The 288,358-nt window shown below is 45.2% G+C and overlaps 1 protein-coding gene across 2 annotated transcripts; it reads right to left on the bottom strand.

Moving 5' to 3' along the window:
* Window positions 1-47,118: 47,118 nt before the first annotated feature.
* ALOX5AP (arachidonate 5-lipoxygenase activating protein) lies at window positions 47,119-264,026 on the bottom strand. 2 transcript variants are annotated; one of them, XM_085621660.1, is made up of 6 exons: window positions 263,879-264,026; window positions 245,689-245,838; window positions 189,150-189,249; window positions 115,526-115,596; window positions 111,167-111,248; window positions 47,119-47,780 (listed from the first exon to the last, which is right to left on the bottom strand). In XM_085621660.1, the coding sequence occupies exons 1-6, from the start codon at window positions 263,946-263,948 to the stop codon at window positions 47,618-47,620; spliced, it is 636 nt and encodes a 211-aa protein (XP_085477786.1). In that variant the 5' UTR covers window positions 263,949-264,026; the 3' UTR covers window positions 47,119-47,617. The 2 variants fall into 2 exon arrangements, with proteins under 2 accessions (XP_085477786.1, XP_085477787.1); XM_085621661.1 differs by having other exon boundaries at window positions 245,689-245,835; window positions 263,879-264,020.
* Between the last annotated feature and the right edge of the window lie 24,332 nt (window positions 264,027-288,358).

Raw genomic sequence — 288,358 nt, 5'->3', positions numbered from 1 at the left:
TGAGAAGTCACTCAAAATGTGCCCTAATTTTTCTTTCTGCAGCACTAATCATACTTTCTATGGCAAAATGAACCCTATCATTTTGTTCCTTTTTAAATTAAATGTTTTAAGAGTTACCACTTTATTCCAACCAAGATGGCTTCAGGTGTGCCATACGTTTGTCATAAGTAGGACTGTTAGCGCTCTAGTTGTTCTTTAGAACACTCTGGGAAGCTGCAGTAGAACATAAAGGAATCAACTGACAGTCTCTGCCCTTGTTGGATGTACATGTTTTACTGAGAATGTCAGACTTCATTCTCACATGACTGAGAAAGATAATGTGAATTTACAGATAATACGCTCTCAGTTAGCTTATAGATCACCTTCCAAACCTCTGTGGGAAAAGCATGAGAAAATAGTTTTCTCTCAAACATGATTCATGATATCACAGCAGAAGGCTTTTTCACATTGTAAAATCACCTTAGAACACACCACAATTCCTAAAATGAGTATGGTACCGTCAACAAATGATTTATAATGTAACTAAAGTCTTAAAACCTTCTATTAACTGCAATGCTTTTTAATGAGGTGCTATCATGTATATTGGTCCCAAGATGGCTGCCAACACTTCTTGGATGAAGTGCTGACAGCCAATCAGATCTCACGATGAGATGTGTGGTTAGGCTCCGCCCAGATATATATGTGATTTTACTTTTGATTTCTCAGGAACTACTGAACGGATTTACACCATTTAAGCAAAGGGCACATGCCTGACCTGAGGACTACCTCTTTGCCAAATTTCAAGTAATTCTGTTCAGCCGTTCGGGCTCTACCTTCGACTAAAGGTCATATGGGAAAATGCATGGGGAAAACGCGTTTTGGGAGCCCCCTTTTTTCTCAGCCCCCGCTTGACGAATCACCCCGAGACTTTCAGGGTAGGAGCTGAGCGGAGCGCCCCATTAGTTTTGAAAATTTCACGAAGATAAGTCAACCGGCGCCAAAGTTATTCAAAATAGAATTTTCTGATTTCCTATGGTAACTCGGTCCTAACTATAACTATTTACTGGCGACCGCCAGTAGATAATATATATATATATATATATATATATATATATATATATATATATATATATATATATATATATATATATATATATATATATATTACTACTGGCGTTCGCCAGTAGATAGTTATAGTTACAACCTAGTTTCCATAGGAAATCTCAAAATTCTATTTTGAATAACTTTGGCGCCGGTTGAGAAATCCTCGCGAAATTTTCAAAACTAATGGGGCGCTCCGCTCAGCTCCTACCCTGAAAGTCTCGGGGTGATTCGTCAAGCGGGGGCCGAGAAAAAAGGGGGGTCCCAAAACGCGTTTTCCCCATGTTATTTTCCATAGGACCTTTAGACACAGCTACAGCCCGAACGGCTGATCAGAATTACGTGAAATTTGGCAGAGAGGTAGCCATAAGGTCAAGGAAGTGCCTATTGCTATCTGTTCAGTATTTCCTGAGAAAATAGCATTTAAAAGCATATCAATATCTATACGCGCGCACCGTGCGCGCACTGTGCGCGCACCCTGCCGTGCGCGAGCGCAATTCTGATTGGTTGTTAGATGACGGTAAATATTCGAATCGGTCGAAACCAGGAAATGTCGGCCGCCATTTTGTCTCTCGCAGTCTGAGGGGCTGAAAAAAAAGGTGGAGAACGTGAAAAGGGGGCAGAGTGGACAGTTCCTGACCCCCTAGCCTTGGTCAGGGGGTCACAGAAGGACCCCCAAGGGAGGAAAAAACAATCTTTTTTTTTTTTTAAAAATCGCAAGGTGCGCGCACCCTGCGCTCACGGCACGATCTGTGAACCGTGGGTGCTCGGTGCGCGAAGCGCACCGAGCACCCACCTCGCGCGCACGGTGCCACGAAGCGCACCGTGCGCGTAGGGTGCGCACACCTCGCGATTTAAAAAAAAAAAAAGAAATTTCACAGTGCGCGCACGGTGAGAAACCTGAAAAAAATAATAATTAATAAATACATAACTTAGCATTTAAAAAACCGTACAAATTCACTGAAAAAAACATAGGTTTCACACACGTTATAGTTACGAATTAGCATTTAAAAAACCTTGCAAATTCACTTAAAAAACCATAGGTTTCACACATGTTATAGTTAGCTGGACATTTCACTCGTAAAAAACCAATGAAATTCCCCCGTTATAGTTACTGCAGGCAACTATAACTCACGCGACCGCAGTCCTCTGCTGATGACGTCAGATATTACATGACTCGAACACGTTAGATTGTCAACAATGTATTTACTATATTTATTTATTTTATTTTAAGTACATTTACGAACAAAATTATGTATTCATTCAACAAATTCATTACGTTGTTGTTTTGTGCAGAGTACTGATTTTTGATGTGATAGTATCTTTTCCATTTCTGTCCATCATGTGATGTGGGTGTCAGCATTTTTAAACGCCGTCATACGCAAAGTTTGTCTCATGTGATCAAGGCCGTTCGTCGGCCGAAACGCGTCATGACATAAGGGAGATTTGAAAACTGTAAAATAAAATAACAGTATCTACCGGCGAAGAGGAGTTCGTGCATTCTTTCTTTTCCTGGAGAAAACCGATGAATGCTTTGAGTCCATATTCGTATCACCAGGAAGTGGGTCTGCTTCCGTTTACGAACCCCCTCCATGCAAGCAGGCAGCCGTTATCAGCCAACGAGTTCGAGTAGCGGTCCGGGAGGACATTCTACAACGGCAGCCCCCTGTGACAAGATTTCCTCATCCGAATCGGCGAACACGGCAGCAGACGGGTCGGAGGACGCGCCGCAGCAGAGTTCGTCGGATGTAAGCGGTGAGCGGGATTAAGCATACTCACAGGTGGGGAGGTGTCGGCGCATACATATTTTCCCAGTGCCGCCGGATTGCTTTTGCGCTGGGCTCCCACCAATAGTTTGAATATGTCAACGGACGCTTTGCGAGATCGTGAGGCAGCAGCTGACGCTCTCTTTAGCAACACACCCGGTTCAGCGGTACAAAATTCGAGCACAGTTACTACTGTAAATAATTCTGATGTTACATCTTTGCTTAAACGTCTGGAGAAATGCATGAAAAATGAGATTACAAAGTGGTGGGAACATAAGTCATTACAAAAGTACGAGGAGGCGGGAAGAGTGCCCCGTGGCTTAAGAATCTTTGTAGCACCATCTTACGAGAATCCCAACCCTGAGATGTTAAAGGAATGGGCTGCGAATAATCTGGCAGCATCAATGAATATGGTCATCATTCTTATCAAATACGCCAAGATTGATCGAGAAAGTTTATCAGAAGAAATCGAAAGCATCAACGAGCAACTTAATAAACTGGAACAAACTGATTACATCATCAAAACAAAGCAAGAAATTGGCGAAAGAATGAAAAAGCACGAGGACAGAATCAAGACACGAAAGGCATTTAAATATGCAAGAGATAAAACCGACTACGAGTTGGGCCAGATATTCACGTTCTCGCGCAAATATGACCATGTCAAGAAAAACATATCAGGACGCACAGCGCACAAAAATGTGGTATCTAACACAGAAGCAGCAACAACTAGTAATGACAGAGGGGAATTGAGTTCTGAAACAGGCTCACTCACGAGCGAATACGAATCTGATGATGGCATGAATAGAGGGCAAATGGTGGGCGAACAGGTGAATATTCTCAGTCCAGCTGAAGAGCTTAATTTTTTAGCAGAGGACCGCCTGCAGACGCTGCGACCACGGAATCGGAACCAGCCTCAAGCAGCAAGCAACGAAAAAATCAACGTCGCCGGGAGAGGCGCAAATGCAGGAAAAGGCAGGCCAAGAAGGCAGTGGCGCAGGAGATGATGACTAATAACAACACAGTTGTCAACCTATCACAACTTGTACTTACTAAAGCTGAGACACAGATTCTAGCACTCGGCCTTTCTTTTTGCCCGGAAAGCAGCTTCAACTACGGAAAAACACGTATTGATATCTTCAAATACATTAAGAAGCTGAAACCTCAAAAGTTCTTTACCATCAAAGAGGGTAACACAACATCTACCACACCGGTCAACTCAAGTACTTCTAATCCCACCAATCAACCAAATCTTGCAGCATCTGATGCATCAATCATGCTCACCATTAGTGAACTCAATGATGAAAATTGCCTCACCAACGTTCCAAACATCAGCCAATTTTCCACTCAGGAAAGACTCGGCCTACACAATCTCACGGAGTCCAGTGCTGGGCTCAGTCAATTTAAGGTCAAATCTAAATTTTACCCTATGATGCCCAAGGACGCCATAGACATTTTTCATGAACGTATAATTGATGACATCAAAAAATTATACTACAGGACCAACCACAACAAAGCTAGACTTAAACATCAGAACATACAATATGAGAACCTTATTCGTAAATTGAGAGACAGAAAAGACATTGTCATCAACATGTCAGATAAGGGTGGCAATGTGGTAATATGGCCTAAGGCAGAATACATTAAGGAGGCTCAGACACAATTGTCTAACACAGAATGTTACTCAAAAACCACAGTAACTGAATATCACAAAGCTAAGGATAACATCAAGAAAGAGCTTATGAGCTGGAAACGACAGGGGCTGATTTCCAGTCAAGAATTGAACTTCATGCTTAATGATTATCCTATTATCCCAACCCTGTATCTTATTCCAAAAATACATAAAGGAATTAATCCTCCACCAGGCAGGCCTATAATTTCGGCGATTGGTGGAATGAGTGAGCACATCACCGAATACGTGCACCATTTCCTACAACCATTTGTACAAGGACTGCCATCCTACATCAGAGATACAGGGGATTTCTTAAATAGAATTCAAAATGTCAAATGGGAGAATGATTCTTTATTAGTGGTGATGGACATTGAGTCTCTATATACCAGCATCGACCATCATGCTGGTCTAACAGCTGTTAAACATTACTTGGATAACAGACCCTTAGGCCTCTATAACCACAATATCATGCTTTTAGAGATGGTGAAATGGTGTCTTTTTAACAATTTTTTCATGTTTGAAAATGCAGTATATCGTCAATTGCGGGGTGTAGCCATGGGGGCTTGCTTCTCTCCCAGCTACGCGTGCTTGCATGTGGGCTGGTGGGAGGAGCAGACCCTCCATGGCACTCTGGCTAGGGTGGTTGATAAACACGTTTCACATTGGCATCGATATATAGACGATGTATTTTTTATTTGGAAGGGTGACCATGAGAGTGCTTTATTATTCATCGATGAACTCAATAATAATATCTGTAACCTTAAGTTTACTGCATCGATTAGCTCCTCTGAGGTCCCATTTCTGGATACTAAGATTTACATTCATGAGGGTCGCCTAGAATCAACACTTTTCAGAAAGCCAACAGCAGGAAACGCCACCCTTCATGCGACCAGTGCTCACCCCCGCCACTTGATACGTAGCATCCCCTACGGGGAACTACTTCGGTTGAAACGAATCTGCAGCACAGAAGGGGAATATATTAAATGTTCTGAACAGGCATTGTCCCGATTCCAAGAAAGAGGATATAAAAATGATATCCTTCGACAAGCCCAGGCGAAGGTGGCTCTCAAATCCAGAGAGGACCTTTTATCCCCTAATAATGACACCACAATACCACTAATAAGCAGTCATGATAATATCAATGCACCCCGTCTCATTATCACATTTAACAAACAACATCATCAGCTCAGGAGGATAGTTAATCACAACTGGCCAATACTAAGAACAGATGCAGTATTGGCACCTAGATTGCCATCTACACCTACTATCACCTTTAGACGGGCAATTTCGATGAGAAATCAGCTAGTGTCCAAACATATAGAAACCTCCACTAAAACCAATTGGCTGCAGCCCATTAAAGGTTTCTTTAAATGCGCTTCTTGCAGGGCATGTAAATTCGGAGTGAATACTTCACAGTATAACACTCCCTTTAGTTCCACTCCAGTACAAATCAGGGGTCATTACACATGCCGAACTGAGTTCGCAGTATACGTTTTAACGTGCACTTGCGGTCTCAAGTATGTAGGTAGCACCAAACTACAGGTGCATGCGCGCATTTTACAACATCTTAGGGCCATTGTAAATAATGACACAACTTATCCTGTGGCCCGTCACTTCAGAGCTGTTCATGATAATGACTTAACCTGCCTCTCATATTATGTAATAGATGCAATCCCCAAACTCAAATATGGGGGGAATAGAGAACGCTTGCTCAGACAACTGGAGACTCGGTTAATTATTGAACTAGACAGTAAGATGCCTCTTGGGCTCAATACAACCGAAGATATGCACAATTTTTTATAAATCTTCATGATTAATCAATAGATATTTCGGATATAATAATTCTTTATATTCAAACATCATGTTTTGTTTGTGCACTTACTGCGCTCCATGCACTTATACATGCTTGAAATAGGGACATCATGCCCATCCTACTTTAAGCCCGGTGTGTTTCATCGAGAGATTTCTGCGACCTCACTTTCTTTTTTATTATTTAGAATAGATAAAAAACATGCTTTCCATGACTACCCACACATTGAGATTATTGGAGTATATTACTCACAGTGACATTAGGATTCTATCGGTTCGCATTATTTTAATGTCTGCATTTTATCAAAGTTTTATATTTTGCACATTTATTGCGTATTTGCACATCTGATCGATTTGCACTTTTGCACTATTTGCACATTATTAAATTGCACGTATATGCACTATTTGCACTTTAAATTAAAGGATTAAAATATTTATATATAAAAAAATAATAAAATAAGAAAACGATAATATCATTAGAAAAATAGTATACAGTTTAAAAAGAAAAATTACAATACGCACCGATCTAATGTCACGCTATATACATTTATTGATTGGACATATTTAGAATTGCATCAAGTACATGAGGTACCTGCAAGCCGGATTTTATCCAGATGATAATTTGTTTTGATGTGTTAAATTGCAATGTGTCATTAACACAATTTGCTTTTTCAACTTGGTTCGTTTTGTTTTGGAGAAGATATGTAAATTGCCCATTTTCTCCACACGATCTAACTTGGGTATTGTTTTGGGGTCATATGTTTGAATTTTCAATTAAGCACAATATTCAGACTGGGGATTTAGCATATGACTCGAACACGTTAGATTGTCAACAATGTATTTACTATATTTATTTATTTTATTTTAAGTACATTTACGAACAAAATTATGTATTCATTCAACAAATTCATTACGTTGTTGTTTTGTGCAGAGTACTGATTTTTGATGTGATAGTATCTTTTCCATTTCTGTCCATCATGTGATGTGGGTGTCAGCATTTTTAAACGCCGTCATACGCAAAGTTTGTCTCATGTGATCAAGGCCGTTCGTCGGCCGAAACGCGTCATGACATAAGGGAGATTTGAAAACTGTAAAATAAAATAACAGTATCTACCGACGAAGAGGAGTTCGTGCATTCTTTCTTTTCCTGGAGAAAACCGATGAATGCTTTGAGTCCATATATATATATATATATATATATATATATATATATGTTTCGATCCTGACAGCGTCCAACAAACAGGCACCAACACCGTGAGTAGATTCAGCAGAGAAGGATTTATTTCCAAATGTGGCACAGACGCGTTTCGGCGGGAACAGCCGCCTTGTTCACTGCATCCAATTCACAAGTGGTCAAACATAATTATTTATACATAGTTGACTCGTCACTCACTTGCGGTTGTCACAGCAACCAAACAAAAAATCATAGACATAGTAAAGGTCATGTTAGAGTTGTTGTTATGGCAACCCAAAGGAACCGACCTAGCGGGCTTTTAGTGTCAAAACCAAATAGACTAATAAACATTGCGAATAAAGAAAACACTGTACCATTATTTAGTAATTGCATGATAGCAGTGAAATTAAGAAAACCCAAACGGTGGGGAAAACAGACAATATAGAAAAATTAATCTATATTATACATGCAAAAGTGGGTTGTTGGTATATGCCTACTATACGAGATTCCTCAAGGAAAAATATATACGTTTAGAATCAACAAAATTTTGACTTATTTGTTATTGAATGACATGGATACGCTTGTAGCAAAAAACAGTCTACTTGATGCAATGGTATATTTAATAAATAACCAAAACAAAATTGATTAGACCTTTGTGCGTAAGGCGTGAAGTGTGTATACTAGGTGTGTGTGTATACTGAGTATCACTCCAAAGACTGTTTTAGATAATAGAGCCCAAGTGGGCAAAGATTAAAAAAGCGATTGTTGTTAAGGCAAAGAAATCAAAACTTGACGGTATAAGGTAGAGAGTGGGCAGTGACAGAAAGAATTATAAAAACAAAGAAAATATGGCATGTGTGAACTGGACGCTCTAAAGGGTGACACAGAGAGGAGCGGAGAGGCGGAAAACTGTAGAGGTATTTTTATAGATGGACATTAAGCGCTTCATCAGCATTCATCCCATGTGGGATTTTAGAGTTGAGGAGAATAATGTATCTCGACTCAAGTCTCCTTAGAGCCAGTTGTCTGTTTCCACCACGTGGGTTTTTTTGGACACTATCGATAACAAAATAGGATAGTTCCTGAGATCTCCCATTGTGTTGTGAATTTATGTGTCTGGCCACAGGGTATGATTGATCATTATTCGTGATGGCTCTAAGATGTTGCAGGATACGGACATGTGCTGGGTGAATGGTGCTTCCTACGTATTTTTTACCACATTTGCACTGGAGAACATATATTGCAAAATCAGTTTTGCAGTTGAAACTCCCTCTTATTTCATAGGGTTTGTTTCTAAAAGGCATGTGTACAAATTTGATGTTAGTACCATGTTTACATGCCTTACATTTGCTGCATTTGGTGAAACCCTTGGGTGTCTGAAACCAATTTGGTTTTTTGGTAATCGTGGGTGCATTACGTACTAGCTCTTGGCGCATAGATTTGGCGCGTCTGAAGCTGATCAAAGGGATTTTGGCACATGCTGATCCTATGATAGGGTCATTTCTTACATTGTTCCAGTGTCTATACAGGATTTTACGTAGGGCAACATGGTATGCATTGAATCCTGTAATCATTCTTGGCATATCTGTTTTAGCAGGCTCGTGTTTGGTTAAATTGTCTTTTTTGTTGGGGAATAAAAGTTCCTCACTAGTAATCGTCTTGCTTCTTACTTTGGCATTATCAAGGCATTTGGTTTCATATCCCCTGTTTTGTAGTCTATTAAAGAGGTCGCTGGTGGATTTGTTCAGACTATCTTCAGTGGTGCAGTTACGCTTCATTCTAATGCACTCTGCATAGGGGATGCCTTTCTTGACACTGTCGTAGTGGAAGCTATTAGCATGTAGGATGGCGTTACCTGCTGTAGGTTTCCTGTATGTTCTTGTTTGGATTTTGTTGTTTTCTATGTACATTTCTATATCCAGGAATTGAATACACTCTTTGCTCACATGGCTAGTGAAGGAAAGGTTGAGAGTGTTGTCATTTAGTTTTTGTGCAAATAGTTCAGCACTTTCTTGACTACCTCGCCATAGGACAAAAATGTCATCAATATACCTGACATATATAATCACATTTTCATTCATGATTGAGTTGTGTGTTTGCATGAGTACTTGCTCCTCCCACCAGCCCATATGCAAATTAGCATAGCTGGGGGCGAAGCAAGTACCCATGGCTGTGCCCTGCAGTTGTTTATAAAACAATTTGTCGAATAGAAAAATATTATTATCAAGGCACCATTCCGCCATTTGCAAAAGCATAAAAGTGTGTTTGTGCAGATGTATTGGTCTTTTGCTAAGATAGTACTCTAATGCATGTAAACCATCTTTATGTCTAATGCTCGTGTATAGCGAACATACATCCAGTGTCATGAGTACATAATCTTCATGCCATTTTACATCATACATTTTGGTCAAGAAATCTCCTGTGTCTTTAATGTATGATGGTAAGCCGCAGACCAAAGGCTGAAGGAAAAAGTCAATGTATCTGGATGTATTTTCAAATAATCCACCTATAGCAGATATGATAGGTCTGCCCGGTGGGTTGTCAGCATTCTTGTTAATTTTCGGGATTAAGTACAACTGTGGCGTTGTTGGGTAATCATTCTTGAGAAAATCGAATTCTGGTTTGGTGAGCAGGCCTTGACTTCTCCATTCATAGAGGACTTTGTGGTATTTTTCTTTTACTCCTATAAGGGTGGTTGGTGCAATACGACTATAGCACTCTTTTTCATTCAGTTGGTTGTGGGCCTCAGCATTATAATTTGTAAGTGGCCACAATACCACGTTTCCGCCTTTGTCGGACCACCTTACCACAATGTCTTGTATTCTTTGATTTTGTTTATGACAATGTTGTAGTCCCTTCATATATATATATATATAAAACACATCCATTATACGTTCTTACTAGGTAGCAGCCAGAGAATTAACATACCCCCCACTTGAAACATGCCTCTAATCACACCAATATATATTAAGAAGCTAGCAAACACGACCCTTCTTAGAAGAGTTTTTTTCACCTTTCTTCCATCTATCCATCCATTTACCCTTCAATCTAACTATCTATTCATCTGTCGAACCTTTCTATCTCCCCACCCATTGCCCCACCCATACATCAATATGTTCATATACCTATCTGTCATTTAACCATTCATTCATTCACTCTTCTCCATCTGTTCATTGTTCTGCCCTTCCATCCACTCTCGATTTCGCCTGTCAGTCTTTGCACTCTTCTATTCAACCTTGCATCCTTCCATGTATCAATCCTTTCACATTTCCATCCAGCCATTCTTCCACCCTTTCATCTTTCCTTTCACCTTTCTTTCACATTTCCTTTCACGTTTCTTTCCTTCCTGCCACCTTTCCTTTCTCCTCCAGGTCTTTCTTTTCTTGCTCTATCTATCCATCTTTTTCTCTCACCCTTACTTTTTCTTCATATCTTTGTCTCTCCTGCACTTTGTGTTCCACACTCTGCGTTTTCTACAATTACATTTTTTTCTTTGTGTTCCCTACTTTGTGCATGCCAGCTGAAAACCCACAGCCCTCTTTAAGGTATTTTCTAGCAGGTTCGTTTGTTAGCATTTCGTCAGCAGAACAGCAAACATAAGTGGCCGATAAACAACTAATTAGTGTTTGTGTAGACCCAGATCACCAACTTACCAGGTCCTGTGGCAGCCCCCACTTAAGCTGCTAAAGTAGGGGGTTCCCTAAGCCACTGTGAACTTATATAAAGGCTATCAGCCGGCCCTCTTCATCCACTGGTCTGTTGTGCCATTCAGATTTTTCTTCACCCACAATATCATACAGTATGGGGTCAGCCGACTTCAAGCCATAGGCTAACTTCATTATGAGTGACGCCATTCTGCTTTGTCACAGGAAGCACATTGGCAAACAAAGTAGTTCCCTTCCGTGCCACGGCTTCTAAGGCAATGTGTGAATGCTTTGAGACAAAAAATTATTTTGCTTAAAGCCAGTTGTTTAGGTCTGGCATAGAGACCGCTTTCATTGGCTAGCTAGCCCCATATTTTCCAGAAAAACATCATACAGATTCATAAATACAGAGGTGCTTTTAGACAGCCACTTCATCTATTGGTCTGTTCAAGTGTCATTTATATTTTACTTCTACCTACCACAGCCCACAGCATTGGGAAATGGGTCGGCCCACTTCAGTCATTGGCTTTCTTCGGTGTGAGTGATGATATTTTGCTCTTAAACGTGTATGCATCCAGCTAGAAAGTACTCCACTTCAGTGCTAAGGAAGTTAAGAAATCTCTGTATTCCTTTCTGCTTCCTTTAATGTTTTAAACTTTTATTTTTTGTAGGACAATGTTTTTCCCTATTGTTTCTTTCTGCAGCTATAGATATTTCTCCATTGCTACTTTCTATTACTTTTACACTTTTAATGCCTGTTGCACATACTTGCTTAAAAAAAGAAATACATACAAACCTGCATCCTTGCCATGGCCAGACCTTTTGGGTTTGCCAATGCTGGTTTGGCTTGCTGAGAGCCCAGCAACTCGCCCAACAATAACGTTTTTGAAACACATTGGCATAACAAAAACAAGTATTGGAAAAGCCAAAATGCTAGCTGTCTACGCCAAACCTATTTGCTTTTCCACTGCTTGCTTCTTAATCTCCACTCCACCACTTATCCTCACCTTGCCTAAGAGTAAACTCAGAGCCATGCCCAGGGCACACTCTGTTTAAAAAGTTATGAGTGATGAGCCTCAACACTAACTGTAGTTGATGCAAGGATGGTTGGGCCTACTCTGCACAGACAGCACCGCTGATAGCTACGCCCCTGAACACACACAATCTTTCTTGATGTGCCGGCACCGCCGTTTCCTTCTGGCAAGCTCGGAAGGTACTCTTTTCATCTCCTGTATGCGCATAGCTGGCAAGGTTTCATTTTGCTTCAATGTGACATTTTCAGGTTATCAGTGTTCTTATGCGTGACATTCTCAGACATTGTGAGACACTTTGTGTGACAATTGAGTGGGAGAAAAAACAAAGCTGTAATATTAATTAATGAGATAAATGTCTCAAATACACTGTTGTATGCTCTGTAATGTCTAGACAGGCCTTACCAACTCTGCAGTGCTCTGGCCAGAGGTGTCAGCGATATAAGACATGGCACACTGACAGCTACATCATGGATTTTCCACTTCCTGATAATGATTGATTGGAGTGGTATTTTCATTAGAGCATGAACATGGATTGAATAACGTTTCTCATTCTCTGAGATAAAACTATAAAATATTGCTAATTGTTTTAATGGAACTTTGCAAGAGTTTAATGCTATCAGTACTGAATAATGTAGTGAACTAGCACAGAGCTGTGCATGAGACCAGTACAGGGAATGTTCAATGCCTCATGCCATAAGACGAGGATGACAGGTGACAGCTACTTTTAATGTTGCTGTGTTACAGTTTCATGCCATGGAGCGGAAAGGCTGAGAGACAGCTCCTTTTAATGTTACTGTGTAACAATTTTAGTTAAGTAAACCGCATCTGGGCCCAGGCTGAGATTTCCATTGCAACCCACCTCTCCTGGGTTCGACTCACTCTCTGGCTGGGGAGACAAGACTTTATGGCAGCGCTCCCTCACACATAGCTGCTAGCTTCAAGATAATGTGTGATAACATAATTTGAATGCAGTGATGCGTACACCAGCACTAAAATGCATTATAGTACGTGTTGATGCGTGGTAAGTGGCAGGTCGTACCTGGAACAGCCTTCTGTCGGTTTTTTTGAGAAAAGGTATCACTTCCGGTTTTATTCGAATCGAAGTAGCCTGCAGTTGAAGTCTTACAGCAGTAAGTAGTAGGGTGAACCACGTGCACTCTGTCAAAGCAGATTAACACAACATTTTGTCAAGCATTCGTGCACTAAGTGGATACGTTTTTATTATACTTATACACAATACAAACTGAAGCTATTGAAGTGTGTACTACATTTATGACCTGAAATACAATTAAAAGAGAGGGTGAGAAGGACCCAAGGAAGCTATCACTTTAACATGGTCGGTTGCTTAAACATAGTATTGCATTACAACTTGAAGCTTTCTTAATACCGGCAAAGCCTAAGGTGCTTTCTGAGTAGTCGAGGAAGCAGCTACTCAATTTGTTGGAAGAGTGCCAGTTTGAAGCGTAAATTAAATTTGGTGTCGCTTGTGAGGTTTGAGGTTGTGCTCATATCTAGTGGATTAGTGCTTTATATGTGAAATCAAATGCGAAAGACTGTGAAGGCTGGGATCACAGTATTCATATACAAACCAGTACAGTGGATGTGTCAGTGGCTGTATTGGTGCGTGAGTGGGTGTATGAGTGGCTACATGGGGGAGTTAGTGGTTGTGAGAGTGGCTTATAAGTGATTGGATCTGTGAGTGTCTCTATGGATCAGTGAGTGGGTTTTTGAGTACCTGTATGGGTCTGTGAATGGGTATATGAGTGGTTGTGTGTTTGTGTGTGTACCTATTAGAGGTTGTATGGGTGTGTGAGTGGTTCTGTGGAGGATGACATCAGATATGTAATTTGAGATGTCATCAGTGATTTCACTGACCATGTCATATGTGAGGTCATAAGCAGTGCATTGTGGGGGCGTAAGTTATTGTTAGCTCAAGTAACTATAACTGCTGAATTTCTCTGGTTTTGTATGAGTGAGATGTCAGACTAACTTTAACATCCCTGTAACCTTTGGTTTTGGCAGTGAATTTCTAAGGTTTTAAAATGTTATTTCTTAACTATAACGTCCCTGTAACCTTTATTTTTTTCAGTGAATTTCAACTTTTTTTAGAATTTATTTACTAAATGTAACCTGTTCAGGTTTCATTTCTGCGAAATGAGCACTGTGCCAGAATGAATTCTTTCCTGCATATTTATGCAAGAAGAGACCTCCGTTTTGTGCAATACCTCTACCCAACTGGAGTACTTTTTACTGGCTAACTAGTAACTGCTACTGAGTTGGGTAAATGTATAGTGCAGCTCCTACACTACAGCTGTGTAAAGAACTCTGAGGAAATGTCTTTAGTGGCCTGGCGTGTCTGTAACTTTGCCAAAGTGATTGTTGCTTGAGCGTCTTCAACAGTCAACAGATAACTTTATATGGTGAACTGCAGAGAAAACACACTTGGATGATTCGTACTTTACAGAAGTAAGTGCTTCTTTGTTTGGTTTAGATAAGATCATATTCCTAGGCATCAAGACCCTGTCTCCAAAATCAGTGGGAAACACTATGTAGGCCTCTTAGTAATCTGTCCTTCATTCTGGGTAAAGGGTGGGAAGACGTTGCATACCACTAATATATATAGGCAGGACCAAATGCTCAAGCTTCTAGGCAAGTTCACATACTTCTGGTTTTTAAAAGTTTTGAACACTCTCTGGTCTGAGCAGCAGATGGCAAGAAAGAACCCCCTCGTCACAGACACTACGTGAGATATTGCACTCGAGAAAAGCAAGGATGCAAACACCTTCATCAAGGATTAAAGATACCTTTTCAGTGGAAATGCAGGGAAAACACACTTGCTTTGCCTTGGCCATGCGTACGTAGTTAGGATGATTAGTACTTTACAGAAGTGGAGCTTCAACATGGGCACCTGCTTTGTTTATAGCTCTAAGTGCTTCCAGTTGAGGTTTCATTTCAGTGAAATGCATATCGTGCCAGAATTAACCCTTCCCTGGATGCTTATCCAAGAAGACGCCACCATTTTGTGCAAAACCTCTACCCAACTGGAGTACTTTCTACTAGCTATTTAGTAAGTGCTACCTCTTTGGGAAAATGTATAGTTCATCTGCTACACTACAGCTACGCAAAGGATGCAGGGGAAATGTCTCCAGTGACCTTGTTTGTCTGTAACTTTGCCAATGTGATTGTTACTCGAGTGTCTTCAACAGATAACTTTACAAGGTGGAACTGCAGACAAAACACACTTAGATGATTTGCACTTTACAGAAGTGCTTCTTTGTTTGATGGAGATTCGATCATATTCCTAGGCATCAAGAACCTGTCTCCAAAATTGTCAGAAAATGCGGTGGGGGCCTTTTAGGAAACGCGCTGGGGTCCTTTTAGTAAGCTGGCCATCAACTGGAGAAAAGTGAAGCTGCATATTGCTAACGCATATGGGGCGGGGCCAAATGGGCTGGGCTACTAGGCAAGTTTACATACTTCTAGTTTTTGAAAGTTTAGAACACTATCCCTGGTTTCAGCAGCAGATGACTAGAAAGAACTTCCTCATCACAGGCACTATGTGAAATATTGAGCTCGAGAAAAGCTTTCAAAACGGATTCAAACATCTCCATCACAGATTACAGATAACTTATCATGTTGGAAATGAAGAGAATACATGCTTGGATCATTTGTACATTACAGATGTAACTACTATTTTTTTTTACTATAGTGATGGGGGCCACGTGCCCCCCCCCCCCCTCCAAGGGGTGATTTGGCCCTGGGGGCCCAACCATGTCATGTCATGCAATGGGACCGCGAGGTAGCTTCAAATCCCTGCAGTCCCAGCCGGCTCACCGCCTCCTGTGGGAGCCGGCATTGCTCTGACAGGCAGGGGCCTGCTGAAAGGCAGCTCCCTGTCTGTCAGAATAATGTTTTCAACCGTTTCTCTGCATGCATATTTGCGTGCAGGGAAACAGATCAAAACTCCGCTTTCTGCAAGCCAGAGCTGTTTGATGGCTCCGGCTTGCAGAAAGCGGAGTTATGTTTGCTTTTGCTTGGTGGGAGCTGTCAGCTTCAACCAAGCAAAAGCAAACCACTACCTACTGAGCGTGGGCACTTTGAGAGGCAGCAGGAGCCGCCCTCGCGGGTGACGGTCCACAGGGCCATAAATGGCTTAATGAGGAGGTCCCTGGGGCCAGGGGTCCACGACAGACCCCCTGCATTATTTTTTTTGAGTTTTATAAAGTGCGAACTAGACTCGAGACATCGGGTATCAGAGCGCTTTGCATGAGCACCAGTCTCGTTACAGATGGACACATTCATTTTTGTTAGGCACGGGGAGACTGAGTGATTTGCCCAGAATCACAGGATGTTGAGCCTCGTTGTTGAGACTCGAACCCGGTTCCCCAGCTTCGAGGTCGACTGTTCTAGCCATAAGGCTACATCCTCTGCATAAATTTATTTCAGCCCCAGAGAGGTGCGGTCCCCGAGACTGCATTTATTTCAGATTTGCCATGGGGAGGTGCTGGTCCCCAAGGTATGGGCTTGCTGTGCAGGCACCCCCCCCATAAACTAAAAGCACTTCCCTGGGTAGGTGGTGGTCCCAGAGGCTTTTATGAGCCCAAGGAGGGGGGCTGGTGTGCCCCCCTCCAATTTTTATGTTATGCCCCCCGGGACCTGGCCCACTAGGGGGTCATTTAAAAGCAAGCACGGGAGCCTGCACTTGTTTGTTTTTTCTGCCAATATCGCGATTATGCAGCAATTCTTTTTTTAAAGCTTTTTTGGCCTGGCTGGGTACCAGGGGGACCCCATGACCAAGGCTTGGGGGTCAGGGTATTCCTACCCTGCTCCCTTTTTTTCAATATTTTTTTATAGGCCTCAGCTAAAGCTGAGTCCCAAGATGACTGCCAACACTTCCTAGTTGAGTGTTGGCAGCCAATCAGAGCTCTGCATTTCGCTGCACAAGCTCATACTTTTTTACGAAGTCGTCGTGACCACAGCTATCACTAACTTTATTCTCTTAAATATCTCAACAACTACTGAACGGATTTACACCGAATAACAAAATGCACAATCTGTGTAACCAAAACTACCTTTCTGCCAAATTGGGTGTAATCCCAACCAGCGGTTCGGGTTACAGGCATGTCTAAAGTCTCTATGGGAATTAACATGTTATGTTATGTTATGTTAATTTTCATTAAATTGCGCGTTAATGCCGGGGCGTCTAAGTGCTGATTGTTTCAGATTGCGAATGTGATCACGACTGTCGTCTGAGTTACCATGATTTAAACAGCCCGGTCTTTATAGCTTTCCTGAAAGATAAAAGGTTGGGTTCATTAGGTCTCGCCTAGGCAGCGCGCATGCGTTGCTCCAGGAGATGACCTTTAGAAATTGGTCAGCTCTTTTCAAGCACTCGTGCTTGTGCTGGCATCCACCTTGCGGGAGCGAGCACGCTGATTGAAAACAGATGGCCCGCGCGCCGCTGCTCGTTCCCGCAAGGTGGATGCCAGCACAAGCACTCGTGGTTGAAAAGAGCTGTTTGCAGCCTGCTCGCGGTCACTTTAACTTTCAGCGCGCATGCTGTCAATTAAGTTCTAAATTGTGCGCCTGTCTCCCTCTCTTCCTGTCTATGTATTCATCTCGCGCTCCTTATCTGTCTTTTGCTCTAGTCCTGCATCTCTCTCGGTCTCTCTTTCGTCAGGACCGCTCCTCCCTGCCTACTTGTTTGTCCCCTGGCATTACAATACATCATGTCACACTGCTTCCCTCCGTCCCCTCACCCGGATTTCCTCATGTCCCTCTCATGCATTACGCTGGCTTTTGGGGGCAATTCGTCAAAGTTAAATAACAATATTGAAAGCCAATGTCCTGTGTTAACCTTATGATAAATCAGTTTTAGACAACCCAGTATATCTTCACCTTAACGAGCTGCTTAAGTTAGAATTCAAGAAGAAACGAGTATATTTGTTTTATTCCACTAAAAAACGAAGTCAATATAAATACGAGTGCCCCTTTTCTTGCCCAAGTCAGCCAACTCCGCCGCTACACCGCGAAGTTTATGTGAACAAATAGGGTACTTGCCTCCCACACCTTCGATTCTAAAACTGTACAGAAACCGACTGGATGCGTCAGGTATGAGAAATAAATTCCTCACCATCCGTGCTAAAGTGATTTACTCTCTACATGGCTTCCTCTCGGGGACGTGATGTAGGCCCCTGCGGCGGAGGAGGCCCACAAACTTTAAGGGGGCCCCCATCAGCCAATGAATATCTGTGAAAGCTTGATGACTTCAGTATCCTGTAGTCCTCTCTGCGGAGGGGGTGGGTCATTTGGCACCACGTCACTGCCTCCTCTCAGGGGTGGAGTGTCCACCTCTAGGGCATGGAATCTGACATCATCAAGGCAGCCCCCTTCACTGCAGCCTTGCCTCCCTATGTCCTGCTGCGTGTACTCTTTTGGGTGCAGCCGGGCACAGAGGTGCGAGTTTTGTGCATACATCATGAACATCAAACACTGACTGGAAAATTCCCTAAACAATCGAAGGATGATTTGTTGAGATCTCATTGTCCAAACTCCTCCCCAAAATCGGACATTCTAAAAATATTTTTTATGTACACCACTGAACGAAAGCTTCATAAAAATCATAATGGCTAACTTATCTAGGATTTTTTTCTTTATTCCCTGATGTTTGTAAACACATGCAAAAATCAACCTTGCAAACTAGTGGTCCAAGCTGAATGTATTTAATGGACGTTACTTCTGAGAGTATTGGCCACTAAAACTCTGATACTTTTTCTGGCTTGCACCACTCTCAAATGGTGAGAGGTGAAGTACTTATATACCCTCATACTGGAAATTCACTATGACTGAGACTGCAGCATATGTGCAAAGAGACAGTCGAAAGTCAAATACCCAGGTATTTTCTAGGTAGAGGTGGCTGTGACCACCCAGGTGCTTATTCACAAATTGTCAGTTTGAGATTTCATCGCGCCATTGTTTACCTGCGTGCACTCCCTTCTCGATGGCTACCCTCTTGCCCTATCGTGCTTGCACTTCCTTTGAGCACTCATGCTGTGTACTGCACACTGCACGTGGGTGACTCCCTGCTAGCCCATAGGACCAGCTTTTAGCATGGGCGAGCTCATCCAGGGCGCTGACCTTCCTAGTGGCGCATGGAGCGGTCTGCAGTCACCTCTGACCTGCTCCAGTGTTTCAGCCTACGCTATAATTAATCAATCTTTTTTTATAAACCGGTTGCATGTGCCCGTTTAACCTCTTTACCCCTCCCCCTTCCATTTCCTTCATGCCACCACCCGTTTGGTCACTCACCTAGAATTTGGCCCTGGCAAGAATGAGTCCAGCTGCTGGAGTTTCAGATGAAGGTGGGAGGATAGGCGACATTGGGGTAATCAGCCAAGGCCTGTGCAATGTATACAAAAGGCCTCCAGATGCCTCCTCTGCTGTCAGACTTAGCAGCTTTTGAGGAAGAGTAAGTCAGACAAGACAGGAGCCATTCAAGCAGAGAAGGGCTCTGTACAGGGCAGCTGAACCCTAATGGCTAGTTTTTGTTTTTTAAAGGTGAAGCTCTTCCATCTTTCTGGTCTAATAATGTTTGCAAGGAGAAAATTAGTGTTTGATGATAATTGTTTTATAAGTTTTACATTATAGTACTTGCAGCTTGGTTTGTGTTCTCTAAATTCCAACACTTCCAGTGCCAGGATGTAAAGAAAACACGAATTTGCAATGTCATTATAGTTAATGGTTTGCACTTTGTGTTCTTTTGTAGCAAGTTGTAGGCTACAGATTGGACAAAGCGGTGGCAAAGATGGGATGCCACACTTGATTTCGCCCAGGGCACGGTCTGATGAAAGGCCGGCCCTGCTAGCACTGATTAACTCTAACCATTTGCGCTCTTAGGGGGAACCTGATAGAATTTGTGACGTTTCTGTGCCTCCCCTGATTGGGCAACACTGAGGCATTTCCGAGTTGTACTGGGCTACATCGAAGCAGAGATCACCATTTTGGATCGGGCTGCGGAATACTTTGAGTCTGCCAATTGGGATTGGTATGGGGGAACGGAGTCAGGTGATACATTCTCTGTTGAGTGGAGCATCTTTCTGATGTTAGGCGGTCATCACTTTATAGGATCACCGTGGGTGGATTTTAACTGTCGTGTGGGATAGTTATTGCCATTTATGATAACTGCTCTACGCCGGATCAGTGTGCCAATGCCTGGGCACTGTGTGAGAGTGCGTCTGAAGTTTTGCTTCAATTACATGGAAAATCGAACAATCTAAACTGTTGTGTGGAAGCACTTTCCCCGATCTACCTGTCACGTCGTAATGTGCTGCATGGCTTAACACTTAGAAGGTCCCAAAGGCGAGACCTATTGGCTATACCAATGCTTGTTTTCAATGGTTAAGGGGAGAGTGTTCCATATTTTGGTTGCTTCCATCACAATGCTCTTTCCACCCCATCTAGTTTTCTTAAATCTGGGCTGTGTCAGTAAATTAGCCAAGGCCGAACGAAGTTTCCTAGCTGAAACATACTGCCTAAAGCTATGGTTCATAAAGGCTGGGCCCAGGTTATGAATTGCCTTATAGGTTAGGCGTATTCTTTGTTTGATGGGGAACCAGTGTAAGTCTTTTAGCCCATGAACCACTGAGCAATGTTTAGGGATTTTTAGTAGAAATGTTACTTCAGCATTCTGTAGTACCTGGAGGTTTATTCAAATTGTATTTTGGGGTTGTCAGAAGCAGACTGTTACAATAATCTATTTTGGAGAGGACCAATGCTGTAACTAGTGTTTTGTGCAGGCTGGCGGGTATAAAAGGTAGGAATTTCTTGATTATTCTGAGGATATTAATAGTGAAGGAAGTCACAGCATTTACTTGTTTTGTGAAGTTGAGTTTTGAATCTATAATCACTCCTAAGTTTCGTGCTTTATCTACTGGGGGGAGGGGACTGGGCCCATAGTGTTTGGTCATACATCAGGGCCCCAAAAATGTAATTCAGGCCCAAACAGCAGCACCTCGGTTTTTTCAGAGTTTAGATTAAGGCAGTTTCTCTCCATCCAGCTATGGACGGCTATCATGCAGTTCTGGAATCTGTTTCCAGTACTCCTATCGTTTTTCTCTATGGAGGCGACAAATTGAATATCTTCAGCATAGGATGAGAGTGAAAAACCAAAATTCCTTATCAGTTCTGCTAGAGGAGAGACATAAATATTAAAAAGGGTGGGGCTCAGTGAGGATCCCTGTGGAACTCCACAAGGCAGGGAGAAAGAGTGAGAAGTGAAGTTTTCTAATTTCACTGCTTGTTCTCAATTGGCCAAGTAGGATTTTAGCAAGCTCTATGCCTGTATTTGAATTTTAATTTTAATTTTAATTTTGAATTTGAATTTGAATTTTTGAATTTTAAAAATATTTATACAGCGCACGTACACCCGAAGGTTTCATGGCGCTACAGTGGGCAGAGTCTCTGAGGTCATGGAGCGGGGAGAGAAAATGAGGAGAATTTATGAGGGGAATGCTTTGGAAAAAAGAAAGGTTTTTAAGGCCTTTCGAAAGGGCTGGTATTGATTGGAAGTTCTGAGTTGCATCGGAAGGGAGTTCCAGAACACAGGGGCGAGGGTGGAGAATTTAGACCCTCCCCATTTCTTACGACGGAAGCGAGGAACTGTGAGTAGGTGGTGAGAAGAGGAGCGAAGTTCCCTGGGGGGGACATAAGGTATGATCTCCGAGGAAATAAAAGCAGGGGACCTGCCTAGCTGGGCCTGAAAGGCGAGACAGCCCACCTTAAAAAGGGAGCGTTCGCGCACAGGGAGCCAGTGCAGGGATTTCAAAAGGGGAGTGGCGTGATGGGATTTCGTCAGGTTGTATACCAAGCGGGCCGCTTGGTTTTGGACCAGCTGGAGACGACGTACGCTATAGGCTGGCATGCCATGGTAAAGAGCGTTGGCATAATCCAAGCGGGAGGTGACCATGGCCAGTACAATAAGTTTCAAGGCTGTGAAGGAGAAGAAGCGGGAGACTTTACGGATAGTGCGGAGGGATAGAAAAGAGGAGGAAACCACCGAGCTCACCTGGGAGTGCATAGTGAGTTGATCATTGATTTTTATGCCCAGGGTTTTGACGGAGGAGGTAGGGGGTGGGGGAGGACCAAGTGAGGAGGGCCAGAAGAGGGGGGACCAGGGACTGGAGCAACCACCTGTCAGAACAAGCTCTGTCTTATCTGGATTTAGTTTCAGGTGGTTGTGATTCATCCAGTCCCGGATGAAAAGCATGGTGGATTGGAATTTGGATTTGGAGTCAGGGGAGTGAGACAGAGAAAAAATGAGCTGGAGGTCATCCGCATAATTGTATACGGAGACCTCCATCTGTTGAAGAGCAAAGATGAGGGGGGCTATATACAAATTAAACAGTAGGGGGGAAAGGGAGGAGGCCTGGGGGACCCCGCACACTACCTTCCGTGGTTCAGCCCAGAAGTCCCCCAGGCGAACTGCCTGGGTGCGTCCGCTTAGAAAGGAGGACAGCCAGACCAAGGCGGTGCCTCCGATCCCCGCCGCTCCGACACGGGAGAGTAAGATGGAGTGATCTACCGTGTCGAATGCGGCCGAGAGATCGAGTAGCACCAGGGCCTGGGGGATGCCAGTGTCCATTCCCTCTCTAAGGTTGTCCAGTACAGAAAGCACGACCGACACGGTGGAGTGAGCCGGTCGAAAGCCGGCCTGACGGGGCGCCAGGATTCGGTTTGCTTCCACGTAGGAAGATAGTGCTTTGGTGACATGCCGCTCCAGGACTTTCCCTAGGAAGGGGAGGAGGGAGATGGGGCGGTAGTTAGCAGGGACGGAAAGATCTGATCCAGGTTTTTTTAGAATGGGCAGGATTATGGCAGATTTGAGAGCGGGGGTGACCACGCCTTGGGCCAAGGAACTGTTAAGAAAGGTGAGGGGGGGTAGCGGACAGTTGGTGAAGACATGAGCAAGAATATGAGCAGGACAAGGGTCGTGAGGGGAGCCAGATTTGACCAGAGGGAGGAGGGAAAGGAAAGAATCTTCTGTTAAAGGAGGGAATGAGTGAAGGCGGGCGTCTATCGGGGGACAAGGAGGGACTCGGAAAGAGGGGGAAGGGGGAGGAATATTGGCCCTGATTGTCGCAATTTTGTCCAAAAAGTAGGAGTTCAGGGTATCACAAAGAGGTTGAGAGGGGGAGGGTGTAAGGGTGGTTCGATCAGAGTATGCGAGTTTCTTAATGATGGCAAAAATTTCTCTGGATTTGTTCTCCGCAACTAGGATTTTGGAGGAGAAGTACTCTTTTTTGGTGGACAGTATGGATTTCTTATATTGCTGCAAAAGGGAAGTGTAGTGTGATTTAAGCTGAGGGCAGTACTGTCTTCTCCATGCTCGTTCTGCGTGGCGGACCGCTAGTTTTTGTGCCTTCAGATCGTTATTGAACCACAGGTTGGAATCATTAGTCCGTTTGGAGGAAATGCGCCTCAGGGGAGCGATGGAATCGCAGGCTAAGAGTAGCCCCGAGTTGATGGAATTAGCTTGATCCGCTGAGGGCAGGCCGGACAGATCGGGGCAGGAGGAGGAGAGAGAGGAGGCTAAAGCAGCCAGGTCTACCCGCCCCCAGGAACGGGCCCAGATGTTTTTGGGGTGCGAGGACTTGATAGGCGGTCCGAGTTGAGAGGAGAAAGAGATCAATGAGTGATCAGACCAGGGGCAGGGAGAGATGGACAGAGAAGAAATAGGGCAGTTCAGAGACCAGATTTGGTCGAGCGTGTGTCCATGAATATGGGTCGGGGTATTGATATGCGAGATGAAATTAAGAGAGCGTAAGGTTTCAGAAAATTCCTTGGAAGTGGAGCATTCAGCTGGATCGGAAGGCCAGAAATTAAAATCACCCAGGAGCAGGACGGATGAATTGTTTACAGCTAGGGAGGCCACCAGTTCTTGAAATCCGTCCAAGAAGGTAGGCGACGGTTGAGGAGGGCGGTACATAAGAAGGCAGGTGAGGGGAGTATGGTAACAAAGAGAGCGAGCGACTAAGAAGTCGGCCGTGCCTATCGAGGGAAAACTGATAGGTTGGAATGGTAGATCCTTTCTGGCGATCAGGGCAACACCCCCTCCGGATTTACCCATTGGGCGGTCAGCCCGGAGGGCATAGTAGGTGGCTGGAAGGGAGGCAAGGAGATTAGGGAGGGAGCTGTCGCGGAACCAGGTCTCCGTAAGGAATAGGAGGTCTGGTTTATGGATATCAAGCAAAACTGACAGTTCGTGGCAATGCTTAACCGCGGATCGCGTGTTGAGGTAGAATATGGTAAGTGGGACCTGACTGGGACCGGCTGGGGTATTAGGACGGGGAGGAGAGGGCAGGGGGGGAGGGAGGGGCGGAGTGAGAGGGGCGATCGGAGTTGCTGCGGCTGTGATGCCCAGATTCTTGATATGGATGGTCAGGGAGGCTTCAATGGGCCTGCTGGCTTGAAGAGCGAGTAGCTGTGCCGATGAATATTGTAATGGGCCGGGCAGGAGAAGGGGCCTAGGCCCTAGGCGCGTTTGGTCGCGGACGGGCGCAGACGGGCTTGCCTTAAGCGCGCCTTCAGCGCGCAATCGGCGCGCCCGCTGCGCTCGTCCGCTGCGCGTCCGGTAATGGCACATGATTTATGGGATTCCACACGTCTTTAGGCGGTTAAGTAGTAGTTGGAAGCTGACAGTGTCAAAAGCTGCTGAGAGATCAAGCAGGATCAGGGCAGCTCCTTTTCCCTGATCTAATAATACCTGTCTGATCTCTTCGATCGCCTTGAGCAATACTGTCTCTGTGCTGTGGGGTGTCCGGAAGCCAAACTGTGTATTATCAAAGAGTTTGTTTGTCTCAACAAAGGAGAACAATTGTTCGTTCAAGCACTTTTCCGCTATTTTTGCAGGTAGTGGAAGACGGGAGATTGGTCTGTAATTGTTTGGATCCTTTTGATCAAGGGAAGCTTTCTTTAAGAGAGGGATGGGAAAATACACTTTTTTTTTGATCCACGGTTTTATCAGCCCCCTCTTGACGGATCACCCCAAAACTTTGCATACACAAATTTCATGAAGATTCGTCAACCGACCCCAAAGTAATAGGCAAGTAAAAAAATGCTTCCCCTATGGAAACAAGAAGACATGGTCCTAATATAGTCATATAGTCAATAGTATCTATGTATATATATCCTATATATATATGTATCCTTTTAATATGATTTAGAATCTTTTAAAAACCTCTATTTATTATTGTTGGTTTTACAAGAATCATTATATTTATTGTATCCATTGAGACCATTTACTATCATGGTAGTCTGTTGCCTATGTTCATTGCTACGGGTGGTTCTATTGCTTAATCAATCATTGGTGTGGTATATTGTCACTACTTAAACGTATTCAATTCAACAACACGTTATGTGATCAAGACCATGAGGAACACGTCATGCTGGGCGCTAGCTATGTATCGACTGGTTGCTACGAATTTTGAATGCAGAAATATAGCACTGCATTTTGAAACTACACTTGGTGGTCCGTACCTGTTGTAACCTTGCCATCGGATGTGGTGAGTCAGGATTGTGTTGATATATATATATATATTCACTGAAAAAACCATAGGTTTCACACACGTTATAGTTACGAATTAGCATTTAAAAAACCTTGCAAATTCACTTAAAAAACCATAGGCTTCACACATGTTATAGTTAGCTGGACATTTCACTCGTAAAAAACCAATGAAATTCCCCCGTTATAGTTAGTGCAGGCAACTATAACTCACGCGACCGCAATCCTCTGCTGATGACGTCAGATATTACATCACTGTATTTAGACACTTATTTACCCATGTCTTCTTCCATTAATCTTTAGCTATACATATATTACAAATATTTATTTTTCATAAAGAGTAAAGACACATATGTCATCAGTGATGTAATATCTGACGTCATCAGCAGAGGATTGCGGTTGCGTGAGTTATAGTTGCCTGCACTAACTATAACGGGGTAATTTCATTGGTTTTTTACGAGTGAAATGTCCAGCTAACTATAACATGTGTGAAACCTATGGTTTTTTAAGTGAATTTATATATATATATATATATATATATATATATATATATATATATATCCATCACAAGTTTGCCTGGAGAGAAGGGAAGCCCACACAGGAAGGTGAGTATTAGGCTGCTTTATTCAGTGGAGATTGCAGTGGAAAAACAGCAAACCGCTTCACACAGTGAAGTCCAGTCCTGACGCGTTTCGTGCTCACAGCACTTTGTCAAAGGAAGACGGACTGACGCAGGATACCTCCGGCATGAAAGGCACACTTTAAATAATTTCTTCGCCTCAGTGGGCGTGGCCACAAACGTGTGGCCTGATGGTCTGTGTAGTGCTGAATTTTACTACAGTGAGTTGCCGGTTGCATCTTCGGTGAAAAGAAAGTGTTACCCAAGTGGGTTGTGGAGCCGGTACCGCTGATTCAAACACCTCCGTTAATCACTCCACAGGCCCCTCCTGCTCCTTAGCTGCCTCGTCGTTTGGCGCTGCAACATGGGCTGCTCACGCAGCTGGGCTCACCTCGCGGCTCAGGCAAAAGCCGCAATACATCCATCACAAGTTTGCCTGGAGAGAAGGGAAGCCCACACAGGAAGGTGAGTATTAGGCTGCTTTATTCAGTGGAGATTGCAGTGGAAAAACAGCAAACCGCTTCACACAGTGAAGTCCAGTCCTGACGCGTTTCGTGCTCACAGCACTTTGTCAAAGGAAGACGGACTGACGCAGGATACCTCCGGCATGAAAGGCACACTTTAAATAATTTCTTCGCCTCAGTGGGCGTGGCCACAAACGTGTGGCCTGATGGTCTGTGTAGTGCTGAATTTTACTACAGTGAGTTGCCGGTTGCATCTTCGGTGAAAAGAAAGTGTTACCCAAGTGGGTTGTGGAGCCGGTACCGCTGATTCAAACACCTCCGTTAATCACTCCACAGGCCCCTCCTGCTCCTTAGCTGCCTCGTCGTTTGGCGCTGCAACATGGGCTGCTCACGCAGCTGGGCTCACCTCGCGGCTCAGGCAAAAGCCGCAATACATCCATCACAAGTTTGCCTGGAGAGAAGGGAAGCCCACACAGGAAGGTGAGTATTAGGCTGCTTTATTCAGTGGAGATTGCAGTGGAAAAACAGCAAACCGCTTCACACAGTGAAGTCCAGTCCTGACGCGTTTCGTGCTCACAGCTCACAGCTCATGTCACAAAACCAATCCAGCACCGCCTGACTGACAGCCAACAGGCGGGAAGAACGCTGGCAGGGACCTCTACGATGTGCTCACGCTGATAAGCATAGGCAGGAATCCGGAATCGGTGCAAGAATTCATTTATTTAAGCAAAGGCAAGTGTGAGTCCATTGCAATCGTCGGACATAGTGTCCACCATGACGCGTTTCGCTCGCATCCGCGAGCTTGATCACATGACGCGCTCGGGAACAATCGTGCATAAATTAACACACAAGCACAAATTCCTTTAAAAATAAACCTTAGTGTGCGTAAAACTAAACAACAGACTCCTGATACAATTGGTGTCAAGCCTTGAAACTACCGACAGTCCTTTTTTTTTTTTTAATTTTTTTATTGGTTTGCAGTAAGTATACATAAAAATAAAAAAAATAAAAAAAATTAACATCACTTCGACATTAAATATCAGTGCAAAGATTCGAATTTCCAATTTGCCACATACAAAAATAACACCATTTCTTTATCTGCTCTGGAAATACTAAATCAAATCTAATTCCTCTCAAGACTGGCCTCTCTCCACTTTGTGATAGGAGCCCAGATGCTTTCCCCGAAATCCCGTACTTTTTTCCCTTTCTGTGCATACAAAAAGATCTCAATATTATGCATACCTAGTAGTCTAGAAAGCCACATTTGAAAGGAGGGGGGTACTGAATCTTTCCAACCTGCAGAAATTAATAACCGAAATACAGCCATGGAAATAAACACCAGGGCTGCCTCCGTTCTCCCTACTTTTAATCTGTTGTCCGTGCCTAGAACCATTAAAGTAGATGATAGAAGTATTTTTTTTCCTAACAACATCTCCCAAAATTTTTCTATCTCCCTCCGTATTCCTAGCAGAGACTCACATTCAAAAAACATATGAAGTTGGTCTGCCTCGCCTAACTTACATCTGGGACATGTATCATCCTCCCTTATACCCCAAGCAAATAACTTTGCAGGTGTGTAATATAAGTTAAACAGCGTTTTGTAGTGCTGTGCCCTCAAATTGGTAGAGCGAAATATTTTCTTATTTAATAGGAGGGCTAGGTCTAAATCTATGTCGGAATTTCCCAATTTTAAAGCCAGAGCTGCTTCTGTTTTTTCTAAATCATCCTATATTTCCCCACATAGTAGATTATAAAATACCCTGATCTTCTCACTCCCTTTAACCAGCTGGTCGATAATAGGAAATTCAGCTGATATTAAGGTCCTTGGTCTTACAGCCTTCAGCCAGCTAATAGCTTTATTATACAGTAGCCAATGACTTAAAGAAATACCAAATCTAGATTGTAGCGCCTCAAATCCAAGAATCTGATCTTCCCTCATTATATCACCGAGCGTCTTAACTCCTAATTCTTCCCAAACTTGCAGATTCCTGTCTGCTACCATCTGCGGGAATAGTCTAGAATTATATAAATGTAAATATCGATGTATCTTTGGGATTCGGCAAAACTTTGAAATGGCTCTCCAAACCCCCCAAACACCTCCCAATACCTTAAATCGAGCCTTCCTGTAATATCTACGATCGATTTCCCGCATTAAAAGACCGAAAGCTTTTCTCCCAACTAATAACTCATAAATTGTGGGAAGAGTCTGACTGCCATGAAATTCCTGAGTGGATTGTGACTCTGTCCGAAAAAGAATAGACATATGAATCAATAAACAAGACCAATGATACAGCCTCAAATTCGGCAATACCAAGCTGCCCCTATCCCTAGGAAGAGACAAAAGGTTAGTGGAGCGCCTGACTCTTCTGTACTGCCATACAAATTTTATAAAAATAGATTCCAGGCCTTTAATTATTTTTTCCTCTATAAGAAGAGGTATGGCTCGGAATAGATAAAGAACTTTGGGGAACATTGTCATTTTCAAGACGTTAACCCTTCCTATCAATGAAAGATGTAAAGCATCAATTCTTTTTAAATCTTTTTCTATAGATTGACTCAGTGGACCAAAATTCTCATCTATAATCTTGACTATTGAAGCATTAATTCTAACCCCTAAATATATAGCCGATTCTACAAATCTTTCATCTGTTTTAATAATATTTTTGGAGCATATTATTTGCGTTTTAGATTCATTTAATAAATAGCCTGAGTATTCACCAAAGTCCTTTGCCATTCGTATCAGCTCAGGGAAAGCCTGGTGCGGATCAATCGTGATCACGGCCAGATCATCTGCATACGCAAGAATCTTGGTTTCATGCCCCTCCCGTATCACAGGTCTAATTCTTGGACAACCTAATATCCTTTGAATAAGCGGATCTATATATAGGGCAAAGAGAATTGGGGAACAGGGGCAACCTTGACGCGTACCACGACTTATTGTTATAGTATCAGAACTCTGACCCATAACCACGACTCGGGCGACTGGATTAACATACATTGCCGTGAGTGCACTTATAGCTTTCTCTCCAAATCCTCTTCCTGCTAAAATCCCCCAAAGAAAATTCCAGACCACCCGGTCGAAGGCCTTCTCTGCATCGAGCAGGATCATGGCCATCTCGTCTCCCACGACGGACTGAGCATCAAACAAAGTAATTGCCCTCCTGATATGATCCGTGGTACCACGCCCTGGTACAAACCCATGTTGCCACGGGGAGACCAGGCAACCTATGATCCTGCCCAACCTCTTTGCCAAAATTTTTGAATATAGTTTAGTGTCTGCGTTGATTAAAGATATAGGACAATATGAGCCCGGTTTCTCCCTGGGTTTGCCCTTTTTGTGGAAAACCACTATATTCGTTTCCCTCCATGAGTCTGGAACCACCCCTGTCGATACCACACCATTGAATAAGTCGGTTAAAAGCGGGATAATCTCTGCCGCTATGCATTTATAGATCTCCAATGGAATCCCGTCAGGGCCCGAAGCCTTACCGATGGGTAGTTCCTGCAGAGCTGTTACTACCTCATTCTCATTAATGTCCTGTTCCAACTCTTCTCTGGCAGCATTACCAAGCCTAGGACCGTTATCATCATACTCTTGAGCTCGTTGAACACCTGGATTTTCTTCGGTATAAAGGACTTGATAAAAGTTCTTAAAGACCTGAAGAATATCCTTAGCTTCGGTGAACTCCATCCCATTATCTTCTATTTTGATGATATTATTTCTAACTCTTTCTTGCTTAATTTGTAATGCCAAAATTCTGCCAGCTTGCTCGCCAGTTTCATAACGTTGAAGCCTCACAGTTTGATATTCACTTACTGCCCTAAGTGTAACCAGCTTCTGCAGGTCAGCTCTTACTACTAGCAATTTCCTTTGGCTCTCATTGATCTCTCTGCCTTGAGTTATATCAGAGGTATGTTGTTCCTCAGCTCCTATTAATTCTCTTATTAACCTTTCGACCTCGCTCCGATCTTCTCTTCTCAATCTTGCAGCACAGCTTATTAATTCACCTCTTAAGGCTGCCTTGAACGCCTCCCACACAGTATTTCGTGAGGCGCTAAATCTATTAGCAGAGAAAAATTCTCCAGCCCATTTCCTTATATGATCTACAAATCTTTTATCTTGTAGTAGTTTCCTTTCAAAAGTCCACCTGGTGGGAACTCCTTCTAGTCTCTCCACTTCGTATACTAACACCAAAGGGTTATGATCCGATAGTAACTTTGGTAGTTTAGATATTGTTACTCTATTTCTTTCTGAATCAGATACAAAAAAGTAATCCAATTTAGTATATTTCTGATGTGGGTTTGAGAAATACGTATATCCTGGATCTTTAGGCTCCTTCATCCGCCATACATCTGATAGCCCATGTGATCTTATAAGAGATGAAACAGCCCTAAAAATTCTGGGTTTTCGTCCAGAATAAACTTTATTCGAATCCCAATCGGCTGAGATATTTAGGTCACCACAAAAAATTATAGGGGTTACCCAAGTGGCTAGCTCTACTTCCAAAAAATCAAACATCTCTGGATCATCATTATTAGGCCCATACACTACGCATAATGTAAAACCTTTTTCTAACTCAACTAAAACCCATCTCCCATTACTGTCGGCTTTGGTCCGTCCCACTCCTCCCAAAGATGATCTTAACAAAACTGCTACTCCCCTATTTGTCGAGGATTGTGATGAACAGACCCCTAATTCATAGCCATTCATATGCATGAGATTCCTTTTAGCCCATGGAAGGTGTGTTTCTTGGAGACATAACACATCCACTTTATTATGCTTCACAAAGTGAGCTAAATTTTGACGCTTCCTGTGATCATTCAGTCCACCAATATTTATAGTACAAATCCTAATATTCGTCATCCTGTGAATCTATTTGAAAAACTAGGGAAACAAGCACAACCTGAAGCCTTAACTGAACCCTATTAACAAAGCATTTGCACTGATAGTTAAACCTATTATATACCAAACTGCAACTCTTTCTCCCTTTTCCTATTTTCAACCCCCCCCCGACCACCCACCACCCCCTCCAAGCCCTGACATTCTCCCACCCCCACCACCCAAACCTGACCTACCCCTAGCTGTGGAGCGCTCAGACCTTGTCTGTGCACGTGATGAGCTGCGGTGCATGCGGTGAAGGACAGAAAAGTAAGTCATTACTAATTAGCCTCTAAGATCAACGACCTACAACAAAAAACATATACCGCATGTGCAGAAAAGGTAATAGACAGTATAAAACATTTAAGCCAAACTACATAACATTCCTCTTTTTTTTTGCCAACTCCTTGACCCCACGAATAGTTAAAGTCTATTTCCCGGTATAGTCAATAGAGTCCAAGTACTCCTTAGCTTTGATTTCAGAGCTAAAGAATAGAGTTTTACCCTCAGATAACACCTTAAGCTGTGCCGGGTTAATCAAAAAGGCTTGTATTTTCTTATCTTGAAAAGGCTTGATCATCTCCCTTAATCTCCATCTTCGCTCGACTGTCGAATGACAGTAATCCGGACGAACAAAAAACGAAATACCTTCGCCGGCTCTTCTCGCATCCGGTCTTGCTTTTTCGGCGATAGACTGTCTCAAGATAAAGTTTCCAAAGTACACCAGTATCGCTCTGGGTTTGTCACCCCCTCTAACATTTTTACGTAATTTAAAGGGTGTATGATGGACACGCTGAATCTCGGTGACCCAGTTCCAACTGGAGAGTTCTGGAAAAGCCTGCTCAAAGAGCTTGATGATATAGGCCTTTATGTTGAGACCCTCCACCCCCTCCGGGACCCCCAGGACCCTCAGATTATTTTGACGAAGCCTGTTTTCCAACTGTTCTGTTTTCCACTGGAGGTCCACCACCTGGGCACATTGAGCATTAACCTTAGACACAGAGTCAGCTGCTTCAGCCTCCATTGTTACTATTCTCTCTTCCAAGTTTGAAACTCTATCCCCAGTGTTAGCACAAGCCTTAGATAATTTCCTCACAACACCCTGCATCTTCCTCATTGCTGCCTGGGCCTTGCGGTTGTCCTGGCGTGTCTCCTCTCTATGTGCGATGATTTCTTTATGGATCGTCTCCAATAATGAAAGATTGGTATGATTGGCGCCAGGATCTTCCTGAAGAAGAGGAAGAGTGGGAGGTTGATTAAGGCTGATATCACTGCGGCAGTCCTAAGGCACCGTATTGGTAGTTAGTAGCAACTAAATGGAATCCAATACTTTGAAGCTGCTAAAATGATACAGATAATTATGGCAAATATTGTTTACAAACATAGTAGATAGCACTTTGTAAAATACCATTAAAACTCACAGACAAGTTTCATCAGAAATGTAGTCAAATCAGCAAAGTTGCTGTTTTGAGTGCAAAAGATGCAAGTGCAAAGAGTCAAAAATATTGTGCAAATATCACTGAATCCATGGCCAGTGCCAAAAATCAGAATAAATGTGCAAATACCGCTAAGTCATGTATATATATATATGTATATATAAAAAACCAATATTGCCGAAGCAAAACGCCTGGAAGCTTGAGGCCGCACAACACTGCAGGTGAGTAACAAACTCTATTTAAACCAAGCAGGCAGCTTAACATCCCTTTGAAGTCCAAGGCCTGACGGGTTTCGATGCCGCTGTTTGCATCTCCTCAGAGGCCGTGTCTGCGGAGGTCAATTATGGCTACCGCATTTCCCCTGCATGTTTCCGTAATTGGGGGCTTTCAAGTGATTCTCCCTTGGTGGAAGTTCATTTTCAAATGCACGCTGGGATCTGAGGTCTCCTTTTGCCAATTGACGCCCTCTGGTGGGTTACCTCCGCTGCAGCTAATTATGGACAATTATTCTCGGCCCTCCATCGGGCCTTGCATGAGACTCTGCAGGCTTCATTAAAGGTACCCTGCAGCTTCGGAAAGAGGAATCTTCCTCTCTCCTAATCCCATTGGTTGCGGGCAGTGCGATCCCTCTGCGGCCAGAGTTTGTTACTCACCCACCTTAGAGGCCCCCCACACATTAAAAAATTTGCAGTGTGGGGGTGATTGGGGCCCCCAACACATTTTTTAACTGCCCCCGGGACCTGGCTCACCCGGGGGCTTAATTAAACGAAGCGCGGGAGCCCGCACTTTGTTTTTTTATTTTCGGCCGAAATTCGCTGCTTGGTGCGCGAATGTTACCGATTTTTTTTTTTTTTTTTTTTAAATGCTTTTTTTGGCCCTGGGGGTCCTTGTGAGACCCCCTGAGCAGGCCTAGGGGGGTCAGGGTGTTTCTAACCTGTCCCCATTTCTTGTTTTTCGTGTTTCTTTTTCTGCTTTCTTGTGCCTTGGTTCTACCGAGGCACAAGATGGCTGCCAACACTTCCTGGTTTGAAGTGTTGACAGCCAATTATCATGAAGCTCGTGATCGGGACGGTGCGCGGATCCACCGCGGCCATAGATATCACTATCTTTATTTCTTAATTTCTCAAAAACTACTGAACGGAGTACACCATTTTGAAAAAGGACGCTTTCTGAGCTAAGCAGCACCTTTTTACCCAATTTGGAGTAATTCCATTCAGCAGTATTTGCTATAACTGTGTCTAAACTTTCCTATGGGAAATTGATTTTTTTACCTCTATTTTTTGATTTTCTCAGGAACTACTGAACGGATTTACACCATTTAAAAAAAAGGTCTCTTTCTGAGCCAAGGGCTACCTATTTGCAAAATTTGGTGTAATCCCATTCAGCAGTTCGGGCTGTAGCCTGTTCCAAAATTTCCTATGGGAAATAACATGGAGAAAACATGTTTTGGGACCCCCTTTTTTCTCGACCCCCGCTTGACGAATCACCCCCTAACTTTCAGGATAGGAGCTGACCGGAGCGCCCCACCAGTTTTGAAGATTTCGCGAAGATTCGTCATCCGGCGCCAAAGTTATTGGGAAAAGAATGTTACAAATTTCCTATGGATAATAGGTTTTAACTATAGCGACCGCCAGTAGGTAATACTGCACTTTGCACTTTATTTTGAAAGAAAATAATGTAAAAAATAAGGAAAATAAAACAGGATTTCCAAATGAGCTACAACCTGTTGTGATCTCGTTCTGTGGAGTGCTGCCTTTCTGTGTCCCTTGGTGATGGCGGTGGAGCAAACGGAAGGGTAACACAGGATACCGATTTCCATATATATATATATATATATATATGTATTGGGACGATTCCGGCCCACCGCATCCTCCCGCAGTAAGGCACCACTGCAACGCAGTCCATGACTTCATGGAGGAGCCTGAATCATTGTATGCATGGCTCCTGGCCAGACTATGAGAGATCTCTGCGGCTGAAGGCGTTCTGGGGACCCAGGATTGTTACTTGTGGCAGCAGCAAAGACATCATTCCGTTTACCTGCGTTCATATTTCAATCCAGTACTCAAGATGGGATATATTGAAGCCTGGGGGAGTAACTTACCTGACTGTTCAAGACTGATGCATGTTGGGTGTTGTGGTTCGCCGACGCAGCCACAGCGTATCTCCTTTAAACAACCCGGTTCATCTGGATGGCCACCAATGGCAGAACGACTTGTAGAATACATAAGCGGATTGGTTGTGAATTGACTTTGTTGAAGGCATTTGAAAAAGACATTTTATGTCGAAACGCGTCATGCCAGTTATCTGCTACATTAAAGGAATTTCTTGGAAGCCCCGCTGTGTCCCTCTGGTTCTTCGATGTAAGAAGCGTTCTTGTGCATATTTCGCGCGCTGGCCCCGAGCGCGCTTGAGGTGACCCGTCTTCTAAAGTGGCCGGACTCTTCTGGGCAGCTTCGGCACGCAAACAGGACCCAAGGTATTGGGACGATTCCGGCCCACCGCATCCTCCCGCAGTAAGGCACCACTGCAACGCAGTCCATGACTTCATGGAGGAGCCTGAATCATTGTATGCATGGCTCCTGGCCAGACTATGAGAGATCTCTGCGGCTGAAGGCGTTCTGGGGACCCAGGATTGTTACTTGTGGCAGCAGCAAAGACATCATTCCGTTTACCTGCGTTCATATTTCAATCCAGTACTCAAGATGGGATATATTGAAGCCTGGGGGAGTAACTTACCTGACTGTTCAAGACTGATGCATGTTGGGTGTTGTGGTTCGCCGACGCAGCCACAGCGTATCTCCTTTAAACAACCCGGTTCATCTGGATGGCCACCAATGGCAGAACGACTTGTAGAATACATAAGCGGATTGGTTGTGAATTGACTTTGTTGAAGGCATTTGAAAAAGACATTTTATGTCGAAACGCGTCATGCCAGTTATCTGCTACATTAAAGGAATTTCTTGGAAGCCCCGCTGTGTCCCTCTGGTTCTTCGATGTAAGAAGCGTTCTTGTGCATATTTCGCGCGCTGGCCCCGAGCGCGCTTGAGGTGACCCGTCTTCTAAAGTGGCCGGACTCTTCAGGGCAGCTTCGGCACGCAAACAGGACCCAAGGTATTGGGACGATTCCGGCCCACCGCATCCTCCCGCAGTAAGGCACCACTGCAACGCAGTCCATGACTTCATGGAGGAGCCTGAATCATTGTATGCATGGCTCCTGGCCAGACTATGAGAGATCTCTGTGGCTGAAGGCGTTCTGGGGACCCAGGATTGTTACTTGTGGCAGCAGCAAAGACATCATTCCGTTTACCTGCGTTCATATTTCAATCCAGTACTCAAGATGGGATATATTGAAGCCTGGGGCAGTAACTTACCTGACTGTTCAAGACTGATGCATGTTGGGTGTTGTGGTTCGCCGACGCAGCCACAGCGTATCTCCTTTAAACAACCCGGTTCATCTGGATGGCCACCAATGGCAGAACGACTTGTAGAATACATAAGCGGATTGGTTGTGAATTGACTTTGTTGAAGGCATTTGAAAAAGACATTTTATGTCGAAACGCGTCATGCCAGTTATCTGCTACATTAAAGGAATTTCTTGGAAGCCCCGCTGTGTCCCTCTGGTTCTTCGATGTAAGAAGCGTTCTTGTGCATATTTCGCGCGCTGGCCCCGAGCGCGCTTGAGGTGACCCGTCTTCTAAAGTGGCCGGACTCTTCAGGGCAGCTTCGGCACGCAAACAGGACCCAAGGTATTGGGACGATTCCGGCCCACCGCATCCTCCCGCAGTAAGGCACCACTGCAACGCAGTCCATGACTTCATGGAGGAGCCTGAATCATTGTATGCATGGCTCCTGGCCAGACTATGAGAGATCTCTGCGGCTGAAGGCGTTCTGGGGACCCAGGATTGTTACTTGTGGCAGCAGCAAAGACATCATTCCGTTTACCTGCGTTCATATTTCAATCCAGTACTCAAGATGGGATATATTGAAGCCTGGGGGAGTAACTTACCTGACTGTTCAAGACTGATGCATGTTGGGTGTTGTGGTTCGCCGACGCAGCCACAGCGTATCTCCTTTAAACAACCCGGTTCATCTGGATGGCCACCAATGGCAGAACGACTTGTAGAATACATAAGCGGATTGGTTGTGAATTGACTTTGTTGAAGGCATTTGAAAAAGACATTTTATGTCGAAACGCGTCATGCCAGTTATCTGCTACATTAAAGGAATTTCTTGGAAGCCCCGCTGTGTCCCTCTGGTTCTTCGATGTAAGAAGCGTTCTTGTGCATATTTTGCGCGCTGGCCCCGAGCGCGCTTGAGGTGACCCGTCTTCTAAAGTGGCCAGACTCTTCAGGGCAGCTTCGGCACGCAAACAGGACCCAAGGTATTGGGACGATTCCGGCCCACCGCATCCTCCCGCAGTAAGGCACCACTGCAACGCAGTCCATGACTTCATGGAGGAGCCTGAATCATTGTATGCATGGCTCCTGGCCAGACTATGAGAGATCTCTGCGGCTGAAGGCATTCTGGGGACCCAGGATTGTTACTTGTGGCAGCAGCAAAGACATCATTCCGTTTACCTGCGTTCATATTTCAATCCAGTACTCAAGATGGGATATATTGAAGCCTGGGGGAGTAACTTACCTGACTGTTCAAGACTGATGCATGTTGGGTGTTGTGGTTCGCCGACGCAGCCACAGCGTATCTCCTTTAAACAACCCGGTTCATCTGGATGGCCACCAATGGCAGAACGACTTGTAGAATACATAAGCGGATTGGTTGTGAATTGACTTTGTTGAAGGCATTTGAAAAAGACATTTTATGTCGAAACGCGTCATGCCAGTTATCTGCTACATTAAAGGAATTTCTTGGAAGCCCCGCTGTGTCCCTCTGGTTCTTCGATGTAAGAAGCGTTCTTGTGCATATATATATATATATATATATATATATATCATGTGATCAAGGCCTCCCGAAGGCCGATACGCGTTATGTGGTGCACTCGTAGAGTACTCCTAAAGTCAACTATGAAAAATTAATAGTAAAATAAGAAGAATAAATTAAATGAATGACGATGATCCAACCTCTGCTTACCCCTTGTCTAACGATGATATCCCAAAGGTATTAATTGTTTAATCTGGAATTATTGTTATGGTTTAATTTATTTGTTTTCAATAGAAATTCACCGTCATACCGGATTGGTGCCTTTGAGATTCGAACGTTTATACCAGAGTAGTTAAAACTTAGATTCGTTAAATTTCACCTGGTGAATTGTTTGTATATTTGGCACATGCAACTTATAATCGTCATTATTACTCCCTATTTCTGATCGTTACACTGACTCATATGAAGTGAACCTCCTACCACTTAGCTGCTATCACAGATTGTACTGTATTTTATAATGTTTTTAGGTCCTAACTGGCTATGTTTTTATCTAATTTCTATAATTGCACGTATTTGGCTTTTTAATATTTATTTTAAAGTAATTGCAATGTCTGCTATTTTATCTGTGCTTTTATGGTCAAACTGGCCGAAATAAAGTTATTGAAACTGAAACTGAACTGATATTCTTAACTGCTCACTAGACGGACTAAAATGAGAAAAAAAAAAATCGGCACTACCAGAACCATAAGGTCATGGGAATGGCCCCGCCCACTGGGGCAGGCTTTTGGGACATAAGACGTGTGCGAAACGCTGTCTGATGTCAGCGGGTTAATGCCAATGAAGAAGGGAATGGATTCTCGAAACGCGTCTGGCTTGGCTGGAATATGATTAGATGACCGTTTCTCTGCTGGTGCCTGCTGTAGCTGCCATCAATAAAGAAATGAAATGATTCATCTACCTGTTGGACTCTTCCATCAAGGCTACCTGTTTTGTTGGATATACATATAACTGTGATCAAGGCTCCTTGCGAGTTGAAACGCGTTATGGCGACATCCTAATAAATCACAGATAAAAATACATTTTGTGGTCTGTGTCCGTGGTGTGGAAGAATCCGAAGCACTGACAGAAAGTGTAATATATATATATATATATATATATATATATATATATATATATATATATATATATTTTTTTCATACCAAGAACAGCGTATGACATGATTGACAGCTTCCATGATGTAGTAATCAGAGACCTGGATAAACTAAGATCTAATCCGAAAGAGACAATGAAGAAAAATCAAAATATCTCATTGGAACAACGTCAAGCCATAAAATCTTTACAAGAAGATCTGACAATTGTAATAAAACCGTCAGACAAAGGCGGAAATATTGTCATTCAAGATGGTGCAGCGTATGAATATGAAGCCTTAAGACAATTAAATGACAATATGTGCTATGAAAAAATTACAACTAGAGACTATAATCAAAGTATTTTGGAATTTTATGGAATGATTGATTTTTGGAAAAATAAGGGAATTCTTGGTCAAGATGAATATGATTTCATCAAAACAGAACATCCAATTACCCCTACCTTTTATCATATTCCGAAACTCCACAAAGATGAGAAAAGGCCCCCAGGGAGACCAATAGTCTCATCGATGGGAAGCCTCCTGGAAAACACCTCAATTTTGGTAAACAGCATATTATGCCCATTTGTGTATGAACTGGTATCGTATATAAAAGATAGCACAGACTTCATCAAGATAATTGATAACACAAATTGGGAAGACTCTTTCTTTCTTGTAACGCTGGACATTACGAGCTTGTATACAAATATTCACCATGGCCAGGGAGAAATTGCTGTAAAATCCTTCTTGAAAACGAGATCATTGAAATATACGGAACATAGTGAAATGATCCTACAGTTTCTGTCATTCTGTCTGAAAAACAACATTTTCACCTTTGGTGAACAACTGTACATTCAAAAACAAGGTACTGCGATGGGCACGTGCTTCGCCCCCAGCTACGCGAATCTCTTCGTGGGCTGGTGGGAGAAGCACGTGGCCTGGGCAGGAACCAATGAAGCGTGGGCACAGAAAATAGGAATCTGGACCCGCTTCATTGATGATATATTTTTTACATGGATGGGCAACAGACAAGAATTAGATGAATACCTTGAAAGCCTGAATGAAAATGATGTTAATCTTCATTTCACGGGAACTATCAGTAAAAAGGAAGTACCATATTTAGATCTTATGGTATATGCTGAGAATGGTACACTCAAAACCAGATTATTCCGTAAACCCACGGCAGGGAATGCAACTCTGCATTTCACCAGCCAGCATCCACGCTGTCTGGTAAACAGCATACCGTATGGGGAATGTCTGCGTTTAAAAAGAAATAATACCACCAAAGAGAATTATGAAATTGCCACCAGAGAAGCGATGGAGCGCTTCAAACAGAGAGGGTACCCACAACAAATTCTCAAGGTAGCAACAAATAGGGCAGAAACACGTAAACGAGAAGATCTTTTACACAAGTCCCCAAAAATCAACAATGATAATGTCACCAGACTCATTTTCACCTACTCCGCAGACTCGGGAGAAATTTATAAAATTCTCAAGAGACACTGGGGGATTCTCCAAGCAGATATAACCATCGGCAAGAGAATAACAAAACAACCTAGCATCACCTATAGGAAAAACGTTTCCTTAAAGGATCTGCTAGTGCACAGTTACTTTTCCAAAAAGGACACATGCCACCATAACATCAAAGGCTACTACCCTTGCCTAAAATGTAAGGCATGTAAGAATAGTAAAGTTATAAAAACTTATCAGACCCCAGGTAGCAACCAATTAAAGAGTATTAACAAATTATTGAACTGCAATTCAGACTTCACAGTGTACTGTTTGGTGTGTCCGTGCAACCTTCAATACGTGGGGAGTACGATACACCAAACGAAAAAGAGAATTTTGGAGCACATGCGTGCTATAACTAAAATTGACACCAACTACCCGGTAGCCAGGCATTTTGCCGAAAAACATAACAGCAATAGTAATCTCCTGAAATTCTTCTGCCTAGATCGAGTTCCACCACTCAGAAGAGGCGGCGAAAGGATAAGGATTCTTAGACAGCTGGAATCAAAATATATTTTAGAATTACGTACCATGGCACCGAATGGTTTAAACTGTGAGGAAGAAATGTGGATTCATGTTGGTTAGAACATCAGTCAAAGGGAAATGTGAAACTGTTAGAAATAAATGTGATATAAGAGGATGTTAGAATATCAGGTGATAATGATGAAATATCAATGTGTGGGATAAAAGCTGATGGTGATAAATGAGAAATAAGGAATCATTATTGAAAACAACAATAAGGATATATGATATGGTGAAACTAGAGCACCCCAAATGAATTAAGGGTATGTTGCTCAGAAAAAGTTTATACACTTTATAAATATATTTTTTGAAGAAAACTTCTCCCTCCTAAAAGGAATTATATTTTGTTAAGAATTTTGATTGATTTTACTTGTAAAAATATTCAAACCTACAGATGGATTAATAGGAATTGTGATTCAGTAAAGACAAAGGCCCATCCAGGGCGAGATGGAACATGAATGAAGTAATTTATGATGTCTATCACTATATGCATATGTCTTTGCCCATCCAGGGCGTAACAAAACATTTAGTAACGGTATTCCGAGAAATTTAGGAATTACCTGGATATGAAATTATAATGTTTGTTTTGTATATATGTATATATGGATTAATTTTGGAACTTAGGTATAGGAACAAACATTTCTGTACTAGCCCAAAATGGCCGCCAATTAGATCTGCCTTTTGGAGTGTTCTACAAATGTGACAGTCCTCTTTCTATTGTAACCTAAAATGACGTAGGTTGAATAATGATTATTTAAACCGTGCAAACAGAGTGTGCGTTGACATTGACAAAGGCCAGCATGGCCGAAACGCGTTTGTCTGCCTTGAAACGGAATAAATAAGAAATTTTGAATACCATCGAGAGTGTGCGCCACGTTCTTGTGTCCTTGACGAGGAAACGTTTGAAGAAATATATATATATATATATTCCCTTAAAAAACCATAGGTTTCACACACGTTATAGTTAGGAATTGGCATTTAAAAAACCTTGCAAATTCACTGAAAAAACCATAGGTTTCACATATGTTATAGTTAGCTGGACATTTCACTCGTAAAAAAACATTGAAATTCCCCCGTTATAGTTAGTTCAGCTAACTATAACTCGCGCGACCGCAATCCACTGCTGATGACGTCACATATTACATCACTGTATTCACTAAGATACTGTTAATAAGTCAGTTATACAATTAATTTTACCAAAAAAAACATCCATTTAGACACTTATTTACCCATTTATTCTTCCATTAACCTTTAGATATACATATATAAAAATAATTTATTTTTCAGAAAGACACATATTCACTGGATGATGTCATCAGTGATGTCATCAGTGATGTCATTTGAGATGTCAGACAGTGATGTCATGAGTGATGTCACTGACCATGTCATGAGTGATGTAATATGTGACGTCATCAGCAGTGGATTGCGGTCGCGCGGTCGCGGTTTTTCAGGAACTACTGAACAGATTGACACCATATATGCAAAAGGCACATGCCTGACCTGAGGACTACCTCTTTGCCAAATTTCAAGTAATTCTGTTCAGCCGTTCGGGCTGTACCTTCGACTAAAGGTCCTATGTGAAAATGCATGGGGAAAACGCGTTTTGGCACCCCCCTTTTTTCTCAGCCCCCACTTGACGAATTACCCCAAGACTTTCAGGGTAGGAGCTGAGTGGAGCGCCCCATTAGTTTTGAAAATTTCACGAAGATAAGTCAACCGGCGCCAAAGTTATTCAAAATAGAATTTTCAGATTTCCTATGGGAACTCGGTCCTAACTATAACTCTCTACTGGCGACCGCCAGTAGATAATATTTATATTTTTTTTTTATAGAGATTTATATATATATATATATACATACATACACTTCAAACCAGGAAGTGTTGGCAGCCATCTTTTGACTCAATTGAACAGAGTAACAAGTAATAGCCTTAAAAAAAACATAAGGGGGCAGGGTAGAAACACCCTGAGCCGCTGGGCCTCTTGGGTGGTTCCCAGAGGGACACACCCAGCACCGAAGAAGCTTTTTTATTAAAAGAAATTCAGCAGGAGTCGCGTTGGATCCTCGATTCCTCCCAACAATTTTTTAAAAACAAAGCGCGGTTTTCCGCACTTTGTTTATTTCGGCCCCCGGGTGTGCCAGGTCCCGGGGGCAATTAGATATAATGATGGAGAGGCCCCCCACAGCCCCAGGTCCTGCCACCTGCCTGGGGCTAATTCACATAAATGTAGGGGTCATGCGCCCCCCCCGCTCTCCCAGGGATCACAACCTCCCGGTGCTATGTTAAATATAAATTCGTGGGGGGCACCACCTCCCCTTGACTAATTGACTGAAATGCGGGGGCCACACGGTCCCCTGGGCCTAAATGGGCCTGGGAGGGGTGCCGCGCATCTCCCCTCCCTTTTTAAAAATAAATAAACAAAGAGCAGGCCCCGGGTGATGGGGTCCCTGGGTCAATAATTGGCCGGGGGGGAAGGCTGCGCAGCCCCGCTCCGCATTTAAAAAAAAGACTGGCCCAAGGGGATGGGGTCCCCGGAGTCGAAAAAGCCACCTTCCCTAAAAAAAAAAAAAAAATCATTAAAAGAAAAAAAAACTCCGGCAAGTCGCCGGAGCCCACGCCCCCTTCACCACCTCTCTGCAAACACACCTCCTGGCGCAGTGGTGGTTGGGGAAGGAAATTCCCTTGAATGCTGAGGGTCTTTGGGGCCAACAAGCCCTCTTGTTACCTCCTGTAACTCCCAGAGAGCGGGATTGCTGAGAAGGTTCTGTACCACTCTGCAAATGCGCCTCCTGGTGCGCTTCTGGTTGGGGAAAGAATTCCACTCTACTCCTCAGGATTAAAGTGGACTATTTCCCCCAACCAGAAGTGCGTCAGGAGGTGTGTTTGCAGAGTAGTAGAGAAAGGGGGCGTGGCTTATGACAACATCCAGATGTGTGTTTCTTACTGGAGGTGGCAGGATGGGTAGTTGGCCCCCAAGGACCCTCAAGACCTAAGGGGACTTCATCCCCCAACTAGTAGTGCGCCAGGAGGCGCGTTTGCAGAGTGTTGGAGAAAGGGGGCCTTGCCACCGAACACCTCTCAGTAAACCCACTGTGTGGGACTTACTGGAGTTAATAGGAGGGGTAGTTAGCCTCCAATGATCCTCTGGAGGCAAAGGGACTTTATCACCCTACTAGTAGCGCGCCAGGAGGCGCGCTTGCACAGTGGTGGAGAAAGGGTCGTGGCCTCTGACAACACCTCAGCAAACCTACTGTGTGGGACTTACTGGAGGTAACAGGAAGGGTAGTTGGCCCTCAACGACGTCCTTGAGGTCCAACTACCCTTATGTTACCTCCAGTAAGTCCCACACAGCAGGATTGCTAAGAATCACAATTGATTTCGTCCTGTAAAGGGAAATGCCCAAAGTTAGCTCTGTTGGGCTTAGTCACTAGTTCTGTTTCACATTTTTCCTTTTATTTTGATAAACCAGCAAGTAGTGGTTTTTCCACACTTTTCAAGTACTATTGTAGACCTCAGGATTTCCTACTGTTGATTGTTCTGATAATGGGGAATAAATCCTGTGTGGTCTTAAAACTCTCCCTAGGACCCTCCGGCTTTGAACCGTATTTTGTTAGACTTGCTAAGAAGCACTCCTGGTACCTCCTGTGTGTCCAACACAGTGAGATTCCTGAGAGCTGGTTGGAGGCCCAGCCTCCTTTCTCCACCACTCTGCAAATGCGATTAGTAGTTAAATCGCACATGCGGCACAAGGGGCTTGTAAATATGTCCCTTAGGATTGAATAAACATCTTTGGTCACTTGGCTAAACTGTAATTGAGGTGATGGAATCTATGATCACCCCGTATTTCTGAACTGTCATATATTTGGGTGGGCGTGGTCTGATCTCCTGATGTCACGTGGTGGTAAGGCTATATTTTTGTCAAGATCTCCATTTTAGAGGACTTATGTTTCAAATGACTCTGTAGCATCCAATGGTCTACTGCTTGCTGGACTGCCAAGGGCTGATGTATCCAAGTCTGTGTATTTTTTCAAGAATTGGATTATCTGCATATTACCAGCATATTTGTAAGCAAATGAACTAAAAAGAGTTGGTGTGCTCAGGGAGTTGGGACACACACACCCTGAAGAGTAGCCGGCAGTGGTGGAGCCTTGTGGGACACCTACCCATGAGGTAAAAATGCCCAGCAGACTGAAAGATGGGTGCCAACCTGGTCTCTATCTCCAAGGGAGGACTTCATCCAGTTCAGGACTGTACGCTAGATTCCTGTATCCTTGGTGTTTGGAATAGTAGTTGGATGTCATTAGTGTCGGGGGCAAATAAAAGGTCAAGTAAGAGGATGGTGGCAGCTCCACTTGAATAAACAGTGTTCTTGAGGTCATTCCAAATAGCAATCGATGTGGTTTCGGTAACTTCCTGATCTGAATCCTGTTTATAGGAGAGGAAATTATTTTGGTCAAGATGGCTGAACTTATTTTAAGTGACCGGCACAGTTTATATGTGTTTCCTTGTCACAGATTTCGAGTAAATATGACTGGAAAATATGGGTCTATTACTGGACTGGAACCATCAAGTGGCAGAATTACAAACTGTAGCCAGCTTTAACTACTTACTCAGCATTCACAAGACACGTTATATATAGGGACCAAAATGGTATTTGTGGCTGATTGTGTGAAGTACCCTGAAGCCACAAAATACCACTTAAGCCACAATAAGGTTCCTACAAATGAACATCATGCGCCATTGGTAGAAGTGGGACATGCCATTGGTGCAAGAGGCCGGCAGGCCTCCGACAAAACATTTGGGCACCTGCACTTTTTTTTTTTTTTAATATATTAGGCACTTCTGCCCGAGTGGCAGAAGAGGATTCTCGTAGGAAATGTTTAGTATTTTTGGTCTGCTGGTGAGCCGTGGGCAGATTATATGGGCAATATTTATTACCCGGTTTGCATAGCTCTTGCACCAGGCTACATGGTGCAAGAGTGATGCAAACATTAAGTCAAATGTTTTAAGTCACTCAAAGCCACTTTTAGTAACTTTGAGTGCCTCCAAACATCTGTAATAACTCAAAGCAGCGCGAATGGCTGTGTTGCGCTACTCTGCCCTGGTTAGGCATTCCATGGGCGTTGCATGAGTGTTTCTATGCAACTCCCATGGTATTATGACACATTCTTAGATTTACAAGACCTTGCAAACCTGAGAATGTCACAAAAAGAGGCATAATGAGGAGAAATATCTTTATTTCTCCACGTTTTTTCCTCTTTCTACGTATGCTGCATTTTGCAGCACAAATAGAAAGAAGAAAAAGCCTCTGAGGAATGTTTTTGTGGCACCCTTGCACCATGGTGCAAGGGTGCTGCATTAGTGCTAGGCTGGCAAAACTGCACCAGTGTAAGGGAAAAGGACAGGAACACACCGTATTGGATAAATACAGCGCATAGCCGCCCTTTCCCTATAATGTAAGGCAGCACAGCAAGGTAATGCGCTGTGCTGCACAGTGCCACAAAACTCATTATTATTGCTGCAAGTCATTTTGCTGCACCAAGTTCCGTCATTAGGAAAGTACTGGGATGCATTGTATTTACAGCAATAATACACATCCTTGTGCTATCCTCTGCACTGGCGCACAACTGGCTGCTAACGCAGGCACCCTTGCACCATGGTGCAAGGGTGCCTGGGTTGCAGGAATGATTGTTTAAGTGCAGGAAGGGACAACTTCCTGCACATAAACAATTATTGATGGGGTTTTCCTCCTTCTATGTGAGCTACAGAAGTGACGCTCTGGCGGCATTAATGTGCCGCATGGGTATTGTAAATATGCCCCTTAGTTTCCTTTTCCAAGACAAAGCTGGAGTCTTGTTTGTGCGATGTTATCAGAAGGCTTTAACATTCTTTATAAGGAAACGCGGTCTAAAATGTGACACCTAAATAAATAACGGAGTTTATCAACAGGCCACTCTAATCACCGTTTATTTAAGCTTGAATCAATAATCCATATCTCAACACATGCTGCAAATAATGTGAAAAACGCACATGCACTCAGCTGTAGCAGCAGAGGAAACATAAAATGGTCATTTTATAAGCAGAGTTGACGAAATAATGCTGCATTAAAATGACTGAAGGACATACTCTATAAAAACATTTTCTTACGACATCTCAATCTGACTAAACAAGGCAGCCTATTAAAATTATAACTGCAAAAGGCCTCTACTTTACATAAAGCCGGTGGTATGGTCAGGAAAACAATCCTTTCCTTATTCAGTTAAAAAGGGACTCACTGGCATTAACAATGTTAGCATTAATGACCTCATCTATATGCGTATAGAATCCAGTTGTCACAAACATGTCCGGAAATTACAGGATGCGTCATCGTAATACTGTCACTCTCCAGTGTCAGTCCTCCCGGTAATTACCGCCCATGAGTAAGGGCTGTGCTGGAACACTTCCTCATAACTAAGCAATGATGAGGAGCGGGGAGATGGTGCTGCTGATCACTTTTATGTAGGCTTCAAAGTTGCTTCCAAACAAATGAACAAGGAAATAGTTCATTATTCCGGCCAGAGACATCAAGTATAAGAAGAGCATGATGCGCTTTCCAAAGATGTAGCCGGGAGTGCTGCAGAACGAGAAAAGACAGAAAAGTCACATTCTACAAGACATCATATAACGCACAACCACATTGAGAGAAAAAGGCCTTAAAACATTAGAATCCACGGTACAGGGAAGATAGCGAACCCTCTGATCAATTGTAATACAGCTGTGTTCTTGGGGCTGTGCTGCACTAATATTGCAACTAGCCGCATGGCTGCTGGTACAGCAGAATAGGACAGTGCGACAGACAACTAGCACCTAAAAACACTGCCTGCACCTCAAACTGACCAATTGTTCAGCACCTACCTCAAGCTCAACCCCACCAAAGCAACATTTCAGTTAGTTGCCAAGGACAAAAAGCAAGAAATAGCACCAACCTGGATCAGTGACATGAACCTTAACAACTTCAAGCTTTACTGAATGTCAGGTCACTAGGATTCACCTTGGACACAACGATGGCTTAGTACCAGCTCTCTTCTAAAGAAAGTGAAACCATTTCTTCTCGAAAGCAACTTCAGAACTGTTTGTCAAGCCCGCGTACCCTTGCATCTGAATGGTGGAAACGTCCTGCTCTACGGCCTACGGCCTCCAAACTCCACACAGGCCCTACTTACAGGCTTCCTACTTGTCGCAGCACATCTAATCCAGGGTCTGAAGGAATATGATCACATCTTCTATATCCTGATGTAACTCCTCTGGGCTCCCCCTTTTGGCCCACACCATCTTCAAACCCAGCTGCATCATTTACAAAGCCATCATGGGCAGCACCCCAACTGATTGTGCAGGGAAACTCACCCTCACTGGTGCCTGTCTGCGCACTCACAGGCAGGACACCATCAGACTGGAGACTAAGGTGTCTATTAAAACAAACAAACAAGGCAGCAGGCCTTTTCCATCTATGCACCCATGATCCTTGTATCCACCATAACTGCAAATAATATACAGAAAAGGCAGCAAGGGATGATTAAAGCTGCACTACCTTGCTAATCACTAAGTAATTGGGCACAATGAATCACACTTGGTCTAGATGCCCACCTTCAGGGTCCGCTGCCAAAAGACCCAAAAATTATGATACATGAAAACTTTGGGGCAGATTTATGTTGGACTTGCGCCACTTTTACACCGCCGTTGCGCCACTTTTGTGACGCAGCGGCGGCGTGAGCCCTGCGCCATGTTGCGCCCTATTTACATCGTGACGCATCTATGGAGATGCGTCACGGTGTAAAGCCCTGCGCTACATGAAACCTGCGTCAGGTTTCATGTGGGCGTTTCTACGCAGGGGGGGCGTTTCGTCGCATTAACGCCCCTGAAAAGTGACTCAGTGAAATCTACAAGATTTCACTAAGTCACTTTTCCAACGCTGATGCGTCAAAACCCTGCGCCTGCTTGAAGCAGGCGTAAGGCTTGACGCACCACGTTACAGATAGGGCAAGTTGGAAGAGTGCTGGAGTTGCGTGTCGCACGCAACACTACTTCAGCACTGCGCCAACTTTACGCCCCAGATGCGACACGCATCTGTTTATTCCTGCGCCACGATGCGCCGCATTGTAAATGCGGCGCATCGTGCGTGGCGCAAGGGTAAACTTGCGTGCCGCATCTTTCCTGGCGCATCCCTGCTGATTTGCAGAGATGCGCCGGGCAACATAAATCTGCCCCAATGTTCGGAGAGGCAACACAAAAGAACGATTTTTAGTACATTAGTAATGCCACAGAATAAGATCAGGACTCTTCGATGTCACTGATGCTTCTATTATTTTCAAAACATTCTTGAGTGCAGGACAGGCAAATGCAGCCAATGCGTTTCACCCTGAATAGGGCTTCATCAGGGCAGTACTTCCTGCAAAAATTATTTGGAAGAGCATCAACGCCTTAACGTCATTCAGACATGCTCAATTAATAGGCACGTGACGTGTCCAAATTGATAAGAAAATTGAAAGAAGAAGAAACCATACGTGGCAAAATAGAATTCACTCTGATAGGTGAAGTTATCATGGCCGTGTACACCAATGTCCTACTCTCGAAATACCATAAGACGCCAACCGTGGTGTGAGCAGGTCGTCTCCTAAAGTTGTGTGCCAAGTACGGTTTCTTCTTCTTCCTTCAATTTTCTTATCAATTTGGACACATCACAAGCCTATAAATTGAGCGTGTCTGAATGACGTTAAGGCGTTGATGCTCTTCCAAATAATTTTTGCAAGAAATACTGCCCTGATGAAGCCCTATTCAGGGTGAAACGCGTTGGCTGCATTTGCCTGTCCTGTACTCAAGTATTTTTTGAAAATAAAAGAAGCATCAGTGACATCGAAGACTCCATATCTTATTCTGTGGCATTACTAATGTACTAAAAATCGTTCTTTTGTGTTGCCTCTCCGAACATTGCGTTCATCCACCATGACTGCCCCAATGCTGCTCCAATTTAGGAAAAAAGTTGAAGATGTATCTCTTTAAAGAAAACTAAATCTCAATGCATTATCTGTATACTTCTGCACCCAGAACACAGCTACCTCCCCTATCACTCATTGACTGTATTCTTGCCTATGACCCTGTACAACACCGGCTGCCCTTTTGGCTAGGTGCACACTATACAAATACCACATACATACAGCCAAAGAAATGTGCTGTCAACAGTGCAGTCACAAGCTCTGGTCTGCATTGAGGACAGAATATCAGTGCAGCAGTGAAAGATGGGGTATTGTTTTCAAACTGCCAAGTCTTTGTGTGATGCCATGAAGCATGATTACACAGACCTGTTAGGGATGTCTGGGAAGGTCTCTGGGATGGTTGAGCCCCTTCCCAAAAGTTACTTGCAAAGGGTACACTAAAAGCATGCCACTCCCTTGGTGTTTGTCCCTATGCCTGCCTTTGTAATATTGACACAGACATAGGGCAAACGTGCAACATTATTTACCTGGGCCTGCATCCTCATGCACATAGGGGCACACCACCTTCTGATTGCTCAGATACAAAACTTGCCCTCTCATGGTCAGTTTTACTGTAACTTTCCTTCTGTTATATGGTTGTGTTCCAGGACTGTCATACCTCCTAGTTTCATGCCTCGTAACTCCAGCTATGGGGGCTTTGCACACTGGGGACACTTGTTGTGCTACTAAGAATGTTAGTTGGTACTGACTTTAATATACTGTGTAACTGTGCATCATGGCTGAAATATTCATGGACACAGTATAACTGTGCATCATGGCTACAATATCAAAGACACTGTGCATCATAGTTACATTGGTAATAATGGCTTGAGAATTTAGGGCCTGATTAGGATGGCGGTCGGAAAACCACCCGACCGCCGTGGTAGCGGAAATTAACCGCCCGCAGGTACTGCGGCAAATCCGGCAGTCAGATTAGGATGCCCTGCCTGAAACACCCTACCGCGGCGGTCAGATTCCAGGTTTCCCCGGCGGAAAAGTTGAAAATCTGTCCGTAGCAGGCTGATTGGCTGCAGAAAGGCCAAAGACCACCGTTTATCCAGCGGTCCCGAACACATGGAGCTATCTGCAGTATTGCCTCCGCCATCCCCGTATAGCCGGATTCTCCGCAGTGGTGTGATGGGCTGTTTGAGGCATCGTGATATGACCGGCGGTCTTCACCGCATTCTGCACGCGGTAACTCTCTATTGGCTTCGCCCGCTACCGGTGCGGACGGAGATTTCTGGCAGAACAACAAACACCGCAGCGGACGGGAAATGGGCTATCAATGACTGCTGATGGAGTGCGGAGAAAGGCATTTTCCGTGCCCGCCGGCACCGCAGTCGTGCCTCCGCCCGCCATCCTAATGAGCCCCTTAGTAATTAACAGCAGGCGGTATAACCGTACGTTGTTGGTTCTAAACAGAGGATAGCTCATCTCACACGTTGAGCAATAGCAGCCCATCATTATGCCATTCCATTTTTAGTCATTTTCTTATTTCCATAACTGGTTTGGTGATGTGTTTTTTCTATTTTCATAGCACCTCTCAGTACGTGTGCCGCATCTTGTGAGCGCACACCTCTACTATGGGCCTCTGACATCATGGTTGCCTGGGCGGCCACTTCCATTATAAATACCGGCCACGCCAAATAACAGGCGCTTGCAGTAAAGCATACCTGTCCCGAGTGGTCCCCCAAAGAGTTGAGCGGCAAGTCCGGTAAGGCGTGTCTACTCAACACACATCCTTTGTATTCCTAGTGTTCTCAGTCAGTGCAGACAGTAAGAGAGTCTTTGTGGCATGTAACTGTCTCATTTTCTAAACATTCTGTTGTGGAGTCATTTCATCCCAAGTCATGTAAGCATAACCAACCTTGATCAGCACTTATTGAAAGTACGCATTATTGCAGGAGAAGCGCTTTTGGAAATAGTGTATTTTTCCCTCAACTGTTTGTCTTCTCTTGAACAGTTTTGAATGTAGATGACAAATACAGTGCACATAGGGGATCATATGAGTGTGCATAACCCCTATTGAAGCTCATAGTGTGCAATACAAGAATTGGTTGGACTTTGTCTAATCTCAGTTAAAATCCCATAGTGATCCCCACGAGTATTGGTGGAAATATTGGTAATTCACTCTTGCACATGCACCTGTTTATATGAACTACAAAGAAACTCTAGGGTGTAAAGACAAGTTCTCATGGTTGAGCAAACTATATAGCACAATTTAATATTATGCACGGAACAGTCATTGTTATTATGAGACATAAGAGAAGCCATAATTGACAAGTATAAAGACTTCACAAAGATTTTCTTTCAAGTAAGAGATGACATTGAACATTGTCTTATTGAATTGCATGATTACAAGTACACTGTAACTCTATCAGAATCTTCTTAGGAGATCGCCTGTTCCATGTCTCTGTCCCTGCAGTACCCTCCCTGATACCCTTCCACTCATCTATCCACTCCGATCCTCTGGTAGTGGTTCAAGCACAGAGTTGCTGGTATTTCAGCAGTGCAAAAAAAGAAAATGATATCATGACGTTTTTATCATTTTCTTTTTCTCTGCGGGAGTTGGGGCAAGGATGGCTCTGTATCGCCAGAGAAGGGGAGAAGTGGCTTGCCCTCTTTTAAGTGCACATGACAGTGTGGCTGGCCATCTAGGGCCAGCCAAACCATCATGCGCACTTGGCATGTTCTCCATTGGGTTGTGTTGCAGAGCCCCATGGAGAACATGCTCAGCCTCCCCAAGAACTGCCTGAGCGTCCAAACAGGACGCTCAGACGAATTACGACTTGATTGCCTCAGAGAGTCCAGAAACCTGAGTGCTTCCAGCAGAAAGAGGAGAGGCGTGCGGTGGCTGGAGAGGCGTGCAACGGCACGGCGGACATGGTAAGTTCATATGTTTTAAAATAGCTTTTAATCCCCCCCGCCTGACAGCCCCTGTTCTGAGTGACCTGTCACTGGTCCTGCAACTGAGGAACCATGAGCCTGTCTGTCAAGGGCACATATAATGGAACTCAAATATCCCTTGTTATACAGCATTGCCTTTGGATTCTGACTCTAGCATCTGCTGCAGCTCAAGTGAATTTGATTTCCCCAAGCCCAAATATTCCAAAGAATTGCTAGCAAACTTTCTTTTTCAAGAGAGCTGGGGAGTCGGCAATTTCAGCAGACAAGCATGCTTCAGTTAACTACTAGTAATCCCCATACTTGGCTTTTCTCTTCTTCACTGTGTCACTGGAAGCACGCTGTACCTGGCTCATGAGCCGTAACTAGGGCGAAAACGATCCTGGATTGCTTGTGGACCACCACCTCCCCGAAGGCTATGTAAATGTTGGGAGGGGGGCCACCCAGCAAAAAGTGGTGGTAACCATGAAAGCAGATCCTACTTTCCTACAGTACACAAAAATGTAAGTTTAACTTTGTGAATTGGGGCCTATGTGTTTTCTGTTATCGAATCTAAATAAGTGTTGAAGTAGCACAGCAACAGACACAAAACCTAAAGCAATCTATACATATTGGCTTTGACAGTGCTTGTTTGCTCTATCAGATAGATGAATGACAGCAACGATGTTGTTGTGAAAAATGAGAATTGAAAATGTTCCAATTCTGAAAATATGAGACTGTGATTGAAACATTACTAAGGTCTGTTGAAGGTTAGTGGCCTTTGAAGTTTCGCAAACAGGACCAGCCCACATACTCCCCAGATCTTCCTGAAATCCTCTATTTGCCTATCTCCACTATCCCACTCCACTATCCCACAATTACCATTGGCACATATGCGATGATCTATCTATGTGCTCTGCAGAGAGGCCAAGGATTGCATGTGCATATAGTTTGCAAACTTTGATGACTGACTGGAGGGCACTTTGAGAAACTTGCAACACCTTCTGACTCAGCTACAAAGCTCCCAATTGTACCCCCTCATAAACAATCACTCACAAAATGAATTCACTCAGACACCTGGTAGCCATTCAATACAAAGTATAGGCTATAAGAGAGCCCTATGTTGCATTTAACAAACTACAGAAACACAACGTATTGGAAAACAGCTAGCTCTTTTAAGGAATACATTACTACGAGTCGTACTACTCTTCACTGCCCTAGTCCTTAGAAAATGCAAGATGAAGTAAAATCTGTGAAATGTAAACAGGGATTGCATCACTGAAATAGAATAAGGTTATTATTGAGAAATCAATCAGTCTTTTTGCCAATAAAACTAAGCACTTGAATACCGAGCACGATAGGGACCAGTTTCAAAGTCGATCTTTAACTACTGCAGAGTTTGAGACCCAGCAGGTCCGGCACAATTAAAGCCCTGGAAAGAGGCATCAGGTGTAATTAAGACTAGTATCCTGATCTCAATACTTTTAGCTCCGGACGCAGGCTCCTGACAAAAACTTTGCTCCCCGGCACGTGGGGCTTGATTCAGAGTTTGGCAGTGCAGCGCCAGGTCCGCCCCATTGCCACACTGCCAAACCCATGGTTGAGCCACCTGCCAGATAATGAGTTTCCTCCTGTCTGGCAGGGTTTTTTTTGCATTCCCACGGCAGTGCCTCTAAAAATGATCACCGCAATGGGAACACAAAAACAGTTCCTGCGCGGCATGGACTGAAAAGTCCATGCCGTGGAGGAACTGGGGTGCATGCACACATGGGGGAACATGTTGTGCTCCCCTGCATGCACCCCAAGGTGCAGAGGATGAAATGGGCCCTGTAGGGCCCCCTTTGTTTCCTCTCTGCCAGGGTTTACATGGAGAGGAAACTCCTAATATGCCTGGCGGAACTGCAGCGGTCCCACCAAGCATATTGATGCCTCCAGACCACCGCAAAACCGGCAAGGAACAGCGGTTCCCTGGCGGCTGCGGCGGGACAATGGCGGTCCGACCGCCCAAATCGTAATAGGGCGGTCAGGAAGCTGCCACGCCCCAACGAGTCTGGTGGTCCGTAGCCCACCAGGCTCGTAATCAAGCCCTTGGTGTTTTAAAAATTAAGCGCTGGAGGCCACCTAGGCAGCATTTCACCCGCAAAAGGTGGGGGAGTTGAGAGATTCTTCTTCTCGTTTTTCATACCCAAAGCTTTTGTTTGCCTGTCTTTTTTGTCCCCGTTTTTTTTTTCTCTTGGTTATGTTTATGATTCAAACATGCCCCGCATAAATAATATACTGACCAGTGTGTGTTCAGCAGCAGCCATTAAATACTTTTTTATTTCACCTCAGACGCTAGCCAGTTTCCTTTCACGCCGCTGAAGAACCCGGTAAATTTCATTTCACCTGAAGCACCAGGTAAGTTTCGTTTCACCGGAAGCACCAGCCGTTTCGCCGGGGGAGCACTCTTGAGTAAACGTGTCTATCATCTATTACCTGAAGGTGAGAACGAGGCCACTCCGAAGGCGTGCTGCCTCCGGGCGAGTGCACTTACAAGGGATATTTGTGCCTCCCCCTCCTCTGAGAAAAGTATCGTGCTTGCACGAAAGGATCTTCTGTGGCTGCTCTCAGCTTGAGCATCCCCCACGCCACCGTCCACTTCTCTTAAAGCGGCCGCCCAGATAATGACGTCATCGCCAAACGAAGGAATATTCTAGAATGCCTATTGTTGGCAGTGATGATAAATGGTTCCATTCATCTTCAAGAAAGAAATTTCAGGCGTGTTTGGGTGCAGAAGTACTTTGTTAGAAATTTCAAAATAAGATGTAACAACACATGCTTCCTCTGGAGCAATGAAGACAAAAGGGAAAATATTTAAGTGGCCTGGGTTCGCAGCACTGGTCGTATTATGGAAGTAGATAGGGTGGAAAATATGGGACTGCCTGCCTCCCCATCGGTAGGGGACAGAGTCCTTTGTTGTTCTTAAAACCAAAATGCTTCTACTGTTTTTCTTGCTGAGTCCATAGTGTGAGCTGCTTGCTTCAGCCGCTCAGCAGATCACAAAAGTGTGTTCCAAATCGCAGTTCAAGGGCCCTGGACGTCTTCTGAGAAGCAGCAGCTACATTTATTTTATCATTTGGATCAATGTCTAATGACGACGCATGTTTTTAAAGTCTGGCTAGAGTTAGCTTTAGCTGTCTCTAAGAGGTACTACAACCTATACACAAATTGGGGAAAAGGTCTGATGACCTCTTCTGCTGTTTTATGTGCTTTGTACATGTTCATCAGCCCGCATTTTTTGGTTGTAGCTGTTATTCTTCAAGTATAAGACCATTCCCTTTCACCACTTTTGGCCTTTTCATAGACAAGGGAGTTATCGGAGTCGACATGAAGATTAATTTTTGTTTGTTGTGCCCAACACAGGGCGTTTCCATTCCTGTCACTGGCCCGCCTCATATTGCCACTCCAAGCCCAGACTACCAGTTTCAGTCTCCATGCAGCGGTGGGGAGGGGACATTTATGCCGTATACAAGTGTCAAAGGTGGCAGACAGGCCTGCGTTTAGCCAGTGCGCAAATCTTTTTGTCGCCCCCTATGACCTCCTTTTGCACAGATTCCCTCACTACCACCCTCTAGTGGGGCCCCTCATCTCTCCATAGCCCTTCTCTCACACATATGTAATTTGTTTTATAACTCTACTCATGTCAGTGTAGGGTGTCAGATAGGGGTGGGCGATAAATTCAGCTCGACCGTTGAAATTTACGGCGTTTTGCCCACTCCATTGCTCAGTTCCGGCAAAACTCCTCCAACCTTCATGTAGCGGAATTTTTTCTCACGCACAGCTCACCAACGTTAAGTTGGCGAGCGAGAATTTGCATCCCCTGGCGTGATTTTCGGGCGCTAGAATACCTTCTGGTGACATTTCTCAATGTGAGCGGTCGCAGCAGGTCGCTCTGAGAAAGCTGCAGCTCAAGTACAATATCTACGCGAGCGACCGAAAGAAGCAGCATACTCTGGTGTGCTGCATGGTGCTGTTCACCCTGAGTTTACACTCTACTCTTTGATGACAGTTCACAGCTCATTGTGCTATATTAGGATTGTAGCTTATGAACAGCAAGTAACAATAGTATCTTTGTGACAAAACCAGTAACCCACTGAGCTATCCTCATAAAACACAATTCTGTGATCTGCATGGTACATGTACTTTACTACAGATATATTAACCCTCCGCAGTACTTTATGATGAGTCGTAATAGCCACTAGACAAATGCGCTCTCTCTCTCCAGCCAGCACATTCATCACCAGAATTATCTTTACATTTTCATTGTTGTCTGGAAACTGCTGGACACGCAAAGATCTCTCCATCAGGTTCATTTAAAGCCATAAAATATTTCTAAACACAGCACCCCTGAGCTCGGGGCCCGGGACGGTTGCACCAGTTACACCAAACTAAAGCCGGCCCTGGCGGCAGACATTATATGTTGTGGCTGCACACGTGACCTCTCCCCCTGAAATGTGAACACCAGCCTGCCTGCATCCGAAATGTGGATTGGTTTATGGCGATCAACTTGCCATGTCAGGCACCAGAAGTGGCGCTCTGTATTACAGATAACAGCACACATGTGCGCTGTACATCACACGTTCGGAAGTTGACTCCCACAAATATTGATCCTCAACACTTATTATTCCCTCAATACCTGCATTGTGATTTCTCAATAAATAACATTCCAGTAAATTATGTTGGAACCCCACATGTTGTGTTCAATAACTGTTTCATATCACTTCTAAATGTATTGGCACAAAGTATATAATAGAGACAGCAAACATATATGTGTGCACTCTCTGATAGGTCTACCTTACATCCAGAGATTTCATGCCAGTCTTTCTTTTATATGTACGCAATCACCCGTGCAAGCGAAATCAACAGGATTAATATTACGCTCTATTAGTTATGAGTGCTGTCATGGGAAGAGCCATGTGAACACCTAAAGGAGGCAATGCAGACTTGCTTCACTCTCTCTCTCTGCTTTTAGCATAGGCATAAGCACCATACTGTATAGCACCTTTGCAAAAAGAAAGATCCCTCTTTGTGGCCCCTGAGACTAAATGAACTACTCTCTATGCCGAGCAAAATTGGTGGAGCACCTGCATGCAGTGCACACTGTCTTTCTTTTATTTATATGGCCTAACAACAAGTTAGTAGAATTCAGAGAATTGTAATACAGCCTTCAGAAGTCATATCTGTTAACCTCGTTATGGATACTACCTCAGACTACGGCTGAACTGCTCTTATTGGACAGGATCAAGACTGAATTGCATATGGCAGGGTCCAATGTGAGGTGGCATGGTGGGCAAAAGAACGATGAGTTGGAATACTACCCAAAGCAATTGCCAGAGATTAGACTAAATGCATGCTTTCCTCCCATCCATTTTTGTCTGTATGATGTAGTGCCCTAAGTGATGAGGGTATATGCCCAGATTTCTGAACTCACTGTGCCACAAGAGCCGGCTACACCTGACTGAATAGCTCCATTCAGGGCAAACCCGATCTTGGGTTCCTTGGATTCCTTGTGTTCCGGTTCAGGTGAGTCCGGGCCTGGCAGTTCGAGCTGGGCTGATCATTTTGAGAGGATCAAGGCTGATTTGCACTAAGGTGCGTGGAGGGCAAAAGAACAATGGGTTAGAATGCTACCCCGAGCGATTGCCGTCACCTTTTGTGTGTTGGATGTACCATTGGGGGCCTACATCTGAAATTAGGACAGATGCCGGACCAGGAAATGACAATCCACATCATGCATTAGCCAACCACACATATGCGTAATCTATGTGACAGACTCAGAAATTAGCTCGCACATGTGACTATCATGAGCACTTCGCAGCTGTCCTCTCTTTGCAATTCCCTCATTATTTTTACAGTATGCAAATTAGCCTCCACTGTAAGCTTCATTTATGAGGATGTCTAATTTCAGCTCCTGACACTGATGAGCGGTATCCAGGAGATCCTAGCGCTCACCCTCACCGGAGAGTTGTCATCTGCTGTCTCTTTCTTTCTCATTTGTCATGCAAATAGTAAGGGTACGATGCATGGCTTCTTAACCACAGACTGCCTTTGATAGACATCTTTGGGTGGAGACAATGAGCAAATAAAAAAATTTAATGTGCCATTCATTTTTGTTTTTTTAAACGTTTGTTTTTTACACAGTGGAAGCAATTGTTCCCCATACATATTTCATTATTGGCCACTTTTTATTGAGCCAAACAAAAAGGAGCACTTTAAAAGAATTGTATACCAGCCCCACAATGGGCTGAAACTGACTACCCCTAGCACACATCATAAATATTTTGACAAAAAAATTGAAAACCAAACAGTAACTTGAATGGAACATTACAGTGCACTGGCTACAAGTATGGGTTCCACGGGTATTTCTAAGGGGAAAGTGGTTGAAGGGTTAATTATCCAACCCCGTTGGATGCACGTTCCATTCACTCCAACGTCTTTGAAACAGGTCTAGCTACTCCAGGGAACAGCACTGTGATGAGCTCCTGAGAAGTCCACTTCTTGGAGTCCAAGTAGTGTGTGCACTGCAGCAGCCACTCCAGGTTGTTGGACTGCATTTACCACAAACACCACCACAACTCCTTCCCGCCCACTCATACCTGCCAGCCACCCACGAAACCACTGTAGACCATGACCGCGTTTTCACTTCATTCGCCCCATCACGTGCTTCGCTGGCTACACCTATAATGAGTTTCATCGAGATGTGGTGTCGCCTTAAGGTGCCTTTCTGGCCGATCTTCAACATTACTTAAACTCCATGTTGAAAGTGGCAGCTCAGGCTTCACATCACATGCTATGTGTGATGCACTATTATTCATTTATTTATTCAGAGATTTATAAATTCAGAGGGTCCTCTGGAAGCAGCAACAGCTGTTCTCAATCCCACAGATCCTTTTATTAGTGCAAGCTCTGCTCTGCTCCCACGGGTTGCATGTAGTGTGAAAACTGTGGTTTATTGTGTTTCTTTAAGCTTGTATTAACAGTCAGCATTGAACTCTATGGGTTTTTGTCACAGCATCCTTGTCACCAATATTAAGTCCACATAAGGTACATAAATTAGGTTTATTCTATGCATTTAAATGCACAAGCGTTCTTCAGTATACACACTTTGCCAGCAGATGTGTTGCCCCTTGCTTAGTTCGTGCCCAATGGAACCTCATCAACCCACACCTGTCAGAGCCCTCACACAACAAAACCTTCCCACATCTTTCATTTCATAGCACAGGATAGTGACATCTCAACACAGGAACACGAGACAGGGGAAATCAGATGACAGGACACACAGATCGCATGCCTCAATCCTTCAGACCAAAGAGACCATGAATACATATTAACGAAGCTACACAAAACTTCCCAAGATCAAAGCTTTCTGCAGAATTCAAAGAGGGAGAGGGTATAAGTAATCTCAAAAATGCCTCTCTATTGAATTAAGCAACATAACAATGAAACCAAGGCTCCTATCAGGGTAAACTGGTAACCCGTCCACCGCACCAAACCCACGATTCCCCCCGCTCTATCTAGTGTTGGAGAAACCTCTATGGTACTGTCATTGGGCCCTCCACTGACTCCGCCTGCTATGACCCTTGACGCACCAGTCCATCCGCAACAGGAACGCTGGATCAGGGTGGCGATCATCTCTTGCTACTGAGGGTGGATACTGTCTCTCATTCTCATTGCCCGTGTCCGCCAAGCTAAGAATGACAGACGCGTGGATGTAAATTAAGAGTTAACTGGCACCCAAGTGCAGGGTAAAAGCTCCCAACATACCAGGGCCATTTACATTTAGTTTGTTTTCTCTGCACAAAAAGGTTTGACAGGCAGGCTCTTTAACAAGGGGCCTGCTTGGCTAACTTCACTGCTCTGAATGGAACTCCCATGCCAGTGGACAGGCCCCGCCAAGAAGCGAAGGTCATGACCTACACCCCTGGCAGGATACTGGGTGGAAACCAAGGACTCTATAAGGGCCATAGGGACTATCACTCTTGCAATAGTGACTCTGTTGCTATTGTTCAACCACATTTCCATTGGGTTCTTTGGAATAATTACATCTTCTGCCCTTTTTGAACAATCTGTACAAATCTATACAAAAAATGTAAGCAATCGTTTGAGTTTGAGGCTGCAACATGATTGGTGAAGTGAGCTCAGTTCAGTTCATAATTTATTAATGTTTATACACCCTTTAAAACATACAGTTTAAAACCAGATAAGATCTTGTTTTTAAAAGGGGAAGAAGAAAGGAAGGACCCCCCCTCACTTGTAAACCAGCTAAACACCCAATGCACCATCATTTAGTGTATATAATCTCTAGTGCCCTGACACCTGAGCACATTTTATCGCTAATCCAGACACATTTTAAACAATTTGCCAGTGCGCATGCAACATCAAAAAATTCCATATTTAACAAAAATGCAAGTGCATCATTATGACAATTTATGTCATCTCATGGTGAAGTGAGAAAAGCTATAGAGCGTGTCCAAAAGTTCCATTTCCCATTTATATCCCTGTTGAGTATTTTTGGGAAGCAAGAGTGTAAACAATGCAAAGCAAATGTACACAAAACTTGGACAATATGTCAAAGTGGAACCTTTTTTCGTTTGGTGGAAATCTATGGAGTATGGAAGTATGGAAATGTATTCTTGTCACGTTCATTTATTGGTGTGCATTTTTAATTGTTTATTTTTCCTGAATCGATGAGCAATGCCACCTTACCATCACTCTATGCAAGCCATATGCTCAATTTTTGCGGCCTCTGCTAACGACAGAGCCACATGTCTCTCGCATTAGTGTATACGATGTCACAAAGTCAACCCTTGCTCAGGATTAGATGGCTTTCTCGTCAATCTTGGCTCTCTTCTTTTCATTGGTGGCTTTCCTCCAGTTCTGTGTTAATCCGTCCCCTGGAGCAGAGCTCTTTTACTCTTGCCTTTGATTGGCTAGGGTGTAGGTTTTCACTGTTGACATTATGGAACTACTTTTGTATTTTTTATGTCATTGCTTGTTTAGCACTCCATGGGAGTTCATTTGTTTGATTCCAGGGCATGCTTTCACCCCCACTGAGTCCCCCCCGTCTCTGTTCTTCCTTCTCATACTCCTTGCTGGCATGCCAGGTACCAGATGGCAGCCTCAGTGATAGCCAAGAGATCCTCTGTTCTCCTCAGTGGTGCACCCTGTGTCAAATGCTTGCCTTGGCGATGCCCTTAGTCATCCATGGCAGTAGCCATTGTTGGCTTTGGAAGTGCAGTAAGAGTTATAAGCGTTTACACTTCACCAGCATAGACAAAGTCAATAGCGTTAATCAGCTATGTTACAAGTATAGAACAAGAATGCTTTTGTTTACTATACTTCTAAAATGGCCTCCATGTTGCACTGTAACATTGTGGCAACACACCTGTTGAAGCCACCCTTATAGTGTCACGGAACTTGGCAGCTGTCTTGAAAATGTAAATAGCAATGTGTTCACTGCTTTCTCTACTTTTAACATAGGCACTGGGGCATTGGTAAAGCTGATTGCATCACTTGCTGAACACTGTCAAGCAAGACCGATTGGCCCTTTCAATGCTTGCTGAAATAATGAGATGCTGACTCACCTATGCAAGTTCAGGGTTCTATGACAGAAAAATGTGGTCTATATGTCCTTTACAAACATATATATCCATTGGGAATAGTTTTCTATTACTAACTCCACTAAGGCGTATTTTCGTAAACAACATTTAGAACACAGCAATGGCCTGAGTTCACTGCTGTAATCGACAATGAACCCCTGTAAACAAACATGGAACAGTGCATAAAGTTTGGTATTTAAATTAATCATAGTGCCTCCATTTACCCTCTGTGTTATTTTACTTTGGGCTTTAGCTCACCAGCTAAAATACTACAAAACACCATCTGTTGGGTTTCATTAACTCTATTTAAAGACAACTTGGAATCCATGATTTTAAACACATTTTATGTAGTCATCTTTTCACTTTAAAATTAATTTCCTCCCAATAGGTAGGACTTCAGGGAAAATCAGAGCCGATGAATATACAAAGTAATCTTAGTATGGCACTCCCTTCGAATCACTTTTCAGGTATCTGAAGTGCATTCCTGTTCAGTCACGTTTTCGCCCTGTATGTCCTCGCAGTAAAAGAATGTTATCTTGCCACAAAAATAAACAAATTTCACTTGAGATGTTTTGATCTGCGTGATTGATTGCTGTTATGAATTTGTCATTAAATTCAGCATTTAGGGCTTTCATTGCTGTAGGTCATCCTCATTACCTTAGGGTACCTGGCCCTCATGGAACCTACAGATTAGAAAAGTTTCTCCACACATTCTAAGGAATTGGGTCACTCACATTTCTGTCAGACTGCCCGCACACTGCCTCCTTATAAGAGTAGGTTTCTTTCTGGCAACCTGTACGGGAATTTCTAATTTCTTTAGGGTGTTTAAAACAGATATACATTACATGTAACAAGTATCAGATGAATGAAAAAAGAAACACACCAATAGGAGATTGCAATTTGGTAATTTAAAGGAATGAAGAGTATTATGGGCTGTCGTAATACATAAGTTCAAATGAAAAAGCTAGATATTGGTGACTTGTGGTGAAAAAGTGACATGTGTTGATATATAATATACAGTATATTTCATACGCGGCAAAAGTGAATATGTAAAAGGGAAGGGTACAATTTTTGTTTTGTCTTCATGGTTTTTCACATACACTTCGCGATCCTTTGTGAATTAATCTGTGATCAGAAGCGTTGTGTAGACATATAAGGTGCGTCGACGTTTTGATTCCGTGTACTGTGCAAAATCTAATAAGCGTCACGGCGGGTCTTCCTCAGGAAAGTGGGGATGGGTATACAGCCCATACGCAGATTTTGTTTAATATCTGTGAGCGTGACGGGTTTCTCAGTCAATTTGTTGTCCATATGAGTCAGGAGATGGCCTTGAAGGTATCAAGAATCTTTGGGGTAATGGGTTGTATCTTCATAAAAATAGAATTTGAGGATTTAGGCCAGTCGCATGATTTACGCGATCTGTGTTTCAGCACGTCTTTCCAGCTCTCAGGAAGCTGAAAAGACGTGCTGAAATACAGATCGCGTAAATCATGCGACTGGCCTAAATCCTCAAATTCAATTTAAAAAAAAATAAATCGCGGGATGAGCTAAGGATCCACGCATCCCACTGGCGAAAAAAAACCGAGGCGCGGCCTCCCACGCTTCGTTTTTATTTAGCCCCCGGGGGGGCCAAGTCCCGGGGGCAATATGTATATTATAACGGGGGGCCGGAGGGGCCCCCAGCCCTGGGGACCGCCACCCCCTGGGGCTTATCTGAATTATGGGGGCCCCCCGTGGAGCCAAAGATGGCCCTGGGGACCGCCACCCCCAGGGCCGGCTCCTGCAGTGTCCCGGGGTGCCCACCCCCGGGACACTACTGTTAGCAATGGCAGGGCGGGAGCCTCGCGGCTCCCACCCTGCCATTGCAAACTGTTTTGCTTTATTGAAGCGAGAGTAGGGAAACCTGCTCTCACTTCAATGAAGCAGAGCAGATTGCTTTTCCACATGGGGTGCAGCATGTTAGCTGCTCCCCATGTGGAAAAGCAATGCCGGCTCCCGCAGTAGGCAGGGAGCCGGTTGGAACCGTGGGGGGATTGGGGACCCCCCCATGGTCCCCAACGAGGTGGCCAGGCCCCAGGGAATGGGGTCCCCGGGGCCAGTAGTGGCCCGGGAAGGGGGCCATGTGCCCCCCTCCTAAAAATTAAAACAAAAAACAAACAAAAAAACGGTCCCGGGTGCTGGGGTCCCTGGGGCCATAAGGGGCCACAGGAGGGGGGCAAGGCAGCCCCCCTCCAAAATACAATTTTTTTTTTAAAAAGAGCCATGCCCCGGGGGATGGGGTCCCGGGGCAAATTATGGCCTCGGGAGGGGGCCACGTGGCCCCCTTCCTGATTTTTATTTTTTTTATAAAAAAAAAATTGGGGGCAGGTCCTGGGGGATGGGGTCCCAAGGGCCAATAAATTAGAAAAAGAAGGGGGGCTACACAGCCCCCCTTCTAAAAAAAGAAAGAAAAAAAAAGGCGGGATCGGGCCAGAGGCCACGACCCCTCCTTGCACCACTCTGCAAATGTGCCCCCTGGAGCTGCGTTGTAGAGAGGTGTAATGAGGCCATGCCCCTTTTTACACCGCTCTGCAACGCAGCTCCGTGGCGCTTACTGGAGGTAGCTGGTGGGCTAGTTGGCCACCAGGGGACCTCAGGATTCAAGGGGACTTAATCTCCCAACTTAAAACGTGCCACGGGGCGCGTTTGCGCAGTGGTGAAGGTAGGGGGCGGGGCCTGAGGTGATATGTGTGCAAACACTCCCTGTGGCGCGTTTTAAGTTGGGGAATTCATTCCTCTTCAATCCAGAGGTCCCCTTGGGGCCAACTAGCCCACCAGGTACCTCCACTAAGCGCCACGGAGCTGCGTTGCAGAGTGTTGTAAAAAGGGGCATGGCCTCTGAACAACTCTGCAATGCAGCTCTCTGGCGCATACTGGAGGTACCTGGTGGGCTAGTTGGTCCCCGGGGGACCTCAGGATTGAAGAGGAATTAATTCCCCACCTTAAAATGCGCCACAGGGCGTGTTTGCACATATCACCTCAGGCCCCACCCCCTTCCTTCACCATTGTACAACTATTCCTCTAAAATCAGCCGAACTACGAACTCCGATTTACTCACCTGTTATCAGGAGAGAACCCAGCGCTGCATCTTTTAGCCCAGCGCTGACCCTGAAAAGTTATTCTAAGCGTACTTATCAGTAACTTGTATTTCCTTCCATAGGAATCCATTGTGTGGTTTTCAGCAGAAAAGTTTCTAAGTGTCCATTTTTGAAACGTACAAATAGTCCTCCAAAATTAGCCGAACTACGAATTCCGATTTACTCACCTGTTATCAGGAGAGAACCCAGGGCTGCATCTTTTAGCCCAACACTGACTCTGAAAAGGAATTCTAAGCGTACTTACCAGTAACTTGTATTTCCTTCCATAGGAATCCATTGTGTGGTTTTCAGCAGAAAAGTTTCTAAGTGTCCATTTTTGAAACGTACAAATATTCCTCTAAAATCAGCCGAACTACGAATTCCGATTTACTCACCTGTTATCAGGAGAGAACCCAGGGCTGCATCGTTTAGCCCAGCACTGACCCTGGAAAGTAATTCTAAGCGTACTTACCAGTAACTTGTATTTCCTTCTATAGGAATCCATTGTGTGGTTTTCAGCAGAAAAGTTTCTAAGTGTCCAATTTTGAAACGTACAAATATTCCTCTAAAATCAGCCGAACTACGTATTCCGATTTAGTCACCTGTTATCAGGAGAGAACCCAGTGCTGCATCTTTTAGCCCAGCACTGACCCTGAAAAGTAATTCTAAGCGTACTTACCAGTAACTTGTATTTCCTTCCATAGGAATCCATTGTGTGGTTTTCAGCAGAAAAGTTTCTAAGTGTCCATTTTTGAAACGTACAAATATTCCTCTAAAATCAGCCGAACTACGAATTCCGATTTACTCACCTGTTATCAGGAGAGAACCCAGGGCTGCATCGTTTAGCCCAGCACTGACCCTGGAAAGTAATTCTAAGCGTACTTACCAGTAACTTGTATTTCCTTCTATAGGAATCCATTGTGTGGTTTTCAGCAGAAAAGTTTCTAAGTGTCCAATTTTGAAACGTACAAATATTCCTCTAAAATCAGCCGAACTACCTATTCCGATTTACTCACCTGGTATCAGTAGAGAACCCAGTGCTGCATCTTTTAGCCCAGCACTGACCCTGAAAAGTAATTCTATGCGTACTTACCAGTAACTTGTATTTCCTTCCATAGAAATCCATTGTGTGGTTTTCAGCAGAAAAGTTTCTAAGTGTCCAATTTTGAAACGTACAAATATTCCTCTAAAATCAGCCGAACTAAGAATTCCGATTTACTCACCTGTTATCAGGAGAGAACCCAGGGCTGCATCTTTTAGACCACCACTGACTCTGAAAAGTAATTCTAAGCGTACTTACCAGTAACTTGTATTTCCTTCCATAGGAATCCATTGTGTAGTTTTCACCAGAAAAGTTTCTAAGTGTCTATTTTCACAAACTAAAAATATTCCTAAATTATCGTCTGTATGATTTAAACACATTCTTTCAATTGTTTACAGGAGATTGGCCAGTGCTGGATCCAGGATCCACCACTGAGTAAGAAAAAGTAACGATAACACTACTTACCTGCTAAGTGAATTTTCTGCCATAGGATAACATTGGTGATTGTATGTGAAAAAGTTTCTACATGTCAACTTTTAAAATACAATAATATTCCTTATAAATAACTACTGTAACCAAAACGCTTTTACTCAACTGGTTACAGGAGATGTCCAAGGACTGAATCTAGGATCCAGTCCTGTGGTTAGAAAAGTAATCCATAAAGTAACTAATCTCATTTGACTAGAAATTCACATTGAGCTCAATGTTGCATTGTGTTTGAAATTGTGTTGCCCATTGCAACAACTGTAACTACTGTACTTAAAAGTCTATTGCCTATTTGCAAAGCATTTAAACTAAAGTAATTCATTCTGAGAAAGTATATTTTGTATTGTAATGTATAATGTAATTATAATGTAATTAAACAAAAATAAAAAAATGTAGTAAATCAGTATAAAAAAAATCAGTATAACAATTAATACATTAAAAATTGTCATTTACAAAACCTTTGAAATTCACTGAAAAAAACATAGGTTTCAGGCCTGATATAGTTAGGAATTAGCATTTAAAAAACCTTAGAAATTCACTGAAAAAAACATAGGTTTCAGGCCTGATATAGTTAGAAATTAGCATTTAAAAAACCTTTCAAATTCACTGAAAAAACCATAGGTTTCAGGCCTGATATAGTTAGGATTTAGCATTTAAAAAAACCTTAGAAATTCACTGAAAAAACAATAGGTTTTAGGGGTGTTATAGTTAGCTGGACATTTCACTCGAACAAAACCATTGAAATTCCTCCGATATACTACATCTCGCGCGCCCGCAATCCACTGCTGATGATGTCACATATTACATCATTCATGACATGGTCAGTGACATCACTGATGACATCTCAAATGACATCACTGATGACATCACTGATGGCATCATCCACGTGACAATCAGATACACCTCATCATACACTAGTATAACCTTTCATCACTCACTGTAAGATACCGAGTGCCAGATTTAAAACCATTGACACACCAATACAAGTTTCTAAACACCCACTCAGTGATTCCTAGAGCTATACACACATCTAATCACTTACCTATAGATTCACTCATACATGCTGTCAATGATCAATAAAACACTATCAAATATACTTATACACCTATATCGACATTACACACCAGCACACATCCTAATCACTTATGAAGTCATCCTACTCACTTATGCAAACAATGGATCATACTTACTTTTACTTAGCTATACACTTATAAAAACACCACTTCATCTATTCATATAGATAATAACTCATACTTAGTGTGTTATAAAGACACTATTACAAGTATACAGTTATCCATACAGTCACTCATACAATCACTGAGTCTTATGTATACTTATTTATATACAACAACTGACACATACACTGGCTTTTATTTTCCTAGTTTGTTGGACATGTACCATTGAGACATATATTGGCTCATCGCCACACACATAAAGATATTCACTCACCAAAACCACTGTTATAACATGTAGTTTTAACTTCATATACCTACTGAATCAACTATTCACACATCTTTGGGCAGTCACACACCCCCCACCGAACCACACACACATTCACTCTCCCATACAAATACTCAGTTAACTAATCAATAAATAATATGGACTTTCATGTAGCTAGTAACCAACTGGTGCAGCAGTTTACACAACAACTGACAAAGTGATGAGGATATTCACACAGTTCAGTCACTATCCAATATATTTAGTGAGACACTATAAATTAGTCAAGTAAACAGTCAATCACACTGCTACTATATCCTCCATCCTCCATCCAGATATTTATATTTATATATCCACTCATTCTTCAATGAAAATTGCTATATATATATATATATATATACATATTTAAATAACGAACCAAACCACATTCACTGGATGATGTCATCAGTGATGTCATCAGTGATGTCATTTGAGATGGCATCAGTGATGTCACTGACCATGTCATGAATGATGTATTATGTGACATCATCAGCAGTGGATTGCAGGCGCGCGAGATGTAGCTAGTACAACTAACTATATCGGAGGAATTTCAATGGTTTTGTTCGAGTGAAATGTCCAGCTAACTATAACACCCCTAAAACCTATTGTTTTTTCTGTGAATTTCTAAGGTTTTTTAAATGCTAATTCCTAACTATATCAGGCCTGAAACCTATGGTTTTTTCAGTGAATATATATATATATATATATATATATATATATATATATATATATATATATATATATATATATATAGTTGAGCAGGAAAGAATTTTTATTTATCTATATAGCTCAGCATTCATCCCGCTGGGTGCTGAGGTAGCGGACAGTGGTGGGTAGTGGGTAGGGACGGTACTGATTCCATAGGTGACATCAGTCTTTGGGGAATAGGTGTGTTTTGAGTTTCTTCCTGAATGTGGTGCAATCCTTGATCAGCTGTAGAAATAAATAAATAAATAAATAAATCATGGGAGTTAATCACTTTAAAAAGTACCTAGAGGTACAGCGTGTGCCCAGAGGCTTAAGAATAATGCTGATGCCCAGCCACCAAGACTCCACAAATGAACTCCTGCAAGAATGGGGAGAATATATCTTAAATTCATCGTTGGACCTAATGAACATACTAGTGAAACACATCGAAAAAAGCCTAGATAAAATTAAGGAACAACTACAGGATTTGGAAAAGTAAATAACAACTTTAAAACTAAACACGGAAATGACAAAATTAAAACAGGAACTTGAGAGCCAGATCGGCAAGCATTAAGACATAGTTAGACAACGGAAACAAACCAAGTTCCAGCGCGATAAAAATGATTACGCGGAAGGGCGCATCTTTATGTTTGCGCGGAAGTTCGACTCATTCAAGCAGCAAGACAAAATAAACAGTGCAACAAGTGTCTCCAGCAGCTTCTCCTCGTTAACCTCGACAGATGCAAGCAAAGGGGAAATGAAAACGCCATCAGATATTTCTAACCTTACTTTTATAGGAAACAAGGGTCTTGTACTGCAACAAAGACAATGGGAACAGAATTGAATGACCCAACAGCACCAAAGAGGAAGAGGAAGTTGGCGTCAATGGATCCCAAGAAATCAAGAAGAAGAGGAAAAAAGTGCAAGTGAGACCTCAGAGAAAATATTAACTACAACGAGGAGTATGCGGCAAAAGAAAAATCACTAAAACCAACAGATGAATTACAAGTGATAAATCTTTCAAAACGAACAATGTCGGAAGCAGAAACATCTTTACTCAAACTAGGTATACATTTTTGTCCCACTCAACAGATGGATCTGGCACAGATAAGGATTGACCTTTATAAATACATTAGAAAAATCAAACTTGCAAAGGTCTTCACTGAAAATCAAGAAATGCAGAAACATACTAAAACCATATTACAACCCGTGTCAACTTTGTCAGCCAAAGAGTCAGAAGATTTCCTAACCCTGTTAAATCTCATTGCGGAAAATGTGGATGATAATATATCCGCACTATCAGCATGTTCACAAATGGGAGCAGGCCTAAGCGGAAAAAGACCCAACTCAAGATTTTACCCCCAACTTATACCAGGCAATAAAGTAGATCTGTTTCAGGAGGCGGCAATCCAAGACATATATAAATTAAAAAGAACTAAACACACGGATGACCTAACAAAATCAGAGAGAGAAGCTCTGGAAAGCCTCACCAAAGACAACCAAATTGAAATTTAAATTGCTGACAACGGCGGGAATGTGGTAATCTGGGACCGCACCGCCTATGTCACAGAGGCACATCGTCAACTAAAATATCTGGAGTATTATGAAAGATTAAAAACCAATCCAACAATGGATATAAAAAGAGAGCTGGATAAAAAACTCCTCCAATGGTCATCGCAAAATCTTATTGATGAAGAAGAAAGAAAACATCTTACTGTGGACTTCCCAATAACAGCAACCATTTACTTTCTGCCTAAATTGCATAAGGATTAAAAATAAACACCAGGCCGACCGATTTTATCTGCCAAAGGTTCACTGTTGGAACCGATTGCTAATTACATTGACCACTTTTCAATGCCCTTTGTAGCCAGATTAAATTCTTATATAAAGGACACCCATGACTTACTAAGAAACCTACAGAATACACCATGGCAAGAGACATATAAACGTTTCATAATGGACGTCATATCTCTTTATACAAACATAGAGAATGAGATAGGAATCAGAGCTTGCAACTTCTTCCTTCAGGAAAGGAACATCCGTTATAGTGATCACAATAAGATGCTACTTGAAATGATTTCAACATGTCTGACACAAAACATCTTTGTATTTGGCAAGGAAATACACCGCCAAAATTAGAGGACCGCGGTGGGGTTTTCCTTTAGCCCCAGCTACGCTTGCCTGGCAATGGGATGGTGGGAACAAGAAGTAACATGGCACCCACAAAATGATACATTTGTGAATAAAACTATAATGTGGATCGGCTTTATAGATGATTTGCAAATCATCTGGGATGGTACTGAGTCTGGTTTCCAGGAATACTTTGACATTTTAAATACAAGTGTAACAAATTTGAAATTCACCTATGAGATCAGCAGGGAGAGGGCGACTTTCCTGGATACAGAAATTGACATAAAAAATAATCAAATACAGACGACTCTCCATCAAAAAACAACAGCTACCAATGCCACATTACAAGCTACGAGTTTCCACCAACCATCACTCATCTCAAGCATACCATACGGCAAAGTCTTAAGAATTCGAAGAATTTGCACTGAAGAAGAAGAGTGGCAAAAACACAGTGCAGCAACCGTGAAAAGGTTTGAACAAAGGCAGTACAATAAGAGCATAATAAAAAGATGCTAGAAGAAATCAAATGAAAGATCAAGGGAAGAATGCTTAACTCCAAAACATAGAAGTGAGACACAAGGCCCTGAACCTATAAGGCTAATCATGGATTTCTCAAAAGAATCTAAGGAGATAACTAAAATCCTTAGGAAAAAATGGAAGATTCTGCAGTTGGATACTACTGTTGGAAAACTCGTGGGCAAACACCCAAACATTACATATCACAGAGCCAGGAATCTAAAAGATCGGTTAGTCCATAGCCATTTTAAAGGAAAAAGCAAGAAAAATGATCAAGGGCTAAAAACAAAGGGATTTGTCAAGTGCCATAACTGCAAGGTCTGCCAAATTGCAAAACGAACAACAGAAATAAAATTAACCAATAACAAAGTGTGGAAAATCAAAGAGTTAATTACGTGTAAAAGCCAATTCACAGTCTATGTGATTGAATGTCCGTGCCTTCTTAAATATGTAGGCATTACAATCTGTAAGCTCAAAAAAAGAATATTGGAACATGTTTGGGCCACTATCAATTAAGACAAAACAAATGCGGTGGCGAAACACATGGAGCAACATCACATGAGCGATTGGAAATTGCTGAAATTCTACGGGATAGAAACAGTGCCACAGAATGAGTGTGGGGGCAACAGAGAAAAAACATTATGGCAAAAGGAATCACGCCACATTCTAAATTTAAGAACCCTAAATCAAAGCGAAGAATTGTACATCCATTTATAAAACAAAAATATGAACTGCTTCCCTTACTTCATTTTTGATGAAACAATTGCACAATCACAAACGTTATATACATGAAAAAGTATGGATTAATTGATTGATAAAAACAATGTCTAATGGGCCATAATGAGTCAAGGGAATAATAAACAAAAGTGTAAAAACAAGGATTGGTCAAAATCAACCCACTAGAGGGATTTGAAAATGAGAACTGGCTAAAACATCTAAAATGACCATAAATAATATCATTTACTCGACAACCCATTATAGTAAATGAACATTCATTGAATTTTAATTCACGTTCACTATTTCACTTGTAGATCATTGTTTGTTACGAATTTTGTTTTTTGCACATACATACAGCTCTGTAAAATGGGAAGAAATAAAGAAAATTTACTCATGTGGTACTACATTTCCCACAATGCTTAGGGGCACTTAACAAAGCATATAGGAAATAACTTAAAGAATTCAAAAAGTATTTTACTGGTTGTTTGTCAAGCACTAACTAGGATCGTGATCAAGGTCTTATGTTAAGACCGAAACGCGTTGATCAGTTGCCTTCACCCTGGCTATGAGTTAAAGAAAATAAAAAAAAAATTGCAAAAGACCTACGGGAGTGCGACCCTCTTTTCTTCCTGCTGGGAAGGATTTGTGATGAATATATATATATATATATATATATATATATATATATATATATATATATATATATATATATATATATATATAGAGAGATAGATAGATAGATAGATAGATAGATAGATAGATAGATCACAACCCGCATAATTGATTCAGTGCTATAGAAGGTAACACCACGTTAAAACACACACACACAAAGTCTATCTTAGGTGCTTCTTTATCCTTCATATTAAAAATGTAGACACTGATTTACAAACAAATTGTAAAAGTATGTTGTGAAGTTGAATGTACGTTTATGCTGTTTAGAAAACCATAAAACTTACCAATTGTACTACTCGAAAGCACCATCAATCACATGGAATGTCACACATGAGCACACTGAGAATAACGATATGCCCCACATAAGCATGGTGCAAATGTTGTCAGCTGTGCAAAGGTCTAAGGCTGAAATCCCTCCCTCTACAAATGGTGGCCACCCTTTGACCGGCATCCCTGGACAGGCAGCAGAAAGGCAAGTTACACTCTTCTGCATCATTACAACCACCACCACAACCAGCGGCAGAAGTAAAACATCACCCTGTCTTCATTTAGTCGACAGTTGTGTACCTTTGCTGTTCTGCAGGGGTCCGAGCTGAGGAGCTCTGTAGAAGGGGCCCTTATTGTATGTTGCACTTGGACCTATTTTAAGTATTGCATTTTTCTGACCTTGCTTGCAAAAGGGTTTCGAACGAATCTGCTGACTTAATCACAGGTATAGCTTTCTTACATTGTTACAAGTGGGCGGAAGTCGATCTGCTTCAGAACAGGACACAATAGGACAGTTACTTACCTCTCTTTAACGTTCATAGCCCCAGGGCAGCGCCGGTTGTTTTGTGCAATGTGATGCACTGTGATCCATTCTTATACTTTAGGAAATGGTATACAGGAAGGAACCCAGACACACTCGAGCCCTCCCAGTGAAGAGTAAAGAAACAAGCGAGGCATAGACCCCATTAGACGCATGGAAACTGTTTCCACCTGTCCCAAATCCACGGTTGAATGGTAAAATATAGCCATAATTTGAGACCAGTGACCCTGTCACACCATGGGGCGCAAGTGCCGCTGCATCCCATGCAACATTTAAAGCTGCGCTCATAACTGGGCACCAGGGTGTTATGAACACCATCTGGTCCATGCCCACACTAGGTTGTTCTGTTCAGTCACAGGCTGGGGCTGCTGCTCTCAGACAGTGCAGCTTTATGCCACATAATGGCACCCTCACAAGGGGTAAGAAGTTGAACATTAAACCCTTGGGCGGTTCCTCTCTGCTGCCTGCAAACCTCAAAGAACACAGGTTGTTCTCTATGACAGGTACGGCTGTGCTCACAGTTCAGTGGCGAACAATTTGTGGAAAAACAGGTTGGCAGGCTATTTTTTTTTGTTAGAGCTGGCAATCTGAGCCGTGACAACAGCTGTATTATTAGTAGTAAAAATACATACATCTGAAAATTAAGAAACTTGTCAAATGTATACAGTGTGTCTCCTGACACTATAAGTGACAACAGTTGAATCTAATCACATGGAAGGCCAACAAGTCAGGGTAGGACCAAGTGTTTCATCGGCGATGTTATTGTGGCACTTCTCCTGACCTCCATGGGATGATACATCATTATAGCAGTCCACTCCATCTTCTTTAGTCTGCCAGCAGCTGGACTGTGTGAACAGCTAGCTATTGACATAGTGCCCAATTCCAACAGGTACTATTTCTAAGCACACACAGTGTTATCAGATATGGACTAGAGGTCGATCCAGGGAGCGAGTGCGATTTGCTGCAGCTGTCTAAGTTTGGCTCTTGATGGGATGAGGAATTTAATGTTAGAGTGGGTTTGGCTAGGTCATGCTCCTGGTTAGGGTAGAAGTTGGGCTTGGATGTAAAGTGGGCTTAGCTTTACCGGCCATTTGGCAGTGCTGGATTCTGGGTTGGACTGGGTCATAGGTTTGGTTCTAAGTTACATTGAGATGGGCCGGGCTTTGCCCTTAGCTTGGATGTGCCAAGATGTTCCCGGCAAAATGGTGATAATTCTTGGCATGTGGTGCACATCCATTTCACAATGGTGTTCACCCTGGTCACAATTCCAGACCTGACATAATGAAAGTCATTCTTGTTAAGTTGAGAGCATTTGTCACTCCTTGGTGCCCACCTCTGGCAGACGTTTGCAATCTGCATAATGGTGGTAATTCTTGGTAGGGGGGGCATCCATGGCATGCGGATGCGCACCTCTACATCAATACTTGCTCTGTTATATTGTTGGTAATTCTTATATGTTTTGTGTATTCATATTTGTTGTGTTTATTGTAGGGTTTTTATCCAAGATGTCATAAATAAGAAAGAAACATGGGACAAAAGACTAAAGAAAATGACAATAAAACAACTTATAATCACTATAATCGATGTTGATAGGTTACCTATAGGAGATAGTCTTTCAGTGTTTTTTTTAAATCTTGATTGAACTGGAGCACTCTTGATGTCAACTGGAAATGGTGTCTACAAGTTTAAGTGTTAAGAAATAAATAAGCAAAACCAAGAAGAAGCACATAGAAACACAGTAATAGAGGGTGGGTATACCGTGAATATAAAAAAACATTCATGAGGTGGTGCTCAAATATATTTGAACTCAACAAACAAACATTTTTGCCTCCAAATTTAAGAAGCAAAGTAGCCAGCAAAGTTGAGCAAAGTAAGGAGAGATATGTGCATGATGCAGGAGAAAGAATAAGAGACGAACATGAGAAATGTGGATAATCTGGGGAGGAGCAGTAATAAATGTAGGAAGACTGACTCGGAGAGAAGCACAGTTATTAAGATGAGTAAGAATAAAGATGCAGTTATTAGGATGAGCAACAACAATAGTGTGGAGAAGAAGTTTTACAGACTAGAAATGATTCGATTATATAATACTGTATAGGTTAAAGGGAAAGACATTAGAGGTAGAGATAGGTATCAAATCCAAGACTGGGAGATGTAGTGTAATAAGAGAAATGATAGGGCAGAAAGGAGATATATGGAGGGGGAGTAATATGTCGCAAAACAGTGAAATAAATATATATGTTGTTGGAGAATTATGGTTGAAGAAGTGAATGAACATCCGTGTCTCGATAGCACAAAGGCAAGAAAAGTGATCTTGAATTTAAGTAGAAAAGGCGGAAAATGGCATGAATGTGAGTATCCGTGCCACATTAGTATTAATCCTGGAAAAATAACTGACTGTTGCCGGATGATGGTATTTTATGGCATATTATGCACACCTATGGCACGAGCCACAATGGTGTCAACCTCTGGCAGATAGCTGCCCCTGGAATAATGGTCATAATTCTTGACATATTTGTGGTGTCAGTGACACAATGGTGCTCATCCTGGCAAAGTGCTTGAGTAGAAATACCGGTCATAAATCTTACCTATTGGGGATGGGGACCATGGCATGATGTTGCCCACTCCTGTTTAATGCTGGTCCTTGCATAATAGTTGGATGATGAAGATCACCCCTGACATAATACTTGCCCTAGCATAATGGTGGAACCTGATGGCATACTGTAGAATCTAACACGGATTCCTTTCATGTGATGCTGGTGTATATGCAAGCAAGCTGGACTCTGCCTACATGAGACACACTGATTCTAGAGCATCAAACGTATAGTTAATAAAACAGGACCAAGTTAGATTCTGGATGAAAATGCCATGGGTTTTGTTTAAGGAATCTGAGTGTATTTTTCCAAAATCAAAAGCGCATATTTCATAAGAGTTGTGTGTATTTCCAGAAAATTACAAGCTGATGTTTGAACACAGTGATTTCAATTCATGCTTAGTTCAGGGGACTTATTGCTGATAACTTTCATTAGTGACATACAACACTGTCTGTTATTTAATGACTAGTGGTGCTTCATTGCCTATATTGATTATGGTATTCAATTAGATTTCTTTTATCTAGGAAAGGTATTCGCGTTACAAATATCGCTCTGAAATGGTTTGAGAATATTTGAAAGGGACTGCTCAAGTCACTATCTCTTTGTGTAATCCTTTCGCTGAATCATTGGCTTTCTGGGTCCTAACCATTGTTGGTTTTTTTTGTACACAATCCCTTTGGACCACTTTGTACGATCTTTCACTTGGAATTTTTTCGTGCATCACACTACACTCAACGGTGTTTAAAATCACAGGCAATCTAGATTACATCATCTCCAATTTGCACGACTGCCTGTCCATGGTAGAAAACTGAATGTTGCAGCCAATTGAAGCTAACATTCTACATTTCAAACCTTCCACATTCTGGGAACTTCCTTGACTTTTCAGGAACAAAAGGTCATGAAATCATTATGCCTTTTTAACGAAATATCATATGATCAGTGACGTATTCCTCTATCATAGCGTTTCTAGAAGCATATTCCTTCTACCTCCTTCTGATCTGCTAATCCATTTGTGTTCAAGATTAAATGTATCACAATTGGTGGAAGGGCATTTTTGGGGTATGCCGCTTCAAATGGAACTCGCTTCCCACTGACATTAATTTAGAAACAGACCTAAAATTCATGAGGTTGTAAAACTTTGGTTGTTTCCACCTTAACATTTTTGAAAAACCCATTATTATATCTGATGTCTTTCAACTTCAAAATTAGCATCATTGTTTAGGAATAGTATTGATATTCTCTTGTGGCAAGGTTCCCATAGATCAGGGGTACTCACAAATTTTCTCTCGGGGGCCAAATTTACAGTGTGGTTTGTGGCCGAGGGCCGCACCGGTGGGGGCGGGGGCAGTGGGGGAGGGGGCGGGGCTAGAGCAAAAAAAAAAACTGTGACCATGAGGTTGAACACAGGCCCCTGCAGCAGACGCCTTCGTCCACTGAGCCACCAGACCCGGCATTCACACATATCTATCTATCTATCTATCTGTCTCCCTCCCTCCCTCTATCACTCTCCGTCTATCACTCTCCCTCTATTACTCTCCCTCTCTCTGTCTCCCTCTCTCTCTCTATCTATTTCTCTCTCTCTGTCTCCCTCTGTCTCCCTTTCTCTCTCCCTCCCTCAGTCTCTGTCTCCCTCTGTCTCACTCACTCTGTCTCCCTCCCTCTCTCTGTCTCAGCCCCTCCCTCCCTCCCTCCCTCTTGTCTCCCTCCCTCTCTGTCTCCCTCTTGTCTCCCTCCCTCTTGTCTGTCTGTCTCCCTCCCTCTTGTCTGTCTGTCTGTCTCCCTCCCTCTGGTCTCCTTCCCTCTCTCTGTCTCCCTCCCTCACTCTCTGTCTCCCTCCCTCTCTCTCTGTCTCCCTCCCTCTCTCTCTGTCTCCCTCCCTCCTTCTCGGTCTCCCTCCCTCCTTCTCGGTCTCCCTCCCTGTCTCACTCACTTTGTTTGTCTCCCTCTCTCTCTGTCTCCCTCCCTCTGTCACCCTCTCTCCCTCTGTCTCCCTCTCTCTCCCTCCCTCTCCCGGTCTCCCTCCCTCTCCCTGTCTCCCTCCCTCTCCCTCTCTCTCTTCCTCTATCTCTCTCTCTCTCCCTCTGCCTCACTCACTACGTTTGTCTCCCTCCCTCTCTGTCTCCCTCTCTGTCTCCCTCTCTGTCTCCCTCCCTGTCTCCCTCCCTCCCCCTGTCTCCCTCCTTCCCTCTCTCTCCTTCCCTCTCTCTCTCCCTGTCTCCCTCCCTCCCCCTGTCTCCCTCCTTCCCTCTCTCTCCTTCCCTCTCTCTATCTCTCTCCCTCTCTCTCAATCAGTTCCTCATTCCTATCTGTGGCGCTCCCCTGTTCCTATTGTTGAAGCACTCTGACACCTTCGGGTAAAGTCCGCGCTATATAAAAACGCATTAAATAAATACATAAAAATATATAAATCTGCCCCCCCCTACCCCACCCCCCAAAAAAAGAAATGACTGCACTGCAGCCTACAAGATGCTCTTTGGCACACGATGTCACACTTTCTGGACAGGGTAACAACCTCACAGGGCTGTGCTGCTTCGAACAGCTTGGTGTCAGGTCTGTGTGCACCACTGTCCCTCTGCAGCAATGCCCCCACCCCCCAACAACCCAGGGCTTCACGTGACGCCGCTGATGCCTTTCCCTTCTGCCCTGACCCTGGTCCCACGAAATGGCCCCTGGGCGGGTAGGGGAGGGGGATAGTGGGCTCTTCTTCCCCTGCTTGGCCCGGGAAGGACAGATTGCTACAGATAGGCCCGGCCCCTCCCATGACAGAGGTTGTTTTCACAGGTGTCCAATACTAAAATACAACCATACATAAAGGGAAATACCCTCGTTCATCCTTGAACCTGGGTGCCACTGCACCTGTTGCACTAATGAGCAGCAGCGTGGCCAGTGCGTCATGGACCCTCGTGCAAGGTTGAAATGGGGGTCCTGGCTGCAGTTTGTTTGCGTTGAATTATACAGCACAGCAATAATCATGGATTAGTAGGCCTCCTCTGTGTCCCGGTGCCACTGCACTTGCTGCACCCATAGAAGCTATGCCTCTGCTAATGAGAGCTACGTCCCTGCTCTCCGGACTCTCGGTTCTCAAGTGAGGGGTTGGGCGGCTATGGGTGAACATACCCCGTGCAACAGACATAGGGCAGGACCCGGCGGCTGTGAGAGGACAGAGGTAGAGCCTGACAAGGGAAGGCCCAGGCGGCTACGAGACCGGGCGGCTACGAGACCAGAGCCCGGACTGAAGTCACTTGCGTGGAATGGAGGCCACAGTTCAGCCTCGAAGCCGGGGGGTGATGCGAGAACGGAGCCTTGACTTAAGACAACTGCCTGGCGTCTATGAGTGACCAGAGCCCGTGCCCTAGACGCCGGGCAGTCCCAGACTGCCTGACACGGGGGCCTGCCGGGTATGAGGGAATAGAGATTGAACTCCAGGCACTGGCGTAGCCAGGCGGCCATGCAAGAATAGAGACCGAATCCAAATCGTGGAGCAGGGTGGTTATGTGACAATAGAATCTTGACTCCCGCACACTGGCCGGGCGCTATGAGAGAACACAGCCTAGGTACCAATAAAGTTCTCTTGCCACTGTGTGCCCTTTCAGTTGTACACCTGCAACCGCCCCCCCCCCCCCCCTGTCCGTCACCTCACACCGCGCTGTCAGCTTCCCTGGAACGCACACCGCCGCCGCACCCAAGTACTTCACAGGTCTTTTAAAGACCATTCACTTGTTAATGAGGCTTTGTTGTATTTCACCTCTTCTTAGCCCCCCTGCATCTCCACTCAATCAGAGGGGAGACGCAGGGGCGCTAAGAAGAGGTGAAGTACAACAAAGCCTCATTAACAAGTAAATGGCTTTTAAAAGAATCGCCCGGCCTCACAGCTCCGCGCTGCTGTAACCGGCGGTGTTCGCTGACAAGCACAGGGCACAGGCACTGTCTGCAAGGTCCGCAAGCCGCCAAGGAAGGCTTGCCGGGCCGCCGACGGCCCGCGGGCCGTACTATGAGTACCCCTGCTATAGATCCTAAATACTCTGAGTGAACACAGCACTTTGCAAAACATATATAATATAACATTGAGACTATTGCTGTTTGAGGCCAGCATCTTTACGATTAGTAGTTGGAGAAAGCAGAGAGACCTGCAGCTCCTTAAGATCCAAGCAATCCTCCAATGGTCAGAAATGCTCTATAGACATCATTCCATGCCCTAGGCCGACACGGTAAACTACAATATGTATGCACGTTATGCTTTTCCACCTACCAGTGACAAGTGAAACACAAATAGTACTGATCAAGGCAGTGCCTTCATTGCTTGTTGAGTGCATATTCCAAGCAAAATCATCTCAAAGCTCATACCGGATATAACACAGGCGTAGGTAGATTCACAAATACAGGAGTGGCATGTTTTTTGATTATACATGATGTTGTATGTTATCTCTGATGCAGCAATAGCCAGTTATATTATAAGATACATTTGATCCTTGGCACAGTTATGATAATGCTGGATGGTGGTATGGATGATGCTGGTTGCACAGTGGCAACGTTGGTAGTGCTTGTTGAGCCTTGGTTAACCAGTGTTAATGGTTTGGAAAGCGAGAGCTTTTAGTGCACTGTAGATTAACATCCTGCGGTTTTGGCTCTGTTGTGGGTAAGGAGTCTTTGTCGGGAGTTTGGGAGCTTGCATAAAGAAGCTTTGGTTTTCTCTTTCAGTGTAGTTAGACTTGATTACAACCAGGAGACTGTGGTCTGAAGAGTAGAGAGGCCTGGTTGCTGTGTGGAGCTGGTTGTTATCACACTGCGGGCCTGTACAGAGAGTTTTGAACGTTATTTACATTCTGAGGGGGTGCTAGTGCAGCCTGGCAAGACCAAGCAAATTTATTCTCTTTCCTTCATCCCAGTGGCCAGTCTGCAGAAGACATTCTAAGCTTAGTATAGAGTGTCCAGTTAAAATGTAATTATTTATTAGAACATTGGAATGTGGAGCACTCCATTGAAGACGATGGAGTGCTCTGTGCTTCTACGGGCCGGTAATGGCCCGCAAAGCAACATTCCAAAGTTTTCACAAAGGCCTCTCAGAGCTCGAGGGGATTTAAATCCCCTTGGGCTTCGAGAGGCCTTTGTTTTATTTGTTAGAACATTCTGCCCTCTAGTGGCAGAATGTTCTAATAGCCTTATAGCCCTTTGTAGCTGGGCTATACCGGCTATTAAAGTCCTGCTCCCTTGAGGGCCTTTAACAAGGGAGCAGGACTTTAACGCTGGAGCAGGCCTTTAATAGCCGGTATAGCCCGCTACAGGGGGCTAGAAGGCTATATTACTCTATGAAACACTGTTACTTTTTTCTTTTGGTCTAACCATTTTGTAATTCCTTTTATCGATCCCAAACCTGTTTCCAGTGTTAAAAGACCCAGGCACTTGATTATTGAACCAGAATTTAACTCTATATTAGCCAGAAATCCACCTTAGCTTTTGGGCACTATTACACTGATGGCGTTTCCTACCACAAATGGATTTCAGCAGCCCTTGATAAGCTAGCCCTCCCCCTCCCTTAAAATGGAAAAAATACACCTGAGTTAAACCAGGACCTTAGATCCCTAATGAAAAAGTTACGACATTTCGAAAGGAAATGGAGATCCACTCTGTGAGTCAGAAAAAAAAGCTATTATGATGCTAAGAAAGGGTACCGTAAGAATATCAAACTCACAAAATCTATCTTCTATGTAAACAAGCTTATCCAAAAACTCTTCGGGAGAGATATTTATGGTTGTCAAATCAATGGCCAACCCCTCAGCAATGAGTCTGGCCATCAATACCTGTCATTCTGTGATGACTTAGCCACGTTTTTCTGGATAAAGTAAACCGCAGATATCTTTGTTGCACACAGTAGCAATGTGAAAAATGCTGCACCTTCCTCTATTCTCTCTCCTGAAGGATGAATTGTAAGATGGAGAAAGAAGATAAAAAGGAAGAAATGGTGAAGGAAGGCTTAAAGAAAAAAAGGGAGGGTGAGTTGATGTAACAGTGAAGGATAGATAGATGGAAGAGGGAAAGGATGGATGGATCGATGGGTGGAAGGATGGGCTGGTGAAAAGATTAATTAATGGATGGAAAGGTGACAGGGAGACTGAAAGGATGGATAGGTGAGAGAATTGATAGGTGAAACGATGGATCTATGGATGGAATAGGGAGTGCATGGAAGGGTGAAAGAATGCATTTATGGAAGTGTGAAAATATGTATTAGTGAAAGGATCGATGCATCAAAGGATGATTTGATGAGTGAAACAATGGATGGATGCATGCCATTGTGGCTTAAGGAAGAAAGGGACATGATTGCCTAAAGGGTGGTGGGTGAATGAACAGATGTACAGGTGGAAAATGAAGGTTTAAAAATAAATGGATGTGTGGGTAGAAAGGTGAAAGAATGTATTGATGAAAGGAACTTGGAAGAAAGGATGAAAATATGGTTAGGTGGTGTGGTGGAGATATTTGGACGATTGATTGAAGGATGGGTAAAGAAATGGATGACCAAAAGGGAGAAAGGATGGTTGAAGTAAGAAAGGATAGGTGAAAAGATAGATGGATGGACTGACAAATGTATTGATGAGTTAAAGGGTTAATGGATAAAAGGATGAATGGGTGGAATGTTTAAAAGATGATGGATGAAATGATGGCTGGGTGGTAGAGTGAAAGTATGAATTAACGTAAAGGTGCATTGGTGGGCGGATGCAAAGAATGTCTGCAAGAGTTAAAGGAACTCTTGTAAAGAGGCTTGGGCTTTGCAGCTTTAGGTTCAGTGCCATTAGAAATATGATTCATAATTGGCAGCTCTTTGGAGCCTGTGGCTGAGAAACCTAGACTGACGTGTCTAGTTGAGCCGAGACGTCCAGGAGGGTGATTATACATGGTGCACTGGAGTCAGCGTGGGACAGAATTAGTCAGTTAATAGTCGGGGCATTTCCATTGCTTTGCCTATGGCAGAAGCCGGATCACAAGGGACCCAGGGAGTTGTGTGGTTGGGTTACTACGGCCTTTACCAGGACCGCAGCAGTGAAGTTAATTTAGGACAGTCTAGGAACAGCAAGACTATGATTACTTTTGACATTTGCTCTATGTAAAACGCTATTCTAGTTTTTTCTTTTCAACTTTTATGACTTATCAAAGTGCATCTTTGAAAATTAACTTCTTTAGCCCAGAGAGAAAATAACAGAATCTGCGAGTAGTTACAAACTATGATCCCTTATTCCATCTCAAAAGCAGAACATCGAAACTTAAACTTAACAGGAAGAAAGTTGGATACTAACATTTAATTATAAGTGGATCGCCCTCCAAAAACGGAATTCTGGAAATCAAGCAAGTCTCAACGATCACGTTTTATCTTGATTTGAGTTCATTTTGTATTTATGTAAATTCCTGTGCGCTACTCGGATATGTTTCTTTTAGTAAGGCAGTTTTAATACTACAGAATTAAAATTTTTACTAAATGCATGTCAAACCACCTTCACATCTTTCATGCCTTTGCATTTGACAGAGAAAGTCATCTTGTTCTACTTGTGCACACGCCAGCTTTAAACTGTGATTTTACAGCCTTTCAAATGACCCCATCTAGTTAGTTTAGCCAGCATTATTCTTGAAGAACCTGTGTTATCAGAGCTGCGCACATGTTGTGAAAGGTACTATGCAACAAAACTTCCTTGTTTAGAGTTTGGTGGACAGGGCTTGTCTGACAGTGTGCCAGTTTCCCTTCTGTATCACGAGTCGCGTGAACCACCATTGGAAACCATTGATCGATGGCCTCTCTGATATTGGGCCCATGATCAATAGATATCAGGAAAACATAAAATAAAAAAGACCACAATATGGTAGGAGAAAACTCCAAGGGTGTCAGTGGCATTAGTTGTTTGTTTTTCAAAAACAAAGTCCACCATTTGGAGTTTTATTTAAAAAAAGCCAACATTTTTGCTGAGCGGCCCTATGAAACATGGCGGCTGCTCTTCAAAGCTACATGCCTTCACGGGAGCCGTCACGCTGGCGGGTGCTCTGAAGGCATAGCATCTCTCCCGGGTGCCAGACATCTTTACATATGGTGAGTGGTCTTCCGTGAGGGTGTCGGAAACTATAACCTCTTCAACCCTGGAATGACAGCAAGCCCCCAACAAACATTATGTGAGCAAGTTTGACCTGGAAAAAGCCTGGTAAATGCCAGAACATATAGAGTTTGATATGAAAGCATTACCACCTGGTCTTAATTTGTGCTACTTATCAAAACTGGTGAATTCCAAAGAGGTTTACAAAAAGAAATGTGAATAAAGATAACAACAAAAAAATAAGAAAAAATTGATTTATAGAGCCTCTTCCAGCCAGGGTTAAGGTAAAAACATAATGATCTATTAGAAAAGAATCACAAAATATCACTTGTTTCCCTTCTCGGTTTTCTTTCTCATTTATCTCACTTATGTTGTCCCTTCCTTCACAGGCAGAAACCACAATGTTGGATTTCACAGTAAAATGGCTCTCTACCTCAAATCTCCCCTACCTCACCTTGCACATAGAAAAGACACTTATCAATGCATTAGTCTACAGCAAGCTGGACTCCTGCCAAGTTTCTTTCGACGCACCCCCAGTTCTCCTTATAGTCTCTTGAAAAAGTTGTTACTTTTGTCACCAAGAGCCTGTTCGGCCTCACACAGTTATGTTCCTTGCTGCAGCTGTTCTTGGTTATAATAAAGGTCCTTAGCATGACTTGTAAAAACTGTGCCACCTGCGAGGTGTACTTCTTCTGGTCTGCCCCACATTCTTCCTCCAGTAAACTTGATGTACCAAGGGTCAACTCTGGGCCCTCCAAGTTTTTACTGCGATGCTCATTTGCTTAGATCTGCTATAAGGTGCTTCTCAAGGTAAACCCCCAGACTGACTGTGGATGGCTACTGCCTCCTTTCCCAGGTTATGAGGTCACTGTGGTGGTTGTGTCAGTATGATTAACTTTAGAGTCACAGGCAATTTTTCCTGCATTTCCATAGTGAGGCTGGGTATTGCCTCTCCTTTTTGCAGGTAGGGTTTAGCCACGTTGCTCAAAGGGCAGCTTTGATGGCCCTTCACAGTAGCAGAATCGACTCAGTGCATCATATGGATTGCCACCACTGTGCACCTGTCCCCCACTCAGAACCCCTCAACTCATCTGTCCCCTGCTCTTAGCGCCATGTGCCCATGTCACTGACCCCTGATGTCAGTCAACTCACTCACTGCACAATACCTGCTTAGAGCACAGCCTGCTGTTGCCCCACCCCATGCTCTTATTGGTGTACACCACTGCAAACATTTTCTGCACAAAAAACACAATCCTCCCCCGTACCACCATTTACTTTTGATGCTCGCAGGATAGCTGTCCAGAACAGTTTGCTGTAGCAGGGTGTAATACTCTTCATTGACGTGATGTCCTACGGTAGGACATTGTCACTGTTGAACGGCTAGAGTGTTAAACTTTGTATTACGTGAAGCCAAAGAAAACTTCACCCAACTTTAACAAATGCAAAGTTTATCGGGTTTGCTCAATTTTAAACTTTGCTGACCCTAGTTCAAAGTCCATTCTGTTCTCCATACCTAAGCCTATCTTCATGCATGGGGCATATCGGGGTAGTGTGCATGTGTTGTAGGCATCTGTGTTATACTATACATGAGTGAATGGTTTTGTCTGTTTGTGAAACAGTGTGCATGGTTCACAAGATGTTGGTGTCCTTCAGTGTCAATGTGTGCATGACAGCCTGCACATCCTTGCCTTTTGGATGAGGATAGGCTTCCATCTCTATTTGTTGAGCCGCAGGTTCCCCTGATAGAGTGAAAGACGCCCCTCTTTGTGTGCGACAGTCTATTGTCTAGTAATGGGCTTCTGTTGGGGCTTTGTGTTGCTCAGATCAACAAAACAGAGTAGCCTGGCCTTGGACTCTATGTTCTAGTAGACAGTGAAAACTACTTTGGGAAAGAGCTTGAGTTTCAAACAAAGCAGATATCTGGGTGCCTAAGACCCTCTTATTGTGGGGCTCAGGCTAACCAGAATATGACAGACTCCTGCCAGTGGTGGCATAGTGAGCACATACATTCTCAGTAGTCTAGAATGAGCCAAGTTTAGTTACCAGTGGTGAAGCTTAAGTCAAGCATTCTATCCATTTTATTTGTTCTTAATTGAGTGAGTGCCCTGGTTATTGTGGGTGTCCCTACCACTGGAGGAAGTCAACTGTGAATGACCATTTTTTGAGCTACACAGGACCCTTAAGATCAATTCCCACATCTGCCACTATTGCCAAAATTTGATACTAGTTCGGACCTAAATTGGTCTCCACTAAACTAAACTGTGGCACGCATGGACACTGATTACCAGAGCAATGGTCATCATTCACTTTGATGCTCATACTCTTGACACAATAAACTACACCAATGAATTTGCAGGTGTGGAGCCCTTTTTGTTGATTGGGTAGTGAGTTTTTGGTGCTGAAACCCTTTGCTATTTTCGTACTAGAAACACTGCAACTATGGCCCCAGCTGACTCAGTTGTTCAGTGTTGAACCTAAAGCCAGATATCTCTCATACTGGGAAAGGGGGCGGGGGTGATATAGCATTGCAAGGTTGTTATACTTTTTGTTTGGAATCTACTGATTGAGACTCTGTTTAACACTGTAGTAAAAAATACTGTCTTGAGCACACACTCATTGACCCTGTTACACGAACAGCCATGGAGGTAATGCTATTCTTATTAACCCCTTCAGTGCCACGCCCTTTCCCCCTCCTGTGCCGGGCGTTGCATTAGCGGGCGGGGTTCATGACGAGATGGTCTGGTCATGGGCACAGCGCAACCGTGCTCCATGACGAGACCATCTCGTCATGGGCACAGAAGAGGTTAAAAATATGGAAAATATTGTACCCAGGCCGAAAACACTATAAAAATGTTTAGGGTCACGTCACAGCTCCAGAAGCTTCTGATCAATGTATTTTGACTGCAAATACAATTTGAATATATTGCTCTAACCCATAGCACCTCCTAGAGTAAGGCTCAACTGCCCGATTTTGCTACCCGCAGAAAGTGAAGGGCCTAATGAGTGCAAATGGTTATCCAATTGGAGTGTAATAGTACAGCTGGTAATGCAAAATCAGTGGTAAATAACAGCAACTACATAGTATACTGCCAAATAACCCCTGGTTGGCCCTACCCCCAAGAGAAAGGCCCGTCAATTTATAGAAAGGGTGACTGGATAGTGTGGTGCAGGTTCCAGAGCCCCTGTACCTTTTAGTGATCAATTCCTTCCATGGCCCGATGCCGCATCTTGCACAAGACCTCTCTTTTCCACTTTGATCATAGATCTAACACTACCTTCTATTCTACGTACCAGTTCTAGCTCATAGTTCTGGTCATTCATCTCTCACATTCTGTAATGCCTGGCATACCCAATCCTTCATCTAGAAGATTCTCCCCATTTACAGTAACTCCTGCCTTTAAGTATTGCACCATGCAACACCAGCCTGCTTACACTGCTGGATCTATCATCAACATTCAATACTGTCAACCATAAACACACTAAGAGCATGCAAGGAGGTACAGTTCTTAAATCGTTCACCTCTCATCTGAATAACCAACACATCTAGTAAAACTGAAAGATGCACGGTCTGAACCAGTGTGTACAGTCGGTGACCAAGGTGCTTGGGCTATTCGAAAGGATGCCTGTCATGGTCAGGCCATCCTTTTACCAAGATTTCTGTTTTAGGTCTAGTAAGAGGGAAGGCATTGGCTTTAATTTAAAGGGTTTGGGCAGTCTTTGATGGTTCTTATGACTCTCTTGGTATGGTAACCCCAGAGTACTGGGGTCAGCCCAGTAGATTTCCTAAGCACTAAAAAGAAACTGCAACCTTTGCAGGGAAAATTAATAGAAGCATGTAAGAGTCCTAGAAGTCAGACTAAATCTGTCAGATAATCTCTCATCTGCAGGAGTACAGCAGAGGCTCACCGAATACCCCAAATCTGGACATCCATAAAAAGTCTATGTATTTTGCACTGAATAAATATTTATTATGCACTGTTCATTTACACGTAATGTGAATGAGAATCATTAGAAATGTTACAAACAGCCCATCAACTAATGTACAAATTAGGGCAAAAATAGATACATCCCAATAATATTTCATCACACATCCTTAATCAACTATAACTATTCTACTTCCTGTCCAGGTTATAATTAGCTGTCTAAAAGCATGGTATATTCGTTTATGATTCTATGCCAAGTCAAGTAGAGTTTCCCTATGTACCTTATTGCGCCATCAGGCCTGAAGTTGAAACTCTGTGATTCAGCATCCCTCCAGAAACAGGTCCTTGTTTCTAAGCTCACCCCAAAAAGTGGTATTTTCTATACCTTTCTTATATGTGGTGCTCTAATGGGCGAGGAGGGTGTCGGGTTTCGCTCGGCTCCTGCTTTGGACAAAGTGAACTATGCTCCTGTTTAAGTTATATAAAGTACACAGAACCCTACTGCTAGGATATCTCCTCTTCTTCTTCCAAGATGGAAATTGCAAACACATCTTTCCTCATGACACATTTCAGCTACTGTGTTTATGAAAGGGCTTCAAAGAAAGTAAATGTTCACTTCTCTGGCCTGTTAATGTGAGCCACCGAAAATATGACGTTCAAAACAGATTATTAGCAGTACAAATTGAGAATTTATTAGCTTGAAGAACTGAGTGGATCTTGTTAGAAAAATAAACATGTCTGCTTTCTAGGCCTCGTGTTGCCTGCACTACAATGCATTTGATGGGCAAAAAGTGAAAATCTAAACATACAACAAGGCCTGTGTTGTATGTAACATTACAACAAACATACATAAGCCATACAACACATGACACTCTGAGTGGCTGTTCAGTGTGAAGTTGATTAGGGTTTAAACAGCATGCATTTTGGAATGCAGGAAGCCATGGTGTTGCATGTATACTAATGTGTACATGTAAATGTTGAACATTAGGGGCAAGAGGAAGGACCGCTAAGGGCCGCCGCAGGTCTCCCTTAGTATTGAAGATTTTTCTGATCCATTGAATACCAGCTTGCCTATGTCATGGAGGGCAGCATTAGTCCAGGGTAAGTCTGCACCAGGCATCTCTCCATTTTCATTGAGTCTTTCCAAAAGGATCTCATGGCCCTCTGTATTGTGAGCTGCAGAGAGAACAAGAAGGACTAAAACCACTTGGTTAAGTACTTACTCAGCTTGTTATATTGTAAAGTTTATATAATATTATGTTGTGATTACAAGCCAATTGCCAACATACCTGTTGGCTTTTTGGGTGAGATTATGGCAAAACTCAATAAAAAATGTTCTTAAAAAAAACACTTAGTTTGACACTTCCTTCTCTTCATCCAGGTTGCAGAAGAGATCGTCTCTACTGTCCTAGCAAATACGATTTCCGTTCCCAGCAGCGGCTTGAAGCCTGATTGTAGGTCAAGGATGATATTGGACTCAACTTGCACCTGATTAGAGATCTCTTTCTCTAGGGGTTACTGTTAAAGGAGGGTTGCAAAATGGACAGTAGTTTCCAATTTCTTTCAGTTTGCAATTTTGTTTTCAACAGGGGCAGATGAATGCATGTTTAAGTTATTCAGGAACAGTCATCAGAAAGAGCTGTTTCTCACATGTATGGAGTCAGCTGCAAATAAGTATAATTATTATTGACTAAAGGCCAAATGTGAAGACCTTTTACATTTTTTAATTTCTTCCAGTTTGAAAGATGAGCAGAAGTTCAGAAGAGGACTGAACCTGCTGTCTGCAACCTGAGCAGAGCCCTGAAAGTACTGTACCTGCTCTCTCTTGTAACCAGGACAAAGAAGTGTCCTCCAAGGGTTAAACGGCTGGCATCCTGTTAAAACTATAGGAACATAGCAAACAACAGGAGTCCTTTGCTTGCAGCTGACCAGTGGCAATTGGACCTGGGCAGGACCCTGCTGTTTGGCATCTGCCGGACACCCGGTGAGCCTCTAAGAGCCCCACCTGAGGTCCTGGGGGGCTTCGGTAGATTGGGACCTAGTGGACTGAAGTCAGAAGACATCATTTTGTGACCAGGACAAACCTGGTTGGTGTATCCAACCCATGCTTCATCCCCATCAGCATCAAATTGCACCTAGGTCCCAGTCTAGTGTGACCATTACCTATCACTGGCAATGTGTGCTTCTTGGCGCTATTCTAACTTACAACTTTAAAAATCCATATCTCTGATTCCCCTTATTGAGCTTTTGCCATTATGGTGTCATTTTATTTATTACATTTTATACTATTTTAGAAATTCAGTTTGGGATTTTTATTGTTTTGCCTTTCAACTTTATTACTGTTTGGCACAGGATAAATACTTCACACAGTGCCCTAGGTTTAGTCTGTCTGCTCCCCGCTAAGGCTACCATTGGGTTGAGCTAAGGTTAATTCAGTGACCCTGACAAGGGTTGTGATTATTCCCAAATAATAATCCAATTACTTACAGGAGAAGACGAAGGCTGGTGCCGAAGCCAGAGCTGTAGCGGTCAAGGAACAATCAAATACCTTACTTTGGATTTGTCAGAGTAAAATTGACTAGCTCGAAAGGCAGAATATAACACCAGGCCAAAATCTCCTTCAACCTTGAGGGATCTCAAAAATACTTATGAACCGATACATGGGAGTTTTTCTTCATCTCCCATCCACCATAGACATTGGACATCCAGAGAGGAAGATCAGAGATCAGAGTTATGAAACTGTGTGGTGTCACAGCCAGTCTTGGAGGCGGAACAAGCCTGGCCTGATCTAAAATCTGCCTGGGGACATTAGCTGTGGTTACTAGTTCCTTTCCCAAGGGGGATATGAACAGAATGTTGCCCCATTAATTTGTTTATATAGGGCTGACAGGCAAATAAGGGTGCATACCAAAATGAAATGATTGTCAGGGACTGTTTTGGATTATGGACTGATGCTTTATTGAATTTAATAGTGTTATACCTCTGGTGAAGCATGTAGGTGTAGTTGCGAGTAGATTGTAGGTTGACCTGCTTAGTGGGTGCTTCATTTGAAGTACTGGGGCACTTGGCCCCTTAGCATGTGACCCAGGTGAAGTTGACCCCCTGACCTCCCCACTGCATTACAGCAGTTCAATGGGGTGACCTGAGGCTATGTTAACTGAACTGCGTATGTCAGATTGGCTTGTGTTTTCACGGTGGCCAGCCTGGAAAGTGCGTTCAAGCTTCTGCAATTAACAGCTGAAAGGCAGCTGAGAAGCAGAGGCCCCATAGTTGTCCGATGGAGCGCTGTGTTTGCCTGCTCCAGCCAATCCTAACACTGCTCTTATGCTGCCTAGCATTGTAAGCAGCAAGAGAGCAGTGCAGATGCTATTGTCCAACAAGCATCGTGAGTCAGGAGGAACTTCAGGTGTGTTTGCAGCCAAACGTGTGCTGCAAAAGATCATCAAGCAAGGTTAGTTTATTTTTAAAGGGTTTAATGTCATTTTTTTTATGTGCCCTACCCCTTTTAAAACATAGCAACCGCCACTCATGTGACCAGTGCTGCACGTCTACAGCTCTGAACTCTAACTCGGATGGGATTCTGTCCTTTACAGGAGACACTGTAGGTTGTACTGTACTGTAACTGCATTTATGCTGCACCTATTACCTAAGGTGTTGAATTACTATATTCCGGACAGCACACTGCTCCGGAATCCAAGGCTAGTGGTTAATCTAGTGGTAATTTATTATTGTTTGGTGCGATTAACAGAAAGGTTATTAGATACTGTTAGATTGCAGTGATATGGTTTCAAAGAAGGAGGGTTGTGATCCATGAAATGAGATATGGGCATTTTGGAAAAATACTATAATAGAGATTAAGGCAAACCTGCATGCACGTAGGCTGTACTCTGAGAGAAGAGGCATGCAGAGGACGGAGAGTAAAGACAGGATCATTTGAAAGAAAGCCAGTTGTCAACAGTTGGACATTTAAGTTATAAGTCAATTTTTCATAAGGGCTTTAGGAATCGAGAAGAGACTTTTTGAGATAGCAAGCAATCTGAGAATGCAAATCTGTAGAAAGAAGCCAAATTATTTGCATGTGAGATAGTGCCTTCATGGGTACATTTTATGGGCACTAGATACTGGCAAATGGTCTGCCCACTGCCTGGCTTCATCTGGACCAATGGCATTGAATAACAGAATGGCATGTGCTAGAGAGAGTGTGTGATGTGGATACTGCTGATGCCAGCCCCGGTGACACCTGCTGCGAGAGGCATCGCTTTGCTCTCCAGACACAGCCTGTGTGTAGCCTGGGAGGACATCTAAGAAAGTCAAACCAAAGTAACGAAGTTGGGGTATGAGCAAAACTTTATCCAAATGTAAAACAGTTCAAAGCCTCACTATTAACAGTGCTACAATAATATTTCTGAGAAGATTTGGTTGACTGATGTAGTTGTTTGAACCACATCAGAGCGGAATAATGTTTATCTTTGATAAAAGAAGTATTAAAAGTGATAGGGACTCCGGGCATAACGATTAGTATGTAAACATGCCCACAGCCATAATAAGAGGACGGAAATCAAATTGTAACTGCTAAATAGTACAAAGAATAACATCAAAATACGTTCTCAAAACCAAACCAAACAATAGTTGGGGGGGGGGGAGACAATTGGTATCTCACATTATAATTCCTGCAGGACTGTTTTCGGTCCAATAAGAAACAAGCATTTGCAATGCAATAGGTCTCACATTTGCAAGAGTTTGAGCTATTCGCATTGTAAATGACATGTGTTTTGAAAAAACGAAGCGGTGCGTAAACACACACTTTGTACTTATAGTCCTTGTTTAAGGGAAACAAGGCTGGCAGTAAAAGAGGCACAGTTACTGCCAGTCTTGCTTCTCGTAAGCAAGGACTATAAGTACAAAGTGCTTGTTTACGCACAGCTTGCTGGTTTTCAAAACACATAAATAAAAGGCATTGTTATTAACAATGGCAATAGTTCAAATTCTCGTAAATGTGAGAACTATTGCATTGTAAATGCTTGCTTAAAGATATAGCTTTGACCTAAAAGTAAATGTATCCAATGTTCCTTGAGTAATATTTTATCTAGGATCCAGATGTAGTCCACCCCTGGCATAAGCCATGGCTGCTCACCCTCGCTACCCATAGAGAGGCAAACGCACAGTGGGAGTATCTTGGTTATTAAACTAGGGTGAAATATTATGCCAAGCCACGGCACACCAATGAAAAATAAAATATCAATGGCAGCCAGTGACCTTTGACAACCGACTGCTGCAGGACCACAGGATCCAGGCATCTCAGAGCGAAAATCAATCATACTTTGGAGAAACAGCCGGCAATAGAAATACAGGATCTATAAAACTATGCTCCCATGATGTGGGGTGCAAGAATAGAGATTAGATATTCTTACAAACAGAGAGTTGCCACTACTGGGGTATTGGTAATTCCAGGATGCAGCTATACTATAATATTATAAGTATCCACCCATAGGTCCACAGAGAAATTGGAAATTACCAAGGAAATACCACATCTGATCCCAGCAGTAATTCCCCATTTTAGTTCATTTTCTGAAACCTGAGTGAATTATCCAATATTGCTTGGATAGGTAAGAAGAGAACCAGTTTGCCTATAAAACCTATGAAAGACTTTAGGATTTGGCTGATAGTGGGATGGTCAACAGCATCGAAGGTGACCGAGAGATCTAGCTGTTTTAGGAAGGGGTGCTCACCTTTATTTTTGTGGTTGGGAAGTCATTGTTTATGATTTGCAATGTAGTTGTATCCAAGCTGCAGCTAATTTGAGGACTGGTTGGTAGTGATCTAGGCAATGTTTCAGCTCAGACATATAAGCTGCAACTTCATTTAGGCTTATAATTTCTGAGCATAATCTCCTGGTCGGATCAGACATAAGATCTAGGAAGATTCAAAAGTTGCAGAAAGAGAATATTACTTAACCAAGAAATATGTATAAGCGCATGCTTATGGTGAAGGTTAACACCATGGAAAGTCATTAGCAGACATGATCAATTCAATGCATGGCATTTGTAAAGAGCACAGCTACCTCCTAGGAGGTGTCCTGGTGCTAACAGACAGCACATTAGCCATAAACAACTGTGACAATTACATAGCCATAAGAGAAGTATCAAACAGGAAAGTTCTGAGATTGCTTCTAAAAACTGATTCCAAAGGGCTACAGCGTAGACTGAGCTGCAGAGAGTTCCACAATTTGGAAGCCTGGTAAGTAAGGGAACGACTGCCTTGTCTGTCTTTACATACGCGAGGAACATACAAAAGCCTCAGATTATTGGACCTCAAGGCTCTGGACTGGGAGTAAGGCCTAAGTCTGCTCCCAGATACAGAGGACCTTTATGGGTGTAGTCTCTAAAAACTAAAGTGAGAGCCTTAAACTGATTTCTCTTAATCAAGAGAAGCCAGTGAAGACGCCGCAAAGAAGGAGAAATAGATCAACGAGAGGGTATCTTCAGAATGCGGCAAACAGCAGAATTCTGGATGTATTGAAGCAGCTGAAAAAGAAAAGTCGGGAGACCTAAATGGAGACTATTGGCATAGCCTAATTTAGCTGTAACCAAAGGGAGGACAACTGTTTTTCTGGAGTCCACCGGAATGAGGTGGAGCATTCTTCTAAGAGATCTGAGGGTGGCAAAACAGGAGGCAGATAGAGATCTGATCTGAGGTTCAAAAGTGATATGGGAATCAAATTTTACCCCAAGGTTTCTGGCCAGCGAAGTGGGAGCTGGGGCAGCATGTAATTCAGGTGGCCACCACAGATTAGCATCCGGAACGGACTTAGTGCCAAAGAAAAGTACGTCAGTTTTATCTGAGTTTAGCTAAAGGTAGCTTTCCTCCATCCAAGCCACCAGAACTTTCAAACACTGCATAAAAGAGCTTACTGATGAAGGCGTATGTTCATGGAAAGCTAAAAAGAGCTGGGTGTCATTCGCATACGAGACCACCCACACCCTCCATGTTTCCACCAGCTTGGCAAGAGGCCCCAGATAAATATTTTAAAAAGTAGGGCTAAGTGACAAGCTCTGGGGAACACCACATACCAGAGGTTTGGAAGAGGAGGTAAAAGAAGGAAGAAGATTGCTTGTGAATTATCCAACAGAGAAGATTTCAACCAGTACAGAGCTTGGCTTATGACACCAATGTTTTCAAATCTATCAAGAAAGATGACACGAAAGACAGTGTCAAAGGTCGAAGACAGATCCAGCAACATAGGAGAGCTCTGATCTAGTTTTTCCTTGATAAATCTCGATACCTCAAGCAGATTGGTCCTAGTACTGTTGTCCCTGTGAAAACCTGATTGAGAATCGTGCAAAAAAGAATTTGTTTCCAAAAAATGTGACAACTTTTTAGTGACCCTTTTCTCTAAATGTTTAGCTACCGTGGGGAGAAGAGAAATGCAGCTGCGGTCTGTGCAGGTAACAGCGATGGGGCGGTGGTGCTGGGTAAGAGGGTATTTCGAGGGACGATGCAGAGGGAAAATTAAATAAATAATTAATTGTCCCTCACATCGTCCCCCTTACCCGGCCCCACCGCACCACCGCTGCTACCTGCACGGACCGCGGCTGGAGAAATGGGCCTAAAATTGCTAAGAACCTAAAAATCCACTGACTTCCTTATTAGAAGCGGGAGCAACAGTGCCTATTTCCAACAAAGTGGAACCTCCCCCAATTCCAGTGATTTATTCATCAGCATTTTAATAGTAGGATTAACTACGTCGGCCACCAGCTATAAGAAGGCAGGAGGACAGGGATCTAATGGAGATCCCAATTTACACCCTACTAATTTAAACACTAAATCAGCCAAGAAAATGGGGTCAAACTTCAAAAGCAGGGAGCCAGAAGAAGTAGAGACCGGGTTGACCACATCAGATGAAGTTGAAACAGAAAATTGGTTATGAAGGTTAACAAGCACCCAAGAGCTGCGAATACTATTACCGAGAACACAGACTACATTGGAGAGACACACTTCACCATGCCTCACATCCTAAACACATTCTCTGCATACTTAGAGGGTTATATTCCTCCTCCAGAGTCTGGCTCCCAGGATGTATCTTGAAATATTTGGAAGATACTACCCTCCCCTGGATAACTGAAGCCTAGCAGCAATTACTGACCTAACCACTTACATTAAATGAGATAAAAACTGTCATTAGCTTGCTGCCAGCAGGCCAGACACCTGGGCCAGACGGCCTCCCTGTTGAATTGTACAAGAGATATACTAAAATTCTAGATCTCCACCTCCTGTCAGTGTTTGAAGACGTCAAGAAAAGACTGATTCTCCCCTGTACTCACTGAAAGGCTATTCTTATGGCATTGCTAAAACCTAGTAGGCGACCTCTATCTTACCACTGTCCCCACTAGATTGTGACATCAAAATTCTTGCAAAACATGTTGCCAATTGTTTGGTCCTCTTTCTTCTCAATTTAGTGTGACCTGATTAATCTAGGTTTATTCAAAGTAGTTCCACTACCCATAACCTATGTATCTTCTTTTCAAAGACCTGGAACCTACCCTGGATGCCACTGGTATTTTTCTTGAAGCATCAAAGGCTTTTAACTCCCTGGAATGAGATTTTCTCTTTTCCATACTGGGGAAACTCGGTATACCTCCATGCTCCCTCTCTGGGGTGACAATAAATTGGGAGAAATCTTTCACTTTTCCCTTCACGGATGGCACTGTCAGATTCATTCCAGACTTCCCTATGCAATGCTGTGAGGGCTCGGTGAAGTATCTGAGCATCTAGATCAATAGGGATACTGTTAGACGGACCGGGAGGGTCGGCCGAGGACAAGGGGAGAGGTCTCCGGGGAGAGCCGTCTCCAGCGATCGTACAGATGAATAACTTCCCCCCCACAGATATACACCACACAAGGATAGGATTTAACGTTCTTTATAGGTGATTTCTTAAGGTACGATGAAATGGTACAAGGAGGTCTGGACTCAGGGGTCCCCTCGATTCTAGTCTCTTGGTTTGGGAAAAGGGGGTAGCAGGACAGTCTGGTTACCAATCTGGTAGCTGAGATGGTATGGTGGATAGCTCACAATCCTCGAGCTTGGTGTTCTAGCTTGGACGGGCCGCGGCAGCGCCAGCAGGTCCCGGTGAAGGTGGTCGTTACACGGTCCGCGGCAGCGCCAGCAGGTCCCGATGAAGGTGGTCGTTACACGGTCCGCGGCAGCGCCAGCAGGTCCCGATGAAGGTGGTCGTTACACGGTCCGCGGCAGCGCCAGCAGGCAGGACGATATTTCACAAGGCAGGGCTACGGCAGCGCCAGTAGTCCGTCAAGGCTGAGTTCTTCTCGGTGTCTCTCGACTCCAGGATACAACTGCCTTCCTGCTCTGGAGCTGCCCTAGTTATAGGTCTGGCGCCCTTTGATGTCCGGACCCTCGCACTTGGAGGTCGGGGGGTCCGGGATGAGGGAGTCCAGACACCCAGCAGGGGGTGGAGCCAGCGCCTGGGGGAGCTGGAGGGCGATCGGCACCTGGCGGGGGAGAGCCATCGACACTTCTTTCTCCCATTGACCTGCCAAGTGGTCCGTTCACCTCCTGGGTGGATGGTGGTGCCGGGATGTCGGGGCCGGCCAGGCCCAGGGTTAGGGTTGAGCTGAGGCCACGCGGCCTCGTGGCGCAGTGTCCAAGATGGCGGCTGATCCGGCCGGGGGAGCCGGTAGTGGTTCGGCCCCATGATACATGGCTGTCCGGGGGCAGGAGTTCCGTTGGGAGACGGGGTGCGGGTTGCCCTTGTGGGTAACACCTGGGAGTCCGGGGCTTGGGCCTTGTCATGCGGGGAGGGAGCAAGCCCTTCATGTGGCCTGTCCAACATGCGTCCCCCCCAGCTGAAGGCGGGGAGAGTCACCCATCCTCTTGGGGACTCTCCTCGTCGAGGCGGAAAAAGCGTGACAGGCCATCTGCGTTGGCGTGGTCTTGGCCCGGTCGATGTTCCGCAGTGAAGTCCATCCCCTGCAGGGAGATGGACCAGCGCAATAGTTTTGGGTTTTCCCCCCGCATCTGCATTAGCCACTGCAGGGGTCGATGATCGGTTTGCACCCGGAAGTGGGTACCGAAGAGATAGGGCCGGAGCTTTTTGAGGGCCCACACTACTGCGAAGGCCTCCCTCTCGATTGTGCTCCAGCGCTGTTCTCGGGCCAGGAGGCGTCTGCTGATGAAGGCCACCGGCTGGTCAAGACCCTCGGGGTTCAGTTGGGAGAGAACCGCCCCGATGCCGTGGTCGGAGGCGTCCGTTTGCACAATGAATTCCCGACTGTAATCGGGGGCCTGGAGCACAGGGGCGGTGCACAGGGCGGCTTTCAGCTTCTCGAAGGCCGCTTGACAGTCGGGGGTCCAGTTAATCTTCTTCGGGTGGTTTTTGGACGTGAGACCCGTGAGGGGCCCCACAATGCTGCCATAGTCCCTCACGAACCGCCGGTAGTAGCCGGTGAGTCCCAAGAAGGCTCGGACCTCGGTCTGCGTGACTGGGGGTTGCCAGGACTGGATGGCAGTAGTACGTAAAGGGTAAGCCCAATAAACCCTTGAGGGCTTAGGCAGATAAATTGGTATAGTGAAATTGCCAACAAGGGATTTCGCTTGAGGTTACTTAGTTCTATTTCTTTATAGTTAAATTTGAAAGTGTACTTTAGATCAATTATACACGTGCAATAAATGTTTGTCAAAAACTTATCAAAGATAAAAAGTACACACACGGGATTTGTTTTTTGTGAATAAAACACAAGTCTTTTTATATATCAATCAAAATCAAGACAAGGGGGATACAAAAGGAACAATAAATTTTAGGCAATATAGCATGAAGGATGGGTTAACTCAAATCCACATTTCAACAAAAAAAAATCTATTTCCAGGTGGTTTTAACAGAGATTAATTTCATGAATGAAAAAAAAAAAAAAATCAACTGCAATTGTCAAATAATGCGGAATTAGATGATGGTGTCGACGTTTCGGTCTTGGTGGCAGAAGTCCGTTAGACCATCTTCAGGACAGTAAATAATTGCACAAAAAAACCTTTGTGAATTCGGAAAAACACGCAGCTTGATTTTCGTTTTTATATATTTTTGCCAAAGCTTATTAGATGAATCTAATTGTTGACAGAATAACTCATATAAGGAGATTCAGACGGGAGAAATCCTCGTTGCTTCTGATATCCTTTTCAAAACTTTCTAATTTTACTTCATCAATCAGGCTCGAAAAACTCCGCCACAGTCGCCACAGTCGGGAACGCCTGACTGTGGCGGAGTTTTTGATAAGTTTTTGACAAACATTTATTGCACGTGTATAATTGATCTAAAGTACACTTTCAAATTTAACTATAAAGAAATAGAACTAAGGACTGGATGGCAGCAATTTTGAGTTGCAGAGGGGCCACCAGACCGCTTCCCACCTGGTGTCCGAGGTAGGTCACGGATCCCTGACCAATTTGGCACTTGCCGGCCTTGATCGTGAGGCCGGCCCGCTGGAGGGCTTGCAGGACCTCTCGGAGGTGGTGGAGGTGGTCGGACCAGTGGCGGCTGTATACAGCGATGTCGTCCAGGTAGGCGGCGCTGAACTCTTCGAGCCCCGCCAAGACCTGGTTCACTAGACGCTGAAAAGTAGCTGGGGCATTCTTCATGCCGAAGGGCATGACCTTGAAGTGGTAGTGGCCATCGGGGGTAGAAAAGGCGGACCGTTCTTGGGCCCGGGGTGTGAGACCGATCTGCCAGTAGCCCGCTGTCAGGTCGAAGATGCTGAGGTAGCGGGCAGCCCCCATGCGGTCGATCAATTCATCCGCTCGGGGGATGGGATGAGCGTCGGTCCTGGTGACAGCGTTCAAGCCCCGATAGTCGACGCAGAATCGGAGTTCAGGAGTGGTGCCGGGGGCAGCGGCTTTGGGGACCAGCACGACCGGGCTGGCCCAGGGGCTGTCCGAGGGCTCGATGAGCGTGAGCATCTTGGACACTTCCTCTTGGATGCAGGCCCGCACCCGATCTGGTACGCGGTAGGCCCGGTGTCGGATAGGGGGACTGTCCCCAGTGTCCACGTCGTGCAAGCACCAGGGGGTGATCCCTGGGGTGAGGGAAAACAGAGTAGCAAACTGCAGCAGGAGGTCCCGGCAGCCCTGGCGTTGCTCTGGGGTGAGGGCATCGGAGAGCCGGACCCCGTCCACGGAACCGTCTTTCTCCTGAGTCTTCAGGAGATCAGGGAGAGGCTCGGAGTCTTCTTCCGCCCCACTGTCTGTAGCCATCAGGAGGCTGAGTTCCGAGCGCACAAAGTGGGGTTTGAGTCTGTTGGTGTGGAGGACCCGGAGGGGGTTCCGGGGGGACTCCATATCGATGAGATAGGTGACGGGGCTCTTGCGTTCGACCACTTTGAAGGGCCCCGTCCACTTATCTTGCAAGGCACATGGTTCGGTGGGGGACATCACCCACACTTGTTGACCAGGTTCGAATTCGACGGAGGAGGCATTCTGATCGTACCATTTTTTCATGTCCTCCTGACTGGCCTCAAGATTCGCTTTTGCCATTTCCCTGAATCGCCGGGTCTGATTGTGTAGTGCCAGGAGGTACTTGAAGACGTCTGGAGGGGTCTTTAGGGGGGCCATCTCCCAACCTTCTTTGACTAGGCTGAGGGGCCCTCGCACAGGGTGCCCGTACAGGAGTTCGAAAGGGCTAAAACCGAGGGACTTCTGGGGAACTTCTCGATAGGCGAAGAGGAGGCACGGAAGTAGTACATCCCACTGGCGACGGAGGGGCTCTTCCAATCCCCCAATCATTCCCTTGAGTGTGCGGTTGAATCGCTCAACTAGTCCGTTCCCTTGAGGATGATAGGGGGTCGTGAATCGGTAGGTGACCCCGCACTGTTGCCAGAGGGACTTCATATATTTCGAGATAAAGTTTGTGCCTCGGTCGCTGACGACTTCTCGGGGGAAGCCCACCCGGGAGAAGATCCCCATTAGGGCCCGGCCGACCACCGGAGCTATTACAGTTCGCAGGGGCACAGCCTCGGGGTAGCGGGTGGCGTGGTCCACCAGTACCAGGATGAACCGATGTCCTTGTGCTGTGCGGGGGTCCAGGGGCCCCACAATGTCTATTCCTACCCTCTCGAACGGGGTGGTGACCACTGGGGAGGGTTGCAGAGGTGCTTTGAGCTTGCGGCCGCTCTTCCCGCTGGCCTGGCACGTGGGGCAGGACCGGCAGTGGTTGAGGACGTCGTTTCGCATCCTCGGCCAGAAAAAGTGGGTCACCAGGCGACTGTAGGTTTTGTCCTGGCCCAGGTGTCCAGCCAGGGGGACATCGTGGGCCAAATTTAGCAGGAAGTCTCTGAAACGGAGGGGCACCACCAGCACTCGACTGGCCCCTAACTCCGCGATTCTTTGTTCACTGTATAACAGGTCGTTATCCCAATAGACCCAATGGGCTCCGGTGGAGTCCCCTGCGCTCTGGGCGATGGCTTGCTGGCGGAGTCCCTCGAGGGAGGGACAGGTCTTCTGCTCCTGGCGGAACTGTTCCTGGGTGGGCCCCCCTTCTTGACGCCACTGAGCCAGGCCGGGAAGGTCCTGGGGCTGGGCGACCCCTTCGGGGGTTGGCTCTGGGGGGTCGGTATAGTCGGTGTCCTCTACTGGAGCGATCGGGGGAGGAGGTGCTGGCCATTCTGGTTCTTCTGGTCGGGGGATGGCACGGGCGGCCATGGACCGGGTGGTTACGCACGCCCAGTCCGGGAGGCCCAGCATCCCCAGGTGCTCTCTTCTTTCGACGGCGGCCCACGGGGAACTCTCAAGGTCATTCCCCAGGAGACAGTCCAAAGGGGGAAACATCCCGGACCGTCACCTTCAACATGGCGGAGACCCCTCCCCATTCGAAGGGGACGCAGGCCATCCGACATAGACTCTCGGAATTGTCGGCTGAGCGGACGGGGCAGAGAATGTTCGGCAGGATCTGCTCTGGTTTTACCAGGTGACAGCGGACGGCCGTCACACTGGCCCCTGTGTCACGTAGGGCTTCGGCCCGGCGCCCATTAATGTTCACCCACTGGCTATATTTTCTGGTGTTGGCGGGTAGGGGAGCCCGCGGGACCATGTCTTTTCCCCCTAGGCACGCTAGAACCATGGCGGCCGGTTCCCACTCTTGTTGTGCCTGCTCATATTCTTCTTGTTCCTCGGAGATTTGTTCTCCCCCCAGGGCGGCGGCAGCTACCTGGCGGGGTTTTGGCGTTTGGTTCTGCGGGCAGTTCGGGTCATTGGCGTAGTGGCCAACTCGCTGGCATCGGTGACACGTGACGTTGGCTCGGAACCCCGGGCGCATCGGGGGTTGCCCCGGCCGGCCGGGGGCGGGGTGCTGGCCGCGGGAGTGGCCGGGACGGTGTCTCTCCCTCGCCCCTGGCCTCCTCCTCCTCCTCGGGGACGGTGCTGACCTTGGTTGTTCCGGTTTTGCTCGTGTGGCCCTCTCCGGCCCACTCGGGTGCTTTCCCACCGGTCAGCTTCGGCGGCGAGTTGCCGTGGGTCAGTCAATTTACTGTCGAGGAGGTGCTGCCTGAGCTCGACGAAGCAGTTGTTAGACAGGTGCTCCCACACCATGAGATTAAAAAGTTGCTCTTAGGTCGTTACGTGGCTTCCCTTGATCCAACCCTCGAAGGCTCGGCTGAAATAGTTGACATATTCCACCCAAGTTGTACCCAGGATCCGCGGGTGCAGTCTCGGAACCTCTGGCGGTACATTTCGGGTGTGAGCCCATATCGGGTGAGGAGGGCAGCCTTCATGTGGTCATAGGATGACATCTGATGGTCTGGGAGCTGCAGTAGGGCATCGCGGCCTTCGTTGACGAACCTTCCCCATAGGCCGGCTCCCCAGTCACTCCGATCGATCCGGTGGGAGGTCATGGCGATCTCGTAGGCTTTGAACCACTGTTGTATGTCGTCCTCTCGGACATACTCTCGGACAACATCCTTGGGGATGTGAACTTTCTTTTCGGTTGCTCCCGGGGTGCGCGGTCGCTCAGGCACCTCCGGTTCTTTATTCTGCTTCCGTAGTTCTATTTCTGCCAGTTTGCGCTCGTGTTCGAATGTTAGTCTTTTTTCTTCGAGCTCTCTCTGCCTCTGTTTTTCTTCCCGTTCTTCTCGGAGCCGCAGATGTTCTAGGTTCAGTTTTTGCTCGGCTAATTTTAGTTCACCGTCCATTTTGAGTCGTGCCATTTCCAACTCATGTAATCTGTTTTTTTCTCTTTCTTGGATCTCTTCCTGCGAGAGGCCCGTTCCTCGCTCCTCGGGAGCCGTGGCGTTCCTCTCCGATGCTGCACCGTTTTGGTCTGGGGATCCGGCGACCCCGGTTTCCGCCCACGACTCAATGGCGTGCTTCAAATCGTCTTTGGTACTCAGGCTGGTGGTAGCAATGCCTAGTTCCATGCAGAATTGTTTCAGTTCACGATGGCTATACTCTTCCAATTTATCCATCTGGAATTTCTCGGTGGATCCGCTCTCTTTGGTTGACATCGTGGTTTTGTCGTGGGGTGAGCTACTCTCTGTACGATTACGCGTTGATTCGGATCGCGCCGCTGGCCACCAATGTTAGACGGACCGGGAGGGTCGGCCGAGGACAAGGGGAGAGGTCTCCGGGGAGAGCCGTCTCCAGCGATCGTACAGATGATTAACTTCCCCCCGACAGATATACACCACACAAGGATAGGATTTAACGTTCTTTATAGGTGATTTCTTAAGGTACGACGAAATGGTACAAGGAGGTCTGGACTCAGGGGTCCCCTCGATTCTAGTCTCTTGGTTTGGGAAAAGGGGGTAGCGGGACAGTCTGGTTACTAATCTGGTAGCTGAGATGGTATGGTGGATAGCTCACAATCCTCGAGCTCGGTGTTCTAGCTTGGACGGGCCACGGCAGCACCAGCAGGTCCCGGTGAAGGTGGTCGTTACACGGTCCGCGGCAGCGCCAGCAGGTCCCGATGAAGGTGGTCGTTACACGGTCCGCGGCAGCGCCAGCAGGTCCCGATGAAGGTGGTCGTTACACGGTCCGCGGCAGCGCCAGCAGGCAGGACGATATTTCACAAGGCGGGGCTACGGCAGCGCCAGTAGTCCGTCAAGGCTGAGTTCTTCTCGGTGTCTCTCGACTCCAGGATACAACTGCCTTCCTGCTCTGGAGCTGCCCTAGTTATAGGTCTGGCGCCTTTGATGTCTGGACCCTCGCACTTGGAGGTCGGGGGGTCCGGGATGAGGGAGTCCAGACACCCAGCAGGGGGTGGAGCCAGCGCCTGGGGGAGCTGGAGGGCGATCGGCACCTGGCGGGGGAGAGCCATCGACACTTCTTTCTCCCATTGACCTGCCAAGTGGTCCGTTCACCTCCTGGGTGGATGGTGGTGCCGGGATGTCGGGGCCGGCCAGGCCCAGGGTTAGGGTCGAGCTGAGGCCACGCGGCCTCGTGGCGCAGTGTCCAAGATGGCGGCTGATCCGGCCGGGGGAGCCGGTAGTGGTTCGGCCCCATGATACATGGCTGTCCGGGGGCAGGAGTTCCGTTGGGAGACGGGGTGCGGGTTGCCCTTGTGGGTAACACCTGGGAGTCCGGGGCTTGGGCCTTGTCATGCGGGGAGGGAGCAAGCCCTTCATGTGGCCTGTCCAACAGATACATATCAGGCAAAACTATGGGGTGTTCCTAGATAAACTGATCAAGTGACCAGATGGAAGGGACTTCCGCTATCACTGGCGGTGCAACTCTCCCTTATGAAGATGGTTGTTAAACCAAAAATATGATATCTTTTCATGAACATTCCTATTTTACTTGGTAAGTCATTTTTTCAGATGCTCTGATCGAAAATGGTGGAATTGCCATGGGCAGCTGGTCTGCCTAGGATCAAGTGGGAATTACTAACACGTCCTTTCCACCTTGGCGGATTGGAAGCTCCTGACTTCAAAATCTATCATATGTGTCCACAGACCCACTTTACCAATTACAAATTGTTGTAATTGAGTTGGACACCCTTTGCCATTCCGTTCATTGCTTGGTCTGCCACCCCCTCAACCATCAAAATCCTTAGGCGCTACGATGTGCACAGTACTCACTGGAGACTCACTGAGAAAAAAAGTAGGCCACAATACCCTATGTCCAGGAACTGCCAGTGCTCTACCATCCAAGACTGGAGGTTATGTGGAGGCAGTGTCACAGTTGTGTACATCAGGGCTTGTGACTTGGCGTAGTATATACAAAGATGGCTACTTTTAACAACAGGAGCAGCCTCCCTTGTTCCCTTTTAAATGTTGTCCTCTGTTACCATATCCATAGTGCATGTAGATCTGAATTTCCCTCTTTCTCTATTGAACCACTGGTGTTTCACCTTACAAAGCTTACTATGAGGCAGATTTTCAGTCTTGGGGGCAGTCCCAGACTCTGATGACGGGGTCAAGACCAGATGGGAATCTGATATGGTGGAGGTTCTGGCGGACAACGTCTGGCACTTGTGTTGTAGACTGAAGGGCATGTTGTTCCAGAGTAGTAGGCTGAGAATTGTCCATTTCCATTTTCATTTTTCTCCACCCAGTGTATTGGATGGAGGACCTCCCAGCCCGAGTAGGAGATTTTCAGGTCTGTCACTGCTGCTTACGAAACGACAGTTGACCTGCTGGAGGGAAAGACGTTGGGCTCCAATGCTTAAGACATGGCTCGATCTATTGTAATGCCCAACTTGAGCTTTATGTAGATTTACCCTCGTCCAGGCCGAAAGATATATGGTCTCCACTACATCTCCTACCTGAGGCATTGTAATACACTCTAGGTGTTCATTATTGGGGATAGCTGTCTGTCAGCCCACCATTATATGGGAGGTAGTACAATGCGGTTTGTCAATACATGTGCTATAAGTTGAGATGTATACATAGATAGATAGCCACTATGACAATAGAAGTGAAATGTAATCCCCAGGATGCCGCAATAAGGTAAGTGTGCTTTTATTTTACTTTCATTGTAAATTTTATTTACAAAATATTTATTGCGGGGGGGTGGGAGATGGGAGGGTCTGGGGCTGAACTCCGCTCCGCTGCGGAGTCGGAAGTTTTACAGGAACTTTGCATTCTCTGCAGAACGCGGAGTATGCAAAATTCCGCAAACTCCACCAGAGGAGCGGAGTTCGTGCCCAGGGTAAAAAATGATATTCCGATAAATAATGATTCTAAATGATGCTGTCATTTATTTAGCAATATTAATAAATTGTTTTTTTAATGTAAATAATTTGAACTTTGGTATACAATTACATCTTATGAAATATCTTTTGTATTTTAAATAATTAGGTAAATAACGTCTTCATTGCTTTCAATGCAAGTAAAGTCTTTTCTATTTCCGTTTCTCTTTCTTTTTTGCTGTTGACTGTATTTTGTAGGTATTTTTTTTTTTTTAGTATAAAGTAGCGGTCAACTACAATGGCGGCTCTGGGATTGTGGCTCGCATTTACAATAAGGGCATTTCTTTTTCAATTTTTAACTAATAGTGCTAGGTTGGGTGGGTTTACAGTAAGGTTAGTGAAAGTTAGTGGGTTTATGTTATGTTATGTTGTTATGTTAGCAGTTTTGTAAAGCGCAACAGCTGCCCTGGCAACGGGGCGTCCCGGCGCTAGAACCATCGTAACCAACTGGGAGAAAAAAAGAAGGGAGAGAACCTACATGGGGGGGAAGAGAAGAGTTTTGATAGCTTTGCGGAAAGCCAGTAGGTTGTCAATACAGCGGATGTGGAGGGGGAGGGAGTTCCATAATTTGGCCCCTAGCAATCTGAAGGAGCGTCCTCCTATGCGACAGTACTTCGTGTGGGGGACCAGTACTAGGTGTTGCCCTTTGGAGCGGAGGTTGCGTTGGGGATTGTGGGGCGTTAGCAACGGGCGAAGGAGCTCTGGTCCTTCAGCACTCAGAATTTTATAGGCAAAGATAAGGGCCTTAAAATGGATACGGGCTTCTACCGGTAGCCAGTGTAGTCTTTGGATGGTGGCTCTCGCGGAGCACCTTCTCGGCAGACCTACTATAGCCCTGGCGGCGGAATTCTGAATTCGTTGGAATCTCTTGATCTCCGCTTTGTTAGCTCCTAATAGCAGGACACTCGCGTAGTCCAGCCTGGATAAGATGGTCGATTGTACGATGAGTTGTCTCGTTTTGGAATCGAAGAAGCCTAAAATGGGATGAAGGCTTCTCAGTAGTCCAATGCAGGTCGCGGCAACTTTTTTAGTGTGAGCCTGGAAGCTGAGTGTCGAGTCCAGCCAGACTCCCAGGTTTTTTGCCAGATTTTTAGGCGGGGGGGCTGGGCCCAATGAGTGGGGCCACCAAAGGTTGCTCCAGATGTTGGAATTTTTGCCCATGAGCAACACCTCAGTTTTACCTCCATTAAGTTGAAGGCAATTGGCTGTCATCCAGTTGGCTACGGCGGTCAGTCCATCCCTAGTTTAGTTAGAGTTATTTGATTAGTTGAGTTAGGTTAACTCATTAGATAAAGGTTTGTACGTTAGGGCCTAATATATTGTGTAGTGTTTTAAAAAAAAAAATTGTAGTTAGATTATTCTTGTTATTTACACATGATCTGTATGAATGTTCTGTTTCTGACGTACAGCAATGGTTGTTTTGTGGGTAGGAATGTATGTATTTTGATTACTTATAATGCTGTGCAATTAGAAAGAAGATTTTTGATACTTTCGTAATTTTTCAGATAGGGTTTGGATTATTTTATAACCAAAGTTTTACTATCAATTTCTTTGCATTTCAAGTTTTCCTCGAGTATTTCTTTTTTAATTGTATTTTTCAGGTTTTGGGGGAATCATAGGATTTGATATGGATGTTTTCGATGGATTACTTTCTTTCAATCTGGTGTACATTTTACAGGCTTTTTGAATTTTTTAGCTTTGGATTGCTACATGGTGAATAGCATTTCGGCTCCAGGGGAACTTCTGCTCCTAAACTGTAATTCACTTTTCCCTTATTTTACTAAAATCAACTTGTTGGGTGGGATATTGCTTTCTTACATTAATTTGATATTTAGTTTGAAGTGTGTTTTATTATATGTTGCTATACTGTAATAGTTTTATCCTTATATGGAACATGCATATTAAATGTCTGTTACTGTCTTTATAATATATTTTTTGCTTTTTAAATTTTTGTTAAAATATATTATTTTGTCTGTTTATGTGTTCGATTTTAATAAAATGGTTATGGGTGCTGTTATGTTAATTATCGAAATGTATGTTGTTTTGAATTTGTTTTAATGTTTACTTGATATTTTGAGAATCTATATTTTTAATTTTGATATTTGTGGTTTTCCAACATTTTTGTAGTCAATATTTTTGTTATTTCTATATGTGTTTAAGAAAGTTGATATTATGGTTAGCAGTGTTTTTGTAAGAATGTTTTTGTACCATGATATTTTTCTGGTCGATATTGTGTGGTGCAATTGTCCGTTGACCTGTTACTTTTGAAACTTGGGTTCTGTGTTTGACAGGTTTGGAATCAGGAATACTAGATCAATACGTCAGCTGTATGACCAACGAATGTGGGCAGGGGCCTCTGAGGGTATGGGGGATGGATGAAAGGCTTAGTTAGCCAAAGGCATCCGCTAGGCTTGGCTAATGTCATAGCCTTTGTCAGCATGGCAGCTGGAAAACGGGATGTGGGCAAAAAACAGACCCTGTGCTTAGTCCCCACTGTGTAAAGCCAAAAGACATCCATAATGGGGTCTGTTCACATGATAGGCACAGAGCTGGGACAAATGTCAGAACTTGTGCCCATCTCCCACTGAACATGGTTGAAGGCAATGCAATGTGGTCCCTGTGGATATGATCATTATCGGTTTGGCCAGGCTCTGCATCCAACCACCATAGTTCAAAATCAAATATCATACACAGAGGCCTCTGTGGACATGATGGTGGGTGCAGGGTAGGACCTGGCCAAATGCAAAGCCTTGGATTGTGTTATGGGAGAGGTGGTGCTGATATCCCTACCTGGCTAATTTCAGTTTTTTTAGTTTCCAACGGTATACAACAGCCGGTGTAAAGCTGAGATGCTCCGGCACATCGTAATTACTCCAGAGGATTTCTTCATAATTGCTCCCTTAGGTTGCCAGTCCTAACTTAAACTGCTTGTGTGTGATTGAGTGATTTATTCAGAGGAATGGGGAGATTACATCTGGATGAGGCCTTAATAGGCTACATAATGATGATGGAGGTTCACTGACGCACCATCACACAAAATAGTTTATGGCTTATTTTCTCCAAATTACAAGTTTTACAAGTTTATCGGTTTTAAGAACCTAAAACTTATCTAGGATTAATCAATGTTCAATTTCATTGTTCCAGTCTACACATTTGTGTTTTTGCGAGAAAATCTCATTTGGACTGTGCAATAGAGCATGTACACAATTATATTGGAAAATGACAAAGGAAATGTAGAATATTTGTAACACAATATGTAACGCAATAGTTCCCTTCTAGGGCAATGAACACGAACTATCACAAACTTTGGAAGCATGTCACCTATTAATGTACAGTGTAACAAGGTTTCTGCTGGGGTCATGACCTTTTAATTTGTATTTTTCTTTCTTCAGGAACGCATCACTGATGATGCGGAATTTCTGAATTGACAGGTTACCAAGTCCTAGCTACGCACCATGCCTTCAGGACCCTACACTTAAATGTCTTTGCCTTACTCTTGCAGGGTCTTTTTATTCCATACATTCTTCATTGGTCTATCATTTCCTTTCTTGCACTTCCTTCTACTTTCTCATTTTCTGCCTTTCTCTTTCTTGTTCTGAATCGAAGTATGATCAGGGGCGTAACACAAGCCTCTGCAGCCCTACGGTTCAGGGGGCCACCATGCCTTCAGCTCCCCCAACCCTTCAGTGGGGCCTTCATTCTGTTCAATGCCAATGAATATCTGTGAGACATGGAGATGTGGGGACCCCTCTTCGCATTCTCTAGGGGGAGTCCAACATTTACCATGTTGGCGATGCACCGAGCACAAGGTAAATAGCTTTATTTATTTATTTACTTACTTTACTCCTTGCCATCATATGTCCGACTCAACTACCACCCGCCCTATCCCTTCCCCGTCCACCCCACTGCCCCGCAGCACTCCCTCTGCGAGCCGCCACTGGCGAGGAGAGTTGTCAGTTGAGGTCCCTGGTTGTATTGAGCTATGTCTAGCATGATGTCTTGCCCTTGCTACATATTCTTTTGAGTAATGTCACCATTTGAATAATAACTTTACCTCTGAGTCTTCTCTCCAAGGTAACCAACAAAGTACTTTTGTCTCACAAACAGATACATCAATCCAGCAAAAGCAGCAGGAGCTGAAAGAGATGGAGCCAAAATCAACGCTTTATTAAATTACGATAGTCAGATCATGGAATTCACAATAGTGTCATTGGGATGCTAGGAGTTAGGAATTAAAAGCACTGATTCTGGATTTGTCTTCTCCCTAAGCAGGGGAATGGTTGCTTTCTTCTAAATTTGTGTTCATGGATATTAAGTGTATATACCTTAGTCAATTATTTTAAGATCACCTGACCTCGAGGATTGTTGCAGCACAATATATAGCATATTCTATTACACCTATCCAGGGAGAAGCAAATTCAAAGTGCATGCATAGATCTAAAGCACCTTTGGAAGGGCACATCAAAGAAAATATCTAACGAGCAGCAGCGGCTCCTCCGCTCGGGCGGAGGAGCGTCGCCCACAGGAAAAATAAAATGATAATAGCACTATGGGGCCCGTTAGGATGGCGGGCGGACCCTAGCGGTGCTGGGACCGACCGCCAGTGGTGCGGTGGTCCCGCACCGGCGATTAGCATGCCACCGCCACCGTGGCGGTGGCATCCTCCATTCCCAACATTGTGGCGGGCGGTGCTCACAGCACCGCCCGCCACAATGCTGAGAATGCACTGCGTGCATTGTCATGCACTGCGTGCATTGTCATGCACAAGGTGACAGGCACCGTGAGGTGCCTGCCACCATGTCCATGACAATGCAGGGGGTACCATAGGTACCCCCCATGTGCACCCACCACCCTCCCCCCCAATATCCTGGGGGCCCGCAACGGGCCCCCGTAAGCAGACTCTACATGCCTTTCCGCCCCCATGCTAATATGGATGGAGGTGTCTAGCAGACACCGCCACCATATTAAACCCTTTTCCGCCCGGTCGACTTGTTGACCGGGCAGAAAAGCGGCGGACAGTCTTCCCGTCCGCTGCCTTGACCCCAGCCATACTAATATGGCGGAGGATAAATGGGTGGCGGCTGGGGAAAAATGTAGGGCAGATCGCCACCGCCATGCAGGCGGTGGCGATCCGCCCTACATCCTAATGGGCCTCTATGTTATTATCATTTTATTTTTCCGTCCTGGCTATAGGTGCAGGGTGGGGCTGGGCTTCCCACACAGCAAGGGGAGCAGTGGTGAGCATGACATTTTGGCCGGCTATCTTGGGCCGGCCAAATAGTCATGCACACTTAGCATGTACTCCAGCCGGCTGTATTGCACAACCTGGGTAGAGAACATGCACTGACTCCCAGTCCCTGTCTGAGCACCGAACCACGGTGCTCAGACCAATCACGACGCGGCTGACATGTTAGTGACAGCAGCGGTGTGATTGGTAATGGGAGTCTGGAAGCCCGTTGGCTTCCTGTTTCCTGGTTTCCTGCGTGAGGTGGAGGAGAGGAGGCGGCTTGCAGGTAAGTGTATTTTACCTTCTTTTTACACCCCCACCTCTGCTCCTGCCCCACGACTACTGCCCAGTAGCAGCCACTACTGCTAATGGGTTAGTGGGGCAGCATTTGGCCACACCTCATGTTCTTGCATGGAAGTTAAAGTAAGTTAAGAAAATGGCACTCCTGATATGAGCTATCAAGAAACAGCTATGGAAGTAAGAAATTAGAGATTGAAAGGAGACAAACTTTACTTTAAAATTGGGAACCGGGAAGTGTAGGAGGCTCATGGCTTCCCCACAATATGACCATTCAATAAAGGAGACACTTGGTGGCATATTTAATAGTAAAGTTGCGAAGCCTGTCGTTACGCCAAGAAGGCTAACGCTGTGCTCCATCACTTTTGAAACGCAGGGCTGCATCATATTTAGAAGAATATGGTGCAGCCCTGCGTATCCCTCTGCCCTGGCGCTAAATTTAAATGTCTAACACAAACGCAGGCACCCTTGCACCATAGTGTAAGGGTGTCTGCGTTGCAGGGGAAGATTGTTTATGTGCAGGAAGGTGTCCCTTCCTGCACATAAACAATGGTGTTTTGTAACTTCTATGCGTGCACAAAGCAGCACACATGGAAACAGCAAAAAAGAGTATTTTTTTTTTTTATTCCTTGTTTCGCCAGGGTAAGACCAGGTTTTCCCTGGTCTTAATTTTGGCGCTGTCCCATGTTTACACCACCCTTGTAAATGTGGCGCAGCATCAAAATCAATGGGTGTTACGGTGCACCGCCCACAGCAACACCCATTGCCCTCCCCTTTCACGCTAAGTATTGCATGAAAGGGTGCCTTATTTACAAGGCAACCTTAAGTCACATTATGTGGCTTAAAGCTGCCTTGTAAATGAGGTGAAGCCCCTATCGCCACCACAACTTCCTGAAAAGTTGTGGTGGCGATAGGGGCTTGTAAATATGCCCCTTACTCACTTGAAAAAATGTGAGGTCTAATTTATCATAGATCTAAACTTGAGGACACCCAGTTTATTTTTTCATTCATCAATACTTCAAATCTTGTTGAAAATAGACCACATACACGTAATCTTAAAAAAGTACATTCAGATTACAAATTATTACACAATACATTACACGATTATTTATCAAGCTATACAGTTGCCCACTCCATCCTGTGAGATAAACCATTAACAGTTTCCCAAATCTCACAGTTTGCTTCAGATATTGGGAATTCCAGAAGGGAAACTCACTGCATAGCCATGAAAGTTACAGGATTACATTGTACAGGTTAGATAATGGTAGGAACCTTAGCTTTCCTACACCACCACTCACCCCTATTTTTTCCCATTGTTAGCATTCCCCTAACAAAGACTGCATGTACCACTGTGTTCTATGCCACTTGTTGTATATGTCATTAGGCTCCTTTTCAGTGTTACTCGCTGTATGTGCCACTGTGGCCTTCTTCTACTTTGCAGGTTCTGTGAGTCATTATGGTCTTTCTTTTATGTTGCTAGCAGTTTGTACCACGGCAGTCCTTTTTCTGTGTCACTTGTATGTGCCATTGTAGTCCATTTTCTATGTAATTTGCTATATGTACCATTGTGGTCCTTCTTAAGTAAAGAACTTTTATAGAAACAATCTAGGTGTACTAATGGAAGTATTGCCTGATTATCTAATATTTTTTAAATTCGATCACAGTTATTTTGCAGGGCCATTATGATAAACTGCAGCTGTACTTGTACTTTTTAAAGCTTGAGGCACCTATTAACAGCCTGTGATGCTGCAGTGTTCTGCTGCTCCCCCTAGGGACAACTAGACTTGGCAAAGCCAATAGGTCCTGATTTGACATGCGAACACACGCAGTTATTATTTGTGCTTGCCTGTGGTTGCATCTATTAGCGCATCAATGCCACACCTATTTGCTTTGCCAATGCTTGTCAGAGTGTGTTGCCTCAGACCTGTTTTCTGCCAATGTGTTACTGATAAGTGTGAGGTAGAATGTCATTGCTCACTGACAGGTTCTAGCAGTGGGCTCCTGCTGTGAAATGAAACACGTTTCCTCGATTCACAAAGTCGTCAGGGAGTTGCCGTCCAAATTTTAGTTATGAAGAGCCGTATATCACTTTACTGGCCTTATGCATAGTTTATTTTATTTTGATAAAAGTCATATTATTTTCTTTGCATAATGATTTCACACTACTGTTACATCGCCACCTGTTAAAACTGTGGCATTATGAATTGGTGGACAGAAGCAGAAGGTCTGGGTCAGTCTTCCCTAACATTAGGCAGAATTTACTTCCACTCCAGCCTTGCTCTTTCTTTGAGTGATTTTCAAGATTCATCTACACTATGAAATAATTACAAGCATAAAATAAGGCCTAACGATTCAGTGTATTCACAATTAGAATTAAAGGTTCTAGTTAGCATTGTGTAATTTCCACGGTGCAACTTTGGACATTTGTATAATAGAACCATGAGTAAAAGGCCATTTATGGCGGATATAAACTATGATATAATTGATGGACACATGGCTGATACATTGTTGTTGCACACTGGGTAACCTGAGGTATGTTCTTAATGTTTATTGAGTGGAAGTGTATTAAGGGCATTTGAAACGGCATTCAAAATGGCGATTTGTTGGACTTAAGAAAGGTTGTTTGATTAGCCGAAACACATCTTCATTAAAATTGCAGATCACTATGAAGCGGATTTTTGTGTCACATGTTATGTTGGCGATTAGAATTCTATGCCGCCTGGTGCAATTGAATGGATGGATTGTCCCCCGCCTTGGAGTGTGAGCACTCTCTGTATGTTGGAGAGGTGTTTGTGGATAGATACATTCATACATACAAACATACATACATACGTACGTACATACATACATATTATTGGATTAAGGTAAATATGTACATGTTTGCCTTACCTTCACTACAAAACAATCCTGCGCACCAAAGCACGGCTAAGAATGTAGGGTACGCATCCACACAATTTTGACTGGGAAAGAGAAATGGAAAATAATTATTAAATTCAATACTAGAAAACATTGCACATAAGATGCTATCATCAACTTCATCCTTTGATGTGTAAATGTCACTCCAATGAAATGGACAGCAATACATAGTCAACTCAAAACTCCTTGCTGAGTTTGTCTACAATTTGAGTGGATTTCCCACTTTTTGCTATTCACAAAAATCCCCAACGTTTTGGATATTCACAAAAATCCCCAGCTGTAGCAGTGAAAATCTAGGCAAATCCTGAATGTCATTGAGTACTCTACCACCTCTATTCTTACACCTTTATAAGCGAGTAAGCCTTTACTACATTAACACAGATTTTTATTTCTCACTGCGAAATTTTGCAGTTTCGGCAAAGCCCTTTTACAATTTACCCATGAGGTGATGCCTTCATCATCCGATCCAGGAAACAGATTTAGGCTCCTAGTAAAGAAAAAAGTAGTTAAACAATACTTGAATTTTTAAATCTAGGTCCGAGGGTAGTTTTTCTACTTTTTGGAATTCACAGTCTCCTCAAGGGATCCACATAGAGATCAGCATCGGGAGCAGGTTTCCATGTGGACTTCTTGGGAAATTACGTGATTTCCTTGTCGGGCATGTACTTTCTGTGTATGGATTTCTCAGTAGTGCAGAATTCTGGATGGGGGAATGAATCCCCCAATGCAAATGCACCTTTTTTTGTTTCTTTTTTCTTGCCACTGGGAAAATATTTTTCCCCATCAAGAAGGCCACTCCACTACGCCCCAACCAGAATTGGGGGTGACTGATTCCCCATCCCACCCTGGAAATTGTATTTATGCCAGCACTTGTCTGATGTGAACACATAGCCCTTTCCAGGCTGGAAGGGGAATGAAGTATTTTGTGAATGTCCACAAACATACTTGTTTGTGGGAATTCACAAACTTCAAAGACTAAAAATGCCTTGGAATGCACAGGAATGGGTGCGGAGATCTCAGAGTGGCCCTCTGTCATTAACACAATAATTGGGAGATATTTCAGGAACTGTCCCTATTTCAGATTGAGTAAAGATCCTGGAAGCCACATTGAAAACTATTCGCAGTTCCGCTGGGTGCCAATGGGAGGCCTCTCTTTTTCCTGTGATGGATCCCTTTATTGTTTCCAAAGGTCCTGTTTCCACTGATACAGCAAAAATATGGAGTAATGTATATCCTTGAATTTTGCTGCGTCAGGGACTTTTAATTTGCTGCTGCTCTCAACCATTCCTCATTTGGCATTGGGAGCCCAGAGTTATCCCTGTGGCACCTCAGTGGGGTCTCGGCGGCTCTGGGTGTTCGACCACCATATCATCATTTTAATATTGTCCTTAATGTATATGGATATCATAATATTGACTCCCAACATTTAGTTAAGGTAAGTAGCTATGAAGTTAAGATATAGAATAGAATAGAATAGAATAGAATAGAATAGAATAGAATAGAATAGAATAGAAAATAATTTTCACTGGTTATGAAGAACAGACTCGTGTGCTGGAGATGTGTATCCATATGTTCCATTTCGATATCAGGTGCAGTCGTCTTGGTTTCTCCCGCTTCACTCTAGTGTACATGTGGGCCATTAGCCACTGCACCTCTGCCAGTTCTCTGAAATGGTTTTGCAGTATTTTTGTAAATTCTGGAGAATTTCATGAAGGACTATTTCTTGCAAGTAAGATTGGTCAGGCATGGGTCCTTCGCTCTTTCAGTGCCAATTCCTGATACTTAAAGTTGGGAGGGGGTGAAGATATCCGTCCTGTCTCTGTAGAATTTTGCTACATTGTTGTTAGGATTCAAAGTATTTGCCAAATTTCTAGAATTACATCCTTGCCTAATTTCCTACTCATCCATAGAAGATTCCATAGGTAATCCTCACATGATAGATATGTACCCATTTAGAAGATTTAGGGAACTTTTGACTACATGGTGATGTTCGCTGTCAGCCACCATAGTAGGTGAAAGGGAATTACTGTAAATAAACAGGATGACAAGTGGGTCAATTTATCAGATGCTATCAAATATGCAACCAAGCATATTCTCAAACACAATGGAGATCACAAAACTTCATTACACTTGAAATATACAATCTTACCCACTGCATATATCATCGAAACTGGGCGCGCTGTGGCATATAAAAGCAAAAGCTGATGTAAGCATCAACATTAGCAATAGCAGCAGCATCCACTCAATGGACCACATGATGACTGGGAGGACAGCAGCAGCAATAATGATTGAACAGTTCCCTCCCCCCTTCACTGTGCGATTACTAGGAAGAATCACACAAATGTACTTCAAATCGAATGCTTCCAACTCACCATTGCCCCTTGCGTGTCCTGTCATCTGTACTGGATGTGGTGCAGAAAGCGCCACCGTTCATACACCGTGGGTGAGCACAGCAGAGTCAACGCTGTGATCATGCCCGCTTCTGCCCGGTTGAAACACCCTCTGCCTTCTGACATACATGCCCTACAATGTGCTTGGTGCTTGTACCATGCTTGCTCTTGTGATCAAGGAGAGAACTGTACTTAAGGTTATGAGTTGCATTTTTATAGCATAATCTTCTTAGTGTGGACTATTCCTACTAGATAGTAATGTTCCTAACCACTACTAGTAGTAGGGTGCAGCCTTATCTCTGCAATAGGTCTTCTTGGTAAAATCCAGTTTTGATAGTCACAAAGAGCCACTGATGGGGTTTAATCACGAAAACAAGCTTGTTGGTGTTATGATAGTCCATATAATCCAATGGTAAGGCAGGTTTAAGTGAGCCTAAAGACGGCGACGGTCCATTGAGCTCTTATGATGACCCTTCTCAATGCGTTGATATACACTGTCCACAGCTATAACAGGAAAAGCAAGCCCCACTAAGTCCCCATTATAGTGACAGAGATCTGGCAAGGGCAGCACTAACTTCGGCTGCTGACTGTGGAGAACTGGCTAATTCCATAAACCAGATCCTGCTGAGGGTCTTATCTGGAAAAGATGAAGGACATTCACCCCAGAGGATTGGATTCTTTATTCAACACTCACTGACAGACAGCAGACACTGTATGTCTGAATTCTGACGCATAAGGAGTCATCTGCCCCAAAGGTACCAAGGAGGGGGCAAGAGAGCCATGAAGCCAACCTAACTTTAGGGGCAAGAAGACTCTTCAGTACACAAATGGTGCAGTCACCTGTTTGGCTCAGTGAGCGTTTCATGGTCTGGCGCGGACTCAACTCATGTTAATAGGCAACCGGCCCCTGAAATCCCATCTCTTTGGAATGTTTAATGTGATGCACAGGGGCATATCTAACACCAGGTTCTTGCCTTTAAACATAGAGCGTTCTGGCTTTTCGAATTCCTGTGTATCCTCTGTGTGTGGATCACTGACCCAAAATGGAATTGCATATAATTGTGGGACACATGCCCGTAGCGTTTATGGTTTGGGCTATGTGACATGTGGCTTGGCTACCGAAGGAACGCCCACAGCCTAGATTAGCATGTCATGCTAAATTAATTTCAAATATTTAAATTGAATTAATTTTAGGGTGCGGCGCACATTCAGATTAAAAAAAAGCTTATTCCGTTTTAATGTATTTAAATACATTAAAAAGAGTTAGGTTTAAAGTTAGAATTGCATTTTATAATAAAATTATTTAAAGTCAGAAAATTAAATTTTGGGTTCAATTCGTGGTGTTAGAATAAGGAAACACTATTTTAATCAATTAAGAAACGGAATCAAATTCAATTTAGAGGTAGGGTTAGGATTACTAAAATGTAATTATGTTTCAAGCGTGGGCTCGAAAGCTGCACATATTGGGATCAATCTTCATACGTTTTTTTCTAGAACGCATCATGCTACAGTTTTCTCATCCCTTCGGTGCTGTAAATAACACCTGCTACTGCCATCTAATCAAATGATGGAAAATGTCCCAACCCTGGAAGGATGAAAGGATAATCCCACATGTTTGAATTTCGACCTCATGACCAGCAGTTCACAGCAGATGCCAGCACGGAGCCTCCTTGCCAGTTTCACGGCCATCCAGCGTGTAGGATACTGTCCTGACATCTTCAGTCCAGAGAACACTGTCTGGTGCAGGAATTAGCAGCGTTTTAAGAAATAAAACAAACGGCCCCGTTCATATTTGTCGAGAAATCTTTACGTTTGTTTTTCTTTTGTTGGATTTCTTCTGTTTCCTTTTGAAAGATGTTCTTTTCATGTTCTCGTGTTTGCCGTCTTATCTCATCTTGCTGCCAGCAGCTTCTCGGAAGGAAGCCGCGTCATCTCTCGTGCGTTGGATTTCGCAATAAGGATATCTGGTCTCCAGGATGTTGCGAATGCTTTAAAATGTGTCCTTTTGACACACGGCCCGTGCACACATGTTGTTATGTTGCGTTATTGATTATTCCGTAGTTTCTTGGCGCTAACTAGGCATGGTGCTTTCATTCATGCCATCGCTTTTTCACTTAAATGTCAGATTGTTCATTTTCTCCTCATTTCCCTGCCCAGTCCCCTTCAGCCTCTGCCGAAAGAATTCTGAGCCTGAAACCAGCCGGACTCATCCACCGGAGCAGAATTTATATTTTTAACGCAATGCAGACCAACAATCACATTTGTTGTGCTGTGTTGTGAAGTGGTAGAAACAAAGCCCAGAGCCATGTCTCATAAGACTGAACTGCTATCAATTGTCACTAGGCCTGGGCGAAAATTTCGTTCCGTTCGCGGAAATTGCGATAATTTGACATTTTCGCGTTCCGCGGAGAGCGCGAAAATGTCAAAAATTCCGGTTTCCGCAGCTTGGAGATAAATTGTTTCTTGCTCGCACTGTAAAATAATACATTCTTGCGCGCGCGCGATCGCCTTAGCTGAATCCCTGCGTTCGCCGACAAGTTTTCTTGATCCGGTCGCGTTCTCCATGAGATGTTGTATTGTTTTTAGCCATTTGCGCTGTCTCGCGACAGTTCGCGCCCGCAGTGACGTCATGCGTCGCGCGATCACGTCTTTCTTCTCGCGATCATGCACCGCGAGACAACTCAAAACAAGATGGCCGCGCCCGCAAGCAACCACATGGGTAAGTTGGCGACCCGCAACCATGCAGAAAATCTCGCGAACATGCCGGAAAAAAACTTCCGCATCTTCACGATATTTCCGCTTGTTTGCGATAATTTTTAACATTTTCGCGATAATTTGCGAAAGTTAATTTCGCAAATTCCGCCCACCCCTAATTGTCACCCCTGTGCTAGTGCACAAGCAGGCTGCCTTGTGCGGCACACAGCCTCGCACCATGGCGAAGAGGGAAGAGTCCTCCATCTGGCAAAGGACTTCCATTGGAATCATACCTCCCAGTATAGTAATAGTAATAATCCTTATTGCTTAATTACTTAAAATCATTGCAATCACAACAATTTCACATCTCAATCTTAAAAACTAGATTAATCATTTAAAAATGAATTACGAGCAAAACATCTACCCATCACATAAAATAAGAAACAGTCCTATACATACAATTTTAAAACTTATCAATAAAATAAAATCCAATCACATAACATCAATAATTACAGAATAATATTGCACATTTTATATTTTAAAAGTGATGGCGTGCACAGCATACTATTTCCTTATACATAATGGAAAGATATTCTAATGAATAACCATTCATTTCAGCTGGAAATCTTTGCACATGTTGTAATTCAAAGCATTAATGCTAAGATGGAAAATTACCTGAAACAAAAAAGTTTCTAATGTACATTTCATTCACAAATTAGAGCAGCAACCATCATATCAGAGCAATAACAAAGTGCGTCAATGTACTGTAAAGTGCTAATATGCAATTATTACAATGACCATCATATTAAAACAATAATAAAGTGCATCAATTTACATAGTAGTGGCACGTCTGTTTTAACATGTCAAAATGTCACCCTTGTAGCATTATTATTAAGTAGCAAAGATTATAAGCCAAATAGTACTATTAGTCAGCACAACCATAAAAATACTGGAGATCTACCTTATTGCATCAAACATTTTTTCAACTGCCAATAAAATTTTTCCTTCCAGTACAAATTCCTATACATAGACAAACTCAGAAGGATTCCACTCATTGGATGCGTGCAATGCATGGGCTTTTTTTTTTAGAAACAAGCTCATTTCCCCTTTTTAAAGCCTATTTCAAGGAGACATTAGTTTTTAATTCAACGCCCAGTCTTGCTATCTTAGTTAATTGAGCTTTGTTTCAAATCCTATGGGTATTTGCATTAATCCACCACAGTAACTCCCTTGATGCAAAGCCATGCAATGCAAGTAAAAGGTTTTTTTTCTCAGTAAAAGGCGCCTTTGCAGCTTAAAAAAACGTTTGCAGTGGATAGTAAATACCCTTGTAAGTCTTTTTGTCAGTTTGCGTCACTTGGCAAATACCCAAAGCTTCAGTAAATCTCGGCTCTTAAGTTTTTTTTTGATAAACAAGTTTTATTAGGTTTTGTAAAAACACAATAAGGAACATTGAGCCGGACCAACCACCACTGTGCAAGTACACGGAATTAGACCAATCTCCACCCGTCCCCACCCAAAGCCTCACCCCCCGCCCCCCCCGCCCCCACCCCCCAACACACCCACTCAGAATACATTGCCCAACCACTTCCCCCATACTCTGCGATATTTCTTGGGGCAACCCCTCGCCTGGTAGAGAGTCCGTTCCTGGGCCGCGCACCAGTCTACACCAGCACTCCATTTGGCCAAGGTAGGCGGTTGTGAGTGTTTCCATGCCGCTGCAATATCCCGTTTGGCCACCATGAACGCAGTCATAAGGAACAGTTTCTCTGCGCGGGTACCCTGTAGACCATCAGTGATGCCCAGCAAGGCGTGCCTAGGATTGTGTGGCACTTCCCAGCCCAGCACCTCAGTGAGATCAGTCTCTATGCCCCTCCAGTAATCCCCAAGATCCGGACAGGACCACACCATATGAATGAAGTCGGCCGGGTCAAAACCACAGCGGGGGCAAGAGGCGTCAGCTGAGAGGCCCGCACGGGGTAGACGCGCCGGAGTAAGGTATGCTGTGTGGAGATAATATATTTGAATCAGCCGTAGCTTGGCTGAGGCCGTCACCAGCCGGGGGGCCATAAGGGCGTCCCGCCAGTCCACCTCGTCCATGGGCCCCACCCACCCCTCCCATCTGCCCCTCAAGCCGTCCTGGACCGCGGGGGTGTTGTTAATAAGAGTACGGTGTATACGGGAAATACCCCCCCTCCCTAGGTTACCCAGCAGGACCTGAGCTTCCGGGGGACTATGGTCCGGCAACCGAACATCCAGGGGAGTGTAGGTGCGGATGGCGTGGCGCAGCTGGAGGTACTTGTAAAATTGTGATGAGTGTAGAGAGAAGCGCGCCTGCAGCTCCGCGTAGGAGCACATGCGTCCCCCCCGCCAGACGTCCCCCAGCAGGGAGATGCCGAGCAGGTCTCATGATCGAAAACCCTCCAGGGCAGCAACGTCCCGCAACCACGTCCCATGCCAAAGGGGGGTGGCGCGAGTCAGCCGCCCGGTCCATCGGGTGTGACGGAGCGCCGCCCGCCAGGCAAAAAAGATCCCTCTAGTGATATCGGGGCAGGAAGCGGGAATGGGGGCACCATACAGACGATCCAAAATGCAGGGGAAACACAAGGCAGTTAGTTCCACCCTGTAGGCCGGGTCGGACCATCCCCCTCCGAACCAATCATGAATAACGAGGAGGCGAGTGGCCAAATAGTAGAGGTAGAGATTGGTCATCCCGAGCCCTCCATCGAAGGTGGGCAGGCGACACGTAGCGAGGGCCAGCCGCGGTCAACCACCACCCCAGAGAAATCGGGTAGCCAGCCCTTCCATCTCGCGGAACCAAGGCAGCGGAAAGGACACGGGGGTGTTTTGTAGTACGTAAAGGAACCGGGGGAGGACCATCATTTTGTAGAGTGCCACCCTCCCCAGCGGATTAAGCGGGAGCGAGTGCCAGCGCGCCAGATCAGCCTTGGCCCTCTTGACCAAGGGGGCCACATTAAGGGCCCAACTCAACTCTGGGAGAAGAGAGATCCAAATACCCAGGTATTTAAAGGACAGCCGGTGGAGGGGAATCCTGTCCTGCCAGTCAAAGCATTCCCGGGAGGGGTGCAGAGGTACTAGGACCGATTTGTGTGGGTTCAAATAGAGGCCGGACGCACGGCCGAAAAGGCCCAAGAGACGGAGCGCACGGGGACCAGATTGGGCCGGGTCGCTAAGGTACAGCAATACATCGTCCGCATAAAGGGCTATTTTGTCGGGCACAAGGTCCGGCCACTCCCAGCCCCGAAGAAGAGGATCTGCGCGGACCAGGGCGGCCAGGGGTTCCATAGCAAGGGCAAAGAGGAGGGGCGACAGCGGGCACCCCTGCCGCGTCCCCCGGCCGATCCGAAACGGCCGCGACAATGCCCCATTAACTAGCACTCTCGCACGAGGACGCGCGTAAAGGACCCGCACCATTCCGACAAACTTGGGGCCGAAACCCATCTGAGCCAAGACGTCGAATAGATAGGACCACCCAACCGAATCAAAAGCCTTCTCGAAGTCGGCGAGTAGGAGCGTGAGATATGGGGATATGCGGTGGCGGTGAGCCAGAGCTACATGAAGGCGGCGCAGGCAGTGGCGAGTACCCCGATCCGGCATGAAGCCACATTGGTCAGGATGGACCAGGTGCGGCAAGAAGGGCCGAAGCCTCTGCGCCAGGACCGCCGCGTAGATTTTGATATCTGTATTAATGAGGGAGATCGGCCGATAGGCTGACCTATCACAAGAGGGTGGTGTGGACTTGGGCAAAACCACAATCGTGGCCATGTCGGCCTCTGGGCGAAAGGAGCCGCGTTTAACCGCCTCGGCATACAGGGCGTTCAACCGAGGTGTCAGAAGGTCCTTGTAGGCGGCATAAAATTCCTGAGGGAAGCCATCCGGTCCCGGGGTCTTTCCCGCGGACGTGCGCCCTATCGCCTCCCCAATCTCCTCTAGAGAGATGGGTTCCTCCAGGCTCTCCCAATCACTGGACCGAAGGCGAGGAAGCTTTAAATTATGAGCTGCAAGGAGCGAAGCTAGGGACAATTCCGGCGCCCGGGCGCGGTATAACTGCGCATAATATTGAGCAAAGGCGTTTGCCATGGCCACGGAGGAGGACTGAAGCTGGCCCTCCGAATCAGTGACCGCCGGGATAATACGCGACGCCACCGAGTACCTAACCAGCCGGTGCAACAGAGCACCATTCTTATCACCCCACCCGTAGACCCGTGCCACCGAGGACTGCCAGAGGAGTTTAGCCGCGTCTAACGACCGCTGGCGAATCTCCTCCCATAAAAGCCGCAGCTGTCTATCTACAGCCGGATCTCCATCCGCGGGTAGCGATTGCTCCAAACGCAACGCCCGGGCCTCGCAGGCAGTGAGTTGTTGGAGCTGCGTCTGACGGCGGCGCACCACCAGCGCCTTGGCGGCCCCCCTGACGGTGGCCTTACCCGCCTCCCAGAGGGTCCCCGCCGATGAGACTGACCCGTCATTGTCGCCAAAGTACTGCGCCAACGCGGATCCCACCCCCTTGCAGAGCTTCCGATCCCGGAGAAACCAGGCGTTGAAGCGCCACATCTGACGGGCCCCCTGGGGCGGGGAGCCCAGCCCCAGGAGGACAGGTGAGTGATCGGATATCCCTCTAGGAAGGATTTGGACGTCCTGGATGCCCGCACAGTCGGTGGAGGGGACAAAGATAGCATCGATCCGCGCGTGAGTGTGGTGGGCGGCTGAGGTGTGGGTGTACTGCCGTGTGTGCGGGTGCCAAATACGCCAAGCGTCGCATAAGCCCTGAGTTTCTGCCCACCCCACCAGCTGCTTAGCCCGCGCGGCGCGGGGCGCCGATACCAGACCGGAGGAATCCAATGGCGGGGCGGAGACAGCGTTAAAGTCCCCTCCCACAACTACCGCACCCGGTGGGAGAGCAGCCAACATAGATGCGGCTTGGGATAGTGCCCTGGACAACTCAATGGGTGGCGCGTAGAGTGACAGGAAATTGAGCGGCCGACCGTCCAGCGTACCGCTAATAGCGATCCCCATCCCCTGGGGGTCTCGGATCACCCGGGAAAGGACAAAGGGGACGGAGCGGCGCAGCAGGATGGCGACTCCCCGTGATCCGCGAGAGTATCCCGAATGCCACACCCGGTCATACCCGTACCTGGCCAAGAAGGGGCACCTCTCACCCAGCAGGTGGGTCTCCTGGAGAAGGAGGACATCGACCTCGGCGCGCTGGGCATACTTAAGGACTGCAGTACGTTTGAGTCTGTCCAATAATCCGTTCACGTTCCATGACAGAATGCGCACGCGGGCCCTGGAGGTGAGATCACCCATGGGAATGGTAAGAGCAGAGCACTTTGAAGATGGGATGGCCGTGAGAGGCCAGGACCGTGGGCCCCACACCGGGGAGGAGCACTGAACTGCGCATGAGGGCGAGCGGCAGTGGGGCATGCGCGGGTGGGCGTGTGGAGAGGCACGGCGATGCACTAAGTGTGGTGTAGTAAAAGACGGTCAAAGAAAGACAAATCCAACCCAAACAGAACATTCCCCCAGAAAGAAAAAATCAACAGGCCCCCAACCCCAAGCCCCCACCCCCCACCCTACACTTCGAAAACGGAAGCATCTGTCGCCCGAACAAACCCAACAGGTACAAGACCCCAAGCTTAGATGCTCGGGTATAAGAGCGTAGTGGACCCCTCCAGAGGTACGGATTTCAGTGATACAGCCTAGGTAGTGGCGAGAAAGCATAAGAGTGCAGAGTCTCCCGCTCCCCGCCCCCGAACAAGTCCGTCTCCCCCCGTGGATACCCGGGGCAGACCACACATCACAGGGCAGGACTGCGGGAAAGGTCAGACAAGTCCGACTGTACGGTGAGAGGGACAGGGGAGCCCCCCGGCCTGGGCGACAAGCAACGCCGGGGTCCCCCTGCCGCCCTAGACGATGCGTCGGAGGAGGCCGACGAGCCCCTCACAAGTCTCTCAGAAGCGTTGGCGGACCGGGTCCGGATCGTCGCCACTCCTCGGCGCAGCCGGGACTGCGTGCGCTTCCTGCGCCGTGGTCGTCGGGTTACGGGCGCTTCACGGCCTCGGGACCCTGCAGCGGAGGACACCCCCGTGGGTGGGCGCAGAGGCCGTTCTTCAGTGAGCCAAGTCTAGGCCGCCCGGGGGGTATCAAAGAACAGTGTCTTGTCCTGGAAGACAACACGAAGGCGGGCCGGGAACTGGAGCTGGTATTGAAGACCCAGGGAGCGCAGCTTCTGCTTCACATCCATGTAGGAACGGCGCTGTTCCTGGACCTCCCGGGTGTAGTCTGGAAAAACCATAATGGTGTGGTTGTTAAAGGTCAAAGGCCCACGCACTCGTGCCTCCCGCAGGATAGCGTCCCTGTCCCGAAAGTTGAGGATCCGAAGGATAAACGGGCGCGGGGGAGCCCCCACGGGGGGTCTGGCCGCCAGCGACCGGTGCGCCCTCTCCACCACGAACCAAGTCGACAGCCCATTCTCCGGCATCCAGGACTTGAACCATTGCTCAAGGAAGTCATCGGCACGGCCAGACTCCACTCCCTCCGGAAAGCCCACCAGGCGAAGGTTGTTGCGACGGGCGCGATTTTCGGCATCCTCTGCCCGCCTGTGCAGTTCCTTGGAGTGGGTGGTGAGCTCCCGGACCTGATCCTGCAGCAAGTGAATGTCGTCCTCCGCCGTCGAGATCCGGGATTCCGCCTCCGTAATGCGGGCTGTGGCGTTGCGGAGATCCTGCCGTAAAAGCGCGACATCAACCTTCACCTCCCCAACCATCCCCTCAAGGGAGGTGCGGGAGGCATCAATGGCTTGGAGGATGACAGTCAGGTCCTTATTCGGGGCCGAGGCCCCCCCCCCGCCCGGAGGGTCCGAGCTGGCGAACTGGTCGATCCGCGTCTGATGAGACGTGCCCGGCAACTTAGGGCCCTTCTCCTTGCCCATGGCGGACCAATGGAACACAGGCAGGAGAGGGGAGAGGGCGATGGGAAAGGAAGGAGCAGGGGCGCAACCCGGCCACTCCGTTGGATCCGGGCCAGAGCGCTGTCGCCACAGCGGGGGGGGGCCACCAACCAGAATGTCCGCCCGCACCGGTGCCCAACGGCGGACTGTGGGGGAGGGCCACCGGGACGCCGGTGTGGTCAAGGCAGCAGGATGTCAGGGGCCGACAGCCCAATCCCCCCCCAGGTCCAAGGGGCAAGACGCGGCTCCAGAGAGGGCACGATGGGGAGGCCCCTCTCAGCCAGCCATGCGCCCGAGCCGGGGGGCGCAGGTCCCCAGGGAGGCCACCACCGCAGTCCGCGCCGGTCTACAGCAAGGGCACAGGAGGGGTCGTCCCACGCCGGCCGCAGCTTCCGCCCCGGGCCGATCCGCCCGCCGACAAGGGCCACACCACCCCCGGGCAGCGTCCGTCGAGCCTCGCCTCCCCCAGCTCACCTCGGAAGCGGATCAACGGGTCTCAGCTCCTCCGATCACGGGGCAGCCGCTTTTCGCCTACGCCACCTCCAGATGCAGCCAGCCAGGAGGTCGTCAGGAGAGCACGGCGGGGCGGCCAGGGCGACCCATCCCCCGAGAGGCAGCAGCAACACAAGCCCCCGGGCGGCCCCGGGCCGTCGAGGCTGAAGCGGGTCGGTCCACCCGTCGACCGGAGCCTCACCGCCGCCAAGTAGGTGCCAGGAAGGAGCAGCACGGGCAACGCGTCCGCCCTCCGGGTCCGCAGCAGCCGATGAGGATCGTGCGGCCTTCGCCCCTCGTGGTGCGCCGGGGCCTCTCGCAGCAGATGGAGCCGCGCAGGGAGCCTGAAGGATTCCGCCCACGCGCCGGCGCGGGCTGCGGGCCGTCCAACTCAGCCCCGGAGGCACCAAGGCAGGCCAAACTCGCTCCGAGTGTCGGGTATCGGGACCTCCACACTCGGCGGACAGCGGATCCAGCCTAGGACAGCATCCGCGGATGTGGGGCGACTACGAGGGGTCCGGCAGCCAGGAGCCTCACACCGTTGCGGCCATCTTGGCTGGCGCCACCCAGCGCCCTCGGCTCTTAAGTTTACGTGTGTTTTCCCACAGAAGTGATATGTGTGCGTTTGTAAAGCACGAAGTCTGATATCTGCCAGTGTTATTCCACACAAAGGGTGGATCTTCAGCCTCATTAAAAGGACCTTTGAATCCTTTAAATATAGTGGCATGGCGACCAGGATGCATTATTTTGCATTGTATGACAAGCCATAAATCATTCAACTACAGTTGAATCTATTATCTAAAGACAGACCAGAGCTGCCTACATTAAAAAAAAATGTTAACCTGAGACTCACCCACAGTCCCCTCTGTCCAAAGCCCTCCCCTGTCCCAGTGGAAGGAACGCACTTTAAGACCACTTGTGTAAATGTGAATTCCCCATTTGCAGCACTCTTTTCCCACATAGTTGCATCATGTTATTTTTTTATTTGTTTAATGAGAAATAATATCCATTCGTTTTTAACACTTCTAATGGAATACATTCCAAATCAAAGTGGGTTTCATTGAATAACAGTGCAATGAAATGTGAAAAGCCTCTCTGCAATTATTTTCCAGGGATAGAATGGCTAAAAACGCATCAACAATGTTCAATTAAACACATTACCTACTGTGACACTAAACAAGTGCAATTATTGGGTGTCACCTCTATATGCGTAATCTCTAACCCCTTAAACTAATACCACAAGCCCATAAATGTATATGCCAAGCCCTTGACTCTCATACCCTTAGCGCTATACCATTAATCCTATACATTTAACCTCTAACACTTAACTCCTATATCCCTACCCCATAACTCTTAACCTTATATCTCAAACCCAACACACCAAGCATTTAACCTTATGTACTAATACCGATACCCACACCAACTGCTAATTCTTATTTCTCAAGCCCTTAAACCATAACCCTGTCCCCGGAGCTGTCAATTGTACACCAAAACCCGTTACCCCTCATACTCTGAACCCCCTTAACTCTATACCTCTAACCCTTAACTCAAAACCCTTAACCACATAGCAACTAATCACTCCTCGCCTAACCCTTGTACATCATACCTTTAGCCTATGGCCTAAACCCTTAACCCAATCTACATACCCTTAAAAACCTTAACCCCAAACCCTTAACCACTTAACCCCTATCACACTTGAGAACATAAATTCACCTAAATATGCGCTATCATGGGTTCTTATATAAGTCCACAATGTATCCCTTAATATGGGTGGTTATTTTATGAATCAATTGCTATTTCGTTTTTGTGCTTGTTTGAAGACCAACTAAAACCTTAGTATTATTGCATACTTACATACAATTTAAGTGAGTTTCAACTGTGTTTTCCTGTGTTGTACACTGAACATTTCAGCTAAACCCTCCTAGTGAGCATAGTCTCGTTTTGAAGTTGGCACACTGTAGTGATGATTTCAGAAAGTAGTAGCGTTAACTCTTGCTGGTGGTACTTTTTTTTAAAACAAACTTTATTAGCGTTTTACAGCTCATATAGTGAAGCTTGGTGGTGCCATTTACATAAGTAAATGACGACAGACAATCAATAATACACTTACGAGTGAGGTTCCCCCAGTCAATCAACATTCCCTTCCCCCACTCTCCCCAGTAAGTCGATACAGCATCCCAGGTTTGGTAGCGCAGGGTAGTAAGTCTGTGTAACCTAGTGAATATGTAGGATAATGCATGCTAGTCACTGGGTCGTGCGTGGAAGTTCATACAAGCAGCGGGGGCCCTCAGGGTGTCAATGAGGGCTTGGTGTGTCCGGTCGTGGGTGCTGGGGCTGTGGTCCCTCTGGAGAGGCCAGGGGGTGCCAGCATCCGGTGTGGTAAAGCTGTCCACCAATGCTTCTCAGGCCCTTGCTGTCTCTAATGTGCCTATCCCGTGGTTAGCTTCTCTTAGTAGCAATCTCCCTTCACAGTTCGCCCATTTTTCCTTTTCCCTTCTCCAAGTGGTTATTCGGGGCCCTCGTGGTGATTTCTAATGCTGAGCGATTCCACGCTTCCCAAAGATATATGCCAAGTCTTGAAATCTGCTTGTGACTTTAGTTTAGGTGTTTGCGGTAACCACTCCGTTACGCATTGGCTCTGGGAACAGGGGATCTCCCTTTCAATGACAGTTGCGATCGTAGTCGTGATCTCTGCCCAAAAGGTGCGCAGCACGGGGCACACCCAGAACATATGCAATATATGCGACCCCTCACCCCCCTATCTGGGCCAGGTATCCTCAGCTACCTAAAGTATCTTCTAATCCTTTCAGGTGTAAGGTACGATCTGTGTAGCACATAATAATTAATTAATTCGAAGCGTGCATACCTGGAGACTTTCGGCGCCCCTTCTAGGATCATACCCCAGTCCTTACAAGGTATAGGAATGGCTAGGTCCTCCTACCATTGTGATCATAAGCGCTCCAGCAGGTGCTGACAGCCAGTGAGGATTGCCCTGTAGAGGCAGGAGACTGTTTTAATGGGGCCTGCCGATAGGGCCACATATTGGCAGCTCTTAAGCCTGTGCCCCTGTGCTTCTGTGGAGAAGAAAGTGACCTTGTGGTAAGGTAAATTCCGCACGGAATTCCTCAAACAGTAGTTGTTCAGAGTCTCAAAAAAGATCCCCCAGTTTCGTTGCCCCTGCTTCAGCCCAAGTATCCATATCTCTTCAGCATCCCCCGTGTGCCAGATGTTTTAACAAAGTGAGTGGTATGTCAGGGGAATAGGGAATTTTACTACTAGATTTCTGCAAGCACCTATGCCAGCATCGGATGATCACTCTGAACTCCCGGGTACCTCCTGCTGGGGCAGTGAGGTAACGAAAGTTGAGGGGGCCCCCCTGCAATGTATACGGAGGGGCCCCCACTCCGAATTTGATCCAGAGCTCTCAGGCCTCAGTACTGTGCTGAGAGGGCCCCCTGCAGCGGGGGCCTGTGTTACGCCCCCGGCGATAATTATCGCTCAGTGCTCTTAGCGTGAGGATAATTATCGCCGGGTAACGTGGATTTTTATCGCTGAGATAGCGTGCTATCAGCAACGCTTATCTCCTCAGCGATAAAAATCCTCACGCTAACTGCCTAACGTGAGATTATCACTGGAAACCGAGCGATAATCTCACGCAATGTGGCGTTAGCTTGCTGATAGGGATTCACAAACTTAGCCATGATATCCACCTTCCATAGGATATCATGGCTAAGTCAGTCCTGAAGCAGGCGTAAGGAAAGTAGCGATAACAGGGGTTATTGCTACTTTTTCTGACGCTATGCTTCATAGCGTGGGGCTTGATGATAGGAGAAATGTCGCTTAGCGACATTTCTCCTGTCATGTCAGGTCAGGAACGCCCACTTTGCATCTCATTAGAGATGCAAAGCTGGGCGTTAGGAATCTCCACGCTAAAGCAAGGTTTCACGCGTTAGCGTGGCCTTGCTAATTAGGCGATAAAATTATCGCCGCTTTTCGGCCGAAAACGGCCGCAAAAGCAGCGATAATTTTTTAACGCCTGCTTGTAAATATGCCCCTACATTTCCCTCGGCATCGTCCCGCGAAATCCGGCCCTACCGCCCCACCGCTGTTACCAACACGGACCGCGGCTGGTCACCAGCCAATATAGCGGGGCTGCTATATAGCACATCTCATAATCAGGGACTGCCAGTCCCTCATATGAAGGCATTAATTAGGGAGTCCAGGTCTCAAAACATTTCCCGTGGGACCCAGAGCGGGAGTATTAAAAAGAAATACAGGAGGTGCAGTAGGGCCACCATCTTCAGGAGGGCAACGCGGCTCCTTCAGAGTGCGGTAACTCTTGCTGGTGATACTTGTCACATATTTCCAAGACCTTCTCACTTTCTTCCTGCAAGAAGGACCTGTCACCTGTCATTAGCACCAATCTGTAGGTTTCTGTTTTATCATGTGTTCCCACTTTCATTAATTGAGAAAAAAGTGTATAGATGCAACACTAAAATGTCTGGATTTTAGCTTTATATGCTCCAACTGATCGGAGGTGAGGCTCTGGTCCCTTAACTAGGCATTGCCTTGCTTATTTCTCATTAGGCAATTGCCTTACTTATTTTTGAATGCTTGTTGGTTATTTGTGCATTAAACACATGAGCCTTCTATGCGCTAGCCCAAGTGGCTCTGTTTCTTTTTTTACTCACTGTTCCTACTTCAATATATTTTGGGAATGAAAAGCCTGGGAAGTGATTCTGAAATATTTGGAAGTGTTGCTTTTTAGAGACTTGAGACACCACCTCCCACACAAGATGCTTACATCTACAGGAGCATAGGAATACACATTTTATTACCTGTTTATTTAGATGTTTTTTTCCTTCCTATAGTAATTAAACTTCATAGCACAGTAAAAAATATATGCATGACTGTTATATGGCAGAGTGATACTTATTTTCTTGAAAAGCTCATTTGCCCACAACAACATTGCTAAAGTAGGATCAGGAACCCACTGAGCTATCCTACTAGATGTATTTGTTGGCTAACTGTATCTGCTCATATGGGGTGTAGGTGCATTAAAGCTCTTATAGTAGTGATCTGTATGTAATCTCAGGTCATATAGTTTAATCCGTATAAAATATTCAGACCATGAAGGCAGCAACCCTGACTAGATTGCATATGCTGCTTCTGAACCTATATAACACTTCATTGCTTTCTGCCACATGGGCATAAAGTGCTCACCCGCCACTGCTTTATGTTTGGCAAACACATTCTGCCCGGGCCAGCTTTAGCGAAGGCGGCGCAACTATTTTTTTTGGTGCCTCCCTCCCTGGGACCTCCTCTGCCAGTTCCTTCATTATCACCCGGCAAAAGTGCCCCTCATCTCCCCATAGCCCCTCTCTCACATACATTTCATGTGTTTTAAAGAACTGGTAAAGCCTGGCTTTACTAATCCACTCAGCTCTCCATATAAAATACAGATCTGTTCTTTGAGGCAGGCATATTTATCCTCTGCGCTACTTTATGGCGAGACAAAACTGCCACTAGTCACACATCTCCCTCCTCCTCAAATCCCCCCCTCCCCCTCCCCCCCCCCCCCCGAGGTCACTACAGCCCCCTCCAGGACAGCGCCCAGTGCGGCTGCACTGGTCGCATCATCCTAAAGCAGGCCCCATACTCTGCCATCCATACTCATCACAAATGAATGACACCAATAACAACACCTGTCTCAGACTTACATGCCTAGGAATCAGCACAGTGCTTTGGAACCTTAACAAGAGGCAGGAAAGCACTACATGATATATAATATTATTATATAATGCTGCAAGAAATAAAATAAATATATTTGAATGCTACTATGATAGCTCTGTGCTTCCACAGCAGTAATCTTTATGTAACCTTTGGGGCTAAATCAAACAAACCTTCATTCTTCTGAGATCAACAAAATGGCTACCATGGGCATGTTTGTTTTGAATGGAGCTTCCCAGCGCTAGTCCTGAAATCTAAACCTGCTGCAACAATGGCCAAAGAGCAGAGTGCACAAAAGTAAAATACTAAGCGGAAAAAAGTCAGGTCCACAGAAGTTTCTTGAAGGGCAAGTGATTCTGGACGTTCCTGAGAGGAGGGGGAAGCGCATTTCAGAAAACGGGCTTTTGCACAAAACGAGCGGCCTCATGCTCTAATTCTCTTAACACAAGAAACAGTGGCCAGCTTAAGGTTAACTGGACAGAATGGGGAGCTGGTAGAGTAAGATCTTATGGGCGGTACACAAGGTCTTGAAGTCCACACGCTTCTGCATAGGGAGCCAGTGCAGTTTGTGAAGGAGGCCGGAAGCAGGGCAGAATTTCGGAAGGGACTACCCGCAGTATTTTGAGCCCACTTGAGTCTTGTAATCACTGACTTGTTGACTCCTAGGTATACGATGTTGTAATAGTCTAGCCAGGATAGGATTGCTGCCTGAATGATGGTCTGTCAAGTACAGGGATAGAAAAATCCAGAAATGGGTTTGAGATGTTCTTGATCCTAATGTGTTTCTTGGTGTGCCGTGACAGGCTGGCCAAACTGGAAGCTGCCTTCATCAAGCAGGCAAAAGCATTACAAACCACCCAGCCAGCCACTGCGGGGGCCATGATGACCAATACTTACCCTCCAGCACCTCTACGGGATCGCAAATCGGTGAGGGATGGCGATCGGCACACCTCGTCAGCTCAATCAACTGCATCATGACAAGTAGACTCTGTACTTAAGTATACGCTTAACACTATAGTTGTGACTGGTTCCATAGGTGGGGGTGATGCATACACTCCGAGACAGGGTTTTCACAAAGGACGGTGCCAGAGTGGAGGTCGTCCTAGAGATTCTAGTCCCACTCACCATTGCCTTGCTTTACCACCTGCTGCCACAATTTATGCAATTGTCCTTGTCCATGTGCCCCCCTCAAACCTGGGAAGACTGAACATTCCAGCAACTTAAAAACAAAATAGTTTGTTGGTTAGAGGGATGCTTAAGACAATATTTGAACTTGCATAACTCCATTATCATGGTGCAAATAGTCAATTGGCTGGGTAAACAACCCAAGTCTTTGGACGGGGACTGTGGTGTTGTGAACTTCAATAACTCCAATATTGCTGGTCATCTGCTGATGGACCTTTCCAACACATGTTTTCCTTGCATTAATGTTTTACCTCTCCCTTTGGGCTATCTCTATAGGCCTGTGTCTAATCCATCCATTCCTTCTATGTTCCCTCAATTTCTTAGCACTGATCAGGCGGGTGCTGGTAATAGAAATTTACCCCAAGATATTCCCACCTTTAATAGATTCGATCCTCTGAGTTCGCTCAATGATAATGACTGACAACCCCACTGTACCCCTTAAGCTGATGGTTTTACTGATTATAGGGGTCCTCAGAGACTATCAACCAAGGTGGATTTAGTCATTTTAAACTGGAATGTGGCTGGGGTGGAGAAAAATGCTGATGACGCTGGGTGGTTTACTTTATTGGGAAAACCCAATATCATATGCTTCAAAGAAACATGGGAGACTTCTAATACTCTCCTTCTGGAAGGCTATAAGGGTTTTTTTCTGTTCCCGCAGCAGGTTCTAGCTTGGGTAGAGCCAAAAGGGTTCTTTCAGTTTTTATTTCCTTGCATCTAAACTGCAGCCCCAAGCAAGTTGATACTGGTTTCTCAAACCTACTCACTGTTTGTCTTTCTTTTCAGAATTTCAGTGATTTTTCACTTGTTAATTTTTATAATGCTAATCCGATCCTATCTCGAAATGTCAATGTCTTGACAGATCAGATGTCTTAGGAATACATTTTCGTGTTCTGTCAAAAGTGGCCTATTAACAGTGTTAGCGGGTGATTTAAATACCCACCTCTGTACTTCTTGCCCGAAGCATGGCGTTTGTACCTGGTTTTCCTTACCACCGGCTACTGAACATTTTAGACATTCTTCTCAGTGTGAGAATTTAAACACTATTTTAAGTGATTTTAATTTGGTTCTAGTAGAGGTTGCTAATACAAATGTGTGTGCCCAGACGTCTCCATGCCACTGGAGTCAAGCTATCCTGGCTGATGAGGGGTGTTGCCCCGAAGCTGGTCCCATGATGCTTGCTTCCAGACCAGGGAGGACCTGACCTGGCAGATTGGGCTGGACTGTTCCCATGGGGAACAGGGTCAGGACTGATTTGCATATGACTGGGTCTGAACTGGAAAGGCATGGGGAGCAAAAAAACGATGGGACCAAATCACATAGGTAAACTGAGATGAAAGTCTAACTTTATGACTTTCGGTATTGACCAAGGGCATTTACCAGTAGTAAAGTTAGACTCCTGTCTCAGTTAAACTGAAGACCAAAACTTAAGTTAACAGAGACAAAAGTTGCGCCTTACTACTCATAAATGCCCTATGTGAATACCGAAAATTATAAAGTTTGACTTTCGCCTTAGTTTACCTTTGTGAATCGGGTCTGTTGGATTTAGGCCCAGATCTCTGTACTGGGGTGAATGTTTGACATTGTGCAGCATTCTGTCAATCAATTTTTCTTTTTGCATTACAATAAACAGCAGCAACACTAACACAACCTCCTACAGAACACATCAGACCAATCAAATAAACAATATACAGGGCAGACATTCCATATAGTTGGAAGTCAAAGTGCTCCCAAAAGCACCTTTGACTCAAATGAAATCTTTTAACACAACTTATTAGACTGGTTAGACAGTAGAATTAGACAATACAACATGGATGTCATTTAGGCGTCACCTGGGGTCACAGCTGCAAGCCCTGACTTGCTCACTGCGACCCCTGGCACCAGGGCACAAGTCCTAAAAAAAGAAGTGGGGGATGCTGATGTCACAAAAGGAAGTGACGCAAAAATGTTGTAAGAAAGAACATCTTCTCACTAACAAGGGCGCACTTAATATACGATGAAACTCGCTGGTTTCTTCATCAGTTTTCTTTTATTATTCAAATTTTTTTAACTCCAAATGAAATTCAAAACTTTGTCAGTTCATATTGACAATCATATTCATCGTTCATTTCCAATCAGGGGAAAATAAATTTTCATGACAACCTTAGATGTCCACCAAATGCATTTTGGGTCAAATAAAGGTCTGACCCTTCTTCAGGGGTCTAAAAGTAAATGAGACAGGACCATTAGCTTCACTCAAGCATACAGTCTAATACATGTGAATTAATCATGAATTTTAAATGCATATAACCACAAATTAGATTACATTACACATGATCGTTAACTCTTAAGGTCTAACTGCTTGAAAATATAGTAAAGAATGCCTAGTGGCTACAATTTTTTTTTAAATGAAAGCAAAAAACAGGCGACATTGGTAGTGCAACAACCTTCATCTGGTAAGGAAACATCCGCGAAAATGGTGGTGACAACTATACTCAGCGAAATTATGACTAACAAGGTGTAGGACAAAGAAACAAAATCTAAAGCACTAGAAACAATCACTAAATAAACTTACTCGGGACAAAAAAGGTCTCTGCAGCTGTTGGAATTACACACTCGGCGTGTAGCGTTCATGCCGAGATAAGTGGCTAGTTAAATCATGCAGGATAGGTCTATTTATATCACATGGTGCAAAGATAAGAGTTACGCTGTCATTGGCTCCCAAATGAACCAATGAGAATAGGAGGCTGTGAATAAACCAATGGTTACGCGCACAAAATATAAAGCTGTCATTGGCTCCCAAATGAACCAATGAAAATGAAAAGCTATGAGTGAACCAATAGTTACACGCACATAAGGTAACAAATGAACTGGGAATTCTGTGTTTACACGAAAAGTGTGTATGCGAAAGGTGAACAATAAAGTTAAACATACGAAAAAGAAAAAAATTAAAATTAAAAGAAATTCGATAATACATATCAAACAGAGTTAACAGATCCATGTCAGTAGAAACATGATGTAAGGACCAAAGGGTGCCTATTACCAATGCTGAATAATGAGAATTCAAATGATAAAAAACACATATATTCAATATGATCGTTAGTCCCAAAAGGATGGGAACAGTTCAATTTCTTAATCCAAAAATATTCAGCTCGTAGTCTTTGTTTAGTGGGATCCATGTCGCGGCGTTGTGGAATCGTTTCAAGTATAGTGAAGCGTAGTTGTGATATTTGGTGACCCGCTTCTGTCCAATGATTTGCTACAGATGATTTTAAATTCTTCATCCTGATATTGCTCTTATGTTCAGTAATACGAACTTTCACTTTACGCTCAGTTTGTCCAACGTATACTTTGCCACATGGGCATTTAATGGCGTAGACGCAATTCACTGTATCGCAAGTGCTTGTGTGATTGAGGGCTATGGGGTAACCCTTAGTGGGATGGGTGAATTCTTTACCAATAATGACATTGCCACAATGAATACAGTTTTGGCATTGAAGCATGCCACGCCAATTCTGTGTAGATTTCTTAGGAACATTCAACAGTTCTTTGAGATTTTTAGAGCGTTGAAAGGCAAAAGTGATTTTATCATCATATAGATTATTTAGATCTGGTTCCATTTGTATAATTCTCCAGTGTTTGGTGATGGCTTTCTGTATTTTTTGTGACTCAGTGGAGTATTTTAATACACATACTGTTTTCTTCGTTTCTTTAGAATTGGTGATGCGTTGTTGAAGAAGGTCATCTCTTGATTGCAACGATATTTTGTTAAGGGATATTAATAAAACACTTTCAGGGTAACCTCTCATTCTGTATTTCATTGTTTGTTTCTCAAGGGTGGTTTTTAAATCTTCTTGATTAGATACAATACGTTTCATTCTTATGAACTGGGAGGTAGGTAGATGTTTCTTCAGTGATTCTGGATGAAAACTTTGGAATAGTAGACTAGAGTTTTTGTCCGTTTTTTTAATATGAAGTTGGGTGGAGATTTGATTTTGATCAAGTTTCACAATGACATCCAAAAATGCAATAGATTTTTCTTCAATACAATGAGTGAATTTAATCCGATCATTATGCATATTCAAGTTGGTGATGTTATTTTCAAGTTGTGTACGAGATCCCTTCCAAATCACAAATAGGTCATCAATATACCTCTTGTATATTACAATGCCTTCTTTCCAACCAGAATTCTCAAGTATATGATCTGTCTCAAATTTACTCATGTAGATGTTAGCGTACGAGGGAGCCCCCCCGAATCCCATGGATGTACCACTGGCTTGATTATAAAAATTACCTTGCCATTCAAAATAGCTGCAGTATAGTGCAAACTGCATCAGTTCCAAAATTAACAATTTTTGAGAATCCTCTAAGTCACTCTTTAATAAGCTCCACTCCAAGGCTTCCAAGCCTTCATTATGAGGTATTGAAGTGTACAACGCGATGACATCGATAGTATACAAAAAGTATGTCTCATTTTCATCAAGTACAGTTGATTTCAACAGATTCAAAAATGCTGTGGTGTCTTTGATATAAGTGACACTTTTTTGTACAATGGGTTGTAGAAACTTATCTACGAATTTTCCGATGGGTTCTGAAATCGACCCACAAGCCGATACAATGGGTCTAAATGGTGGACAAGCCATGTCCTTGTGTATTTTAGGCAGCATGTACAATTGTGGCCTTCTGGGAAACTTAGTCACAAAAAATTCTTTTGTTTTTTCGCAAATCCAATTCATTTCAAAAGCGTGTGTTATAATTTTGTCAAGGATTTGTTGATATTCAGATGTAGGATCAGATTCTAAAGGAAGATAAATGTCTTGATTCACAACATGTTGATTAACACTCTTAATGTAAAATTCTGTGTCCATAACAACAAGGGCACCGCCTTTGTCGGCTTTTTGGAAAGTAAGTTGTTTTTGTGAACTTAGATTTTTGAGAGTGTTCCATTCTTTGGAGGATAGATTCATCTTTTTAGGTTTAGTGAACTTGATGTCTTGAATATCTGCTAATACTGATCGTTCAAAGGCTTCAATCGTTTTGTGAGTAAATGGCGCACAAAAGGTACTTTTTGGTTTGAAATCTTTATCCCAAGTCTCAATAAGTTTAGGTGGTTGTGAATCTTTGAAAAAGAATTTTAATTTTAAAGACCTGAAAAATTTGAACAAAGCGATTTCAGTTTCTGCTAAGTTGGAGCGATAAGTGAGAACAAATGTGATGCCTTTATTTAACAGTTTGATTTCAGCTTTAGTTAAAGTTTTTGAGGAGATGTTAACTACAAGGTTGTTTTCGACATCTGGCTCCTGGTCCTTACCGCGATATTTTGATCTGTTTCTTTTGCCCCTTCGTGTGACTCTTCCACTGTTGGTGGAGAGTTTGCGGCAGGACTGATGTCTAAAAAAGATGATTGTTGGGTGATGGTGCTTGTGGACGGTTTTCTTGAAGACGTGGTAGATTTGTTAATTGGGCCTCTTGATGCTGAAATCTCCGAGTCAGATACTACGCTTTCTTGAGATGAGGATGTTGTTGTCTTTTGTGTTTGTTCTTTTGGTTGCCATTTCCTTTGATTGTATACTTCTGCCCAAGAGTAAACTTCTTCAAGTTTATAATCTAATGTATCTCTTCGATACTTTCGGATTTTTCTTTCATTCACTTCTTTGGCATATTTATCCAATTTCAAGTTGATTTCTTCCAAAGTTTTGGTTAAGTCTGGGATTTTGGTAATTTCTGTTTGTAGAGTTTTGATTTCTTCTTCTAGTTCGATTAACGCTTTCGATAGTTCTTCCACAATCAGCAAAATCAAATCAAGTGAACATTTATTTAAAATCTGATACCATCTTTCAATGAATTTCTTGCTGTTTTTGCAAAGCATTGGTTTCAGGGCTATCCTGAGGCCCCTAGGTATTCTCTTGTTTTTGTGATAATGGATTAACGTGGTGGCATGCATCCTTTGATTAATCTCTTTTTTGCTCAAATATTCAAATTGTCGAAGTAACTGTGTTGTAGTAGTTTTTTGTGGAGTGAAACGTCTGGTCTCCTGAATCAGATCATAAATTTCTAAGGCTGCTTCAGGCGAAAAGCCAAGAGTCTCCGCTTTATTGGTGGTAAGTTGAGCTATGTCGTCTAACTGCATTGTTTCAATTTGGTGCAATCAGGGATAAGGCGGACTGAAAATGCAAAATTATAACTGTGTGATCCCCGTGCACTCTAAGGTATGTGGACAGTTTAACAATATAATTTCGGCGCACCTTGTGAAACACGAAGTCCCGGCGTGGCTTTATCAATGCAAAAATGTTGTAAGAAAGAACATCTTCTCACTAACAAGGGCGCACTTAATATACGATGAAACTCGCTGGTTTCTTCATCAGTTTTCTTTTATTATTCAAATTTTTTTAACTCCAAATGAATTTCAAAACTTTGTCAGTTCATATTGACAATCATATTCATCGTTCATTTCCAATCAGGTGAAAATAAATTTTCATGACAACCTTAGATGTCCACCCAATGCATTTCGGGTCAAATAAAGGTCTGACCCTTCTTCAGGGGTCTAAAAGTAAATGAGACAGGACCATTAGCTTCACTCAAGCATACAGTCTAATACATGTGAATTAATCATGAATTTTAAATGCATATAACCACAAATTAGATTACATTACACATGATCGTTAACTCTTAAGGTCTAACTGCTTGAAAATATAATAAAGAATGCCTAGTGGCTACAAATTTTTTTTAAATGAAAGCAAAAAACAGGCGACATTGGTAGTGCAACAACCTTCATCTGGTAAGGAAACATCCGCGAAAATGGTGGTGACAACTATACTCAGCGAAATTATGACTAACAAGGTGTAGGACAAAGAAACAAAATCTAAAGCACTAGAAACAATCACTAAATAAACTTACTCGGGACAAAAAAGGTCTCTGCAGCTGTTGGAATTACACACTCGGCGTGTAGCGTTCATGCCGAGATAAGTGGCTAGTTAAATCATGCAGGATAGGTCTATTTATATCACATGGTGCAAAGATAAGAGTTACGCTGTCATTGGCTCCCAAATGAACCAATGAGAATAGGAGGCTGTGAATAAACCAATGGTTACGCGCACAAAATATAAAGCTGTCATTGGCTCCCAAATGAACCAATGAAAATGAAAAGCTATGAGTGAACCAATAGTTACACGCACATAAGGTAACAAATGAACTGGGAATTCTGTGTTTACACGAAAAGTGTGTATGCGAAAGGTGAACAATAAAGTTAAACATACGAAAAAGAAAAAATTAAAAGAAATTCGATAATACATATCAAACAGAGTTAACAGATCCATGTCAGTAGAAACATAATGTAAGGACCAAAGGGTGCCTATTACCAATGCTGAATAATGAGAATTCAAATTATAAAAAACACATATATTCAATATGATCGTTAATCCCAAAAGGATGGGAACAGTTCAATTTCTTAATCCAAAAATATTCAGCTCGTAGTCTTTGTTTAGTGGGATCCATGTTGCGGCGTTGTGGAATCGTTTCAAGTATAGTGAGGCGTAGTTGTGATATTTGGTGACCCGCTTCTGTCCAATGATTTGCTACAGATGATTTTAAATTCTTCATCCTGATATTGCTCTTATGTTCAGTAATACGAACTTTCACTTTACGCTCAGTTTGTCCAACGTATACTTTGCCACATGGGCATTTAATGGCGTAGACGCAATTCACTGTATCGCAAGTGCTTGTGTGATTGAGGGCTATGGGGTAACCCTTAGTGGGATGGGTGAATTCTTTACCAATAATGACATTGCCACAATGAATACAGTTTTGGCATTGAAGCATGCCACGCCAATTCTGTGTAGATTTCTTAGGAACATTCAACAGTTCTTTGAGATTTTTAGAGCGTTGAAAGGCAAAAGTGATTTTATCATCATATAGATTATTTAGATCTGGGTCCATTTGTATAATTCTCCAGTGTTTGGTGATGGCTTTCTGTATTTTTTGTGACTCAGTGGAGTATTTTAATACACTTACTGTTTTCTTCGTTTCTTTAGAATTGGTGATGCGTTGTTGAAGAAGGTCATCTCTTGATTGCAACGATATTTTGTCAAGGGATATTAATAAAACACTTTCAGGGTAACCTCTCATTCTGTATTTCATTGTTTGTTTCTCAAGGGTGGTTTTTAAATCTTCTTGATTAGATACAATACGTTTCATTCTTATGAACTGGGAGGTAGGTAGATGTTTCTTCAGTGATTCTGTATGAAAACTTTGGAATAGTAGACTAGAGTTTTTGTCCGTTTTTTTAATATGAAGTTGGGTGGAGATTTGATTTTGATCAAGTTTCACAATGACATCCAAAAATGCAATAGATTTTTCTTCAATACAATGAGTGAACTGTTCCCATCCTTTTGGGATTAACGATCATATTGAATATATGTGTTTTTTATCATTTGAATTCTCATTATTCAGCAATGGTAATAGGCACCCTTTGGTCCTTACATCATGTTTCTACTGACATGGATCTGTTAACTCTGTTTGATATGTATTATCGAATTTCTTTTAATTTTTAATTTTTTCTTTTTCATATGTTTAACTTTATTGTTCACCTTTCGCATACACACTTTTCGTGTAAACACAGAATTCCCAGTTCATTTGTTACCTTATGTGCGTGTAACTATTGGTTCACTCATAGCTTTTCATTTTCATTGGTTCATTTGGGAGCCAATGACAGCTTTATATGGTGTGCGCGTAACCATTGGTTTATTCACAGCCTCCTATTCTCATTGGTTCATTTGGGAGCCAATGACAGCGTAACTCTTATCTTTGCACCATGTGATATAAATAGACCTATCCTGCATGATTTAACTAGCCACTTATCTCGGCATGAACGCTACACGCCGAGTGTGTAATTCCAACAGCTGCAGAGACCTTTTTTGTCCCGAGTAAGTTTATTTAGTGATTGTTTCTAGTGCTTTAGATTTTGTTTCTTTGTCCTACACCTTGTTAGTCATAATTTCGCTGAGTATAGTTGTCACCACCATTTTCGCTGATGTTTCCTTACCAGATGAAGGTTGTTGCACTACCAATGTCGCCTGTTTTTTGCTTTCATTTAAAAAAAATTTGTAGCCACTAGGCATTCTTTATTATATTTTCAAGCAGTTAGACCTTAAGAGTTAACGATCATGTGTAATGTAATCTAATTTGTGGTTATATGCATTTAAAATTCATGATTAATTCACATGTATTAGACTGTATGCTTGAGTGAAGCTAATGGTCCTGTCTCATTTACTTTTAGACCCCTGAAGAAGGGTCAGACCTTTATTTGACCCGAAATGCATTGGGTGGACATCTAAGTTTGTCATGAAAATTTATTTTCACCTGATTGGAAATGAACGATGAATATGATTGTCAATATGAACTGACAAAGTTTTGAAATTCATTTGGAGTTAAAAAAATTTGAATAATAAAAGAAAACTGATGAAGAAACCAGCGAGTTTCATCGTATATTAAGTGCGCCCTTGTTAGTGAGAAGATGTTCTTTCTTACAACATTTTTGCATTGATAAAGACACGCCGGGACTTCGTGTTTCACAAGGTGCGCCGAAATTATATTGTTAAACTGTCCACATACCTTAGAGTGCACGGGGATCACACAGTTATAACAAAAGGAAGTGACGTCACGATAGGTGGCTTGCACAATCAGAATCATTGCCTCCCCTCGCTCACCCCTTAGATGTGATTGCATCAGAGAAGCCAGCGCGTGAGCAGCGTTATGAGTGAGCTCTGATCTCGCCCCAGAGAGGCCAAAGAGTGAATGTGTGGCTCCATTTGCTCCAGTTATCGAGCTCCCGGTAAAATAAGTGGGGGGACGCCGTCCACCCGCGTGGTACCCCGACTCAAGCCCTGCCTGCCACTGCCTGTGCGACCCCTGGCCTCAGAGGTGGCAAAATAAGTGCCAAGAAGACAGGGGAAGCTTTGCCTTCCTTGCTTGGAGCTCATTTTTAATTAAGCTGACAGTGACTAATTGTATATTATTCACTATGAGTGTAATAAAAACTGTGGCATCAGGTAAGTAGACAATGTTTTTAAATGTATGTTGTGTGCGTACGTGTGGGTGAGAGTGCGTTTTTTGTGAGCGAGGGAGTGTTTATGTGCAAGTGTGTGAATGTGAGCATGTGTGTGTGAGTGAAAGTGGCAGTCAGTTATAGGAGTGGCAATAAATGAGAATAGATGTCAGTAAATTTGTATGAGTGTGTCAGGGTGAGTGATGGAGTGAGAGGAAGGAGTGCAAGTCAGTATGTGAGAATAGGTGTGTGTTAATCAGTGCAAGAATGAGTGACAATGTGTGAGTGGAAGATTAAATGCAAGAGATTTTAAATAATTGAGTGCAAATGAGTGCAAAAGAGTGAGAATGTTTAAGTAAGAGGGAGTAGGTGAGTGTCAGTGCGAGTTAGTGAATGTAAGTTAGCATGAGTGAGACTGCGGTATACTTGCTAGTCTGCTTTTGGCCCTTGCAAAATATTGGTGCTGGCATACTAGAGGCAATTAGTAACGGACAGGGACCTGGTATACTAAAGATAATATTTGATATATGGGACATCTGTGGCAAAAGGCTGGAGGTAATTCTTGGAATGGGACACCAGTGGCAAAATAGGCAAATAGAAGGGGGAAAACGTGACAATATGCTGGCCCTTTCATACTAGAGGGAAATTTTGACATAAGGGTCAACCATGGTACATGGATAACATTAGCAGCAAATTTCCACGACTAGCATATTACATTTAATTTTTGACATAAGAGGGCACCCATTGCTTAAAGGGGGCACCCATGGCAAAATGCTGGATCTGGCAAAATGGAGGCATATGGGGGACCCCATAGCAAATGTTGAAAAAAGTGTCAACTTCATAGGTACATCAAGTTTCATTGGCTTGGCACATCATGAAAGGGCTTATGTATTTAATAATGCCCTTTCATAGCTTATGGCCTTTTAGCAGATTTATTTGAAAAGTTTGCTTTAAAATGCACTATTTTACCCATTTTTTCTAAATGTTCTTTTAGGGAGAACTACTTACTCCCTTAATCCATTCAAAAGAGCTCTTATTCAGTCGCTTTGCTCAGAATAATTTAGGGCAAGTACTGTATTACATACACTCCACCACTTTCATAGGTTGTGTCAGCACCCTAATATATGTGGATCCAAAAGAGATATTTGTGTTTTTTTTAATATATTAAGGACTTACTTATAGTGCAATGTCAGAGAAGTTCATTATGATAATGGCATCCTGGTTATGGTCCAGTCATATCACTTCCTGAGTAGATTTAGGGTCATAGGACATTTGATGTTACCTCCGTTGATGTCAGTAAGGTCAAAGGGTGTGTGATGTCACTTCTGCTACCCCTGGCATTTTGGTGAATCGGCGTCTGTACAATATAACTCACACACAAACCTAACACCGCACAGATATACCTCTTACATGTCTATCAGAGTGTGCACAACATTCAACCATACCATCAACACTCACTATCATACAATAATGCATGCCTAAACAGAACACATAACACCGACAGTTCGGATAAGCCACAGGTCTTCACAGCACAACATTCAACCATACCATCAACACTCACTAACATACAATAATGCATGCCCAAACAGAACTCATAACACCGACAGTTCGGATAAGCCACAGGTCTCCACAGCACCACGCAGCAGAAGTTACGAAACCTTATTACTAATCACCAAACCTTTCTGTTAATTCACACGTAGCAAAACGTTCAGGCCAATGTGCAAGCCAAAAAGGCCAGTTTGCATTGAAGCATTTATGCAAATCCTCTGGCCACTCTCAAAACTTACAATACATCCCCCTATCACCAACAAAACATTACATATCCTCACACTGCTTGCTACATACCACAACTCACAAACACCTGATTACGGTTTGCAATGAATGCTCAAACCCAGGGCTTAAAGTTGCCAAACCTGATTGGCACTGCAAATCTGTACTTATTGCAGAATACATGAAACGGCAACCATTGGCAGCGTCATAGCCAGGGACATCTTAAGGATTTTGGTGGCTCTGGGCCAAACGTATTTTGAGTGCCCCTGTTTAGAACAACTTTGAACTTATCACCAGTTTCAGCTCTTTCATGCTGTGTTTGGTCAGGTCACGGACAGTGCACAGGCACACTCATCTAAATTCTAAATGTGTTTACATGTAATATTCAAGGTTAGTGGTGTGTTTTTCAATATTGTATAACAGAGCAGCAGCTCACTAATATTACTGCAAATAATCTCTGTGACACCCTCCTATTTCTAATATGTGAGGCTCGGTTTTGGTCTAAAAGACACGTTGTTGTGGATGTTGTATGAAACATAAACACAACATTTCTCTGCAAAATGCCTGTAATAGACTCTCACACATCACCCACATTGAAAAAGAAATCAAACCATTAAGAACAATCTGTTTAAGAATTAATCAAGGTCATCAGGGCAAGCTTCTTTGCAAAACAGAGATGGCTCTGTCAGGGGTGGCGGCTGGACCAGAGCCGACTGCGCCCATACCTTACAACGTCTGTGGTCATAGCGCTTTTATTTATTGCTGACAGGGAAGGAGAGACGGCAGGGTCACGACTGAGAAGGAAGGCGTGTGGGAGCCCACATATTTAAACACTCATCAGACACAATGGGCCACTCTAGGGTTCATATTAGCAAAAAGAAACATCGCCCAGCTGTGGGGAGCAGCGCATCCACCCCCACTAGAAGCCTGGGAGAGAAACCTTGACTGGTGCATGTTTAGAGAAAAGACAGTATATTTGGCAAGGGGATGCCCTAAGAAATGGTCCCGTATTTGGAGCCCGTGGAATACCTATAGAGGACATATCTGTACACCACCTCGAAGCATTGAACAAGACGACCCCACTTCCCCGTAATGTTCCTCTCTCATGTTACAAATGTATATCTTTCCATCCATATGTACTGGAATGTATAAGCGGTTTGGTCCTCTGTATTGTACTATTTAAACCGATGTCTGTTTAATAAAAAAAAAAAGATTTAATTTTAAAAAAGGAAGGCGTGTGGAGGGAGGCAACACTGACAATGGAGGTGGGGAAAAATATTGCTACTAGGTGCCAACACTGGCTGTGCATATCCAACAGTCATGAAAGTGAAACATCCCTGTAGCTGGGTCATGACCCCGCCCAGAGCGCTGCGCAGATGCTGAAGGGATCCATGCAGTTTTTCCCTCCAAAAGTGGCTGTCGACTGCTTACCCACAGCCCAGCTCGGAAAAGCGTTGAGGCAATCAATGCTCTGTGTGGGCCGTATAATGAACAGGTGCGCTGGCGCAGAGCACCGCAGCTGTTTTTACGCATTTGCACTGTCTGAAGTGCATATACATTTAACATGGAATTTCTCCAAGCTAATTAACGCATGATTTTACGACCAGCACAGTTTTGAAATAGAGACAACCACTGCTCTCTCTTTGAGAGCCGTGATGTCTGCAGTTCATGCACTAACCTGGTAAATGCAGAGTTAAATGCATGCCCTTAAGGCGTGGGCCATGACTATATTGAATAGGGTCTATTGTTTTACCTTAATATTGAAGCCATAATATCAAGGCAAAAGAAGCGGTGGGAGTGGTATAGGGAAAGTACAGTACTATTGTGGGGGTTTGAGGGCAGGTGCATCAAAACCTCTCCACTTTAATGCTCCCTGTAGTGAGTTCCACGGCATGTTCAGTGCTATTTAACCATCTCTATTTGCTGTGAATTTGACGCGGTACAGGTTCCTCTGCTGGAGAACGTTTGTCTGTGTGTGAGGACCTTTGACAGAGGTTGTATATGTCCCAGCTCTACTGGCCATTTAGGAACTGTAGTCTGTTAGGAAATCCCCCACTTTCCTTTCTGAGCATTGCGTATCGGATATGTGTGCATGTCTTATCACAAGTGTGCTCATGCCTTTTTTAGATCGAGCCTAGACAGCGCATACGCTGTCTGCAAGACCTTTTGTTATCTCTTATGTTAGTTTAGTGGCACGTCCATGAATTGCCTTTGGCTGGTACCTGTCGCATTCTGAAATGGTGGCATTTCATTGGTGTTTGTCCCTCCATTCTCAGTCTGTTCCCGCCCTATGGCGATTTTTCACACATTGTTTCTTTTAGTCGTCCCAGCAGGCGTCTATCTCAACTCCTCATTCTCCTTCGCATCGCGATGGCCCCGCTCCTCCTCCCGCCTCCTACGTTGGAATGCAGCCCTTCCTTTCCTTGGCCATCCCATCATAATGCTTCCTCATGACATGGCATTCATTGACAGCTTTTGTTTACCCGAGTGTCTCAAAGTCCAGCGGCTTTTGTTTACCCAAGTGTCTCAGCTTTAGCAAGTTCAACTCTTTACAAATGTTTAATTTGAATTAGCATTTAATGTGTTATATCAAGGAGGGGAGAGCTGACACTGAGACTCCAACCGTATTCTCCGATCCCAAAGTCTGCAGCTCTGTATGTTGTGGTACATTCAGACACATTCAGCACCAACTATAAAGTTTGCTATGTTTAATGGTGGTCTGAATGGGCGGAAATGTGGCATGTTGATTCAATAAAACAAGCATTTGTAATGCAATTGAGCTTGAGCTATTGGCATTGTAAATAATAATGCCTTTTATTTTTGTTCTGGTTTTTAAAACATAAATAAAAGGCTTTGTTATTTCCAATGGCAATAGCTTAAACTTGCGTAAATGCGAGACCTATTGCATTGCAAATGCTTGTTTACTTTGTCACAATGACTGAGCATATTCATATAGCCATGTTTGCCTTTCTGAGGCAAATGCATGCACGAGTTGCTCTTGCACCCATGATATGTCTGGGATAATGTCTGTGTCACAACAGACTGTGTCCGTGTGTACTCTGAGGTGTGGCTGCTAATTTGCACCTGTGGTATTTGAACTTAAGTGCCTTTGAATTCTTCGGGTATGAATGCCGGCATAGTGCGTTACTTATGATGTGAAATCCTTGCCCAGACAGTTTCAATGTGTATTAAAAGGAAGAAATATTGAAAATATACCGCAAAAGAATATACTGCGAAATAATTTGTCACATTATGCTGAGTAATTTAACTTGTCTTCCTGTGTAAATTAGTAAACCCTGCTACCTTATTTGTTCCTCCAAGGTTGCATAAATCCAGTAGCCCTGAACATGGCGAGCGCTCTACTTCCAGAACCAACCCTTACACAGGTCTCGTGGCTTCGACACCCACGAATGACCGACAATCTTGCTTACTGTCCTTCTTGCCCTAAGGGCAGAGGAAAAATAATTATTGGCCATTCTGAAGCTTTAGATCACGGGTACTCATAGTACGGCCCATGGGCCGCCAGCGGCCCGGCACGCCTTCCTTAGCAGCCCGCGGACCTTGCAGACATCGTACCATCGTACCTGTGTTTTTTTTTTCTTAAAGAGTGTCAGCAAGCACCGCCGGTTGCAGTAGCGCGGACTCCAAGAGATTCTGCTCTATGGGGGCCGGGTGATTCCAGCGATAGTCAGAGTGGAGCTGCAGGGGCGCTAAGAAGAGGTGAAATACAACAAAGCCTCATTAACCAGTAAATGGTCTTTTAAAGACTTGTAAAGTACTCGGGTGCGGCTGTGTGTGTGCCCAGGAAGCTGTCTCAGCCCAGCTGACACACACGTGGGTGAGGTGACAGAGGGTGACAGAGGGCAGCAGGGAATGAGAGCCGGGTGAGGTGACGGAGGGCAGCAGGGAGTGAGTGCTGGTTGATGTGATGGATGGTGACAGAGGGCAGCAGGGAGTGAGAGCCTGGTGAGGTGACGGAGGGCAGCAGGGAGTGAGAACCGGGTGAGGTGACAGAGGGTGACAGAGGGCAGCAGGGAGTGAGAGCCGGGTGAGATGATGGAGGGCAGCAGGTAGTGAGAGCCGGGTGAGATGGCAGAGGGTGACAGAGGGCAGCAGGGAGTGAGAGCCGAGTGAGGTGACGGAGGGCAGCAGGGATTGAGAGCCGGGTGAGATGGCAGAGGGTGACAGAGGGCAGCAGGGAGTGAGAGCCGGGTGAGGTGACGGAGGGTGACAGAGGGCAGCAGGGATTGAGAGCCGGGTGAGATGGCAGAGGGCAGCAGGGAGTGAGAGCCGGGTGACATGGCAGGGGGTGACAGAGGCCAGCAGGCAGTGAGAGCCGGGTAAGATGGCAGAGGGTGACAGAGGGCAGCAGGGAGTGAGAGCCGGGTGAGGTGACAGAGGGCAGCAGGGACTGAGAGCCGGGTGAGGTGACAGAGGGAAGCAGGGAGTGAGAGCCAGGTGAGGTGACAGAGGGTGACAGAGAGCAGCAGGGAATTAGAGCCGGGTGAGGTGACAGAGGGTTGCAGGAAGTGAGAGCCGGGTGAGGTGACAGAAGGTGACAGAGGGCAGTAGGGAGTGAGAGCAAAGTGAGGTGTGCGTTAAGAGCCTGTGATGTGATGTTTCCCGCCAGCCTGTAGTCAGAGGGTTCAGCCAAGGCCAGGGAGCTCAGGCCTGGTCTCCGCTCTCGCAGCACAGCGCACAAATGCTTGCGCCAGGTTGGCGCTATATATAATTGATGCATGCATACCTACACGGACGGGTGACTGGCGCCAAAGGGGGGCTTTGATCTGACAGCTCGGGAGTGAGAGTCAGAATTAAAGCCAGTGACAGATGTGACCCCAGCCCCAGTGGTGGGACACAAACCCCGCAAAGCAGCAAATTCAGAGAGAAATCAAGCTGGCTTTTACATTACCGTGGGAGAGCGGGGAGTGGGGAGGGGGGCTGTCTCTGGGCTGGTGACGGGGACGTGTAGACACAGTACGTGTGCACTTCCCGAGACACAGAGACAGTGACAGATAGAGACAGAAACAGACAGAAACAGATAGAGATAGAGACAGAGATAGACAGAGACAGATAGAGACAGGGACAGACTGACAGATAGTGACAGAGACAGATAGAGGCAGAGACAGATAGAGGCAGAGACAGAGACAGATAGAGACATATAGGACAGAGACAGATAGAGGCAGAGACAGATAGAGGCAGAGACAGATAGAGGCAGAGACAGACAGAGACAGGAGCAGACAGAGCTAGATAGAGACAGGGACAGACTGACAGAGGCAGAGACAGATGGAGGCAGAGACAGAGGTAGAGGCAGACAGAGACAGACATCGATAGAGACAGAGAGAGACAGAGAGAGAGACAGAGATAGAGATAGAGGCAGGGACAGATAGAGGCAGAGACAACCAGAGAGAGACAGAGACAGACAGAGATAGAGACAGACAGAGTTAGAGACGAGTTAGAGACAGGGACAGACAGAGACAGATTGAGACAGAGACAGGGGCAGACAGATAGAGGCAGAGACAGACAGAGATACACAGAGACAGAGAGGGAGACAGAGGGAGGGAGACAGACAGGGATAGACAGAGACAGGGACAGACAGATAGAGGCAGAGACAGGGACAGACAGATAGAGGCAGAGACAGACAGAGAGGCGGAGAGGGAGAGGGAGACAGAGGGAGAGAGAGGGAGGGAGAGGGAGGGAGACAGAGGGAGGGAGACAGAGAGTGAGGGAGACACAGAGAGAGGGGGACAGAGGAAGGGTGACAGAGACAGAGGGAGACAGAGAGAGGGAAACAGAGAGAGAGGGAGACAGAGGGAGGGAGAAAGAGGGAGGGAGAGGGAGACAGAGGGAGACAGAGGGAGGGAGTCAGGGGGAGACAGAGGGAGGCAGAGGGAGACAGAGAGAGGGAGACAGACAGAGGGAGACAGAGGGAGGGAGACAGAGACAGACAGAGAGGGAGACAGAGAGAGAGAGGGACACAGAGAGAGAGGGAGACAGAGAGAGAGAGGGATACAGAGAGAGAGAGGGAGACAGAGGGAGGGGGACAGAGGGAGACAGACAGAGGGAGACAGACAGAGGGAAACAGAGGGAGACAGACAGCCAGAGGGCAACAGACAGAGGGTGACAGACAGAGGGTGACAGACAGAGGGAGGAAGACAGACAGAGGGAGACAGAGGGAGAGAGATAGAGAGGGAGAGACAGATAGAGGTAGAGACAGACAGCGATACAGACAGAGACAGAGAGAGACAGAGAGAGGAACAGAGAATGAGACAGGGATAGAGGCAGGGACAGATAGAGGAAGAGACAGACAGAGATAGAGGCAGAGACAGACAGAGACAGATAGAGGCAGAGACAGACAGAGATAGAGGCAGAGACAGACAGAGAGAGGGACAGACAGAGACAGATAGATGCAGGGGCAGACAGATAGAGGCAGAGACAGACAGAGACAGAGAGACGGAGAAGGAGACAGAGGGAGGGAGACAGAGACAGACAGAGATAGAGACAGACAGAGACAGGGACAGACAGAGACAGATAGAGGCAGAGACAGACCGAGACAGACAGAGACAGAGAGGGAGACAGAGGGAGGGAGACAGACAGAGGGAGGGAGACAGACACAGGGACAGACAGAGACAGGAACAGACAGATAGAGACAGAGACAGGGACAGGGACAGACAGATAGAGGACAAGGCAGAGACAGACAGAGAGGCAGAGAGACGGAGAGATGGAGAGGGAGAGGGAGACGGAGGGTGATAGAGGGAGAGAGAGGGAGGGAGAGGGATGGAGACAAAGGGAGGGAGACAGGGTGACAGAGGGAGGGAGACAGAGAGATAGGGAGACAGAGAGAGAGGGAGACAGAGGGAGGGCGACAGAGACAGAGGGAGACAGAGGGAAACAGAGAGAGAGGGAGACAGAGGGAGGGAGGGAGAGGGAGACAGAGGGAGAGAGTCAGGGGGAGACAGAGGGAGAGAGTCAGGGGGAGACAGAGGGAGGCAGAGGGAGACAGAGGGAGACAGACAGAAGGAGATAGAGGGAGGGAGACAGAGGAAGACATATGGAAGGAGACAGAGACAGACAGAGAGGGAGACAGAGAGAGAGGGAGACAGAGAGAGAGGGAGACAGAGAGAGAGGGAGACAGAGGGAGGGAGACAGAGGGAGACAGACAGAGGGAAACAGAGGGAGACAGACAGAGGGAGGGAGACAGACAGAGGGAGAGAGATAGAGAGGGAGAGACAGATAGAGGTAGAGACAGACAGAGACAGACAGCGATAGAGACAGAGAGGGACAGAGAATGAGACAGAGATAGAGGCAGGGACAGATAGAGGCAGAGACAGATAGAGGCAGACAGACAGAGACAGATAGAGGCAGAGACAGACAGAGATAGAGACAAAGACAGACAGAGATAGAGACAGAGACAGACAGGGACAGGGACAGGCAGAGACAGATAGAGGCAGGGGCAGACAGATAGAGGCAGAGACAGACAGAGGCAGAGAGACAGAGAGGGAGACAGAGGGAGGGAGACAGAGACAGGGACAGACAGAGACAGACCGAGACAGGGACAGACAGAGACATATAGAGGCAGAGACAGAGACAGGGACAGACAGAGGCAGAGACAGAGACAGACAGAGACAGAGAGGCAGAGAGATGGAGAGGGAGATGGAGAGGGAGACGGAGGGAGACAGAGGGTGATAGAGGGAGGGCAACAGAGAGAGGGAGACAGAGGGAGGGAGACAGAGGGAGGCAAAGGCAGACAAAGGGAGAGAGTCAGGGGAGACAGAGGGAGGGAGAGGGAGACAGAGGGAGACTGGGAGAGGGAGACAGACAGAGGGTGACAGAGGCAGGGAGACAGAGGGAGACAGAGACAGACAGAGAGGGAGACAGAGGGAGGGAGACAGACAGAGGGAGACAGATGGAGAGAGAGAGAGAGAGAGAGAGAGAGAGAGAGAGAGAGGGGGAGAGAGAGAGAGAGAGGGGGAGAGAGAGAGAGAGGGAGAGGAAGACAGAGGGAGGGAGACAGAGGGACGGAGACAGGCAGAGGGCGACAGACAGAGGGAGACAGACAGAGAGAGAGAGGGAGACAGAGAGAGGGAGACAGAGAGAGGGAGACAGAGGGCGACAGACAGAGGGAGGGAGACAGACAGAGGGAGGGAGACAGACAGAGGGAGGAGGGCGACAGAGGGAGGGAGACAGACAGAGGGAGACAGACAGAGGGAGACAGACAGAGGGAGACAGTGGGAGGGAGACAGAGGGAGGGATACAGAGGGAGAGATAGGGAGGGAAACAGAGGGAGACAGAGAGAGAGAGAGAGAGAGAGAGAGAGGGAGACAGAGAGAGAGAGGGAGGAGACAGAGAGAGCGAGAGGGATACAGACAGAGTGAGCGAGACAGAGGGAGACAGCGGGAGAGAGAGGGGGGAGAGAGAGGGAGAGAGAGAGACAGAGAGAGGGAGGGAGACACTTCCCTACATGCACTTACATATCTTTATTTCTGGCCTTGATATTTTGTCTACGGCATTACAGCAAAACTATACACCTAACTCGATTCCTGACCCAGACCTGAGGCGGAAGCCGGGTGCTGGAGGTACTACTTACTTGTATATTTGCCCTATTTTTAAACTCATTGTGTGGTGTCACTGACCTAATTGTTGTTTTTAAACCAAAGACTGCAAACTGCACGCAGCCGATTTGAACGCTGTCGCGCACTTAATTCACCTTCAGACGCCGCCATCAGCACAGGCGTGCGCGCTAAACCACGCCCACCTGATAGGCCACGCCCACTTGCCCGCCTATTTAAACGCTGAACACCAGTGTCCAGCATTGATTCCTGACCCAGACCTGAGGCGGAAGCCGGGTGCTGGAGGTACTACTTACTTGTATATTTGCCATATTTTTAAACTCATTGTGTGGTGTCACTGACCTAATTGTTGTTTTTAAACCAAAGACTGCAAACTGCACGCAGCCGATTTGAACGCTGTCGCGCACTTAATTCACCTTCAGACGCCGCCATCAGCACAGGCGTGCGCGCTAAACCACGCCCACCTGATAGGCCACGCCCACTTGCCCGCCTATTTAAACGCTGAACACCAGCGTCCAGCATTGATTCCTGACCCAGACCTGAGGCGGAAGCCGGGTGCTGGAGGTACTACTTACTTGTATATTTGCCCTATTTTTAAACTCATTGTGTGGTGTCACTGACCTAATTGTTGTTTTTAAACCAAAGACTGCAAACTGCACGCAGCCGATTTGAACGCTGTCGCGCACTTAATTCACCTTCAGACGCCGCCATCAGCACAGGCGTGCGCGCTAAACCACGCCCACCTGATAGGCCACGCCCACTTGCCCGCCTATTTAAACGCTGAACACCAGCGTCCAGCATTTATTCCTGACCCAGACCTGAGGCGGAAGCCGGGTGCTGGAGGTACTACTTACTTGTATATTTGCCCTATTTTTAAACTCATTGTGTGGTGTCACTGACCTAATTGTTGTTTTTAAACCAAAGACTGCAAACTGCACGCAGCCGATTTGAACGCTGTCGCGCACTTAATTCACCTTCAGACGCCGCCATCAGCACAGGCGTGCGCGCTAAACCACGCCCACCTGATAGGCCACGCCCACTTGCCCGCCTATTTAAACGCTGAACACCAGCGTCCAGCATTGATTCCTGACCCAGACCTGAGGCGGAAGCCGGGTGCTGGAGGTACTACTTACTTGTATATTTGCCCTATTTTTAAACTCATTGTGTGGTGTCACTGACCTAATTGTTGTTTTTAAACCAAAGACTGCAAACTGCACGCAGCCGATTTGAACGCTGTCGCGCACTTAATTCACCTTCAGACGCCGCCATCAGCACAGGCGTGCGCGCTAAACCACGCCCACCTGATAGGCCACGCCCTCTCCTTCTCCCCTATATAATGTGTATGTTTAGGAAGCGCAGCGGACGAGCGCAGCGGGAGCGCCGTTTGCGCGTCGAAGGCGCGCCTAAGGCAAGCCCGTCTGCGTCCGTCCGCGCCAAGACCGCGACAGGCGCAGGAAACTCTGTCCACTCTTCCTCCCACATTCGTTACCAGTCCAGTGACCTCCATCATCTACAGGGCTCCAAGCACTGCCCCTGCATACTAGACCCAGCCACTCTAACCGGCTCAGTTAGCTGCAAGCTCTGCCGTTGGACCTCTACTAACTCAGGCCTCACTCCAGCCGCTCCATCACCCACCAACGCTTCCCAGCCTCTATTCAAAGGAGGACTAATTAACGCACGATCCATGTGCAAGCACAATCAAGATATACACGATCTCATCATTGACTCCGATCTTGATTGCTTAATGGTAACCGAAACATGGTTAACGGAAGAGAGCAACCCCGATATAGCTATCGCCCTACCCCAAGGCTACTCGTTTTTCAGACAAGACAGAGCTAAGGGGAGAGGTGGTGGGGTCGCCATTATACTTAGAAACAACTTTTCCTGTCATACTTTCAATCTAGAACCATTGAAAAAAACAGAAGGTTTAGGTTTTTCAATTAAATTAAATGAACACACCTCCTTCTCAGGCGGCCTTATCTATCGCCCACCCGGAAACGCTACTGAGTTTCTTGACTCATTATGACTCCTTGGGACACTTCTCCCTAAGATACTCACATTTTACCCTACTCGGCGACTTCAATTTACATCTTGAATCTAAAACCGACGCCCAATCCGTCAATTTTTCCCAAACCCTGGATATGTTTAACATCCAGCAGCTCGTCACTCTTCCTACGCACTCTCTTGGTCATACCCTTGATGGTGTGTGCACCAAACTCTCTTCTTTAACCACCCTTCCCCCTCTGCCACAGATCTGGTCTGATCACTCTTTGATCCCATTTCACATTAAGACTGTGAATCCGCCCCCCTGCAATAAAGCCAACCCCCTCCTTACCAACTCCATCAACTGGAAAAAGGTCCAAGAAAACATTAGTCTTAAACCCCAAATGCCTTCTCAATCCCCCACTTTATCGGGGAACGTCGAAATCGACGCCGACCTTTTCCACAACTGGATCTCACTGGAAATTAAGTCCAGAATCCCCCCCAAGCGTCCCGGTTCCTCCCAACAAAAAACCAAAACCAAGGCCCCTTGGTTCACACCTGACCTAGCTAACGCTCATTTGCTATGCAGGAAGGCGGAACGTAAATGGCGCAAGACGTACGATGAGGTCAATCGCCTTGCATATACTCTAATAAGGAAAACGTATCTCTCAAAAATTAAATCAGCCAAAAAAACCTTTTACGTTAACGCCATCAAAGATGCCAGCCAAAAACAAAAGACGCTGTTTAAAATAGTAAAATCATTTACTCAACCCAAAGCACTCCTACCGGAAATTCCCCCATCTCAAGATCTCTGTGACCAAATCTCTGACTACTTTGAAGATAAAATTGCCTCCATCCAAAACAACTTTCCCACCCCGGATACCCCCCTTGTTCCCCCCCTCCCGGACTCTAGTGTCGGCACTCTCAGTAGCTTCTCACCGGCCACGTTAGCGCAAACCAGAGAAATCATCCTGGCCTACAAATCTGGCTCACCATCTGATCCCTGTCCCCCAAAAATTCTGCACCAACTAATCGAGGTGTTCAATCCTACGATCAACAAAATAGTTAATTCCTCACTCCTCACAGGGTCTGTCCCCAGCCGATGGAAGAAGGGAATTGTCAAACCCCTTATGAAAAAGGCCAATAAATCCCCGACAGATCTGACCAACCTCCGCCCGATTTCACTACTCCCTGCCTTGGGAAAAATAACGGAGCAACTAGTCTACAGAGAGTTAAAACGCCACTTGGAAGAAAACAACATTCTCCACCCCAAACAATCAGGTTTCCGTCCAAAACACTCGACTGAAACCGCACTGATAGAGCTATCAGACACCATCAAATTGTTACAAGATCAGAGGAAAAATTCAATTCTTATCCTCCTTGACTTAACGGCGGCGTTTGACACCATTTCCCACTCCATCCTTATCAGTAGATTGATGGATATTGGCGTCACCGACACTGTTTTAGCCTGGATTAAGTCTTTCCTCACCGATCGCTCACAAACTGTCACCCTAGGCCCCTTCCACTCGAAAGAGAAGATGGTCTCGTCTGGTGTACCACAGGGGTCCATCCTGAGCCCCCTCCTTTTCAATATTTATCTCATCCCACTCCTATCCCTGATCGATTCCTTCGGTATACCAGTCACCTCGTACGCCGATGACACACAACTCATCGTGCCTCTAGAGGACAATTCCACTGATGCCGAGCTCAACCTTAAACTCTGTTTAACTGAAGTCTTCCGCTGGATGGATCGCAACCATTTAAAATGCAATTCCAGCAAAACTGAGATCCTTCCAATTGGAAAAAACGCGTCCTTCTGCCCAGCCCTCTGGTGGCCAGATGATTCAGCTGCTCCCCCCCAGACTGTTACATCCGCCAGAAATCTTGGCGTTATCTTTGACTCTGACCTCTCCTTTGACATACATGCTAGAACGGTAGCTGGCAAATGCTTTGGAACAATCAAATCACTCAGAAAATTCTTCAACTTCCTTCCTACCGATGCCAGGAAAACTGTGACAGTAGCGCTTATAATTTCCCGCCTAGACTATTGCAACGGCCTTCTTGCAGGGGCAAAAAAGAACACGCTATCAAAACTTCAAAGTGTGCTTCACTCCGCCGCACGATTGGTACTCAGGCTACCTCGCAGATCCTCTATCTCTGCTGCCCTCCGTTCGCTACACTGGCTACCTCTCCATAAGAGAATTCTCTTCAAAATACTGATCATTGCCTTCCGTGCCTTCAACAAAACTGGCCCTAAGTACCTCTCCAGACGCTTTCCCCACTACACCCCCAGCCGTTCCCTCCGCTCGTCTCTTGACAATCTCATCCTCCCCGACAAATATAACCTAAAGACTAAGGGCGGCAAAACCCTAAGCTCTCTGGCCAATAAAGCATGGAACAGCTTGCCCAAAACTCTCCGACATCAGACGCTTGAAAAATCCTTCAGAAAGCTCTTAAAGACCTGGATCTTCAACCTCTCCGATGATTACGCCAAAGCGGCCATCTAAACCCCCCTTCAACCTCAGGATTGATTAGTCAGGATCTTCAGCGCCAAGATGCTCCCTCCGGAGCGAACGTCGCGCTCTACAAATAACCCCTCAAATATCAAATATCAAATATTCCAGGCTACAAGCTACGGCAGTGTAAATGCATAAAAACAGGCACCGTCTGAGCTTTGATCCAGTGCACATGTTCATGATACCGCCCAGTGCTTCCAAGCTTTGTTGTGGCAGTATATGCACTACATCATTCATTTTCTGAGTTAACGTACACACCGTTGAGAGCACAATTGCAGGAAAAACAAATGCATGTATCTCTTCTGCATTTGCACAGTGCTCAGAATAGGATCGCACCCACTCCGCCGGCCACACGCTTGACCCCATCTTCTCAGCAAGCACCGATGTCTCCTTCAACCGCACCACCAAACTCCACTGGACCGACCACCGCTGCATCCACTTCACCTTCCGGAAACCCACCACACACCACCACACCCAACAGATGCCTCGCCGCAACTGGAGCAAGGTCACCGAGGACCAGGTAACCACCGCCCTCGCCCAGACCCCACCCGCAGACCTGACATACCCCGACGCCGCAGCCCGCAGCCTCAGACAGTGGATCGACGACTGCACCAACACCCTCGCCCCACTCAGGAAACCCCCCAACACCCACACCAGCAAGAGAGCCAGCTGGTTCACCGAAGACCTCCAGGCCTCCAAGCGAACCTCCAGAAACTCAAAAAGAGCTGGACCCGTGAACAAACACCGGAAAGCTATACAGCTCACAAGAACGCCACCCGCAGACACCACCACCTCATCAGATCCGCCAAAAGGATCTCCTTCAAAGACCGCCTAGACAACAACGCACACAACAGCAAAGAGCTCTTCAGCATCATGAAGGAACTCTCCTACACCAGCTCCAACACCAACGACATCCCACCGTCTCAAGACCTGTGCGACTCGCTGGCCACCTTCTTCCATCGCAAGATCGCAGACATCCACGACAGCTTCAACGCCGTCACCACCCCGGCAACCGCTGAGACCCCCGCTCCCACGACCACCACCTGCACCAAACGCCTGCTGGCCTGGACCAACATCAACGACGACGACACCATCAAGAACATGAACACCGTCCACTCCGGATCCCCGGAAGACCCCTGCCCACACCACATCTTCAACAAAGTCAGCAGCACCATCGCACCCCACCTCTGGAAAACCATCAACATCTCCTTCGAGACAGCGACTTTCCCGAAGAGCTGGAAGCACGTAGAGATCAACGCCTTACTCAAGAAACCCAAGGCGGACCCCAAAGACCTCAAGAACTTCCGACCCATCTCCCTGCTCCCGTTCCTGGCGAAGGTCATCGAAAAGGCCATCAAGAATCAACTGACCAGCTTCCTTGAAGAAAACAACATCCTGGACCCGTCCCAGTCCGGGTTCCGCAGCAACCACAGCACCGAAACTGCCCTCATCGCCGCCACCGACGACATCAGGACCCTGCTTGACAACGGAGAAATCACGGCCCTCATCTTCCTGGACCTGTCAGCTGCCTTCGACACAGTCTGCCACTGCACACTAAGAAAACGCCTCCACGACGCCAGAATCCAAGAGAAGGCCTTGGACTGGACCACCTCCTTCCTCTCCGGCAGAACTCAGAGCGTCCGCCTCCCCCTTCCGCTCCCAAGCCACCGAGATCATCTGCGGCATCCCCCAAAGCTCATCCCTCAGCCCAACACTGTTCAACGTCTACATGGCACCGCTCGCTCACGTAGCACAACGACACGACCTCAACATCATCTCCTACGCCGACGACACCCAGCTGATCCTCTCCCTCACCAAAGACCCCCACACCGCCAAAACCAACCTCCACGAAGGAATGCAGGCCATCGCCGACTGGATGAGAAACAGCCGACTGAAGCTGAACTCGGACAAGACGGAGATCCTCATCCTTGGACCCACCCCCTCGGCCTTGGATGACTCCTGGTGGCCGACTGCACTAGGAGCACCCCCTACACCCACCGACCACGCACGCAACCTAGGGGTCATCCTCGACTCCACCCTCTCCATGACAAAGCAGGTCAACGCCGTCTCCTCCTCCTGCTTCAACACCCTCCGCATGCTTCGCAGGATCTTCAAGTGGATCCCCACCGAAACGAGAAGGACGGTCACCCAGGCCTTTGTCAACAGTAGACTGGACCACGGCAACGCACTCTACGCAGGAGCCCCGGACAAACTCCAGAAATGGCTCCAACGCATCCAGAACGCCTCTGCCTGCCTGATCCTCAACATCCCTCGCCGCAGCCACATCACACCCCACCTGAGAGACCTGCACTGGCTCCCCATCAACAAGAGGATAACCTTCAAGCTCCTCACCCACGCACACAAGGCACTCCACAACACCGGACCAGCGTACCTCAACAGCGGACTCAGCCTCTACACCGCCAGCTCCGCTCCGCAGACCGCGCCCTCGCCACCGTCCCCCGCATCCGAAGAGTGACCGCCGGCGGCAGATCATTCTCCCACCTCGCCGCCAAGACATGGAACACCCTCCCCATCCGCCTGCGGCAGACCGAAGACCTCCTAACCATCAGGAGAATTCTCAAGACCTGGCTCTTCGAACAGTAGCAGCGTCCCCCCCTCCAGCGCCTAGAGACCCTCACGGGTATGTAGTGCGCTTTATAAATACTGTGATTAATTGATTGAGTGGTGGCCCCAGCCCTTCAGGAGCCAAGTACGTCTTCTGCTCCTTAGATTTTAATATCACACAACCACAAAGTTCTTTTCTATGTGCATTTCAAACTGAAAAAGTAATAATCAGGTCACGAAAAACAGCCCGATACCCAGTGCAAATGGTTGTTGAACTCGTTACTTTACTTGACACTTGGAATGAAGCTGTATAACGAGATTGCTTTATCAAACTCTAATACCACGATTTTACAGTTGGCTTTCTTGCTAGAGGCACGCATTTTGCATATATTATAGCTTTAATAATTTATACTTTTAAATAAAACAAAGTACAAGTGAAAAAGTGGGCATCTACCCAGCAGTGACAAAGGAGGTGGTATGTGTAAGTGTCTAGGCCGTAGGCCCCACACAAAACAAATGACCACACAGACACAGTAATGTAATATCTAGAACTGGCTCAGGACACGTGAGCCCAGCCCCTTTTATAGGCAGGGTCTCATGACCTGTGACACCTGTGATGAATGGGGTGAGTGTGGAAGCAGGCCCTTTAGGAGTGGCTGGTGGAAACACATTCATTAGGAACACTAGAACGTGACCAGCTGGTCACTACACCCCTCCCAACCTGAGACAAGTCAAACCTGTGGGAGAGAACAAAATGACAAAAACAACAACTCCAGTGAGTCTATTAAAGTTGCTTGCAGGACAGGATACCTGGACAGGTGCAGCTTGGAGCACCAGGCATCATGGCACACCTCCGCCATTTTAAGCAGACTACACTGGGTACCAATGGCAATGTAAATGAAGTCCGGATTTCTGGCTCGCCCGTCCAAGTTGTTACAGTATACCTGGGCACTGAGGGTCCTGTCCCACCTGATCTCACTGTGTGGAAGTCTATTTACAATGTTCGCTGTGAGGGTGCATTTGGAGAAATAGTAAAGTCTGTTGCTGACACATCTTCATAGGCACCCTGGCTCTGTGGCTAGCAATCCTCCAAAGTCAGATGACGTACCGGCTACTGTCGAAGATTCTACCTCGGATGCCGCTGTGCTTGTAGCTGCCCAATGGTGGAGCAACTTCCGGCTTCCTTCTCACACCAGGATTCCCCTCTCTTACCAGGATTCCCCTCTCACAGGAGTCCGCTGAGGTCCTCTTCACCGGGCTTCCACAGGACTGTGTGGACTGCGCCGTGTCTCTCCAATGCCATACTATTGGCCCATGGAGGAATCGCTTTGTGTCCCACCTTCAAGTCACTTGCTCTGCCTCACGGGTAGTTGTCTCCAGGTCAGGGTTCTCCTGCCATCATGACTCTGGTGCACTGACATTTACAGGATAGTCTTTGGGGTCGCCAGACTCCGACCAAGGCCTTCATGCTTCCTGGCACCTGCTGGGAGATGCTGCTGACGCATCTCTCGTAGCGGGTTTCCACTCTCACCAGCAATCCCTGAGGTCCCTGCCCCTGAATTGCCACGGGCCAGTGTGGATTGCTCAGATCCTCTTTTAGGCCCACGAGAGAGGTCACTCAGGACGTCCGAACAGGACCACAACCTAGTCTCACCTTCAACCCCAATGGTGGATGGTACAATTGGTCCAGCTTGCTCTCTTCTGCTGGCTTCAGGCTCACTTGTTCTAGCTGAAGATTTCTGGGTGGCCAGCCTCTCACAGCGCCAAAGAGGCCTCGCTTACCTCTGGGTGTTTCATCGGTACAGTGCTCCACTCTGGCTGTCCAAGGCTCCTGCAATGTTCTTGAGGATGCTCTTGATTTCAATATCAGTTACAGTTCTTATTTCGTACTTTGCAGTGTGCCAGGTGTCTACTACACATCATGCTCTTCTTCTTTGTCTTCGCACTCTAGTGCTGTGGCCTTGTGACACCCTTTTCTCTTCCATCGTTTCTTCTTCCACATGATTGAAACTTGTGGCCTTTTGCCATTTCTACACTTTCATCTTCATCCTCTTCACCACATGGTCTGGTGCCATCGTGCCTTACTCCTCTTTCTTTTGACCAGGCCTCTCCAGGTGACGTGCACTTCACATGAGTCTCCCTGGCCATGTCCTACCCTGAGGACTGAGCCTTCTCCTCATCTACTGACCAGACCTCTCACTGTGACCTTCTTCACACAACCTTTCACAGGTCTCTCTGTTGACCTCTCACAGGTCTCTCTGTCGACCTCTCACAGGTCTGTCCATCGACCTCTCACAGGTCTCTCTGTTGACCTCTCACAGGTCTCTTTGTCGACCTCTCACTGGTCTCTTCTTCACTTGAGGACACACTCCTCGCACTTCAAGGCTAGGCCACCATGGCATTCTCTTCTGCCTCCAATCAGGCAGGCTTCTCAGGGTCTGTCACACCCTGTAACAGCATGGACCATTTTCCTTGCAGGGCTCTCACTCCTTGGTTCATGCCCGTGCAGTCAGCTTCTCTGGTGCAGTCTTCGGCACTCTTCTGACTTTGCGCCTCTGTCCTTCACTTTAGGTGCGCCTTCTGCTGGTGTCTTGTGCACCCAGTCCCTCCTCTTGCTGTGGAGTCCTTCTGCAAACTGGGTGCACAGTCAGCGCTCTCCTCCTGAACGCGGTAGCAGTATACAATCGCAGGGGTGTGCTCATCACTCACCTTCTTCTCCTGAAGGCAAGCGCTAGACTAAGACCTCCTTGCTCCGGCCAACACACTTCCATCCTTCTCCCGGGGACTTTGGCGGTGCAAGCTGAGATTTACATTTCTTTGCTTTTCAAATGCCTGGTAGTCCTTTTGGCCAGAAACTGATGTAGTGCCATGGGTCAATGCACCATCTCTTCTCTGCTCACTACCACCGCCCGTACACCGGGGCTGCTTCATGTTCCTGGCTAGGGTAGCCTCAAGCTACTTGGGGTCCTCGCAGTCACGCCTTCAAACGGCACCTTTCTCCTGCGGGCAGAACATCAGTGGTAGCAGGCACACTTCGCAGGGCGTCCTCCTTTAGCCTGCAGCTCTGCTGTCACTCCAGTAACTCCAAGGGGGGCAGATGCTGCTTGCACGGTGTTATGCCCTGGATAATTACTGTATTTTCTACACTTCATCCTTTCTTCCTGCTGCTCAGCCAAAGTGCATGTTTACTGTACAATGTTGGGAATGCAGTGATGCATGGAATGTTGGGTGTCTGTGTGAGTGAGGAATGACAGTTTGAGACAGAGGGGCTGAGCAGCAGGCAGGCTGCTCCTGGTGGGGTTTGCAACTACAAGGGGTTTGCTGTCACCTGGAACTAAGGGCTTTAGTACTGGCTAACCTACATCTACATCACCTGTTTACCTGGACTACCTACCTGTTTTATGTGTGTACCATCTTCATGTACTTGGACCATCTACTGAATAAAGGTACTCCTGAACTTTACTTGGCTACCAGTGTCTACTTCTACCACAGAACACAACACACGGAATCGTCATCCGCCCCATGGTGAGTGCAGGGTTATTGCCCACACGGGCTCTTCGGGTGTGGGAGGTGCCTCACCTAGTGTTGGTGCACCTCTCGCGACTCAGGAGCACCGCTGCCCTTTTCACTGAGGGCTGTGGGGGGCGGGCATCTCATGTGCAGTGATGGGAGGGCCTCGGCAGCTTCACTCTTGCTGCGAGGTGTCACCTCACAAAGGTGCAGAAACAGCCGTGCTTTTCCTTTGCCAGCTGCGTCAGTGCCGGGCCTCTCCACAGCAGCCTCCAGGTTCTGCTGGCCACACCACACTCATTCGCACACGCTGCCTTTCTTTCTCCATGGTGGGCAATAGTTGGCCGGCACATCTCCGATCAGGCTTGCCACATTAACTCGGGCAGCTGCAGCTTTCCTCATGCGGCGGGCCTTATTTTACTTTGTGGGATCAGTCTTTGTTAACGTGAGGGAGGTGACATTCATGCAGTGACACGGTCAAGCTGACTCACACTACCCTCACCTGCGGGGCATCACACGGTGCGCTGTTTGCCAGGTGATGTGCTTCTTCACTGTGGGCCATCCACTTGCCGGCCTTTGCCTCCATGCTACATGGGTTGACTCACATGCCAAACGTGGCCTTCTCACCTGCAGGCAGTACTCTTCCTTGCTGTGCTGTCTCACTACATGCCCTGCAGGTAGCCTGTCTCTGCTCACGACTGCTGGTAGGGGTTGCCCTTGACACAGGCTACACTCTCTCCCTTACCCAACATCAGGGCAGCTGCACACTCTGACGTGGGACTCACCCACTCGTGGCCAATGTATGTGTCTGGGCCCTAGACCCCCATACAATACACATGACCACACAGACACAGTAATGTAATATCTAGAACTGGCCCAAGGCACGTGTGCCCGGCCTCTTTTATTGGCAGGGTCACATGACCTGTGACACCTGTGATGAATGGGTGTGGGGTGAGTGTGGAAGCCAGCCCTCTAGGAGGGGCTGGTGAAAACACATTAATTAGGAACACTAGAATGTGACCAGCCGGTCACTAGAGTATAAATGATGGCTCTTCCAAGTCTGTGAATATCATTTTGTACATTGGGGGTCGTGCTACTCTATGCACGCTCAATGAGAAGCAGGTATTTATATGGACAGACATTGAAGCCCATACCTGCATATGTGCGTTATTGTGTTAGCTCAACTGCCCTTCCTATTTTACCTAGTAATTAAAACCACTGGTGCTTGTTATGTGCATAGTTCCTTCACACAAGGCTTATATGCCAAGCTTGGGCCAGAGATCTCCCTATGTTCTGTGTTGCCCACTTCCATCTCTGCACCGTGGACATCATTCATAGGCTTGGTCTCTGAATTTCGACTTGTGACCCCTGGATTTGTGATAGCAACCAGGGTCGGATAGGCAAGGCGGGCAATCGACCTTTGCCCCGTGGGGTCTGTAACAGAGCCCCCCACAGATTACTCTCTGATTTTATAATCATGCTGATTTATGTTTTGGAAAGCGTCACACATGACCCACTGTGAACCAATTCAGTATTTTTACTCAACCAGATTTTTTATTCTTGGCCATGTGTGCCACTTTGAGTGTAAATGTGTATCCAACAATGTGTGTAAGGAATGCATGCCTGGCTACATGTTTTTTTGTGTGTGTAAGTAATGCCTGGCTGTTTGTGTGTGAGTAATATGTGTCTCTCAGTGAGTGCAATAACCCCTTTTGCCTGTGTGTGTAAGTAAAATTAGCGTTTAATATGTGTGTATTTGATATGTGTGTGTAAGCAACATGTCTGGCTGTATAACGAATGTGTTTCAGGCTGTGTGTGTGCATATGTGCATGTGTGTGTGTGTGTTTGTCTGTCAGATCCAGTCCTGTTTTTTATATTTGGCATCCTTGAACTCATAGCTCCTCTTATTCCAGTATATATCAATGACTACAAATGCTAGAAGCAAATCTATTTGCGGCACACGGTATATGCACAGAAACATAAGTGTGTATAATGGTGTTCAATGCAGGTCCAAGTACACTGGAACAACCCAGAAGAGACGACAACCCAGAACCTCTCCAACCTGCTTGAAATTACAAACCTCAAACAACTCTGCAATGAACCAACACACATCAAAGGAGCAACTCTGGATAAAATCATCACCAAAAATGAGCTGGTCTCTTTGAGATCGATTTCTCCCATTGACTGGTCTGACCACCACCTCATACTGTTTAATATTGACTCACATGTCATAAACCAACCAAGACGACCTGACAAACCTAGGTACTGGACCAGCAACATCAACGGAGTCCCCATAACTGAACTGGAATCCAAGATTCATGCCCATCTACAACTCCAGCCTTCCAATATGACGGCGCTGATCTCACAGCCCACTCTAATTCCACAATGACAGAGGTGTTAGATCAAGTAGCACCACTCAAACTCAAACATTTTAGATCTACCAAATCAAAATCTTGGTTCAACGTGGATCTTAATAACGAAAGAAGACAACTCAGACAAACAGAAAGGACTTGGGGCCATATGTAGGAAACAGTTTTGCGATCACAAACACTGCGAATCGCAGGAATCTGTGTGTTTGCGATCGCAAAACATACTTGACCGATGTAGGAAAGGTTTTCGCAGAATAAAAGTGCGAATCGCAAATTTAGCGATTAGCTAATTTGCGGAAAGTCGATCCTGCGAATCCTTTTGCGTAATCGCAGTCTGCGTACCAGGAATTGCGGAAATCGCTGTTAACGAATTCGCATTTTGCGATATCGCAAAATGAGATGTTTAAAAAAATCCCAATTAGCGAATCCTCAGAAATCGCAATTTTGCACTTCCCAATTACCATTAACACTGAGCAGGTGGTAATCAACTGCAAACAATTTAAACAGGCCCACAATGCCACAGGGCCTTTCCACCATGGCTGGGCTGTACGTGATAGCCAGGAGGCTGCGAATCAGGGATGCCACACAGAGAAGGAGACGCCAGGAAAGGATCTACAGAGCACGCATCACCCTCTTCCAACTGACCGAGGAGGAGATCCATGTGAACTACAGGCTGCACCCAGACAGCATCCTGGATTTAATAGCTGAGCTGACACCCATACTTGAACACCCCACACGCAGGGCACACTCCATTCCCACCCATGTTCAGGTGCTGTGCTCACTGCACCTCCTGGCATCAGGTAGTTTTCAGGGGGTCATTGCCACAGCAGGAGGTGTCTCGCAAAGTGCACTATCGCGCTTCCTCCACGCTTTCCTTGATGCAATGGTACAGAGGCTGCATCACCACATACAATTTCAAAGCACAGCACAGGCACTAGATCAGACCAAGCAGGAATTCTACCAAATTGCCCAATTCCCCCATGTCATTGGCTGCGTAGATGGGACCCATATCGCAATCTCACCCCCATCACATAATGAGTATGTATTTCGCAACAGAAAGTCATATCATTCCCTGAACGTCCAGGTAGTGTGCAATGCCCAACATATAATCACTGACATTGTGGCCAAATACCCTGGAAGCACACACGACTCATTCATGTTTTGCCACTGTGCGTTACATCGAAGACTCATAAATGGTGATTTTAGAGAGGGCTATCTGCTAGGTAAATGCATGGCAAACACACACAGAGGCAGTAGAGTGATGCAGTGGCACGACACTATTGAACCAGAATCTGCTTATGCCCCGCAGGTGACAGTGCGTATGCTGTATGTGACTACATCCTCACACCGTACCTGAATCCAGCAACTGCAGGAGAGAGGAGGTACAACAGCGCACACAGAGCCACACGCTGTGCCATTGAGAGGACCTTTGGAATCCTAAAGAGCCGTTTTCGATGCCTCCATAAGAGTGGAGGAGCGCTACAGTACAGCCCTGAGACGTGTTGCAAAATAGTGGTTGCCTGTGCAATGCTACACAACATCGCCACCAAAAAAGGAACCCCAGTGGACCTGACAGACTCTGAATCATCAGATGAGGATGGACCAGCACCACATCGCGCTCCGGCAGGAGGTGCTGGTGCGGCTGCCGGACGTATGAGACGTGATGAGATAACACAAAACTACTTCTAAGTGAGTAATGATGACACAATGAAACTGATTGGTTAGTTACAGGGATGTTTATTTCTTTCTGATCATGCATTGAGGTATCTCACGTTGTGACTTCAAAGTCCCTGCATGCACATGTTTGTGTCACAGTGCAAAGAATAACAACAGCCACTGAGTCTACATGGACTGTGTTGCGTCACACATGGCCATTAGTCCCTTGTGTCCCTTCACCTCCTACGTGCACGGCCTGGTGCGCCTCGTTGTGTGTGCGCAGTGCCCTCCCTGGAGTCATCCTCCACTCTGCCCTGGCGTGAACTCCGGCGTCTGTCCTGTGGAATTGGGGGAGTGATGCTGCTCCTGCTCGATTGTTCATCAGTGTCCATGGCAGCAAGTGCACCTATGCCACCTGTGGCAGTTGCGCGCATCTGGTCCACCGCATGTGTGACCTGCACCAAGACACTGCCGGCATCCTGGCAGCAGTGGGCCATCTCGCGCTGCATGCTGACACATCTTCTGGCCAGCAGGGATGTGGCGGTTGACTGGCGGTTCACAGCCCTGGTGTATAGGTCCAGCCGTGTGTGTAGGCGATGTCTGTCCCGCCGCTGGGCTGCCCTGTCCCTCGCTATCTCCCTGCACAGTCCCTCCAATGCAGCAGTCATGCCCATTACTCCTTCGCGCAACTCCGTCATGTTGTGGTTATGTGCTGCCAGTTGCCTTTGTATTGACCTGATTCCCTTCACTTGCAGGCGCTGCTGCTTGAGCATGCTGCCCTCCAGGCCCGAGAACACCGTGTCCTCTTCACCAGGAGCAGTGCTGGTGGACGCCCGTGCCCTGCCTCTCATCCCTCTCCCTACTCTTGATTGTTCCGGGGACTGTATTTGGCGCTGTCCTGCACGCTGCCTGTGCACTGGCTGTTGCTCCTCTGCTGTGTCTGGTGCCTGTGCCTCCAACAGTGGTAGTGGTGGGACAATATTGCGGCGCCTGCATGGTGCTGTGTCGCCAGTTGTGGCTTCGCCCTGATCCTTCTGTCCTGCCTCGTGCTCCATCTCAGCTGTTGGCTCACATTCAGCCTCACTATCCTGTGTTGGTGGTGGTGCTGTGGATTAAATGACACACATTAGTACTGTGTCCTGTCTGGTATTTGTCATGCATTAGTTTTAGAAAATAAATAAACATGGGCACTATCGGTCTTTTTCTATATCTGCATGATGGAGTCCTTCCTATTCCACCTGTCTGTGTCTCACTGGCACAGTTATCAGTCCATGTGACTACGTCTCCCATAATGCATTGCTGTGTGTGCTGTGTGACATTTACTGGAGTTGCAGTCAGGTTGCCTTTTGGGGGATGTGGGTGGTTTGGGGATGTATCAGGGGGTTTTGCCATGCACCTTACCTTGTCTGGTGTCTCTGTGTTCCGAGCTGTCCAGGTCAGCCACTCCACTCACGCTCTCAGGCTGCGGTGTGCCCTCCACCAGCTCCTCCAGGGGCGTCGGTTCTGTTGCAGTGGAAGGTCCCCCACCGTTTTTTTTGCCTCTGCCAGTCTTGTCGCCACCCTCTCCTTTGACCTCTGCCGCATGTCATACCATCTTTTACGTAGGTCCTCCACACTGCGGTGTGTGACACCAATGGCATTGACTTTCTCTTGGATGTCACTCCAAATCTTGCGCTTCCTGGCCTCATGCACTCTCAGGGAACTTTTCCCAAAAAGGAGATCATGGTTGGTGACCACCTCCTGTGTGAGGACCTCCAGCTCCCTGTCACAGAATTTCTGTTTTCTCTTCCTTGCTGGTTCCTCATGCTGCTTTTCACTCCCCTGGGAATCCATTATGCTGGTTTCCAAATGCAGAGCTGCACTGTTCTCCTCTCCACTCAGGCTCTCAAACAGCTACTTGCTCACTCACAGCTGCTGGCAATCAGGTGCAGCATGGGCAGTCACACTTCCTGGTTGTGATGTCATCATTCTGCACCTGAATTGCAGATTCCAAGATTTGCGATTCCTTAATAGCGTTTTCGCAATTAAGGAATCGCTATTAGGGTAATCGCAAAAATATTCTGCGATTTTTTGGTAATCGCTAAATATTCGCAGAAATCTACCTACATCGGAATTTGCGATTCGGAAAATGCGATTCGCGAAAAAACGCAATTTCCGATTCGCAAATTCTGTTCTACCTACATATGGCCCTTGGAGACTTAACCCGCACAACTTAGATCAACCCGGTCAGCATATAAAAAACAAATCTTTAGAGAAAAGGCCACTTTCTTCTGCAGCCAACTAGACCAGGGGAAAAATATTGTCAAAAGTCAAACAAACGGCACATCCCCACAAGAAATAAAAGCCACCAAAGATCTATGCGAAGAAATCGCCAGCTTCTTCACAGATAAAGTCACAAAAATTGAGCAATCCTTCACCCAAACCTCAAACCCTCCCTCCCTCGCAACCTGCCCCCTTTAACCGCCCCTGACCAAACAAATCTAAATCATACCACGGACAACCAGGACTGCTTCTAACTGAAAAATGACACTAATTGGTCGAACTTTGAACCCATGTCGGAAATCGAAGTCTTCAATATAATTGCAAGCTTAAAGCCTACTTCCCACTCTATGGACCCCCTCCCATCCACAATAGTAAAATAACTCAACTACGTCATTGCCCCTTTCTGGAAAACAATCATCAACTCCTCTCTCAAATCAGGTTGTGTCCCAGACTCCCTTCAGCTAGGACAAATCACACCTATACTCAAGAAACCAGGGGCCGACCCCAACGAGCTCAACAACCTCAGACCTATCTCCAACCTTCCGTTCCTAGCTAAAACATTGGAGAAGTGCGTTCTCCAACAACTTAACAAGCATATTGACAACTTCAACCTCCACGACACCTTTCAGTCGGGATTCAGGAAAGGTTGTAGCACCGAAACAGCAATGCTCAATATTGCAGATGATATCCACAGGGCCTTAAATGAAGGTGAAGCCTGTCTCCTCATCCTTATTGACCTATCTGCGGCATTTGACACAATAAACCATTGAGCTTTACTTGAGACTCTGAAGAGGCAATCTGGCATTAATGGCGCAGTACTAGAATGGTTCACTTCCTTTCTTCAGCACCGCTCGCAACAGATTAAAATCAAATCCTGCCTCTCTGTCCCAACACGAGTCAAACTTGGAGTCTCACAAGGATCGATCCTCTCACCATCCCTCTTCAATCTCTTCATAGAACCCCTTGCAACTATTCTGAAACAAGCAGGGGTTCAATACCACCTTTATGCAGACGACACACTAATATAATACAAAATTAAATCACCCAGCGACGTCCGACACTTCAATGGCACGCTAACTAAGATCCAAACCTGGTTTAATGCAAACCACTTAAAACTGAACCCAGACAAAACTTAACTAATACTGTTCTCTCCGAAAAGTAACCACCAACCAATTCAAGACTGGCTCAAGGAGCTTGATGCTCTTAACTGGTCCCTCGTCCTATCTAACTCGGTAAAGTCATTAGGCATTACCCTGTACAAGAACCTGTCAATGAAGGACCACATCAAGAACTCTGCAAAAAGTGCGCTTTACTCTCTAAAACACCTCAAGAAAATTAAACCTTTAATTCCTCAAGATGATCTCAATACAATTGTACGATCTCTAGTCCTTTCTAAACTGGACTATTGTAACGCCATCCTAACAGGGTCACCAAAGCTCACCTAGCCCCACTAAGGACAGTCCTTAACATGGCAGCCCGACTCATTACTGGTGTAAAAAGATTTGAACACATCTCACCAACCCTCAACACACTCAACTGGCTTCCCATGGAAGGTAGGTGCATTTACAAACTGGCCTGCATCACTCACAAGGCCCTTCACATCCAATCCCCAAACTACCTAAACAGCAAACTAGTAAAAGCAGGAAAATCCAGAACTATGAGAAGCACCAACTCACTTCTTCTCATCCCTCCGAAACTGAAAAAGAAAACGACCCAGTGCCGGTGCTTCTCTGGCAACGTACCCAGGATGTGGAACGCACTCCCAATTGACCTCAGATACAACCCCTCCTTCTCTTGCTTCAAAAAGGACCTGAAACTCCTTCTCCTCAACCAATACTTTTCCGACCAAGTCAACCATCCTAGACATCCATAACATAGTGGACTCCCCCCTCACTTTGACCTTCAAGGATGGTGGTTATCTGACTGTGTCAACCCCCTGCGTCTCCCACACCTCACTGGATACATAAGTATTATGTCTTTGCTTATATCTTCATGCATCCTCATGTCCTGCGATGTTACGCAATCTTTCTTTTCCTTTGTGTATGTAAAGCGCTCTGATACCTACGGGTTAGCTAGCGCTATATAAAACTTTATAAATAAATAAATAAAATAAATAAATACCAGATTTTCATGATAAAACCTAAATTACCTGTACATAGAATTAATCTAATTGCAACTTATTTACAGAGTCAATGGTTTTCCTGAAAGTCTGGCATTGACCAAACTCTCCAGGACCTTTGTGATATACTCACTGGATCTTAATACTGAAAGTGCCATTGGTGTGCAACAGGTGTTTGCACCTGCTTCGTGCACCCCAGGGTACTTCGGTATTATAGAAGGGGCCACGGATGCTTGTGAATTCCCTTAAATAATGCGGATCGCGCTGGCGCACATCTTGTGCTGGGTCAGTCCCAAGGGGGATTTCATTTATTTTGCTCCATACAAATGAGGAACCAATCTGCTTCTATGCCTGACCAGGCAAAAATAATTGTCGAGAGGTGCACTGATTGTGAAATATTTAGAGGTGGTGCACAGTCAGTATATGTCCTGAGGATGCCCCTTACGATATGGGTATGGGGTCTCAGGCACTCCCCCAGACAACCATATGTAGGCAGGTGCAGTCACTCATTTCACCCAACTACAGGGAGATCGCTGCTCCCATTTAAATGAGACCTCAGTGAAAAGTGGGCTGGCTGTTTCAAACAGACAGCCCCCCCCCCTCTCAATAATGTGTTGTTCAAACTACAGGTGTGAGTTTGTTCCTGCACTTAGAACACTGTGTTCATTATACATCCGGGTGTGCCCCAGCGCACAATGGGGTAGTGCATCCTTTATGAAATTCCTACCCTAGTGCGTCTAAAACAAAGTAATTATTGTTAGCATTGAGAGACAAGGTATATGCCACATAAATCAGTTAATAATCTAAATATGCTCTTTCCAGAATAGATATCCTGATGTGGATGCAGGCGACTGTGACAGAAGCAAGGGAAAGGATTGAACATTTTGTTTGAGACGAGTATATGCATTTCGGTGGGTTGTTTGTGCCTGTGGCTCGAGCTTTGCAGTCTGTGTGTAGATTAGTTCTGATAAGGACAGCCTGCCCTTGTGTTCCACTCAGGCTCAGCCTCTGTTTAATAACTGTGCTCTTATGAGACAGCACTGAAAACGTCTGGCTATGCTTGGGCATGTATTGGTTTAGCCTTGACATCTGTACATTTTGCCTGGGCGTTTGAGGCTGTATTTGGACATATGAAGAATTTCTGAGCATATCATGGTTGTGCTTAGACAAATCATTTGTGCGTTTCGCAAATGATGGCTGTGTCTGGGCATTTGCAACTATGTTTAGGAATATGTTGTCTTTAGCTGGCCTGTGAAGCATTTTCTCCAGGTCTATCATGCCTATTCTCCAGGAATGTCATGGTTGCACTCCTGGAATATTTTGCTAGCAGTCTAGTCAGTATGTGTTTGTACTTTTATCCATTTTAGTATCCCTTTTAATACGTGCTTATAGACGGTTTTTGTGTCTGTTACATATTAAAATATATACATATAGTGGGAATTTGGGTTAGTTTATTTCTCTTGATTGGATTTGGTCTTGTCTATCTAATTTCCCTGATTCTTTTTAAATGGCGTTCCTCCCTATTCTTTCTTTGTTCTTCCTCTGGAGCATTTCTTCCTCATTTTGTTCTGACTCGATGTCCCTCCACTGTTTCCATTCAGGTAACTATGTTTCTCTTTTTCTTTTAGCACTCTATGTGAGGGCATGTGCTGTCTTGCTCTCTTCCTTGTATGCTGCTGTCCCCTAAACCCCAACTCTCTGTGTTTCTAATCCCTTCCCCCACAGCTATTCCACAGCTTTTTTTAAAAGTGTCAACTCTCAACCCCTTTCCTTCATTGCTCCTCTGCCCCATACCCCCTGCCTCTCAGCAGTGTCGACTTCCTCCCCACCCCGCAGCCACTACTTCATTGATGGCCCGCCCCTCCCTGTCTATCTCATTTTTATTTTACGTATATAGACATATTTATATACTCATTTTGAGTACTCGGCAGCTGTAAAAAAGTTGAAGACACACCTCTTCAAGGAGCACTACCCCTACTTGAAGGTCTACCCTTGACCGCAATGATTGTATCTCTCGGAGGTCATGCCCACTGTTCAGCACTCCATTCCTCCCAAGCTAGGGTGGTACTCTACAAATAACAAGGCATACATACAGACATACATACACATAACCAAAAAAGGAAAACAGCTCTATCATGCTGCATATGCACGCAAGCATGGTGATGCATGCACACGCATACATTATCACGATGGTCCGCCATAGCATCATGCCGCCTACGTGTGAATGAGTGGTGACACAGGCACCTACACATCATTGCTGCTTTTTTTGTAAGTGTTGTTACGCATTGATATACAAGCATTTTTTTGCTTTTTCTGGTGCTGCCCAGCATGGCAAAAAGCACTAGCAAATGTATGTTTGTATGCATGTATTTATACTTTTTTTTACAGCCTGAACCTAGCCAAAAGGAACCAGATCGCTGTATATGGTCAAAGGCAAGATTAAAGCCAATGAGTAATAGGAGAAGAAGTTGTGGATGGTTAATACATTGTGATGTAGTGTTCGTTAAAGAGGTGAGTCAACGCTTTCCTAAATTGAAGCAGTGTTATGTGTGGTCATGGTGGATAAAGGGATGTTGTTCCACATCCTGCATTGATAGATGGACAAGGCATGCTGTTTTATTTTTCCTTTTTGTTCACTTCTTTGTCTGCTGACTAGCTCAGACCTCACATGGTTCTCGGCACACACGCAGCCAGGATACCATCAAAGAAAATAGATTTACATTGCTTTCGAAAGGTGAGACTGATAGGCTTTGCCAATGTTTGTTTTTATTACGACTTATTGTAGGTTTTTGACCAGAGTATATCACTTGCTATAATGGCAGTAAGGTTAACGTTCCTGGGGTGTTGCTTCCTGTAATGCCACCAGTGTTGAAAGTCCTATAATGTCACTTCCTGTGATGTCATCTGGGTCAAAGATCATTTGATAAAAGCTCCGCAGCCGCTAGTATTTCGGTGAATCGCATCGATTCACCGAAATACTAGCAGCTTAAGTCCTTTTCTCTCCTTGGGAGAGGTCGTAGCAAGCAGTAACAATAGGAAGAGAGTTCCATTGCTTTATATTTTTACTGTTAAATGGCTCCACTTTCACAATTCACTTCTCACTGTTGAAGAACTCCACTCCTTTATAAAGCTAGCATCACTCTTTGTTAAACTAGTTCCAGTCCTCTTCAAAACTACTTTCACAGTTCTGGTATTTTTTGGGGCTGTGGCATATCTCTTCATAATTAATCATTTTTATTGGTACTCTCTCTGAAACGTATTTTTATCCTTCTTTTGTTGATATGCTAGACTGTCACCCGTTGGGACCAAATCCTGCCCCAATTTATCATTAGGGGCCAAATTCACAAAAGTAATCTGAGACCAAGAAGACCAAAACTTAAGTTTAACTAAGACAAAATCCTAACTTTATGACTTTCGGTATTCACAAAGGGCTTTTACTAACCCTAAGTGCACTTTGTGATTACCCAAAGTCGTAAAGTTAGGATTTTGCCTCAGATTACTTTTGTGAACCAGGCCCTATGTTTTTTTTGTACTTTGACATTTGTCCTGGGCAGACTGGAAGGAAACCTGCAGTGCACTTCTTATTTCATCACTATCAGCGGCTGACGCTCTGGAACCCTGTCTATCTGCCTGATTCACAAATGTTGGCTGTAATTGTGAGCCCAGAGGGTTTCACTCTTGTATAGATGCGGATTCGCACCATTCACAGATTTCCTGCTAAAGTCCTGGAAAACCTTAGTGGATTACCAATTCAGACTATGGGCCTCATGTAGGTGGCATACACTTTACCGATTCTAAAATACCGAATCATACCGAATCGGTATTTAAGAATCGGTAAAGTGTATGTAGGTAAAAATTCGGTAAATGTTACCGAATCGGAGTGAGTCGGTAATTACCGAATCGGTATTTACCGATTCGGTAAGGAGGCATACCTTCCCATTGAGGGGAAGGTATGCCTCATTACCGAATCGGTAAATACCGATTCGGTAATGGGGGAGAACATGCAAGGGTGGCAGGGTGTCACATTGACACCCTGTTGCACCCCTGAATCGGCCATGTGTGCACATGTGGCACACGTATGTCTGCCACATGTGCACACTTCTAAGCGCTTTTAAATGCTTTTACTCATCCATACTTTATTTACCACCAACTATTAGTTGGTGGTAAATACTGACTCCTAACAACACCCACACAGTCCCCCTACATCTGATTTCTGTATTCGGAATTTACCGAATCGGTAAAATTACCGATTCGGTAATTTTACCGATTCGGTAATTTTACCGATTCGGTAAATTCCGAATACAGAAATTCACCCCCTACATACCAAAAGCCAAAATACCGGTCGGTAACGGTATAATTACCGAAAATCGGCCGTTACCGACCGGTATTTGGCTACCTACATGAGGCCCTATGAGAGGTACTGCATGGACAACTGTACATAGTAAAACATTGTTCATTGGGAAATACCACTGTGTTTGTGTAATGACATTTTCATCTTCTCCATGGGAAATATGTTTCTCTATGTCGAGAAACTTTTTCCCTTGCACAGCAACCTATTTTTGGATTCTCCCTTCCCACCCTGAAAAGGAATTTACTTCTGCCCTCGACAGGAATAAATCTCCAAACTTTTCTAGAGTTAGAAAAAACATCTGTGAATCCCCACAAACTCTACAGTGCATGTCAAACCTAGAACGCACACTCTGCTTCCAGAATGGGAAGTATTTCTCCACAATATTACACCTGTGTGGGATAATGTTACGCATAAGTAAAATGATTCACAAGTGCTAGGTCACCTTTTGTGAGCATCACACATTCATAAACACAAGCATTTGAGAGTGTCATTCAGATTTCTATGCACAAATGGCATTGTGGAACAGCATCTCTGTGATGTTATGGTTCTTGTTCAGAAAGGACTTGTTCCAGGCTATGCTGTATGTGTAAAGATGTTAGGAGTGGGAGGCCCACCCTACTGTGCTTCTTCACCTTTGCAGCACTTGTTGATGATGCATGGGCACGGCGAGGCAGTTGTTAGTCTATAGAAGTGCGGGAGACACACACTGGGTCCCACAAGATGAGAGATATTTGTTTCAAGCACATACGAGTTCAGTAGCAAGCAATGGGAAAAGTCTCGCCCGTAAAACCTACTGACTTTGCCAATGGTTTGTTTTTTACCTAGTTGGTAGACAAGCATGCTAATTCAGTCAGTTGGCCACCTTGTGATGATTTTCATTAAAACAAAAAAGAGAGCATTTATAAATGCACTCCTCTTATGTTGCTTTTGATTTAAGAAAAGTCATTCACAGTTGGCTGGCAAGTATGTGCAAGCAAGCATGGTAGCCACCTCTGAATTACTTTTCTAAAAGAAAAAAAGAAAATCATTCAACGATGACCACCATGGGTTCGTACGGTGAACAACCTTTACAACGCAACTTTTACACCGCACTACCATTACAACAAAACTATTACAACGCGAAATCTGTTACAACGCATGCCATTACAACGCATGCTATTACAACGAAATGCACTAGATGGCGTGCTAACATTAGAAATAGTGTAGTTTTACTATCCAAACACCTTCCCTACTGCAACGTGGACTGGAGTTAGAATAGTAAATTATACATTTCTAATGTCAGCACTCCATCTAGTGTACGTCGTTGTAAAAGCATGCGTTGTAAAGGCTGGCGTTGTAACAGATCTTGCGGTGTAAAAAATGCGTTGTAACGGCATGCGGTGTAAAAGCATGCGTTGTAACGTCATACATCCGTTCGTATGCATACAGAGCTGTCATCTTTTTATGTTATTTTTAATTTACCATTCCAAGATGGCGGTCAAACATCTCGGAATGGTACATTAAAAAGTAAAGCATGCGTAGGATGCCTTTCAATGTGGTAGAAACACTAGCATTGTGTAGTTTGGCTAGCCTATACAAAAATAATTTAAATGTTTTTTTTTTTAAATGCAGGAAGAGTAAGGAGGAGGGGGTGAGTTAAAGGAATGGGGCGGTAGAGAGAAATGTTGACAGCATGAGGAGAGTGGAAAGATGACAGATGGCACAGGAGCACATACTGCAGAGTAAATGGCCACGTAGCAATGTGCAGATGCCAGGACCGCACAAAAACGAAAAAAGTTACTAAATAAAAAATAAATCAGCTGACAGGGAAGACAGCAAGGTAAGCCTTGCACTCTCGTTGATTGCTAATGAGTAATGAAAAAAATAGTCCTCTCGCATTAACAGTTAAAAGATACAAGTGAGTGAATAAAATGATGGCGAAGAAGCTATCCTCCAGGAGCAGGACAAAATCAAGAATGGAGAGAAAGCCTTTCAATAAGGAGAAGGAAACTGAAGTAGACAATAAAGGCAAACAACTGTGAGCAAGCGGCTGACCCAAAGCACACTCTATGAATATTGTATTGTCGAAAAGAGAGAACTAAAGCTTTATGTAAGTCAAGACCTAAAATAAAGGCCTGTTCCTCTATCTCTCTCTCTCTCTCTCTCTCTCTCTCTCTGTCTCTCTCTCTCTCTCTGTACCATTTGCCAGTGTCAGCTCCATTTCTATTACCAAACTGTAACTGTCACATGTGTGCTGCATGCATGAGAATTAGCACTTTATGCTGACCAAATTAGCATAAGGCCCATGGCATAAGCTCTTCTTCAACATATTTTAAGGTTGGAGTTAGAAAAATAATTTGCCTTTTTTTTAGAAAATTATGGGGACGCAAACATAGTTGTTGCAGATCTCATTGTTTAATGAAATAAGTTTTTATTCCATCTGATTACCTCATGAGGGATAGCTATGGATGGGAGTCAGAAATGTTTGGACCAACTGCATAGTTTGGTGGCAAGGGGGTAAGGGCTAACTCCTTAACAAGTGCCCTAGTGGTGGCTTTGAAATCAGATGCATGAGACCAATGGTGTCAATAAAAATGGCACTAGAATTAAGAATTGTATTGCAGCATTTGCATACCCACTCATAACCTAGTCGTGCCCCCAAATGTATGCAGGTGGCCAAGTAAGAGGCGACTTAACTTGTTATGCATGGCTGGTAAAGAGTGGGTTTATAGAATGGTCTATTGATGTTGGAGTTGACATTTTGAGGAGTGCTCGAAAAGTATTACAAACACGTTATGCACATAAGCATAGCATGAAATGAAGCAGTGACATGTATGAGAGATCACAAATGCATGCGCATATACATGCCATTTGGGTAATTGGATAAGAATTATTCCAAAGTCTGTGCTTGGTTGGTAGAGGGGGGGATTTGTAGTCTAGTCTAAATGGTACTTGTTGGATGTCGTGGATGAGAAGCACCAGTCCTTTGTGAGGAGAAGAACCTACTGGAGAGAGCAGCCTCCCAACCTGACCAAGGATTCTGCTAATCAAGGGAGACCACTCAGGAACAATGGCTTTATAACCTATTGGAAGATACACCATTTCAAAACAACAAAGAGAGTTAAGAGTCTTTGGGGTCCATCAAGGGGAGGTGGAGATGTGACTCAACGGAAGACATAGCTTCCAAACTACCAAGAGTGATATTATTTCATGACTTCCAATCAGCAGCCGCGGAGATGATAGCCACTAGTAGATGCAACGCCCAAAAAGTACCAAGTGAGATTAGAATGCATGAGACAGGAACAAGGGTCATTAGTGGAGTCCACACAATAGCAAAGCTAAAGTAGAGACCATCAATAGTCTGTGTATTGTAGATTGGATAGGTGCTCTTAGTTACTGTATGGGCATACATCGTCTCACATATCCTCACAGCAGTTTTCCACAGTGAGTTCTGTACAAAGGAATGAGTTTAATTTTAGACTGCTTCAAGGTATGTAGGGCTCGCTTTGCTGTTGAGGGCTAACACAAACGTTTTTTTACCAATTTTTAAAGGACTTCTTCTATCAGGAGGAAACTCTATTGGCACAATGTTTTCCACCATACTACCTCTATGATGAGGTCAATGTTGCCCACGGACTGTACTCTCGATGTAGCTCTGTTAGACCTGACAGCCTTAGGGTGGTCTTTGCCCAACTTTTTCCCTGCCTCCCTCCATTTGTCTGATCTTGTTTTTGCTGGCTTAGGAGTCTGTGCACTTTACCACTGCTGACCAGTGCTAAAGTGCTTGTGCTCTCTCCCCTAAACATGGTAACATTGCCTCATACCCAATTGGCATATTTATTTATTTATAAGTCCCTAATAAAGTGCACTACGTGTGCCCAGGGACTGTAAATTAAATGCTACTAGGGGCCTACAGCACTCATTGTGCCACCCACTTTAGTAGCCCTCTAACCATGATTCAAGCCTGCCATTGCAGAGCATGCATGTGCAGTTTTATACTGCTATTTAGACCTGGCAAGGTAACCCTCTTGCCCGGCCTAAACCTTCCGTATTATACATATGTCACCCCTAAGGTAGGCCCTGTCTTCCCCACAGGGCAGGATGCAATGTATTTAAAAGGCAGGACATGAACCTTTAAGTTTTACATGTCTTGGTAGTGAAATACTCCCAATTTTGTTTTTGGCTACTTCAAGGCCTATCTCTCCCATTGGACAACACTGGGATTACGTTATTACATCTTTTAAAGTGTAATTCCCAATTGTGAAGAGATAGACTTGAGAAGCAGGCGCACATCGTGGAGAGGTGTGGCTCACTGGTTAGAGGCGGCAGACCCGCATGCAGAGAATCGGCCAGGGACCAGGGTTCAATTCCCGATGCGGCAGGGTCGTGGACCAGGGTCAAAACGGACTCGATAATTCTCGCCTCGGTACCTACTCTAACCAGGAACACACTCGGCAACTCTGGGCATTAAGCTTGCCTCATCTCTACAACGGCCCCCCACAGACGCCGGGGATGCCTGGTTTCACCTTGGAGATACCCAGATAGGGACCATCTCACAGGGAAAGCCAGGACGGGTTCCCCAGCGGTCTTCAGCGCCGGGACACTTCCGTTGGAGGTAGCTGCGCGCTTTACAAGCTTCCATAACATCGGATTCGGAACCAGCGCTTCAAACTCGGCACCAAAGCATCGCAGCAGTTGCGTGGAGAAACTCGATGCATCTCGTCCACTGTGTGGCTCAAAACCGTCGCATTGCCTCGGCTGCACCTCGCATCCTCGCTGACGAAGACGCATCAAGGATCAAGTTAATTTGTTTCAACGGGGCCCAAGTGGGTTCCCTGTATCCAGCCCATACTCAATTGTGGTCGGCCTGCACTTCTGACTTTGCTCCAGTCCAGCTCCACCAGATAACCCATTTAAGTGCTTATTGCTTCTAAACACTATTTTACATTTATTTTTTAAAAATTCACATCTCAACTTCTACTTAATGATTTTTTGTCATTTTGGTCTTGTTATATTTTTAAAATTAAGCTTTATTTTTCTTACCTGGTGTGGAGTCTTTTTGTGGTGTTTTCATTGAGTTACCATTTGAAGTGTTGCACAAATAATTTACACATTGCCTCTTAAGTTATACCTGACTGCTCTGTGCCAAGCTACCAGAGGGTGAGCACAGGATAATTTAGGGTGTGTTGTGACCTATTCTGACTATGACTGTGGTTCCTGCTTCAACAAGGTGCATACCTCTGCCAACCAGAAGCCCAATTTCTAACACGCACCTTCTCCAGAAACCCCAGAAATTTCCGTTAATAAAATCTATGCCAAGCTCTAAGCCTCAAAGCAGATTTCTGATTACTGAGCAGTTGCTTACTTTCCTGTCTCTTCCAGCAAGAGAAATAAGAAGACATTTAATGCTACATCAGTATCAAGTTTAACTCCAGTGTCTTCTCAGTTCGAAATGCTAATTCAGAAAACGTTTACATGGTAGCATCTCTGTAAGCTCCCCTTTCGTATCAGGCTCCCCAAAAATATTTCACATTTGTAGTTTGCGTTATACAAACATAAACCAAACAGATACAACTGAAAACAAGAAATGTCAATAGTTGGTCTCCCACCTCCTTCTTTCTTTTCTAAGGGAGACTGTGGCTAGAGCTTTGCATTGTAAATCCATCAGCTGTTCACCTGGATTTCCCGATAGCATCCCATCAATGCAACATGTCCCGTGAGCTAGATATACACACATCTGCTGACAATTTCAAATCTGATTGTAAGTGTTAGCAGTAGACTAAGGCTCTAAGTACAAGTTCACAGAGTGTTGGAAATTATGAGTTGTTTGATCCCCTGATAGATTCAGGCAGATCAACCTGCTGAAATTTATCAAGAAAAAACACATAAAAGGGCAAAACAAGTGAGAACTTGTGTTAAATTCCGATTCTGCATGTTATGCTTCATTTCTAACATGAAAACTCTGAGAAGGAGGTATTTACCTCACCCAATAAATATGTCACCCGGAGTTAATGATATTTAGCAAGGGTGGTAAATATCTACCCTCTTCCACACAACTTGAAATCAGGACCTTGGGATTCTCATTCTATGAGGGGAGGTGGACTGTCTGCATACTACCCTTATGTAGTTTACTAAAGATTGCCAAGTTCTGACATCCTGGGCTTGAGAGTTTTTAATGGAACATGTCACCTGCTCCCCAGCTAGAAAGGCCCACAGGATTCGTAAAGAGTAGTCTGCAGGGCTTGTTTCTTCTCAGGCCTCTTCTGTTACCAGTTCCCCACTAGTATCACAAGGCTCACAGCTGTCTTACCCTGGTTAGACATATTTTGGGACAATTAACCTGTCCAGGTGCCCCCTGCAATAGTAGTCAGGTGCCATTAGTCGTTCCACGTGCAAGAGCCAAGGTGGGGGAGCCCCTCATCCAATTTTCCTCAAAGAAGAGTCGCCCATGACATCATCAGGTGGCATCCGAACCATGTAAGGAATCACGAGGCAAGGGATCAGCCTATTTTTCTCTCTGCCACACACCACCATGCAACATACCACATCAAACACCCATCCACCCATACCGGGATGAAGGTGGAATTGGTGGAATTTCTTGCCGCAGAAAAAGGGGGCTACCCAACATTTTGGACTGAATTACTGAACTTACACCCTGGAGGGGTTTTGATTTGTGTGGGCACTGGGAAGGCAGGAGTGGGAACTGACATGCTGGTGGTCCTGGACCTTTCTTACCTACAGTTTTGCCTAGAGATGAACATTGTGCGGCATTTGAATGGTGACAGGTACCCCGGCAGGGCCAAGAAGATGTGAATAAAAGGCTATGCCCTTGGTTATACTACACTAAACACAGTTGTCTGTCTCCTTGGCAGTTGTTTCAGTGGGGAGCAGCGACTTGCACATTGAGATAGCACTATGCATTTTGTAGTATGTGTAGTACTCCAATAAGAGTATTACTAAACTACTAAGCAATGCTATTCACAAACCTATAAGTGTAAATCTCTACCTCTTCTATCTTTTATGTGGTGAGATCCTCCCAATGTAAGGGTCTTATTTATGAGAAGTGTTGCATTGCTGCGACAAAGCAGCGATGCAACACTTCTCAGTGCGCCATATTTACAGTACGGCACATCATGTTGCAAGGAGTCACAGATAAGTCAGTGTTACTGACCTATCTGCAGGGGCAAAAGTGGCGCATTGCTGGAGTGTGTCTGAAAACAGACGTGACTCCAGCAATGTGTCGTTTCACATGGGGCATGAGGCAGGCGTAAGGTTTTGACGCTAAGGCGTCCTAGAAGTGGCGCAATGGAATCTTATAGATTTCAAAGCGCCACTCCTACAAGGCTTTGATGCAGGGTAACGTCCACCCACCATACATTATACCTGACGCAGGTATAATATAGCGCAGGGTTTTACGAAGTTACGCACCAGTCTAGATGCGTCACTTCATAAATATGGCGCAACATGGCACATTATTTACGCTGTCACATCGTCACAAAAAGTGATGCAACAGCAGTGTAAATGTGGCGCAGGGCTTCATAAATAAGGCCCTAAGTATACTACTTAGTAGCAAACGTAGGAAGGACCAAGGGGAGTGGTTAGAAAAAGGGGCATACTTACTACTCAATTGGAGGAGTGTAGGGAAGAGTAAGGCGGAACGAAATACACCCATCCACGAAAGAGAAAGCCCATTCCTATTTACAAACTGCAAATTACTGTAAATTATTCGCAAGTGTATATTACCTTTGTGAATAACCTCAATTTGATAGGCTCTTCACTCTCTGTAGTGGAATCATCAAACCCGGGCTCTCTAGAAAGTATAAGGTAACTCTCTTGCAGTGCCTAGGGCTTCTTACTAGAATATTCCTATCGCTAAACAGATCCAAATACATTCCACTTTCCTGTTGTATTAATCTAGCATTATCATGGATGGATTCTATATAGGGCATAATTAACAACAAACATTTTAAAATCACTACTTTCACATCACCTAAGTCACTCCTTTTCCACTCCTGTGTCATCCAACACTCCACGTTAATGTAAACAATTTTTTTCAAATAACATTTTAAATAATTAGCAAAACAACAAGATGTTGCCAATGATAAAAACATCTTGAACTTCAGAAAAACAAAAGAACAATAATCATAAAATACATCATCACAAAAGATTACTAACAACAGGCTGCATTCATTGTAATAACGCCCTTATTATATTTGATAAGCAGAATACAAAAGTGTGATGTTCATAATAAGCACAATTGGAACATATATACATCATAACCTTGCATAAGGATAACTGGAAATACTGGGTGACGTTTTTCAACTCGGAGCCGTGTCTTTTCCACACATGCCTTTACCACGTCTGCCTTTATAGCAAATTTTGTTGTAAAGGCATGATTGGAAGGGTAAATGCGTGGTAAAGATCACACCCCAGGCTGTTCTGCCCTAAGCCCTATAACCCGGCCCAAGCCCTGCAATCTATTCACCCCAGCCCTAAAAACTACCTGACCATTCAGCCTGAGCTCTAAAACAGGCCCGCAGCCCTGAAAACTGCCCCTCCCCCCGCCCTGAGCCCTAAACCTCGGCCCTCCAGCCCTAAAAATTACCCTGACCCCAGCCCCCTGCCCTGAGCCCTAAAACCTGCCCCAGCCCTACAAACCTGCCTCGACTCTGATCCCGGCCCTGCCCTACTTACCAAGCTGTGTCCCGGTCCTTCCTGACCAGAACCTTCCTGTTCCTCTCCCCGCCCAAACGCTCTGCATTTAGAGTGCTGACTGCTTTGACCACGCATATGCGTGGGTAAGGCATATGCATGGTTAAGGCAAATGTTGTTCCACTTGTGTTGAAACAGCACACGTGGTTCAGCCACAATGTAAATGCTGTCTTGTTTCACCAGCCCAGGTCTTTGACAGCACTCATTAAATTTCAATACGGCAATGTGCGGTATTTACTGGGTGTGGTATTACTGCATTTGCCCCTGATATCCTGCTAGGGATAAGACATGCCATGTAGTATCGCACCTGGCCTATGTGAATACCTTACGTTTTTAGATCTCGCTTAGGCAGCACTTGCACTGTATCTTCGAGACAAACTGTATTCAGGTATGGACTTTAAGCTCCTCCCATCTTTTCAATTGGCTCCTATTACTGTCCTTTGTAAATGGTAGCTTTTTATTGGTCAATAGGCTTAGTAGTCCCTCCTTAGGACCTCCTTTTCTCCTGTTGTAACCTCCCATGAGGATTACCCCTGTTACATTTATTGTTACTACGGATGTTTTAATTACAGTCGGTGAGCACTATTTTCTTAAATGACTTTCTCTTGCCTGCTGCTGCAGGCAGGACACCATTTACAGCAAACATTTTTTTTACCAGCGAGCATGATACACTTTATTTTATATATTTCCACTTTCACTTTTAAGAGGCGAGTGCTACGCTTTAACATATAGCATTGTCTTGTGCCTTTATTTGTTTATGAACGGTGCTGCATTCACTTTAAGTGCACCTTTAATTGTTTATGAACAGCACCACTTTTATTTTCACTTCTTTCACATTGGCAAACCACTTTATTGCCTTTCCGAACGCACACAGCCTCTAGCTCTTCTCCCATCCCCCAATAACTCCCCTCCCGCTGTTTACAGTTAATAGAACTTGTTGTCTTGTCTGAGCCTCATCTCCCCAGCTCTCCTCCATTCTTAACCATTTCATTTGCTGCTGTCTCCAGAGCGCCACTAGCCACATTCACTTTAAGCGCGCCTGTAATTGTTTATGTACAGCGTTGCTTTTATTTTAATTTCTTTCAAAAAGGCAAAGCAATTTATTGGCTTTCCAAACGCACACAGCAGCTCGTTCTTCTCCCATCCCCCAATCACCCCCTCCCACTTTTCACTGTTGATAGAACTTGCTGTCATGTCCGAGCATCATCTCCCCTCCTCCATTCTTAACCATTTCCCTGTCTGCAGAGCGCAGCTCGCTTGTCACAGCAGCCAGTCTCTAAGACATGTCACCTTTTAAAACAAGCATTTGTAATGCAATAGGTCTCGCATTACTGAAAGTTTGAGCACTATCATTTGCAACACCAATAACTCAAATTTTCAGTAATGCGAGACCTATTGCATTGCAAATGCTTGTTCTTTTTTACAATTTTGTCACCGTTCACATTTCCCTTAGTTATTCTTTTTCTATTTGAGTGTAGAATCCGGATATTTGTTACTGTATAATGTTCCTATCTAAAACATCTGAGTTCAGCTGTCTCTTATAACATGAACAATCATAACTCAATTAAAATGTACATATATATTTCGGCAATTCATATAATGAATCGCATTCTTATGATAATCAGATAGTTAAAGCCCACATAAAAACCTCCTAAATAACTGCTCATTTTAATTCTAGCCAACAGATCTTAAAACCTTGCAATTCCTCTTCCTCTTTTTCCCCAGTACCAATATCATCTGTTTAAAAACTCACTTTGCAGTGTAGACTCGCTCAAAAGCAGGAGAGCCTGTTCTCTGGAAAGTTCTCGCATTCTGCTTCGTGTTTTCGTGCTCCACCTTGTGCGCAAAGAATCCTGTAAAAATAGATATAGACCATGGTCAGCCGTTATTTTGCAACAAAAGAAAATGGGTTGAATAGTTAAGTTACCTGCTCGGACAGAATCAGGGTCGTGCTGGCAGTAGCAGCTGCTACTGGACCTGGTTGGTGAGGCGGAGTAGGGGGGCCGAAGGACGGACAACAAAAAATAAAAAAACACAATTACCTGGGGCCCGCCGGCCACCGCCTCCCCTTGCGTCCTCTGTCATCTTACTGCAGATTCCTGGCCAGCAGCAGGAAGCACCCGGCTCCAAGGCTCCCCTGAGCCAATCACAACTCTGCAATGCAGCGCTGTGATTGGTCTGAGCGCCATGGTTCAGCGCTCAGATGGGAGGCTTTGCATGTTCCTCACCAGGCTGTGTAATGCAGTCTGTTGGGGAATTTGCAAAGTGTGCATGACAGTTTGGCCGGCCCAAGAGTGCGAACTTCAGGAGTGTAAACCACCCCCCTCCTTGCTCTGCGAGCCCTGCCCCACCCTAGAGCCACTGACAGCTATTGGAAAAATAAATTGATAATAACAATAGATAATATCATTTTATTTTTTACTTTTTTTCAGTGGGGTGACGCTCCTCTGCCTTAGTGGAGGAGCCGTCACTGCATGCTGGCCTATAGGGCAATCTGGCAGTTCCAGAGCGCTGGCTGTTTATGGACCAGTTTTATTGGCTGGAAGGCATTTTTTTCAGTTGATTTCCCAGATGTTGCCACACAAATTGCATGCAGCAAGCAGAAATGTATGCAATCTCTCGTACCTTACCTAACACCTATATAAAGTGTGTCTTTATATATTCAAAACTACCCCAATGTGTAAATGTCGCCCTCTTTTTAGATATACAATTCACTTATGGGGGCTACTTTTATTTTGGTGCTCAGCCTACTTTGTCTCTCAGTCCGACCCCGGGCAGAACAGAAGTTTCAGGCACCTGAGATATCAGTGGTCCCGAAAAAGCACTTTTGCTAGGAAAAAAAGTTTTTTAAAAATAACATTTGATGACATTTTAGTTTTTTTTTTACAACACATAAACTACAAGAGGTAAGATTTAACTTTATTGTAAAGTGGATGGTGAAGGAGCTTCAATCAGGCAAATACTAGTAGAGTATCTGGTTGGATGTCCCTATTAGCTCTGATTTCATAACACGAAGGGGCATATGTACAAGGAAATGTTGGAGCGTGGAGCTGTGCCAAAGTTGGATGCGCCGTGCTCCAACATTTCCAAAAAGTAGGGATGTGCCATATTTATAACAATATGTCCCACTCCTGGGTTTTTCCTAACGCTGGCGCTAAAATTAGCTGCCTAGCACCAACACAGGCACCCTTGCATCATAGTACAAGGGTGCCTGCATTGCAGGGAATGGTTGTTTATGTAGAGAACAATGAGAGAGCTAGGGAAAAGGGAGAGGTGCGCCGACACTGTGTCCACACACCTTAGCGAGTGTGTAGGTAAACAACCTTTTTAATTTTTTTTCACTCACCACGTGGCACTTCACACTTTGCCACTCACTATATACACTGGTCCTGACGAAAGCTCTACATTTTTATACGAGAGCTGAAACATGTAGACCTACAACACAGCCAACTAGTAGATAATTATTTCTTCAGTAGTTGCACCACATACCCTGTTTTTTAGTCTATATCCTGAGCCGCCAATAATAAATCTCCTAAAGGCAAGGATTCTCAGAGATATATGTTTTTAACTATCACTACATCACACTCTTGCACCACACCAGCTCCGCTGTAGCCAGGCGTCGCAGCACAACCGGGGGGCATTCGGCCACCCGGTTGGGGCCCCAATGATGAAGCATGACACCAACCAGGTTGGTGTGTGAGGGGTCTTTTAACCTACCTTGTGGGTTCCCAAACACTGCCTCACAGTGATCGTACCACACTACATTGGGCCCGTCTAATGATTGTTTATGTGCAGGAAGGTGTCCCATCCTGCACATAAACAATCAATAATGATGATTTGTTACTGCTATATGTACTGCAGAATGCAGCACTCATAGAAGTAGTAAATCGTCATTATTTAATGACTGTTTATGTGCACGAAGGGACACCTTCCTGCACTTAAACAATCATTCATGATGTTTTGCTTTCTCTATGTGTGCTGCAGAATGCAGAATGCAGCACACATAGAAAAAGCAAAAATATAAGTATTCCTCCTTGTTTCACCATTCTAACGCCAAATCTTGCATGGTGTTAGTATTTGGCTCTGCCTCAGATTTGCACCCCCTTGTAAATCTGGGGCAGCGGCAAAAAGCAATGGGCGTTGCAGTGGAATGTCCACAGCATCACCCATAGCAACTTCCTTTCATGCAGGCACCTGCGTGAAAGGGTACCCTATTTACAAAACGGCATTAAGCCACAAAAAGTGGCATAAAGCCACTTTGTAAATATGGAGCAGGGCATTGGGCCACAGGAACGTCAATAAAAGTGACGTTCCTGTGGAACCATGCCCTTATAAATTTGCCCCTTAGAGCTAATGACAGAGCCTGGTTTAGTATGTGCTAATAATCACGGCAGTGGATGGCACTTACAAATTTGATTCTAGAAGGTGGATGTGTTTTCTCCAGTCGTAAAGACAGTAAAGAGTTGGTAAAATAGAAACTTTCAGATGGGATGAGGGGGTTCAATGTGGACGTTGAGAACATCGACAAAGTCCTAAATGTGTGGCTTTTGATGGATTTTCCACCTCAGCTTGCAGAGCTTACTTTAGTTCTAAAAATTCCAAAGTGCTATTGGGGTGGGTAATGTTGGGTCTTATAGAATGATGTAATAAACAGCTGTGACAAGTGTAGCCTTGGAATGTTGCTTATGATATTACAGTGTTATCTTTTGAATGAGCAGCTCCTGTGATCCTGCTTCCCTGCCACTTGCATGTACAGATACTGGAAGTGAAAGACTTTTACTTACCTTAAGTGGTTTCCGTGGTATCTTAGCAGGTAAGCATCCCAAACACCACCAAACCACATATTCAGTAGGTGTAGGGAAGAACATTCCTTACATGTGGATAAATCAATTGGGAAAATTAACAAATGCACATTTCCTCTTACCATAAACCTGTGGGTTGTCTTCCTGTATACAATCCAAATGAGTAGGTTTATGGGCTACACCTGAAAATTGTATGTAGCTCAAAAACCATGATTGTCATAGATTTCTGAACATACTCCTTTGAAACCCAAAACATGAGTAAATCTCCATAACTTGCAAGTGTCAGTCTACTCTGAACACATATGTGTTTTCTGGTGAGTTGTGTTTACATTATTTAACTGATATTACTTGCACAAATGTGTCACATTTATCACCTGAACACAAACTACACTGTTTAAACAAGCATTGGCAAATACAGCACCTCTTCATTATATGGTGAGTTTAGGCACTCAATAATCCATCATGCATGCCATGTATCCATGCACACATGCATCCATTCACTAACCAAACCAACCTACTCATTCTTGCATTCACACACTCACACATCCATAATAGGTCATAGAAATTAGCTCACCAATCAGTGAAGAGCCACTTTTAGTTATTGCCAAATCCTAAACACGAATAACCAAATGCGGAGTTTAACTTTTTATAAAAACTGAGCTCTTTTCGAATTGCCCGAGCAAGTACTTATTCCAGCTCAGGCACATAAACTAAATTCAGCCACCCGAACTGAACAAACAGTTGTACCAACCAAAAACCTCAAATCCATGGAGGCCTACGGCTCAGAAAGCTTTACGCAAGTATTTTATAACCTGTTTGTGAGCTCTCTATCTGACTTAACTGTTCAACTGGCTTGGCAGCTCTCAGTATGTGACCCCTCATCTATGGTAGAAGCTGCATTGCCTGTATACCTAACCCAGAAAAAGAGTCCTAGAATTTGTGGGTCCTGCAGACTAATTTCCTTCTTAACCTTGATGTGAACCTGTTTGAGCGGATTTTAGCGAAACATCTTGATCTGCTGATGCTGTCTGCCATCCACCTAGACCAGTCAGGGCTTACCTGGTGAAGCCAGTGAGGGCACAGTACCAAAAAGATCAAGCATATAGCAGAACGTGTTAGCAGATAACAGAGGACATCAAATCTACTGAGCATTGATGCAGAAATATGTGTTTGATCATAAGGATTAGGACTTTGTGGAGCCCACTCTAAATCTTATTCAGACTGATGGAGAATTCAGGACATGACTAAGAGCCGGCTATCAAACCTCAAGGCTGATGATCTGGGTGAACCGCTGTCAATCATTTCTAGTAGACCTCTCATGAGGGACTAGGTTGGGCTGCTCCATATCTTTCTTCCTTGTTGCCTTGATATTTAAGCCGCTGGCAAAGAGAATTCACACAAAGCCACTCATTCACAGCATAAACATTAGCAAAGATGTCTTTAAATTGTCACTGTATGTATACAACATCATTCTCACAATATCAAACCCGGCAGCTTTTATCTCACAGTGCTCCTTGCATTGACTTGGTGAATGGGCGAGTAGATGTAGATGGTTGCTAACAATTTTTAATGAGGAACACTTAGAGGTAGGCATGACTGAATAATTTAGCATAGCCATACCTGGGAGTATTTAATACCCATTAGATATAAAGTATAAAGACTACAACGTGTTCTGTATAACCAGGTTATTTGTGTTTGAATTGCAGCAATTCATGCCTTATGGTCAATGTCCTGAATTCATAAATCATGATGCTATTGCTTACAGTGGCTAGGATTAGAGTGTTGGATCAATTAGATGATTTTAAATGGCAACATGGCGATATGTCATGCTAATTGGCTGATGAATCCGCTCGTCTGCACTTCTACTAGCACAAATCCCACACATATGGAAAACCAGATCCGGTGGTCGAGCCTTCTAATTTGCTTCTAAAGTATAAAATGACCTACCATTACACGTAGTAAACCCCTCCTTGCGGCTTGAATTCCGCAAGAAGCCGAAGACCTGGCTTTTCAAGTAGTCCCACTAGGTCCTAGCAATGGCTAGACTCACACTTGCTCAACACCAGGATACCCTTCCTGGTGAGAGTGCACTCTACAAATCTGCATACCATAACAGGTTTGGGGGCGGGGAGCTGGACCATGAACATCCAAACTCTAATCTAGATTTTATGAATTTGGGAACAGCCATTAACTGCTTTTGGAAGATTGAGGGTGAAAGATGAAGGATGGCTTCTGCCCACAGAGGCCAGCTTATCCTCAATTTCATCATCTTCTCTTTGTTTCCAAGACTGTTTGGAAGGAACATACAAGATTTATTGCCAGATCAGGTAGCTGAGTAAAAAACTGGGTCACCTGTCCAGACAGTGATCACTGAATTGCACAGTGGGCAAGAGTCCTCACAAGACTCCTCTTAGAGGCTGTACTGATTCTGATTGGTGTGGAGTAGTTTCCCTACCGCCAAACTTTTGACATATGAGCTGAAGATGTCCACCTGCTTGAGGAAGAAGACCTTTGCATCTAGACCTATGTGTTTCACACCTCGGAATGGGAAGAAATACGCCAGTAGCACGTGTTATTCCCGCATTCTGAGGTGCCCAAAGAGCTCTTGTGCTATTAGATTCCAAAAACTATGACAGGTGTCACTTGCCACAAATCAAGGGAACAAACACCCTTGATTTGCTCCTACATTATAATCCTGGTTTCAGCTCAAACATGAGCATGCACCCAAAACAAGATAAAAGGTCTGTAAGAAATTGTATTATTTGTTGAATGGGGGTGAAAACTCACTTTAAAGAATAATCACAATTCTTGTCAGGGAGAACCACAAAAGTCACTAAATAAACATGCACTTAAACCTTTTTTAGGTCTCGCCTGATCCAGCGCTTGCGCTGATCTGGCCGAGACATTTTGTATACAGGCTTTTCAAAGTGCTGCCGTGGCCTAAAGCTTCAGTGCACGTGCGCAGCGCCATGTGTCTTTCCTCCGTAGCACGCGATCGTAATCGCGATCACTTTCACTTTCACTTGCCAAAGCTTGTTTCATCTTGGACATCTATTAGAATCTCCGTTTTCAGTATTTTCATTTCAACTTGTTGACTGTATTATTTGCTTCATCTATTTTGAATTCTTTGTACGGACTGTGTGCCTTGTTTAAACCGATATTCATTTAATTTTTGGCTGCCATTACGTGCTCCCAGATTCCCTTTCCGGATACCTTCGAAGTAGCCTGTCCCTCCGGTTCTATTTAAACCTCTGGTTCTCCCGCGTATGTTTTGCCTCGGTTACCAGCAGGACGTGCTCCCAGATTCCCTTTCCGGATACCTTCGAAGTAGCCTGTCCCTCCGGTTCTATTTAAACCTCCGGTTTTCCCGCGTATGTTTTGCCTCGGTTACCAGCAGGACGTGCTCCCAGATTCCCTTTACGGATACCTTCGAAGTAGCCTGTCCCTCCGGTTCTATTTAAACCTCCGGTTTTCCCGAGTATGTTTTGCCTCGGTTACCAGCAGGCGTTGTTGGACTGCTTTATCGAGGGGTCATCTCACGGACTTTCAAGTGTTTGGTTATCTGGTAAGAATTCTGAGCTAGAGCACCATTACGTGTTCTTAATCTAGCACTTGTCCATTTTCAATCTTTTTTATAGCTCCCTTTTACTTTTCAGGAGCTTTAAAATGGAACTTTAAGATTACCCTCACCCGGTAGGCTCCAGTTCACGGAACTCGTTAACCTACATAATCAACATGCTGCGCTTCCTTAAAGCAGATTTTTAATCCCAATCCGACCCTGTCCATGCCCCTTTTACTCTCGCTCTCTCCTACCCCTCTTTTTCTCTTCTAAACCTCCCATCCCACCGAACCCCCACCTCTCTCTCCTCACCGGACTCCCCCCTGGCTCCGGTCCCAGCTCTGACAGGAAAATGAAACTGAAAGAGAAGGCATATCTCTCCTCCCTCCTGGGCTCTGCCCGCCTTGGGTTTCCCCTTCAGCCATCAAACGCTGCGAAGCCCAGGAGGCAGGAGCTGGTGAGCACCGAGGCGCTGTAGATGCCCCGGGACAGGAGCTGGTGAGCAGCGAGGTGCTGTACATACCCCAGGGCGGGAGCTGGTGAGCAGTAAGGGGCTGTAGATACCCCTGGGCAGGAGCGAGCGAGAAGTGAGGGGCTCTCTTCCCCAATTATTGTGCCCCCTACTGTTGTCACCTTTGCCTCACTGTCTACCCACAGTCTTCTGTCCTTTGTGCTCTACCTCTCCACCCATGTTCACTTCTACCTCTCACTTTTCTGTGCTCTCTGCCCTATCCTGACTTCTGACTGTACTCTCGTGCTCTCTCCCCTATCCTGACTTCTGACAGTACTCTCGTGCTCTCTGCCCTTCTGCTACCTGCCCTTTAATCTTTGTGCGCCCTCTGCTCCTTGCCTACTGTCACATTCACCCTCAAGCCATCTGTCTCCTTCGATCTCTGCCAGTGGCGGCTCCCCCATTAGGGCGTTGGGGCATTGCCCCACTGCTTTCTCACGGTGCGAGAAGGCAGAAACATAAATGGTAAAAACGACCATTTATGTTTCTGCCTTCTCGCATTGCGAGAAAGCAGAAGTGCCTCTGTGCTTGGTTGGGGGCGGGAGGGTGGGCGGTCGTGCTCGAGGGCAGGGGGGGAGTGGCTTACCCACTGTTGTAGATACTGACTATTTGGCCATCGGCCCTGAGCCGACCAAACAGTCAGTACCCACAACAGTGTGGGTAAGCCACTCCCCCCTGCCCTCGCATAGGACCGCCCACACACACTATTTCTCTATGCAGAGAAAATGTCCCGGCTGGGGCGCTCTCCTGCTGCGCCTGCGCAGCGATTGACTTGCGATGAGGAGGAAGCTGCCTGCTGGCTACTTCCTGTTCCTGCAGCAGGAACACGTGGACCCAACCGCCGCTGCACCAGTACAGCGTGACCGGCCAGGAGCTGAGGCGGTGAGGTACCCAACACTCAGGTACGTTACGTATGTTTTATTTTTAATTGTTTTAATCCCCACCCGCGGCCCCCACCCGCGGCCCCCACCCCCTCCCCCTCCCTCGAGCATGCCGGCCGCCGCTGTAGGTTACCGTTTGACGTGACAGTTCTGGCGGTCTTTTTCTGGGTGCATGTGAGGCGAGCACTCACCTATTTAAAGAATTCAGATACACATTTAAGAGCACGCGATGCAAGAAAACCTACTGCTTCAAAGTGTGTAGTGCCGCAGGCCCCTGTGAAGCTTGCTGGGCCTTGTAGCGCTGTATAACAGCCCTCCCACTCTGTGAAGCTTGCTGGGCCTTCTAGCGCTATACACCTGTCCTCCTGCTTTTAGCTGTGAAGTGCCACTGGCCCATGTGAAGCTTGCTGGGCCCTGTAGCGGTGTATAAGTGCCCTCCAGCTTCTAGCTGTAAAGTGCTGCAGGCCGCTGAGAAGCTTGCTGGACCTTGAGGCGCAGTATGATTGCCCTCTAGTTCTGTGAAGGTTGCTGGGCCTTGTAGCGCTATATAACTGCCGTCCTGTTTCTAGGTGTGAAGTGCCTCAAGCCCCTGTGAGTGGATGGCACAGGACCTGAATTGTGGATGTGTGCAGGCTGCACTCGTGAACCGCTTTCCGTGCTTTCTTTCCTCTGCCACAAGACAAGCACACACGTTTCTCCATACTGCATCCCCTCCCAGCCGTAAGCGGTTGCATCCCTCGGGGCGGATGGCACCGGGTTGTGTCGCTTCTGGGGCTGAATGACAAGGGGTCCCCGGTCGGAAGAAGGGCCTGTGGTCCGGCCTCAGTCCTCAGACATCGGCACTTAGAGACCCTGTCATCATTTAGACTAGTAGCTGCGCACCGATCACATCATTATATTTTATAATCAGTATAGTACTATTCCTGTTATTCTTCACACCTAGTAAATAACATGTCCTGCCTTATAAACAGCTCCCATTTCTTTGGCCGATGGGTTTGCTCTAACAAAAGTGGCACTAGATTTGCGGTGAGAGCGCAACCACAGCACCGGATTAGCACGAGAAAAGGGGGCGTCTCTTCCGCCTTTGTCTTGCTTGTTGATTGTGACACCAGGCCCCTTTGTCCCTCTGATGAAAGCTTGTCTCTTCATTGTGCCAGCATTTTACTGCTATTACAAACAGCCCTTTGGCATCTTTTGGGAGCCTTGCCACTCCGACGGCATGGGTGCTGACTCCGGAGATGTAGGGTTCTTGGAAGTCTCAAGAGACTGCTCTACAGTGGTGCAGGTCCTGTTGACAGCTATATGAGCATGGGGACTGGTAGGCGCGCTCCTGTGTCTACTAATGTCAGTTTAGGCCTCATCGAGTGCCTCGGGGTAAATATGAAGACATTGGTGTTCAGAACAGCACCGACGGCTTCCGAAACTTGGGTTTGTTGCTTGGAGTGAAAACAGAAGCGACGCACCGAAATGGTTATTTCGTGGAGGTTTGCCAGGCATTCCATCTCTCGTTTATTATTGTCTGCGCTTCTCCCACGCTGCACATGCCGCTGTCACTCCAAACGTAGTAATAGTCTCCCTGCAAAGTGTCTGCTCAGTGCATTGCTTGTCTACCTCGAGTGAAAAAAGAGTAGACAAATCGTGCATTTTCAAGCAAACTTAAAACTTGAGGAAGCAGGAAGGTTGATAAAGCAATAAGATTTAATTATTTTTCATTTAAGAAATTGCCAATTTTTATGAGCTATAGAGGACAATCTTTGAGCATGCTGATGTGGAGGGGCATATTGTGCCTGTGAGTGACTGGCCCATGTGTGGTTACTGTCACAGAGTCACTCAGAGAATTGCTTGCTAAGTGGCTAAGCGGCTCTGATTGTCCTCTATAGCTCTTAAAAATTGGCAATTTCTTCCTCAAGTTTGCTTGAAAATGCACCATTTGTCCACTCTTTTTTCATATGGTGTTCGGGCTTGCTTGCTACGCTCTCTCGCCATAGCGCAGTACGACAATGATTTTACGACTCACCATTTTCAAATGTCACCAGCCACCACTAATCTCTGCTGCCCCTTCTCTCTCTGTCCTCTGCTCAATGCCCGCTCCTCCCTGTTCTCCTTGTTTATTCTGCACTCGGAGTCTCTTGCATCTTCTCTCTCTGCTCACTGTCCCTGGCCTGTCTGCCCTCCCCCTGTCCTACGTGCCTGTTCTACCCTTGGGGTTTCTTCCACCTCTCCTCTCTGCCTCCACCCTTTATACCCTCGGGGTTCACTGTCCCTTCATGTGCTCTCTGCCTCTGCTCACTGTCCCTGTCCTGTCTGCCCTCCTCCTGTCCTCCGTGCCTGTTCTACCCTTGGGGTCTCTTCTACCTCTCCTCTCTGCCCCGTGGCTCTCTGCCTCTACCCTTTATACCCTTGGGGTTCATCGTCCACTGTCCCTTCATGTGCTCTCTGCCTCCCGCACTTCCTGTCATATTCACCTTCACGCTGCCCTAGGTTTCTTCCTTTCCTCCCAGATCTATGCCCCGACCCCTCTCTGGCACCAGTGGCACTTTGGGGCCCCGGCGCATATTTTCCTCATCCTCAGAGTTTGACTCTCAGCAAGAGAGAGACCAAGCATTTGCAATGCAATAGATCTCGCATTTATGCGAGGTTGAGCTATTGACATTGCAAATGACAATGCCTTTTATTTATGTTTTAAAAATGAAAACAAAAATAAAAGGCATTGTCATTTGCAAGGTCAATCGCTCAAACTCGCGTAATCACTAGACACTGGATATATGGGGGAGCCCTCAAGCATAGTTGAAGTGTGTGCACGCCTCTGCACCTTTCAGCAGGTAGAAATAATTTGTGGTCTATCGCTTATTCGTTTTCTGTTTCACGGACTCTAGATTTTATTTCTTGCTCCTGTACATTCCTTTGCTCTGCTTTTCGTCTGCTGAGTGAACTCGTGCATTTCCTGCCCCTCTGAGGTTAAAGTAGTTTGGGTAAAGGCTGCTCCAAGCCCTCTCCTCGCTGGCTGAGAGGTAATTGTTGGCATTCAGTTTTCACAGAGCTCGTCGCTCTGGTTCACAAGCTTCCAGGGTATTTAACTGATCTGTTTTTCCAGGATCTTTGTATAGATAACTGTAGCATATTAAAAACAAGCATTTGCAATGCACTAGGTCTCGCATTTGCGAGAGTTTAAGCTATTGGCCTTGTAAATGACAATTCCTTTTATTGATGTTTTAAAAACCAACACATAAATAAAAGGCATTGTCATTTACAATGCCAATAGCTCAAACTCTCGCAAATGCGAGACCTATTGCATTGCAAATGCTTGTTTAGCTTGGTGCCAAAGTTGTCATGCTTAACTTAGAGGCAATTCGCAAAAAAGTGAAAGCACAATACAAGAACAATCCCAAACCAAATTTAGAAAAAGAGAAACTATTTTAATAAACAAAATGACACCAAAGCGACAAAAATGCAATCAGTAGAACCAGAGTTATGAGTTTTTAAAGTTTAAGGTAAAAATAGTGCCAAGAGACACAAAGCACTAACTGCCGGTATCTGGTCACGCTGTACCTGGACAAAGTCACAAGTTCAGGCCAACCACGATGAAGCGCAGGTCTGATCTGGTGAGGCTTACTGCTTCACGGTGAGGATCTGCAGGGTGGTGTCAATTGGCATCAGTTCTGGTGAAGCCTTCAGTTCGGAGCTGTGCGGCTTTATGGTACCCGGCTTCGCTTCACGTCAGATTAGATGGAACCTCCAGTTAGGCAGGGAGAAGTACACTGACTCCAGCTAAGGGTCCAGGACCTCGAGTACAGCACTTGGGGGTCAGGACTAACTCCCACAGAGCCCAGCAGAGGAGGCCAGATCAAGTCCAGTCGGTAATAATCAGCTAGAGCCTCGGGAAGCGTCTTGTGTCCCTGTTGCTCAAACAGGAGGTCAGCCAACTAACCCTTGGAGTCACTTCGGGGTCCTGGGTTCAAGGCAAGCAGGAACAGTTTTGCTTCTTCTGACAGCAGGACAGTCCTTCTGGATCTGCTCATGTGTAGGAGTGTTTTAATGAGAAGTTCTGGGGGTGCCACTTTTATACCTAGCTCCAGCCTGTGTGCGGGGGTCACCCTCTTTGTTTAACCCTAAACTGGTGTTAGTCAGTTCTCCGATTTTTGTTTGGTTTGGCTCCAATCTACCTAGGTAAACACAGAGCAGCCAGAACCCGGGGTTCGCTCCATTTGCTAGTGACAGGGCAGAAATGATCAGGAGTTCGAGAGACTAGGTATAGCCCTAAGGCTACCCTTTGAAGTTCAGTAAGGGCTGAGCACAATCCCCCATGGCCATCCTGCTTAGGAGATGAACACCCTTCCCCACACCCAAAGTCCTTTTGTCCACTGTCTGAAAGGAATACACTTCACACTACAGGAGAGCCATTAACAGTTATGAGACCCTGGACACTGGCAGAAAGGATCATTTGGTATAGGCAGGATAATGCCAACTTTCTAAAAGTCGCAAAAATCTATAGGGGTTAAGCCCAAAGGACCGGGGCCAGGTAGGGCTATTCAAAATTCAGAACACAAAACAATGAACCCGGCTCCGCACTACCGTATACTCCTACTACTCATGGAGTAACGAACAGTCAACTCTTTTATCTGTCCGAATGGAATTTTTATTAGACCATTCCTGTTTCTTATTAATTTCAAAATTGATCAAAACAATTTTTTGGACTGAAAAAGAAACACAGACTTATCAAATTCACACATGAACTTACATGTATATACAATTCACATTAACATACATTTAAAGACAAAAATGGACTTAGACACTGTGAAAACATTATTGGCAACAGCTTGCAACATGACAAAAGCAGCAAATGAATTCATACATTAATCTGATGCAAAACACATTTTTAGGAAAATTTACATCATATACAAAATTTAGTGATAAACATGAAAATATCCAATGTTATGAACCACATGTGTTATTCCAACTCCAGCGTCAAAAGAGTATCTGAATAGTATATCAATCCTTTATCCAATAATTTCCTTCAACTCTCGCAGAATTCAGAATTAACTAAATGCCTCCCAAAATGCCAACGCGTTTCAAGACCCAGGCGAATAGTACTGGGACTATCATCAGGGCTTCCTATAAATGGACCGGATATTCTACAAAAAACAAAATAAATAAATGATGCAAAAACAGCGTCAACCCGAACTGACTCTCTCTCTTGTACATGTAAATAACTTAGTGAGTACCTGTTTTCTAGCGATGGAGCGGCTGCTCCAGCTCGTTTGCTCCAAGAGTTTTTGGCTTTTCTGCCACTGGACTCGTTTATGTTACTGCCTACAAAGCTCCCTTAACACTTTGCCAGTATGAATTTCTGAAATGAAAGAACCAAAGTATTGAATGTATCTACTGCTACTTTCGACTTACACCCCCAGAGGGAAGCACCAAAAAGATATGTACCTTTACTGCAGAGTATGGGCAGGACTGAGTTTCTTGAAGACTCTTTACTCTACAAATTAAAAAACGATATTGTCCTCATTTAACAATGTATCTAAAATGCATGAAGCACTTTAAAACCCTATTAACAAGCGGACTTACTTTACCGCATCTTCACCAATTCAAAACTCTGAATGTAATGGACTTTCCTTTTGCTCAAATACGGGCGTGCTTTCCCTCACGGGTATTATCTATAAGAAGTACAAACGTAAGCACATTTAAGCATACGGTCGTATGTTTTTTAGTATTGTAATTTTTAACCAAACAAATACAGGGGCAAAACAGTGACTTACTTTTCACTCAAAAACGAGAAGGAATATTCAACTCGTGCACCATGCTGGTTGTAACTCAACTCTGCATCTCAAACCAGAGCACTTCCTGTTTGGAGAGCTATGAATCATGGGAAAAGGAAATTTGCCCAATCAAAACGCTCTAAAGTCCCTCTTTTTGCAAATGCTCATGAATTGCATTATGGGATTTGTAGTATACACACTACACTCTAGATAATTCAGTCATGCCATTCAATCCAGTGGAAGCACTATCAAATTTTAAAATAAGATAAGCTTCCTTTCTCAATAATGCAGCATCAATATCAAAATAGTGTTTGGTTGTTTCAAAGCTAGAGAAAGCCGTCCATTTAAAATCCTTCTCAGTATGGGAATTGTCAATAAAGTGTTGCACCATAGGGGCAGTCAACACTTTCTTTTTAATCCTAGAACGGTGCTGCGTGATCCTTTGATTTATTTGTTGATTTGTTTTGCCAATATATAATAAGGCACACGGGCAGAGAATTGCATACACTATGTTCTTTGATTTGCAATTAGTGAATTCTGAATGGCGCCATTTGGTACCATTAGGGGAAAATTCAACACCTTCAATGGTTGAATCGCAAGCTGCACACGTTCCACATTTATGATGGCCCTCAACTGGTTTCAATTGCCATTGCGATCTTAAAGACTGTTTATTTTGAATGGGAAAGATGTCTGCTCGTACTAGTTGTTGACCAATACTCTTGTTTTTTCAAATTGCGAACAGGGGTTTTGGAAAACCGCATTCTAATTTTTCAAGCAAGTGCCAATTTTTCATTATAATTTGCCTGAATCTGTTTGTATCAGGACCAAAAGTGGTCACACAAATCATACGTTCCAATGATGGTTTCTCCATCTTTTGTAAAAGATCTTCCCGAGGTGTGTACCACGCTCTCTTTATTGAATGCTTCAAGAGCTTTTTTGGGTACCCACGAAGGATCATCTGTTGTTTAAATAACGCCGCATGTTGTTCAAAATCTGATTTTGATGAGCAATTGCGACGTATTCTTAAAAGCTGTCCACCCGGAAGATTTTCTTTCAAGCTCCTAGGATGAGCACTTGTATGGTGAAGGATGGTATTTTTATCAGTTGCCTTTCTATGCAAAGTAGTTGTTAACTTTTTATCATTGGACGCTACTTCAACATCCAAAAACATCAGCTTTGTCCTGCTCATGGTCAATGTAAATTTGATATCCTGATGGCGGGTGTTTAACCAACCATAGAAACTTTCCAACTCTTCCTTAGACCCATTCCACAAGCACCAGATGTCATCTAGATAGCGTAACCATTGCGCTATATGCTCTTTAAATGGATTGTTGTTAAAAATAAATCTATTCTCATATTTGGCCATAAAAAGGATCGCCATTTCTGGCGCAAACGGACAGCCCATAGCTGATCCTTTGATCTGAATAAAGAAGGAATCATCAAATCTGAAATAATTTTTCTTTAAGGCAACCTCTGCTAGTTGAAGAATAAACTGTGAGGGTACCCTATAAGGACGAGGTCTTTCTTACAAGTAGGCCTCAATCACTTGAAGTGCCTCATCTTGGGGTATCTGCGTGTATAATGAGGTGACGTCAAACGACACCATCCATTGGGTCAACTCATCAAATTCATGGCCTTCAATCTTATTGATAAAATCAGCCGTGTCACGCACATAAGAAGGTACCTCGGTCAAGAAGGGTTTAAGGAAAAAATCTACATATTTGGAAATGGGTTCTAATAGAGAATCACTCTGATGCAGAGTTGAGTTACAACCAGCATGGTGCACGAGTTGAATATTCCTTCTCGTTTTTGAGTGAAAAGTAAGTCACTGTTTTGCCCCTGTGTTTGTTTGGTTAAAAATTACAATACTAAAAAACATACGACCGTATGCTTAAATGCGCTTACGTTTGTACTTTTTATAGATAATACCCGTGAGGGAAAGCACGCCCGTATTTGAGCAAAAGGAAAGTCCATTACATTCAGAGTTTTGAATTGGTGAAGATGCGGTAAAGTAAGTCCGCTTGTTAATAGTGTTTTAAAGTGCTTCATGCATTTTGCCTGTTTGGATACATTGTTAAATGAGGACAATAATGTTTTTTCATTTGTAGAATAAAGAGTCTTCAAGGAACTCAGTCCTGCCCATACTCTGCAGTAGAGGTACATATCTTTTTGGTGCTTCCCTCTGGGGGTGTAAGTCGAGAGTAGCAGTAGATACATTCGATACTTTGGTCCTTTCATTTCAGAAATTCATACTGGCAAAGTGTTAAGGGAGCCTTGTAGGCAGTAACATAAACGAGTCCAGTGGCAGAAAAGCCAAAAACTCTTGGAGCAAACGAGCTGGAGCAGCCGCTCCATCGCTAGAAAACAGGTACTCACTAAGTTAGTTACATGTACAAGAGAGAGAGTCAGTTCGGGTTGACGCTGTTTTTGCATCATTTATTTATTTTGTTTTTTGTAGAATATCCGGTCCATTTATATGAAGCCCTGATGATAGTCCCAGTACTATTCGCCTGGGTCTTGAAACGCGTTGGCATTTTGGGAGGCATTTAGTTAATTCTGAATGCTGCGAGAGTTGAAGGAAATTATTGGGTAAAGGATTGACTCTTTTGACGCTGGAGTTGGAATAACACATGTGGTTCATAACATTGGATATTTTCATGTTTATCACTAAATTTTGTATATGATGTAAATTTTCCTAAAAATGTGTTTTGCATCAGATTAATGTATGAATTCATTTGCTACTTTTGTCATGTTGCAAGCTGTTGCCAATAATTTTTTCACAGTGTCTAAGTCCATTTTTGTCTTTAAATGTATGTTAATGTGAATTGTATATACGTGTAAGTTCATGTGTGAATTTGATAAGTCTGTGTTTCTTTTTCAGTCCAAAAAATTGTTTTGATCAATTTTGAATTTAATAAGAAACAGGAATGGTCTAATAAAAATTCCATTCGGACAGATAAAAGAGTTTACTGTTCGTTACTCCATGAGTAGTAGGAGTATACGGTAGTACGGAGCCGGGTTCATTGTTTTGTGTTCTGAACTTTCTAAAAGTGGCATTTTAAAAATAGTAATTTAATAATAACTTTAACTTTAAAGATGATTTTAAACTCAAATGAGTGGAAAACATATTTCTCTATCATTTATTTTCATTTCATTGTATTTTATTTCCTATATTTGGCTGAACCAGCCATAAAAGTACATACAATCACATACATGAAACTGTTAAAAGCACATGTTTAAAATAGTTTTTCCAAATGAGTCATTTCTTATTTACTGAGCAATTATCCGCACCATATCTTTTTCTAATTTGAAGGGCAGATCTAATAAAGTTGATCATAGGATCAAGACCAAAAAATGACTTTGATAAAAACTGTACAAAGAACAGATAAGCATAAAGTGATGTGTGTTGCTTTGATAAATTATTCATAGCTGCTAAGTTTTCAGCATGCATGTGTGACATTTCTATGTTTATACCATTCGTGTGAGTGACATTTACATCTATCATGTGTGACACTTTCAATTACATTTGACCAAGAGCAGCAAGGAAGAAAACTTGTATGGCACAAAACAGCAAATTGTCCATGTATTCCAATACCTAGATCAGATTATCAGATCAAAAATAGGACAGTTTCAGATTTCTAAAGTGGTTGTGCATCAGGTCCCAAAGTACTGCTGTTCCTCTAATTTTGGAAATAAAATGTAACAATCTATTTTATTTCATTCTATGCAACAACTAACCACCCCATCATCATCGACAACCTTATAAAACTCCTTGCTACATTCAGTGGGCCTCTAAGATTTGTCTGCTGCAGTTAGCTGTCATCATTTGTGCGTTTCTCAGCAGGATGTTGACCGTGCTGCCATATATTGCTGCTGCCCGCTCTCTGCGACAAGCTGCTTCTGCTGCCTCAATTTTTTAGGTCTCGCCTACGCAGCGCGCATGCGCTGCTTAGGAGACCTTTAGCCGTCGTTCAGCTCTTTTTCAAGCACACACTCGTGCTTGTGGCGGCATACACCTTGCGGGAGCGCACAGGGGCGCGCCACAAGCACGAGTGCAGTGCTTGAAAATGAGCAGCCTGCTCTCAAGCGCGCGCGCGCCTCCCTCCTGGCCCACACATGTTATTTTTACTTGTTCTGCGTTTTAGCCATTTACTTGAGCTTTGTTTATTTGGTTTTGCCATCTGCCGATGGAGCCTGCTTCACACTGATAGATGTTCGAGGTGAAATTCATTTTAAAGACTTGAAATGAGAGTTCCTTGTGTGCATGCGGCAGGACGTGGTGCTGGCATCTTATGAAATCACAGGGCCTGCTATGCTGTGGCATTTTCAGCACTGCATACTTAACTGCTCAAAATACGATGATTGGGTTGGCTGATCGGCAGCAGGGTCTGTTGAACCCACCCAGGCCATACAGGCTGCTGTAAGCAAATGAATCTTGAGAGGCCACCACCACCACGTCCACCACCACGTCCACCACCACCACCACGTCCACCACCACCACCACCACCACGTCCACCACCACATCCACCACCACCATCACCACGTCCACCACCACGTCCACCACCTCCATGTCCACCAACATGTCCACCACCACCACTACGTCCACCACCACCAGCAAGTCCACCATCATGTCCACCACCACCACGTCCACCACCACGTCCACCAACACCACCCAGTCCACCACCAACACGTCCACCATCAACACATCCACCATGTCCACCATGTCCAACACCACGTCTACCACCATGTCCACCACCACATCCACCACCATGTCCACCACCACATCCACCACCATGTCCACCACCAACACATCCACCACCACCACGTCCACCACCATGTCCACCACCACGTCCACCACCACCACATCCACCACCACCACGTCCACGTCCACCACCAACATGTCCATCACCACCACGTCCACCACCACCACCATGTCCACCACCACGTCCACCACCACCACCATGTCCACCACCACCACATCCACCACCACATCCACCACCACATCCACCACCACGTCCACCACCAACACGTCCACCACCACGTCCACCACCACGTCCACCACCACATCCACCACCACCACGTCCACCACCATGTCCACCACCAACACATCCACCATCACGTCCACCACCACCAGGTCCACCACCATAACCACCACCACGTCCACCACCACCATGTCCACCACCATGTCCACCACAACCACTACGTCCACCACCACATCCACCCCCACCCCACCACGTCCACCATATCCACCACAACCATCACGTCCACCACCACCTCCACCACCACATCCACCACCACCATGTCCACCACCACCACCACCCAGTCCACCACCACCACATCCACCACCAACACATCCACCACCACCACCATGTCCACCACCACCACATCCACCACCACCACCACCCCCACCCAGTCCACCACCACCACATCCACCACCAACACATCCACCACCAACACATCCACCACCACCACGTCCACCATGTCCACCACCACGTCCACCACCACATCCACCACCACCATGTCCACCACCACGTCCACGACCACATCCACCACCACATCCACCACCACGTCCACCACCATGTCCACCACCATGTCCACCACCAACAAGTCCACCACCACCATGTCCACCACCATGTCCACCACCACATCCACCACCACCATGTCCACCACCACCACATTCACCACCACCACCACGCCCACCACCGTCACCACATCCACCAACGTGTCCACCACCAACATGTCCACCCCCAACATGTCCACCACCAACATGTCCACCACCACCACGTCCACCACCACATCCACCACCACCACCATGTCCACCACCACATCCACCACCACCACATCCACCACCACGTCCACCACCACCACATCCACCACCACCACATCCACCACCACCCCACCACGTCCACCCCACCACGTCCACCACCACCACATCTACCACCATGTCCACCACCACATCCACCACCATGTCCACCACCCCCACATCTACCACCACATCCACCACCACATCCACCACCACGTCCACCACAACCACCACGTCCACCACCACCACGTCCACAACCACCACCACATCCACCACCACCACGTCCACCACCACATTCACCACCATGTCCACCACCACATCCACCATGTCCACCACGTCCACTACCACCATGTCCACCACCACGTCCACCACCACCACCACCACCTCCACCACTACCACGTCCACCACCACCCCACCACGTCCACCACCACCACGTTTACCACCACGTCCACCACCCAGCCACCACAACCACCACCACCATGTCCACCACCACCACGTCCACCACCACCACATCCACCACCACATCCACCACCACCACAACCACCACCACCACGTCCACCAACATGTCCACCACCATCACATCCACCACCACCATGTCCACCACCACCACTTTGATGACCACGTCCACCACCACCATGTCCACCACCACATCCACCACCACGGCTACATCCACCACCACGTCCACCACCACCACCCAATCCACCACCACCACCCAGTCCACCACCACCAACACATCCACCACCACCACGTCCACCACCACCACGTACACCATGTACACCACATCCACCACCACATCCATCACTACGTCCACCACCATGTCCACCACATCCAGTACCACCACCACATCCACCACCACGTCCACCACCACGTCCACCACCCCGTCCACCACCACAACTACGTCCACCACCACCACTACGTCCACCACCACCACCACCACGTCCACCACCACCACGTCCACTACCACATCCACCACCATGTCCACGACCACCACATCCACCACCAACATGTCCACCACCAACACATCCACCAACACCACGTCCACCACCACCACCATCTCCACCACCACATCCAGCACTACGTCCACCACCACGTCCACCACATCCACCACCACCATGTAGACCATCACGTCCACCACCACCACTATGTCCACCACCACCACTACATCCACGACCACCACCATGTCCACCACCATGTCCACCACCACCACATTCACCACCACCACATCCACCACCAACACGTCCCCCATCAACATGTCCACCATCAACCCGTCCACCACCAACACGTCCACCACCAACACATCCACCACCACCATGTTCACCATGACCACCATGTCCACCACCACATCCACCACCCCCATGTTCACCACCACGTCCACCACCACCACCTCGTCCACCACCACGTCCACCACCACCACCATGTCTACCACCACGTCCACCACCACATCCACCACCAACACGTCACCAACACGTCCACCACCAACACTTCCACCACCACATCCACCACCATGTCCACCACCACCACCACGTCCACCACCCCACCACGTCCACCCCACCACATCCACCCCACCACGTCCACCCCACCACGTCCACCACCACCACGTCTACCACCACGTCCACCATCACAACTACATCCACCACCACCACGTCCACCACCACCACGTCCACCACCACATCCACCACCACCACATCTACCACCAACATGTCCACCACCAACATGTCCACCAACACCACGTCCACCACCACCACCACCATCTCCACCACCACATCCAGCACCACGTCCACCACCACATCCACCACCACCACCACATCCACCACCACCACATCCACCACCACGTCCACCACCACGTCCACCACCACCACCACGTCCACCACCACCACGTCCACCACCACCACGTCCACCACCACCCCCACCACGTCCACCCCACCATGTCCACATCCACCACCCGTGACAGGTAGAGTGTCACTGGAGGGCAAGGGTAATAGGAGTATCAACCCCAGCTGTACATGGGACATTTAAGGATGCATTGGGTGCGAGAAGACAGGAATAGGGGCTAGAAGTATTACACCAGACCCAAGATACATTTTGAAGAGGCGCAATGTCACATGGGCTCCTGTAAAAGCACTCGCAGCATTTCTACCTCACAGTGGCATACCTGCACGAGCCACTCACTCAAAACAAGCATTGGCATAACCAATAGGTCTCGCCTTTGGGACCTTATAAGTGTTTAGCCATGCAACACTTGATGTTGTTGCACCAAGGATATTGTGCTGGATAACTAAACACTTATAAGGTCCCAAAGGCGAGACCTATTGGCTATGCCAATGCTTGTTTAGTTTTGTACTATGGGGGAGTCAGGAGACTGCTGATTTTTTGCAAAGCTGAGAAGCCAGTTGGGCGGGTGCACCATCAGTGGACATAGCTTGCTGGAAGTAGAACAGTGCACCCCGGGCTACAACAGCAAACACACGACTAGAGTGAGAAGCGCACTTCTCATCTTGGGGACCCTCAAGCAGGCCCCGGCCAGCAATGTCTTTAGCAAGAGAACTCTGGGGGGCTGAGGAGGAGGGAGCCTGGCCCACCATCAGGGCACGAGAACCCAGGCAGAGGCCCGGCTACCTAAGTGCGAGTTGGGCCCGAAAAGACATGGGGATTAGCCAGTTACCTACTGAAGAGGGCATGACTGGCAGTGAGTAGGGCAAGATAGAAATAATGCTACTGCCCGCCGCCTCTGTGTCTGCCAGCATGCTGATTCAATCAATCTTCCTGTATGGGTGAGCATAGGGGTTTTGCAGCCTGCCACTGGAAAACAACACAAGGCATTATTTCCTGCATCCATGTGTTCTGCAATCTATCCGGTGTAGCTGTTTGTTTATTTTGTTTCCCTTTCTGATGTGCTGAGAGCAGAGACTATGTAGTCAAGGTACACTCTCTGAGGCCTGGCTTGGCTTGAGCATTGCAATGCGTCGTGACTCATACACGCCCAGCAGCGCTATATAAGTGTTATACTGTTAGTTAGTCTAGTAAGACAAACATATAGTGCCAGATGTATCAAGCGTTTTCCCGTTCACAAACGGGTCGATTCTGAGAAACAGCCCGTTTGCGAACGGGAAAAAGCCTTTTGGGAAGTATCATCCCAAAAGGCATTCCAAAATAGGTAATCGCAATTTTTGTGTTTATCTATTTTGCGAATGCATTTAGGGAATCACAATTTGCGATTCCTTAAAATGTAATGCAGGAAGCAAGAAATTGCGACCTGGCATTAAGGAATCGCAAATTGCCACCAACTTCTAGTTGGTGGTAATTTGTAAATTCCTTTTGAAATGCACTTCTAAGCATTTTCCTAAGTGGCATGTGACGCACATACATGGCCTTTGGGCATGGAGGTGCGCCACTTGTGCACACATGCATTATTCAGGGGTGCAACAGGGTGTCCTTTTGGCGCCCTTGCACTCTTGAAATTGCACGAGCCATTTGCGTGTACCTATTTGGTACTCGCAAATTGCAAATTCAATCCTATTCATGGGCCACTATGGGCCACTAGGCCCATAGGAATGAATGGGAAGGTATTCCTTAATAGCAAATCGCAATTTGCGATTCGCTATTCGCAATTAAGGAATATGTAGGATTCGCACATTTTTTTGCAAATCCTACATACATTGCAATTTTGCAATTCTTAAATAGCGAATCGGTAAAATTCGCTATTTAAGAATCGCAAAAGCAATTCTTGATACATCTGGCCCTTATTGTATTAAAAATGCAGGGCAAACCAATTTTAATGCACTTCATGGAAGGCCAAGGTTATTAATTAGGCAGCTCCGCTCTCTAGCCCGTCTCCTCGAAGGTGGCCCCAGGGACACTACACATGCGTGACTAATGCATTTTAATACGGTGATGCTGACACCAGCACTAAAATGCGTTAGGCTAACCCTTGATGCATGGCACTTGGCAGGACTATTACATGGACATTTGGGAAGGGCTCGAGACCAGCATCCCTGTCTAGGGAAGGCAAACAGTAAATGTAGAGAGGTATGTAAATGAAGACGAGTTAAATATATTGAGTATTACTGATTTGAAAATAATAAAATTCCAGACCTCGCTTCTTGCAACTGAGCTTTTACTGCACACTGGTTATCGCGTTGGTTGAAAAACAAGCTTGTTAGAATTGGCATTAACAGACTCTGGAGTGGTAAGAAACTTTGTATCACTGAGATCACTCAAGACCCACTTCACATATGCAGTTCATGGAATTCCCATCATATTCTCTAGTGTTAAACAATCTTTCATTACCAGCATTGAGAAGTTGGCTTTAGGCTTTCCCCATACTCTGATCCATAAGAGTAATGTGCTCATTTTCATGGCATCGTCCATATAACTGAGCTCTAGCTCTGAATGGCAGATATATGTTGACATAGATGCAGGGATAGATCAACGTTTGCTTGCAAAGCTGTTCTCTTTCTTCTGCAGATGTTCTGTTAGCATAACCCCAGATGCCCACACCATGTTGTCCCACTGGGATCCATTTACTTTTATAAATGTGAACCATTACCTTACTTGGTTTATAACCTAACTGGATTACAAAACGAAAAACAGCATAAATGGTTCTGTGGAAATGTTGTGCTTTTAAATGTCATAAATGATTCCAGTTTAAACCTGAGTCAAACGAAATGCCTAGGTATGCAAAATGTTCAGTTTTAATGACTGGGGTTCCCTGTATATAGACTTGATATTCTTTGGGCCACTTATCATGATAAAAAACTTTAATACATTTCTTTTTAAGTCAAGAGCACTCATAAAAGAAATTAAAGAATCTAGAAGAATTTGCAACCTATTCGTGGTCCTAGAAAAAAGGACCCCATCATCCACGTTCAGGAGCACAGGGATTGGGCAATTACCCATTAGTGGAATGTCTTTCCCAACAGAGGTCAAATGTTTCTCTATGCAAATGAATATATATTAGAAATAAAAAGGTGCCAGAACACACCCCTGCCGCTCTTCAGTTTATAATTGGAATGCAAAGGAGAGCTGTCCATTTGGTCCATAAAGGTCCTTGGCCGTAGTCTCCCAGTGTAAACACTTAAAAATATCAATCAATGCCATTTCAGCTCCAGTCCTTCCATGATGGTTCACAATTTTGCACAGCTTACCAAATCAAAAGGACAGGAGAGGTCCATAATGCCATATTATTGGCTCCTCTCCTGGCCGTGACATGTTTTCCTAGTAGGAGATCTACGTTATGGGACTGTTCCAGAATGCCCCAACCTGGCCAGAACCATATTCAGCTTTAGTTAGGATGTTGTTTTTCTCTGTCCATTCCTCTAGTCTATTACGTGAGACTCTTCCCAGAATTTTAGACACAAAATCAATTAGGGAGACAGGGCAGTAGCAGTTTCGCTGGTTCCTAGATCCTTTTTTAAATATTGGCACTATATATGGCCTCATTCCAGGATGCTAGTTTTTGGGCCTACTATTGCTGCTTTAATAACTATACTCAATGGGGAATGTCCTTAACAATGAACCTGGAACAACGAGTACCAGAGTCACACAAGCCGAACAACGACTTGCAAGAACAACATGAGCGTGGTTCAGGCTAAGACAGTCTAGCGTTCCAGATGGGCAGTACAGAGGAGCGTTGGAGGAACAGGAGAGGTAATAGGGGTCTTTAGGGGGTGGGAGGGGTTCAGGTCGATTTTAAGGGGTGGGGGTTTGTGTTCGTTTATAGGGGGTTCGTATTAGTTTTTAGGTGTTGGGGGAGGTGGTGATCATTTTTAGGGGGTGGGAGGGGTTTGTGTTAGTTTTTAGGGGGTGGGAGCGGTTCGAGTTAGTTTTAAGGGGGTGGGGGGGGTTCGTATTAGTTTTTAAGGGTCAGGGGGTTTGTGATCGTTTTTAGGGGGTGGGAGGGGGTTTGTGTGTGTATGTTTTATGGGTTCGGAGTAAGTTTTAAGGGAGTGGGAGGTTAGTGTTAGTTATTAGGAGGTTAGTGGGTTCGTCTAAGTTTTTAGGGGGTGGAAGGTGGGGGGTATTGGTAGATTTTAGGGAGTGAGAGGGGTTCGGAATAGATTTTAGGGGGTGGTTTACCATGCATTCCTTCATAACCACAATTTGTGGTAAAAGAATGCGTGGTAAAAAAAATCGTTGGTGAGACGCGGCCATAGTACAGACCGCGTGGTTTAGGGAGTAGTTGTTGAGGAACTCGTTGTTCCAACATACCACCATACTCAATATTGGAGCCCAGAGTGCTATATTCTCGTTAAAAACATCCACAGGGACTCCATCTGGTCTGGGGCTTGCCTGGATAGGCTTTTACTTATAGCTAAAATAATTTCATCAACATTGTTGGAAAGTGGGTTATTGGTGGGGTAAGTATGTACCTACCACTAGCAATAAGGCCACTAATGCAGTGTAAGGTCCAATAAAGGTCTCAGTAAATTAGTCCCTTGCTCAACCCTTGGTAGCTGGCAGCAAGCAGTCAGGCCTAACTTAGGAGACAGTAGTGTAAAGCATTTAAAAATACCATTACATTATATAAGTAAGACGCAAAACACAGTTAAAATCTCACAATCTTTAAAAATAGGTTATATTTTTAGGAACAAATGGACACCAAAACAACAAAAATCCAATGTAGGGAACCGGAGACATGAACTTTTAAAGAGTTAACACTTTCTAGTGCTTAAAAGCCTATAGCGCCACTTTCGGACATCTGGTCACGCTTGACTGGGACAAAGTCAAAGTTTGAGGCTGACCGCGATGGAGCCCTGGTCGGATACACTTAGCGGGAGGCCTCGGTCAAAATATTACCTTCTCACTTTCCTGGAGGATTTCTCTCAATGTTGATCAGACCTCCACAGCAGGCCAGATTCGGTGAGGGTTTACCAGCTTGACTTTGTGCGAGGCCCTGGTGAAATCCTGGAAGTCAGAGGCTTCGGAGCTTTCAGCGGGACAAACCTGAAATCCTGCCTAGGTCGCGGTTGAAGGTAGTCAGCTTGACTCTCGATGTGGGGTCGGTCACCTTATGGAGCTTTTTCACAAAAGTTCTCCAGACTTCAAGAGGTGCTTCCTGAAGGTATCCTTGTAGACTCAAAGTGTCCAAAACACCAATACAAAGGTCTGAAATCTTCTAGATGCTCTCTGGAATGTCTGTATTACAATTCCCACAATGCACCTGGCCAAATCCTTAAAAGTCCATTGGACGCACTCCAGGATAGAGACTATTGGTGGAGATGGTGCAGGTGGGCCCTGTTAACCTGTAGCTTGAAGGCAGTCCATCTTGAAGCAAGGTGCAGTCCCCAGGGCTCTAGTACCAGATTGTGCAGCAGTGATTCAGAGTGCAGGACTTTGGGTGCAGATCCAGATTCCAGCAGGGCAGTCCTTTTAGTTTCGAGCAGCAGAGCTGAGAGACTATGCATTTCTCACATATTTATTCAGTGTTCTGGGACGACAAGCAGCTGGGCTCCCCTGTCCAATGAGGTGCAGGGTGCCACCCAAAAGCATGATAGCTTCTCCCAAAGTGTGGCATCTTCTTGTCCCACAAAGTACTGCACTTACAAAATCCAACATGGATGATGTATTTTCCAGAGGAGTAAGAGGTGGCTAAACCAAAACACTGGTGTGGTTCATTTACCTGAACTCTACCCCTTTCGACACCTGCAAATTCCATTCTTGGCCCTGCCATCTGGCAAGAAGAGGGGGTGGGCCTGGCTGGCATTCCTTACTGCTCTGCTCTCTTTGAAGCTCATGTCTTATTACCCATCCCCCTGCCTGGCATTTATTTCATTTATGTATTTATTTATATAGCGCCTGAATCACCCCCGAAGGGGTATCTCTGCGCTTACGGACATGCGAGAAAGTGTTGATAATATGTGAGGCATCTAGAACAGGAATGTTTTCAGGGACTTTCTGAAGTGAAGATGGTCCGGGCACTGCCTCAATGTAATAGGGAGCGAATTCCAGTTCCGTGGTGCAAGATAAGAGAAAGCCTTCCCCACAGTCCTAGACTTATTAATCCGGTGAACTTTGAGAAGGGATTTGGAGCTGGATCGAAGGTCTCTAAGGCGAATATATTTGCTAAGTTTATCCACAAGATATATTGGACCGTTGCCATACACCTCCTTGTGGACGATGCAGCAAACCTTGAATTTACTGCGTTTGCGCACCGGAAGCCAGTGGAGCTGTCACAGCAACGGACTCGAAGATGATCCATAGGGAACATTCAGCACCAATCGTGCTGCTGTATTTTGAACAACCTGTATGCGGTCTAACGAGACCTCGTTAGCCAAAATCAATAGAGCATTACAGTAGTCAAAACGACTCAAGACTAGCGTTTGAATAAGGGTCGTCCGTCTGTTGTCAGGAGAAACGGAAATACTCGTCTCAGCAGAATCAATACATGAAAGCATGAGCTCACTGTATGTGTCACCTGCTCCTTCATATTCAGACTGGCATGGTCTTTGCAGCTGCAGAACTCCCACCATCAGATAACCTCTGCTCTAGGCCAGGTCACCTATCACCTAATCAAAGCAGCCTGGATAAGCCTGTTAGAGCTGACCAATCAGGGGAGACTGCTGGGAGGCTGGATTTTGGCCTGAAGAAAAGAAAGTCTTATAACTTTCTTTCTGTACTAGTTATGATAAATTCAACAGTGGAAAGCTATTGAATTTATCAATACCAATCCTTTTAGATCCCATTTACTCCTTTCCTAGCAATAATTATATTTTAATAACATATTCCAATATTAGTCTATGAAGCCAAGTATCTACAATGGGGAAAAATGAAATGGGCAGTTTTCCCTCACCAGGGTTAATAAAACATATTTTATAAGGCCCCTGCTTATGGTTTCATGTCAGCCCACCTCGGGACACCTAGGCGAGACCTTTGGGGTGATTAATATGCTAAAATAAGGTAGATTATCACTTTTAAAGTGCCCATGCCACCAAAGTCGAATTTGCATTGAATTTACTTTTAAAGGCAGTCTGCAAAGCAAGGCTGCCTTCAAAATGACAGCAGGCACTCAGCAGTGCACACATGCGAGAGCAGGAAATCTGCTGGGCCTCTAAACCTCCATACTCTATTATATACTAGGGGCTTATAGGTAGTTTGAACCCCCTAGCTCTATTATATAGTAGGGACATATGGTATCTGTCAGTAACAATTGTGATTAGACCTAATTGCATGTAGCTTTAGTCAGAGCACAGGCCCTGTGTCTGGCTAGCAGGGCCTAGGCACAGTTAGAGTCAGAAAACCAGCATCTAGTGGCCAAAATGGCGGCAAAAAGTGGGGGGATACTACAAACAGGTCCTCATTTCTCACACAATCCCCCAGCCAGCAGCCCAGGGGACTCCGCTCACTCTTGGGAGAGTTTCATTGGTTTATCAGACAAGGAAGAAAGTGCAGAAATCAGGCTGCACAATTGCAGGGCCTACTCTGCCGTACATCTTCCTGCTACGGTCACTTCCTCTGGGAAGCTGACCCATTTCTACAGTAACAGGACCCATTCAAAACTGAAACTTCTCCACAGCTGATTCATTGTCTTAATCTCTCTTTAGTTTGGGTATTGAGGTGACCACCTCCTCTATCCCTAACTTCTCTACGCCAACAACTTGCTTACCCACAGAGCTTACCCAACACTTGAGCAACCCCACCCTGACCACCAGGGTCAGGGAGCCTAACTTACATCTTGGCATGGGGGTCAGCCTTCCAAGCAAAGTACAGTGCTGCTGTGAAGGCCAGCACCCAGCAGAGGCTACTGAGTGCTGTCAGAATCCAAAACCACACCCTTAGCTCTCCACTGGGTATCCCTGAGCTGCGTTATGGGCAACTGTGGGTTCTTGAAACCTCCCTTGCTGTTTAGAGTGAGGGGGGGTACCACATCCTGTGGCATACACCCTGCTTTCACTCTCCCCTCTGTCAATGCAGGGGTGACAGCTGCCTGACTGCTCAGGACTTCCTCATGGTCAGGTGAAGCCTCACCAGTGCCAACTCTGGGTGTCTCCCTTACTGGGACAGAACGAACACCCTTGGCTCACTGGAACTCTCTTTAAAAGTGGCTTAGCTTTCCTCTTCTTTTGGGATGCCAGTTTTCTAACTCACTCCCCGGTAACTATGGGTTAGGGGGCGCCCTGTGCGACTGCCCCACTTGGACTCAAATCAACCTGTGGCTACCCTTACTCTCCTTGTCTCTCCTCGCACATACATGCTTGGGGACACAAGCCTGTCACTCACTATTGTGTAACTGGCACATGTGCCTTACAGGCCAATGGCAGAGATCCCATTCACTTGAAGGGAGTGGAAGTGCCTAATCCCACCCTCAGGAATCACCAGCTTACCATCTGGCCCTGTCTCCCAACAGAATGCTAGGAGGACCTCCTCATCTTAGCAGGCGGTGTCACCCCTGAAGTGACCTGACTGTTGGCAGTCAAAACACAACCTGTTGTCCAAGTACATCTTCAGCTTAGGATCCCCCTGCCACTGCTTATCAGAGTTGGGGTGGGATCTCCTCTCATCCTGTTTAGGGTTCTGGGGTACTGAGGGAGTCTCTGTGGTGGGCCTACCACCTCCCTTCTTAGGTTTTTATGGGCCTAACTCCCCTTTTTGGAGTCTACCCCCCAATGCTGATTAAAAACTCGGGTTCTCACCCACTCATCAGCTGCCCTAGCTAGTTCCCTAGGACTTGACAGCTTAGACCCCACTAGGTACTGGCATGACTTCTGTTGTACACAGTGAGTCAGGATGTGCTCTCCCATAAACAAATTGAACAGACCCTCATATGTAGTTATTTGATTACCATCAATCCAGCCCCCTAGTACTTTTCTGAGAGGTCCACACAGTCCACCCAGGACTGTGGGTTTACTTGGGTGTCCTTGAATTTCACCCTGTACTGCTCTCGGGTTAAACTAAATTCCTCAACTAAGCCTCTTCTCATCTGGGTGTAGGATTTAGCATAAACCCCACTAGGAGCAGGAGTCTATCCCTCCCAGCTATAGGAATCAGTTCTCACGAGAGTGAACCCCAATGCTTGGGGCGAACCCCCATATCTCAGGGGCCCTCTCAAATGCTGTGAACCATTTGACAATGTTGTCCTCCTCTGTGCACTGGAGCACTATTTCCTTGGGGAGCCTGGGATTAAACCCACCACCCCGGGACATCTCAACCTCATCTTCAGTTTCACTGCACCATTCCATTTGGCTTTCACCTCCTCCTACTTCTTCTCCTCTAGGGCCAACTTCCTCTCTTCCAAAGCTATGGAGGCTAACTGAGCCTCAAGCTCCCTGTCTCTAATGGACATCGGTGGACCCTGTACAGGGGAACCTGCCCTCTCTCCCCATTAGCTGGAAGTATGAACCTAGTACTAGAAGAAATGGAAAGGTTATCATCATCCACCTCCTGGAGGTGGTTGGAGGGGTCACCCTCCCCTGCCTTCTCTTGAGCTGTCTCTGCCCAGGCCTTAAGGGACATAACCTACTCTGTCTTCCTAATCTTGTTAGTAGCCGGTAGCTCCCTAGTCCTACAGTGAACCCTAAGCTTTGCCACTGAGAGTTTAGTTAGTTTAGCCAGATCCAGCTCCTTGGTATCCCTAGTTATGGGTCTCAACAACTATCAATCAGAATTAGAATACATTTAGAAAAATCAAAACATTGGATTAAAAATCAGTTTAGTCCACATTTAAAAAATGCAAAAATCAAACGTTTTGTTCTAAGACAATTTAGAAGATTTTTAAAGATCTTACCTTAATTATTGTATGGTGTACTTTAAACACAAGTCGGTATCCACCTCGCTGAACACCAAATGTTTGAAAGTGGGTTATTGGTAGGGGCAAGTATCTATCTACCACTAACAAAAATGCCACTAACGCAGTGTAAGGTCCAGTAAAGGTCTCAGTAAATTAGACCCTTGTTCAACCCTTGGTAGCAGGCAGCGAGCAGTTTCTCACAAACATCAAACAAGCACTTAGTGCACAAAGTGTTCCTTCCTCAAGCTCCTTTGAGCTTTGAAAAAAGAATTTGCAAGCGTAAAAAGATAGTGTAGGTCTGAGACTTTTCGATGATGTATATTTTTGGTCTGTAGCTGTGTTGTCTAGCACAAAAACATTTCTTAAGTGGCACTTCGTTTCCTGTGGCTTTTCAACATATCCATTTTTTGTCAGCATCAATTTTACGAGTAACCGCAAAAGATTAACCTTTCATGGTAAGAGACAAGGCAATGTATGTAAGAATAATAGGAACATTCTGTGTCGGTCTACTTGCACAACAGGGAAGTGCTTTTGAAATAATGTGCAACTGACTTTACCAGAAATGTGAGTGTTAGCCTGGTCTTTTTATTTTAAAACATTTCCTGTTGACTACTTTGACATATTAAAATTGCCCTGAAGCTGGTACCATACATCACTTGCTTCTGACAGTAAAATTAGGATCTAAATTAAAGGTATGCTGCTTTAAAACAGTTATAGGTTCCCGCCCAGCCTCTGCCATGTGCACTGCATAGTGTGTATTCATTGCAACAACCTTCATTCATTTAAATGTATTTAAAGACCCTCACAGGGCCCTGTTTCAGAGGCATTTAGCGAGGTGGTGCTGATGTTGCGAGATTTATTACATATTTAATAATTCGGAGGAGTTATATTGTGACACTAGTCCACTTACAGCCTTTCCTGACAATCTATGGGCCATATTATCAAGGAACGGCGATAACATTATCGCCGCTTTAGCAGCAGGAAACTGTCGATAAAGCGGCGATAATGGACTTGATAATATGCCCTTGTAAATTCCCATAGAAGCCCAGGTTCACACCAGAACCTGGGCTTCTATGGGAATTCACAAGGGCATATTATCAAGCCCATTATCGCCACTTTATCAGCAGTTTCCTGCTGCTAAAGCGGCGATAATGTTATCGCCGTTCCTTGATAATATGGCCCTTGCATCTTTCAGAGGCCTGAACGGTGGACTATCATATCCATCTGGAACGACTGTCCTCTGTGGTGGGGGCTGCACGGGATACTATGAAATGGTCCATCTCCTCCATGACTGATCATATCCAACAGATGAAATTGTATCCTTGTCTATCTAATCCAACAACTTGCGGTATGGAGTACCTTGGGAGCTCTCTTGCGCACCCAATTCAATATTTAGTAATGAACATTATTCAATTTAGGTTGTGACCACTGTTCCCTGTAAGGTGCACACATACGCGCGCACCTATGTGACTCCGAGCGCGCATTGTCTTCTTTGAAGCGCACACACATACAGCACATCCCCCGAGAGACAAGTATTCATGTTAATCACAGCCCCGTGTATTAGCATGTCGGGTGCTGCAATTAACATGAAAGCTTTCAAAAAAGCACGCAATCTGCTGAGCTCTATTAACAAAAGGCATGCAGCAAGCACAAAAGCACAAAGTGTAATATACGTTAGTGATTCTGAAAGCACACGTGGTGCTTCTGGACTTGCAGCATGCCTTTTGTTAATAGATCGTGGCAGCGGGCAGATTGTGTGCATTTTTAAAAGTATTCATGTTAAACGCAGTGCCTGTCATACCTATACACGACCCTGCAATTCACATGTGTACTTTCAAACATGCACACAATATGCCAGCAGCCACACTGTATTGGCAAAAGGCATGCAGCAAGCCCAAGACTTCAAGTGGGCCGGGTCCTGCTGGTGCTGAATTCCCAAAGCAGGTGCTGGGACAGGTCCCTATTGGGCTCTTCATTTTTGCCCTCAACCTCAGAGTAAACAAGAAAATCTCAACTCTGCAGCAGTGCAACTGCTCCAAGCCTTTGGTGTAACCTCAAAGAGACCTCTATAGTTCTTTCACAGTCTGATCATTTCAGAACTTTAGCATTTTCAATATTATAATGAACGAAGCAATAGTAGTTGCTTATTTATCTTACGCAACTAACAACCATTGACAAAGCCAATTGTCCTGGCTTGTTGTAGGTATAATGTTATTTGTATTATATATCTGGATGCAATGACAGAGGCAGCACAATAACAGTCGGGCAGCACACTATGCTAAGCACAGAGTATTAGCATACGTGTTTTTAAGTCACGCCCTTAATTACATCAGCCACACCCCTTTGAGAGAACCCCCAGTTTTTTCATCCCATTTAAAGCTCTGAGCAAGTCTAAAAGCACCATGTGTGCTTTCAGAATCACTAACATATATTAATGATTCTAAAAGTACAAGTGGTGAACTTCTACGTACATTCCTCCCCCTGCATATTCAGGAAACCATCTTCAGAGCTGATAAGTGAACTAATGATCATCTGTTCTGAAGAGTGGAGTGACCCCCCCACCCCACCCCCTTTAGAGCCAGCTCTGTTCTGCAGAGAGTTTTGTCCTGATGACCTTGAATAATTCTTAAACAGATTGTTGCAAATAGCTTTTTCCTTTCATTTATTTTTAATCTGGGTAATGTGTGAGAGTCTATTACAGACATTTTATGACAAATGTTTTTTTTTTCATGCAACATCCACCAAAAATGTTTCTTTTGGATCCAAACAGGATCCCAGATATGAGAAATGGGAGGATATCACAGCGATTATTTGCAGTAGTATTAGTGAGCTGCTGCTATGTTAAAAGAGGGGTGGCACAGCGGCCAGGGCGACTGATTCTGTTACCCAGGGTCTCACGGTTCGATCGCCGGCAGCAGGTCACCCCAGCACCATGTGACTCTGGGTAATAGCTCGCTTAATCTTCCTGACGGCCCCCAGCGCCTTGACACCCTCGGGTAATTGTTCGCGCTTTACAAATACTGGACATTTACATTTACACATCACTAACCTTATTAGATGTAATAACTTTAGAATTTGGATGAGTGGGCCTGTGACTTGTCAGTGACCTCGCCAAAGAGGGCATTAAAGGGCTGGAATTTGATCATAAATTTAAATGTGTTTTTGTTTCATGCAACATCCACCAAAAATGTTTCTTTTAGATCCAAACAGGATCTCAGATATTAGAAATGGGAGGATATCACAGCGCTTATTTGCAGTAGTATTAGTGAGCTTCTACTGTGTTACAGTATTGGAAGAATACATAATTATTCCTAAATATTAACTATAAACACATTAAGAATTCGAACCAGTGTGTCTGTGCACGGTTTGTGATCTGGCCAAAGAGGGCACAAGAGCTGAAACTGGATCATAAATTCAAAGCTGATCTGCGCACTGGGGCCCCCAAAATACATTTGGCTAAGGGCGCTCAAAATCCTTAAGATGTCCCTAAGCCGCAGCTGTGTAGTTAGTTAGAAAAGCGGAGGTTCCCTGGCAGTGTAGAATGAGGCAGGTTGCCCCGGTTTCCTAATATATATTAGTGCAGCTTTGTAGTGTTTGCAGATGCTCTGCACTGAACCTGTTCATTTCCAACTTGACCTAACCAGTGTACGTCAGTCACCAACACGAAGGCCTTCCCCTGGGCCAGACTGGCCATAGCAGGCATCGGGCATTTGCCCGGGAGGCTGGAAGGGTGGGGGCCAGTGGTGGAGCAGTGGGGGGCGGTTTTGTTACTGGGGGCAGTTTTGCACCGATGCTGCAACCTCGTCCCTCAGTAACAAAAGCAGCTGTGCTGGGCACCGGTTTTGTTAAACAGTAGTGCTTGACACTTGCCCCCCACCCAGGGTGTGGGGGCCAGTCTGACAAAATTGTCAGGGCTGCTTTGGGTTCGCAGTCCGGCCCTGCCCGCCCCATCAAACAGGCTTCCTGTGTTCCAATACCTAGGTCAGTTATCTGCACAATAAAGTAGGAAGGAACACGTGTCAGAACCCCTGTCGCTGCACTCACACATGCGGTGGGGCTCTTGGCGCACATAGCCTTGGCTGCAGCGCACAGAGACCTTACACTGTCACACACAGAGGAAAAAAATTAGAGGGAACATTGGTTGTGACAACAACGTTTTTCTTCAATCAAATGCAAATAATGCACCTATATTTATAAGAAAGGCCCAGACTCTACGCCCTCACAAAGACCTGCTGCTCTTATTATAGGATATCTAAAACTGGATTGCTCAAACTTACTTTCTATTAAATCAAAATGGAGGTGATCATTTTGGCACCTCCAATCTTGGTGATCTTTACCGTCCGATGAGACATCTTCATATTAAAATTCAACCAAACAGAGAAAATTAGGAACCTGAGATTTATTATCAAAACTAAAGCCTCACTCAGCATCAGGTTTACTTTAGCTAAAGGTAGCTTCTACAATATCAATAAACTTAAACCAATCCTGCTTGTAACATTTTTTAAGGATATGGCATTAGTTGTAGGAGCCTTTGTCAACTCTTGCCTTCTGTTTTATAATTCAATTGACTCCCCTCAGCCAAATACATTGTTAGATATATTCCAAAGGGCCCAGAATGCAGATACTTATTCCAATTTTGTCCTGAAAGGGTTGGATCTCTTCATTGAGACCCATTGCTCCCTTTTTGGCTCTCAATTCACGCCCCAATTTAAAAATAAATCATATGTATAGTCTTTAACTATACACATCACCATGTTCCCCAATTACCTGTCTGCCAAAATTACCACCAGCTTACAACTACAGGAAGTGACATCACAGCAGTTCCCCGCATCCATCTCTACTTGAAGTGACAACACTTTATGCATTCTACCTACTTCAGTACACTCCTCAGGGCATCATACAGCCAAAGCGTCCCCAGCAAAGGATAGACCCAGTCAAGGCTATCTGCTGTTTGGGTCTCTTAGAGCTGATGGAGCAAGGACTCGTATAAAAGAAACTTGCTCGGAAGCAATCTTCTCAAATAACTTATAATACCGTAAAAATTGTGTTCATAAATACTAATAACGCACCAGAAAATCCGCACACAGAATCTAGGGAAAGCTTGCCTATGTGTATTTCTAACACGGAACCTGTGTGTGTCTAAAATGGCCGCTAAACGCGGGATTCTGCATTACGCATGCGTCTACCGTATCTACACAGTATGACGTACTATCGCTTGGAGGGAAATCTTTGCAGCTGCGCAGCCGCCTTTAACATGGCCGCGTGAAACTCACATGATAATGCGCATGTCTTGCTGAAACTAAACCATGTACGTTAACTAAAATGCTAATGCGTAAGATTTATATAAGTAAACAGGAATAGAGTAAAGATAAGTGGTATACAGTGAAATCATTTATTTTTGATTTTAATACTCTCTTTCTTTGACCTCTCTATTAGTTCGTATTTGGGCCTCCATGCAGGACTGAAGCTTGCGCATCATGTGACCACTCTGCATGCGCAGTTGAAATGACCTAGGAGCCATGGCGCAAAGCCTTGAAAGTCATCCAAAAGTAGAAAAGAAACATGTCCTGAGAATAAGCATGATGTCCTGAGAAGGGAAGAAATTTTAATAAAACTGTATCATTTGTATTGATTAATTTATGAATACGGGTGGGAAATAAAGCATGGAAAAGTAAATTAAGGGGAGGGAACATATAACAATGAGCTTAAAGAAAAGTATTAAACTTAGCATCATGTGATGATCATCTCCCCTTTCCTTGTCCAATCAGAGTTAGGAGTTTCGTAAATTTGTACCATTCAGGGGTGGTACATGCCATTAGAAAGGTATAATAGAGGTAGTTTTGTTAGATTAGTTACCACAGAGAGACGGAGAATGCTGAGAGACTGAGATGCTGTCCGAAATTTGAAAAAATACTGAAGAAGATCCAAATCCAGACTTAGAACTTTTGAGACAATCAATTAGAGAACATCGCGGAAGAATCGAGGAGGCTCCCAATTACAAAACATCACGGAAGAATCGAGGAGGCACATATTAGAGAACATCGCGGAAGAATCGAGGAGGAAATAGCATCAGAAAGGGGTGCGGCGCAGGCGCCGTATCTAGAAGAAGTCATCTGTCCTGTCCTGAATCCTGTCATCTGTCCTGTCCTACTAGATACACATTTTAAACTCTCCCGAGTCTGTGGTTATTCAATAAAGGTTTATTGTATGTAATGTTTCACCTATTTAGCTAACTAAATGGTCCATTGACCAGAGGAAAATACATTGGATCAAGAGGTTTGGTAAGATATAATCAGATAAAATTCATCTTACAGGTTATCAGTACAATAAATTGACCCCAGCGGTATTTACTGGCCTACATGAATGAGTGTGTTTATGGGCCCAAGTAAATGTATAGTAAGTGAGTATCAGAGGTTGGTAACACGCTGGATCAGAGCCCAATACAGCTGTGCAATACAGCTGGGTGGAGAACATGCTAAGTGTGCATTTATATAAGTGATCCGATGGCAATATATAACTCACTTGTACCTTTGAGAGTGGAAGGTGGCTTTAAGTGTGGGTTAACTGAAAGTTGATAATTTTATAATGCTGTTATTTGTGTATGAAACATCCAATGTGATATGCCCATATAAGAGATGTAAATGGGAGATATTCCTTTGAAATGATTCTTTGTATTTTCATCTGTGAATACTTTAACTGTAGCAGTATGACAATGGTGTAGCCATGAGAGGAGGTAGTGCATATATTCTAGATAGGCTGTTTTTTTTTGTTTTGTTTTTTTAATTCAGGTTCTGACAACAACTATTATTGGCCACTTTGATATTTGAGCACACCTTATTGAAGTATCTTTAAATAGAATTGGTAATTTGAACATAGAAAGAATTTTAAGAAAGAAAATAATATTTGACCTTAGAATTTCCAGCCATGGGATATTCTTAAATTTTCTTGTTATAACGATGATAATTACAATGGAAGTGTAATACATCGAATGAATACATTACATAAGAACATGGAGATGAAAAGGAAGACGTACAACTGATTGATGTACGCAAATAACGAGTAATAATTTAGAAATACCATGATCATATAGAATTGAGGCTAATGGCGGCTATATTGTGTAAGTATAGTTTGCGGATAAGTTGATCTTAAAAACGACAATAGCGCTCGGTCGTATGGTTTTACTAACACATTAGCTAGCGATATATGTTGATATTCGATCCAGAACTTTGGATTGTTTTTATCTTCCAAGAGTTATATGTGCGCGATATACATTAGATATTCTTCCGCTGTTTATTTTATTTGGAAAACATAAGCGCCATAATGGTAAAACCTTAAATGAGTATTAAGAGGTTGTTGGCGGCCATGTTTGATAAGTGACTTACGATACAGTGATATAAATCCTTAAATCTTATAATTTATTTGGTTTTGGAACAGACAAATAAACACAAGGGTAATAAACATTTATATTATTAGGGGAAACATATATTCTTTTGAACTTGGTGCGGTTCAGATTTACTATTCTGCTCCCTATAACAGGGAGAATCAAGATGGCGCTTGTTTACCATGTCATCCGGACCCGTACAAGGAGCACTCTCTGCCTCACGAGGTATGTGTGCAACAGTTTGATAATAGTTTCGACTCAGTTAATATTATTAGTTAAATAACCTAAGAATTGAAGGGGTATATTAATGTTTATACCGCCATATGGGAGAAACGTGTTAATAATGTAGGGATAATGTAGTATCGGTTACAGTTTTAAGAATACCACCGGGTGCGATAGATTTTATAACTATGAAGTGTCGTAAAGGATACTGTTTATATGCAATTCTTTAAGCAACATCAATTTTGTATCGGCACTTACGGCATGTTTTAGATTAGGAATGGTGCGTGTAACCAAATAGGGTGATTAGATAGAAACTTCGATTATCACGATAATTTTAACTTGATCAATTCATAAATTGGCTGGTATTTCAATAAACGCTTAATATTTATAGGCAAATTGATACATGCCTTAATCATAAATTGGATGAAACACACAAGGAAGTATGCGGAAGCTTTGAAAAATGAGAAATTCATCTTGAAAGTTGATTTAGAAAGGTGAGCTATACGAACAATATCAGTTGTATGTGCATTGGCACTGTCATGGTTGCACTGGTGTCTGCTTTATTTATATACACCTGTTTTGGTTTGCATGTCAGGTTGTGAAAACTTAAATATTCAAGGAAAGCCTCTCCTTTCGACACAAATGCCTGTTTTATGTTCACAAATTAGGTTTTTCTTTTCACACACAATACCCATTTTATTAAGAGACCTAGGTTCAATTAACTTTGATGATGTCCCTCTGTTGAGTTTGAAATATGTTCTGAATCATTTGACTGTGACGATCAAGGGTCCATATTCACCAGGATGCTTTGGTGATGGAATAATATGAGTTACTAAAGTTGTTTATTTATTATAGCCCTGATGAAGTCAGTGATGTGAGGACATCGTGATCTGACGAACCACGTGTTGGCTATATCAACTATATCTGATGTTGAGGATTTATCAAGCAGAAGAATTTATGAAGAAATAAACCTGATTGGGATCAAAAGAACATTTGGAAAATTTGTATTTCTATACGTGTTGGTGCTCAAGGAAGCTGTGTTTAATTATATTCAGGACTGGTTATCCAGGCCGGATTTATGGGCATTAAGTGGCGGCCCTTTTTCCTTTTGAGCACCGTCTTGAGAACTGTCTTCTTTTTACAGAGAGGGTAAATCCAAATGAGTTTGCGCATGTGACCCTGCCACTTCTTTGGTAAAAAATCTAAGTGTGCATTAGGGTTTGGCTGGCCCAAGACGGCCGGCCAAACCGTCATGCGCATTTAAGGTGCACATTATACCACTCCTCCCCCTCTGGCGTAGCGAGCCCAGCCCTGCCCGTCTTAACCTAGCTCCAAGCTCCAATAAAAATAAAATTATAATTCTGTTCTGTGTTTCCCCCAGTGCTGGAGGAAAAAAAGCAGCCTAGCGCCAGCGCAGGCCCCCTGCCGCCATGTTGCAAAGGTCCTCCGCTGCAGGGGCGAGTGTTTATGTGCAGGAAGGGACACCTTCCTACACATAAACAATCATTCATGGAAAGAGCAAAAAACTAGGAGAAATTTATAATTTCTCCTTATATTTCCATTCTAATGCCTGGTAATCCAGGGCATTAGACTGGCACTGTTTTTGGCGCTTCCTCAGCTGGACTGGAGCAGAGTCAAAAAGCAATGGGTGTTGCGGGGGAACGCCCACAGCAACACCCATTGCACACCCCTTTGCAGCAGAGGACTGCAGCGGAAAGGGGCATATTTACAAAGTGGTGTTAAGTCACTTTAAATGGCTTAGTGCCACCTTGTAAATATGAGAAATGGTGCTAGGCCACTGGAGTCTCAAAATAAGTGGCGCTCTGGTTTCGATAGGGGCTTGTACGTATGCTCCTAGATTTTACAGGTCGATGACCGCTGCTGCTGTCTCCAACTCCCAAGGGTTTATGGCATCAGGCACAGCTGTGGCAAAATGAGTGAGCAAGAGAGAACATGAGAGAGACAGGGGCATTGAGAACTCCCCTGCGTTACAGCGAGGTGTGTTTTTTGGGCCTCTTTTATTAGCAACTTGGCAGATCAAAACCTTATATTCATCGCTAAATGGAAAAAAGAAATATAGGCTGATAGAAAAGGGAAGGGAAGATGGATGAGTGGATGTACTAGTAAGTGCAAGAATGAATTAGTGAGTAAAAGGGTGGATGGATGAAAGGATGGATAATGGATAAGTCAGTGAAAGAATGGGTGGATGAAAGGATGGATGAATGAGTGAGTCAGTGGAAGGATGGGTGCATAGAACGATGGAAGGATGAGTAGGTGGAAACATGGGTTGGTAAAAGGATGGATGTCTGGGTGAAAGGATGAATGGGTAAAAGGATGTATGGGTAGTTATGGATTAAAGGTTGGATGGATGAATGGGTGAAAGGGTGGATGGACAGGTGAAGGTATGGAAGGGTGAAAGGATGAATGGGTGTAAGGATGGGTAGGTTAGTGGGTGAAATGATGGGTGGATGAAAGGAAAGATGATGAGTTGGTGAAAGGTTGGGTGGGTAAAAGGATGAGTAGGTGAAAGTATGACAGGGTGAAAGGATGGAAGGATTAGTGGGTGAAAGAAAGGTAGACAAGTGAGTGAAAGAAAGGGTGAATGAAAGGATGGATGGATAAATGGATGAAAGGATGGATGGATGAGTTGGTGAAAGGATGGGTGGATGAAAGGATGGATGGATGAGTGAGTGAGTGAACGGATGGGTAGACGAAAAGAAGGATAGATGAGTGGGTGGAAGGATGGATGAGCAAAAGGATGGATGTGTGGGTGGAAGGATGGATGAGTGGGTGAAAGAATGGGTTTATGAGTTGGTGAGATGATGGCTAGATGGGTGGATGGAAGGATGGCAGAGTAAATGAAAATCTGAGGGGGTGATAGATGAAATGGTGGAAGACTGAATGATGGATGAAGAATGGATGGCTGAGAAAATGTAAAAGTGAAATGGTGGATATAAGGGGGTGGATGGAAGAGTGAAAGGATGAATAGATCGATTCATGGATGGAAGAGACACGGGAGCTCTTCTAGGAAGATTTGGACTCACATGCCTCGCTTGGTTGGTGCCATCTGAACCTGGGGCCAAAATGGAGGGAAATGTAAGTATAATTATTTATCAGGTGTATAGAAGCTTCATCGCACACAAAATGTGATTGTCTGAAAAAGAGGCAGCATGGTAAATCCACAATAGAAACAAACATTACACTCCTTTAACCAGCAGGGCCTCAATTAAATATGTACATTCAGTAATTACATTTCAATGTTTACATCTTGGACTTCTGCCTAAAAAACGTCCCAATGCTCCAGCACGATGTGCACCCAGTGCACGCATCCATCTAGGCTAATCTGGCCACGCCCTTCGACTCTGCCCAGCAGGCTCTAGCAGCAGGATGAGGTCTCTTCTGCAGAGGTCAGCACGTTGTGGTCACAGCACCTGTTGCGTATTACCCATCCCAGCGGGCTGCGTGTGTGGTGGCAATGGTTGAGTATGGTCATTGGTGTACCAGCTGGTCTGAAGTGTAAGCATAGGAAGGTTGCCTAATAGCCATTGTGCTTTTCCCAAACCCTATGCGTTAAGAGCAGCGAATTCCTCTTCTAAATGTAAACTCAGTCCTTATAACTCAAATGCCTACTGTGCCACCCACAGCAGCCTCTGGTCGCAGAGATCAAGAGGCTCTGGTTGCAGAGTTCACCAACCTTCAATTGCACACAATGGAATTGGAACTAGACCTTAGCCACGGGCCGAAAACTATGCCTGTCCTGGTACCCGATGGACTGGCACATGCACTCTGAGGGCCCGATTCACAAAGGGCCTCCGCACTTGTGGTGAAGACCCAGCAGTTGTGGTGAGAACGGGGGTGGGGATGCATTCGTGGCTGGACCTCCGCGATTAGAAACTGCGATGCGGAGGTCCCATTACAACTGCAGGGCCTCCGCCACAAGTGCGGATGCCCGTGGACGTCATTTATGGGTTGGCAGGGGTCGCTGCTTCGACCCCTGGCATGCCTCTTGTGACCCCTGGCACTACCTTTGTGATCCCTGGAGTCAGCAGTGGCAAAATCAGTGGCAGAAGCAGCTCATCCTTATGGACATCAGGGGCTTCACTCACCTCGCTTTTTGTCAATTTTTATTATACTAATAGTGAATATTATTACATTATTCATTATTAGTTTAATAAACGAGCATTTGCATTGCAATAGGTCTCGCGTTAATAAGAGTTTAAGCTATTGGCAATGCAATGACAAACTCTCATAAATGGGAGACCTATTGCATTGCAAATATTTGGTTTTTTTTTACTAGCGCCCATGTAGCGCTTTCACATTTATGTTGGTCGCGAACCTTTCTTTAGATGCGGTTTGTGTAAAGAAAGAATCGTGGCCTCTATGAATGAGAAAGTGCCGCATGGGCACTAGTAAAAAAAACATAATAAGTAAGCATGGCTGCAAAATACGGACCGCACTGCTAAAATAAATAAATAAAACATTGCGGCCCCTATAGCTTAAGCTGACCGCCATTAGTAAAAAAAATATATATAATAAAAGCGGGCATGCTGCGAGGTAGTGGGTGGTATAGGTGAAGAGCATTAAATAAAATAGTGCTCACCCACTTATAAAGCAGAGCATGTAACATGACCAATAAAAGGTCCAGTCATTATTGGAAAGTAACAAATGCAGACAAGGCAGCATCACGGAGGGACTAGCAAGCCTAATAACGATTCCGAAGCCAGCGTTTACTAAGGACAACGACACAAGCCAATTAAAAATATGGGCGGGGCTTCAAAGCCTTACTCCACTACTGCATGCCTTGCAGAGCGAGCAGTGCATGCGCGCTGCCACTAGGCTCGACCTACAAAAAGCTGCCATATGACTTTCCTTGCCAGCTGAGGTAAGTAAAAATAATATATTTTAAATGTATGTATGTTGTGTGCATGGTTACAGTTTTGAGTATCTTTATGTGAGAGAGTGTGTGTTTGTGTGTGCATGTGTAGGCACAGTGTGTGTATATGTGTGAGTGTGTGTGCATGCGTGTGTATGATAAGCATATGTATGTCTGAGGGAAAGTGAAGGTCAAGGGGCATCTGATGTTACTTCTGCTACCTCGGCCATTTTGGTGAATTGACGTCCATGTGGATGCCCTTTGTGAATCGGGCCCGTGATCTTTTGTGCGTCGTGTTTGCCTGTGCTAGTAGACTCTCATCAAAAGGCATAGCAGTGTGGCCACTCCTCTTGGCTTAAGAGCCCAGTAAATTACATTAAAAATACTCCAATGCGCATGAGCTTGTCTCATGAACAAGGCCATTGGATACAGATCATGGCTTTCAGCTATGCCATGTGGCAAGCCCACAAAATATTTGTCTAATTCGAACTAAGAGGATCCTCTCTAATGCTGCTGTTTACACAGCGCCCTCCCCACCGCCCCCCAACTAAGCTTTTCAACAGTGCGGTATCACAACTTGTAAAATCTTTCGCTGTTAGATTTTAACATTGTTTTAACATTGTTCACTAAGTTCAATGTTTTTTTTGTTTTTATAAAGAAATAAACATTATATGTTCTTTTAGTGCAGATCTTGGTCTTTAGGGCAAAGCCAACACAAACAGCTGTGCACCACCTCTTGCAAAGGTACTAGAGCAGTTTTGACAGCTGGGTTGCTAACCAGTAACATTAGCACTCCAGGGGGCAGATTTACAAGAAAATTACTCAGTGCGTGCCAAAAGCCATTTGGCTGCGCTGCACTGAGTCCCTTTCAAAGCACAGGGATGCGACATATTTATAACAATATGTTGCATCTCTGTGCTTCCCCCTGCGCTGCTGCCATGCGCCGGCATGGTGCAAGGATGCCTGCGTCGTGGGGAGACTGTTTTTGTTCAGGAAGGGTTCCCTTCCTGCACAAAAACAACTGAAATGCTGTTTTTCAACTTCTATGTGTGCTGCATTAGCACGCACAGAAGTTGAACAAGCATTGGCATGGCCAATAGGTCTCGCTTTTGGGACCTTATAAGTATTTAGTTTTGCAGCTCCATATCCTTGGTGCAACAACACAACTGTTGCAGGGCTAAACACTTATAAGGTCCCAAGCTGCATAACTAAATGCTTATAAGGTCCCAAAAGCGAGACCTATTGGCTATGCCAATGCTTGTTTTAATTGCCAAAGATGTGATGCACCGGCTCCGATTTCATTGCCAGTGATAATCTTTATGGCCTTTCTAAGCTGCTATGTGCACCAGCGGTGACTGCTGCCGTCACACCTCGCTTGGATTAGGGCAGTGACCTTTACTTGGAATCATCCCACCATCTGCAGTGCCAGCCACGGCTGCTCACAGCGCTGCTTCTGCCATCAGATATCTGGAAGTTGGACCAATTTCTGGCCAACTGCACAATCTAACTTTGCTGCCTGTGAAGCAGCGCTTTGAATTCAAGGTAATGAACGCAGCTCATCGATGCTGCTGCAAAAGGTCTTCGCAGAGGCTGCAGGCTTGCCTCCCAGCTCTGGGATCAGTTTACAAAAATATTCTGAAGGGTTCGTGCAAAATCGGACACTAAAAACCTGCAACACTGTTCATTGGGATGAACAAAAGGTACTTTAACAGTCAGAGCTTGAGACGTCACATCTCGGGTGCGCTCCGTAGAACATGCCCTGAAGGGCATTTAAAGGCAAACTCGAACCGCTGATCTTGTACGAGGCTGAAACCTCAAATGCTGATGACTGACAGGCTGTATGCCAACTGCAAAATTGTTCTGAAATCTTCTCTAAACCAAGAGTTGATGCTAGGTGCAGAGCCCTCAATGCGTTGCTAGAATCATTTTAACGCCGGGGTTGAAGTTAGAGGTGCTGATGCAAGAAGCATCAACCGGCAGTACAGTGTGACTGAGAAATTGTTTGGTTTTAGGAAGAAAGCGCTAGGACTGCCAGCGCTGTGTTATTTGGGGAAAATGGCATCTGTTCCTTGGTTCAAAAGGTTTGGTTATAGCTTTTGCTTCAGCGATGCATGCACGTATGCTCAACAAAGGAGAACATGCATTAGTTGCCCTTCTTAACAACGGGGTGAACCACCAAAGGCTGTGAAGAACTGTAAATGAAAGGTATGACTCATCACACGGTTAAACTTGGTAAAACACAATGTTGCAGACCAGCGAAGATTCAGAAGTCAGTTGTAAATGCTGCAAACGGGTGAAATCTGCAACAGGTACTTGGACCAATGAGCTGTATAGTACAACTTGTGCAAACACAACAGGCCCACAACAATTACAGATTATACAAGCATAGGTGTCGCGTTTGGGCTGTCACTGCAGATTTATTGGTTTTGACAATGCTTTTTTTATCAATTCTAGCCGGAATTGGGAAAAGGAACGAAAATGCTTTTTGTTGATGACGTGTGCTAAAGGCAAAAAAAAAAAGTGGTTACCGGAATGGGAGCACTGGAAGAATACAAGTCCCTGAATCAAAATGATGGTAAGGAGGCGGTGCTCAGGGAAAGGACAAACTCAAAGGATGAAGACAGAGTGGAATGAGAGACATGCAAATGACGGACAAGGAAGCCAGACGATAGGCTGGCCCAAAGCGCACTGTAACCATAGTATCGCCCACGATAGGTCAGACAACGAACAGCCATAGGAAATCTGTAGGTGAGACCTGAAAATGCACATGAAAACATCGAACAACCAGCAAGGGAAATAGGTCCGCCTTATTATTAGGAAAAATGATACGCACTGATAGGCGAGTTGGGAGTCTATTTGTATGGGGGTGTGCGGCTGGGCGAGTGACTATGGGACCATGCCATAGAAGGAAAAAAAAACGGGATAAGTGTAAACAGTGCACCTCAAAGGAACAAGACGGCAAAAGTGAAAGCAGGGGTGCGCGTGCGACGGCAAACACGCGAGTGGTGCGCGTGCATCAGCGGAAAAAAGTGAAAGCTCCAGATGGTGCCTCGGGCGCTGAAAGCTGCTGGCTGCGCGCGTGCACGCTCGCGTGAACGCAAACGCTAGGCCGTGTGGCAGCACTTTTAAAAGCCCTTACTAAATGTCTCGCAGAGCAGCGCATGCGCTTGTTCAGACGAGACCTAAAAACGGCATTGTTTCAGCGATTGTTTATGTGAAGGAAGGGAACCCTTCCTGAACAAAAACAACCAGTAGAGGAGATTTCCTCTTTCTATGGGTGCTGCAGACTTCGCCTCCCCTAGGGGAGGCGTAGCATTCACACGCATTTCCAGATTTACGATTCCTCTACATTCCGGAAATGTGTCTGGTTCCATGGGTGCTGCGTGGGAACACCCACAGCAACACCCATGGAATGCCCCTTCCACACAAAGTGCTGCGTGTAAAGGACCTTGTAAATATGGAGCAGTAAAATGCGCCACCGGTATGTCACAAAAAGTGACGCTCCTGTGGTGCAGGGAGCTTGTAAATCTGCCCCTAGAATCGTAAGAATTTCGAAAAGTATGAGTATTATTGAATGACTCCCTGAGCAAAAATGTATATACAGAAGAGTTTTGCTTGTTTATGTGTATGTGCAGGAATTACATTTGTCCTCCAAAGACATTTTTAGAACAAGCATTGGCATAGCCAATAGGTCTCGCCTTTGGAACCTTATAAGTGTTTAGTTATCCAGCACAATATCCTTGGTGCAACAACATCAACTGTTGCATGGCTAAACACTTATAAGGTCCCAAAGGCGAGACCTATTGGCTATGCCAATGCTTGTTATTATTGAAGCAAAGAGAGTCTACCTCTGCCATTTGCCCATGGTGGCTCAATAACAAATTCCCATTTTACTAGTACTGGTTGCGCCACACATCACACAAACTGCTCTCTTGCGAGAAGGAAGACATCAGCGTAGATCCAAAGCCTATTACGATGTTTCCCATAAGGTCAAAAGTCTGAACATTCAAATAGGACATTTTGTCAAACTTCGTAATCCCAGGAGAGTAAATAAAGGTAGAAGCAGATTCCCTGGCCCTGTTAGAGTGATTAAGATCAATAAAGGGAGTGTTATCATGCAAGACAAAAATTGTTGGAATCTTAAGGGGGTATCTAAATGTGTGTATCCCGGAAACCTATTACATGACTAAAGTTATTCTGATAACTGCGAAGAGGGTGTTGATGATCATGACCAGATGTTCCATTTCGGTAACTCTACTTCTCATGACAAGGACATTGGTCCAGTTGTTGATGGAGAGCCCAAGGGAAGAAGACCACGACACCATAAATGTTCCACAAGAGAACTCTGGGTCCATTGCAGAAAGGTTGAAGGAGTCTTCCTCGCTCAACGGGTGCCCTATCGGAAACTCATGCAAGGAGTTTAAATTCATGCTTTATTGAAGAAGGGAGCTGTGACGTGGTTTGAACAGTTGAATTTAATAAGAGGTGCTTATTTCTATACCCTTTTCCTTTCCCTTCCCACATGCAACTCTGGTATGTTCTGGAAAGTTGGAGGTGCGGGGATTCGCGAAGAGACCGTTAACAGCATTCATGTTGGTGTTGAGGTTGGCGGCTGAAAGGCTGCTTACTATAAGTTAATTATCGTGAAAATGATAGATTATCTTGTGTACTTCCTAGCCCTCCATTGGCGCATACACACGGCTGAAGTGTGCAAAAGCACAATAAATGTAAAAATATTCCATAAGGAAAATGTTTTTCCTCAGGGAAGAAAGCCTTTCTCTGCTCTAGGTCAAGAACTCACCCTGCCCCATCCTTTGACCTTTACTCCAACTTTCTCAGGAGTACATTTATGTGCCTATGCAGTGTAGGAAAAAGGCTGCAAAATGTTTGTAAGTGATTATAAAGTGTATGGGTTTGTGGTAGTTTACCATATTATGCATGCCCCCTGCACTTCCTGGTAATGCCCACATTCCAGCACCTCCTCTGGGTATGGCTGTGGATACCTCAGTTTGTGGCCAGGTTGTCTGCAGGAGTAAATCTAACGTGTGCTTATATATCCACTTGTTTAGAGCAGTAAATGTCCGTATTAGTGTTTTTGTACAATGTAAGTTTTACACGTGCAGGACTCTATGCAAGTTGAGCCTGTGGTGACGTCATGCACCATCTGCCTCTCTTGTCTGCAAGTGTACTAATACTGAACAACAGTAAGTATCCTTCGGGATCGTGGCTTTTTCTATTTCCGCTGCAAAAACTTATGTGATGTTACAAATATTTAAATAGCGCAAAAAACAGTGTACTCCCTGCGTAGTATTCCAGCGCTAGCTGGAGGCGGAGCTCTTCCTGACACAGACCTTAGAACGCTTTGCAATATTTCTTGAGATAGGATCCTAGGAGTTATCCCTGATACGTTTTAGGAAGCCGCCAAAACTCATTATTTAACCACTAAACAACGTTATGGTGTACCATATATCCTCGTTTAATTACCAAGTACGTTCTACAGTTCAAAATATTTGATAGATTATAGTATATTAACAGGAAAGACATAGATTTTTAAAAAAGTACCGTAACTGTAAATGGGACGTTCATTATAATATTAGAAAAACAAGATTAATTTACAGAAAATTTTAAAAACACGAGAAGCAATGACCTAGGAGAAAAGAATAAACAAAACGAGGGCTACGAGGTTAAATTGAGAAGCATTCAGAACCTTCTATAATTGAGAGGTGGAAGCGGAGGATAATAAAGATACGTAGCCACATCTAAGAACAAGCATTGGTCGCGGGGAATGCAAAGATGGGGGCTACAGCGGGAGAGAGAGGCGCGCGCGTGCCGGCAAACACGCGAGTGGTGCGCGCGCAGCAGCGCCCAAAGTGAAAGTAATTGCACGTTCACGCGAGCGTGAACACAAGCATTAGGCCAGCAAATGCCGGTGGGAAGCACTTTTAAATCCCACTTACAAAAGTCGAACAACAGCGCATGTGCTGCTGTAGGCTCGACCTAACAACAGCGCATGTGCTGCTGTAGGCTCGACCTAAAAATGAGGTTCAGCGATGTATCGCAAAGTGCATATTGCTAAATATATAGAAATATTTCACAAAGCTGAGATCTAGTGTATGATCATTGATGGTGAGCACCGTCACAACCAGGGCTTTAAGTGGGCCGGGTCCTGCCAGTGGTCAGCACTGGCGATCCTAAAAAGCTGGTGCTGTAACGGGTCCCTATCGGGCTGTCCATTTTTGCCCTTACCCCTAGGGTGAACATTTATTTTATTTTTTTTAGCTCTGTAGCAGCAGCATCACCCTTCACTGCCTTTGACCTTAATATGAAAGAGACTCGTTATAGCTCTTTCACAGTCTCATCATTTCACAACTGAAGTATTTTCAATGTTCTATACAATTAAGCCATACTTGTTGCTTATTTAGCTCATGTAACTAACAACCACTGACAAAGCCAATAGTCCTGGATTATTATAGGTGTAATGTTACTTGTTGTATTGCTTATCTGGATGCAATGACAGAAGCAGCACATTTACCAGTCGGGTGGCACACTATGCTAAGCATATGTTTTTAGCTTGTGTTTTTAAGCCACGCCTTTAATGACATCGGTCACGCCCCTTCGAGAGACCCCCCCCCCCCCCCCAGTTCTTTCATCCAATCTAAAGGTCTGGTCACAACAATGCTGCGATGCTGATAATTGGCGTGTTTTCTATCCTATTTGGCGTGAGCTCAAAGGCCACCGGATGTCAGCAGGTCAGTGGAAAAACAGATTCCTACAAACGATTGCTTTTTATTAGCCGAGCAGTTATAAGTTTCCAACTCTGAAAAATAGAGGGCCTGTTTTAACTTACTTGGTCCATGAGCTGGTAAAAGACCGATGGCTGGCAGTTGCTTTCTTAAAGCACACAGTCATTGCAAAATATACGTCTAGTTTAAAAAAAAAATAGAATGCGGTCCATTGACTCGTGATGCTTAGGCGTCTTGTGAACAAACGTTGCAGAGAGTCATAAATCCAAAAAAAGACTTTCCTTATGTGACGTACATAAGGTAATATAATTCTGAATATTATTTTTGTGACTTTCTTATGTTTTTTCTGCAGTTGCAACTAAATCAATTTCAGGCCCACAAGTGAGCCTGCTTCGTGTCAGCATAGGCAGACCTCGTGTGTTATTGACCTACAGAATCGAGAAACGGCTCTCTTCAATATTGTTTTTCCTTTAGCATTTCGATGGTTAAAAAATCCACACTTCCAGCATGAGTGCTCTTCTGCTGTGTTTTATTGTGCTGTACAATAATGTTCAGTCCTATATTTTTGCAGCGGACCCGCATCTGTGGTGGACCCTGTGCAGCTGCAGGCCCAGGACACCAATATTCCTTGCTTCCAAGGAGCTGGCTCTGGCTCTTGCCATGATTCTGACCTCTTGACGGGCAATGTCCTTATTCTCATGTCTTCCTGGCACAGAAGATACCAGGAGTTGTCTTCTCTTGCCCTACTGTCCATGGAAGATCTGAAGGAGATGCTGAGGGGACCATAGATGAGATGCTAACATAAAAGGAATCATATGTAGAACTTGTGAAGTGGTTCCCTGCCTCGTTCTCTTTCTTCGGATCCCACCTCCTTCCTCTTGCATTTCCACTGAGTATAGTGATGATGAGGAGGCGGCAGGGGATAGGTTTTTCCAGAAGGCAGACCTGTCAAACGGTTGGCCTGCCAACAGAGAGAACTTCAGCATGCCTTGTATGCCCCGACCAGGCAGGAGCTGCTGGGGGCTTTTATCGTCCAGCCTCACTGAAATTCCAGCACCAGCAAGAAAATAATCTAATTATTCGAAAACTTAATCAACTCCAATGGGGTGAACTTATTTATTTCGACTTTACACTTTCACGATGGACTCCCTCCATGCACTAGTCTTCCTGGTGTGGCTAGGAAGGTCCCGGCTTCATCTGTAGGATATCTCCTAACATATTCCCATTCTCGAACATCACCCAAGTTTTCTTGGCTTTAAAGTCAGAGGCCTGCACTTTCACATCTCAATCTCCCCCACAGCCTGAAATCAGCCTCAAGGGTGTTTACAAAGGTCCTGTCTCTCTTCCTTGGGGCAATTCATGGACAAACGATTGCTGTCTCGGTCTACCTAGATAAGTGAATGATTAATTTCCAAGCCCTGCTCTATGTCAGCGCCCATACATGGCCAGTGTGCAACCTTGTTGTGATTCATGGATTTTTGTTTAATGATGCCAAGGCCCCCCGAGGCTATCCTTGAACATGGGCACGGTTTCTCTCTCAGCATCGAGACACTGCAGCAAAAATGTTAGACTTCAGGAAAGGGTGCTTCCTCTCCTTAAAAGTTCAATGGTTATCTTTCTCGGTTTCATGCAGATGGCTTCGATCTGTATGGTACCGCAGGCCAGGCTACCTGTTGATCTCCTTGGGAGGCATGTATTACCTTTCTGGTGTTTGAGTTTGCATCAGCTTGAAGCTCTCATCCCAGAGTTGAAGCAGATTATTGGCAGAGTGAATTGTGGTTGGTTCCAGAAAGCCTGAAATGGAGGTGGGACTTACTGTTAGCTGAGGTTGCCATTCTATCAATAGATGTGTCAGACCATATATTGGCAGCCCCCTGGGGCTTAGGTCTTTGGCATCCATATAAGGTGGCATGTTCCTTGAACTGGATGCTATTATCCCGGGGAGTTCTCTGGTAGGTCATACCAGCAATAGGGTCACTAAGGCCTTTGTGAACAGACAGGGGGACCACGCTTCTGATGCACGGCCTAAAATGTTTTTCAGTTAGGCTTTTGGGCAGAGTGAATGCTGACCCTGAAGCAGCCTATATCAAAGAAGTGGTCCATGTTGTGACAAAGAGGCTGAACCAAGTGTCTTCCTCCATAAGTTTATGTGTGACTAGAAAGACCACAGTTTCAATTTAGTCGGGGGTCTTTGACATTCCATGTTAGATCTATTCATGTAGGAATGGAATTAATTATTTGTTCTAGGCTTCAAATGGAGAGGGGATTGGCCCCAGGAGCTCAGCTGTCGCCCTGGGCAGATGTTGTATTTTATTATTTCCCTCAATGCTCCTGATTCTATCTTATTATCAAGAATGCTGGAGGAAGCGTGACTGGTGATCCTGTTTTCCCTATTGGGGGCAGTTGTCTTGATTTCTGTGGAAAATGGTGGTTATGGCAAGTGAGATCTTCAGTTAACGCTTTGTTGCCTCGGGTCTCTGTTGCTGTCACCATCAGCCTGCAGCAGACCTCATTTCTCATATGGAAGTTAAAAAGCTGGTGTAACATTAAAGAGACCTGTCCAGGATCTTAGATGTGGCAGTTTAATTATCCTGCAGGTCCTCTACGCATTAAGCTTAGGCTCATCACTGACTAGGCTTGGTACTCGACTAAGAGCGTTGGTGCATCTGACTGTGAGTCAATCCTGGTGGTAAGGTTCCTCCAGGAGGGCTTTCAATTAGACGTGGCGGTGTCCACCTGGTGAGTGCATAACAAGGTCACAAGCATGTTTATAGAATAATATGGGTTGGTCTGGAGTTGGTGGAGGCGGTGGAGGCGTATGCCATCTGGCACCTGTAGGCTTTGCTATGGCCCATCTTATGTTTAAAGCTTTTTTTTCTCCCTACATGTTGCCCTTGATCTTAGCTGACCTGACTGAGCTTGCTTTAATGCACAAACCCCAACAGCCTTCTTCATGGTGGTGGTCACAATAGCTAGAGGTCTGGGAGAGATGGGATCTTTACTGGTCAGCACACTTTACATTTGTGCATTCTCTGACTAGTGGCGTCAACCCCCCCCCACCCCTCACTCTAGCGGGCCATTGAGCTCGATGAGCTGCCAATCCTGAAAAACGTTATTAGTTTTTTTTATGGGCCTTTTCTGTCTACATACCCAGCTATAAACTCAAAAATACCAATTTACGGGGATACTATGACAGAACTGATATGGGGGGGGGGGGGCGATAGCTGCCAAGTGAGCCTAGAATAGTGAAGTAAAAAGAGAAAGAGAAATCATGGAAATGGCGTAAAAAGAGACTGCAATAAAGGGAGACAATGGATAGCAGGAGCGACACAAGCAAGAAAGGAAAGAGGGAAGAAAAGAACCTAAGAAGGGTAAATAGAAGGAAGAAGAAAGAGTAAAATGAAGGAAGGAAAGAAAGAAACGTGGAAGGAAAATGTAAGAAAGAAAAAAACGTAAGAAAGGGTGAAATGAAAGAAGAGTATTGAAAAGGTGGACGGAAAAAAGAGAAAAAGAAAGGAAGTGTGAACAGAAAGAATAAAAAAAGGTGGGAGATTGGGGGTTGCTGCTATTCACAGAACTAATTCTTTCTCTTTTTTCCCATAGCCAGTATCAGCAGAAGATGCCCTTTTCCATACACTGGCTGACAACATTTTTACAGAGTTTCGCAGGTGTAGGAGTGTTTTGTTAATTCTGGCTCCGCCAGATGGGGCTTTATACTTTCTGTGGCCACCGTTGGCAGGTGGATTCAGTCTACCAGGTCTGCGGGCTGCAGCTAGGCTTAGATGGACTGACAGAGCCATTCAGGTGGCCTCACAGTAGGAGTTTTTTTAGGCAGATCACTTGAACATCTCATTTGATCTTTGCCTCCCACTTCTGACTGAAAGTGTGGGCTCTATTGGTTTTAGTGTTCATGTTCAATGTATGGTTCACTGTGTGTTGTGATTGCTGGTTGAGAAGTAAATCTACTCTTCTAGCAATTCCCATTGGGGTGTCTGTTTCATATCATTTCAGTACGTAAACACAGCTTTGCAAAGTTCTCAGAGTGGGATGAAAGGCTTGAACAAGGAAGAGGTTAAAGCAGATACTATGTTGACCAATCAACAGTCATCTCATTACAATATCCCCACATCCTTTTTTAAGCCCTTTAGAAGCATCGCCATCCCCTTGGTAGCTTACGGCTTCACGATGACGCAAGAATAGCTGTAAGGGAGTAAGAGTGACTCGGGCACAGGAAGTGAGTTTTAGTTTCTGAGTGTTCTATTCGGGCCACCTCAGGAAATAATAAAGGGTTGGGGTGAATAAAAGAGTCTGTCAGTGAAGAGCTTACCAATGAGTAATCGAGGGACTCAACTCTTCTTTCCTGGTCCACAGGCAATTTTTTCTCCCTGACCATGGAAAATGAGAAGTGAAATTGCGCCAGACACGAGCCCTGTTGCAACACTCGCAGCTAATACTCCCAGAAGGGTCAGCACACAGTAGCTGAACACTGCTGCCCTGGTATAGTGGTTCCCCGAGTCCTACCTCTAAGAAACTTTTCTGGAAAATGTCACATTGATGAGCAGATCTTTCCTGGATTCAAGGAAAGGGACTGGCAACAAGATCACACTGGACTGGCAAGTCTGAACTGTGGCTGTTCAGCCTTGGAACTACTTAGGTCCTAATTTAGAGTGTGGTGTGGCGGGTCACTCCATCTCGAACGTGACAGTAGCCCTGGTGCCTTGTTACAAATGGCACAGGAAAAAAATCACTTGTAATAGCATCATGTTTGAGACATCCGCCAAAACTCGAAACCAGATCCTTAGTCTTAGGCCAGATCTAACTCTGGACACATGAATGGACAAACCCTTAGAGCCCACCGACCTAAACACATTCTATGCTTCGCATTCCACACGGACACTGACTGCTCCTTAATTGCAAAACCAGCTTCTCTCATAAGTTTTACAAAATCATTTTATTAAATCAGCATTACCCAGGCTGGCAACAGGTATCCATGCAACAAGATTGTTTTACATATCTTTTGACAAATAGGTTTAGCTTTGTCCCACCTAAACAACGCTGATACCTAAGATTTAAAAAGGCTTACAAAACCATAACTATGTGCAGGGCCGCTGAAATTATGCGCATTGTCCAGCTGGATTGCCGCATTTCATCATCTAGTGCATAATCGGCAGATTAAAAAAAATGTTTGTATCTCAAACGGTTCAAAAGTTAATAAAAAACACAGCAACCTTGTTCACGCATTGGTTAGTCCTTTGCACAGTTTGACTAGTCAACTTTCTGTTACTTATTTAAATTGCATTTATATTGCGCTTACTAACCCTGACGAAGAGTTGATTGTTATATTTGGGTATTAAACTGGTGCAGTCTCTTCTGTTTGTGCGCAGTCCATTCTGTTTGTACTAAATTTATCTTAATATGCCTCTTTTATTCTCATTTTAGAGGCTTTGGGACCAATTCACAAAGGCATGTAAGGCTATATTATACGGCGCTGCAGACGTACTGCTTTACTTGCATCAAGATCCCTTTGTGAGCAGGCCATTTGACCGGCAGTCAGATCAGTTTTTGTCTGTTCTGCAGCACTTGCGCTCCAGCCAATTTTTAAATGCAAATGTTGTTTTTCATATTTGCACAAATGATTAAGGATCTTTTCAATAGGAAAAGCAACACATTCGTATTGTGAAGGTGTCTGTGTGTGAATAATAAGGAAAAGTGATGGACCGCTCATTCTTAAAAGTTCTCCCCTTTGAGTTTTATAACAATTAAATTGTTTTAAAGGAATTTTTAGAAAGATTAAAAACTCGAAACTGCTACTGTTAGTTAAATTAACCATATCACAAATCATTTTGCCCACTTTACAGAACTACTTTAGAGAATATATCGAATAACCCAACTTTTATTTCAAAATATATTGCAAATACTATTTTGTAACAGAAAAGCAATTTATTCCTAAGAAGATGATTTCATGTTAAAAATAAGATGCCCGCCTTCCCGCAGACACCGATCAATGCTGGTCAAGCAGTGGCCTTCGCTCACCATTCTGAAGGACGCTGACGAGTGTGACTATGGCCAGCAGCACGGTGCCTTCCAGAAATTCGTAGCCCATTCTCGCAGTGGCAGGTTTGCAGCAGGCACAGTGCGTGCGTGGCTCGAGTTCCTTCCAAAGAGCAGGGGCGCGCACTTCTGCTTCAGAAGAGGAAGTACAAAGTCTGTTTTATCTTTCATCAAAAGCATTTCCGAAAGACTCAAGGGGAACCACCCACTAACATTTTGCTAATGTACACATACACACAATTTATGGAAAGTCTAGTTGGCCATAGAACTGCAGCAGAAGCCTTCATTTTACCACTTCTGCTTTTACAAAGAGGTGTTCAAGTTCTGCTTAATGCCTAACCTCAATTTCATGAGACAATGGGGTATATTTACAAGGGGCGTAGCGCCACCAGAACGTGCATAGCGCCACCAGAACGTGCATAGCGCCACCAGAACGTCACTTTTACGGACGTTCTGGTGGCGCTAGGCCCTTCTCCATATTTACAAAGCGCACTTAGCCACTTTGGCTTAACGCGGCCTTGTAAATACATCCCCTTTACACGCATCACTTTGCGTGAAAGGGGCGTGAAATGATGTTGCTGTGGGCATTCTGCAGCAAACATAGAAATAGCAAAACGCCATTAATGATTGTTTATGTGCAGAAAGGGACACCTTCCTGCACATAAACAATATTTAAATAATGATAATTTGCTACTTCGATGTTTGCTGTAGAATGCAGCACACATAGAAGTAACAAATCGTCATGATTGATTGTTTATGTGCACAGGAAGGGATCCCTTCCTGCACACAAACAATTATTCCCTGCAACACAGGCACCCTTCCACTACAGTGCAAAGGTGACCGTGATGGCATTAGGCAGCTATTTTTAGAGCCAGCGTTAGTAAAAACACAGGTGTGCGCTGCATTGTTGTAAATACGGCGCATCCCTGCGTTTTGGAAATGGCAGGGTGCTGCACTGCCAAATTTGGCACAGCTCTGCCATTTCCTTGTAATTATGCCCCAATGTGTCCCTGCATTAAGGCATCTTCCCAAACATCAAAGACAGCAGAAAAACAGTTCATTAAGTCATGGGGTCCACTCAATAATTGAGTTCTAGACCAATGAAAAGTTAAAGGGTTTAATTGCAAAATTAAAAAAATAAGTGGTACAGAGTCAATGCCATGAAGGTTCCCGAATGTAAAGTTAAAGAAATTAAGCAAAAAGCAGTAAATATTTCAAGTTACAAATGAGCAGACAAATCGGGAAGAAACTGGGCAGCATCCCTAGTGCAAGAGAAAAATCGTCTGGCTCATCCCCAAAATTTTGGGTTTGTATACACAAATATTGCATAGGCAATCGGGGCTTTTGCACATTCATCGTGGTGTGAGCAAGTGTATAATTTGTTCAGCAAATGAGTACACAGGAAAAATAAACCTCACTTACCTTAGCACCTATGCATTATCCCTTTTTCTCGAAAAACTATTCAACACCCACTACGCTAATTTCTTCTGGAGATGTTCTAACAAATATGAAACGTTGGCAATAAGATTTGTACTGAATAAATAGACCTTAGCATAGAGATGGAAACTTGAGACAGTGCATACCACTCCCCCTCAGTGCCTGTCAGCCTTCTGATGCCGCCCCCAAAACTCGCCACACTTAGAAGAAAAATAAAATAATAATAAAATGAGTTTAAAATCCATTTTATTATCATTTGATTTTTCAAGTTTTTGAGGGTGCTGGCGGGGGACGACGACGCTCCTCCGCTATGGCGGAGGAGCTGCCGCTGTCTGCTTGCCTTGCTCCCAGTTTTTCCAGAGTGACAGCAGGGGTCAGTTGGCTGACCTCCTGTTTGAGCTACAGGGAAACAGCAAGCTTCTAGAGGACTCTATACAACTGCCCAGCTGCCAAGCACCAACTGGACCTGCCTGGACCCTGCTGTTGGCCTCTGCTAGAGTGAGTCCTGATCCCCAAGAGGTGCCCCCAGGTCCTTAATCCTGGGGTGGCATCAGTGGAGCTCCTCCTGAAGAAAAAGAAACACAAGTTTTAGGCTCCTCACGACTGCAAAGTGACCTTTTTACGCTGAGAATCATCAATGCAAAGCCTCAGCAGAACCTGCTGTTCGTGCAAACAATGACCTAGCAAAGCGCAAGGCACAGGCTCCCATTCTCACTTGGAGCGGAAATCCAGGGTGCTCAGGTTAGACCTGATGCTGCTCTAATGCTGCATGAAAGCAGCATCAGGATTGGCCGTAGGAGATTCTGGGAGCCTGTCTGCAGAGGAGCAGAAGAGCATGCTGCGGTTGGCTGAAGGTAAGTTTAAATGTTTGTTGTAATCATGGTCGATGCCCGACTCCCCACCCCTCTGCCCTGACACCTGCCGCCACTGCAAGCAGATCCAATCTGCCTTCTTCCGACAGCATGGCTCTCCTTTTCAGCAGCAGGGTGGTCCTTCTGGCAGCAGAAAGAGGCCTTCTTCTGTATCTTTCACTGTTTCAGGAATGGTTTTGAAGGCCCTATTTTTATACTTGGTACAAGACATAGTGTTAGGGAATTCCCAGACCTATCCCCAAAACTGTTTCTGTTCTATTCTTTTTTTCCCCATAGGGTTGGCTCCAAACTTTCTAGGATAACAAAAGGCAGGGCAGGCTTGGTGTTAGGTTCCTTTGTGTGTGCGGCAGGCAGAGACTTTTAAAGTGTGCTCATCAGTGCAAGAGACAACTCCTCCCCAGCCATTCTGTTAGGGGAACTTACTCCTCTCATACCTAGACCTTCTTTAGTCCCATGTCTGGAAGCAATAGTATTCGTAGTCATATATGACCGTAGACACTGGCAGAAAGGCACAGTTGGTCTGGGCAAGAAAATGCCAGCTTTCTAAAAGTGGAATTTTTAACTTAAAATTCGACTACATCATTAAAGAGGATTTTCATTTGAGTGTAAACATTATATTTCTATCTGCCCCCAATATAAAAGTTGTACATATTAAATATAATAAGGTAACCCAGTGTTGGTTTCTGTAAGAGATAGCCTTACAACAGTGAAAAACAACTTTAGACGTTTTCTACTGCCAGGACATGTAAAACTTAATCACACATGTCCTCCTTTGTATATACCATGCACCCTGCCCTATGAGCCTTTAGGGTTTATCTTAGGGGTGACTTATGAGCATTAAAAAGGAGGGTTTAGGCCTGCTAACCGGCGTATTTTGCCAGGTGGAAATGGCAGTTTAAAACTGCAATACAGGCTGCAGTGGCAGGCCTGAGACTTGTTAAAAAGCTACTTTAGTCGGTGGCATAATGAGTGCTGCTGCCCCCTAGTAGCATTTAATTTTCAGGCCATGGGTACAGGTAGTACCATTTACTAGGGACCTACAAGTATATAAAATGTGGCAATTAAGTGTAGACCTATTTTACCATGTTTAAGGGAGAGCACAAGCAGTTCGAGTTCAGAAAGCAAGGCAGCTCAATTGAATCAATATGAAATATTGCTATGGTCTGCCTCTGATATTGCTTTGATCTGTGGTCCCGCTTTGAATCCTGCTTCTTTAATGCCTCCCAGTGAGGATGGAGAACCACACAACTGTGTCCTGGAGACAGCCCAGGTTACAGAACCTGGTATTGATTTGACCAATATACCCTCAGTGATGGTGAACTAATATTTTGTAGACGGATCATGTCTTAGGAACGAGGAAGGTGCCCTAGTCACTGGTTATGCTGTTTGCACTGTAAACCACATTGCAGAAAGTTGTAACTTGCCTATGGTGAGAACAGATGAAGTTGCAGGGTTCACACTTTGGCTTGCATCCTAGCTAAAGACATTTTTTTTACTGTGTGCTCGGACTCAAAGTATGCATTCTTGAGTGATGCACAACTTTGAGATTCTTTGGATGTGAAGAGGTTTCTTAACCTCTACAGGTACTCTTATTGGAAATGAGTAATATGTTTTAAATTCCTTGCAGTTTCCAGAAACAGTTGCTGTAGTGAAGTGTGCTGCTCACCAGCATCCGTATGATGATGTTTCAACAGGCAAGATGCCTTAGCTGGTTCGCTGCTAAGAATGCTGCAGTGTCTAAAACTGCAGATGTTTGCTATGTGTTTTATTAGAACCACCCTGTTTCCTGTACCTACCATAAAGGATTTGTCTCAGTTGCAGAAACATGCCTCTGCAAATGTTAAAGTGTTCTGGATCAAACAGCAAAGTAAAAGAGATCCTTAGGGGCTGTGGAGAGATAGCAGTAGGCATGTGATAACACCAATCTCACCAGGTTGCATCATGGAGCAGACCATGTTGATAGGGACGGCACAATACGTGCTGCTTCATCCCATTGTTATACACCCTCCTTTACCTCTATGACCCAGAGTTATTGTTTGTCATGTACCATGTGCCTGGCACATAATGCTAGTAAGGGGTTAAGGCCCCCCCCCCACTCACCCTCCTGCCTGGTGCCGCTTTTTGCATATCCAGATTGACTTTATCCAGATGTCCAAATATGTAATTTATTCCTAAACCCTTGTTGTAGTGTATATGTTTTCAGGCAGGATGGATGGAAGCATAACCATGTGCACATGAAACGCCTTAACAGTTACTAAGTAGGTACTCAGAGATTTTATCCCCAGGTATAGGATGACAGCTAAATCCGTAGTGATCAAAGGGCACACTTTTTGTCAGTGGTAGTGCATGCAGTTTGTAAGGACCTAGGGATAGACCAGTGCTTAATTTGTAAAAATGTAAGTGCCAGGGCCCTTCTCGAAAGGCTACTGCAGCTTGCACCACACCCCTAGCAGCGCTGCCAATGACATTAGCAACATAACACCTAACCATCTCACTCCTACAAGTGTGACAATTCAGACTATTTTAGGCCACACAAAGCTATAATAATGGTATTATTCATTTTCATTGTACATTGTCTTATTAAACACGTTTGTTGGGCTCATCTCAATGTTAAAGACAGCGCCACTATTTGGTGGATTGTCACTAAAGCCGGTGCTGACATTTAAGTGCTGGTGTCGAGCACCGGAAACCACCTGCTCAAATTAAGCACTGTGCTAGACTAACATTTCCATTGTGCCTATGGCCCGAGTCCGCAGGCACGGTAGAAAGGAATAATGGGCCCTGCAGAGCAAGATAGCTAAGATATATTCATAAACAATCAAAATGTCCCAATGCTCTGCCATTAGCCCATAGATCACAGAGCGATCCCTTCCCAAAATACAAAATACAGCCATATGAAATAGTCATGGGCAACCCATGTGGCTCCCATCAAATCTCCCCGTCTCCTCTGCCAGACTGGATTTGCAGTTAATTGATGATGCCGTCCTACAATTATTGCAGAAAGCTTCTACAGTGTCTTTGCAGTTTCCATTCTCAGGTGCGAGTTGCTTTCATTGAGTGTCCAACTGATGCCCGTCATTCCTTCAAGCCTGACGACCGGACCTGTGTCCAGGCATTTCAAAGGAAGACAGAACTACATCTCAGTTGGTGCGGATCATACCAGGTCTTGCTGTTCACCATCACAGCTGTCAAATGCTGTGGTTTGGAGACTTGAATCCGCTCATATCACTTCAAAAGAGCTGCTCCTCCTAGGGACAGTTGTGGTCCTGCATGCCTGGCTCTGGACCATCTACCGAGACTGTTTCTCCTGCAGCTTTGTCATCTGTTGGTGGGTCAAAGTCTCCATGCCACCTCCTCTGTCGGTTATACCACCATCATGTGATGCTGCCGTGACATCCTTTCATCGCTACTGTCTCTGTCCAAGGTAAGCACCCTCTTCCATCTGGATACCTGATCTCATTGTGGGTCTGACCTGCTATCTTTCTTGCTGTTTTGAGCATCTGGCTGGGGGTGCATTACAATATTAATGCAGATTGATTTGAAAGACAAACTCAGCCTCTGCCGGCTTACAAGGGTAACTCCTAAGTGTTGCTGCTAGAAAAGTACAGAAAGACCATTACCTCTTCCTCTTGCTGGATTTCCACACACGCGCCTGTGATGTAGGAGATAGCATTCCAAAGATCAGAGTGGCCATCAGCTCTAACAACACTTCCCTTCATCCTTTCCACCTCTGGCATAGACTGCCAGAGTGTGCGGACATCTCCGCTCTTCTTACCCAGGCCTCAAAAAGATTAATAATCCTTTCAGCCACAATGACCAGACCTGACTCCTCTTGCAATGGCTGAGCAAGGATTTATCTTGGAGCACCGACGAGCAAATGTTGCTTTTATTTTTATTGGACACAGTAAATGTGATTTTTACGGTGGAGAATATTCCTTTGAGCGTATGTCCATTTGAATACCACCTTCCTCTTGGGGTGTTGTTTCTCAAACATGACCTGCAAGGAGGTCATGATTATTTCATCTATAAGTCGCCCGCTTACCCCTGGATGTCCTTAATCTGAACTGGGACAAGTTATCCACGGTACATCGTTCCAACCATAAGACACTTTGATGATCATCCGTTGGAACGAAAGAGGGGCCGGCGGGCTGTTTCTGCTACCTCTCGGTTCCTTTCTGCTTTGATACCCTTGTACGGAATGGTTGTTGTAGGAAGAAATTCAGAAATATTAGAAGAGATAGCAAATTCAACCACAATAACTTTAGGATTAGGGAACGAGCAGTTAGATGCCCACACCAAAATGCTGATCCAAAACAGAATGACTCCAGATTGGCTCCCAGCAGCCAAAGGGGAAGTTTGTACCATTCTAGGGACTGAAGTTTTCACTTCTCTTCCCAACCCTTCCCTCAGTGCACACGAGCAGATAGATAACATTAAAGAGTGTGTAAAGAACTTACACGAGATGCAAGGCAGCCTTGATCTCATCATTAACAGCATCTGGATGCGGTTGGGGATGATGTTTGGCCCTTGGGCTTTGTACATACGTGAATCGAGTATTGGTTTTGTTTTAATTGTGGTTGTTATCCATATTGTTATTAGGCTAATATTGTGCAGCATCCAACACTCTCACAAAAATAAAGCCACTCCCACGGCGTTTACTCTTATTACATCATAAAGAGATGGTCGGACTGTATTCCATCAAACTGCTGTAAGCTGCTGTAAATTCAATTGTGTCCTTCCAGAAATAAGGAATGGAGGGGGCTGTAAATATTTTATGCCTTGCTTGCATCGTGTTTATATATCCCTATGCAATATAGTGTTTAGTAATCATATACCCAATCCAGAATGCATTAATAATTTTAGTCTAATGTGAATCAAATTATTTTATGTTTGCTAATTTTTATGGCTATTATAGGTCCGGAAAACACAGGGCCTGGTGTTGTACCTTTACAAATTTCCTAGCAGTGCAACCTCGCTTTTCAAACTTGGTAAGTGGAAGCAGGATTTCAGGAGAATACTGTGTATATGAATGGTATCTTCTCCTCCAGTACGTCTAGCACTTCCTTGTGGAGAAGATACTACCACCTGATAGTTAGGTAAGTTTTAAGGTGAGAGAAACAAGTTTCTGTCACATGATTAAGCTTCATTGACTTGTACTGAGAGCAAAAATCTATGTACTAGTTTAATTTTTTTGGTTTGTTTTAGCTCTATTCTCCAACTGGTCATTTTCTAGAAAGATCCATTGTCAGATGAAATGACAATTGTCTTTGATCTTTTGCTATGCTGCTTAATACTTTTCAATAAATGCTATCTCTTGTCTTTTCTTTGTGGAGGTCGTCACCACGTGGGAGGACATCTCTGCACATGTAGATATACATTTTAGTAGTAAATGTAGGAGGCAACAGTAGAAGTGGCAGGAATGGTGAAAACTCCCTACTATATGGGAGGGGATTATGGAGGGTTAAGGAGGGACTTAGACAGGGGTAAGGAGGGGTTTAGAAAGATATTTGCTCAGGTACCCACCCAGTTGGCCTGTTGCTATTCACAAACAGCACTTCTAAAGTTCTACAAACAAAAGAAGTCCCCAAACAGTTGTAAATGTACTCAAGCCTAACCTTGGAGTAAGTCCAGCACTCATAGGTTCTGAAACACACTCAATTGAAGCAGGGACTTAAAGTAAGTACCCACAGTAAATAATTATTAAATGAAATCTTTTCGAATTTTAAATAACATTACCATATTTATATTTGTACATTTCAGACTGTATATTCAATTTAACTTGTATTAATTAATATATTACATTTACATTGTTGTTTAAAAATAATTAAATAAAATGTTACATTTGTAATTGAAAATTACAACAAAATTACATTAATTACACAGACAAGTTGTAATAAACAACAGTTAAATATAAAAATGAAAGTAGAGTTAATGTTTTTCAATCATTTTAGATAAAAAAAATATGTAAATTAAATTAATATATTTTATCTGTTTAATTATAGATTAAATATTTAATATGAGTCAATGCACTGTAACATTATTTTTTTTTTGTTCTCAGTTGCTGAGAATTATGTTCAGTTGATTCATATGTTTATTTTACATTGAAATATTTGTTTTAATGATTATTAAACTTTACTATGTTTCCCTGTACTTTACTGTAGAGAGATCTCCACCCTTGTGAAAAAACCTGCACCTACATGCGAAAAGTCATTGGCAGTAGTTTTATACTCATAAATCCTGTTCTAGCAAGTACCAGCTGCCGTTTTGAGTGGGTGGAGAGATGTAAGTCTGCACTTAGAGTAGTACATTTACATATGTAAGCCTGCACTTACAGTAGTGCATTTACACTTGCGTGGTGGGTATTGTTGTTTACCACTGGCTTTGCAGGGCCTTGGTTACTACTGCCCTCCCTTTACTCTTCAGTGGTAGCATTGGTGACCACTCAAGGGCAGTGCTTAATTTGAGCCGCTGGTTGCCGGTGGCACCACCAGCACTCATTTTTAGGGACCGTATTTTTTCACATCACACGTTTATCAAGAGTTAAGAGAGAGAAAACATACAAAAGGGAAAGAAGGAGGACAACAAACATGGGTACTGTGAGAAGTTGGCCTGATATGTAGTGCTCACTATTCTAGTGATCACTGTGTATCATTCCAAACGACCCTTATTGATGATTGGTTGTAAGTCAACCTTTTAGACCAGCTATCCTAGTAGCGTGGATACGAGCAGTCTTTAAGCTAAACTCTAGAGGGCGTGTTAAGCCAGCTGTTTACCATCACATATACCCCTTGAACACCAAGTGAAAGGACACCACACAAGTTGTTATGAAAATAAAAGGATATTTATTTATAACAAGACTACCCTGGCTCTTTATGAGTCAGGGAGCTAAGCACACTACAAAACTCTTAGGAAAATACTTCAGTTGCACAATTTACACAAATGCCCGAGGGGCACGAGAAACCATCTACACTAACAGTGAAATGCGAATGGTTAGAGTCTGGAGGTACTGATTCCGGAGTGATCCGATCAGTGGGACTAAACGAAAAAGGAACTGGACACTTGTAGAGCGAACCTGCGATGGAGCACCGAGATGCTCGAGTTACCTAGCCCGGAGGCTGCGGCTGCGTGAAGTTCGGCAAGATGTCGGGAGTCCTCGTGTAGTCTCAGGAGCCTGAAAGAAGAAGTTGCTGGCAGGCGACCAGTGACGATGTTCGGAGCGATCCAAGCCTGGATCGGTGATGAAGGAAACCTGAAAGCAGAGGGGACTCAGTTCTCAACCGCTAGCCAGCGATCGTGTGGGTACCAGGAGGGTACCGGCTGAAGTCACCTCGACCAGGTGAGTGGGTGACGTCGGACTCGGCTGTTCCTCGGACCAGGAGGCGCGGCGGCGACCAGGATGGAGGGCGAGCTGTCCCTGTTCCACAAGAGAACTCTGGGTCCATTGCAGAAAGGTTGAAGGAGTCTTCCTCGCTCAACGGGTGCCCTATCGGAAACTCATGCAAGGAGTTTAAATTCATGCTTTATTGAAGAAGGGAGCTGTGACGTGGTTTGAACAGTTGAATTTAATAAGAGGTGCTTATTTCTATACCCTTTTCCTTTCCCTTCCCACATGCAACTCTGGTATGTTCTGGAAAGTTGGAGGTGCGGGGATTCGCGAAGAGACCGTTAACAGCATTCATGTTGGTGTTGAGGTTGGCGGCTGAAAGGCTGCTTACTATAAGTTAATTATCGTGAAAATGATAGATTATCTTGTGTACTTCCTAGCCCTCCATTGGCGCATACACACGGCTGAAGTGTGCAAAAGCACAATAAATGTAAAAATATTCCATAAGGAAAATGTTTTTCCTCAGGGAAGAAAGCCTTTCTCTGCTCTAGGTCAAGCACTCACCCTGCCCCATCCTTTGACCTTTACTCCAACTTTCTCAGGAGTACATTTATGTGCCTATGCAGTGTAGGAAAAAGGCTGCAAAATGTTTGTAAGTGATTATAAAGTGTATGGGTTTGTGGTAGTTTACCATATTATGCATGCCCCCTGCACTTCCTGGTAATGCCCACATTCCAGCACCTCCTCTGGGTATGGCTGTGGATACCTCAGTTTGTGGCCAGGTTGTCTGCAGGAGTAAATCTAACGTGTGCTTATATATCCACTTGTTTAGAGCAGTAAATGTCCGTATTAGTGTTTTTGTACAATGTAAGTTTTACACGTGCAGGACTCTATGCAAGTTGAGCCTGTGGTGACGTCATGCACCATCTGCCTCTCTTGTCTGCAAGTGTACTAATACTGAACAACAGTAAGTATCCTTCGGGATCGTGGCTTTTTCTATTTCCGCTGCAAAAACTTATGTGATGTTACAAATATTTAAATAGCGCAAAAAACAGTGTACTCCCTGCGTAGTATTCCAGCGCTAGCTGGAGGCGGAGCTCTTCCTGACACAGACCTTAGAACGCTTTGCAATATTTCTTGAGATAGGATCCTAGGAGTTATCCCTGATACGTTTTAGGAAGCCGCCAAAACTCATTATTTAACCACTAAACAACGTTATGGTGTACCATATATCCTCGTTTAATTACCAAGTACGTTCTACAGTTCAAAATATTTGATAGATTATAGTATATTAACAGGAAAGACATAGATTTTTAAAAAAGTACCGTAACTGTAAATGGGACGTTCATTATAATATTAGAAAAACAAGATTAATTTACAGAAAATTTTAAAAACACGAGAAGCAATGACCTAGGAGAAAAGAATAAACAAAACGAGGGCTACGAGGTTAAATTGAGAAGCATTCAGAACCTTCTATAATTGAGAGGTGGAAGCGGAGGATAATAAAGATACGTAGCCACATCTAAGAACAAGCATTGGTCGCGGGGAATGCAAAGATGGGGGCTACAGCGGGAGAGAGAGGCGCGCGCGTGCCGGCAAACACGCGAGTGGTGCGCGCGCAGCAGCGCCCAAAGTGAAAGTAATTGCACGTTCACGCGAGCGTGAACACAAGCATTAGGCCAGCAAATGCCGGTGGGAAGCACTTTTAAATCCCACTTACAAAAGTCGAACAACAGCGCATGTGCTGCTGTAGGCTCGACCTAACAACAGCGCATGTGCTGCTGTAGGCTCGACCTAAAAATGAGGTTCAGCGATGTATCGCAAAGTGCATATTGCTAAATATATAGAAATATTTCACAAAGCTGAGATCTAGTGTATGATCATTGATGGTGAGCACCGTCACAACCAGGGCTTTAAGTGGGCCGGGTCCTGCCAGTGGTCAGCACTGGCGATCCTAAAAAGCTGGTGCTGTAACGGGTCCCTATCGGGCTGTCCATTTTTGCCCTTACCCCTAGGGTGAACATTTATTTTATTTTTTTTAGCTCTGTAGCAGCAGCATCACCCTTCACTGCCTTTGACCTTAATATGAAAGAGACTCGTTATAGCTCTTTCACAGTCTCATCATTTCACAACTGAAGTATTTTCAATGTTCTATACAATTAAGCCATACTTGTTGCTTATTTAGCTCATGTAACTAACAACCACTGACAAAGCCAATAGTCCTGGATTATTATAGGTGTAATGTTACTTGTTGTATTGCTTATCTGGATGCAATGACAGAAGCAGCACATTTACCAGTCGGGTGGCACACTATGCTAAGCATATGTTTTTAGCTTGTGTTTTTAAGCCACGCCTTTAATGACATCGGTCACGCCCCTTCGAGAGACCCCCCCCCCCCCCCCAGTTCTTTCATCCAATCTAAAGGTCTGGTCACAACAATGCTGCGATGCTGATAATTGGCGTGTTTTCTATCCTATTTGGCGTGAGCTCAAAGGCCACCGGATGTCAGCAGGTCAGTGGAAAAACAGATTCCTACAAACGATTGCTTTTTATTAGCCGAGCAGTTATAAGTTTCCAACTCTGAAAAATAGAGGGCCTGTTTTAACTTACTTGGTCCATGAGCTGGTAAAAGACCGATGGCTGGCAGTTGCTTTCTTAAAGCACACAGTCATTGCAAAATATACGTCTAGTTTAAAAAAAAAATAGAATGCGGTCCATTGACTCGTGATGCTTAGGCGTCTTGTGAACAAACGTTGCAGAGAGTCATAAATCCAAAAAAAGACTTTCCTTATGTGACGTACATAAGGTAATATAATTCTGAATATTATTTTTGTGACTTTCTTATGTTTTTTCTGCAGTTGCAACTAAATCAATTTCAGGCCCACAAGTGAGCCTGCTTCGTGTCAGCATAGGCAGACCTCGTGTGTTATTGACCTACAGAATCGAGAAACGGCTCTCTTCAATATTGTTTTTCCTTTAGCATTTCGATGGTTAAAAAATCCACACTTCCAGCATGAGTGCTCTTCTGCTGTGTTTTATTGTGCTGTACAATAATGTTCAGTCCTATATTTTTGCAGCGGACCCGCATCTGTGGTGGACCCTGTGCAGCTGCAGGCCCAGGACACCAATATTCCTTGCTTCCAAGGAGCTGGCTCTGGCTCTTGCCATGATTCTGACCTCTTGACGGGCAATGTCCTTATTCTCATGTCTTCCTGGCACAGAAGATACCAGGAGTTGTCTTCTCTTGCCCTACTGTCCATGGAAGATCTGAAGGAGATGCTGAGGGGACCATAGATGAGATGCTAACATAAAAGGAATCATATGTAGAACTTGTGAAGTGGTTCCCTGCCTCGTTCTCTTTCTTCGGATCCCACCTCCTTCCTCTTGCATTTCCACTGAGTATAGTGATGATGAGGAGGCGGCAGGGGATAGGTTTTTCCAGAAGGCAGACCTGTCAAACGGTTGGCCTGCCAACAGAGAGAACTTCAGCATGCCTTGTATGCCCCGACCAGGCAGGAGCTGCTGGGGGCTTTTATCGTCCAGCCTCACTGAAATTCCAGCACCAGCAAGAAAATAATCTAATTATTCGAAAACTTAATCAACTCCAATGGGGTGAACTTATTTATTTCGACTTTACACTTTCACGATGGACTCCCTCCATGCACTAGTCTTCCTGGTGTGGCTAGGAAGGTCCCGGCTTCATCTGTAGGATATCTCCTAACATATTCCCATTCTCGAACATCACCCAAGTTTTCTTGGCTTTAAAGTCAGAGGCCTGCACTTTCACATCTCAATCTCCCCCACAGCCTGAAATCAGCCTCAAGGGTGTTTACAAAGGTCCTGTCTCTCTTCCTTGGGGCAATTCATGGACAAACGATTGCTGTCTCGGTCTACCTAGATAAGTGAATGATTAATTTCCAAGCCCTGCTCTATGTCAGCGCCCATACATGGCCAGTGTGCAACCTTGTTGTGATTCATGGATTTTTGTTTAATGATGCCAAGGCCCCCCGAGGCTATCCTTGAACATGGGCACGGTTTCTCTCTCAGCATCGAGACACTGCAGCAAAAATGTTAGACTTCAGGAAAGGGTGCTTCCTCTCCTTAAAAGTTCAATGGTTATCTTTCTCGGTTTCATGCAGATGGCTTCGATCTGTATGGTACCGCAGGCCAGGCTACCTGTTGATCTCCTTGGGAGGCATGTATTACCTTTCTGGTGTTTGAGTTTGCATCAGCTTGAAGCTCTCATCCCAGAGTTGAAGCAGATTATTGGCAGAGTGAATTGTGGTTGGTTCCAGAAAGCCTGAAATGGAGGTGGGACTTACTGTTAGCTGAGGTTGCCATTCTATCAATAGATGTGTCAGACCATATATTGGCAGCCCCCTGGGGCTTAGGTCTTTGGCATCCATATAAGGTGGCATGTTCCTTGAACTGGATGCTATTATCCCGGGGAGTTCTCTGGTAGGTCATACCAGCAATAGGGTCACTAAGGCCTTTGTGAACAGACAGGGGGACCACGCTTCTGATGCACGGCCTAAAATGTTTTTCAGTTAGGCTTTTGGGCAGAGTGAATGCTGACCCTGAAGCAGCCTATATCAAAGAAGTGGTCCATGTTGTGACAAAGAGGCTGAACCAAGTGTCTTCCTCCATAAGTTTATGTGTGACTAGAAAGACCACAGTTTCAATTTAGTCGGGGGTCTTTGACATTCCATGTTAGATCTATTCATGTAGGAATGGAATTAATTATTTGTTCTAGGCTTCAAATGGAGAGGGGATTGGCCCCAGGAGCTCAGCTGTCGCCCTGGGCAGATGTTGTATTTTATTATTTCCCTCAATGCTCCTGATTCTATCTTATTATCAAGAATGCTGGAGGAAGCGTGACTGGTGATCCTGTTTTCCCTATTGGGGGCAGTTGTCTTGATTTCTGTGGAAAATGGTGGTTATGGCAAGTGAGATCTTCAGTTAACGCTTTGTTGCCTCGGGTCTCTGTTGCTGTCACCATCAGCCTGCAGCAGACCTCATTTCTCATATGGAAGTTAAAAAGCTGGTGTAACATTAAAGAGACCTGTCCAGGATCTTAGATGTGGCAGTTTAATTATCCTGCAGGTCCTCTACGCATTAAGCTTAGGCTCATCACTGACTAGGCTTGGTACTCGACTAAGAGCGTTGGTGCATCTGACTGTGAGTCAATCCTGGTGGTAAGGTTCCTCCAGGAGGGCTTTCAATTAGACGTGGCGGTGTCCACCTGGTGAGTGCATAACAAGGTCACAAGCATGTTTATAGAATAATATGGGTTGGTCTGGAGTTGGTGGAGGCGGTGGAGGCGTATGCCATCTGGCACCTGTAGGCTTTGCTATGGCCCATCTTATGTTTAAAGCTTTTTTTTCTCCCTACATGTTGCCCTTGATCTTAGCTGACCTGACTGAGCTTGCTTTAATGCACAAACCCCAACAGCCTTCTTCATGGTGGTGGTCACAATAGCTAGAGGTCTGGGAGAGATGGGATCTTTACTGGTCAGCACACTTTACATTTGTGCATTCTCTGACTAGTGGCGTCAACCCCCCCCCACCCCTCACTCTAGCGGGCCATTGAGCTCGATGAGCTGCCAATCCTGAAAAACGTTATTAGTTTTTTTTATGGGCCTTTTCTGTCTACATACCCAGCTATAAACTCAAAAATACCAATTTACGGGGATACTATGACAGAACTGATATGGGGGGGGGGGGGCGATAGCTGCCAAGTGAGCCTAGAATAGTGAAGTAAAAAGAGAAAGAGAAATCATGGAAATGGCGTAAAAAGAGACTGCAATAAAGGGAGACAATGGATAGCAGGAGCGACACAAGCAAGAAAGGAAAGAGGGAAGAAAAGAACCTAAGAAGGGTAAATAGAAGGAAGAAGAAAGAGTAAAATGAAGGAAGGAAAGAAAGAAACGTGGAAGGAAAATGTAAGAAAGAAAAAAACGTAAGAAAGGGTGAAATGAAAGAAGAGTATTGAAAAGGTGGACGGAAAAAAGAGAAAAAGAAAGGAAGTGTGAACAGAAAGAATAAAAAAAGGTGGGAGATTGGGGGTTGCTGCTATTCACAGAACTAATTCTTTCTCTTTTTTCCCATAGCCAGTATCAGCAGAAGATGCCCTTTTCCATACACTGGCTGACAACATTTTTACAGAGTTTCGCAGGTGTAGGAGTGTTTTGTTAATTCTGGCTCCGCCAGATGGGGCTTTATACTTTCTGTGGCCACCGTTGGCAGGTGGATTCAGTCTACCAGGTCTGCGGGCTGCAGCTAGGCTTAGATGGACTGACAGAGCCATTCAGGTGGCCTCACAGTAGGAGTTTTTTTAGGCAGATCACTTGAACATCTCATTTGATCTTTGCCTCCCACTTCTGACTGAAAGTGTGGGCTCTATTGGTTTTAGTGTTCATGTTCAATGTATGGTTCACTGTGTGTTGTGATTGCTGGTTGAGAAGTAAATCTACTCTTCTAGCAATTCCCATTGGGGTGTCTGTTTCATATCATTTCAGTACGTAAACACAGCTTTGCAAAGTTCTCAGAGTGGGATGAAAGGCTTGAACAAGGAAGAGGTTAAAGCAGATACTATGTTGACCAATCAACAGTCATCTCATTACAATATCCCCACATCCTTTTTTAAGCCCTTTAGAAGCATCGCCATCCCCTTGGTAGCTTACGGCTTCACGATGACGCAAGAATAGCTGTAAGGGAGTAAGAGTGACTCGGGCACAGGAAGTGAGTTTTAGTTTCTGAGTGTTCTATTCGGGCCACCTCAGGAAATAATAAAGGGTTGGGGTGAATAAAAGAGTCTGTCAGTGAAGAGCTTACCAATGAGTAATCGAGGGACTCAACTCTTCTTTCCTGGTCCACAGGCAATTTTTTCTCCCTGACCATGGAAAATGAGAAGTGAAATTGCGCCAGACACGAGCCCTGTTGCAACACTCGCAGCTAATACTCCCAGAAGGGTCAGCACACAGTAGCTGAACACTGCTGCCCTGGTATAGTGGTTCCCCGAGTCCTACCTCTAAGAAACTTTTCTGGAAAATGTCACATTGATGAGCAGATCTTTCCTGGATTCAAGGAAAGGGACTGGCAACAAGATCACACTGGACTGGCAAGTCTGAACTGTGGCTGTTCAGCCTTGGAACTACTTAGGTCCTAATTTAGAGTGTGGTGTGGCGGGTCACTCCATCTCGAACGTGACAGTAGCCCTGGTGCCTTGTTACAAATGGCACAGGAAAAAAATCACTTGTAATAGCATCATGTTTGAGACATCCGCCAAAACTCGAAACCAGATCCTTAGTCTTAGGCCAGATCTAACTCTGGACACATGAATGGACAAACCCTTAGAGCCCACCGACCTAAACACATTCTATGCTTCGCATTCCACACGGACACTGACTGCTCCTTAATTGCAAAACCAGCTTCTCTCATAAGTTTTACAAAATCATTTTATTAAATCAGCATTACCCAGGCTGGCAACAGGTATCCATGCAACAAGATTGTTTTACATATCTTTTGACAAATAGGTTTAGCTTTGTCCCACCTAAACAACGCTGATACCTAAGATTTAAAAAGGCTTACAAAACCATAACTATGTGCAGGGCCGCTGAAATTATGCGCATTGTCCAGCTGGATTGCCGCATTTCATCATCTAGTGCATAATCGGCAGATTAAAAAAAATGTTTGTATCTCAAACGGTTCAAAAGTTAATAAAAAACACAGCAACCTTGTTCACGCATTGGTTAGTCCTTTGCACAGTTTGACTAGTCAACTTTCTGTTACTTATTTAAATTGCATTTATATTGCGCTTACTAACCCTGACGAAGAGTTGATTGTTATATTTGGGTATTAAACTGGTGCAGTCTCTTCTGTTTGTGCGCAGTCCATTCTGTTTGTACTAAATTTATCTTAATATGCCTCTTTTATTCTCATTTTAGAGGCTTTGGGACCAATTCACAAAGGCATGTAAGGCTATATTATACGGCGCTGCAGACGTACTGCTTTACTTGCATCAAGATCCCTTTGTGAGCAGGCCATTTGACCGGCAGTCAGATCAGTTTTTGTCTGTTCTGCAGCACTTGCGCTCCAGCCAATTTTTAAATGCAAATGTTGTTTTTCATATTTGCACAAATGATTAAGGATCTTTTCAATAGGAAAAGCAACACATTCGTATTGTGAAGGTGTCTGTGTGTGAATAATAAGGAAAAGTGATGGACCGCTCATTCTTAAAAGTTCTCCCCTTTGAGTTTTATAACAATTAAATTGTTTTAAAGGAATTTTTAGAAAGATTAAAAACTCGAAACTGCTACTGTTAGTTAAATTAACCATATCACAAATCATTTTGCCCACTTTACAGAACTACTTTAGAGAATATATCGAATAACCCAACTTTTATTTCAAAATATATTGCAAATACTATTTTGTAACAGAAAAGCAATTTATTCCTAAGAAGATGATTTCATGTTAAAAATAAGATGCCCGCCTTCCCGCAGACACCGATCAATGCTGGTCAAGCAGTGGCCTTCGCTCACCATTCTGAAGGACGCTGACGAGTGTGACTATGGCCAGCAGCACGGTGCCTTCCAGAAATTCGTAGCCCATTCTCGCAGTGGCAGGTTTGCAGCAGGCACAGTGCGTGCGTGGCTCGAGTTCCTTCCAAAGAGCAGGGGCGCGCACTTCTGCTTCAGAAGAGGAAGTACAAAGTCTGTTTTATCTTTCATCAAAAGCATTTCCGAAAGACTCAAGGGGAACCACCCACTAACATTTTGCTAATGTACACATACACACAATTTATGGAAAGTCTAGTTGGCCATAGAACTGCAGCAGAAGCCTTCATTTTACCACTTCTGCTTTTACAAAGAGGTGTTCAAGTTCTGCTTAATGCCTAACCTCAATTTCATGAGACAATGGGGTATATTTACAAGGGGCGTAGCGCCACCAGAACGTGCATAGCGCCACCAGAACGTGCATAGCGCCACCAGAACGTCACTTTTACGGACGTTCTGGTGGCGCTAGGCCCTTCTCCATATTTACAAAGCGCACTTAGCCACTTTGGCTTAACGCGGCCTTGTAAATACATCCCCTTTACACGCATCACTTTGCGTGAAAGGGGCGTGAAATGATGTTGCTGTGGGCATTCTGCAGCAAACATAGAAATAGCAAAACGCCATTAATGATTGTTTATGTGCAGAAAGGGACACCTTCCTGCACATAAACAATATTTAAATAATGATAATTTGCTACTTCGATGTTTGCTGTAGAATGCAGCACACATAGAAGTAACAAATCGTCATGATTGATTGTTTATGTGCACAGGAAGGGATCCCTTCCTGCACACAAACAATTATTCCCTGCAACACAGGCACCCTTCCACTACAGTGCAAAGGTGACCGTGATGGCATTAGGCAGCTATTTTTAGAGCCAGCGTTAGTAAAAACACAGGTGTGCGCTGCATTGTTGTAAATACGGCGCATCCCTGCGTTTTGGAAATGGCAGGGTGCTGCACTGCCAAATTTGGCACAGCTCTGCCATTTCCTTGTAATTATGCCCCAATGTGTCCCTGCATTAAGGCATCTTCCCAAACATCAAAGACAGCAGAAAAACAGTTCATTAAGTCATGGGGTCCACTCAATAATTGAGTTCTAGACCAATGAAAAGTTAAAGGGTTTAATTGCAAAATTAAAAAAATAAGTGGTACAGAGTCAATGCCATGAAGGTTCCCGAATGTAAAGTTAAAGAAATTAAGCAAAAAGCAGTAAATATTTCAAGTTACAAATGAGCAGACAAATCGGGAAGAAACTGGGCAGCATCCCTAGTGCAAGAGAAAAATCGTCTGGCTCATCCCCAAAATTTTGGGTTTGTATACACAAATATTGCATAGGCAATCGGGGCTTTTGCACATTCATCGTGGTGTGAGCAAGTGTATAATTTGTTCAGCAAATGAGTACACAGGAAAAATAAACCTCACTTACCTTAGCACCTATGCATTATCCCTTTTTCTCGAAAAACTATTCAACACCCACTACGCTAATTTCTTCTGGAGATGTTCTAACAAATATGAAACGTTGGCAATAAGATTTGTACTGAATAAATAGACCTTAGCATAGAGATGGAAACTTGAGACAGTGCATACCACTCCCCCTCAGTGCCTGTCAGCCTTCTGATGCCGCCCCCAAAACTCGCCACACTTAGAAGAAAAATAAAATAATAATAAAATGAGTTTAAAATCCATTTTATTATCATTTGATTTTTCAAGTTTTTGAGGGTGCTGGCGGGGGACGACGACGCTCCTCCGCTATGGCGGAGGAGCTGCCGCTGTCTGCTTGCCTTGCTCCCAGTTTTTCCAGAGTGACAGCAGGGGTCAGTTGGCTGACCTCCTGTTTGAGCTACAGGGAAACAGCAAGCTTCTAGAGGACTCTATACAACTGCCCAGCTGCCAAGCACCAACTGGACCTGCCTGGACCCTGCTGTTGGCCTCTGCTAGAGTGAGTCCTGATCCCCAAGAGGTGCCCCCAGGTCCTTAATCCTGGGGTGGCATCAGTGGAGCTCCTCCTGAAGAAAAAGAAACACAAGTTTTAGGCTCCTCACGACTGCAAAGTGACCTTTTTACGCTGAGAATCATCAATGCAAAGCCTCAGCAGAACCTGCTGTTCGTGCAAACAATGACCTAGCAAAGCGCAAGGCACAGGCTCCCATTCTCACTTGGAGCGGAAATCCAGGGTGCTCAGGTTAGACCTGATGCTGCTCTAATGCTGCATGAAAGCAGCATCAGGATTGGCCGTAGGAGATTCTGGGAGCCTGTCTGCAGAGGAGCAGAAGAGCATGCTGCGGTTGGCTGAAGGTAAGTTTAAATGTTTGTTGTAATCATGGTCGATGCCCGACTCCCCACCCCTCTGCCCTGACACCTGCCGCCACTGCAAGCAGATCCAATCTGCCTTCTTCCGACAGCATGGCTCTCCTTTTCAGCAGCAGGGTGGTCCTTCTGGCAGCAGAAAGAGGCCTTCTTCTGTATCTTTCACTGTTTCAGGAATGGTTTTGAAGGCCCTATTTTTATACTTGGTACAAGACATAGTGTTAGGGAATTCCCAGACCTATCCCCAAAACTGTTTCTGTTCTATTCTTTTTTTCCCCATAGGGTTGGCTCCAAACTTTCTAGGATAACAAAAGGCAGGGCAGGCTTGGTGTTAGGTTCCTTTGTGTGTGCGGCAGGCAGAGACTTTTAAAGTGTGCTCATCAGTGCAAGAGACAACTCCTCCCCAGCCATTCTGTTAGGGGAACTTACTCCTCTCATACCTAGACCTTCTTTAGTCCCATGTCTGGAAGCAATAGTATTCGTAGTCATATATGACCGTAGACACTGGCAGAAAGGCACAGTTGGTCTGGGCAAGAAAATGCCAGCTTTCTAAAAGTGGAATTTTTAACTTAAAATTCGACTACATCATTAAAGAGGATTTTCATTTGAGTGTAAACATTATATTTCTATCTGCCCCCAATATAAAAGTTGTACATATTAAATATAATAAGGTAACCCAGTGTTGGTTTCTGTAAGAGATAGCCTTACAACAGTGAAAAACAACTTTAGACGTTTTCTACTGCCAGGACATGTAAAACTTAATCACACATGTCCTCCTTTGTATATACCATGCACCCTGCCCTATGAGCCTTTAGGGTTTATCTTAGGGGTGACTTATGAGCATTAAAAAGGAGGGTTTAGGCCTGCTAACCGGCGTATTTTGCCAGGTGGAAATGGCAGTTTAAAACTGCAATACAGGCTGCAGTGGCAGGCCTGAGACTTGTTAAAAAGCTACTTTAGTCGGTGGCATAATGAGTGCTGCTGCCCCCTAGTAGCATTTAATTTTCAGGCCATGGGTACAGGTAGTACCATTTACTAGGGACCTACAAGTATATAAAATGTGGCAATTAAGTGTAGACCTATTTTACCATGTTTAAGGGAGAGCACAAGCAGTTCGAGTTCAGAAAGCAAGGCAGCTCAATTGAATCAATATGAAATATTGCTATGGTCTGCCTCTGATATTGCTTTGATCTGTGGTCCCGCTTTGAATCCTGCTTCTTTAATGCCTCCCAGTGAGGATGGAGAACCACACAACTGTGTCCTGGAGACAGCCCAGGTTACAGAACCTGGTATTGATTTGACCAATATACCCTCAGTGATGGTGAACTAATATTTTGTAGACGGATCATGTCTTAGGAACGAGGAAGGTGCCCTAGTCACTGGTTATGCTGTTTGCACTGTAAACCACATTGCAGAAAGTTGTAACTTGCCTATGGTGAGAACAGATGAAGTTGCAGGGTTCACACTTTGGCTTGCATCCTAGCTAAAGACATTTTTTTTACTGTGTGCTCGGACTCAAAGTATGCATTCTTGAGTGATGCACAACTTTGAGATTCTTTGGATGTGAAGAGGTTTCTTAACCTCTACAGGTACTCTTATTGGAAATGAGTAATATGTTTTAAATTCCTTGCAGTTTCCAGAAACAGTTGCTGTAGTGAAGTGTGCTGCTCACCAGCATCCGTATGATGATGTTTCAACAGGCAAGATGCCTTAGCTGGTTCGCTGCTAAGAATGCTGCAGTGTCTAAAACTGCAGATGTTTGCTATGTGTTTTATTAGAACCACCCTGTTTCCTGTACCTACCATAAAGGATTTGTCTCAGTTGCAGAAACATGCCTCTGCAAATGTTAAAGTGTTCTGGATCAAACAGCAAAGTAAAAGAGATCCTTAGGGGCTGTGGAGAGATAGCAGTAGGCATGTGATAACACCAATCTCACCAGGTTGCATCATGGAGCAGACCATGTTGATAGGGACGGCACAATACGTGCTGCTTCATCCCATTGTTATACACCCTCCTTTACCTCTATGACCCAGAGTTATTGTTTGTCATGTACCATGTGCCTGGCACATAATGCTAGTAAGGGGTTAAGGCCCCCCCCCCACTCACCCTCCTGCCTGGTGCCGCTTTTTGCATATCCAGATTGACTTTATCCAGATGTCCAAATATGTAATTTATTCCTAAACCCTTGTTGTAGTGTATATGTTTTCAGGCAGGATGGATGGAAGCATAACCATGTGCACATGAAACGCCTTAACAGTTACTAAGTAGGTACTCAGAGATTTTATCCCCAGGTATAGGATGACAGCTAAATCCGTAGTGATCAAAGGGCACACTTTTTGTCAGTGGTAGTGCATGCAGTTTGTAAGGACCTAGGGATAGACCAGTGCTTAATTTGTAAAAATGTAAGTGCCAGGGCCCTTCTCGAAAGGCTACTGCAGCTTGCACCACACCCCTAGCAGCGCTGCCAATGACATTAGCAACATAACACCTAACCATCTCACTCCTACAAGTGTGACAATTCAGACTATTTTAGGCCACACAAAGCTATAATAATGGTATTATTCATTTTCATTGTACATTGTCTTATTAAACACGTTTGTTGGGCTCATCTCAATGTTAAAGACAGCGCCACTATTTGGTGGATTGTCACTAAAGCCGGTGCTGACATTTAAGTGCTGGTGTCGAGCACCGGAAACCACCTGCTCAAATTAAGCACTGTGCTAGACTAACATTTCCATTGTGCCTATGGCCCGAGTCCGCAGGCACGGTAGAAAGGAATAATGGGCCCTGCAGAGCAAGATAGCTAAGATATATTCATAAACAATCAAAATGTCCCAATGCTCTGCCATTAGCCCATAGATCACAGAGCGATCCCTTCCCAAAATACAAAATACAGCCATATGAAATAGTCATGGGCAACCCATGTGGCTCCCATCAAATCTCCCCGTCTCCTCTGCCAGACTGGATTTGCAGTTAATTGATGATGCCGTCCTACAATTATTGCAGAAAGCTTCTACAGTGTCTTTGCAGTTTCCATTCTCAGGTGCGAGTTGCTTTCATTGAGTGTCCAACTGATGCCCGTCATTCCTTCAAGCCTGACGACCGGACCTGTGTCCAGGCATTTCAAAGGAAGACAGAACTACATCTCAGTTGGTGCGGATCATACCAGGTCTTGCTGTTCACCATCACAGCTGTCAAATGCTGTGGTTTGGAGACTTGAATCCGCTCATATCACTTCAAAAGAGCTGCTCCTCCTAGGGACAGTTGTGGTCCTGCATGCCTGGCTCTGGACCATCTACCGAGACTGTTTCTCCTGCAGCTTTGTCATCTGTTGGTGGGTCAAAGTCTCCATGCCACCTCCTCTGTCGGTTATACCACCATCATGTGATGCTGCCGTGACATCCTTTCATCGCTACTGTCTCTGTCCAAGGTAAGCACCCTCTTCCATCTGGATACCTGATCTCATTGTGGGTCTGACCTGCTATCTTTCTTGCTGTTTTGAGCATCTGGCTGGGGGTGCATTACAATATTAATGCAGATTGATTTGAAAGACAAACTCAGCCTCTGCCGGCTTACAAGGGTAACTCCTAAGTGTTGCTGCTAGAAAAGTACAGAAAGACCATTACCTCTTCCTCTTGCTGGATTTCCACACACGCGCCTGTGATGTAGGAGATAGCATTCCAAAGATCAGAGTGGCCATCAGCTCTAACAACACTTCCCTTCATCCTTTCCACCTCTGGCATAGACTGCCAGAGTGTGCGGACATCTCCGCTCTTCTTACCCAGGCCTCAAAAAGATTAATAATCCTTTCAGCCACAATGACCAGACCTGACTCCTCTTGCAATGGCTGAGCAAGGATTTATCTTGGAGCACCGACGAGCAAATGTTGCTTTTATTTTTATTGGACACAGTAAATGTGATTTTTACGGTGGAGAATATTCCTTTGAGCGTATGTCCATTTGAATACCACCTTCCTCTTGGGGTGTTGTTTCTCAAACATGACCTGCAAGGAGGTCATGATTATTTCATCTATAAGTCGCCCGCTTACCCCTGGATGTCCTTAATCTGAACTGGGACAAGTTATCCACGGTACATCGTTCCAACCATAAGACACTTTGATGATCATCCGTTGGAACGAAAGAGGGGCCGGCGGGCTGTTTCTGCTACCTCTCGGTTCCTTTCTGCTTTGATACCCTTGTACGGAATGGTTGTTGTAGGAAGAAATTCAGAAATATTAGAAGAGATAGCAAATTCAACCACAATAACTTTAGGATTAGGGAACGAGCAGTTAGATGCCCACACCAAAATGCTGATCCAAAACAGAATGACTCCAGATTGGCTCCCAGCAGCCAAAGGGGAAGTTTGTACCATTCTAGGGACTGAAGTTTTCACTTCTCTTCCCAACCCTTCCCTCAGTGCACACGAGCAGATAGATAACATTAAAGAGTGTGTAAAGAACTTACACGAGATGCAAGGCAGCCTTGATCTCATCATTAACAGCATCTGGATGCGGTTGGGGATGATGTTTGGCCCTTGGGCTTTGTACATACGTGAATCGAGTATTGGTTTTGTTTTAATTGTGGTTGTTATCCATATTGTTATTAGGCTAATATTGTGCAGCATCCAACACTCTCACAAAAATAAAGCCACTCCCACGGCGTTTACTCTTATTACATCATAAAGAGATGGTCGGACTGTATTCCATCAAACTGCTGTAAGCTGCTGTAAATTCAATTGTGTCCTTCCAGAAATAAGGAATGGAGGGGGCTGTAAATATTTTATGCCTTGCTTGCATCGTGTTTATATATCCCTATGCAATATAGTGTTTAGTAATCATATACCCAATCCAGAATGCATTAATAATTTTAGTCTAATGTGAATCAAATTATTTTATGTTTGCTAATTTTTATGGCTATTATAGGTCCGGAAAACACAGGGCCTGGTGTTGTACCTTTACAAATTTCCTAGCAGTGCAACCTCGCTTTTCAAACTTGGTAAGTGGAAGCAGGATTTCAGGAGAATACTGTGTATATGAATGGTATCTTCTCCTCCAGTACGTCTAGCACTTCCTTGTGGAGAAGATACTACCACCTGATAGTTAGGTAAGTTTTAAGGTGAGAGAAACAAGTTTCTGTCACATGATTAAGCTTCATTGACTTGTACTGAGAGCAAAAATCTATGTACTAGTTTAATTTTTTTGGTTTGTTTTAGCTCTATTCTCCAACTGGTCATTTTCTAGAAAGATCCATTGTCAGATGAAATGACAATTGTCTTTGATCTTTTGCTATGCTGCTTAATACTTTTCAATAAATGCTATCTCTTGTCTTTTCTTTGTGGAGGTCGTCACCACGTGGGAGGACATCTCTGCACATGTAGATATACATTTTAGTAGTAAATGTAGGAGGCAACAGTAGAAGTGGCAGGAATGGTGAAAACTCCCTACTATATGGGAGGGGATTATGGAGGGTTAAGGAGGGACTTAGACAGGGGTAAGGAGGGGTTTAGAAAGATATTTGCTCAGGTACCCACCCAGTTGGCCTGTTGCTATTCACAAACAGCACTTCTAAAGTTCTACAAACAAAAGAAGTCCCCAAACAGTTGTAAATGTACTCAAGCCTAACCTTGGAGTAAGTCCAGCACTCATAGGTTCTGAAACACACTCAATTGAAGCAGGGACTTAAAGTAAGTACCCACAGTAAATAATTATTAAATGAAATCTTTTCGAATTTTAAATAACATTACCATATTTATATTTGTACATTTCAGACTGTATATTCAATTTAACTTGTATTAATTAATATATTACATTTACATTGTTGTTTAAAAATAATTAAATAAAATGTTACATTTGTAATTGAAAATTACAACAAAATTACATTAATTACACAGACAAGTTGTAATAAACAACAGTTAAATATAAAAATGAAAGTAGAGTTAATGTTTTTCAATCATTTTAGATAAAAAAAATATGTAAATTAAATTAATATATTTTATCTGTTTAATTATAGATTAAATATTTAATATGAGTCAATGCACTGTAACATTATTTTTTTTTTGTTCTCAGTTGCTGAGAATTATGTTCAGTTGATTCATATGTTTATTTTACATTGAAATATTTGTTTTAATGATTATTAAACTTTACTATGTTTCCCTGTACTTTACTGTAGAGAGATCTCCACCCTTGTGAAAAAACCTGCACCTACATGCGAAAAGTCATTGGCAGTAGTTTTATACTCATAAATCCTGTTCTAGCAAGTACCAGCTGCCGTTTTGAGTGGGTGGAGAGATGTAAGTCTGCACTTAGAGTAGTACATTTACATATGTAAGCCTGCACTTACAGTAGTGCATTTACACTTGCGTGGTGGGTATTGTTGTTTACCACTGGCTTTGCAGGGCCTTGGTTACTACTGCCCTCCCTTTACTCTTCAGTGGTAGCATTGGTGACCACTCAAGGGCAGTGCTTAATTTGAGCCGCTGGTTGCCGGTGGCACCACCAGCACTCATTTTTAGGGACCGTATTTTTTCACATCACACGTTTATCAAGAGTTAAGAGAGAGAAAACATACAAAAGGGAAAGAAGGAGGACAACAAACATGGGTACTGTGAGAAGTTGGCCTGATATGTAGTGCTCACTATTCTAGTGATCACTGTGTATCATTCCAAACGACCCTTATTGATGATTGGTTGTAAGTCAACCTTTTAGACCAGCTATCCTAGTAGCGTGGATACGAGCAGTCTTTAAGCTAAACTCTAGAGGGCGTGTTAAGCCAGCTGTTTACCATCACATATACCCCTTGAACACCAAGTGAAAGGACACCACACAAGTTGTTATGAAAATAAAAGGATATTTATTTATAACAAGACTACCCTGGCTCTTTATGAGTCAGGGAGCTAAGCACACTACAAAACTCTTAGGAAAATACTTCAGTTGCACAATTTACACAAATGCCCGAGGGGCACGAGAAACCATCTACACTAACAGTGAAATGCGAATGGTTAGAGTCTGGAGGTACTGATTCCGGAGTGATCCGATCAGTGGGACTAAACGAAAAAGGAACTGGACACTTGTAGAGCGAACCTGCGATGGAGCACCGAGATGCTCGAGTTACCTAGCCCGGAGGCTGCGGCTGCGTGAAGTTCGGCAAGATGTCGGGAGTCCTCGTGTAGTCTCAGGAGCCTGAAAGAAGAAGTTGCTGGCAGGCGACCAGTGACGATGTTCGGAGCGATCCAAGCCTGGATCGGTGATGAAGGAAACCTGAAAGCAGAGGGGACTCAGTTCTCAACCGCTAGCCAGCGATCGTGTGGGTACCAGGAGGGTACCGGCTGAAGTCACCTCGACCAGGTGAGTGGGTGACGTCGGACTCGGCTGTTCCTCGGACCAGGAGGCGCGGCGGCGACCAGGATGGAGGGCGAGCTGTCCCACGAAGGTGTCTGCTGTCGATGATGCTGGGCCCAGGCAGGGGCAGCGGATCTTGGCAGTGGCAACCCAAGCGGGGGAGTCAAGATGGCGTCGGGAGTGGACCAGGAGGGTCCGTGGTACTCCTCTGTTGAAGGGGAGCAAGAGCCAGTCTGGAGCAACCAGACTAGTGATGAAACAATCGTGGTGCGTCGTGAAGAGGGCCACAAGCCGGTCGGCAAGTGGTCGAACAACGCGGTGAACAACAAGGAGCGGAAGGGCCCCCACGCAGATCTCGGGGATGCTGGGGAGGCAGACTTCGATGCTGGAGCTGCTCAGGGTTAGGGCTTCTCAAACCCTAGGTGCACTCACTCGAGGGTCCCTCGGTGGGCGTGCTAGAGAAGCGTCGTGCAGGTTCTGAAGATAGCCGGTCCCGCAGGTCTCGTCACACCTACGACTCTCAGCTGGGCCGATGAGGTAGGTAAAAGGTCAGAGATGGCAGGGTACTCGGGTCTCGTCGAGCTGGGCAGTCTTGATCCGTAGGAGAGACTTACAGCAAACAGCAAGCGCTTAGATGGTGCCTGCTGGTGCAGGGTGGCTACTCCTTAGCCACAAGGGAGAGTCTTCAGAAATAGTCAAGAGTTCCTTTCGTGGAAAGTAGTTCGTGATTCGGAGTTTCCGATTATCTGATTATCCAATTTGGGAAGGGGACTCGCTCCTACCTTTATTCTAAGAAAAGGGGCTGGCCCGTGACTAGGTTCTACCTATGGGTGGAGCCAGGAGGGGGGTGGTTACACCCCTAACCTTTGTCCGGCTTCGCGCCAGCTCAGGGGCTGGTGTGCCCCCGAAACTGGTTTGAGCCGGGCTATGCACAGTGAGCACCGGGGTGCCACTTGCAATCACCTTCCTTTCAGCCCTGCCTACCTGGGATACACAAACCCTGTCTGGGACGGTGCTAACACCGCCCTCGACAGGAAACCCTTTGTCCAAGCTCCCCTTGCTGGAAGGTCCCCCAGCAGCAGGAGGTCAGACTTGTGTCTGGTGGCAGCATCCATTTTGTGATGCTGAGGCTTGAGTCAACTTTAACCGGGGTTCAAGGTTACTTCCATGTCGTGTTCCTCTAAAAGGGGGGAATGCTAACCCCGTCACCAGGACTGGCGAGGGGTTCGTATTCCCATTCGTATGACACCTTACTCGACATGTATAGGTGATGCGATGCCAAAGTTAGCAAATAACCGCAAGGATTATAATGCATTAAAAGTAGTTGGCCCGCGTCACCATGGAACGGCTATTAGGACTTGGTTCCGCAAGCCGTCGACGGGCCCAGCTCGCGCCAGAGCACCGTCCCACATGATCCCCTGCACTCTGCCTTCAGGATTGATAAGGCCTGCTATAGGAGTGACTGATAGGAATCCATGTGTCCATTTTAGGGTTTAGGTGTAGGAATACTACACCTACAGCAACGGGTGATTACACCACGTGGCCCCAGCTGTCGTGCAGCCAGTTGTGTCAGATTTGGGCGGCCATTCCAGGGGTGGCATAATACATGCTTCAGCCCCTGGTAGGCCCTGGGTACACCGATGCCCTGGATACCTGTGGTATGCTGAGACAGGGACTGACAAGGCGGCCCAGTTCCAATTAGTGGATGCACCTAACGTACATGTGTGTTAATTTCGAGAGAGAACAGCTAGGCTGTGGGTCTGATTGGCAGGCCCACAGCCGGAGAAAGTCGTAAACCAATGAAGCAAAAGCAAAAAATCTGGGTGATCATAGGATTGCAGACCCTACTCTCCTACATGACCCCCCCCCAAACTTCGGGTCAATAAGCTAACCTTGACCAGGTGAGTCTTCTTGCTCTAAGTGGAAATACCTGGAGAGCCCATCTGCATTGCCATGATCAGTGCCAGGTCTATGCTCCACTGTGAAGTCCATCCCCTGTAGGGAAATGGACCACCTAAGTAGTTTGGGGTTTTCACCCTTCATTTGATTTAGCCACAAGAGGGGCTTATGGTCGGTCTGAATCTTGAAGTGAGTGCCAAACAAGTATGGCCTCAACTTCTTCAGGGCCCAAACCACAGCAAAGGCCTCCCTCTCGATAGCTGACCAATTCTTCTCTCTGGGGGTCAGCCTCCTGCTAATAAAAGCTATGGGCTGGTCATGACCATCAAAATTCAGTTGCGATAGAACAGCTCCCACACCCAGCTCCGAAGCGTCTGTTTGGACAATGAATGGTTTGGAGTAGTCTGGACTCTTTAGGATAGGTGCTGTGCACATGGCCTGCTTTAGGTCATCGAATGCCTTCTGACAGCTTGCTGTCCACTGAACTTTTTTTGGCATCTTTTTACTTGTCAGGTCGTTTAGCGGGGTCACAATGGATCCATAATTTCTGACAAATTTCCGGTAATAACCAGTCAGGCCCAAGAAAGCTCGAACCTGAGTCTGGGTGGTTGGAGGAGCCCAGTCCTGGATGGCCTGTATTTTGCTCTCCAATGGTTGAACCTGGCCCCCACCTACAAGGTGGCCCAGGTATACAACCTGTGTCTGCCCTATCTGGCACTTGGTGGCCTTGATAGTGAGGCCTGCCTTCTGCAGGGCCTCTAACACTTTCCTCAGGTGGACCAGGTGATCCTCCCAGGTGGAGCTAAAGACAGCGATATCGTCCAGATACGCCGCACAGAAGTCGTCCAACCCAGTGAGAACTCGATTCACCAGCCTTTGGAAGGTGGCAGGTGCATTTTTCAAACCAAAGGGCATTACCACGAACTGATAATGCCCACCCGGGGTAGAAAATGCTGTTTTGGGCTTGGCCTCCTCAGCTAACCTGATTTGCCAATACCCAGCTGTCAGGTCAAACGTACTTAAGTAGTTGGCCGAGGCCAACCGGTCGATAAGTTCGTCTGCTCTTGGTATCGGGTGGGCGTCGGTCTTAGTGACCGCATTGAGACCTCTGTAGTCCACGCAAAACCTCATCTCTTTCTTACCGCCCTGGGTGTGAGGTTTCGGCACGAGCACTACGGGACTAGCCCAGGGGCTGTCCGAGGGTTCAATGACTCCCAGCTCCAACATTTTCTGCACCTCTGTCTTGATGCAGTCTCTGACATGATCAGGTTGCCGATAGATTTTACTCTTTACGGGCAGACTGTCCCCAGTGTCGACCTCGTGGGTACACCACTTGGTCTGACTGGGTGTCAGAGAGAACATATGTCGAAAGGATTGAAGAACCTGTTTACAATCCTCTTGTTGATGTCCAGAGAGGCTGCCACAAAAGACAACACCATCTACTGATCCATCGTCAGGGTTCTGAGAGAGCAGGTCTGGGAGAGGGTCACTCTCCTCCTCCTGTCCCTCATCTGTGGCCATGAGCAAGCCCATGCCCTCCCTGTCGACATATGCCTTGAGCCTGTTTACATGGAGCACCCTGTGGGGGCTCCGGGGAGTTCCCAGGTCTACCAAGTAGGTGACCTCTCCCTTTTGCTCAATGATCGTGTGGGGCCCAGACCATTTGTCTTTGAGTGCTGCTGGGGCCACTGGCTCCAGCACCCACACCTTCTGTCCAGGCTGGTACACAGTCAGGACAGCCTTTTGGTCGTGCCAAGCTTTCTGTAATTCTTGGCTCGCCTCCAGGTTTTTAGACGCCTTTTCCATGTACTCCGCCATCCGCGAGCGGAGACCGAGCACATAGTCCACAATGGTTGATGCCGGCTTCCTGAGAGGTCTCTCCCATCCTTCCTTTACCAAACAAAGGGGTCCCCTTACAGGATGTCCGGACAGAAGCTCAAAAGGGCTGTAGCCAACCCCCTTCTGCGGGACCTCTCTGTAGGCGAACAAGAGGCAGGGTATCAGGACATCCCATCTCCGCCGAAGCTTTTCAGGTAGTCCGTGAATCATCCCTTTTAGGGTCCTGTTGAATCTCTCAACAAGCCCATTGCATTGTGGGTGATAGGGTGTGGTGAACTTGTAGTTGACACCACATTCCTTCCACATAGCAGTCAGATATCCCGACATGAAGTTTGCACCTCTGTCTGAGACGACCTCCTTAGGGAAGCCCACTCTGGAGAACACTCCAAGTAGGGCCCGTGCCACCACAGGTGCTGTAGTGGTCCTAAGGGGAATAGCTTCAGGATACCTGGTGGCGTGGTCCACCACCACCAGTATAAACTTGTGCCCTGATGCTGTCTGGGGTTCCATTGGTCCGACAATGTCGATCCCCACTCGTTCAAAGGGTACCCCCACCACTGGTAGTGGTATGAGGGGGGCCTTTGTCGTGCCACCTGACTTACCACTGGCTTGGCAAGTGACACAGGCGCGGCAAAACTCCTTCGTATCTTCGGACATGTGGGGCCAGTGAAAGTGTGGAACAATTCTGTCCCAAGTCTTATTCTGGCCTAAGTGACCTGCAAGGGGAATCTCGTGGGCCAAGGTGAGAAGGAAACCTCTCAGAGACAAGGGGATGACCAGCCTCCTGGTCGCACCAGGTTTGGGGTCTCTTGCCTCGGAGTACAGGAGTCCATCGTCCCAGTACACTTTGTGGGTACCTGTGGCGTTCCCTGCAGCCTCAGCAGCGGCCTGCTGTCTGAGGGGTTCAAGTGAGGGGCAGTCTAACTGTGCCTTCCCCAGGTCTTCCCTGGAGGGTCCCCCTGAGCCCAGAAACTCAACCTGACCAGGTTCAAGCTCTTGCGGCTCAGTTTCCCTCAGTTCTTTAAGGTCAGCCTCCTCGGAGACTTGATCCACGACCTGGGGCAAGGGGGAAGGCGAAGCCTTACCCTTACTGCTCCTTTTCTTGGAAGGTGTCTGGTCCGTTCTTCCAGGATCCAGCACCTGTTCAGTGGGGCATCTTTTGGCCTGTGACCTGGTCACAGCAAGGACATGTGCTGGCAAACCTAACATTTCCATGTGAGTCCTCTGCTCCACTTCTGACCATTGTGACGTTTCCAAATCATTGCCCAACAGACATTCTACGGGGAGGTCTGAACTAACCACAACCTTTTTCGGGCCACTTACCCCTCCCCAGGAGAAATCAACAACTGCCATACTGTGATTGGTAGTGACGTTGCTGGCATTGGTCACTAGGTAACTGGTACCTAGCATGATCTGTCCAGGGTCCACGAAGTTAGGCGTCACCATGGTGACACTGGCACACGTGTCCCTGTAGGCCTGAGCCACTCTTCCATTTATCAAAGGTGTCTGCCTGTATTTGCCCAAAGTATTGGGACTGGCATCAGGGGACATATCCATATCCCCTGTACAGACAAGGACGGCCTGAGTGAGCGTGCCGACTAAGTCGTCACTCCCCTCGGTTCCCAAGGTTAACCCAACTAATGCCTTGGGAGGCGCACTACCACTGCTGACTGTACTAGGGGGCGCAGGTGCCTTAGGGGCTGCAGTGGTAGGAGTTTGCCCTCCTTTCTTGGTGCACTCACTAAACCAGTGAGTCTTACTTTTACAGTATTGGCACCACCTTTTTGACTGGCCTTCTTGAGTCTTCTTCTTCTGTGAAGCCTGACCCCCACCCTCTTTGGTTTGTTGGGGACCTGTCGAAGACTTCTGGTCATTTTGTTCGTTCTTGTTACCCTTTTGGTCTGCTTTCTTCTGACCACCCTGGTTCTGATTCTGGTTCTGCTTGACCCTTGTTCTGACCCATCTGTCCGCCTTCTTTCCCAATTCTTGGGGAGAGGTCAGATCCGAGTCGACAAGGTGCTGATGCAACAATTGGTTCTGACAGTTATTTAAAATCTGTTCTCGCATGATAAGATTGTACAATCCTGTGTAATCAGTAACCTTGCTACCCAGCAACCAGCCTTCCAAAGCCTTAGTGGCACAATCGACAAAGTCAGCCCAATCCTGAGACTGAATTTTCTGGGTGTCCCGGAACAGCACCCGGTACTGTTCCGTGGTTAAGCCGAACCCATCAATCAGTGTGTTCTTCAGGACTTGGTAGTTGTTAGCATCCTCAGCTCTTGTAGTGAGGAGCTTGTCCCTTCCTTTACCTTCAAAGGAAAGCCACAGTATAGCTGCCCACTGACTTGGGGGGACGCACTGGACAGTGCAGGCCCTCTCCAAGGCAGTTATCCACTTGTGGATGTCGTCCCCTTGTTTAAAGGGGGGCACTATTTTACTCAGGTGTCTAGTGTCTATACCCCTGTCTTTCTCTCTATTGAGAATGCTGCCACCAGCGGGATCTAACCCACTTAATTTCTGCTCTCGGGCCAAGGCAAGTCTTTCTTTGGCGAGGGCAAGTTCTTCCCGCTCGATCCTCAGATTGACCTCCCGCATCTTTGCTTCATGCTCCCTCCTCTGAGGGGAAGTCATTCCTCTCTGAGAAGGTGCCTGAGAGACATGTGTATGAACCGATCTGCCAGAGCCTCTGGAGAGAGACCTAGCTCGTCCGTTCCCAAGGTTAAGCCTGCTTGAGCGTGGGCCCGGGGCTCCCCCAGTTCCATTCTCATGCCTGCTTAAGTTGGTCCTTGTAAGCCTGCCGACTACCACTGGACCTTTGTCTGCCTCGTCTCCCGATAACTCGTCCTCGTCCTCCTCCTCTGTGTGGAGGTCGAGGTCTGGGTCACCGAGGGTTCCCTCTAAGGGAGGCATGTTCCCATCTGCACTGGGGGGACCTGGGTTAGAGGACCTCCTAGCATCGTACGCCTCTAAGAGACCTATCAGTATTGCGATGGTAGGGTTAGAACCCTGGTTTAGCTTCCTGGAGGCACACAGTTGTCTCATCTCCTTGAAGCTAAGAGTTGCATATCGTGACACGACCTGTGGAGGGTCACTGACCACTAAGGGAGTCCCTGCAGACTCTCCGTGGACCGACATGCTTTTCTAGTGAGGTGTAAGTGTTGCACCTACCTACACTATGGGTTTACCTACTGATCCCTTGCTAAGAGTTGTAGTCAGGGTGTGCTAAGCCCTGTTACGCTACAACAGCCGGTTCAGTAGAACTCGGAGTATTCTAAGTTAAGTTATATGTACCTGGGTACTTATGTGATCTTTCACTGCGATATTCTTAGGATACGTGTGTGGTAAAACAACAGCAAGCTCAAATCCCACCGCTGCCACCAATGTGAGAAGTTGGCCTGATATGTAGTGCTCACTATTCTAGTGATCACTGTGTATCATTCCAAACGACCCTTATTGATGATTGGTTGTAAGTCAACCTTTTAGACCAGCTATCCTAGTAGCGTGGATACGAGCAGTCTTTAAGCTAAACTCTAGAGGGCGTGTTAAGCCAGCTGTTTACCATCACATATACCCCTTGAACACCAAGTGAAAGGACACCACACAAGTTGTTATGAAAATAAAAGGATATTTATTTATAACAAGACTACCCTGGCTCTTTATGAGTCAGGGAGCTAAGCACACTACAAAACTCTTAGGAAAATACTTCAGTTGCACAATTTACACAAATGCCCGAGGGGCACGAGAAACCATCTACACTAACAGTGAAATGCGAATGGTTAGAGTCTGGAGGTACTGATTCCGGAGTGATCCGATCAGTGGGACTAAACGAAAAAGGAACTGGACACTTGTAGAGCGAACCTGCGATGGAGCACCGAGATGCTCGAGTTACCTAGCCCGGAGGCTGCGGCTGCGTGAAGTTCGGCAAGATGTCGGGAGTCCTCGTGTAGTCTCAGGAGCCTGAAAGAAGAAGTTGCTGGCAGGCGACCAGTGACGATGTTCGGAGCGATCCAAGCCTGGATCGGTGATGAAGGAAACCTGAAAGCAGAGGGGACTCAGTTCTCAACCGCTAGCCAGCGATCGTGTGGGTACCAGGAGGGTACCGGCTGAAGTCACCTCGACCAGGTGAGTGGGTGACGTCGGACTCGGCTGTTCCTCGGACCAGGAGGCGCGGCGGCGACCAGGATGGAGGGCGAGCTGTCCCACGAAGGTGTCTGCTGTCGATGATGCTGGGCCCAGGCAGGGGCAGCGGATCTTGGCAGTGGCAACCCAAGCGGGGGAGTCAAGATGGCGTCGGGAGTGGACCAGGAGGGTCCGTGGTACTCCTCTGTTGAAGGGGAGCAAGAGCCAGTCTGGAGCAACCAGACTAGTGATGAAACAATCGTGGTGCGTCGTGAAGAGGGCCACAAGCCGGTCGGCAAGTGGTCGAACAACGCGGTGAACAACAAGGAGCGGAAGGGCCCCCACGCAGATCTCGGGGATGCTGGGGAGGCAGACTTCGATGCTGGAGCTGCTCAGGGTTAGGGCTTCTCAAACCCTAGGTGCACTCACTCGAGGGTCCCTCGGTGGGCGTGCTAGAGAAGCGTCGTGCAGGTTCTGAAGATAGCCGGTCCCGCAGGTCTCGTCACACCTACGACTCTCAGCTGGGCCGATGAGGTAGGTAAAAGGTCAGAGATGGCAGGGTACTCGGGTCTCGTCGAGCTGGGCAGTCTTGATCCGTAGGAGAGACTTACAGCAAACCGCAAGCGCTTAGATGGTGCCTGCTGGTGCAGGGTGGCTACTCCTTAGCCACAAGGGAGAGTCTTCAGAAATAGTCAAGAGTTCCTTTCGTGGAAAGTAGTTCGTGATTCGGAGTTTCCGATTATCTGATTATCCAATTTGGGAAGGGGACTCGCTCCTACCTTTATTCTAAGAAAAGGGGCTGGCCCGTGACTAGGTTCTACCTATGGGTGGAGCCAGGAGGGGGGTGGTTACACCCCTAACCTTTGTCCGGCTTCGCGCCAGCTCAGGGGCTGGTGTGCCCCCGAAACTGGTTTGAGCCGGGCTATGCACAGTGAGCACCGGGGTGCCACTTGCAATCACCTTCCTTTCAGCCCTGCCTACCTGGGATACACAAACCCTGTCTGGGACGGTGCTAACACCGCCCTCGACAGGAAACCCTTTGTCCAAGCTCCCCTTGCTGGAAGGTCCCCCAGCAGCAGGAGGTCAGACTTGTGTCTGGTGGCAGCATCCATTTTGTGATGCTGAGGCTTGAGTCAACTTTAACCGGGGTTCAAGGTTACTTCCATGTCGTGTTCCTCTAAAAGGGGGGAATGCTAACCCCGTCACCAGGACTGGCGAGGGGTTCGTATTCCCATTCGTATGACACCTTACTCGACATGTATAGGTGATGCGATGCCAAAGTTAGCAAATAACCGCAAGGATTATAATGCATTAAAAGTAGTTGGCCCGCGTCACCATGGAACGGCTATTAGGACTTGGTTCCGCAAGCCGTCGACGGGCCCAGCTCGCGCCAGAGCACCGTCCCACATGATCCCCTGCACTCTGCCTTCAGGATTGATAAGGCCTGCTATAGGAGTGACTGATAGGAATCCATGTGTCCATTTTAGGGTTTAGGTGTAGGAATACTACACCTACAGCAACGGGTGATTACACCACGTGGCCCCAGCTGTCGTGCAGCCAGTTGTGTCAGATTTGGGCGGCCATTCCAGGGGTGGCATAATACATGCTTCAGCCCCTGGTAGGCCCTGGGTACACCGATGCCCTGGATACCTGTGGTATGCTGAGACAGGGACTGACAAGGCGGCCCAGTTCCAATTAGTGGATGCACCTAACGTACATGTGTGTTAATTTCGAGAGAGAACAGCTAGGCTGTGGGTCTGATTGGCAGGCCCACAGCCGGAGAAAGTCGTAAACCAATGAAGCAAAAGCAAAAAATCTGGGTGATCATAGGATTGCAGACCCTACTCTCCTACAGGTACACCGTCAAGGGAAAGAAGGAGGACAACAAACATGGATACACTGTCTCAATAGGAGAATGCAGGAACCTGCAAGTCTGAGATAAATAGGCAGGAAGTGTTTAATAGTGGACTAAAGAAGCATGACGTGGATTGCAGGCACAGTGACATTTAATAGCACAGGCAGCAGACTTCTGAGAAGAGCTTTGGGGCCCCGGCACTTATTCTTTTACAAATTAAGCAGTGGCCAGGGTTAATCGTAGAGGTGGCATTAGGTCTGGAACTTAAGATATATATAGTAGACACATTAACCGCACTCTTTAAAGATCAACATCCAGCTGTACTTCATAATATACCAGGCATATTGTATAAAAATGTTCGTACGTACAAACCATTTAGACGCATGCAACAAATTACAAAGTTGAACTCACAAAGTAGTTCATTGGCACAGTGTAGAGTTCTAAGTGAAAAGAGGGAGGCAATGTGGCATTCTAGAGTGTGTATATGTCACCTGGCTATGCCATGCTGGGTTGATGCATTCTAGTGTGGAATGCATCTGAAGGAGAATGTTACCTCTTGAATACAGAAAGTCAGTTGCTGTTAGGAGTTGAAGGATGGGGTCTCTTGCATATCTCCTACAATAAAGAACCTACAAAGCTTACCTTGTTCCTGTCATCTGTTTCCTGCATCTTCATTACCTCATTTTGGCGACGACTGGAAATCGTCAAGAGACCCCAACTCGCTGCTATCTCCTCACAACGTTTTCTTTGGGCTGCCTCGGATTCATTTCGCGCACTCCTCTGCTGAGGCTTTCACTTCCGATCATCGAGGCGTGTGGGAGGTCCTATCGGGACCACGATTGCTGCCGCGGTGATTTGCCTGGCCTTTGGAGAGCGTCTGCGGTGCAGCTGCCCACTGCGCCGTGCCGTTTGCTTCTGCCCCGAAGAATCCTGAAGAAAGGGGTCGGACACTCGCAGGCATGAATAAAGTTTTTTTTGTTGTTTTTTTTTAACTTCTGGAAGCTCGTGCGCAGTCGCAGCGTTGCCTAGCAACTCACCCCGCGCTGGGCGCAAGCTGTTTACTGTCACCAAGTAACGTCGGAAGCTTTGACGTCGCTCCGTACACGCTGCAGTCTCCGCTATTGTTTACAGTCACCAAGCAACGGGGGAAGCTTTGACGTCAGTCCGTACACGTCGCAGTCTCCGCCGTCTTTCGCAGGGTTACCTGGCAACTCACCCTGCGTTTGGAAACAGCCATTTCCGCTTACGGAGCACACGCAAGTGGAGGCAATTAGAGGTTCCAGGGCTGAAAAACAAGGTACTGTCTCGTATTTACACATTTTGGCAACGCTGATCTGCACAGCTTTATGGTTTTTCATTGCAGATCGTTCGCAGATCGTTTTAACATTATCAAGGTGCTGCCAGTTATCTATTCATATTGACAACGCTGTTCTGCACAGCTTTATGGTCTTTTATGGCAGATCGTTTTTGGGATTACAATGACTTTTCTGGACATTTAGTGACAACGCTGATCTGCACAGCCTCGTTTTCTCTCCCTGCGCTGATCTGCTCAGCTCTCCTCATTTGCAGATCATTTTCTGTTTTGCTTGATTGAGGAGTTTAGGGGTTACAAGGTGTTGATGTGCATGCCTCATTGTTTTAAAATATGCTTAGGTACCTTAAGTGATGCAGACAAAGGCAACTGTTTATTTTAGATAAAAGAAGAGGTTTTGTTGCGTGATCACATATTTTACATTCTATCTTTTTTTTTTTTTTTGCTATTCACTTCTTCTCTTTGCGGTCATGCAGAACGTCACTGCTCCGCCTTTCTTTCTGTCCGCTCCTGGTGATCCCACTATTCCATGGATAAAATGGAAAAAGGTTTTTGCCAATTACGCCAGGGTGTGTGGTACGTCTCTGAGTGCAGAAAGAAAATCCGCTCTATTCTTACATTGCCTAGGCTCAGAGGGCCAGGAAGTCTTTGAACATCTCCCAGATCTACCTGATGGGGACTCCCTCAATGAGTACGAAATCTGTATTAAGAAAATGGATTTGCATTACCTTCCAAAAATGAGCATGATTTTAGAGAGATATCATTTTGGTAAGAGAGTTCAAAGGCATGATGAATCTGTGGAGCAGTATGTTACCGCATTGCGCAAACTGGCTTCCACTTGTTCGTTCGCTGGTAGTCTGGAGGAAAGACTTAGGGACCAGCTCATGTTGGGTTCTTCGATTGAGAAGGCGAAAGATGCTCTTTGGCAAAAAGACAATCCACTTTTAGAAGAAGTTATCACCACATTAAAAATGCATGAACACTCTAAGGCATGTTCAGAAGCTATAAAAAAGGGTTCGGACACTGACAAAAGCGCGAGCACTGATGTCAAAGAAATTAAAGCGAAGTCATCCGTGGATTCTGACAAACTAGTCAGGTCATCGTTACAAACTGGTGAAGGTTCCTCCAAAGTCATACGTCAAAACTGGAATCCCAAATTTTCTGTAAAGTGCTTTAGGTGTGGAAACACAGGACATGTAGCTAATTTCAAAGACTGTCCTGGATGGAAAACCACATGTTCCATTTGTAAAAGAAAGGGGCATTTGTCTAAGTGCTGTAGGTCTAGCAAAAATACAAAAAATGTGAGGGAGGTTGACATCTATGAGCAAGATGAGGCTGATCTGATTGTATCTCAGATATGCAGTCAAGGGGCAGATGGACCTATAGAGGAAGTGCTGGTTAATGATAATCACGTAGACATGTTGTTTGATTCTGGTGCCAAGATCACTTTAGTACCAAAAATCTTTTAGGAAAAATGTCTATCCACTAAAGTGAAGCTATTGAAACCAGATATTGTCCCTAGAGGTTATGGTGGTCAAGTTATAAATCTATTGGGATATTTTATGGGAACAATAGATTTTAAAGGAAGGATCACCGCGGGGAAGATTTATGTCTCAATGAAAGGGGACTCTTTGATCAGTTGGTCACACCAACGTGATCTTGGAGTTTATTTAGATCCTAATGAATCTCCTTCGGTGTGCTTGAGAGATCTACCCAAGGTTGCTTCCATCTCTGATAACAGTGTATGGATAAGTAAATTTCCTAAAGTTTTTGAGAAAAAACTAGGGTGCCTTAGAAAATATGTACATCTTATTAAACTAAGAAAGGATTCCATTCCTGTCGTGGCCAAAGTCAGGAATGTTCCTTTATTGGTAAGAGACAAGATGAAGGATGAGTTGAAGAAATTGCTTGATGGTGGGGTCATTCAAGAGATTGAAGCCACAGAGTGGGTTTCTCCGGTAGTTATGGCCCGTAAGGCCAACGGAGAAGCCAGATTGTGTATTGATTTGAGAGAATTGAATAAAGCTGTGATTGTGGATCATTATCCTCTTCCAAACATTACTGAAATGTTATCCTCGTTAAATGGGGCCACACACTTTTCTACGCTAGACCTATCTTCAGCCTACCATCAGGTCAGACTCCACCCCTCGTGCCAAGATTTGACGGCTTTCATCACGCCGTTTGGCACCTTTAAATTTCTTAGAATGCCTTTTGGTCTAATATCAGCTGCATCAGTGTTTCAAAGGGTGATGGAGAATGCGTTAAGGGATGTTGGTGGAGTCAAAATTTATCAAGATGACGTTCTTGTGTATGGGTCGAGTTTGACAGAACACAATGAAAGGATGAATCAAATTCTCTCTATGTTGGATGATTCTGGTCTCACCCTCAGATTGGACAAGTGCAAATTTGATGTAAAAGAGATTGAGTACCTGGGGCATGTGATTTCAGGGTCAGGAATCAAGCCAAAACCTTCTCTGGTAGAAGCCATTTGTAAGTTGAATTATCCTACGAGTAGAGATGAACTCACAAAATTTTTGGGGATGGCTGAGTTTTATAATAAATTTGTTCCCGGTTTTGCTCAGAATACTGAAAAGATCAGGGCATTGCTAAAGAAAGGGAGTGAGTTCAAGTGGGATGAATCTTGTAATGCTGAGTTTGATTTGATTAAGGAGTGTCTGAATAGAGCTCCAGACCTTTCCAGTTTTGACCCTATGAAAGAGTCTTATGTGATGACTGATGCCAGCTCAAAAGGACTGGGTGCGGTGTTACTACAGTCTGGTGAAGCAAAGGACAATACTATTTTATTCATATCCAGGCCTCTTAGAGGCGCAGAGTGTAACTATTCTGTGGTTGAGAAAGAGGCTCTAGCGGTGTACTGGGCTGTTCGTAAACTGAGGAAATTTTTGTGGGGTAAAGAGTTTGTTGTAGTCTCTGACCACAAGCCGTTGAAAGAAGTTTTTGGAAAAAAGGGGATTGACCGTGTGTCACATAGGATAAGGAGATGGGTTGTGGCGTTGCAGGAGTTTGAATTTGATGTTCATTATTTGCCAGGGGCTAACAATATTCTTGCTGATTGTTTGTCAAGACTTGGTGGCACCACGGTCTCTGATGAAAATGATGATGAGGAAGATTACTTTCTTGGCGAATGTTCTGGGGATGAATGGAGTGTGTGTTTAGTCACCCAGGGGGTGGTTACTGAAGAAGAATGGAATGCAGTAATGAGGGATGATGCTGTTCTTCAGCGTGTGGTCTGTTTTGTCCGTGATGGGTGGTGTGAAAAACACATGTGTGATGAGGAGATTAAAGGTTTTTGGAATGTTAAAGAAGAGTTATCTTTTTCAAATGGGCTTCTCTTTAGAGGAAGTAGACTGGTCGTTCCTGGGGCAGTGCGCCAAAAGTTAGTTGAGAGTGCACATTCCAGTCATATGGGCATTGCAAAAACAAAAGAGAGACTGAGGGAGGTTTATTGGTGGCCTGCAATGGACACAATGGTTGAAAGACTGGTGCGCGCGTGTCCTCAGTGTGCGGTGAGTGACAAAGTTCTTAAATGCAGGACTCAACCTATGATTATCAGGAAGCAGGCAAGTGGTCCTTGGACTGACATAGCTGTTGATATTCTTGGGCCGGTCAAGGTGAAATCTCGAGATCAGTATGTTTTGGTCTGTGTGGATATGTTCTCGAGGTGGCCAGTCATTAAGATAGTAAACAGTGTGGATTCTGCTGCGGTCATTAACTTTCTCGATGACCTATTTTCTGGTGAGGGTTTGCCAGCATCTGTGTTGACTGACAATGGTGTGCA

Source organism: Triturus cristatus, chromosome 8, assembly GCF_964204655.1.
Source record: "Triturus cristatus chromosome 8, aTriCri1.1, whole genome shotgun sequence".
Taxonomy (NCBI): domain Eukaryota; kingdom Metazoa; phylum Chordata; class Amphibia; order Caudata; family Salamandridae; genus Triturus; species Triturus cristatus.
Note: the sequence above shows the minus strand (reverse complement) of the source record. Positions and strands in the feature narration are given on the sequence as shown.

Coding starts and splice junctions, on each gene's coding strand:
- ALOX5AP (XM_085621660.1), bottom strand. CDS start 263,948: ATGGGCTACGAATTTCTGGAAGGCACCGTGCTGCTGGCCATAGTCACA. Junction 189,250..245,688: donor CGTCAGCGTCCTTCAGAATG/GTGAGCGAAGGC, acceptor CTATTTTTACAG/GATTCTTTGCGCACAAGGTG. Junction 47,781..111,166: donor CTTGGAGAGAAGACTCAGAG/GTAAAGTTATTA, acceptor CTCGTTCTGCAG/CACTCCCGGCTACATCTTTG.